Genomic DNA, 288358 nt, shown 5'->3' with positions numbered 1-288358 from the left:
ATGCTTCACCGGACCAGGTTGCTCAGAGCTCCATCCAACCTGGTCTTGAACACTTTCAGGAACGGGACATCCACAATTTCTCCGGGCAACCTGTTCCAGTGCCTCATCACCCTCAGAGTAAAGAATTTTTTCCTAATATCTAATCTTAACCTACTCTCCATTTGTGCTGTCACTACATGCTCTTGTAAATAGTCCCTCTCCATCTTTCTTATGGGCTCTCTTCAGGTTGCTGGAAGGATACAAGTAAGTCACCCCTAAGCCTTCATTTTTCCAGGCTGAACGAAACAAATTCTCTCAGCCTTTCCTCACAGGAGGGTTGCTCTGTCTCTCTCCAATCGTCTTGGTGGTCCTGAACTCACTTCAAGAGGTTGATGTCCTTCCTGTGCTGGGGACAGGGAGGGGAATAAGGAGTAGTTATTGGCATTTGCTCGTAAGACAAAAATCAGGAAGCTTCAGATGGAAGTTTAAAGCAAAGAGGAGAAAATATTTTTCCCCAATAGCACTTCATTAAACAGTGGGATGCCATAGGATGCTATGAAGGCTGAAAGATTAAATTACTTCTAAAGCACTTTGGCATATGGAAGACACAATATCAGGGCTAATAAACACAGAGCTGCAGGTATGTTCTTTATGTCTAGAAACCTTTGTCTGCCAGCTGCTAGAAGCCAGAACTACACATCAGGAGGGGCAGTACTGTATGCTGGTCCCAAACCTATTTTTTTTTAAATTTATTCCTTTTGTAATCAATGCTTACATTTTTCTGAGGCTACAGGCTGAGGCTGAGTGACATTACTCATTAGGTGGTTATTTTACTTACAGTGCAACAATTGTGAAGATGCACCATCTATTATTTGAGACTACTGGGAAGACAACATATCTGAGACAGGGTTCTCTAGGCTGGAGGTTCATTAACACTCCATCAGTAGAACTACATCAGGCATCCATTTTTACTGTTCATTTTCTACAAGTACCTGCTTGGAGCAGTAGTCCCTTCCACCTAGGTTTGGTGGGCTGTGCTTCCTTAGGAAGGTTGCAGTCTATAAAATAGCAATAAGCAAGACAAGTACAAAGAGTGCTTTGGATGGCTGCTGGTCTTGTCTCTTCATAAAAATGATGAGACTGGAGTAATGTGCAGCATGTTTTAAGTTACGTTGTGTAGTTGCCTCAAAACCATTTCTTAGGGGAACAATAATTCTTGGGAGGAAGTGTCAGCTAAGAATTAATACTGATAAAACCTACATATTTCTTCCTGGGGATTCTCATGGGAAATGTCTAGCTTTGCTATTCAAAGCTATTTTTTTGAAAAATGTGCTACCACTTAGATGTTCTGGAAACAGATTAAGTAAAGGAGTGGGTGACAGGCATAAACATAAAAAAGTGGTGAACTCTCAGTCACTGAGCTTGGCATGTGCAATTTGAGTACTCCTGAGAAGATAAGCAGTACCTTGGAACCTGTGAGTTTTTGAGCCAGCCACCAGATTGCAGAAGCAGGTCTCCCAGTTTAAATCAGCTTCAAAGTGAATGACTGAAGAGTGATCCTGGAAAAAAAAATCTCCACAGGTTTTCCCTTTAATGCACTGCCAAGTGTTTTCTCTGCAACGGGAAGAGTTAGTTCACAGGGACAGTGAAGCCAGGATTCGCCCTCAAACATAGTAGCAGGAAAGTTAAAATGTGAAATTATTCTACTAATGAGCCAAAGACAGTTGGCAAGTCATTATCTGCTGTCAGAGAAACTGGAAAAGCATATGAGGAAGAAGAGCCTGTGCTGCCTGCAAGACAATTTTGTCTGCTAATGAACTTGTATGAGTGAAAGAACATCAAAACCAGGCCAGGAGTCCTTCTTGTTTGTTTATTTCTTCTTGTAGGAATTTGTCTGAAGCTCCTTAGGACCCTGCTGTCTGATGCCTTCAGATTTCATTCAGACCATCCCACCTCTGAATAAAGAACCTCAAACCTGTTGCTGATGGAATTAGGTGGCTTTAGACAACTGTGCCTCTCAGATACCCCATGTTTTGCCTCCTCTGCTGTCCACCATCACTTTGTTGTGAGGTTGCTGATGGCACTGAAGTGTCTGCCGTGGCTGGGAACAGTCTGACACAGCATGGAGCAGCTCCTTGCTTTTACCATGGCATTCCCCACCATTGTTCTTCTCCATATGGAAGCCTGAGAAATTAAAACCCAGTGGCTTTGTGATACCAGTATGACTTCCTCTTCCAAGAAAAGAAAGCTGTGGGAAATGTTTTCTTCTGCCTTTTCAGTGTCAGGACATCAGGGTGGACTGTACCCTCCTCCTCGGGATTCGGAGTGAGCCTTTGTTACCAGACCCCACATCATGATAAGATTCTCCTCCAGCCTTTAAGAACATACTGCCACAAACTTATCATCCCTTCTTCATCTGCATTCACACATCATTTTGTCATTTCCTGATACAAGATTTTCTTTCCTTTGGGCTGTAGATGACTTACTGTCCAAATGCCTTGCATTCATTTCACCAAGTCCTAATAATTTCTGACTATTTTCCCCATTTCCCTGCCTCTTTGGGCAATGTGTTATAAACCATTCTCCATTCTGTTTCTAAGAGGAAGGCAAAGCTCTCCTGCAGGTAAAGCATTGACTCATTCTGGAACTTTTATGCTAACCTACAGCAGATCTGCTGCAGAGTGATTGACTGTCACTCCAGCTTCCTTAACCTTTAGAAGATAGAGAAGTGGAGCAGGAAAGACATTCAGGGCTCCCAGTGAGGATGAGGGAGGTCTTGGTAGACAGTGAAGCCTGACCCAGAATTATATTTATATATGTCGGCATTCAAATTTTCACTGACCTTTGTCAGAGGTTTCACCATTGATATCACCCTTGGCAGGGCAGAGAAAGCACCATTCCACCCAAGAGACCAAACAATCGATAATCAGTGTGTAGGGGAATAGCAGATTCAGCTTTGCTTCCTGATGGAAAAGCTCACACAGAATAGTTGTTTATTTCCAGTGACAAAGAGGGAAAAATAGCTCATTTCTCAGAGTCTGTGGAAAAAATGAAGCTGACAAGAAAGGGAAGAAATTATGGAGATGAAATAGTCAGACAAACTTATTTCCTACATGTGCAGGCATAGTATATTTTTTTCTTAAAAGAACCTGATATGAAAAATGTTATCATCATTGGACTATGGGAAAGGAAACATTTTGCCTTCTCATCTTGGCTTAGTTTCCGTAGATAGAGGTAAAGCTGCCTTGTGCAGCACACAGAAGATGAATTTATCTTAAAACTTTTTAGTTGTAGCTCAACTCCTCACCGTATGAAGGCAGCAGTGAATCCAGGGAAGCAGAGCATCCGCAGAGTTGTGATATTGATTCCACTATGGAATCAACTGAATTTTAGTTCTGAATTTTGGTTCTGAATTTCAGAAGTTGTAGGTATTGCCCGGGAATTGCATAAGCTCAGTACACAATAAAAAAGGCTCACATTTATTAAGGACATTCAAATTAGAGTCCCAAGTGGTAGGCTGATTGTTTGAAAGACACACCAAGGGGGTGAAGTTCAGGCAGTTTGTGGATGGTATCAAGTTTGTGCTACCTGGCTGTAGACATTCAGTTCTGGGATGAAGGAGTACAAGGCTGGAACTTGGGGTGGGACCAAGTTGAGCTTTGCTGAACAGCAGGAAGAGGAGTCACATGCAAACATTAATTTACAAGTCCAAGCACACAACCAGTAACAATGCCTGGGACCATTCCCAGGAGGCAGAACCAGCTTGTTCTGTAATTAAACAATTTTGTTTGAATTGTTGAACAATTGCAAAGTATTGTCAAATTTTTAGCATAGCCCCTGTCAAAGAGCATCTCCCAAAGATCTCTTGGCCCAGAAACTGTTCCCAGAAGGCAGCTTGAGGTAGGCACACTCTTTGGTGAGTAGCAGAGGTTAAACATTTGGTTCTGGGGCCCTTAGTGCCAGGGAGTGGAGCAGGGCACAATAAATTTACTTGTACAGATGTAGCTACAACATGTACAGAGAAGGTAGCAGCTTCATTTGAGTACTCCTGAACAACCTATTTGGGAACCAGCGAAGATTTTAAAAGGGGTGTTTAGCAAACCAAAACAAAGGCCTGCAGCAATGCTCTGGATGGTACCAACCCATGTAGGGCTGCAGGCAATTTTTGCTGCTGCCCTGTCCAAGCCTCACACCAGTAAGAGAGCAGCTACCAACGAGGGGATGGCCAGCCATGGAAGCAGGACTCACTCCATGCCAGGGACTTTGGATACCAAGGTCTGGTCTTGTAGAGGAGAAGGGAGTGAAGTCATACATTACAAACACTGTTTTTAATACAGATTTATTTTTTCCTATTTAATTTAAACATAGACAATCCTTTAGGGTTGTAAACACTTGCTGCTGGTAGATTAATTTGGTTATTGCTGTATTTGTCATGCTGCTACTCAAGAAACTGAAAGCAGAAACGAGTAGACAAAGGGAAACAGCTGAAGTCAGTCATCCTCTGAAGTAAGTAAATCAAAAGCAAATAAATAGCACAGATAATGTAATTGGTGATTATAAGACTACATAGGATCCCTTCAAGACACAGAATGAAATGAGCTACTCTCTTGATCTGCCCGTTGCTTATGTAGTTCTTGTTTAAATGTCGTTGAAATAACAGTGTGCCAACAAATACAAACTGCAAACACAGCATTTTAATAAGCTCAAAGTGAAATAAAACAAGCCAGAGCAGATCTGTTGGCTCTTGTAGTTTTTTGTTTGCAAGATGGGAAGGTTGGAAGTGGGAGGCATGTAGGGAGGGTATTATTCCTTGCACATGTTTGTCTGGTGCTGATTAAGAGGAGTGATGTTAAAAACTTTCTGTGACATATTACAGGCTATAATCTTCAAATTTAGGGCCTTGTATTGCTCTCAATCTAGTCACAGAATCCCCATTAAGGAGTGTAGAGAGCCCTGAGGAGTTTATATAATAGGCTTTAATAGCACCTAAGAAACAAAAATCTCCTCCTTAATTGTGCCCAAACCATCTTTTCTCACATTTTGCAGAAGGACCTTGGATACCAGTGTATTTGTCCTTCATCTAATCTGTTGTTCTTTAAGAGTGCTCCTCTAAACGTGGGCTTAAAATAGATCTAATTAACAGATCTGACCAGATGCCTAGTCAGATATAACAGCCACTGCAGTGTGGAAAGGTTAATCCCAAGTGTGAAGAAAGCCATGTGACATCCTCTCTCCCCCCCAAATATGGTGTATTTGCCATACACCCATCATTTTCCCTGTCACATTCTCTACTCTTTGATAGTGCCTCGGTTAACAACACCATCTCCCAGCTCACACTGCTCAGTTTTGCTTCTGCTTTGCACAGCTAAAATCCCTGTGAACTTCCGAGCTGAAGCTTCTGCTTCGCATCCCAAAATATCAAGCCTTTTCCAATGTGTAAGCAAATGGCTGTGGCTGTTCCCCTTTCCAAGCATGACCACCCTGTGCTGATGTTGTCAGAGGGGCCTGGTGGATGGAAAGAGGATGCTCGTGGATGCTGCTGCTGAGCATCTGTCTAAGCAAAGGCATAGCCAGACAAGGTTGGGCATGACAGGATTCAGGGACCAGAGCTCTGCTCATGGCATGGCATGGCATCCCCCAGGACAATGCCACCCCAGCCCCTTGCTCCACCACCACCTCCCCCCTCCTCTCTGAGCAAGCTCCTGCTGGGTGCTTTAGAAAATTAATGCTAAGTAGAAAACGATGAAAGCATATTACCTGTAAATTACCTGACTAATCATATTCTCTCTCTTGGGACCTATTACATTTCCAAGCTTGCAACTTAGTCATCCTTGCAGGCAAGCTCTCCTCGTTTCCCAGTTTTGTTCATCAGGTTCATCCAGAACATTTGCAAATTTCTTTGTTTTCCTCCAAGCTAGCTGTTCAGTCCTGCCAGGTCTTCAGCTCCCTGAGCACCCTCCAGGAAATTAATTAAGCACATGCTTGACTTTAAGCATGTGAAGCTGATGGCAATTAGGAAAATGGTTGGTTCTACAGCACTCTTTTTGCTGGCAATTCCTTCAGTAAGTGGGATGAACTGTCCTCTAGAGATGCTTGCCTTTCTCCCTTGACTTTGGAGGAAATCCTGACAGCCTGTACACCAGTAAAAGCAGTTTGGATATACCAGCCAAGACAGAGCATGTGTATCCCTTGAGTAGGGTATTTTGTCTCACATGGAAGATAAGTCAAGCACTATTTTTAGCATCCTTTATTGATTCCTGTATAATTTCCTTTGCTCTTCCTGTGGAAGTTCCTTCCTTTCCAGTAACACCAGCATTTGAAGTAGCACATCAATCCCTATTATGTGTCAAACTTGACTTTTTTTCCCAAGCCTCGGCATGAGACGGAAACCCTTAAACACAAAGTCTTCCTGTAATTTAAACACCCAACTGTATGTGGAATTCAAAAAAGGTATGATGACTACTAATGAAGTTACCCCCAGGCTCAGCAGACAGTACAACTTTCTGGATTATTTGTCAGAAGGTTGATATAGAGCTACAAAAGACTTTATCTTGCCAATGGGTCTACAAAACCTAAACTCTAAATAACTTTAGGTCTGCTAACATCCCTTTTGTGGTTCTGATTTATTCTTCCCATCTGAAAATTACAGCAAAAAAGCAAAGTTATTTGCTGTTTCATTTAATTTGCTCTCAAGCAATTTGATTCTCAAAACCTCTTGATGGAGTTTAAAACACTTCCATTACCAAAAAGAATTGATGTTTAATTCAAACCCCCCAAAAACAGAAGTCAGCCACTATATCTAAAAGCCAGATTTAGAGGTGAAAGCTAAGCATACAGTGCTGATACCTACTTGTGTCTTGATAAACAAAAACAGGCTGTGTGAGATGAAGAGTACACAAGTGTTTTCACCTCAACAGCAATACATGCTACATCAGATCTTTTTAGGTTAAGATGGTCTATGACTATCCATGAAGCACAGAGTGAAGCAAGTGCAGTTTGCCCATTAACTATTTTTATCTCGTGCATTTACTATTGGTATGCCAGCCTTTGTCTCAGGATGGATCAAATGCTATCAAATGCTATTGTGCAGAATGACAGCAGACAGAAAGGGCCTTGAATTTTTTTTTCATCTTAAGAACAAATTGCTTCCACCAAAGGTCTTGTAGCCACGTTTTCAAGAAGCACCCAGCCCTGCAAAAATGCCAAGGCATACTCAATGGGACCAAACAACCCCCTGAGATGGTTTCTCTGCTTTTTCTAAGTATAAAATATTTGTCCCTGATCTGTTAGAGCTACATACACAGATTCCACAACAGAAACTGTGAGCAAAGGCATTGAGCTCAACCACATTGACCACAATTGCATTGAAGCATAGGGACCCACCACCTCCTCAAGCTTCACAATCTACCAGGCACATGTGCACCAGGAGAAGACAGAGGAATGAAGGAGGATTTAGCAATTATGCCACACATTTTTGGCAGGAAAGCCAGCTGCAGTGTGTGATGCTCTGAACTCATGGCTCTTCCATACTGGGTGTAATCCTCCTGTACACTGCTGTATTCGGGAAATGAAGGGGCTAACCAAAGTGGTGGCACTTGTCACCCAGCCATGCTTCCCAACCAATACTACTTCTTCACTGCCATCTGGGTAAGGGCACCCCAGGTCCATGCTGAGCTTCTCAGTAAAACAAGGAATTTCTCTTGGCTTCCCGCTGCCCATGTTTGGGGACAAAAGCGTGAAGCCCATGCACACCAGAGACAGGGGCCATCTTCCCCTCCTGATGATATCATGATGACAGCACAGTGTGGGAAAGATTTTCATTAAAGCAGCTTTCTGTCCAGCTCAGGTGAGACCTGTGGGGGCGTGTAAACCCCAAAAGGCTTTGAAGGAGGTTGGAAATACTCAGTCAACGGGGGCAAACTGATACACTCAATGTCATAGAAGAATTTTCTGTCCTTTTACCTAGGTGACTAGTTTGGATTTTGAATACCAAGACCACGTGCCCAACAAACAGTTCACAGGCTGCAATATTTTTATCATTTTATTCTAAACTCTGAATAGCTTTAAATGCTTCATGAAACTCGAATAAAAGCTAGACTCAACAATGGCCAAGCAGCTTGCACAAAAATCTACCTTGCTCTGCAGTTCTGACATGCTTTAGATGGATGTTCTTGTGCAACACTAGCCCCGGCTTCCACGGTGTGCATTAGGACTGTAATAAATAAGTTGTGAGTTACATGGGCCTGACATGGTATTTATGAAAAGATCATATTTAGTCCTTTGAAACAGCCACCCTGCAGAAAGTCTGGCGCTTGTACAAAGGCATTTATTCGGTGCATCCCCTTTAAAGGTCAGGAAAGAAAACTGAGAAGATGGGTAATTGCAAAACTGGTTCTGAAAATGTGCTCTTATCTGCTGGACGAGAGGGGAATGTCAAGAAGGCAGGGAGGTGAGCTAAAGCAGGCTCAGGGAAGATGCAGATTCCAGGACCCTCACGTAGGCAGATGTTACGAAAGGAATTCCTCTTGCTTTTGCCATCTGAGGAGTGCTCTGCTGTTTCCGCCAGCAGCAGAGGTATCCAAGGAAGGAAAGAGCCATATGCTATTTACTCCATTTACCAATTTTTTGCAAGAATGGGAACAGAGTGGAAAAAATTTCTGGTTAACAGGCATTTAACATGGTATTTGGACTTCCCTGTTTTGGTCTGGACTGTCCTTTTAAATCCCAAATCTACCTTCCTATTGAGCCATGAATTCTGATCTGGCAGATATTACAGTGACTAACCCTCTTTTCTGTTGACTTCAGCAGATTTAGGTAGATTTTTTTACTAATGCTGCTGTTATTTTCAAATAGACATCCACCCAATCTGGTAAACAGCAATTTAAAAAACAACCTAGTCTTATTCTAGTCCTGCTTTCTTAGAACTTGTTCCGTGAGACTGACATTGCCCTGTTTTGCCTTGTCTGCTACTTTCTATCCACATTTTCACTGCTCCCAGGTTATGTCCATTAAACACATGCTGCACTTTGTTACATGAGAGTGGAGATTGGTGTTTCACTATGTAATGTATATAAGCACATGCCTTGACTTTGTTTGGATTTCAAGTCTCTGATGAGTAGGGTTATTGCACATCTGGAGCACAAGCCTTAATCCTTTTTCTTTGGCTGGACTTACAGTGATATGTTGAAGGGCTCAGAGTGGTCCATCCTCAAGCACAGTGCAAGCTTTTAAACCAGGATTTCTGGGGCAACTTCATATCAGGTACTATGCTGCAAAAAGGAAGGACAGACAGGACTGATCACCTTGCAAAGTGGAAAGTCTCTTACACAGGAGCTGATATTCTTGTTGCAGGCAATGCTTGTTCCAATAAGCATAAATCACCATTTCTGAGTTTCTGGCACTGGTAAAACTTACTGAGCAGACAGAGAGCCCAGCATACAGGAGCAGAGAGGCATTGAGTGCCACCTGGTTTCACAGAGACTCAAACGGAAGTCGTCCAAGGACTCATGAAGCAGCAAAACTTCTCCATAAAGACAAGAGGAAGATGTTGTTCTTTTGAAATCACAAAACATGTAATTTCTCTGTACACATCAGCTATTTTTTTCTGTTTTGTTCATCTAGAAATAACAAAAAGATGTGTCAGAACTTGTCTGGAATTAAGTGACAAGTCACGTGTGATGGAAATCCACATTTCTTGACTGTAAAATGAGACAGGCAGCATGCCAGTGAGGCCACAAAGCAAAGGAAAATAAATAACCATTTGTGGCAGCAGCCTAAAACCCCCTCAGTTTCACATCTCCCTTTTATTTACAGTATTGATGTGTTGGAGCTGCTGCATGAATCTGAACCAGTCAAAGAACGCAGGATTAGACCCCAAAGTTCTTGTTTTTGAACCAAGGTGGCCGTGTAACAAGGAGCAGCATGTATCCTGTGCTCTGGTCAGCGGGAGCAGTGCTGAGCCAGGGCAGAGCTGGCTGAAGTCCTGGAACGGAGAGCCATAGGCTTTGCCACTGGCATTGCCCCGACCCTGCTGTGACCTTGGGAAGCCTCTTTGTCCCCACCACCATTGTTTCTTTTATCACTCTCATGAAGGTGTTAATTGCTTCACAATTCCAAGAGCTGCTCCTTTAGTAAGCTTTTTTAGTGGACTCATTCACTCAGCCAGCTATAAGCACTGGGTTACGCTGGTGTTTGTGCCAATGCAGTGGAAGAGGAGAGCCAGCCACAAATCGAGGGACAAAACATAGTGTGGGGTGTGCAGCCATCTTTTGCCAAGTGAAGGAAATATTAACATTTTGCTCCCCATCCAAAGCCCACAAACACTAAGGTAAGAACAAAACATGGATTTAAAGCTTTGCACAAGAGCCACCAGGCCATAATGAGATTTATTCTGTGGTCTCTTAGATATTTTGGACTGATAGGCCCAGCAGCTCACAGCATGTGGTTTGTGCATGTTAGACTTAAGACATGCATCTGGAAGAATGCATTTATAGTGGATAAAGGTGAGCTACTATGTCTCCAAACTGACCTTCTGGTCTAATCTAGACTAGTCTACTTTTCTTCCTTCCTGTGTCCTACCAAAAAGCACATACCCATGATCAGGTCTCCTTTATGTCCTTGGAAAGGCTACAGTAGTTAGTAAATGATGAACTTCCTCCCCTCTTTCTCTCCTCTTTTTAAACAAACACACAGGAAAAACAATGGAATTAAGCATAAGGAAACCTAAATGCTGGGATGGGTACTTCAAAAATGTTTTGGAAAAATGTTTATTTGTGGATGAAAAGCTGAGTACTCCTACTCATCGCTCTGCACCTGGCATAATAATCTAACCATCACTTTCAGCAACCATATGGATTTGAAAAGCAGAACTCTGAGTGAACTACCTGCTCCATCTAACAAACTGCGAATAATGGAAAATTGGGGCTGATGCATATGAAATCTGTTTTCCTACTTAACTCTGGATTTCTGCATAAGCACATGTTGGTACTTCACCAGAGCACAAGCCTCGTAATGCCATGACAGCAGCAGTGGTATGTGTCCATGTTGTTTCAAGCCACTTGCACAGCTCTCAAGGCACAGGTCTGAGTTCCACCCAGGGAGCACTAGCAACTGCTGTGATAGATCCTCACATCCTCCGGGCACTCACTTTCTTTTATAAGTTACACTCAATGGAGAAAGACAAGAAGGAGGGAAGAGATGCAGCTTGTGCTGCTCAAAGGAGTCTCCCCCACAGTTATTCCTGGAACTTCTTGTGGAGCTATGTGATGAGGAAGATCACTGGCACTCATCTGAGTACAGCTAGCAATTATCATTTTATTTTTTTAGGTTTTTAACTTACAAGAAGTGGACACCCACAGTCCTCTCTGCCCATCACTGAAAGTCTTCAAAGGTCCTGTCTGTATCCAGGAAGGGAGACTGCATCCTTAATTCACTTATGAAGGGCTTTGAAAATGCCTGTATTTGATGCTGTCAAGAAGTGAGGTCTGTGGTAGGGATGCAAAGAAAGTAGCACAAGCCTGGAGGAGAGCTTTAGGAGATTAGAGAAAGATTAATATTTAGATACATGTATGAGCCGAGCAAGAAGCTGTGCAGAAAATTGGCATGATTTAGATGCTGCCAGTATCTGAGGATGTGAAATAAGAGTGTCAGGTCAAAGTAGCAGTTCATGGATAAGCTGTAAATATATGAGAGGAGCATAATGGCTGTGGTGTCTGCAGCAAGCAAGAGAATTGATATCACACATTGCTGAAGAGCACTTTAATTCAGAAATAATCAAATGAGAGTGCAGAGCAGCTGCCCCTTCTAGATTAGCTTGCTGTTCAAAGAAAGTGCTCACACACCTTTAAAACTTTCTCCTTTCAGCCTTTCCATTCTCTTTAATGAGTATAATTTACTTGGTCACTATTTCTCAAGGGCACTAACCTCAATGTAACATCACCGGGAGGCATAACCAAGTGTCACTTGGAGGCTGACTGAGAAGAATATCTGGGCTTTGCATCACTTCTACTCTGAGGGAGCATCTAGTGAACCACACCAACACATCACTGAAAGTCAGCCTTACTCAAGAAGGTGGCAGCAGATTTAATTCAGAGGTTGCTTATGCCTGTGGCATGAGCAGCTTCAGTGTCTCTGGCCAGAGGCCTCTTTCTCTGCTTATTCTTAGTGTCCACTGTAAAGCGCCTGCTAGTGGCTGTCTCTTGACTAGGCTGCCTTTTCTACTGCATGCCCTTTGTAATATTTTACGGAAATAGATTCTGAGCACTATCCCCATAAGAATTTGGGGATTTTTATGTTTGATTTTGCTCTGGGAACAACCTGTCTGGCCATTGATGAACAGACAGGTTTACACAGGTTTAACATAAACTCAGGACAAAGCAAGGATCGTTCCAAGAAAGACTTGGCTGGACATGCAGTTGACAGGCAGCCTCTGAGGAGACAGTATCAGCTGTCCTCTTTGGCATAAATGCCTAGAATAATTAAAAAACACAGTTTCTTTCTCTTAAAAGGTGCTGGACAGACAATGTCCCTTCATTTGTCAAAAGACACTAAATATAGATCTATGGGTCTGCACCAGAGACTCCAAATCGGAAAGTGCTGGCTGATATTGTTGTCTCACTGAGTTAGTTTCTGGTGGCCATGACTTAAACTGGGACATGAACCTCTTTTCACTCCTCTCAGTCCCTGATGTGTCTGGCTCTATAGGCACATGTAGTGAAGAGCAGAATTTGCACCACTGCATGGTGAGGGGAAGTTAAGCCCTGGCCACAGGTTGTGCTTTTTCAAAATGAGTATTCCTGTGCATGCTCTAAGGTCAAGGTATATTTCAGGGGATTTGAGTTGATCAGCCTAACTGTCTCTCATTGAGGGGTAACTCAATTAACCTTGGCCTAAAGCATGCACATGAGTAATTACCACAAATTACATGGAGAAATGACTACTTTGTGTACCTTGGATCCTCTCTTCTCCTCCAGTGTGTCACTGAAGTGCACGCCATGGACCAGGGCTGGATTCTGGCTCTACTGACACACGGGAGCAGTTCCAGTGTGAAAAGCAGTGAATCCAGCCTCAGGAATAAGAATATTAGTTTTGTCCCCTTTTAAGCACCTCTCACTGCTGATGAGGTTTGGTTACATATTGAGATGTCTCATGATTTGTCACGCTGTGCACTTTCAGGACAATCATTCTTTGCTCAGCCTCCTGTGAGATTTATCTGAAGTTTCACCTTGCAGCCTTTTACTGGTTGAAATGATGTTTCACTTAAAAAGGTGCTAAATAAGGCGAATGAGCCTTATTTATCCCCAAATACGACTTTGATAGGAGTGACAGAAAGTCCAGCTCTGGTCTTAGACAACTCTAGGCTGGCTCAGCAGCTGGGACTTAGGTAGGAGCTGTGTGATGTAAGACATTAATTTATATTTAACTGAAAAAACCCCGACCAAACACCAAAACAACATCGGGAGAGTTTTGTTCCATTTGTTTCTATCAGCACTGTAAAGTGCTGTTGAATCAGACACAATCAGTATTTGCTTGCTAACAGGAAGCACTTTTGTGGCCAGGCAGGCTTATATTTAGAATGGGAGCGGTTTAAGATGAGGGATGGGAGTTGTCTCCAAACATTGCCATTACTACTTTAATGGAATATACAGCTTGCCACCCTCTTTAAATAGCAGAGCAGGCCTCTGTAACCAATTATTAGAGCTTGCAAGCCTTCCTCAGGCCCATAGATGGCATATTCCAACTATCTGTGTTCTGTGAAACCAGCAGTGGGCCGGAGAGCAAAACAACCTAAAAGGCAAGATTGAAACTGAAATGTTTCTTCACAAGCAAAAGAGAATAGCAGAGGGTTTTATCCCTGGAATTCCAAGGCAGAGAAGTGAGGAGCTCAGAGAAGACTCGGTGAACGCTCACAATGGATTCCTACCATTTACCCTTTGTCTGACTATAGACAAGAAATGCAATGTGAAGGCACAAATTGTTTCTCTTTTCCTGAAAACAAAAGAGACTGGAAAATGAGGCACTAAATGCAATGCAGATGGGAACTGCGGAAAAAAAAGCACACCACCAATGAATTTGGGAAGAGCCACAGACTCTCTTCCATGCCTGCTTTATAGTGATCTCGGCCCTACAATGGTCCTTGTCCCACTGGTGAAGCTGTTGAAAGCTGATCCACTGTTACATCAGTAAGTGGCCTTCCTAGACAAAAAAGGCAACACGAGGGAAAGACAAAGCACTCAAGTTTGTTCTCTGAGAGAGATGTCTGTTAAAAAGCCTGAAGAGGATAAAAGATTTACAAATGAAGTAGGACCCAGTTGACCTTTCAGGGCCTTTGGTTTTGAGCTTCCTATGCCAAAGTCACATCCAAGAGTTTGAGTAAAACTAAAATTATATCTTTCTCTCCCATCTCAAATCCATGCAAATTATGCCTGCAGATTCTGTATAGAGGGTTAGATAGCTGGGGACAAATAGCAAAGTCATTTGGGAATTAGTTATGGATGAGTAAGTTGATTTGTGTGAAGAGAAGGAAAAGATGATCTCAAAGCATTTTACAAGCAGACCTAATTATTATCCTGCTCTGACCATCAGTGCTGCATTCTAGTACTGAGAGGCCCTCATGTAAACATGGGATAAAGCAACCCAGCCTTCAGCAGGAGTAGCCTGGGGTAGAAGGGATAGGGAGGATGCCCGGAACATTTCTTTTTACCCATATGCCCATCATAGAAGCCCAGTTCACTTCTAGCTCAGAAAAAATGATGCTCAGGGATGCTGTGTACTTCATTGTACAGTAAGAAGGAATAATGCTTCTTTTCATCACTGGTGGAGCAGTTTTCAGTGTCCTCAGATACATCCCTGCAGCCACAGCAACATCTATGGCAGGACATGAAGCATTCGTGTGTCTAGGCCACATGGCACAGAAAAGATCTTATCCATGCTGCTCATGGTAGCCACCCCCTGGGCAGCCTAGTTCCACCTGCCCTGCAGATTACATGGCCTGGTTCCATTGTGCCCAATGTGGAACCTCCAAAATCCTTTTTTTTTTTTTTTTTTTTTTTTTTTTTTAAATTCCAGTGCATCTGAAATGGATGTATTGCAGCCAGAGTGGGAGTTTTAATAACAGGAAGCTGAAGTTTGCACATTGCTTGCACTAGCCTGTGGCATAGGGCGCAGCCTGATAGTACAAACTGTTGTGGTGGTGAGTGGGACTAAAACCTGTGTAGTTCCAGTGCTGTTCTTTAAAACACTAATCATTTAGTCCTTTTGGAGATGAGCTCCAGACATTGCCCTAAAGGAAATCAAACGACTTTTTAAAAAGGGAACCCAAGAACCTTAGTATGTCTGGTGCAGAGCAGATGGTAAAAGTTGCAGACCAGGCAACAAAATCATCTGGCATTTAAAATTTACTCTGACCATTATTGGTCCATAGGTTAGTTAGGCCAGAGTCAAATAATCTTTGGCTCCATCCTTGTGAGGAAAATACTGCATTAGATCTGCCTGTTCACTTCTTGGAACATATGAGGAACATATCTCCTAGCAGAGAGCTCAGCAGCATCTCATTTTAGTAAATGTGTGCTTCTGTGCCATGCTGAAGAGTCAACCTTTATTGAGGTTTGTCACACTTTCTTTTGTGTGTGTGTGTGTGTGTGTGTATTTTGGCACCTCTGCACCATAAACAAAAGAAAGACTCATGTCTTACAGAGCAGTTTGCTGTTGCAGCATTAAAGGTACCTTTGTAATCCAAACTGCAATCCATGTGCAGCAAAGCTCACCAAAACCTAATAAAATAAACAGTAGATGGAAAGAGTTTGTATTGGAAATTATATGAATAACAGCATTAGAAAAGCAGACCACATGCAAGAGTGCTGAGAATTCATCAGAAATGGTTCTGATGATCCTCAAATAACAAAGGCTTATCCTTTGTTTTTGTAACACATGCTATGGTGAATTTTCCAGTGTCCTTGAAGTCTGCCAAGAATGGGGAAAAGCAAAAGAAAATTAAGGAAAGAGCGGGGAATGTACTGCAAATATGGGATGACAGAGGGCAGAAAAATGTGGAATGAACTTTGATGTGGAGCAGATGTACCCCTGCATTCCATAGGCAAAACCAGTGCCGAGGTCACTCTGAAGATAATGAGGAGAGAAACATCTCCTGTCTCCCTTTAGCTTTAACACAGAACCATTTCAAAGATGGGTAACAGAAATGTTTCTAATAACCCTCTCTGCTTTGTTTTCCCTGTGGAAGGAAAGGAGCAAAAAGCAGGCAGAGAGAGAATTACACTCTGCAGCAGCGCTTCTCAGAATTATTTCTGGATTCAGACACTTTGCAAAGTGCCCCATATTACCCTCAATCTGGGGATATTTGCTCTGTCTCCTGGAGATAAAGCTAGACAGACACATTCAATGTGTTGTATAAAAGTGTTCAATTGACATCATATGCTGATACAGAAATGTATCTTTTAGTTTTTATATTGCAAAGCAGAAAATATAAGGCAAATGCATAAGCAACAGCAAATTACATTATTAAAATATTTTTTCTTTTTCTAATAACATTAGAGATGATCCTTTCAAGCTGTTAAGAGCACTCGGAAAGGGAGGGGGGAGAGGGTCTCACAGATGTTTTGATATTCACACTGAATCCAAACCCACGTGGAAAGCTTGTGATGTTAACATTTCTGTAAATCTGGTCTGGGCAGAGATTGGAGTGCAGTACTGGCCCTACAGGGAATGAGTGGCAGAAGCCACACTGACTTCACCAGAAACTATTGTTTAACACTTTGCATCGTACTGCTTTATTAGAAACATCTGTCAAACAAACAAAGAGCTGTCAAGGAGATGAGAGGATTTTCCTTGCGGTTTTGTTTTTAGAAGTATATTGAAATATATATTTATATGTGTGTTATGATAGATGGACCTACTCTGTATGAGTGTGTGTACATATACAATTATATGTAAAGGTATGATGCTTCGAGATGCCTTTTCCTTGGGTCAGAATGAGTATATTTTAAAACTTTCAAAAATTAGTAGTAAGACATAAAAAGCCCCATTGAATTAGATGATTCGAAAAAGTAAGAAATTCGAAAAAGTAAGAATCCCAAACTATGCAGCATCAGTTATGTTTTTTCAGAGGTGGCTTTTTCAGAGAATGAGTTGTGTATCATACATTAGTCTATTTTTGTTATTTATATAGTTGAAAGTTAGAAGTGCAATCTTGTATACAAAAATACTCTTCCCTTTCTCCAGCCTAGTCTGTTCAATGGGAACAGATTAAATGTTCCAGTACTACAGCAAATTTGTGTATGTTTCTTGCAAGATTGATTGCTACTGGATGTATTAAACAAGAGTCAAAGCAAACATCAAAATGTAAGAGATCAATAAGAATAGTTACTGAAAACATGTACAAGTGTCAAAACACTCCCAAGGCCCACAAGCACTGTTATATGCGTACAACACAAAGCATGCAGCACCTTCAGAAACTTCCTCTCTTGGGAACCAGCAGCGTGTCCTTCACTTCCATCTAAAACTCCTGATGGTGCCTACAGTCAGGAAAAGAAGTGTGGGACCTTGCACTGCCTATGCTGTGGTTGTGCCCTGGAGCCCCAGTCAAACAGCTCAGAGGGCATGAGCAGCTGGTGGCATTTTTTCCCTTGGCTTTTTTATAGCATCAGCTCCCAGAGACCAGGAGAGGAGCTGTGGGTGAATCTGCACAGATGCAGCTGAAAAGTTCCCCGTATCAATGGGAGATATCATGCTGGGACAGTGGGCTGTAATGGGGAAGTTCCCAGCAGACCTGTGGAGGAGGTCCCCATGGAAGTCCTGGAGCCTTAATATTTGGAAGGAAATATCAAGAAAATGGTGAATACAATCAATTTTGGCTCTGGGCACACAGGTTCTGTTGGATGAGTGCACAGAGATCCACCAGGCATTTGCAGCCTGCTCTGGACAATATTCCCTGCACAGGAGCACAGGGGGGAAGCAGGATTAGGCCTGAGAACATCAGTTAATGATTAAGCTTAAATAAAAACTGCCCTATGGCAGTAAGCAAAGTATGATGGTTTATTTCACACATGCTGGGGTATGCTCAGAAAGGGGCTCTTTGGAATCCCCAGTGGCCGGATGAAATTGATTGAAGTGAAAAAAAAAAAAAAGGTGAGTATAAAAAAACCCCTGAAAGCTAAGTAATTGCTTCCAGATGTTTTAAATTTGCCTTCAGAAATGAACAATCAAATCCTACATGAGCAAGACACAATAACAGAGGCAGGGAGAGTCAGGAATATTTATGAAGAACACCCTAGAGGGCACCTCTTCTTTCAGCAGGGACATAAAAGACTTAGCAGCCAACACCACCCTAAAGTCCATGTTTTGGATGGTGGCCTGCTATGGACTTTCAGACTGGCAGCCAGTTAAGTGGAAGGGATTGACATGCTAATTACAGATGAACGCAGCCAGACAAGTGTTGTTGGCCACAAGTTTTTCAGGCCTTAATTAAACATGATAAGACACACAAAGCCTTGGTTTTTCGAACTGCCAGTGTGAGGCCACTGCCAGTCATTCATCTTTGTATTCATCTTTATAACAAACAGGAAGGTGAACTTACAGCCTTATTTCTCTTCTGATTGATTCAGTACATTAACTATTGGGTGTCCTCTCACTTTAATTCAAAATTAAAATTTTTTTTTTATGAAGTCCGTCCACATACACCATTTTTTAAACTCTAAAACCCCCACATCTGCATTGTACTTTAAACTCTTACAGGTCATGGCAGAGATCTTGGTCCGATGCCTGCAAGCTGTCCTCCACTTCCTGACCTTCGGAATAAATCCCAGTCTCAGGTACCAGAGCTCTCCACTGTGCCTTTAGTCAGACACTCAGTGTAAAGGACTGAATTGCCCAACGGTATGTATAAGAAAAAGCTCTAAAGGCAGTTTAATTTACTACATAGGATTTTTGAGGGACAGTGCCCCCACTCATTATACTTGAGCCTGAGCCGAGTACTGGAGAGCACTGTCTTAACATCCACTGTCCAAATGCAACTAAACAGAGCTGTTTTTCAAGAAAGCTGCACCCACTATGAACAGTTTAGGACATAAATCCATACCTGTGCCAGCAGGTATCGTACTGACTTACATGCAGTATGTAAAAAAATGAATGGAGTATTGAAGGCAATCAGAGAAAAGATATGGCTGCAGGAAAAATATCAAATATGGATTTTTTTGAAATAACATTTACACAATCGGGGGTTTTGTGTTGTGCTTGTTTGGTTTGTTTGAGGTTTTTTTTAAATGAAACCCTGTATCTCTATATTCTTCAGCTTAAAAGACAAGCAGAAAACAGAGGGCAGTATAGATAATTGTGGTTTGTGTACAGGGATCAATGTGATCGAGCACAGCTAGCTCTTCCACTCTAAAATGGGGCTGGAGAGGTAATCTGTAATTAAGATACCATGCCTCATCAGCGCACAGCAAAAAGAAAAGGTGCTTTTTTTTCTCCGTGGTTCCAACAGGCAGCTGAGGAAAGGATTAAAGAAATTAAACCAAGCTGAACTGCCAGAGGAATTGTTTCTGAGGATGGACCCTGCACTTGCCCACCCTGGAGCTCAGCAGCAGGTTCCTCTGCACAGTGGGGCACTCCCTAAGCACACGTGCAGCAGTGAGGGGAAGGGAGGTGTGGACACACAACGTCTCCAAGCTCGTGCTCTCTGCCTTCACTGAACTGTTCCCCTTTAGCATCACCCCGAAGGTGGTGTGAGGCTGTTTCCTGGTACTGCGCTCACATATTGGCATGGGGCTAATGCACCTCTGGGAGGTGCAGCACAGCAGATCTGCAGAAAGAAAAACAGAGTGGAAGGTCTGTGCCAAGAAGTCTTTATTACACTCACAGATCCAGGTCTCTGCCATTCTGTCCACTTTGAGGTCATTACTTCTGACACAGGTTATGTACAAGATATTCTAGGTCTGGTTTTGTAGCATGTTGCTTCTCATATAACAACATGAATGACTATTGCAAATGATGAAGTTAAAATGCAGAGCCCTGTCATGCCAGACAGTTTTGTCCCAAAAGCCCAGAAAATTACTTGTTCCTCCACCTGCCAATTCAGTCTTTGCTATGAGTGGGGAAAAAGAACTTACATTTAAGTAACTTACATTTCTGTAGAATATCCTAAGCAAAAGGATTTTTTTTCTAAATGTCTTTATGACAAAGCTGCTACAGTTTATTTTTAAGAAAAGATCATGGCCCAGCTTCTCTTTTAATGAACAAATTCATTAAGATAATGGATCTAAATTTGTTGACATCATCTGTAAAGGATCCTTACATCTGACATGTCAAGGTGCACTCAGGACATGTCCATCACACTAAATTCACAGCTACACTGTTGGTATCTGTCCAGTGCTGGGTATGGTGCCTTCTGACAAGACTGAAAGGTGACCAGGTTTGGCAGAATTTGCCCCCATGGTTGGCTAATGATGCTTCTGGTGCTCTACAAAAGCCAAATTCTCCAGGGTAAGAGACTCCTGATTCCTAGAAGGTGATTTTTCTGCATGGGAAAAATATGTAGCCTGGGAGTAGCTTGGTCTGTGGCACTGTATGCTCATGCTGAGGAGAAGGTGCCTTGGTTTTGGGCAGCCCTAGCCTGATTGTCACCTAGAGAGTTACCCAGCCTCTTGTTTTTGGCAGGCTGATGATGCTGGCATTACATCCCCTACTAAGCAAGGGGAGCAAAATCACAGACATCAGTTTTCCCTCCTCATCTTTAAACTTTCCTGTCAGATTCCTCTCTGTACCTTTCCCTGACCAGGACAAAGGTTTCAGGCTCACAGCCTGCAGGTTTTCTCCGGCTCTCAGCTCCTTGCTCAGCCCTTTACAACTGTTCCCCATCCCATCACAAAGCACTGAAGGTACTTGCTTGGCCTGGACATTTGTGGTCACTTGTGGTGGAGAGAAGGGCAGTGACTCAGCTCCTTTTTCCCAGGGAGGAAGACTTTGGCTTCAGGGAGGCTCATGCTGAATGGATAAGTAAAACTTCCAAGTGAGAGAAGCACAGTGTGATATCTGATTTAGCAGAATAGCTGACATAAGACAAAAACAAGAGGACCCCAAAATTTAATGGACACCATCCTCTCTAGTGGAATTAAAGCTGATTCCAAGTTTTTCCCTATACCTCACACACTGGCAGTCTGTCAGTGCTCCTGAGACTAACCACACCAAAGTCAGCTCCATCATGATCTGCTTTCAGACATGCTCAGGGATACCCCAATGGTCAACAGCCTCTGTAGTTCTGTTTTCCCCCACTTGTATTAACACAGCCTGTGACTGTCACGTGTTTTCCAGCTAGGTTTCTGTTATATCAACTCATTCATGCCAGAAGCAACCATTTTATTGGCCTTTGCCTCCCTGTTATGCTGTAGGCAAAGTGCCTGGTATCCTTCTGTCCAGAGCCAAAGGCTTTGACCTTCTCCCATCCGCAGCCAGCATTAAAGGGATTGCGTGTCTGCAGCAGTTGTGTAACAGGAGGAAAGGAGGACTGAAAACACCCTGTAACTGAGCTTGCTCCTGCTTCTTTAATGAATTATTTAATCTTTGTGATACAAATTCTCTCTCTCAAAGAAAATGTTGCTGTTTTAAACAGCTCATGCTACACTGTTAAAAGCAACTTTGAAAGCAGAGGCCATGGGTGCACAGCTGGACTTCCCCTTTAATTGTTCAGAGCTTATTTCTTGGCTCATCTGTGCTTGGACAGTCTCATGCTTTCAAAGGCACTTGGGAGAGCCAGGACTGATAGCAAGAGGAAGGGCAAAACTTAATATTGCTACAAAGCACATAAACACTTCATTTTCCCTGTCTGAACAACTCTCCTGACGTCAATGGGAATGAAATCTAGAGCACAGTTAAATACAACCTTATATGTTTGCAGGATTCAGACCTTAAGCAAGTGATGGTTGTTCCACCTAGAAGGAATTATTTGTGTTGGTCCTCCAGGGAAGGCAGGCAGAATTGAGCAATACAAGATAAAGATTTTGTGCAGTGAGATACAAGCCATCATCAGCACAGAATTAACTGGGAAAGCGATCAATTGATTTTTCCAGACTCAGGATTGACTAAATTTCTATGAATCCTGCACAACAACTCCTTTGATGGATTAATTAGTGTGAATATGTCTGCACAAACTAGAGAATGTTGACAAAATGAAGACATTCCCCATAAAAGAAGTGAAATTCACTCTTTCTCTTTAGAATAATTTCTCTGCCTCTCAGATACAGAGCCCTCTGTGCATCTGTCCTGTTAGTCCACCAGGTGTAATCTAAGATTTTATTTTGCTCTCCAGAGTCTTCTCTTTCACTCTCTGCCAGGGGTACAGTGTACAAGAGCAGAAAGAATTTCCACTAACCCCCTGGTTGTTCAAAAGGCTTTTTCACCGTAAACAGTGTAAAAGAAGGACCATGGGGGAAATATACATGCAAAAAGAAAAATAAAGCAAACCCCCAAACCTCACTTAAATTTACTTTTCATAGGGGTACTTCCACTGTTTGAAGATTAGCACAGAGTTCGGTGCCACAATGACATGCAAACTTAATTTTTCAAGGAACTTTCCTGTTCTAGAACTGTGGCTTAACGTTTCCATAAAATACCTTGTTACACAGTGTAGAGAAAGTATAGAAGATGACAGAAGCAGAAAATATATGATATAAACCTCCATTCTTTCAAATATCTATTATTTACTCGTGTAGATGGTCCCAGTTAGTCATCTGGGAGGGATGAGCAAGGGAAGAAGGTGTTGAACCAAGCAAAGAGGAAAGATCTGCCAGAAAATTCTTTTTCTCATTACTGCAATGAACACACTTAACACTAGAAAATCCCCTAAGGAAAGGAGATTTTTTTTACTCCTAAAAACAGTAAAGAGTAACTCTGCAAAAAAAAACCCAGGGAGACAAACAGCATGACTTGCAGCTGTTCAGTGCCTTCACCAGTCTTTGAGACAGTTGTAAAGACAGAAAAACCTTTTCACAAGACAGCAGAACAAGGTCACTTTGCTTTAACCTAAGAGAGTTGTTGATCTCCTGATGACACTAAATGACGTGCAGAAGGGAATAATTAGACAGGTCATTCCTGCAAGTTTTGCTGTTTGTTATCACTGTCCAAATTTCTTACATGAGATAGCTGAGGACACCTGATGTCCTCCTGCTACTTCAAAGTCAACAGCTTTTAATCACCAGCAGCTGCATCTGGAGCTGTTCTGGTAGTTAATCTCTAAACTCCTTGAAAGGTCCATGCTATCCAGTTAATCTGTTTTGAACTACATCTTTTGCAGGTGAGTTGAAGCCTTACTTTTGTAGAAAAAACTCCTATCTATAACCATTCCTTCCTTTTATGGATACTTTTCCCATCCCCCAGGTGCAGAATACTGTGGGCATGGCTCCTGCCAATACTTTATTCTAGTCTAGGTTCATTCTACTCTCCATATGCTCTTGTGGCACTGCATATTGATCAGCTGTTTCCTGGTGACAACTGTATTTTCAATTTACATCAGCTGTACTTTGCAGTTTGAAATGCTTTGTTCTCAGTGTACACAACATGAGAAATAATAGCACAAATACAATGTTGTCAGCAGTTAGACTGTGGTATCCAAGTCATGATTAAAGGATACTCCTAGGCTAGAATATTGGTTGGCAAAGGCTGAGTTGTCAGCCTTGACCTTAAATACTAAGGAAAACTGCATCATCTGTGTGCCACTGGAAGCCTAATTATGCATCTCCTACATATTTGTCACAGCGAGAACCTTATCTCTAGGTTACAGTCAAGAAGTAAAATTAAAGGGTTTAATGACTTTCTAGACCAGCAATATTCAACTGATAACTCCATGTGGCATTTGCAGCTTCACCAAGGGGCTTCTTAGGAAAGTGCCATACTCCAGCCTGTCCTCCTTCCCAAGAGTGCCTCAAGACCAGGTAGGCTTTCCCAGCAGCTGTCCTGGCCATGAGTGTGAGCAGTCAGTCAAGCAAGCCTAAATTGCTATTGCTTTTTCTGCCCATGTCTGGTTTAAAATATTTGTCTTTAAAAGGGATACTGGAAGCTTCTTGATTCAGCTGACACCAGTTACTCACACTTAAGTGAGTTAGTTAAACATTCACGTTGGCATTAAGGCAAAACCAACATTATAATCTGCTTATTTATCAGTATACCTCATTAAAAGTAAGCAAATAATTCTTTCCAAGGGTGTATTGCAGTCATTTGCATACAAGGTATGTTAATGACACCAAAGAGAGAGCTCATATGGACCAGGGAAAGGAGCTGTCTGGAAGCCAGAATGAGCCTGAGCTCAGTAACCAGGTTACACAGCAAACCTACATTTATCAGCAAGGGTGCATGTGCTTCTGCTCTGGTACTGGGGCACACAGCCTGGCAAAGGCCTCACAGGCATCCGCCTCAGTGAGGTTTCTTGGTGAGCTTTGACTGGTGTATTCTGTTCTTGAAGGCTACCTGGCTGAGAGGAACCCATAAAGTTCTGAATGCAAATGGTCTCCTTTAAAAACCACTCTTGTTGTCCTTCCTTTAATAACTGAAGCTGCACGTTAAGTCCATGGTACTGCTCAGAATAGCTGAAGCTAGGAAAGCAATGCTGGCTTCATTAACTTCCTCTGTGAATTCATAGCTAAGTGAACAGCTTAGAACAGAGCCCAGAGAACTGGTGCCCTGCCATACAGAAGTCCATGTATTCTAGGAGCAAAATTATGGCCAAGTATGGAAACCTTCTCTTACAGGTTTTCTTCTAATTGGGATACCAGTTTTTTGCTATGAACACCATATGTTGCCTGGATAGCTTATCATGGCCTTGACTTTAGTTGCCAGAACTCGGATGTCAGGGTGAGGGACTGCCTGCAGGAGGCCTGGATACAGCCCTTCCCATGAAAGGCAAGGGCCAGGAACTTGGACAGAACTTGAATTTCCTCATGTGCTTTCACACCTTCCTTTGTACATCTAAATATGTTACTGATGGCAGGGCAATTTTAGAATGTAGCTAAACTGAGAAATGTAAGTGAGACCTAATACAGTCCTGTCTTCTCAGCTGACACCACACAGCAGGAAAAGCACCTCAGCTCCTCTAAGAACATAGAAAATGTACATTCATGAATTCCGAAGTTAATTAAAAATAACAGAATGGAAATGAGCAATAAATTACTTTAGAGCATTACCATGACCTGGGATTTAGGATGAAGTACAAATATTATGAGGAAGACAAGCTCACACTGTCTTAAAATCTGGCTTAGGACCAGTGACCACAGTTATCTGTAAAAACAGTAATTGCTGTTAAAATCTGCCACTTTTTCCTCCTCTGAGCTTTCTGGTCAGTGCAGTTTTTTTAAGAGATGAGACAAATTTTGTCAACTAAACCGGTGCTATAGAGCCACTCACCTGCCCCGGAGTACCTTGATCCAGGGCACCATTTGGGGGACATTTTGAAGCAGAACAAATTTGTCTGCCCAGCTCTCTCCTACCCCGCTATAGTTTCTGCAGGAAGTGGAGTGTCACAGCTGTTTTCCAGGCATCCCTCTACAGGGAATTCAAAGCTCCATGGTTGGTGAGGAGTCCCCCCCACTATTACCCTGTAAGGATTAAGATCAGTCAAAGGGTATTCAAACTCTGTGGTGAATTCCTGGTTTTGGAAACCTCTTGTCACAGAGAGAGCCCAAATAAAGTGGAAGAGATTTAATATTTCGATTTTTGTATTCTGCACTGAGTATGTCTTTATATTAGAGGAAGATTTCACAGTGCAAACTGAAGGAAGCAGGTCAACTTGCCTCCCTATCACCGGTAACAGACAGTAGACTAGTCCATAGATGTAGAAATTATACCTACCTATGGCCTTAAGAATTTCTCTTACCAACTCAGGAATAATAGTTTCCCATAATACTGTGGGAAAGGACTTTAGTGCATTAACATGTTTGGTAGCATGAAGAGCAGCATAGGAGAATAAAAAGGCATTTTCTCAGAGGACAAGAATGCTCTGTGCATAGAGGGACAGAGGACTTTTCTGCTGGCCTAATGAATTTACAGTTAATATTTTATGAAGAGCAGTTGCATCATAAGAGAAGGAATTTCTGGTGCTGTGGCTGATTCTGTCACATGGAGCTTACACAGCTTAAGCACATCACTTCTCTCCCCAGCAGACAGGGCTCTCTGCACTGCTTTAGTTGTGCCCTTGAAACAGGTTTACTCGACCTTCCTGGTAGTAGCTCTGGTCAGGCTAAGGTTGAATTTTTAAAGTGATGAGCCATACATGGCTGAAGGGAGTTTCTACCTCCTCGCAGCTGCATGTGATTTTCCCCAGACCGTGGTCAGCCAGATGCTGGCAGTACCTACCACAGTCATCAGCAGGCTCCAACAAAGTGTCTGAAAGTCTGGTAGGAAGAGGTTAAGAGAGGAAGAGTCCTCCCAGCCACGCATCTATTTCTGCGCACGCACAGAGCCTGGCACAGCAGTGACCCTGATCTAATTTGGCCTCCCTCTGGCAATACCTTTTAAATGTCATTACTTTGAAAAGAAGGATGTTGATGTTTAATGAGAAAATGACCCCAGGCAAAATAAGATAGTAGATTTCATAAGGTAATGGAAAGCTTTAAGGGAACAAGCCTGACATGAGTGTTTCTTCAGAGCAGAGGGTACTGGGACATGCTGGGACCCCATTTGTCTGGTTTTCTTCTGTCCAGGTGGGTTTTCACAACTGCCCCATAAACACTCATCTCAAGAGGATTTGCCTTTTTATGATCTTCACTTGAAATTAAGAACTCAGAAGAGAAAGAGATCCTGATGCTAATAGGAAAGGGTCACCCACTCTGCAAATGGCCAGCAGTACAGCAACCTGAGTGAGGACCACTCCAGCCCCAAAATGAGCTGCTATCTATCCCAGTGGTGGTAGGATACTTTCTCTACTTAAAATTTTTAGTGGTGCTTTCTGTGATGAGGAAACATATCTAGACAGAAACAGATTAAAATCTTTTTCCTATTTTACACTGTACACTGCAATGATTATATGAAGATAAATTTGAATAACTAGTCCCCTGAGGTCACGATACTATGTTGTCCAAATCCTGTCTTTAATCCACCCTGCAACTGCATAGAAACAATTCCAATCAGGCAAAAGGGAGTGAAAGGATGCCTTTCATTTATATGTCATCACTTAGTCTTGCTATATTTTGCAGCTATTTAATGCTTTGCACACTTTCTTTCAAAATGTTGGATGTGCTTATCCCACTCCAGGCAGCTATCCAGCCACTCTTTCCCAAGCCTGTAGCATTGCATGGGGTTGTTGTAACACAAGTGCAGGACTTGTGTGTGTCTTGGTGGTGTAGACCATTTCTGCTTGGATTGTAGATGCTTCATTCTGCTCCTCATCTTTGTCTTCCAGCTCAGGGGGCTGTGTACCCCTAGGAAAACTGGTCTTACTATTAAACACTGAAGTAAAGGAGGCTTTAAGTACCTCTGGAGTTAAATCCAGTTTGTGATCAGTCACAAGGGGTGTCCTCTAGGACTCTGCATTGGGACCAGTCCTGTATAATACCTGACAAGGAGATCGAGTGCACCCCCAGTCATTTTGCAGATGACACCTAGTTGTGTGGGAGTGTTGCTCTGCTGGAGGGCAGGAAGGCTCTGCAGAGGGATCTGGACAGGCTGGATCAATTAGCTGAGGCCAAATGTAGGACATTATGTGCCAGGTCCTGCATTTGGGTCACAACAAACCCAGACAGTGCTACAGGCTGGGGGCAGAGTGGCTGGAAAGCTGCTGGTGGAAAAGGATCTGGGGGTGCTGGTCCTCAGCAGCTGAACATGAGCCAGTGTGTGCCCAGGTGGCCAAGGAGGCCAAGGGTGACCTGGCCGGTATCAGCAAGAGTGAGGCCAGCAGGACCAGAGGAGTGCTCTGTACTCGGCACTGGTGCAGCCTCACCTCAAATCTTGTGTTCAGTTTTTGGCCCCTAATAACAAAAAGGGCATTGAGGTGCTGGAGTGTTTCTAGAGAAGTGAAACAGAGCTGCTGAAAGGTCTGAATCACAAGTCTTCTGAGGAACAGCTAAGGGAGCTGGGGGTGTTTTTCCCGGAGCAAAGGAGGCTCAGGAGTTGTACATTTTTGCTTTTTGCAACTACATGAGGGGAGGTTGCAGCAGGTGGGGGTTGGTCTCTTCTCCCAGGTAGTAAGTGCCAGGATGAGAGGAAACGGCCTCAAGTTGCACCAGGGGAACTTTAGATTAGATATCAGGAAAATTTTCTTCACTGGAAGGCTGGTTAGCCATTTGAACTGGCTGCCCAGGGAAGTGATGGAGTCACCATCCCTGGAGGTATTTAAAAGATGGGTAGATGTGGCACTTAAGGACATGGTTTAGTGGTGGATTTGGCAGTGCTGCGTAATGGTTGGACTCAATGATGTTAAAGGCCTTTTCCAACCTAAAAGATTCTGTGACTCTATGTCACAACATGAAATGCTGTCTCGAAAATTTTTTTCAAGGCTTTTTGCAAACTTCTCTACCAGCTCACCTTTGTGAGTCATGATACCCAGTAACTGAGGGGCACATTGTATTTGCAAGCGCTTAGTACAGAATTTTCCCTGAACCATAAAGCTCAAAACATATTTTATGATTTGTTTTTTTTCTTCTGGCCACACCCTGAGAACAGTCACCAAACAAGGCTTTAAGAACTCAGGGCAGGGACATTTTTCCTCAGATGTATTTATTCAGAAGCTGGCACAACAAGGTTTTCAAGTGTCATTTAATAATTGCTTGTTACTAATAATTACCACCTGTGCATTAATCATTATGTAGGATAACTTTAACAATTGGTTAGTCCAAAAAGGTGCTGTTAATGCCAGGCACTCTGTTTACTCAGGGACTCTACCTAGCAGCCCTGTGGAGCTCCCTGGCCACATGGCTGGCGGATGCATGCTGGGGAGAAGCTATGTCAAAGCCTTCTTTCCCTGCCAACAGCAGAAATTGGACGCTGGAGCAGGCTGGACCAGACTCAGTGGCAGCCAGCTATTCCAGTGCAGTGGCTCCACAGTTCCAAACCATCAAAATTAAATGTCAGTCTGACTGAGTTGCTTACACCAGAAATGTTAAATTACAGTGTAAAGCAAACCTCCAGAAGACTTGAATTGCTTAGAGGATAATTTTACTGTCTCTGGCATCTCAAGCATGCTTCCATCATGGTTTTCCTAATAAGACATCCCTGTTGTTTTTTGTTTGATTGAAAAGTACATGCAACCTCCAAATAAAATAAATATGCACATGCTTAGTTCCTGCACAGGAATTCTGGCATTTAATCTGTCCACTTTTGTTAATATGTTTGCATATACATGACCAGTATGTGTAGTTATGTGTGGCTGATACATGTTGCCCTCAGAAATGTGGGATTGTCTAATTCAAGTTACAACTGCATTTTGGATTCCTGCCTGTGAAGCCCTTTTGCACACCAAAGCTGTTACCAGCACTAATGTCTCCTTGGTACACAGGGTTTCAAGTCAGAGGCAAGGTGCCCTCAGCCCAAACTGTACCTGCTGGAAAGTCTTCCTGAGCCAGGCAAGGCTGGCAAACCTGCAGTCTGTGGCTCTGTCCTCCTACCAATGTGAGCAGAAATATTAATTTAAGCAAAACAAACTAAATAAGATAGATAAGGAACCATGAAGAATTCTGGAGTGCATTATTTATTTTGAAATCACAGCTTTACAGGGGTAAAGCACATCTTGACTTTTCTACATTTGCTCCTAGACTACAAATTAGGAGTTCATCTACTGTGATGCTTAAGTGTCTTCTGTAAAGTATTTACTCTGAGTTCGATCAGTTGTGAGTGACTGGAAGGTATTAATGTGGCGTGTGTAGCATTGAGTGAACATTCCAGCCAAACTCCAGCAAAAGAGCTTAAGACTCATGCCACTGAGCTGTGATCTCTGGCCAGCCTCATAAAAGATGTTCGACTTGTGTTGTGCCAAAGAGTTGCTGAGCAGCCTCTGAGCTGAGGATGCAGCACTAAGGCTGCTGCTGTGCTCCACTGATTCCCCATCACCCACAACCCTTCTGAGTGCCCATGCACCTCCCTTCCCTGTAAGGCAAGCAGTGTTTGGGAGTGCTCTGGGCAAGAGCTTTGTGGGGAGCAGGATAAGCAGGTTAAAACAATAAGCCTTGATAATTCTTCTCAAGCTCTCTCTGTTGGTTTAACACTGGCTCCCAGTGTTCATGCAAGGTGGGACAGGAGCAATGAAATCCTCCTGATGGAGACCCAATTCTTCACCTGCTGTAGTTACCTGAACTAATCTCCTGGATTTCACTGCTCCTTTTTCTCCAGTTATGAATAAAACAGACCCTTGTTATAGTTGCTAAGCACAATTGCCATAAACACAGTTTCGTTATCCTTCAGCATCATTTACAAATAGGAAACAAAGTGCCTATTCTTACAGGAGAGAAGCACAGAAAAAAAAAAAAAAAAGGAAGGGATGAGAAGGGACTCACTGTGTCCTCAGAAATCAGGATGAAGATGGAATACAGGGATTCCCTCCCTGCTGGGGGACTGGTATATTAGACTGACATGAGGGAAGAGCCTGACTTGTCAGAGGCTGGGCTGTGTGAGATTCCAGCTTTGTGCTCACTCTGGGTCTGACTGAGAGATTTTCAGCCAAATGCTATGGGCTGGAGGTACAAGTGTCAACTGATTCTGTAGTCAAAATCATACAAACATCACCCCAGGACAGAAACCTTCCTGGGTTGATGTTAGCAAACAAGTGCACAGTGCCTGTGAAATAAAGGTTAAGGGAAGCTTAGGCTGATACTTAGAAGATGTTAAAGGCCATATCCTTCTTGGAAAGAGCTGCACCCTGACAGATACATCAAAAACTCTGTTTTTCTTTATTCAAAGAAAAACCCAGAAAAAAATCCTTGGAAATTTATGGGAAGCCCTATGAGCCCCACAGGCTGGAAGTCTGACTGCAGTTAAATATACTGCATTTAACCCTAATTGGAGATCATAAAGGAATGCCTGTGCAGCTCACTGCAGGTACAGCAATAAATAGAAAATGTCCCAGGGCCAGCCTGGGTGCTGTGTGCATGTGCTCTGCAGGTGGCATTTTCAGCCCGTCTTCCTCCATGTTGTTGTGTATGTTCATTTTGGCAAAACCTCTAACTTGTGCATGAAATGACCATTTCCTTGAATGCCATAAGGCAGTTGAATCCAATTTTCTAATTTGTAGTTTCAAATGCTTGTTTGCACAAGGAGCCATGTCTGTGGGCAAGGGGGCTCAACCATGCGAGCACAGACCACTGCACATCTGGACTGTGGGATTTGAGAAGCACCAGCAATACAACAAATCTCATGAAAAGCTTTCAGAAAATAGTGTGACCTTTAAATGGCAATATTAGTAATAGAAAAAATAAAGGGAAGGAAACATGACTCATTTAATTCAAGTGGATTTTCAAATATAATGTAGTTCATTTAAAGTTAATTTCATTTAATGTTAATTTTAATTAGCTCACATCTGTTGCAGATATCCACAGGACTGATATAACCTGTGAACTGGGGCCGCTTTTCCTTGCAGTCCTTTACATCAATTACAAAATCCTACCACATTGTAATGCTACACACACAGTCGCTTCCTTTGGAAAGGAGCAGGAAGAGGATGAACTATGCAAAATGGACACCAGTCATGTTGCTTAATGTACAGCAAAACAGACCTATAGGTTCAGTGCTGACAAGAAAACAGCTCTGACATAAAAAATAAAAGCCTACCCAAAGCTATAATTTGTCTTAATATTAGCCCATGCAAAATTTTCTGTAGAAATGTGAAAGCCAGAAGTACTGGCTGAAAGATCATGGACCACTGATCTCTATTCTTTTCTTCTTTGTATGCTTGAGACTACCTGCCTTTCACATTGGTTTGTGGTAAGTGAATTTTAAGACTGTGAAATAGTCCCAGCTGGAAAATTACACTGAGAACTCAAAAAAGGGAGACTAAGAAGATTTTTTTGAAAACAGTTAGATTTTTCAAAGCTGATGTTCTGCATTGTGATGATTTTACATGGATGTAGTATTGCAATTAACAGGAATGTTGGAAGAACTGAGATCTGGATGCACTGAGTACTATTAACACAACTCTCAAGTGGAATGTGCAGCAATTTAAATTAATGAATCACTAATTTCCTGCTCTTTCAAAGAACTCCCTTTGCTGCAGTAAGACTCGCAGAAGCAAGTGGACACACGCCTGCTTATTTAGTGGTGTGGCCTAAAAGTCTCTAGTAGGACTGTTAAATAAACAAGAACTATCTGATGCATTTGTCTCAGTGCTGGGCTTTGTTATCTCTGCACACAAGTACTGCACTTCGTATGCACTTGTTTTTCAAAGCAGGGCACCTACAGCAGCCTTACATGGCCCTTAAAGGGAAGGCTTTGACATTTAAGAGATTTCCATTTCTTCCTACATGAAATCTAAGCCTGACAGACTCATGGGCTAAATTAATTCCTTAAGCCCTTGGCCCCGTGATAAAACTTATCTGAAGCAGAAAATGGAAATGTACAGTGTGCTTTATAGAGCTGATCAAAGATCCCCCAGAAAGTGCTGAAGCAATCAGAAATGAATGATCTGCTCCCATGGATAGGAAAAGTGGATGTTTTAATTGCATCAATTATTCACCACTGATTATTTGTGAGAAGTCTTTTATGTCTGGGTGGTTTAGGAGCCTATCTATGCATGTTAAAACCAGCTGAGTTTCCTATTATTTTTCTGTGAACACCAAGTTAGCTGTGCTGATGGTTCAAATCAGAGATGGAGAAGCCTGCCGAAATTTGGAGCTAGCAGCTACCATGTGACTCCTTCCTGACTGAAACACAAAAAAACCCTAACAGTGTGGTAGGAAATTGATCCTTTCTGAAATGGTCTTTAAAAAAAGGAAAACCAGATAATCTCCTGAAGGAGACGATGTACAGATACATACTATATTTTAACTTACTAATACATTATTATGCAGCAGAAGATAACACACACAGAGGATGCTAACACAAGCCATTTCTTTTTGTTATTCTTCCACTAAGGTAAGAAACATCTTTGTCACTGACTTATCCATCAGCCTTTTCAGATCCATTTCTACCCACAAACAACATGGTTTTGGGGACCTGTGTTTTTGTTAAACCATTCATTGCTGCTGAGGAAAAGCAGTGCTCACCAAGTTAACAGGGAGGGATCTCATCTCTCCTCAGTGCTTCTCCACCCTGTGGGGATCTCTGTGTAACTCCCGTGCTGCTGGTTGGCTTTAAATGGCTCAGGAGGAGAGTTCGTAGTCCAGGCTATTGCATTTGTGGTGTCCCTTACAGACTTGAGGCTGAATTTCTTCTCACTTAACATTCTTGGGCTTGGATGTGTTGACAAGAGGATAGGATTTGACCTGGGAAATGTCCAAGTATGCTACCTAAAGGGTGAATGTTGCTGTTGATCAATCAGCCAGCTTGATGACACTGCTGGCCACAAGTGAACCTGAGATACGTGACATCTGAGAAGGGTCCCTGCTTGGTGGCTGCTGTGCCTAGCAGGGACCATCTGCATCATTTCATATGGGGCTGATTCCTACAGCGCCTCCTACCTTGTGAAACAGCCTGGGCAGACCTAGTATCTCTAGAAAAAGCAAGCTGCCCTTTTCCCAAGCTGTTTCCTGAAATAACCTGTGTTTCCTGCAGTGCTGCTCTCAGCCTGCTGTGGCTGGCATGGAGAGCTGTTATCACATGTAACCCATGTCTGAACCCCAAATCCCCCCGAGACGCAGTGATTTAAGACTCCTTAAGCAGAGCAGGAAGAGATCAGAAAAACAAGGAAAGCCTATTTGCAAAGCTAAAGAAAGACATCGTGTAGCTGGGGCAGGAAAAGCAGCAGCTGAGCAGCACCCAGAGGCACTGCCAGGCACAGGCACAGGTCAAGTAAAGTGATAAAAATTTCCAAGAGCATAGGAGCTCGGAACTTCTGCAAACACTTTAAGGCTTGTCAGCCCTGCCAGGTGCCCTTGACCAAGGGATGCCCTTCCAACACTGTGGGATCCAGGGAGAGGGGCTGCATATAACAGCACTGCCTCAGTGCTGTCTATTGTCACTGAAACTTCTCCACAAAGCTATGAGACTTCGTCTCAGTTTCTGCTTCCTTCCCAGATTTGTCACTTTGGGAAAATTACTGATATTGTCCTATGCCAAAGTGAGGCATGTTTCTGTGGTTTTGCTATGACATTAGAGATGAATTGTAATAGGGGTTTTTTTGATGAAAAGCTGCAGTTGGACTTGATGATCTGAAAGGTCTTTTCCAACCTAGATTATTCTATGATGAAATGGCAAAATTGGCATCAACAAATAGATATGTTGTGAAAGAATTTTTTGCTACTTTTTAATGGAAAAAAATTAATTGTAGGGAAAAGCTTGAAGCTGAAGAAAGGATAAATATCCGACTGATGTGAGCTGTCTCCTCCCTTTGAAGGGTTTTGGTGCTGGGCCATCAGTTGTGTAATACTAGTGCTCCTCTGTAAGATACTGGATGTAAGGGAATATATTAGGGAAAAGCTGTGTGACAGATGCCAGGGTCTTTTGGCTCCTCAGCTACCTGCTCCAACTGGGGCCAGCCACAGCATCTTTCCAGACAGCCCTTGGGGACTCTGTACTTTGGGATGAGGCATTTTGCATCTTCCTTTCCAAATACCCTCCAGCTGCAAGGCAATGCCTTTCCCACTCTTGGAGCATTTTCCTTGGATTTCTTTTAAATGCCAGAGGTACACAGAATTTCCTCAGCTTGTATGCTGCAGCTCCTCACACATAGCTTTTGGGGCTCTCATGTGGTCAGGAGCAGACTTAGCAATGTGGTTCCCCATGACTGAGTCCAAGCAATGTCCACTTCTGCTTCCAAAGGCCCAGCAGGATCAGGAGGACTTTAAAAAACTAAGAATGTGGCCAACAAAATATACACTTCAGGTAGCAAAAGAAGACACCCCCAGCACTAGCAACCTCAAAGGTAGTGGAAAGAAGTTGAGGGGAAATTCTCAGGCATCTGTCAGGATTGTGCTTGATGCCATCCTTCCTGCCCTTCTCTGTGTGGACTGAAAAGCCGTACAGCTCCCTGCTTAATTGAGCTCAAGCTCTGATGGAAGACTGGTGAGATTTTCACCAATACCCCAGCAGCTCCAGGACATCTCCTCAGAACAGGGGAAGGGCTGCACTTCTTGACAGACAGAAGTGCCTAAAGGTGTGAATTTAGGCAAGGATGCATGTTTGGTGGTGGCACAGTATTTCCCACTGCCTTGAACTGGCATACTCTCCCCTTTATTTTCTTCTTTCTACCTAACTGACTGGATTTCTCTGTCTCCCAGAGCAATGAATCAAGGAAGAGTAAGGCTTGTGGATGTGGCAGCCAAGAGGTTTCAGAAACAGAAGACAGAATAGAAAGAATCCCACAGGTTCCTTTAAAAAGGAAAAACAAGGCAAAGATGCGGGGGGGAAATGAGAGAAGGAAAAACTGGAGATTTTACAGTTTTAAAGCCAGCTGCTCAATCTGGTGTGGCCTGATTCATAAGCACTGCGTGCCTGGTGTTGGCAATAGCACTTCGGGATCCTGTCAGCCAGAGGGTGGAAATGGTGGCTAGGGCAAACCTGTGCTAAATGTCATAGTCAGAAAATCAGAAGGCAGAACATGATAATTTATTGGAACCTAAAAATAACACCAGGTAACATCAGGTAATTTCTAGTTCTTAAAAACTAAAACACAGTTTTCTAAACGTTGTTAATGGCAAGCCCACGGAACCTTCCATGGTTTAGACATGAAAAGAAATCCTTACTGTAAAGACAGATGTATTAGACAGAGATGGTTAAAGAAATTCTAGAATGAGCCTCTAAATGCCATCTTGTCATTGTATCAATCATTTAAGGTCCTTGTAATATGCCATCTATATTAGCATTTAGTGCCTTATGATAAAAGTATAGATAGGAAGCATCTATTCATTTGTTCAGGATCTCCTATGCAGCCTAAACCCAAGAAGATCACTCTCAGCTTAGTGGTCAGAAGATGTCACAGACTCATGTCCATGCTTCTACGCACATTTACTTATCAGGAAGACAGAAATAGTTGCCTTCAATGATCTCATTAATCAGGTCTTAGGCAAAAAATCAAGTTATTATGAAACCTGGGCAAGCTCTGTGTTTCATCTGAGCCATTGTGTGTGTTCTCTGCTTGCAGGAGGAACTGAAGAAAGAATGGGTTGGCCTGAATTTCTTGTGCATTTGTTGTTTTCCCAATGATCTGGTTAGCATGTCTGAAAAGACACTGATCTTCCCCCAGTCTACAGCAACTGTCTGCCCTTGCTCTGTCTCTCAGCTAAATCAAGGCTCATCTAAAAACCAGAGATTCTATGTTCCTCCAGGCTCTGCCACCCAGCTGCTGCCTGGCAAAAAATCCAAAATTTTTTCAGGCTTCTCCTTGACCCTGGCACAGAACACCCCAGCAGTCTCCTGTCTCCTAATTTTAATATGCTGGAGAAATGAACACCTTTCCTAAGTATTAACAGTAATAAATAAAAATTTCTTGGTCACATTATCAAAGTTAAGAGACATATTAGCCAAAGTGACAGATGATAGCAATCTATTCAAACAGCCACCTAAACAAGACTGCTGGGCATATCTCTCTTAGAGGCATTGGGAGTAATATTTTGCATGAGACTTGGCAGGGAATCAAAAACTGAGAATTTGTTCTCCTTAGCTCTACCAGCTGCTAGAAGCCCCTTGACAACTCTGTACCAGCCCTTTATCTGTGTAAAGCAGAAAACCGCCTCTCTCAGAGCAAGAGGTATTTCACTGAGGTGTCAACCTGAGCAAGCCTCCATGCTGGCACTTTGTACCAGTGTCACTATTTAATTTAGAAGCCATCATCATTAAAAGCTTTAGCGTATGTCTGGAAACATAGCCACAGCCGTTTCTGCTACCATCCTGAGCTGATCTTGCTCCATTGGAGCTAAGGGGGCTCTGCAGGCTGGCAGCAGCTGAGGGAAGAGGACTCAGCTTGTGGATGCCCCATGCAGCTTCTGGCATTAAAGCCCATCTCCCAAATCACAGAGAGATGCAGGAAGGGTGATTTCTTCACACCATGTCAGCAGTGACCCTTTTCTCTCTCTTTACATTCTACTGTTGATTACAAAACAGAACCATGTAATACTGCAGGGATGCAGGCTGCAGCTGGATTGAAAATTAATTTAGGGCTTAAATTCCCTGTATTTCCTCTGGAGATCCTTCCCTGGGTTTTGAATCCAGGGTCCAGTGCAGAAGGACCTCAAAGGGGTGACCAGGTTCAGAGTAAAGTACAACCCATGCAGCTCCTCACACTGCATGTGGGCACTGGAACCTTCAGTTCTCCTTTAGTGGGAACATGATGGCTGTTGTTGTGAGTGTATCCCTTGAAAGTACACTTCCAAACCAAAATCACCCCTTTTAAATACGCGGTTGAGTGCTGTCATCATCCACAACAGAAGCCCTCCCCTGGTAAGACTGGGCAGGTTGAAAACATTTCAGATTCACAGCCACAATGCTGGGGAGAGCAGCGACCCCAAACCAGGTTTCTCCGAGCCTGGAGCAGACACCCAGTCTCCGGACATGCTGCCTGAAAATATTATCTCTCATGGGCTGTGGTGTCTCCCTAAAATCCTCTCAAATTAATTTTTCCTGAAACAGCTCATCTAAAGAGACACCACATGATGATGGAGATGCAGCCTGGACATTTGTCCACATGCTGTGTGCTATTGTGCCCAACATTTTTTCTGGGCAGAAACATCCACTCTGGTTCTGTCATCATCTATGCAAGGTTTCCAGCACACCTGCAGGGTGTATTTTTATGGACTAGAGCAACTTTGAAGGAATAAATTGAAGAGCCTGAAGCCAGTTTAATGGCTAAAAATATGGCAGGCAGCAAGCAGGATGCTTTACCATGGAACAAGTTTGTGAAAATCAGTGATTTCAAGCTAAGAAAGAGAGTGCAGGGAAATGTTTTTACCTCTGGGACTCAGTTGGAGCTCCCTGTAGATGTCTCTTGGCATTAACAAATGGTTCCCTTGTTCTCTCTCACAGTGGCCATAACTGCATTCTTCACTCCCCCTTTTCCCATGTGAAAATGTTACTTAAAATGAGACTCAATTCTCCACGGAAATACTGAAAATACAGGTGCCAGAAAATGAGATGTTTTCATTAGCAGTCAGCATAGCCTTCATACAAAATCGACTTTCATAGTTACTTTACCTCATGCAATTACACAGCAAAGCCCTGTTTAACATCTCACTATGTAATGGAAATTTTCTGTTTCAAATCAGATCAATGTTAAGTATTACTCAGTCATTTCAAGAGACAATAGCTGTAATTAAGGTGGTTCTAGTGATGGGTTCCTATTATAATGTGGAAGAAGGTTCTCTGATAGCCTTGCTGACTGTACTAGTCACAACTGTTTTCATTAATATTGACACTATTCTCTTACCAGACAAACAGAAAAGGAGATTAATCAAAACACTGTTCTGGTTTCCTATGCTCTGAACTCCTCTTTTGGACTGATGCTCAATTCTTAGCTTTCAGTTGGAATAAAGAGCAGCTTTTGTAAGATGTGCAGGCAGCTTCCTACCTGTTGTTTAAAGCAAAAATGTGAGAACAAAGAGAGATAATTATTTTTTGAAAATCTGAAAATAAAGCACTGATGAAATGCTACAATTCCCAAACATCTAATTTCCAATATGTGTGTCAGCGATGTGAGATTGCTGGAGTGTGTACAGACTGGGGAATGAGGTGTGTGTGTGTATACATGGGTTCATTATGTTGGGGGAAAAATTGCACAGACCAAGGTACAACTGCCACATGAGCCATTTGGGGTTGTGAGGCTGACTCAGGAAACTGGGGGCCTCCAGTGGCAAGTCCCCATGATGATGGTTTGGGACAAGCAAAGAGTGTGTTGAGTTTCAAATTGATGGAAGAAAAGAGACCTTCATTTCCAGCAGAACCAGTGAAGTTAAACAAGGGATGGATTTGACTTTAAAAGTCCAATAAATGTTAATTTTTCATGAGTATCAGTTCTACACAGTCAGTTGAAGCTGTCAGAGTCAGCTTCTCCTGAACAAAGGTGTCATGTCAAGTCATCCTGATAAAAGTTATGTCAAGTACCAAAAATGAGAAGGGCCAAGACAAGCAGGGAGCATGACAGGAATGCAGGGCATGATCTCATACAACTCACAGAGAAAAAGGGAAGCAAAGTAACAGCTTTGTTCTAAAAAAAATCACACATTGATTTCCAGATCCAGCAGTTTGCCAGTTAAACAAGCAAAGGAAGAAAACCAACCATAAAAATGCACATTTGGGAGCACCGTGCATGTTGACCACTACACCTGTGGATGCCAAAAGTGTTTTGGAAATACATCTATGAAATATGATGAGTCAGTTAAAAGTTTATTTCAGTAGATTTGTATACTATGAAGAGATAGGAAACTGTGAATCCCTTAGCCCCATTTTTCTAAAGAAAAACATGAAAATACCAACGAAAACTGTATTTGCAAAGATTTGAATTCAGTTTCTGCTTTCAAATGCTAGTTACCATGAGGCAGCCTCCAAAAAAGTGAGTTATGTACCACAGAAATTGTTGCTGTTTTCATATATCTAATGCAAAACAAGTAACCCTTCAAATGTGAAATATTATCTTGTGTTTTGTACATAGAAGTACCCTTCAAGTTTGCAAAATGGAAAACAGCTATACTTTATCAGATGCACTGCCCAGCTTTATATCTACGGGAATCTAAAAGGTTGATATCACCACACCTTAAGACCAAAGGACCTGGCAGATCATTAATTGTTGAAAGTGAAAATAAGTGAAAATGATTTAGAAAGAAAGAAAAGAAAGAAAGAAAGAAAAGAAAGAAAGAAAGAAAGAAAGGAAAGAAAGAAAGAAGAAAGAAAGAAAGAAAAAGGAAGGAAGGAAGGAAGGAAGGAAGGAAGGAAGGAAGGAAGGAAGGAAGGAAGGAAGGAAGGAAGGAAGGAAGGAAGGAAGGAAGGAAGGAAGGGAGAAAGAAAGAGAGAGAGAAAGAGAGAAAGAAAGAGAGAAAGAGAGAGAGAAAGAAAGAAAGAAAGAGAGAGAAAGAGAGAGAAAGAGAGAGAAAGAGAGAAAGAGAGAAAGAGAGAGAGAAGAGAGAAAGAGAGAAAGAGAGAAAGAGAGAAGAGAGAAAGAGAGAAGAGAGAAAGAAAGAGAGAAAGAGAGAGAAAGAGAGAAAGAGAGAAAGAGAGAGAGAAAGAGAGGAGAAAGAGAGAAAGAGAGAGAAGAGAGAAAGAGAGAGAGAGAGAGAGAAGAAAGAAAGAAAGAAAGAAAGAAAGAAAGAAAGAAAGAAAGAAAGAAAGAAAGAAAGAAAGAAAGAAAGAAAGAAAGAAAGAGCTCTGCAAGGAACAGGTCTTCTCTGCAAGAAGTCTAAAATGCCCGTTTCCTGCCTTAATGTTGACTTTCAGAGGCTAAAAGTTTATAGAACGATGTCTCTCTAGTGTTTGCCTCACTGACCTTTTAATGCGGGCTCAAATCCCATTGCACCTGACATTTTGTTTTGCTTAGAGGGGATCTGCTTCTCACTGAGGTTGTAGTCCCACTGGGATATGGCTCTCCCTTATGGCCCTTGCAAACAGGACAGCGTGTATGTCTGTTTTCCTGCTCTCTGGTTTCTGGCCAGGACACAATTAAAAAAACACAAACCCTTGTGGGAATGGAAAATCAACTAAAAAATATCATGAAACTTCATTCTCTTAGTTCTATATATAACCTTTTAATCCATGATTACAAATTACTTCTTGCTAATGTTTTGTAAAATGCTCTTTTAAACTCACTTACTGGAGGCTATGCACTCACTTGTTAAAAGCTAGTAAAACTAGTTGTGTAAAGCCTCTGTCAAAATCAGTATTTAAAAAAAAGTAAATTCCAGACTTGTACAAAAGAAGCAAAATACATTGTGACACTGACATCTCAAATTCATTACTGCTCAGTGTCTGTTGAATAAAAACTATTGGCTGTAGAGGATGTGAAAAGCATAGGGTTTCAATAAAGAGGAAGTGTTTTATAATTCTTTAAATGAGAGCTGTGGTTGTATAAAGTCTTTAAAAATGAATTTTCCCTTTAGGTTAAGAGTTGCTGTAGTTTTGGTGAGGAAGGACAGGATATGCTTCAATTTATCCTTCAATAGATAAGAAAAAGGTCTACTGATATGAGTAGGATTAAACAGATGGGAAACAAAATAGACCTGCCATCACTGGGAAATATCAAAAGCAAAAAAAACTTACATCTATATGGGGAAATATATCAAAGGGGATGGTAAAGAAATATCTCCCGTGTCCAAAGGAATAAAAACTGTAGTTTAAGAATAATAACAATTAGAACTATATAAAGACTGAAGGAAGAGAGAGAAACAGAATAATATACTTAAAGGCATAACTCTTTATGCTGATCAGTCACATCCTACACCCTATTTGAGGTGCAATAGAACAATAGTTGTTGTACACTGCTAAATTTGTTACAAGTTGTTCAAAGATGGTGATAAAGCGTGTCTGATAAACAGCAGTGTGGGGGATTTCTCTGCTGGTGGTCCTGCACTCCTGACCACAGCTTTTCCCTTAGAGGGGTGTGAGCATCCATGAATAAAACTGCACCCCTGCTGGCTTGAGGCGTTAATGCTAAGGCCTGATTCCTTGTTTTTGTGAACCATTCTAAAGCTCTGTTATTGTGGTTGTGATTTGTGTTGCTGCCAGGGTGATAAAAAGCAGTTTCAGAATTTAAAGCCCTAGCTCTGTGCTGGGGTTAAACAAGCACTTAGCACGTGTTTGGTCTGTGAGATTATCATCAATGAAAATAGAAAATGAGCATAAGTTGAGTATGTTCTTAAGAGCTTTACGTAATCCATGTTTACATCTCTATTCATGTTGACTGAAGGCAATTTATGATTAATTTTTACAAAACTGAGAATAATGGGAATGTTTCATTGTGCTTCTTGGTGCGGAAAACATAACTAGAAAGACCCTTATAGTGTCAAGTGTGGGTCTGTCATATGTAGGAGATGGAAATTGTGAAATGTGAGGAATTTTTGCCAACAACCCCTCCTCCACGATTTTCTCTTGGGAAACGAAGAAAGAATTAAATGGACATGAAAGTGCAGCCATGAAACTTTCTGAATATTCAGTCAAAGCCTTTGGAATAGGGAAATAAGTGGCACAAATTATGCTGTTGCCATTGGGCTCTGGGACTACACTCATGGTCCAGGAGTGATAAGAAGCTTTAAGTTCAGTAAGGGTTACAAGTATCTACCAACTCTAACTGATTTGAAAAAAACCCAAACATGTGTAGGAGCTTTGCCCTCATCAGGCTTCTGTCCTTCCAGTTTGCCAGTTTATTGAAACCTTGCAGGTTGTTTCAGTTTTTGGGTCAGAAGAGAAGTGTTCTCCAGAAGTTACTCTGTGGCTTCATCCTGAGGGTGACATGTGAGGGCCACACACAGATCACACATGGTGTGCGTGGTTACCCCATGGGAAGGATCTACCACGTTTCATTGCAGATTTAAACCCCACAACTGACAGGCATCACAAAAGCTCTTGCCATTTGATGCATGTTACATAAAAGGCTACTATGTACAGTCTGCCAGGCTGTGGCAGTTGGCTTTCTGTACGTAACACATAAACTTTGATGTTAGTGAATTTCTGTAACAGCCATTTTATTTCTGCACAAATACACTGTCATCCATCCAATATTCTAAATGCACAAGGCACAATGTTCACCAAAGTAATGACTTCACACATTTAAAAGTGACCATCAGAAATAGCAGCTGCACTTTGAGAGCACTGAGGGGATGTTTTTGAGGAGATACTTGTTCCTATCCTAGGAGAATGGGCAGGGCAGCATTTCATGAGGGCAGAAAACAGCAACCTCTCTTCTGAACGGCTCATCTGCTGGTGGGCAGAGACATTGCTAAGGGGACCCACAAGTGGCAGCAGCAAGTGAACATCACAAAGGAGTTGATGGAGTGAGGAGGCCCCCATGCAAATCTCACTCTCCAGCCTGACAGCACAGTGCCTCAGCTCCCCACCACTCCCACTGCAGCACAGAACACACTTCTACAAGGAGCAGCAGGCAAATCTTTCAAGGGAAACAAAACCACAAGCACTTCCCCAGCTATGGGTTAATTTTCAGCCCGAGACACAAAGCTAGTTCAGATTTCTGGATTTTCCCATCCTTGTTCACATCGCAGTGGTTGAGCAGGATCTGGCGGAACTTGTCCAGGTCCACCCCACTAATGCTGGGCTGCAGGCAAAGAGAAAAAGAGTGCTGAGAGAGAAAATGGCTCTGGATTTCCCCAGCTTGTAAAGCAGCCCACCATGTAGCAACTGGGAAGTCCACCCAAGGAAGAACGACCAAAAGACTCCACATCATCTCATATGCTGTGGGGAAGAAAACAGAAGATGGGGAAAGGGTGCCCTGCAAAAGCAGAACATGCATGGAACTGGAAGTGAGTGTATAGAAATGCACCATGACTTTCGTGCTCAGTCAAGGCCATCAGTATCTGATCCAGATAAAACAAAACTTCAGAAAGTTGTGCAATGCAGATCCCTGCTCTACCAGACCTGTGCTTTCACCTGGTTTCCTCTCTCAAACCTGCTGTGCAAGGACTAATATGACATTTCTGTCAGCATACTGCTATTTTACAGGCTAGTCAGCAATAAATAAAAATACCTTTTGTGGATCAAGTTCATGTTGAAAACACATTTTACAGGCTACACAGTCTCAGTATGTTTCTAATGCTGTACTGCCTGCTCTGCTTCCCACATTCTCAGGAGGGCATCAAATTCACATGCATAGCTTGTGCTGTCCAAGGGCAATGCTGATGGAGGCCCTTAGGCAAAGTATAAATTTTCTTCCTTCACACACACTCACACACAGCACAAATCCAGCCTCCTGCCAATCCCCACACCCTTCCCTGCACACTGCATGTCCAGAACACACACACAGAGCCATCAGCACCCAGCTGCTGTTTTCTGCTCTCTCCTGAATGGATGTGGCAGCACAGATTTCTGACACTGTGTGAAAATGCAACAGTTCAGGCTCAGAGGAAGCTACAGATCAGATTCTGTGTGGGTCAAAAGCTCAATCTTAGACTGCATCTGGAAACTCAAGATAATCCATTGAAGACAGACTCTTCTGTCCATCAGGAGCTGAAGAGACACACGAGGTATAATATTCTTGATTACAGATAGACCTCAAGTAATTTTCAATTGTAGCCCTGAGATGAACTAATGAACCATGAGGTCATTCTAGTGAGAACCACATCCACAAGGAAAATGGAAGAAAGAAATTGTGATGACCCATCCATATCATGTCACGCTGTAACATCTGCCTAATTCAAAGTATGAACTAGAGTGGACCTTTAAAAAATAGAGTTACTGAAGGAAGCTGTATTAATTTGTGTGGCAGAATTTCTGTGATACATTGAAATGCTTGACAGTATGTATACTGAGATGGTGACATTCCCTTCTGCTCTAAAATCTGACTCTATGTTCTTACTAGTGTCTCTGTGTACATAGCCTTTCCAAAAGCACTGATCTTTAAGAAAAACAGAGTATTAACAAACAGAGCCATGAAGATACCTTGACCAGTTCCATCATGTCTTTGACAAATCCATCCACTTCTGGGCCTTCAAGTGCTCCTGTTTTACTCTGAAAGAAGGAACAAACATCAAAACTCCCCAGTGAGTCAAAACCACTACAGTGTTTACTGGTCTGTACCACCACCTGGTCACTGAGCTTTGTAGCACGAAGTTCACAGAATCATGAAATGGTTTGTGTTGGAAGGGACATTAAAGATCATCCAATTCCAACCATTCCACCATGGGATACCTTCCTCTAGCCCAGGTTGTTCAAAGCCCCATCCAGCCTGGCCTTGAACACTCCCAGGGTTGGGAAATCCACAGCTTCTCTGGGCAAACCCGTTCCAGTGCTTCACTACCGTTACAGTAAAGATTGGAAGCAAGTGGAAGCAATGTCTCCCACCACCCTGAGGGAGCTGTGTGACTGTCAGAAGCAGCACTGAATTGCTGATGTCTAACAGGCAGTTCAATGGTTATGTGTGTCCTGAGCCAGACTCCCTAAACAACCATGAGCTCAGTATCAGAAGGGGGTTTATTTTGCAACGTGGTAGTGATGCAGGTCCTGAACTGCCAGAGGCTGTGAGCACTAAAGCCATCACCTCCTCTGCATCTCTTGCATCTCCTGCAGGAAAACTGATAATGCAGCAGCACTGGCTGTGGCAATGGAGAAAGTCAAAATGGGACCTTGACACAAGACCTCTGAGCATTGCTCCTCTCTGTCCCTACTCTACCCCTCCCAGTCTGGCATCTGGGCTCATGGGCCATGGGCTTGGGCACAGCTGCCACTCCTCAGTGACTCCAGCAGGAGTCACCCAGCAGGAGGAAGAAGTCTCAGCAGCACATGTTAAATCTCTCATTTACAAACCACAAGGGAATGAACTGACTCATGGGACTCACAACGTCATAGTGTGCAAAGATCTTCTCAAAATCTCTCCTCCTTTCTTCTGTGCTGCAAGCCTGTGCACAGAGAGGACAAACAAATGAAAAATTAAAGCAAAAATTTCAAGTTTGGGCCCAGGTCATCTCAGCTGAGGGAGACAGGATCAGTGTATCAAAAATTAGTGATACTTACATCCATCTTAAATTGTAGAAGGAAATTTTCCTGGAGTGCTAGAATCCTGAATAGAGAGATTTAAATTATGATCTTTTTCACTTTATCATCTGCACATGAACTATTCTGAGCTCTCCTTGTTTGCAAAGCAAAGGGATGTTAGATTAAAGGCCTATAAAAGAGAAAATTGCCTGTGGGGTTATTTACAGAGGGCTGTTATGTGGGAACACACACCTTCCTCGTGTCTGATGGGGCACAGAGAGTGCCCTTTGTCTCACCACAGACATGCCTATTAGCACCATTGCTTCTCCCAGAGCATATCTGGTGGTCCTGCACAACAGAGGGTGTCAGCTTCCAATACAAGAGCTACCAGACTTGTAACTGGATTGCTGTGCTGCATTAAAGAAAGTGATTTATGGCTCTGTCTTGGAGGGAGACTGGGTGGTTGTAAAAGTAAAGGACAAAGTAATACTGGCCTGTGCACTAAGACTGGCAGAATTCCTCTCTTTTCATCTCCTAAAGCCTGTCAAGCACTGATAAACCCTTTTGTCCCTCCAGCTGCTCTGCTAACCCTGAGGTTTTTAGGGCCCATGTACAGGGAATGCTGATCTGTGTCCGCACATGGAAGGATCTGGGGTCTGAGAAATGTTCTCAGACTGGAGGACAGCCTCAGATGGCCTCCTTCCCAAAAGGGAACTGTATTTAAGAGAAAATTGTAACAGCAATCCCCTTTAGATATTCTCTGTCCTGCCTCAAGTTCTTCTCATAGGTTTCATGGTCAAAGGGAACTGCTGTATGCACTGCAGTCATTTGTGCTGGCATTTGTCAGGATCTGAAGCAGAGAATAACAGTGGCAAACCAGCACCTCTGTCCCCTCATCCTCTAAACTGGTCTTTTAAGATTGTATCTGCAAATTTAAAGTCCTATCCAACCAACGCACATAGTTTTACAGAGAGAGGCATATTCTCTATCTCTAGGCAGGTAAAATCATCTAAAAGCCTCTGAGGTATCAAGAACAAAAAAGAGACAGAGGCCCATGACTCACTCACCAACTTCACTCACAAGCATCTCACCTTGGCTCTCCAAATTCTTTCCTACTGCCACTGCCAAACTCTTTTGTGGTGGCACTTTCATTACTCAAAATGCAGTAAAAATTCTTTGCAATCCCTGTTGCACCAAATAAATGCATGTCTGTGACCCTGTTGAAAGGACTGTTATCCTTCTTTTGGAGAAACAGAGCCACTGGTTACTTTGCCACCTCCTGGGAAGCACCTCAGATTACGCCAGAGCATGTTGATGTTGTACAGACAGATTGTGGCATTGCTCCTATCACTGGCTCTAGATTCTCAGGTTATTGCAATGGGGACCTTGTGTTGGAGAGGTGGGATCAGAGCAGATCTAATTCAAAAGGAGGTAGAATTCAACTGCACGTCCCTAGAGGGAGAGCACCACCTTGCATGAATCTACTATTGTGGGTTGAAACACCCCAACAACATAATTAAATCCTACCTGGCCAGGTCATTCAGGTCCAGTCTCCCATCTTTGTTTCTGTCAAAGATTTTCATCTATAAATCAAGAAGACAAAGATAAAAGAGATGGGCCATGAGGAGAACACACATACCAAAAAAAAAAAAAAAAAAAAAAAAAAAAAAAAAAAAAAAAAAGAGCAAGCCAATATACATTTTGCTCAGCCCTGTGCCCTTCCCTCTGCTTGCTCAGGGTGCTTGCCCAAACCCTGGGCAGCATGACATCCTATGATAGCACCAAGTGCAAGGCTGGCACAAGGGAATAGCAAAACCCACCAGCTTTCTGACAGCAACAACCCAAAGCAATCAAATACCAGTACCACTCCCTTCCCACCTTACATGGGGATAAAGCAGGTCTGCAGAAAAGACCTCCAGAAACTGAACACTGACATTGCCTGAAAATAAAAAAATGCCAGAAAAAGGGGGAAATTTCTAAACACTTCCACCTGGACTCCTACCTTTGACTGTTGCTGTGGCTTCTGAGCAGCTGAGGTACTTCTAATCAGCACTCAGGTCAGGATTTTACACCCCTAAAGCTGTGGGGTTTGCTTGGCTCAAGAACTGCTGCTAGACTGCACTAACAGTCAGAAGAAGGTTCAGGCTGCCAACATCAAGTGATTAAATGTAAATTCAAAACTTAATCTTTTTCTTTTCTGGAATAGAATCATTTTGATGAGCCATTGCAAAAAAAAAAAATATTTGTTGTATTTGGTTCTGCATTTCTCTTCAAGGCACAAAAAAGGTCTGTTACAAAGAAAAGGGTGGGAAGGATGTTTAATGAGTTGCAAACCTGAATAACTCATGGCTCAAAGTTCTAGAAAAAAATATATTCCACATTGTGTGTGGAGGGAGGATCAATATTTTACTATGACAGATTACCTTTCTATGTCAAATACTCAGTTCAGGAATATGCATTAATCTTACCTCAATAGATCCCATTTGCTTGCTTAGTGGTTGTGCAGAGTAATTGGTTCACTACAGCTCTTTTCTGTATTGCACAGCTGCTGGAGAAGGCCCAGACCAGCCCCTGTCTGACAAAGCTCAGAGGGACAGGATTACCCCTATGACATAGCCGGAATGTGTGGGAGCCAGCAGCATGTCCCAGGCCATTCCCAGGAATGGAGCCAGGGCAGAGCCTAATAATCATGTGAGAAAAGGTAGCATCTGGAGAGCTGCCATTTCTCAGGGAGATTTTGCCTGTTCTGTCAGTGATGCCTCTTCCCTGCCCATTGCTCAAGGGGAGCAAGGACAGCAAGTCCACAGTAACACTTTATTGTACCACATTTAGACTGAGATTCTGTAACAGACTCTATACCGTTATTATTCTGAGTAATTTACACTTGAGGTTTGGGTGGAATTTTTGAAGAGGCATTTGGTATGGGCTCACTTTTCCTCCCACTGAAAGACAGCATGAAAGTCCTAAGAATGATTGAAGGCCCATATTGAGATATTTAGAAAAACGGCATCATGAGAGCTATGTGAGTGTTCAGTGGCACAAAGAAAGCTATTTTCCCATTTAACTGGCCTCTGCCAAACATATGCTGTGTGCAGAGCCACTAAATGACAGAGGAAAGACTTCTTTCCTTTGCTCTAGAGCTGGGGAGACAAATAAAGCTGCCAGGCCATCCTGAGGACTTCCCTCTGGTTGCATCAGTCCAAGATGTTCCCTTCCAGCTAACTTCTTGCATACTGCTTCCTGCCCCATTAGATCTCCCACAGCAATATGGTACTTTTCCCTGGTCTCTGCTGGAGCAGCAGTGGGACAAGGCTAGAGGAAGGGTTGGGAGCAGAAGCTGCCTTTGCTGGTGCCACCAAGGGGAGAAATGTCCTTGCAATGACAGCCTCCCACTGCCATCAGAGAGATAAACCCAAGCCTTCAGTTCTCGGCCGGTAAAGGAGTTATTCTGCAGGTCATGGAAAATTATTAATGTTCTTTCTAGAAATAAATAAGCCCAGGTAAGATTTTAAAAGCCTCTCTCCAAATGGACCATCAATGCCTAACCTAGTTTTGTCTATTGTTTGAGGAGAGAGAGAAATACCCCTACTTCACTTTTCACATTCTCCACCACAGGTGACTTTGCTACATCCAGCTTACATCATTGTTCTACAATGTGCTGCCTAAAGGAAGCTTATGGAGACAACCCCTAAGTAGATGGCTGGAGAAAGTACCAGCATGTGGGTGGTGGGAATACCATGGTCCTTGGACTCCACAGCAACTTCAGTGCTTTTGAAAATGTCACTCTAAATCCCTTGGTTTAAGCCACCAAAGAGCATTAGTTACCCACATGGTCTGTAGGAACTCACCACAAAGCAGTGCAGCTGGTGGGGTGAGACAGAACAACATTTGCTGGGAAAGGACAGCTTTAGGTGGGAAACACAAGGCCCAGCTCTCAGGAACTCTGCTGCCAGGTCAGGGCAGCTCTGGCTGAAGGCACTGGTCATTGGTTCATACAAAAATACAGTATCCTTATCAAAAACCCCCTAAAACTTACTGCCTTTAGCAGTCTTTGTACTTCACTTGGATTCTCCTACATGTTTCTGAGCTCCTGATAGTGTGTTTTATTTTCTCCTGTTTCTGCTGCATCTCAGAATCACTGTCTTGAAACTAATGTTCAGTGCTTCAGCCTAGACTTCAAATTCAGATGTGTTTTTCTCTCCTTGATGCCTCAGAAAAGCAAACAACTGCCACAACTACCCTGAATACAATTTTCAAACACATGCAATATTTGGATCATCCATACCAGTCAACAGAAAGAAAAAAAAGTCTGGCTGGAAGAGCTAGGCCAAGCTAATTCTTGCCCAATGATTAACACATGAAAGATGGAAAACATGTAGGGAAGAAAGGCTAGTGCTCACTGCATTAGTTCAGGTACCACAGCTAATAAGATATAGACCTAATCCCGTTATCGGGACACGTGGAGCTCATGCATACCCTCTACATGGCAATCATGTGCTGCATTACTCGGGGAACAGCCTGGGGAAATGTTTTTTAATTAAACTCTCAAGTTTCAGGCATGTGAGTGTTTGATCTGATCTGCTAGTTGTGTGCATGAGTACACAAAGAATGGCAGAGGGTACCCACCCCATATGACAAAGCATACATCATGGGAGAAGCAGATTAATGAAACGGTTATGAGGTTGTTTCTAATTTAAACTTTTCCCTTCACGCACCATCTTGATACGTTAAATTAGATGGATTTTCAGTTTACACTCTTGAAAGGTATATTTATGCTGCCAGGCTGATATGAAACATCTCAATGTGGTTAAGAATAAGGTCTGGCATGTTTAAATAGCACTCAATTTTACTAAAAGCTCTGTTGCATCTAGCAGTATGCTTTATAAAATGATGCATTTCCTTTACTGCCAAGCTACCCCATGTTTTAAAGTGTTTGCACAAATTAATTCACTGACATTTTAATGGCAGTGCACCAAGGGCATACCCTCTGTTTGTTTGAATATACTCTGAGGCACTCTGAGACAGACAGAGAATATGGAAGAGCTTGGTTTGCAAATAAAAGTTGTTATGTCTCCATTTTTTTTAAAGTGGAAAATCAAAACTGCCATTGGCTTTTAATTCAGCAAAGGAAATACCTCTGCTTTCTCAGTCCAGTGTTGTAAAGGCCACTGAAACACCACAATATGATAAACACACACATTCTTTGAAGAGCAATATAAATCTGAATAATTTTCCATGACAGAGATAAGAAAAGAAGTAAACAACCCAAATAAATAGTTCTGTGATCAGCAGACTCACTAAAACCTGCTTTTATACCTTCTTTGGTTCTCTTTCTTTGTGTGTAATAAAGTGGGACACTGAAAGAGTCAGTTTTACTTGACCTCCTACTCTCACAAATATATTTTAATATATATATATCATGGGCACCCATGCCCAACAGCTGAAACAAAACTTGGCCACGGAGCACAGAGGTTATTGAGACTGTATAAAGACAGGCATCAGCCCAAGCTGCAGGACTGCCTATGCCCTCTTTCTATAGGGAAGGATGGCGTCACAAAGGCATTTACAGAGTGGCAGGAGGGTCCAGTGGTCCAGTTACCCTCAGGACAAAAGCTCAGTGTCCTGCCCAGGCAGACTGCCTGTGTCACATAGACAGGTTCTTTAGCACAGGTTTTATAAGAGTGTTTTGAGTCCTAAGACACCAGGGCATTATCTGTTGAGGTGTTCAAAAGCCTGCAGGCTCCTGAGTTCTGTTGGTTTTGATCTTCAGAAATGAAGTTTGAGCTTAAATGGGATTTTCTGCTTCCCTTGGCTTATGCCACAGCAAGTGTGGTGCAAAACTGGAGGTGACAGCACCACTGGCATTACATTGAGAAGGGATCCAGGAGGCAGATTTGTGTCCATCTGCTGTGTGGGTCCTCTCAGGCACCTGGGAGAGAGGTCAGCATGGGCCACTTACCAGGAGGAGAAGAGAAGGGGTGAGCAAAGACTGCACTTTAGGAACCAATCTTGTAGGCTACACTCTACTCCTATGATATTTCTGGAGCTTTGGGGAATTTGCTCGGTTTTGTTTGTGTTCACAAACATAACAAATACTGCTTAGGCTTTTTTTCAATATAATAAATATCTGCCTATTATTACACCTTTTATTAAGTGGTCACAGGAGACTTTGTTAACAAAGCTACGCTAGCTTGACTAGTAAGATGTTAAAGATTTAAATCACCTGAATTTTCTGTGCTCTGACTTTTATTTACCCACATGAGTACATGGGCATCAGCACTGAGCACAGATAGACTTTCACAGCCATGGAACTGACTGCACTGAAACTCTGGCATTACCCTTGCAGAGGGGACAGGCAGCAGCCACAAAAGCACCAGAAATTCCCCCAATGTACAGTAAAGGTATTTCACAGTGCATACTTGTGGACATAGATCATCCTCAGGGAGAAGACAACCTCTTTCCCTTTGCACAGATGAGGAGATGATGAGGAGCCCTCAGCTGCAGGCTTGTGCACTCAGGGCACATAGCTCAGTACCCAGGAGAATCTTTGCAAATAACCCCAGCAAAACCCTGGTGTCATTGCAGCTGGGAAAAATATCTATTCTGACTTCTCTGGGGTTAAGATTTCATCCTCAGTTACCACCATCTACAAGCCTTCAAATGCTGTAGCTCATGACAAATACTTGTTATTAGTAACGGCACTTACATTATTGCCTCTCTAGAATATTAACCTGTGGTAGGCAAAGATGGCATGCTGGCTGGACAAGAACTATCCTTTGCATTTTACTGAAATAGAATGATTAAAGGAATTTTTTATGCTCCATCTGACATCATCAACATAAGACAATGAAAAAAGTGAATGTCAGTATTGCATGTGTGACTGTTTAAGCAGAATAAACAACTTAAATTGCTGAAGTTTGACTCAGAAATGATCTTGCCCTGCATGCAGCTTGTAGACATTGGGATTACAAACTAAAAGTGCCACACTGCTCTCTGGGAAGCTACAGACTATCAGAAACCATATCTTAAATCTAGTTCATATCCTGGCATTTTCAATATTCTGCTTAAGTGCACAGCTGTGTGCATGCACAGGTAAGGCAATCTGTCACTCATAAAAAATTGTTGCCAAATGCATATGTGAGATGAGTATTTCTGAGCTGAAACTTCATCAGTACCCAGAAACCTTCCCCCTTGACCTCAGGGACTGAGGGGAGGTGGGAAGGATGGAAAAAGTTGTTCTACTGTCATCATCCACAGTATCCTCATCATGAAGCATCAAAGGGGCCAGTCTTCATTTCTCCAGCTTGTGTTAATTCAGGAAGGCAGAAAATTCTCACCATGCTATTTAAACCCTCTATCCTTTTTCATCTGTGCTCACTTTGTCTCCCAAAGCACACACTGCAGGACCCCTGGGGCCTCTTCTTAGGGGGCTCAGAGCAATATCAGGCTTCACTTCAATCTCCAAGCGCTTGCTTCCTGCCAACAGCCCTTGGTCGGTGCCCATGGGAAGGCAACAAATCTACAGATTGTTTTCAAAGACTCAGAACTGTAAGTGGGAACATATAAATAATTACTAACACACACTTAATGACTATTAATACAAATATGTATCCACGTAGGCATGGAAAAAAACACAAGAGCAGTGCTGACAAAGTGGCTGCTTCAACACAGCATTGTCACTGCAATTTCCCCATGAAGAATCTTGGGAACTCAAATGTTCTTTTGTGATTTTCTCCAGTGACTTTAGTGCTTTTTAAGATCTGATTTAGCAAACTCACAGAGTTTGTGCAATGCTGATGTGTGCATTACCTGTTGTCTTTAGAGGAGTTCATCACTTGTTCATCAAATCCCTGATCTGTATCAGTGTTCTATGAAGAAAGGATGTCAAGGTCACAAAGAAACAGAATAGCCTCTTAAGATGCAGCTGCTAAGCAACCTGATAAAGTGATGTCCCTTCTCAGAGACGACGAATCTATTCCAAAAGAAATACTCTCTCCCCTTCTCAGCTTTTTTTTTTTTTTTTTTTTTTTTTTTTTTTTTTTTTTTTTTTTTTTTTTAATGTGGTATGAGATCATTCCTAGCAGCACAAGGGGTGAGAATTCAGCATGCCCTGGTTGGTTGATACAATATCTGCTCACACTGCTCACAAACTGCGAATACCCAGCACAAAACCATAAAATGCTGCCTTTTTTTTTTTTTTCCTCTTTTTTTCTTTTTTTCTCCTCAAGTCTGGGCTAGTCTCTTTAAAATGATAGTTTTTGCCTTTTCCCCTTTATCTCTATCTCCAGAAGGCCCTAGAGTCCACTCAGGGTATGAGTAGCTGCTTAAGATGCATGCAGCCAGCTGTGTGTGTACAGAAAAAAGGGCAGACGTGTATATTCCTGTGGAGACAGATGGGTTTACAGCTCCTTGGGACACAGCTTATTTCAACTGAATAATAATTACACTGGCCCTTGAAAGCCCTGAGCTGGATAGATGGGCTACCCTGTGAGAGCCTGTAGTTGTGTGCAGCAGAAACAAGTCCTGCTCCCAAGGACTTTGTGCACTAAAAAGATAGAAGGGTGGGAGCAAGGCAAGAGGGGAGAGAAATATAAGTATGTCCAATCTGCAGAAAAGGAATCACTGCTGCTGGTTGTCAAAAATATGACAGAAAGTCTATTGTCAGGAAAAAAAATGGATGGGCCACTGATCCATTTATCCTAAACAGTGGTGGTGGTGGCAGAGTCCAGTGGCAGTGGGACTCTGCACTCCAGCAGTCCCTCACTCCATGTGGGAAAGGAGAGAGAGGAAGCGAAGGGTTGCCACTACCGTGGGCCTTGACATCAAACCTTTGAGTCACTTTTTCTTTTTTAATCCAGCCCTGCAAATGCAAGGCTGAATCTTTCTTCCCTCCTTGAAGTTTTGCCTTCATACTTTAAATAACTTCCTATGCAATCATTTGTGGAGTGTATCTGATGCTATAGGATAATTTGCTGTTACATATGGAATACTTATTCTCTATTTTACTCCAGGATATCATAGGATAAAATGATGCCTGTGGTAATTTCACACCCTGCCTTAGCTTTTGGGATCAGGTATGTTTATAAACATCCTTGATCTTCTGAGCTTAGAGAAAAGAATTGCAAGGAAAAAAAATCATCTGCCATATTCTCATTTTCTAATAACCATTAACATCCCTGATTCTTTTGACATTGCAGCTTGGAAAACCTTTGTCATCAGAAGCCAGATTTGCATTTCAGATCATAGATTTCCCTAGATATACAAAGCATCCCTTTTCCCAGATCAACTCTTATCTTCTAACACAGAGGTTAGACTGCCTCTCTGGAGATACAAAGCCCTTCTACAAGAAGCCATGGGAATAGAAACCAGAACTCCTGGCTCTCAGCCCTGGGCTGCATTCATGCCTAGCTGCTTTGGGGTAGTGGAATCACAGATCTTTCTTGGGAAATTAAAGGGAAGGGAAAGGAGTTGGAGGAAATGTATCACCCACTGCCTACGAGGTTCAGATTGCCTATTCCCCAGCACCTGATCAGAGATTAAGCACTGGGGATGGAAACCTTAACGGAGCAGAATGAAGGATATTTGCTACCAGCAAATGCTTCCAGAAAGATTTTTGTCTTAGCTGTAACTTCCAGGCTTTTTTTGTTTTCAAACTCTGCCAGCTGGAAAATAATTCCTGCAGCTGGCATTCCTTTCTCTTCACTGTCTTATAAATATGAAAAACAAAATATACACTGTTCTGTAACAGTACAGTTTCTCACATTGCTCGAAAGGGTCACATTTCTAGGCACACACACATCACACATACATGACATGGTATTGCAAAATATGTGGGCAGCTCCTTGTTTGCTTGCATACCAAGCTGGTTTTTAGGTACAAACACAGATTTCCTGCCAAGAAACAAGGCAGTCCCATCTGAAAACCATTTAGAAAATTGCAGTGATAGATGTCTGCTAGTGGAATTCAAATTATACCCTTGAGAATGACATCCAGAAATGAGATTTTTTCCCTTCTTTTCTTGTTTTTAGATGTTTAAATATAATAAGTTGCTCTGAAATCCAGGTGACTGATGCTAAATCCACACCAAATACGATGTTGTTGATTGCAGTATAAAAGCTATATTGTGATAAGCCAGGTGGAGAATTGAAACTTTCAACCTCTCAGTCTTTCAGAGAAGCAGCAGGGAGCCAGCAAGGCTTGCTGGGTTTGCAGAGCAGAAAAGCCAGATACCTGCATGTCTCGGGAGCAAAAGGATTTGCTAGGACAAAGAGAGGAAAGAAGGAAGTGAATAAACTAGAGATCTGGCTGAGGCTGAACATATCCTGAAGAAGGATACACCTCACCTATATTTAAAGAAGTTTAGAGCTCAGCCTGCTTTGGTGTAAAGTTGAGCTCTTTTCTCATAAGAAATTGTTCAACTCTCAGCAAAACTATTTGAAATGCATTCACAGCTGATGTCCAGTGCAAAGAACTGTTAGCAGCAGCAGCAGAGATCCCCCCAGGGATCTCTGACACACCTTTCAAAGGGTCTTTTATGGCTCTGAAGACATTGACCCTAAAGGAGATTTTAGGCTATACTCTGATCTAAACAACATGAATTCTATCTTTTCTTACCATAGTATCAGTATATTCTTCCAGCTTTACTTCAGCAACCATCTTGTTATGCTGCAAAAAGAGATCTCGCAGGAAATCCTGCAGTAAGAAAAGAGAGAAATTTTACTCTCTAGAGTAAATTCAAGAAATAACAGTAGGAAATTCAATTCAAATTCAGCAGGGTTACACAAATCTAGTTTCACATTCCTGATTACTACTGGTGTCTTCAGTTTGAAAAAGTTCTAATTTTTTTTTAGCTGGAACATGTTTTTTTTAAAATAAGTTAGAAAGTAACTAAATTTCCCCAGAATAGGCATACTGGAGTGAGTCCTAATAGACTCATGAAATAAGCAAAAGACAACATAAGTCTTGCAATACTTGCTAATTGATGTCAAATCAAAACATTTGCCATTCAGTAAAACACTCAAGCCTCCTCTTACATCTCTGCTGGGACACAGGCTGAAGCCACACACTGAGACTTCAGCAGAGGATGTGCAGCCCAGGGATTGACTTCTGTGATTGCTGGCTCAAAGTGTTTGAGTTATGGTTTCTGAACAGGCTCTCGCCTAAATAGCCAGAGCTTTACTGAGAAATCACTGTTCAGAAAACCTGCAGGTTCACTAAGAGATTGTGAAGAAACCCCCTTAATAAAACACCATGGCTTTGGCTCTGTTTAGTGGGACAAGCACACGTGTAAAGCCATGGTGAGGCAGTGCTTGTGGGGCTCACTGGATGCCTCAGGTCACCAAGACAACTAGGGTCATGGGCAGGGCTAGGGGGAAACAGGACATCGAAGGCAATAGCAAACCATCCTCCCTCCTGCAGGGCCTCTGAGACCATGCCAGAAGGCACAAGTCCTTAAACTCGCTGTGAACAACCCAGAAATGCCATTTGTCAATCACATAAAAACACAGTAAATTGGTAAAGCTGATGGAAGGGCTCCCATTGACATCAGTGAGCTGTAGGTCAAGCCCAAAGAGATTTGTTAGAATAACTTACTTTGAGTTCACCAGCTGAAATAAATCCACTGCTGTCAGCATCGTAACTGCGCCAGATCTGAACGGGGATAGATTGATGTGAGCACATAAATATTTCAGTTACTCATCTGCTCGATGATAGATTGTAAAGATTCAAAGTAGAACTTCCATAATGACCAAGTTCTTGTATTAGCCAGCATTTAATTAATTGTAGATGAAATAAAATAAACTTTTCACACAATAGCTCTTACTCACACTTGGATGCTGTACATGCTACATGCTGCTATCACATGTTTAATGCAGACACACTGTCTATAAAAGGAAGACAATGAAGAAACCGTTTTGCATTTCTTACCTAATTTGTACATGCAGCTTCTTTTATTTATCTGAGGGAAGGCCATACACAATAGGCCATTGATCTGCAGAAGCCCCCAGCATGGATGTGAAATAAAAGTAACTGCACGTGGTCTTGGAAAAGTTTAAGTTCTGTGTTGGGATACTCAGGGGCAGAGATCAGAGGAAGACTGGGCAAAGTTCTATGGGCTTATTGACCCAACTTACGGAGGTTTCCTCTCCGTGTCCTAACAGTGTAATGTTTCCGAATAAAATGGTGCTTAAAATGTGCCTGCTCTGCTGTCTTGGTCAACACTGTATTGCAGGTGAGGAGCTGCAGGGGTCAATTGATGAGTGGGGACGTTTTGTCTGTGGTGGCATGACTGATAGGTGGCCAAGAGTGTTTGTGAAATGTAATGAGTTCTCTGGGTACCCCATGTCCAGTCCTAGATACCATTCCTCTGTTTTACTGCTGTAGATAATGTAAAACCACCTCTACCCTAAACAGGTCAGAACATGCTTTGCTTCCACAAAACCAATCTATTTTCCAAGCTGTGTGTTACAGAGGACAGAAGGGTTGGTGTTGAAGAAGCTGGTGCTGTGCAAGGGGGAGGAGGCAGTCTAGAGATACAGACCCGCATGAATTCCACACTGTTGTCCAAGGGAGTTTCCCGTCGGAAAAGCAGAAGGAAGTTCTCATCATCCGGCAAGATCATATTTGCAAGCTGGATAAAAAAATTTTAAAAAATCTCCACAACAAAAAACAAACCCACACCACGAAAGTAAAGAAAAGAAAAAAACTTGGGTAGCTGCTGACCCAGTATGTGAAATATAGGTTTGGCATGTTTCTCCCTTGGAAATAAACTGTAATACTCCATGAGTGACCTCCTCTATACCCAGACTCCATCTTCCAGATCTCCCAAGTCTGCTACAGGTCTTAATCACAGAATGGTTTGGGTTGAAAGGGACCTTTAAGGTCATCCAATCCAGCTCCCCTGCAATGGGCAGGCACATCTTCAACTAGATCAGGTTGTTCAACTTGACCTTTGGTGGGATGGGGCATCAACCAACTCCCTGGGCAACCCCTTCCAGTCCTTTACAACCCTCATTAACAAAAAAAAAAAAAAAAAAGGCTTTCTTAATCTATCTCCTTTCAGTTTAAAACCATTACCCCTTGTCCTATTGCTACAGACCCTATAAAAATCTGTTCTAATTCTCCATCCTCCTATAAAAAAATCCTGGGCTGGGGTTGTGCAGAGATACCTCCTGGATTTGTAAGCGTCCATCTGTGGTGACATCGTAGACAGACATGAATTGCTCCTTCATCCTCTGAACTTCTTCTTCTGTGATGGTGGTCTGCCATACGGAAAACAACAAGTGCATGAAAATTGCTGAAGGTGCCAGAAGACCCTCCTGGAAGAAATCTCTCCTCACTCACAGATAATCACCAGGATCATTGCATTCTTACAGCTGGGGGTAATGCTTTTAAAAGCCCACAGACACACACACCATTGTGGATGAAGTTTTGGAAATCTGTCCTATGCATATCTTTGCAGCTACTAAGCTTTCAGTTGGAAGATCAGTGTTTGGAAACCCCAGAATATTTCAGTGACACCTGCTCCTTTAGCCAACTGTTCCCATTATATACCACTGGGGTTTGATTTTGCTCAAGGGTGTGTTACAGCAGTTTCTATTCTGCTTGTTTTCAGCTTGTGCTTTTCAGGAAGATATCCTTATCCTTGAATGACAGAGGCAGTTCATTAGGTCATCAGCCTTGAAAGGTGTCAGTGGAGCTAGATTGTTGCTTATTATTGCCTGTCATCTGATTTAAGACCTGGCACCAAGCCCTGTCAGTGTTTCTGGGTTAACAGCACAGAATTCCAAACAATTGACATTCCTTTTGAATCTACTCAACCCCGTAATTGATTTATACACAGTGAGAAGTTCTCCAGACCTGTCAGGTTGCATGTTTTGATAGGCATCACTGTGACAGGTGAAATACAATGCTTAGGTTCATCAGACATGGTTTCTTTAGCAGAAACCATAAGGGTTCCCACTCTCACTGGACTACAAAAAATACAATTTCCTCACCATGTAAAAAGGCTTCTGGTCATATGAGCTTTATGGCTGGGCTTGGAAGCTCATCTAGTTAATCTTTCCTAAGCAATTAAGTCCTATGTTCCCCTCAGCACCCACACTGCACAGGTCCTGGCTCCTCTCCCAATCGTGTGGGAGGCAGCCCTCTCTGGGGGGGGGGAGGGAAGGAAGGGAGAAGGATAACCCACAATGTATTGTGGCATACCTTAGTAGAAATTTTTACAGGACAATAAATTAACTTCGTCCCAATCCCTGAGTAAAAGTCCTTCAAAGTTTTTATTATCTCTACAACCAGGTGGATGTGGGACTACAGCTATTCCTTCCTGGGTCTCCTAACCCAGTTTCCCATTCTCTCCAGCTGCTATTGAAGCTCTATTAGGCTGCACACTCCATTTTATATTACTGTGACACAAGACCATAAGTGACTTTCCAAAGTTTACCCAGTGCACACCTCCACACAGTGCAGCTCTTGGGGTGCATCTTTGCTGTGTAACAGCAAGGGTGGAAGCTCACAGTTTGGGGCTGAAACACCAAGCAGTGATCCCACCGGCATGCACCCAAGGTCACAGGCCCCAGGAGGAGCAGCTGAGTGGGTCCCAGGGCATGGCTGTAGGATACACCTTTCCCATGGTGGTGTCCAGAAAGTCTTGTGGGCTTGGATATCGAGGGCACAGCACATGACTGAACACACACTTTGGTTTTCTTTCCCTTTGGCATAATAAGTCACCCTCGTGCTATTTAAATTGCCTTCTGACAGCACCTTGACACTTTGAGACACCTCCCAGGAGTTAGGCGAGGCTGTTGTCAGCTTCAATAGGCTTGCAAAGTACTCTGAAATGATCCTCCTCTGAGCCCGATAGGATGAGTTATTTCCAAAATGATAATCATAGCTGCTATTTGAAAAGTGTGCTGTGCATTTCAAACTAGTCATTTGTTAAAATGCTCAACTTGGTGTCAGCTATTAACCACCACTTCACTGAGTTTTCTGTGGCAGGGACACTGTTACCTGCATAAAAATAGGACAGCCTCCTTCTTTTTATAAACTGATTTAAACTATGGGAAACATCAATTAAATGCCTGGAATACTTATAATATTTACACAGCTCCAAAAGTTTTTAGTCTGAGGAGTTACACTACAGTGGATTTTCAATTTGGACAATCTTTCTCTCTTCATAAATATTCTACTTATGAAACACAACTGGTAATAGTTCTACCAAAACCCACCTTTCACTCACAAAGAATAAAATAATAAAACACAAACTGCCTTTCCCAAGATTCATGTTCAAGACAAAATTATTTCTATATTAAAAATTTTTACACTAAGAACAATATACTTTGTTTTATGACCATTAGGTTTCAAAGGGAACCTTTCTCTTTACCAAAAAAATCCCAGAAGACTGAAAAAAACCCCTAACACATCAAATAAGACATTCCAAACAGAAACTAAGGTTGGGAGACCTGGTTTTCAAGATTGACCTACTGGTGGTGCAAACAAGCAACTTGCTCTATTTTCCTTTCTATTCCAAAAACATTTAAAAGGCTGGAAAATCCCCATGATTTACCTGATCTGTTCCCCTTGTACAAGCAAGGACATGATCTGAAGACTCACCTCACACCACCAGCAAGGAGGCTGGGACTGCACAAGGAGTTGGGAGGGGACACAGCCAGGACAGCTGTCCCCAAGGGACCCAAAAGATATACCATACCACATGGCATGGTGCTCAGCAAATAGAGCTGGGGGAAGAAGGAGAAAAGGAAGATGTTTGGAGTGTGGTGTTTGTCTTTTGAAGTCAGCATGATGGAACTTTGTTTTCCTGGACATGGCTGAACAGCTGCCTTCCCATGGCAACTGGTGAATGAATTATTTGTTTTGCCTTGGCTTGTGCCCTTGGGTTTTGCTTTACCAATTAAAACATCTTCATCTCAACCTATCAGCTTTCTCACTTTACTTTTCTGATTCCCTCTCCCATTTCACTGGGGAATGAGTGAGTGGCTATGTGGGGCTGCCTGCTGGGTTAAACCACAGTGTAACAAATAACGGCACACAGAAATGTTCCTCGTCTTATAAGATGGAACAGGAGGAAATGGCTTTGCAGCAAGTAAATGTCTGCAGCTGAGCACATCTTTCTTTATCAGAAAATTCTGTCTTGATTATGTCGCCTGTCTCAAGCAACAGATCCTTAACCAGTTTCAAAGGTTTGCAAAGATTTCTTTTTTGTGAGGACTTAAGTGAATGCTGCTGCATCCTTTCCAGTCACTCTGTAAAGAGAAGCTTCTCATAATTCCTTGCTTTCCCTGGTGCATGCACCTCCGTGAGTTTGTGGGTGATGTGTGGTTTCCAAGGGCTGCTGCATGTTCTCACTGCAGCCAGGAAAGAAATCTTTACTACTTACCATGAGGAGAAGGCCACATCATTTTTAGTCTCATAAAAGAACACACTTTAAAATATTGCTGTGACTTTGTTCACATATTTTTCAGGGTTAACAAGTAAATTTCTTACTACAGATGTTCTTCCACAGAGTTTTACAGAGAAAAGCTTCTGTGCTTCAAGTTGCTGTAACAAATGAATTTTCTGCTTTCTCCTTTCCATGTCCAGTCTCTGCCTTCCCTTTTGTGAAAACCCTGAAGAAGTATTTGTAGCATCACAAAGGTAATCTCGTTTTTAATAATGTAATTACAGAAAGGGCATGATCACATATTTTTAAAATTTCTACAGCATTTAATTTCTTTGTCATGGCTGGTTATGATTGTTTGGAAACCTGGCTGTAATCTGTCTTCTTTGTTAATCCATTCCTTTTATATTGTTGCACTCTTTGCCTCATGCTGACTAATTAAATTTTTGCTCCAAAAGGGATTCATGTGCTTGGCAGAATTTTGCCTTGATGAAAACACAGCTATGAGTCACTTGGTTTGGGGGGCAAAAAGTGAATGTATGGAGTACTGCAGAGCCTTTCTGACTTGATGAAATGGGATGTCTCATTTAATTCCTGCTGGTCAAGAAAATCCTGTAATAAATTGATTTATTTTTCCCTCTTGACATGATTTTAGAAGCAAGCCACTATATTGATTAGGGTATAAAAAAAGATGAAACTACATTTAAGTGACTATTATACCCTGTTTCTTGAAAAAACCTGGAGAATTTTCTAAACACGCTGGCTCCAACACGTGTCTTCTAGTATTTCAGCCAAATATGATAGAAAGGCCAAGGGTCCCGCAGATATCAAGTTCCTACAAGAGCTATGAAAATAAATTTTGTCTGCCAAGGAGGACAGTTGGAAAACAAAATCAATGACTATTATCGTGCCAAAAGCTACGCAGTACAGATATGAGGCCAGCAAGGACCAGATGAGAGACATCAGTAATGTCCACTTTGACTTTAGAAGAAGAACCTTTCATTTTTGGGCCAGACATTTCTTCCTTGTGAAAACCAATTTCATGAATGATTTTGTTACCCCTGTGCAGTTGTAGGCTGGATTGCCTGCCTTAAGTGCTATCACTTGAGAATTTGGCCCTGTACTTTGGTTAGGATTTTTGATTAGGATTTACTGTACTCCTGCATGTGACAATAGATGAGCACTTACCCTGTCATCCCACATTGCGTTTTCGGTCCTTTTTTACCTCCCATCAGCAGAAATGTGGGAAAGCTTTTTTTCCCCGTAGTAGACACCAGCACCCCACAAAGCCTTCCCTGTGCCATCATGGCTTTGTGGTTAGGTTTTGGATAGGTTCTTTGTTCTGTCGTCTCTGCTAGGCTGAAAGCTGTTTGGCGTGCATTTGGGTGATGAAAACATATCATGTCGTTTTTACCATGGGTATGTTGAGTTTGCATTAAGAAATACCTTGAGGGACTTCCATGCCTTAATGTGGAAGAACAGGATTAGGAGCTGGTCAGGGTAATCGAGGCTGATGAAAGCCACACCTAAAGAAACAACTCCATTTGGCAATAATCAGAATGATAGAATGGTTTGGGTTGAAAGGAACTTCAAAGATCATTCAGTTCCAACATCTTCCCCTAGACAAGGTTGCTCAAAGCCCCATCCAGCCTGGACATTTGCAGGGATGGGGCATCCAGAGCTTCTTTGGGCAACCTGTTCCAGGGCCTCTCCACCCTGACAGGAGAGAATTCCTTCCTAATATTTAAAGAGCCAGGATTGCCTGGGGGTTAGAATTCTGAAATATTCTGGATGTGGATGCAAGCTGATTGGTTTCTCCTTGGGGTCTTCTTGCAGTTCACCTGCTGGTCACCATTGACCTCTAGATCTCTTGGCGTGGTAAAGCACAGGGGAAGTCTGCCTTGGATGGCTTTGAGGCTGGCTGATATTTTGGTCATTAAACTTTAAGTAGCTGTTGCCATCCTGACCAAGCTAAATTATACACATTATTGAGACAGACAACGCAGTGTGCAAGGCAAGGATGAAGTGCAAGAGTAGCTAGAGGGTGCTTCTCTTCTTTGGAAGTAAAAAGCAAAGACAAAGCCTTAATTTGCTGCGCGGAGTGAGCTCCAGAGGATTAACATTGGTTCCTTCCAGTCATAACTATCCATATGGTTTTCAGGCAGGAGGGATTTAAACAAGACTAATACCTGTCTTGTCTGATCAAATTTCTACTTCAACAATTGTTGTGGTCTCTTTCACAGTTACAGTTAGGTGAAGGCAACCATCCTTTACCTGAAAGTTTTCTATCTAATTTGAGTGTAATTTAAGCAAAGTGAAATACCTTTCTGAGAAAGCCCAATGGCAATGTGCATTTCTCTCTGCATCTGCCCAGACATCACTGGTTTAATGGAAACTTTCAGTAATCCAACCCCCAAATTTATAACCATTCCTCTATAAAACTCTTATCTAATTATGAGAATATACATAGAGCTTCATTAAAACCATAGGAAAGAGCAAGCAAGAAGATCTTTAATGATCTTGATACAGAAAGAAAGATACACAGGAATATACGACAGAAATGCAGGAGCTGTAATTCCTGTTCTAATAAAATTGCTTCTTTGATGCTGAAAGAAACTGTCCTGTCCACTGGGCTTTCACCTCAGTATAAAAACTTTTAGAAAATGTATGGAAAGAGGTGCCATAGTGTAGAAGAAAGAGGTTTATGAAAGAGCACAAGAGAGCCTAGGCAGCTCACAGCAGCCATGCAGTAGCAGGTTGGAAGCTGGAGGCTCAAATGGTTAGAGAGAAGTCACAGCAGTGATAAGAGAAACAGGTGGATAATGCCAGCAACTCAAAAATGTAATGCTGGCAGGAGAATTACACACACCTGGAAATAGAATAGAATAGAATAGAATAGAATAGAATAGAATAGAATAGAATAGAATAGAATAGAATAGAATAGAATAGAATATTCCAGTTGGAAGGAACCTTCCAACAACCTACAACAACCATCTAGTGCAATTGTCTGACGCCTTCGGGGCTGGAAAAAAGTTAAAGTGCGTTGTTAAGTGCATTGTCCAAATGCCTCCAGCAATCACCCAGGGCTGAAGGAGAAGGGACAGGAAGCAGCATCTGGGATTTTGTTGATTTACTAAAGGTCTACCTTTGTTGCAAAGTTTTCCCTTTCCCCTGACAAATGTTGATGGTTCAATAAAAGACAGTGAACTGGCCTCCATCACTGGATGCTATTTCAAGTTTCTTTCCCTGCTCAGAGTTGTCAGGAAGAGCTGTGTCTCTCAGCTTCCTGACAGGCTCCTTTTTGCATTGTTTTCCCAGCTGCTACCATCCCCTGGCATTTAGTGTCAGCTGGAGATGCTGCAGAGTAACTGGGAAGAAAAACAGAGCTGAAGAACCACAGTGGTCATTAAGAAAAATAACAGCTTAGAGAACACAAGCTGAAAAAATATAATTATGAAGCCATTCTCTATTCAAGCAGAGACAACTTCCAGTGCTGATAACATTTATCACTTGTATAGCACTTCAGACATAGTCACTAATTAATCCTTGTGACACATCTGTAAGTTTTGCCAGCGTATTGCTCTCTCCCCCTTTTACTGTGCAAGGAAACAAAGACGTTAAAAACTCAAAGGAGTAAAGGTCAAGATGAGTGGTATGGCAGAGAGATGCTCAGTCCCAGCTCACTGCTTTTATCACAGAGGACACTTTCTGTAGGATGATAAAACCAATGGAGATAATATAACCAGAGTTGAAATACTGCCCAAAATAGGCAGGAAGACTAGAGGGCAAAAAAGCCAAAAGCACTTGAGATCCTGTCTGAGCACCCTGAAAGTTAGTGAGTACTGTCCTCCAGAACTAGCTTATTTCTTCTCTTTAATAGGAGGAGAGGGAGATGGTTCTTTCTCCACTCAATTTGTGCTAAACTATTTCTTTTAATGGGAAAATTTAGATACCAGAAGCAAAGAAGATGCAAACTGGATCAGGGTGCCGAGTTAAGCTGTAGTCATCCAAGCAGGGACTTCTAACAAGCAATAAAACTGTTACTGATTTCTTAAAGTGGTAAGCTCATTGCTAGAACACCCTCATTTTGCAAGCTCTGTGTGCCGATAAATGACACAATGTAATGGAGCTCACACTGATATCAGCAAGACCACAAAAACTGCTGTAACACACCAGGTTTGCTACTCAGCTGGTCTGATGCTGTCCCAGGACGTCATGTGAGGGCTGCACAAGGGCAGCTAGGGCCTAGAGTGGGGCTTGGAGTTTCTCCTGACTCACATCCTTAGGAAGCTTCCTTCAGCATGAGATCTCTGGTCAACCCCGGATTTTATCACCACCAGCCCACTCCAGATATCCCACTTGGAGGTCCCTTTCTTCAGCTATCCACTGCAGCACTGAGCTCTGCAGCCTCATTTTAAATGTCTCCTTCGATATCTCATGTTTGCTACCACTGAGTTTATTTGAGTATGCTTTGTGTTGCTGTTTCAATACCCCAAGACTAGCAGTTCCCAGTTTCATCTTTTCTTCCTGGGTAAATAATTATGAGCTTTATGATTTCTCTTTACATCAGCTTTTCTGTGCCCTTAAAGATTCTTATTGCTGAATCTTTTTTTTATTAGTTTGAAGCCTTTTAATGTGCTTATCTGTTCATCTAACCATCCGTGCTGTGAAAGACATTTCTGCAGAAACTGCCAATATTTCAATACAAATTTACTTGCAAATTAAATAAAAATATGCTTGAAAAAATTATTCACAGCTTCTTTTTATTTTTTTTTAACTGTAGCCCTAAAGATCCAAGAATACTAATTGGCTTGTAAGTACAATTCTGATTTTACACTTGATACTCATGAATTTATGCCTTTTATCAGCTACCTTTTCTATCTTTGTTAATTAGTTTTTGCTTAAAGGAATTCTTTCACCTCTGGTTTTTGGCACATCCTCTCCTTCTGTTTGGAAGATATTTCCTCCTTTTCCTATCTGGGTACATGCTGTGTAGTGAAAATATTACTATATCCCTTCTGAGTGCTGGCCTGAGTGGCTGGATTTCCCCTTCACTGATGGTGACACTCCTAGGGCAAGATATGACCTGGAGCCAAGGAAAGTAGCCCCTGTAATTTGTAGTGCAACTTCTGTTTGTTTGGAGATGCAGACAGTGAGAGAGGGGAAATGCCAAAACCAGGAAAGGAAAACAAGGGAGAAGCCCAGAAACACTGTAGAGCCAGGTTTGGATCTTAGAAGCAACAGAATTGACTCTCATTTGGCTTTTAGCCATCTGCGGCAATATAGACAGAAGCCTTCTTCCCAAGCACCATTTAAAATTAATGACAGTATATTTGTTAAAAATTGACCTGGGAAAGAAACCTATCGTATTAACAAAGCTAATCAGCACAGGCTTGAACAAATAAACCACGAACATTTCCCTCCTGCTCAGCCAGCCAGGCTGTGTGCCGGTGCTTTTTCCCTTGTTTCTACTCAACAACAGCAAATGACTTTCTCTCCACGCTGCCAACCGGCTGCTGCCAACTGTGATCTCCCCCTGACCAGCAGCTGTTGGCCTGGAAACAACTGATCAAACTGCTCAGCTGACTGCACTTGTTGTACGCGCTTAAATGCCACCCTGCTGCTGAGACAAAAGCTCTTTACCTCGGGATTGCTAAGGAAGTCGGCAATCAGGGAACAACAAACACAAACCGTCTCTCAGCATAACTTTGTTTGCTTGGACCTGATGCGCATCTAACGCGGCACAGTACTTACTTCTGGTCCCAGTTTCTCCAGGAGATGATGGAAAAAATCGTCAAGCTCCTTCCCTTCTATGTAACCATTGTCTAAATAAAAAGCAAATATAATAATGGTCAGGGGTACTGTCCGAGTTCCAGGAACTGTGTTATGGGCTGCATGCAGGTAGCTCAAGGCTTCAGGGCCGGGATCTCAGCTGGGAGCCCTGCCTGCCCACTCAGTGGAGCCTCATGTCCTATTCAATCTCATCTGTTCACTTTTGTGTGAGGGCTGGGCACAGTTCCGGAGCTCCCTTCAGAGTTTTTCTTACAGAAAACTTTTTGGAAACCAAAGTAAATCCCCAAACCGGGACCAAAAGAGGGAGCAGCAGATGAAACGGGGAAGTAATGAAAAGGTAAAACTTTCGGGGTGAAAAGGAGGACTTACAGCTGTTACATTCATTCATTCAGGAGAAAGAGAGGGGCTCGAAAACACCTGCAGGACCTCATGGCGGTAAAGCTTGGACATGACGGCCCCATGTGCAGCATCCCAGGTACCCACCCACACACGCACCCTGACCGGCATCCACCCCGGCGGCCTCGCCTCCCCCCTGCACGGCACCCAGGGGTCCGGCCCCCCGCACCCCTCAGCCAGCTGCCCGCACGCCTGTCCCCACTTGCCGTCGGCATCGAAGCGCCGCCAGGCCCCGAGGAAGGCGGCGGCGTCCAGGCGCCCGTCGGCGCCGCTCTCCATGGTGCTGCCGCCGGCTCTCGCCCTCAGTCGGCGGCGCAGCCTCTGCCCCGGCCCCGCCGCCGGGCCCGGCTTTCAGGGCGGCGGCCCCGCCCCGGGGGCGGCCCCACGGGGGTCGCGGGGGGAAGTCTTCCCCCTTCCCGGGGCTCGTCCCACAGCCCCCCGCCCGCCCGGATGCCTCTCGGGTGCGCTCGGGGACGGGTTGCGGCAGGACGGAGCTCAGCCGTCGAGGCGGGCTGGAGCAGCCCTACGCCGCTGCCCCCGCTTTGGAAGAGCCGAGCGCCGCTTGCAAACGACCTTTAAAGTTTCAAACCCCCGCGAACGAAGGCAGAAGTGCTGGAGGGAAATGTGAGGCTTCAGAGATGTAGTGGAGTTTAAGGGGAGAATAAGGAGTTTTCTAAAGCTTGTAACTCTCCTCCTCGGTTTGTGAAGGCAGAGCAGAGTTCTCACTCCTTGTCATTCCTCACAGCCATCGGGAGGGTATCCCTCACCGGAATGAAAAGCCTGAGGATGAAGACGGACTGAAATCTGCATCGTCTTCCTCCTATAATACTAATCAAAGGGAGAGACCTTGGGGTTTAAGGTCTCTGTGCTGATAGAGCATTATATTCATGATGGCCCTGCTTGGGAGTAGATTTGATTTGAATGTCACCTGTGTATTTACCTGCAGTGATTTCAGGCATCTGGGACTGAACTGGTCTCCATGTGTGCTCCCAGAATCATTATTATCTCCTCTGAGACCCTTACAGACAGTTTTTTCTAGATTGCCTTTGATTCAATATATATATGTTTCAATTTTATTCACATAATGATTGCTTTACAGAGGCTCTCAGAAGCAGCAGAAAAGGCTTTTAAAAAGTATTTAATGTTTGCACTAAGGTTCCTAGTAAGGTTCCTATTCGATTTGAGGGCAAAAAAACCCCAAACCAACCCTGAAGAACTCAGTTGTGTTTTACTCAGGAAATTCTTTCAGGGAGATCACAACATAGACCACACCGCAATGTCCAGCTTTTCCAGTGTGCAAAAAAAAAAGGAGATGCTGTAAAGCTGATGTGTTTAAACAGCTGTATGGGAGCATCTCAGTACAGAGATTCCCTAGACAGCAGCCTTGGCATCACCTTTGGACCTCGGAAAAATTATCGTCAAGATGTTGATGCAACAGCAAGGCCACAAGCACTCCCTGACTGTGCTCAGGTGGAGAGCCCCAGCGTGGGAGAGGAACTCATTAGGTAATGACATGGAAAAGTCTGAACTTTTAGGAACCACCTGCCCAAATCACTTGCAGGCAAGACCGGAGTCACTTGACAGGTTTCTCTAACATCTGTCCTTGCCTCATAGCCAAAAGTCAGGCCTCGCTTTAGGGTGAAGGCTCCCTCATGGAATCCCTCCTTCAGTCTCTTCTCCCAGTGTTTCCCACCATGGCTCCCTGGCACTGGTGGCCTCATGTGCCTCATGGGAGCTGCCTGATCTCCTGTGTGGGATGAAGTCACCTGGCACTGCTCCATGACATGAAGGTCACTTTTTGGCCCCATCTCTCTTCCCAAGACCCAAAGCCCATCTGCCCCAGACAGGGAGCATACCGATACAGGTTTTTAGGAAAGAGATGTTCATCAGTTTCTAACATGGTTTGCACCCTGACTTTAGAAACCATCACCATGGCTGATAACCAACAAGGTCCCGGGGTATAATGATCATGACAACTGGTTTCTTACTAAAAAATATCTGTAACAAAACTAACTCAAGAGGAAACACTACCCATGTTTTGAAATATTTTGCAAGTGAAAGTACCCTGCCATTTGCCAAGGATGGAGACAGCACGATTTTATGGGATTGGATGCAAAGCTCAGGACATTGAGAAGAGCTTTTCATAGTTGGTTCTCCCCTATGCTCTCACAGGAGGAAGAGCAGGCAGGAAGTGTCACCTTGTTTAAACTACCTGTATTTATCCAGCATCTCACACAACTCCAGTGAAACCAGGTCCAGTTTGGAGAGAAAAAAGGACCTTCAAGCTTAAAGGGCTCTCACAAGAGCTCACTATTACCTGTGCATGAGGATGTGGATGATGTGTGTCCATTCATCTGAGCATCCTTATCATCCCAGGCACATTCAGTGCTGGCAGAGAGAGATTTTGATTTCACAGCAGCATACCTGTAAAAGGAGAAAAAGGAGAAGAGATGATAGATTCCTCTTCTGTTTGCACCAACTGTTTCCATCTTTGCTCTCCCCACAAAACCATCTACTGAAATACGTTATTGATACAAAGGGTACCCCATAGATGCAGAGCTTATCTGCTCTGCCCCGCCTCAAGTATTGCACAAAATGGATTTAGGGTTCTTAGGGTGGAATTGCAAAAATTAGCTCAAAGTGACTGGAACCAGGTAAATCCCAGCCTGCAGAGAGGATGTGGCCATCCTGCTGTATGCTTCAGCTTCTCCAATTGCTTTAGGTAAAGCAATTGACTCAGTAAAAAACCTGAATGAAAAGAAAAACAAACTAAACAAAACCCAGCTCAGAACAATTTTTACTCGTCCAGTTGGACTTTCTGTGGAACGCTGTAAATTTAGGGAGCATATTGAACTGACCAGTTTGCATTAGTATTAAAGCAACACACTAAAGGTAGCTGCTGTGTGTGCAACTCATGTACCAAACTCAGCAACCACTCTGCCTTGGTTTATATCCTCAGAGGAATAAATAAGAGTTGGAGGTAGCCAGTATTTTAAAAACTAACGAACATTTTTGATTAAGGACTTCAGCTTCAGCTTTGCACTGTGCAGTAAAGTTCAAGGCTGAAGAGCTCAAATCTGTGTTTTGAAGAGCTTAAAAAAAAGAAGAGGAAAAAAAAGCAAGTGTATTCACCCTGACCAGAGATGCACTTGGCTCTTAAATGAATGTGCTTCAGTAGGTCCCTTGAGGATGGAAGCATTTGCACAACCATTGCCGGGTCCTGCTGTGGGTCAAGGAACCCTCCAGCTGAAGACACCAGCAATGCTGTTTTATTTAACTGATATTGATAATAAATTAATGAATGGCAACTATTGCCAAGTAAAGAGCAAAATAAGGAGCCCATGGCCAAACCCCAGCCTTGGCTAGTTTTGTAGAAAGGCTTAATCAGGCAACTGTAAATGAGAAAACATGGATAAAAGTGCAGATGGCTGATCTGGAAAAAAAAAATAAGGGACAGCTGACAAATGCCTCATTCTTTGGGCCAGACTCAAAGTACTGATGTGAAATTAAACGTTTGGGTTCTCATGAATAGACTAGAGAACAAAAAATCAAACCAAATATTTGGATTTGTGGTATGACTTTGCTCCTTGCCTTCACATAAGAAAATTCCAAATACATGCAGACACAGTTAAATGGAAATAATTTTCCTCATCAAATGGCTTCAGCTTCCCTCAGCTTTGCACTGACCAGAGACACTGAGGAAACCAACACCAGCCATTAGCATTTCATCCTACACTGAGAAGACATTCCACAGATGGTTTGGGTCCTGCATGGCTCCTGCAGAAAGCCCCAGCCCAGATCCTCGGTGTGCCCCATTTTCCCCAGACGCTGATTTGTAGCAGTGGGGGGTAGCTGATTTTGTGGCAGTGGGGGGTGGGTGTGCTGGCTGAGCTGCTGTGTACAGCTGGGGCTGCTGAGGGTGGAGATGATGTGCTTTTGCCTGGCAAAGGGTCCGTGAGCATCCTAGCAAAGGAAAATGCTGCAGAAGCAATGAAAAGCAAACTGAAAGGAAATCTAAATGGAAATAATAGTCAGTGAAGTCCCTGTCTTGGTTTGGGAAAGACAGGTATCTGCCAGGTAATCAAAAAAAAAAAAACAACTGGAGTTTCCTTTGGAATGGAGAGTGTAAACCCCCCCTCCACCCTTTTTTTTTTCTTTTTCAATTATAAATTTACAATCAGAGGCTCTTAGGCAAAGATTTGGGAAATAGGAATAGCAGTTCTTTACTAGTATGTATTACAAAGCAAACAAACACAAAAAAAACCCCACCAAACAACTACAGCATTAATAACAAATGAAAACAGTACCAAGAACCTTGAGGGTTTTGTTTCACAAAACCCAGGGCAGTTTGGTTTCGGTGTCCCTGCAGGATCCTCAGAGCACCAAGCTGAAACAGTGGAAAAGTCCCGGGCTGGTAGCTGGGATGGCAGGGTGTCCCGGCAGGCAGTGGCAGGATGTCCGGCAGCGCAGGGGGTGCAGGGTCACGCTGTGGCAAGAGGAGCAGCGCCGAAGGAGCCGAAGGCGAGGCAAGGCCAGCCCAGCTCCCGCGGGTGACAGAGAAAGCTCAGGATTCAGGCCGAACCGGTGATAGTAGATTTCCCAGGACTGGATCCCTTTGGCCACAGTGAAACTCTTCCAGCCAGCAACAGCCGTTCTCTCTCTCCCCGAACACCGGAAAAAGAAGAGCCCGCAGCTGCCTCAAGCTTTGTCTTTTACCTGCATTATCTCCCCCTTCCAACTTTGTCCACCTCTTTGTTTCGGTTAAGTACTCTCAAGTATCCAACACTTGGTCTCCTTGGTAACTTATGGGGAAAAATTTCTTTAGAGAAAGAAGGAACAAACCTAACCCCCAACAGTCCCCTACCATTCCTACCATTTCTTGGAGATCAAGTCAGAGACGAAGCTGTCTGCTGCAGGAAAGAAACAGACTCTTCTTTCCAACCCACCCTCAGATGGTTGCAAGCTGCTTATTTGCAGTAGATCCCCACCTCCCAACAAGGATGCCCTTCTCCTGCCCCTCTTTCCATCCCACTCCCTCCCTCTCCTTGGCAAATCCCACATCCCCGTGCTGGGCTAGATCCTGAATCCATCCTTCTGGCTCAGGTGGTGCAGAGTGTGTGGGCTCAGGGTGCAAAGAAGTGCAATGACAGTTCAGGTCAGGTACTGATGGATGTGGTCTGTCACAAAGACTACCATCCCACAGAAATTTCCATCCACAGATTCCTACCAAGGCCAAATTTCTCCAGCCTTCCCAGTCAGCTCTCCAAGCTGTGAGGCTTCAGTCCTCTGTTGTCTTCTTCATTTTGGACTAGCAATAGGATCCCTTGAGTGTTATAAGGAAGCAGACAACCTCTTTCCACAAGGATTCCACTGAAATGAGGGGTCAGGACTCAGGCCATCAGAAGGGATCTGAGATTTCCCAAAAGAAAAACTGGTATTTCCCCCAGCTCTCTGCTGCTCAATGCTACCCAGGGACTGCAGTCTGTTACAGTTCATGACTTTCATTATTTCAATCTTTGGCTAGAATTTAATGTTGTCCAAATAAAGCCTGGGCTGTACAGCCTTCACAGCACTCTTCTCTACCCTCTGCTGGGTCTTACCCATCTAAGCAAACGGGAAGGGAAGGAGGCATTCCTGGAATGATGCTAAATAGAGATTACAGAGTTAACTTGACTCCTCCATTCAGTGAAACCAAATTGGATTTGCCAAGCTAGCAGCCCCTCTCCTGCCTTCCCTGGCTGATATCAATCTAATTAAAACTCTTTCTCCCATGCAGCTTTTTCCTTCTCAGTTCAACTTACTGGAAAAGCAGAAAAAACAGCTCTGAAGAATTGGATTCACGGTCAGCTGGCAGAACTCATCATAAACTGCCAAAGCAGCATCAGCACGGAGGCATCAGAGCAAAAACCTCAACACATGGCTGGGAAGAGACCATGGCAGCATATCTGCTTTTCCATGCAGGCTTCCCAAACATGGGCACTTGGAACCTGCAAATCCCTAGGACAACTGATCTAGGGGTGTCAAAGGCAGAGCAGCTTTCTAATTGGGAAGAAACTCTATCTGCAGGAGCCTCCTCAGTTTGCTGTGGGATACAGCAGAAGAAATTAAGTCCTGTAATAACAGATCCCTCATGATGACACCATCTTATGTGCAGAGACTCACAGATTGTTTTCTCTCTACTCAAAAACACAGGGTTTCACTCTTCAGCTTCTTTGCGCTGATGAGCATCATTGCTCTCACAGCAATTTCTCTTTGGTAATTGGCATGGAGGGAATTTGCACCCCCAGAACACTCACAGTCCCTGCCCCTGCAGGATCTCCCTGATGCAGCAGGAGCAACCACAGCTGAGAAGGGCCCAAGGAGGGGGTGAGCTGGCATCTTGGTCCTGGTTCCTGCCCAAGCAAGTGCCTCATCCTTAGGACCACCTTGTCCCTGGCTGCTGATTGAGAACTGACAGCTTTGTTCCGGATTCAGAAGAAAAAGGGGTTTTGTCAGGAGCTCAGCCATTGCCCTGTAGCAGCCTTTCTCCATCAGCTGGGACTTCTCCTCACCACATGTGACCCTGGAACCTCTAGGGCATCTCATTATCCCAAGTGGCACTTGGATGCAGCCCCCCACTGAGCTGCTTTCTAGTGACCTGCCATCAGCTTTTACATGATTTGATTTGTTTCCCCCTCCTGCAGATCACTCTGAGGCCTCACTTCTGCGTTTCTTCACCTGCTCAGATGCCTGTTCCCTGGGTCCCTGAATCCACAAACTCTGTGCAGGTCTGGAAGACTACCCTCCAGAGCTGGAGAAATCTGTTTCAGGAAGGGAAAACTTCCACATGCAATGATAAAGAGCAGCATCTTAAGTCACCAGTCACTGACAGTGCCTGCTGAAACAAGGTGCCGTCATGGCCTGAGGAACTCCAGGAGCACTGTCTGTTTGGTGAAGCTGATTGCTCACAACAAAAAACCCTCTCTTCCCCCTGGGGAGGACACCCCAGCTGCTGTGAAGTCCTGCCCTGCCTGTGGTCAGGAGGCTTTGGAAATGTTGGACACTAGTGGAGGATGGCTCAGGTGGCTCCAAAGGCACTTGCTGTGGTGCTGGTGAGGCCCCTGTTGGGAGGAGGCATGAGGAACTGCAGGAGGATGGGCACAGAGATGAGTAGGAAAGATGTGAAGGTGCCTAGTAGATCTTCCTATGATCCGTTATTTCTGGGATGGGGAGCTCCTACATTAGGAGGGAGAAGGTTGGCACCATGTGTTTATGTTGTGATTTTCAATCTCCCCATTTTCTTAGGATAGGAAAAGACAGCTCTGCTTTCCAGGCCTGATCAGCAGAAGACAGGCATTAAATGATAATCTGTTACTTAACCTATTTGTTACTTCTCTGGCTCATGGCTTCAGGAGAAGCAAAGGACAGTGTTTCTACCTGAAACTTTCCCCAAGCTTCAGCACAAGGAGAGGATAATCTCCAGAGGTGGGATTCACAGACAACCCATGCAGTATTAGCACCCTTGGGCATGGGGAAAGCAGCACAACTCTCATGAATTTCAAACAGAAGCAGTGCCTTCTGCCATTTTCCCCAAAATTATTCCCAGTATCTTTTTTTGTTTGCAATAGGAGAGAGAAATCATCTCCACATTAATTAATTAATAAGCAGTGGTGATGAGAGCTCATGCTGGTGGCAGCTCTCAGCTAAGTGTGGTGGGTTGCACAGATCTGTGACTAATGGACCACATTAATTCCCAAACTGTCTCAGCCTGGATGGCTGGCTCTGGCAGAGGGGGAAGATTTAGGATGATTGCAATTCCCATCATAGGAAGCAGCTATTTACTATTGTTATTGCACATCAGGGAATATTTTAAGAAGCTAAAAATCAATCAGTCAGATTTTAACCTCCTTTAGCAGGGAGCGGGAAGTAGATCCTGCAGCTGTGGTACAGAGCTGTCTGAGTTCACACGGGAGCCTGGCACTGCAGACCTTCTTCAGCACCTCTCAGAGGGGGAGGTGCTCTCGCTGTGTACATCAGAGGTGAAATTCCTTGGCAGCAAAGTCTGAAAACCAGATGAAAGAACAAAAAAGAGCAGAGCAGCTCCCTCCAGGAGAGTTTTTTGCCCCCATTTCCTAAGGGTGGATCAGTTAGGTGCAGCTCTGAAGAGAGATGCTCGTGGTAAGACCCCTTCCAGGGCAGCATTTCTGGTTGGGTGACCAGGGCTGCTGGTCCTTCCCTTGTTTACTCACACAGAACATATGCATGCTTATGTGCATAGGGGGAAGCAGAGTGCCTTGCTGTCACCTCAGATGCTGCTGCCCCTTGGCTGTCACCCCTAAATATGGTGAAGGCAACTGCTCTCTTGTCTGACAGCAGTCATGGCCCAGGGACCAGGCCATGGTGTCACAGGGAACCCCAGCTGGAGCCTCTGAGCCCTTTCTGTGAGCCCAGACTGCACAGCAGAGCACTGTGGAGATGCCCTCAGCTGCAAGGGGTGCAAGGGGAATGCCAGCAGGATGCCTGGGAGGCAGGCCACCTCTTCTCCCATGCCAAACTCTGCATGCCAGCATAGCTGGAGGTGCTCAGGCAGCACCAGTGTGTGACAAGAAGGAAGCTTGACACCACAGAGCATTTGTGGTGCTCGAAGATATTATGAATGGACTGGGAGAACAAGATAGTAACCCTTTCCTTCAGTGGTACCTCTACCAGATCCCTGTTCAGTCTCCCAGGAACTTCAGGGACCCTTCCCACTGGGGATCACAGGCCACCCACACAGCAGCTCAGGCAGCAGGAGGAAAGGAGAAATGAGGGTTCTGCCAGCTACGCACCTGCTTGGAGGGCCCACAGCTCATGGAAAGGCAGCACCATCCCTGCTCTTTGAGGATCCCCCCAGACCTCCTGACTTGGCTTGGCACCAGAGGACAGTGATTGTTCCTTTCCTGAAACACACTGTCACTTACCCATGGCCTTTATGAGCTCAAGATACTGAAAATAAAAGTCATTATTTCTTAAATGCAGAAGAGGTACAAGAGGGGTGTTCTGGATGCAACATGAATTTTTTTCAGTCAGGCTGATAGTGCTGGGTGTGCCAGGCAGAGAGTAAAGAAACAAAAACCATTACTCCCTCCCCACTCCTCCTACACACACAAAAAGCCAAACCCCATGTCTTCAAGAGCTCTCACTAGCACTCCCTCAAAGTTGTTTCTCCACCACTCAGCCTGCCCACAACACACTGATGGCTGGAATAAAGACTGGAATGGCTTTCCATAACTAATATGGAAAAACAATGATGTCTAATGAAATCCTTATACTCCAGCAAATAAATGTTACAGCACTAAAGCTTTTCTTCTTCTTAACAGCACAAACACATGCTTTGTTTACAGCATTTGAAACATCCCTTTTGGTTTGCAGATACCAGGGTGATGAGCACATTACTGCCATGGTTTCTCACAGCAGGACCAGAACAGTATCTCAGATGACTGATGAGTAGAACATCAAGCACAAGTAAGAAATCCTCAGCAACTAACTGCTCTGGAAGTTAGAGACTATTTTAAATTTTTGTTTTAATACCACAATCCTTGCTGTTAATTTTCCTAAATTCACAAAACCAGTAACTAGAGCAATTCTTTTTGCATACTTACACTTCTCAGTTGTCTTTTCTACGTCCTATAGGAATAAAAACTGCAGTTTATTTATGAATAAATTAATTTTCATTTATAACACAGGTATTTCAAGTTTTCCTTTGCAATTTGTCTTTTGTTCTTACTGATGGCAAATAAATCAAAAGTATATATGTGAACATGAAGACTCTTTCTTCATAATTTTAGATAAATGCATAATTTCAAGTCAGGGCAAACCCCAAAAAGGAACCCCCAGCATTCAGGACCTCTTTCCCACCACCTTGTAGCCTACTTTTGAGATGTAAACCCCTACCAAGTGCTTCTAAGATGTTTTGTTTTGACTTAGAGGCCCTTTATAGTGCAATAAGAGAAGTGGCAACAGCAGGCATGTGCACAAGGATCAGACAGAAGGTCATCAGACAGGCAGGTATCTGAACACTTCTGTCCAGTCAAGAAGCTACAAAAAGGCCAGAGAAATTGCTCTTGGGAGGGAGTTACCACACCAATTTTATTCTGTCCTATTGGATTAAAATTGAGAATTTAGATAGCAGGTGTTTCTGGCTCACACAAAGGTTATTTTGCTGAAGATTCAATGGGAGAATAGTAAAGAGATCTTCCTTCAGCAGTTTTATGACGTGTATGCGTCCCTTTCAACTGGAACAGGCACTTTATTAGAAGCAGAAAAATTATACAGGTTTTGCCTCAACTGCACACTTTTCCTTCCTACCTGACCCAATGCCAGCATTCAAAGATCAGAGACCATCAGACCACAAACAGTGCTGTAAAAACAAAGACTAGCATTTCAGTTGTAAAATCATTTTTTATTGTTACAAATATACATATGAATAAAATCCCTTCAACCTGTAATGTAAGTGGGTAGCCATGAAATTTGCACCCCCTCCCTCAAAAGCGGAAATGTTTTTACAGATGTCGAACTATGTTTCTCATAGAATTACACATTGAAAGGAAGCTAATATGCAGACAGAACTGAGGAAGGCCTCCAGAAAACACCAATATTAATAAAATTTCAATTGCCCTCATTCCAATCAACTATATACATTAATATACGAATGTGGAAGCATACCATGGTTATATGTAATCCAAATCCTTCTGTTGTGCTTTCTGACAGTACACAAATGTAAGCGTAGGAGCTTTATGTACAGTAAGAGAACAGGAAGAAAGAAGCTCCCTATGGGAGAATGTAAAAACCATACCCAAGCATTTAATATATATAATCTATACAAATTATTTTATTAGTGTGCTCTTTTAATATAATTACAATGTGCAATTGCATACCGCAAGAATATATTTATAGGTAAGTCACGTGCAGATCTGACACATTTACATTCAGCAGTACAACACATTACCTGCTGTACAGTGTATTAGTGTAAGACAGTGTCCAGTTAATTTGCTTTGCTTTCTAAATGCCCTAATGCAGGGCACTCTTTGTAGCTGCTTCAGAGAAATTCAAGTAGAATACGTGAAAGAATAGCTGGCTTTAGGCAAAGGCATGGAAAGGAATGCCTGCACTGTACAGACCAGAAATTAAGGACCGAATCAATGCCAGGGGTACTGTAAATCACGATTGGAAGATCAGGTTTTCTGCATGGAAATGTACCTGTGATGAAAGAGCAGCTGACTAAAAGGGCTGTTGATTGCTGAACCCCGATTGTTACAAAAAAGCTCTTGCGCTACAAAGCACTTGTACTGATTGCTAAACAAAAATAAAATCTTTATCTGCTTCTTCGCCAGAGTCACTGGACTTGCTTCCCTGATGGCCATCTTTACTTAAGGACCTCTGCTTCAGTTCCTGGAACTCATGAGACTGCTGCCCAGGGCTTCTTTTTGCAGCTGCATAAAACAGAAATAGGACTTACTAATGAATGCAGAAAAGAAAGGAAAAAGAAAAAATAACAATAAAAAAGTTTTTTAAAAAAATAAATTAATGCACATGGGAGATGCTCCTGATCCCACTGAATTAATTTGCACTAGTAAGAGTAGCATAGATCCATTAATTCTTCAAGCCAGAAAAAGGTGAGAAGAGAGAGTTTGAGCAAGCTTTATTCCACTGTTGGTTAGCAAGCAGGCAAACTTGAAACATGACACTTAGTATTTCACTGTGACATGGATAAACCTTACAGTTAGAAATGGCCTGGAGATTTTCTTCTCATCACACCACTTCCAAACTAGAACAGCATTCTTTTTCCCAGCTGGGATAGCTATTAGACAGTGCACTTCTGACTGCTCAGGTGGATGTGCCTGCTGGGCACCCCTCAGACCACTGATGAACATCTCAGGCAGGCCTGTCTCCCTAGCAGGACACATCTGTGTTCTCCTTTTTAACTCAGCAGCTTTGATCAGGACAGACATTCACCTCAGCATCCAAGTAACCCAAACTGCTCCTCCCTGCCCCACTATACTGCCAGGTCCCAGTGTCCTCCCTGTCCCCAGACAGGAAGGACACCCATGGCTCTGAGCCCAACCGTCTCTTCCAGATGAGACCATGGGCTCTGTACCTTGCTGTGCTCGGCAATGGGGAAAGCAGGAGGCCATATCCACTTCCCACAATCTAGATGCAGACAGTACCCATTTTTTTTTTCACCCAGCACTCTATAAGCTTCAAAATAAATCGGAAAAGAAGGTTGTAAAACCTTGTTGAGTTTCCTGATCTAATCAGTGGCCTACAACTGCTATGGTAACAAGATGGTTATACACATCAACCAGGGTGACCTTACCCAAGGACTGATTACATTACATTACAAACCTCATACTTGCGCTTAAAGTGAAACTTCAAACACATAGTTTGAAGTTTATATGTGACCTTGCTGCAAGTCCCCTCACTTGACTCCCACAAAATTAAATGTTGCCATTACAAGACCTTCTTTGCTCCACCATTTCAGGTAGGGATGGTTGCCTTGGGCTCACACTGATCCTCACCCCTTTTGTGAATCCCTCTCTTGACAAGGCACCAGGAGCTGCTGTGGCCATGCAGCACCACCTCTCCTTCCCCATGCACCACTCACCTGTACCCTCACCACTGCAAGGGACAGCCTGCCCTGTCACCAGCATGCAGCTCCAGCCACAGCAGCAGCCTGCCAGTGACCACCTCTGCGGCCATTTCTAAGTGGGGAAGGCTGTGCTATGGACTGCCAGGAATGTGGGAAGTGCAGAGAGAGATCCCAAGGCAGCCAAATAGTTCTCCTGAGTCCAAAATATCTGTTTTCTCATTTGTGCTAGCCAAAATATCTGAGGAAGTAAGGGCCAGCAGCCACACACTCACTGCATTCTTATCCTGGCATTGCAAGTGGGGAAACAGGAAGGGATTTTGAGAAAGGTTTTTAAAGCCATTTCATAGAATTGGAGAGGATTATCCTGTAAAAAATATTCAGGCATTTCTACTTTCCAAAACACCACTGCTTTTTAAAGAAATGGGTGCCTGGAAATATTTTGAGTCATCCTTGACACCGGTACCTCTTAATAATTACCTGGCCTTTGTCTGGCCTTCATTGACTCTTCAAACAAAACCCAAAACACATCCTGCAGCAGCCATTTTAGTTTATGGCCTGATAAATATAGGCAAGCAGTTTGCCTCATAAATGACTGACTGAAAGCTGTATCAGGCTTTTAAGTCCACAAAGTGCAAGCAGGCTTCTGCCAGAAGAGCTTACCCTTGCCTCGATGAAACCATACACAGGTGACCTGCAGCAGGATCTCAGTTGGAAAACTTACTCTTTCAGAGAGGTATCTCAGAATAAACTAAAATATAATAATTTGATTACAATAGCGAGGAGAGATTCCCAGTTGGGATGGACTAAGTTTGATTCTACAATACAAAAATGATAAATTTTGGGCTGAGGAAGGGTTATGTGATGTCTTATAAACAGAAAAACTGGGTAAATGGAACTGCATAAGATGTTCAAATACACAATTAAAATACTTTAGAAAAAAAGTAATTTTTGAACAACTGTTTAACCAGTTAAGTGATAAAGAGAAACATGTAAACCTACCACTTGAGAACAGGAGCTTTTATATTTTAAAAGCACATAAAGGAAACAAACATTTTTATAGCCTACTGAATGAGCTCACTGTGAGTCAAAGCTGCTCCTTCGACTAAAAGTGCCGGGCTTGGGTTCTCTAGGTGGTGTTTTTGTCTGCTTTTGCAAATGAAAATTGAAATAATCTGATTCACCCAGTTCTCAAATGGTTTTGTGAGTGATGCACTGAAACTGGCACTAACAATATTCAAGCTGAAATGTTTTTTGAAACACTGAAGTGCATGATCTTAGAAATGCCAGGTGTGCAGGCACAGCAAGCAGCAGCCAGCTTACCTGCAGCATGCCAGTGTTGCACTGAGCAGTCACAGATTGTAGTGAGTGCTCTTCTGCAGAGGGGCTGCATGTGCTAGATGGACTGGTCACTGGAGTTGACACAAAGGAAAAATGCACACACGTTTTATGTGCGAATTTTTTCATGCCATGTAAATCCCATGGGGACAGAGATATGATTAGAACCCCATGAGATTTTTATCTTTCTCACAATGTCAAATGACAAACCCACACCCTTCTGTGGCTTCTTTGCTATTAACAATTTTTAACAATTGTTAGTGCCAATTATCAAGCACCACCTTGATGAAAAATGGAAACTTCTAACCAGAAGTTGGCTGTGCCATCCTCTGTCCAAGCACATTAGCTTCTTCTTCTGCACTGGTAGAATACTGCCCCGGAGTGGTTTTCACGCTGCCAGATGGCTTGGCACAATCAAGAGCTGCATCTCTTTTTTGACAATCTCCTATTTGCTCTAGCAAGGAAAAAGATTCATTTATACTTCGAAGCTGTTTTGTAGGCCCATGTATAGAAGGTAATATGAAAAATTTCACTTATCCAACCCATTTAATCAATTATTCAGAGAGCAGTAATCAGTTTGCCAGCTGCCTGTTTAGTCCAGATATCTTGGGGTGTTGGTAACTGCAGCCTGATCTTACAGCCCCACAGTGCAAAGAGGCGTATTTTCAGATTGTCCCATGAAGTACAGTTAAAATCATCAACATAAAGCAATTTTACAATCAAGCATCATCTAATTTGTAGCTTTATTTCATGGGAGATATGATTTTGTTACTAACTTGGACAGATTTGCAGTGATTTACCAGTTGCAGAAATAAACTGAACATGCTAGCCTGAAGAGAGGCAGAAAGCAAGGACAGAGGAATGGCTGAGTGAGGAAGTAGGACAGTAATGAATAAAAAAGAAAACATGAAAGGAATAAAAATAAAATAAACAGAATTTACTCTTTCCCAAACAACTTCATGCAAAGCCCAGCAGCTCCTTAAGGACCTGGCAGGTTTAAACTATTATCACTAAGATATGTACCATGCCATGTAGAGATGAATAGAAAATTCTGTGTTTGGCTAATTTGACTGGAGAGGTTTAAGGGAGCAAGGAGTAAGTACCTGACTCCTCTTGCTTTTGGCAATATGGATCATCGGAATGATGACAGCAGGCTCTGTAGGCAGCATAACTTCTCAATCTTCACAACCCAGCATTACATAGCTGCCTCAATCAGTTTTTCCCCATTCTATGCTGTGAAAATCTGCTGTCAAGACTCTGAAAGGGCACCCCTTTGTTTCACAGCTTAAGTGATGGGAATCACCTTAGATGTCTTCCTTGAGGAGAGACCAAGGAAGGAAGGCATCTCACCCCCGGATTTCAAACATCATCACTTGTGCCAGCTAACACCATGGTGAGCAACATTTCTGTGACTATTTCTCTGCACACTTCTCCACATATCCTATGCTGTCAGAGGAAGCTTTAGTTCTTCTAAGAGTCAACTGAGGGCATGAAAATACATCAGCAAAAGTAGAAATCCAGTGCACACATGGAAATCAGCCTACTGTTATGCATAAAAAAGAAAAGGTACCAAGCCTTGTCCTGGCACGAAGAGACTCATTGCCTGAGGACAGGGAGAAAAACTCAGTCACATGCAGAGACGCCACAGGAAGGAAAACAAAAGAGAGCAGTGGGCTGGCTGCAAGGAACAAAGTTATGGCTGCTCCCCTGGAAATGTGCTGAACCACAGACCTGCATTCCACATTATTGTGTGACCAATATCAACCAGAATCTTAGTTCAGACCAAACCAACCATAAAAGTACACAACACATGAATCCCTTAATTGCTCAGTTACATTATTAATATCCAAGGATTAATTGTTCATTTGATTTGATCAAAGGAAGATGGGTGGACCAGATGCTGAATAGGTGACCACATATATTTTCCTTGCTTTTTGCACCTTCAAATGCATAACCCTCTTCCCTTCCAAGTGAAAACAAATCAGGAGACAATGACACATCAGATTTCACAAGATACCAGTTTGCACAAATACTCCTACCTTCTTGAGAAAATGATCTGACTGAGGGGCTGCTCTGACCATCCTTTTCTTTATCAGAAGGAACTTTCTTCAGCACCGGTGGAAGCAGGGCAACTTTTGGGGAACTGGGGCCAGAGGGAGACTCTGGAGCATCCTCTGTAGAGTACCACAAACAAAAGGGTGAGAAGGAAAAATGATATCTACACTGAAGCTCACAGGAACAGTGCTGTTTATGATGGGCCAAACCTCAACACAATACACAAACAAGAAATGGCCAGAACCTGTGTCAGAAAATGAAAGATTCAGGAATTTACATTACAACAAGAGAACAAATTGTATGGACCTCAGTCCAGGTGAAAGATGTTTAGCAGTCAAAGAGAAAATCTCAATTTCACCATTTTTCATGTGTGCTGCTATTGTAGTGCAAATAGAAATCTGATGTGACCAAGTGATTTACCTGCAAGACGTAAGTAGCAATCTCTAAAAAACAGCTGAAAAAAAAATTGGATGGATTTTTGGAAATATTTATTTTATTCTCCTGAAACATAATTAACTGACCAATTTAAATGTCCTGTTTCACAATTATAAGGTCTAAAAGTGAACCAGGGAAACAAATTACATAAGAAGTGTTACAGAACTCTGTACTTCCATGAGTGACCTCCCAGAACACAACACAACAGCATCCAGAAAGACTTGCTAAAAAGAAAAAAAATACTTCCATCTTCTGGACTGTAAGAAAATCTGAAACTTAAATTCAAATCCATAGTTTATAACCATCTGGATATCTTGTTTCTCTAAAAGGCTGGATATAGATTATGTAAGGCAAGTTGACTACCATCTTTACAGTCCTTACAGGAAGATCTTTTCAGTCTTACACTTGACAGGTCTCATTTGGATAGTAGGGAAGTACAGCCACAGTGGATTACTTAAACTTCTTTTAAGATTGCTTTTCAAGAATTAAACAGTGGCATATGTACATAACAGAGGAACTAGGAAGACACATTAGCATTGACACAAGTACAAAAGGAACTCAGAGTATAATCTGTATTGCATATTTGTAAAAAAAGTTAATTCAACTGCATACTAGAAATTAATCAAAATTTATCTCTGCTGAGGAGACACCACAAAGAGGCAATTGTTTCACTTTCAGCGCAGGACAGTGATGAGCTTCCCAAATACAACTTGGTATGAACAGATCCAACAATTCTTGGGCCTTCTCCATGCATTTGATATGCCTGTGAGGCCACTTGCTTGAGGAAGCTCAATATCAACACAAGGAGGAGCACAGTGATGGGCAAACACAGCTAGATGTAGACTTTCAGTCTTTGACAATTTGTGGACATCCGAGCTGTGTTCCTTTTGCACCCAGATTACTTAGCAAAAAAATTGCTACTATTTGTGTGGCCACGCTGCTGGAAACAACAGTGAGAGCAAGAGCACAGAAAGGATGATTGCTTGGTTTTGTTCATCACATTGCCTGGGCATCCTTAGGCAGTGTGTTACTACAAGTACTAGGACAGAAGTTAGACTGCAGCAGAGCTGTGTTGCTTTTATTATCAACCAAAGAGCTGGCTTATTAGGGGTAAGTATTAATTATTCTCTTGTGTTAAATCCACAGTATGCTCTCTCTGCAGGAAATAGGAGCTGGCAGAAACAGACAGCTCAGGGCTTCTTATTGAAAGTCTTTTTATCTGACTGCCTATTTTACAGCTTAAGCACGACTAAATAATCCATGCTTTCCTGCTGCATTCATCTTCATGAACATCTTACCCGACATCCCTCACTTCGATGACCATTTCTAAAATGGTCGATAAAACAAATGTAAATCCACCTAAAATCTGAAGGTGATTTTGTATGTGAACAACATTCTGCCCACTGGAGTGCAGAGACTAAGGAATGCTCAGGTTTCACATCAAGGGCAGGTAGGAGACCGTAACAGCCCTTTGACTACTCATCCTTACCAGAAATTACATCATTCTAAGGTCAACAATGATTATGGGAAAAGTCAAGAGGGCTGCAAGTTCTTACAGACGGCCATGCTCATATTTTTCACTCCCTGGCAGTTAATGAGCTATATTTGCTGTAGATACTTAGGAAGTCTGTAACTGGCTTTTAATTCCCCTCAATTGCAGTGGCTGTACTTTGGGAAGAGGAGGTTGTGACACTGGCCTTTTAAACAGCAGACAGAAAAATGCCTGGGAGATCTACTGAAACATTTCCCACTACTGGAAACCTTAATATATTATCTGGGCAGGAGGCAAACTTGCAGGGTTATAAAAGCACAGTTACAATTATTTTCAGTCAAAAGCAATAAGGAAATAAACAAAGGCTAAACAAGGAAGAAGTAAGAGACAGTTTGTGCAAGTTATTAAGTATAACAGGCACTTGCTTGAGGGCTAAGAGCAGCCTGCCACAAAACCCCAAGCAGTTTAGTATTTACAGCCAGGTGTTTACAGAAAGCATCTATTTTTGTCAGTGCTACTACAATAGGGCTTTGATGCTGAAGTAACTTTCTGTGCTCACCTCTTCTGTGAAACAGCTCTGCCACTGCCACTACTGCTTCTCACACTTTACTGTTGAGGATCACAGATAAAACCATTTTAATAAATTTATTTGAATTAGGGCAAAATGAGGTAGAAAAGAAAGATGTGAGTCAAGAGCAAGGCAATGGAGAACCCGTCCCTCTCCATTTAACTTCTGTTCAGGACGTGGCAATGGATGCCTCCTCCACAGCCCGCACAAACAGCACCCAGAGCTGGGGATAACAACTGCCCAGAAGAGCTTCTCACCAGTGCGAGAGGCAGAGCGTGGTTTCTGTGGCACTGTGGGTCGTCCTGCCAGGCTGGGCTTTGTTGACTGCAGTGGGGGCTTTGGACTAGTTGGTGTATTGGAAGAACTTCTTGCCTTTGCACCAGCTTCTGCCTTTGGTTCAGCTTTTGAATTTTTTTCTGATGGTGCTGAGATGGAGTCGCCTTTATTCGATGCAAACCGACTCTCTGGAAGGGTCTGCTGTTGTTTAGGCACTGAAATAAATAGACACAAAAAATAAAGTCTGCTGCAGCACAGGAGGCTCCATGTACAGGTATAATAGTGTGGAAGATACTACCACAAGCCAATACATGAACTGCTATGTGTAAGAGGATGCCTAATGTCTTATTCAAAATCACTGCAAGCAAAGCATCTAAACCTGCTATTTTTGACATGTGCTAAGATTTGTGATTCAATTGCCCAAGACAGGAATTGCATATCCCCCTTTTTAGTATATTTGGTATAATAGCTAGCTGGACCTTATTCCTCCTTCATATTTCTAGGAGCAGATGGCACAGCCTACCTGCTGAGAAAGCAGAGATGGATCAGTGGAAAAAGCAGCTCTCGACTGTTTAGTGTCTCTGCAGACAAAAGATTGGGTTTCCAAGATCAACAGAGAAATCCTGGCCCAGAAAATAAATCCCAAGTGTGTGACCAGCAGGCTACATCTTTTTATTTGTTGCTTTTAGCAAGCTCTAGAAGAGATTTTGAAACTCAGCCCAGATTGAAGTATTCTTTATATAGTATTTTGATTTGTCTAATAACATTGTACATGGTTTTCAGTTTCCACACATTAGTAAGTTTACCAACATGTTGTTTATCCCAAACAAAGACCAAGGTATTTAGAGATCAATTTACAGTGACTTACAAGCAGTAAGTCAGTCCCATCTAGCTGTGAAAGCTGGTAGAAAGCCTGCTGGACTCCAGGTTGCTAACAAGCAAAAAGCCTGCTCTACTTTCCTACTCTGCAGCTTTCAGGAGGTTGAAGGCTTATATTTAGCAGTTTCAATGATAATCTTGGAACTTGTACGTTAGCCTGAGACCTTCAACAGTTTCCACATCTTTGCTCTCAGAAGAGAATTACAGGCAAACTGAAATGCAGACTGGTAGCCTTGGTGCTTGGCAAAACCAAGTGTGTGCTCACAGATGCTGACTTGACCTACCTACCTGTTATTCCCATTCAGAAAGCCTACTGAACATGGAAGTGCTGAGCACAGACATTTTAGTGGCAGTGGGAGGGAGGGGGAGTGTTTATACAGTTTGTTGCAAGCCAATCTCCAATATGTTTTTTCAGCCTATGTTGCTGTTTTCCAGCCCAGCTGGAGTTAAACCCTGGCAAGGCAGACAGCTGTGTGGCACATACAGATGAGCGTGAGTGCGTGACAGGAGAGTTTGTGTCTGCATGCATGAAATACTTTCTTGCTGCAAGTGAAACCGTGGGACACTGTCTGCACCTGTGTGTGTGTGAATACAAAAAAAGCAGGCAACATCCAGACACAAAGCAAGGACTAAAACCCCCCAAACTTATTCTCCTTCTGCACCACTAGCTATAGTTCTCCTGTAACAATATTCAGCAATTTTCCATTAACTTTCTTTCTTGTCTTTGTGACCTCAGGCCTCCTAACATTATTAGAACACAGTAATTTAAAATAAATTAGCCCAAGCCAAAGACAAACTGTAGCTGCAACAATGAAAAGGAGCCTTGGGGAGCTCTCAAGCAAGAGTGGTAAGGAAATAACTGACAGCTGGAGGCCAAAAGGAAGGGGCAAGCACAGTGCAGTGTGGTGGGGGTGAAATGTGTCATATACAGAGACAAAGACCAGAGAAAAGATGAGGTCAGGCACTCTCAGCTGCTCCAATGCCCAAAGTGCAGCCTATCCTTGCTCCTCTGACTTCAGTGTGCTGTCATCAGGGGACACATATAGTCCACAAGCTCCTCCCCAAAAGACAGGCAGGCTTTAAAAACACTGATTTATAGATTATGGCATGCCTTAAATACACTTCTTAAGAAGAGCTATAGAAAGACATAAAACTTCAAAACTGATATTTGAAGTGCTCAGTCAAAATGGCCACATTTGGATTTTGATTTCAGCCTGTTTTTCCAGCCTTGCTTCTGTATGTTTTAGCAATCCTGTGTGCCAGGCATGCAGGATACCACCGCTGCTGAGAATTTAGACCTGGATTTCCTAGTTCAGATCACTTCTTTCATGTAGTAAACACAAACCACCGGAGCTGAATCCCTTTGGAAGCCTTCACTGACCAGTCCCCAAAGTATACATGGAAACCAGTCTGTCCGCCTTGTCCTCAGGTGGCTGCAGTGTGGCACTGCCATGTCAGGGCCCAGGACTGTGGCTTGACAAGGGCATGGAAAAACAAGGTGCAGCAGGAATTGGTGCTGTAAGCACTGCAAGGCTGAACACCACTTTGCACACAATAGAGAGTTGCTTTGTGCACATGAGCAGTATCCAGGGGCCTTCACAGCTTTGCAGACAGCCCTGGCTTCGATCAAACCGGGTAAATCCTGGGAAGAGGCAGCTGCCATTGACTGAGTCAGGACTGCTGACAGACTGACAGGACTATGGTCAGCTCAAAGTCAGCACTACTCAAGTTAGTATGAGCGTACTTAAAGCTTGAAAACTGGTCATATTTCAGTCCTCAGATATATTGAGCACTTCCACTTTGTGCAAAGACATTTCTGCTAGCTCTTGGGTTGAGTTTCAGCTTTGCTGATCCCATTAAAAGCCAGGCTTCTGTCAAAGGCGCCCCAGGCACCTGCACCAAGTACTCTCTCTCTCCTGTGCAACAAGAGTAAAAAAGTGAGCCATAAACTCAGCCCTAGAGCTGACTTGATGAGAAGTGTCATCCACAGCAAAAAAAGTGAGCTTGTTTCTAATCCTCTTCACATACTGTAAACTCCTACTTTGCTTAACCAATTGCAGACATTCAATCTGAAGAGGGAGGTGAGATTTTGCACATGAGGCATTTTTCATTTTCTAGGAAGTTTATATCAGGAAACTCATACTGTACCTGTACCACTTCCATCCAGTCGTTCTGAGCTCACTGTTGTGTCAAAAGACTCTCTGGGAACCGTGTCATTCCCAAGTTTCTGAAAGAGTGAGAAAAGCTCTCAGATTAGTAATATATCTGCAATTAATACAACTCAGTGGTCTTGTTAAGAAACTCCCCCTAATTTGGATGCCATGAGGCAGAGATATCAGTGATAGCAAGAAATGGTGCACTCTCTCTCTTTGTTTCAGATCTTGGAGAGCTAAGTGGGAAGGAAACTACCTTGATTTGTACCTAACACTGCCACATGCCTATCAGAGCTGCAATGACACACTGCCTCCTATGTGACACGTCTCCTACTGTACAGGGGTTGAAACTGTAGGGGCTAGCTGGGAACAGCCTTTTCTCCAAAGATAGCTCTGTATCGAAAAACTTCTTGTTTGAAATAAAAACGTTTTTCTGAAGATCTAGATTTTGAATATGACTGCTGAATTATCTTATGCTCTTTATACAGAAGAATAACTTCTTATTTTAGATAAAACTGCTACTACAGAAGTAGCAGTGCTCACGTATTTACAGGATTCCTCTAAAAACCAACAGACTTTACTTACTGAAAAGTGTTTAAAGTTACCCACCACAAGCACTTCTGAGTACTCAGTACCTCAAAAGAAAGAGGACTTCTGGTTTATGTGCTGATATTTTGCCTGTCTTCTCTTGTCGAAAACGGGTTTCCTAATGTCTTGGCCTCAAAAAAAACCCCACAAAACCCAAACAACAAAACCCCAAAAAACTGCAGAGACTTTTGCCATGTTGTAGGTAAGTGAGCTTGAAATCTGTCTATTCATCAGGAGAAGCTTAGATATGCAGCACTTGTAAAAGAAACAGCCTCCTTTCACTGCCTAACCTGCTACCAAAGCTTAGGCAGAAGGACAAATGAGAGGATTCCAAAAAAGCACATAGAAGTAGGTGCAGGATACACTAAGAGAGAAAGCCTTATAAAGAAAAGACTAGGGATAAAAGTGAGATTTATTTTTTTTCTAAATATAAAAGTAGGGATAGACTTCTGCAGGCAGACAGCTTCAATCTTGATCTTTATTTGCTATTTCAAGACAGTGAGTGTGGCAAATGACTTAAAGCAAATGGTGTGTTCTGATGACCACTGCATTTGGTTATATACCCACGCATAAGTCAGGCTGATGTGTTCAGGTCACTGCTACTACTCCAACACCAGCTCTGACTGTCCCTCCCAGAGCATTCAGAAATCTCTATTATGTGCCACACAGTGTACCAACATGATCACTGCCCTTTGGAGGTTATGATCTGAAAGACTGCTAAGTATAGCATGTAGTTAAAAATGGGACAACAAGAAACATAGGAAGGAAGAAAATGGTTACAAGTAGCAGGAGTACATACCTACCACAGTAAAACTGATGTTTTTAGAGTGAAAATAGTATTTCAAATATAAGCATAAAGAAATTATCTCTATATATCCATGCTGGCTGTGTCCCTTTCCGAGGCATCTCCAGAGAAGATGATTTTGGGGAGCGATGCAGAAGACAGTGTAGTTGGCCTTACAGATTTACTGATACCTCCACTTTGCTCATGTAATTTCACAGCTCCTAAAACAAAGCCTCTCTTCAATACAATGAAGAGAATGGAGATGCTGAGTGTTTGCCATTTCTGTATAAGACCTGGCAGGATGATGCTATCTCCCAACTTCTCCTCTAAGAACAGGTGAACACTTAAAATGGCACACTGCATTAAGGAGGGTGCTATTAGAATAATCATTAAGCTTCCTGTGCTGTAAAACTACCCTAATACAATGAAGTCATCTGGACAGATGAACTCTAGAAATGCTGTGATTTGTAGGGCCAGAATATTTAGCTAGGGTGTCCATACGGACAAAACAAATCACCTCCAAAAATAGCAGAAACATTAGGGCTTTGTGCCACTGGGCAGAAACTGTTTTTATTCCCATTCCTTGACTGACATTGATATTTTGGCCAAATTCTCACCTGTTCACCTCCTAAAGTTACACATTTTTCTATAAAACTGTCTTGGCTATATATTTTTAAAGGGAATACCACTCTCCTTTTGCTGGATTTTTCTTCTGTACCTTGGAAAAAACCACTTTTTTTTTGCAACAATCTTTTCATGGAATGTAAATTCTCATGAACTTTCACTGAGAAACTAATTTTCTTATGCAAATACTGAAGAAAGATGCATAAGACTTAGCTACAGTAAATGAGTGAGGAGAGCTGCCTGACTGTATGAAACTAATTTCACTGTGGTTCCTTCCTCCCTCTCTAGTTAAGGGACTACTGGGGAAACATGACCATGTACCAAGACAAGTAGAAAAGGCAGTGCTGGCACCTATTAGTGTAGTACTTAAAAATGCAATCAGGATGTGAGCATGTTTGGCTACCTGCTGTACACACATTACAAACAGCTCATGGTCCCCAGACAACACTAAACACTGGCTGCAAAAATTTACCCTGAGAAGTCAGATTAAAGCAGGTGAATTCATCACGAAGATAAATAATGCTCAGGCTGTATTTTTAATAGGAATTTGTGCAAGGCTGGGAAACACTGCAGTGCTGGGTTCCACTGAGCAGGAATAAACAGGCTACGTATGAATGATGGTTTCCTTGTGGGCCTTGCTCCAGGTATTTAAAAATCCACTGTGTAACACTAGATGGAGCTAAAAGATCTATTTATGTGCGCCCTGAGGCAGCACTGATCGGCAAATACTTGACTCTACCATTAGTGCCAATTCCCACGTTGTACTCTAAGCAAAACAAAACAAAAATGCATTTACCATCTTTCCATCTACTCTGCACCTGTTCATGACGTTTATCTGTTACAAGACTGTGGTAGGGTATGAATGAAATAGTAAATTCCTTCTGGATTTGTTTTCACGTAAAATAGCTCAGAATATAAGCAGCCATCTGTACCTTACAGGAAAACACAATTTTCTATCATACTGAAATTCTGATAAATTTGAAGATGGTACAGAACTTGATATCATAACCATCCTAAACAATGTAGCAGTGCGATGCTGTCTTCTGCAGCTCAAGTGTCAGGACACTGTATGATTTCCATCTTCATGAGTATCATGAATAAAAGTGCAAACCTAAATTATTTGATATTGTGATGGATGAAGTATGGGAAAAATGCTTTTGAACAGTAGTTCAATTTTGTGTCCTCTGAGCACCATTAAGGATAGATAACTCAGTACTCTGCTTTGTACAGATTCCTATTTCAGTTCAGTTTTATTGTCACTCTTTTATACATGTATATGTATGAAGACAGTTTTGCATTCCGTAAATATAAAATCGTACAAAAAAAAAGATCAATTATATTATTTTCTTGTAATTCAATCCTGAAATAAGACGACTAACCTTTCTAGCCAGTGGCAAAAAACCCACCCCAAAACCTTGGAATAAGCAACAACTTTTCCTTTTGATGGATGAAATTAAAGTTTCCAATTAATGTTATGAAAGCCTGCTAATTAAAGAGGACTTTTACTTTTCCCACTTATAAAAAATATTACACATGCTAATATTTTACCTCAGTCATGTCCTTCCAGATCTGACTCACTGTAGATAACAAGTGTTAAGAACCCAAAGAGCACAAAGCATACACAATTATGCACTTGTAAAAATTCATACAATCTGGAATAGCTTGGTATTTTACAAATTACAGGCAGGGCATAATACTTTATTTGAAATCACATGGCATTTTATTTGAAACTTGGTGCTTTAGAAGTCAATGAGACTATTCATGGGCATTACTTAATACCAATGAGAGAGGAGGGAATTGGTCATTCTTTAGAAAAATCATTTTTCTACTGAAGATCCCTTTAATGATCCATTGACAACTGCATTAATTCCAGTCTGCTTATGACAAGACTCTGGTGTCTGCAGGAACGGCTCACACATCATGGCAAGCACTGTAAGACTATGAAGAAAAGTAAAAATGGACTTTGGGTTCCTTGCTTGGCCACAGCAAGGCAACTCTGTAGGTGTTAAAGGAAGGAAAACAGAACAAAGCACGAGATCAGCTTTGTTGTAAGGTAACACCTTTTAAATTACAGGGGACAGTGATGGCAAATGGAGAACATCTGAGAGAAGAAGACAAGCGAAAAAAGGCTGATTCTTTGGTACTTGTGAAATATGCCAGTTGCAGCTGGCAGGAAGCAGAGGATAATAACGGGGAAGACCAATGGCAAATGGGCATCTGGCAAAATAGGCTAGCACAGAATGCTTTGGAGGAACACAAGGATATTCCACTCTGTACATTTGCAGAGTGAAGCAGAGTTCCTGCCCAGGATCAGCACTTCACAGAAGAGAAAATTACAGAGAGCAAAGGGAATATGGACAGGCAATTGGAAATCATTTTTTAACAGGTTATTTTCTTTCATTGTTAGTATTTGAAATATATAATTCAAAGGCATAAAAATAATTAGGTATGGTACAAAAAGGCGTAAAAATCAAAAACTGCAACAAGAAAAGTACATGCCAAATATTGTAAAGAGTGACTGGTAGCCAGATTTACTTCCCTGCATGGAATATATAATTTAATATACAGACCTCTCCATCTGTCTACATCATTTTCTGAAAGAGAAGAGTACAGCCAGCTGTACTGTAGTTAACTCTGCCACATACCTCAGGTACTGGTGTGCAAGGGGCACACAATAAGAAGCCTGTCCTAGTTTTACCTTTTCTGAAGCAATTCCAGTATGTACTGTGAACAAACCACACATCATATAGGGTAGAGACACTGAGCTGGGCTTACTAGTTGGCCCCAAGTTATTCTGTGATATGTGCGAACAATTACGTGTCCTCCTTTGTGTTCATGATGGTCTGACACCAAGTGCAAGGGCAGGTGACACCCCCTCCCCAAGGGGAGTGAAAGCACAGGCTTAAGGGTGCAACTGCTGCTCCACATGGGCAGCCTGTGCCTTGGTCAGGTTGTTGGTGTTCAGCCACCAAGCAGAGAGCAATCTTCCAGCAGGAACACCACAATCCCTGTTGGAAAGCAGGACTGATGTGTCAAGTCCCAGCCACCAACCCTTGCAGACCCAACCCACCTCTCCTGAAGACACACAGTTTTGCTCCTTTTTATAACAGATCAAAAGAAATCAAATTGCCTTCACCTTTTGAGCGGAGGCTGCTCTCTTCTCCTGCTTGGCTTTCATTTCTGCGAGAAGTCCACTGCCCATCACTTGCACACCGTACCTCCGGCCTCCCTGGGGGCTTCCCTTGCTGTCACCCCTCTCAGCTTTTGTCACATCATCTGTCTGCACCTCCTCCAGTGAGTCTGGCGTCTTTAACTCCTCGGATCGCTCTGCACCACCATTCTGCTCTGCAGTCTTTGCCTCCTTCTTGCTTGTGTCTAAAGCTGGACTTTTTGCAGCAACCTTGGGTGAGGAGGGCTCCTCTGCCACCGACACAGTCTGGGGGCGTTCGGATTTGGAGCCTCTTGATTTGATTAAGTTAAGGAAACCACTCTTCCTTGAGTCCCTTTTCTTCTTCTCATCACCTGCTTCACTGTGCTCGCTGCCATCTGAACTTTTAGTCGATGGTCTCCTAAAAAAGACACAGACATTTCAAACTTCTCTCCACTCCCCTCCTCCCTTTTGTCTTCCAGGCTAAGCTAATCTTTTATATGACCCTTGTATTGCCCTAGGCCAAATCATTACCTGGTGTCTCTATATTAAAAACAGAACAACTAGCACGGATCATACAATCTTGAAGATTCCTGTGCTGCTTTGTGCAGTTGTTTAATCTGCACTGGACATCCAGCTGTTTCTAACACCAGGCATCTCTAACCAAGCTGACTATGCATGTATATATTGGGTTTGCAGGGGGTCTACAGGAGTGGCTTCTTTGTTAGGAGTCCTCCTGCTGAAGAGAAGGGAGCAGCAGAGAACGTGTGATGATCTGATGGCAGCCACCATTCCCTGTCCCCCTGTGCACCTGGGGAGGAGAAGGCAGAGAAAATCAGGCATGAAGCTGAGCCCTGGAAAGAGGGAGTGGTGGGGAGAAGTATTTTTAAGATTTCCTTTATTTCTCATTATCATAGTCTGATTTGATTGGTAATATATTATTTTTTTTCCCCCCAAGTTGAGTCTGTTTTGCCCACGATGGTAACTGGCAAGACATCTCTCCCTGCCCTTATCTCAACCCATGTTTTTCATCATATTTTCTCTCCTCTGTCCAGCAGGAGGGGAGTGATGGAGCAGCTATGATGGGCATAGGGTCAACCCACCACAACATATGATTTGTTTTGTATCTGCCCATTAGTAAAAGAAGAACTGATCTAGGCACATGTTTAACACAGCTTTTGGGAGATCTTGTTCCTTAAGGGCTCTGCTTAAAATAGGAACTAGCTGGCACAGCCACTTTCAGTAAGGAATACAGAGGTCACTTTTATAGTCCAGATGTTCATCCTCAAAAAAAAAAAAAAAAAAAAAAGGCACAAACCCCAAAAAGAACAAATAAGCAAAACCAATACCTAAAGAACCCATGTGCCACTAAGATTTTCTAGAGGCATCTTCTGAGCAGAGTCACACTTAAGGGCGAAGCTGAGTACATACACATTCTGCATAAAAGCACCCAAACTGGAAAGAGAGCCACTGGTGTCCCAAATAAAGATCCTCAGCGAAGAGCATGGCCAGGGATGGATAAATAGGGATGGTGCAAGTTCACAGGGACATCTGAAATGAGCAGCTGGCAGGCACCCAAGGGAAGCACAGGAGAATGCATGCCTGTAAGCACCTTGAACTTAACCTACTTAGGCATTTTTCAAAGCTACCATAATTTCATGCCTCCACATAGCGTATCACACATGGCTTCACAAGTCACTGTAGGTATCTATAACTCATAGTGACTTTAGAACATTTGCTTTTCCTGGCACAGCTATCTACCAGTCAACACTTAGTGTTTTCCTTAATGGATGTCACATACAGCACAGAAAGGGTCATTCTAAGTTGCCTGGAAATCACCCTTGCTTTCTCATTTAGTTATGGAAATACTGTGTGTATACACACGCACAATTTCAAGAAAATCTACATGCATGGTTCTGTAAATATACAGCCAGCTCCAAAGCCACGGCATAAGCTCTATAACCCTTATATAAAGAAGGAGAGATCTTTCAGATTAATGTTTTGCTTAAACCTGGAATACCACAAATTGGTGAAACACATGTTTAACATATTTCAAAACCAGCCAAAATCTATTGCCATCTATGGAAACACTGTACCCAACAGCACTCCTTACTAGGGAGAAACACCCATGTGTACAATGAGCACTGGGGACACTCACAACCAATACAAAGCTCTGCTCCAGCTCTAACGAGCTTCACTGAAGGGTAAAATGAACTCTGAATTATAAAAATATACACTAGTCATTAATTCCCCCAACATGGTATAGTAAAGCAATTTATTTCAAAGTAGCCACTTGTAAGGGAAGGTAACTAATTTCTCAATGTCTTGACTACTAAGGTATTTTCTGACTTTGACAACTGCAACCTTGGATATTTGGAACAGGAGTCAAACACAGCTTGAAAGTGCTGCTTGCCCAGTTATCAAGATGGACTTTTTTTTAAAGTAACTTCTAAAAAAAAATTTTAACTTACTTTGAATCCATTTTTGTCACCTTCTTAGTGAAAAATTCATCCACACCTTCATCCACTCTTCCCATGAGGCCATTCTGATCCCCTTCTGGTGGTACTCCAGCAGACACCTGACAGAAGAAAAAACTCTCTGTTATATAACAATCTAAGCATGTTTGCTCCAATCATAATAATTAAGAGTTAAGACATTAGAAAAATTATGTGTGCCAACCAAAACTCAGTGCAGACGACAGAATCACCACTGGAATTCCCCCTCTAGCCCGGCCAGCTGATGCATTATATCGAATGTAAAGTAACCCAAAACACCAGTGGCAAACTGGACGCTGCCATGAATGAGGCCAGGAATCAAATGCCTTGAGCTTGAGAAAATAGAGCACTATGTCAGCCAGACATGCAAAAAAGACCAGAAAAAACAAATCCTGCTCAGGTAGTGACCTTAAGAGAAAGTATTTTCATCAGCCAGTTGTTTCCTTATTTGGAGAAAAACCTATGTTCTGGATTTTGGACTTAAGAAATTTAGAAACAGAGCTCCAGCAGGCTAACAGAGCCTTTTATAATTCATTCAGTCTAGCACTTCCAAAAGCAGAGACTCTAAATACAGAATCAGGTGTTCCACTTTAGGAACCAAACACAGACTTTTGCTCAATGTCTGAAAACAGCAAACCTGCTCCCCATCTTCAGTTTCAATGCCCACATTTTGAATATGGGTGACCTCAGGTGTATAAACCAGGCTGGCTTTGAAATACCTGCCAGCCACAAAGGCCCTGTAAAGATTAGCTGGTGACTCTGCAGCCTCCTGAAGATGAAACAAGCAGTCTCCTGGGAGGATTTCTCATGTGGTCTAGCTCCTGTACATGGCTTTGATGTGGAAAAGCTCTATTACCAGTAAAGAGACTTCCTTCTATTTAAATGCCACATGGAAACCTTTTAGATGACTACAGAGGACTCCCCAAGACTAAATCCAGTTGTATTCTTGGTAGTGCTGGGGACCAGGACACAAAATAACAGGGTTTGTAATTTGAAACAATTCAAATCGAGGAATCTCCTAGTTGCCACCATAACTCGAGCAATCCCAACTTCTCTTCTGATGTGGAATACAAACTATTTTCTATGCTTCCACATCTTAAAAGCTGCTATTAATATCAAACCCAGTCTCATTAAGTCAGGAAAATGGGCTTCATAGGAACCAATGCTTTGACAGAGCCATGAAACCTTTTACTTTCCATTCCTGAACCCTGTTATTTTTGTTATCTAAGATAATAGTATTTGGTTGATACCTGCCGTAGCAATGTAATACTGATCTGAAAGGAGCCCATGTGGTAATGACTGCTTTGTTGCCAGTCAAACTGGCAACAGATTTTCTATAAAGAACAGTTCTATTCCAAATTAGCACAATGATTTATCAGATTTCCAACTCTGCCACCTTTGGTACGTTCTTGAGAACTTGTTTAGCTGGAACACCTGACACATGCCTTCATCTGGGTTGGTCTTGGTCACAAACCCCTTGTCACTGGCGTCTCAACCAAAACACAAAATAAAAGTGAAAGACACATTTTAACAGAAATGAGAAACCACTTCATATTGATATTGGAGTCCTCCAGATAGTAGGGATAAACATGGAAGTATCAAAAGTAAGAGCATCTCCTGAAGGGGACCTAATTCCAGGATCCAATGACCTACAGCAAATGAGAAGATCTACCTCATAAAGAGAAAACAATTCACATCTGAAACAGTGGCAAGTTCCTAAAAGTTAATGAAAGATGTACAGAAATGTTGAGTGTCTAATAAGGTCCTCAAGGCACAGGATATTCTTATGGCTGTTTGTTGTAACACTTTTTAGTATTAGCATTTACTGTAAGACTGAGCTCTGGTTTATTTTGTGTTTTACTCTCCTAACTCTAAAAAAAAAAAAAAAAAAGTGTTAAGTCTTCATTTGTCCTTTTTTGTCTCTCTTTTAGCTTAAGTTTAAAAGCAAGCATGTTTCTTTGTTAAGGAAAAAAATGGCTTTGAAGCAGAAATAAATAAGATGAATCACAACCTCTTTCATACATTAGAGATTCATCTCTTTTGCTGTACTAAATCTTCCCACATGAGAGAAGAACTCATGAGGTTAAGATCTCACAAAAATCTAAATTATAAACAACTGTTTTATCATTTTGCATCAAAGCTACTTGGGAGTGGATGGTTTTGAGTTTTTCTTTTATTCCCTCTCTAAACACTCATGCCAGTAGAAACTCTAACAAAACTATATAAATCTTTCTTCTGCCCGCCCACCCAACTCAAGTTAAGTTTGCTTCTCTTTTTTTCTCCTTTTTCTCCTTTCTTTTCTTACATTTTTCAGGTTCCAAAGAACAAATCTGTTTTCCAGCAAAACCAGAGAAGTCCAACTACGATAATCTGAGATCCCTTGAATTACTAAATACAAATAATGGGAACAGCAAACAACCCAACAGAGCTGCTTTAAGTGGCAGAAAAGGTCAAGATTTTGCCTCTTGCATTTCAAGTGCTTTCCCTAAGCACCGCTGTCTGTATTCTTGAAGTGGCAAAACCAGCAGCAAATCAACCCTGCAAGCAATGTCACAGTCCACTCATGACTCTGACCTCCAAAATCTGGCTGTTTCATTTTCAGAAGCATCAAAACAAACATCTTAAGTCTTTCCAAAATTTGTTTGGACTTTTGAGACCAGAACTAGTAAGGAACTAATGGTTCATAAAAACAAGACCGGGAAAATGAGTTTAATTAAAAAAAAAGCTCCTTTCAATTTCTGCAACTAAATAAACTCCCAATTTCCTAATGAATTCAATATGGATGAGCATTCCCACAACACTGCACTATCATGGGAAGTAAGACTTCTCCTCTACAAGGACTGATCTTTTTGTTGCCGTTGAAGGAGATACTCTATGTCCCAGTTCCCTGCCTGGTAGCCAAGCACTTGTCCGTCCCACATCCCCACTCCCTCCACCTCCCTGAGCTGATGGCACAGGATACGCTGAGTTTGGCAGCAACCGGGAAAACACGTGTGTTCTGCAGCAATGGAACTGGGAGAAGTAAACACAGATGTGTTTTCACTACATGGAGACAAATCAATTCTTCTGCTACCTCTAACCTTCCCAGTGAAGCACAAGGAAATGGAAAGTCACCTTGCATATTCCCTTTGCTTAAATGTTTTTCCCTTTCCAAGTGGTACAAAAAACACTCCACTGCCTGATATGATCTTTCCCAGAATTAGGGAGATTTTCAAGGATCCTCTCAAGTGGAAATCCTCAGGAAGCAGAAGAGGTTACAGGCATTTCTTATGAGGCAGCCTAACACAGACAGGCAACGACTGCCCCTTGATAGGGCTACTTATCAGCCATGCTCTGTTGCTGTGAGATAACTCTGTACCTCCTCCAGATCTGTCCTTACATACCCTGAGGACACACCACCACAGAAATAAATCTTTACTGATGTGGTGTGCCAAGGAAATGGAACTGTGGGAACTCCACGCACGTATATTGAGTTCACACCGATGCCTTTCGTGAACAGACAGTGCTCTTCTGTTTTGCCTTTCTAAGGCAGGCTCCAGCATGAAAAGCAGATCTATGACTATGCAGATTTGCTGGCCCAAACACCATCTTCAGTTTAGGAGCTGTGGGAAGCTGGGTGTCACAGAGTAGCTCCTCTGAGAGCTGACAGAAATAAGAATTCATGCCAAGTTACCACAACTCAATGCAGGCAGAAAAAAGGATTAAGAGTTAACAAACCCTTGCAATATAATTGAAAGGTCTCATGATATTTTGTGCATTTTCTGTGAAGGCTCCAACCACCTCCAGAAACCGCTTCCATTTAAAAAAAAAAAACAAAAAACAAAACAACAAAACAAAAGCAAAATAGAAAAGGATAAAACATATCCTGGATTTAGGCTGTGTCAAACAAGACAAAAAGCTTGTAATAGGGATAGCACACTGAAAGACAGGAATACCAGAAGAAAAAATAAGTAGTTGCTTACGGCTTTTACACTTTCAACCATTGTCCTCATTACACTGCAAGACCTGACTCGTGGCAAAAAGCAATCAACACATGACATTGCCAGCAACATTTTAATGTAGACTCACTGCTGCTTGGCTGGGCTGCTGCTTTTTATTCCTTTTGGGCCTTAATTTTGTGAAGTGTTCCAGTTTCCTTCCTTCTTCTGATGGCAGCTCTGAAATGAATCCAGAAGTTCGTTTGTCTGGCCTGCTGGAAGGAAATGGTGGGTCTTCTATATGGATAGGTACTTCTTCCAGTGCTTTATCTAGATCAAATTCCATTTCTAAGAGAAATCAAAACTTTCTAATTAGATTTAACACGATATTTAAAACAAAAGACAATGCCATTCCTCTTTTTGGTGGCAAATAATTATAAGCACATTCAGGGAACTTAGCTACAACATCTCTGTGAACAGACAGAGCATTGTGAGCAACTATTTACTATCAAACACATTAGCAGAATCCCAAAACAAAGCAGCCAGTGTGGGCCACAAATGCAATCCAGAGGGAGGGAGAATCACCGGTGCTTTTCAATCAAGAACCATCTAGAACCACCTCAGGCAAGCAAAGAAATAAAATGGTTTTAAGGAATTCTCACTTACCAAAAGCTCTGGACACTGGCCGGAGCATTCTACTGTGGATGCTTTTCCTTTTTGATTTAGGAGTCATCTATCAACACAAAACAAAACAAAAATGACTTAAGGGGACAAAAGAAAATACAACAAAACAGTTTTTCAAGCCTATGAACTACTTAAAGACCTGATTTGATTTAACACTAGAAGGGAATGGATTTTTTCCTCCCTCTCTCATACATTCAGAACTTTTTCTAAATTTTCTATTTTGTTCAACTGACTTTGAACAGAACCAGGGAGGTAATCCATTTTTCCCACTAAAATGGCAGGCTGCACACAGAATGATTATTGAAACTGTCCAAGCATTAACTCTTTGATCCCCAATTGTAAAACAAGGGAACTATTAAAATCTCATCGCTGCAGAGATCATGAGGGACTCATTTAAGACTTAATTACTTTGTCCAACATTGCACAGTTAATGACAATACCAGGAATTGTCTACCTCTTGTTCTGGCTTTTATTTTTGATACAAAATACATTTCCTCTGTTCAGTTGTTAGTGGCATGTTACTGGGAATCTATGCTTCTGGACATCACCACACAGCTCACTGAACATGCCTAAGAAAATGTGCCTTGGAGAATACAGTGCTTCTTCAAAAAACATAAACACCATGTCAGTGTTGGCAGTATCTGTAGCAAACACATGACTTCCCTGGACTGTAGACACATTGAGAAGAGGTGGAAAGTTCAGCATACGTTCAACACAGTTACTGAATTACGTGCTATTAGCCTTCTGATCTTCACGTTGCCAAAAAAGGAGTACGTTGCCTTAAGAGCGCAAATAAGACTTAAGACTCAAATTTGCTCTTTTTTGAAGAAAGGTGTCTTCCTTGTCTTGACTGAAGCCTTCTGAAAGTTTGCATGGTGAGAAAGACAGTTTTGCTACACGAAGTGGATGCATCACCAGTTTCAAACCTCTTAACACAGCTCAGTATTGTCAGACTTTTTGTTTAAAAGTTGACCCACAGGTTTTCTCAAGAGTTAATTTAAAATCACTCAGCTGCTATAAAGATGAGCTCCTTTTGTGGCAGAGTTGTACATGCTGGCTTTAGTGATACCCATATACTTCCATTAACTTGCTAGTCTTGAAGCCTAGTGACTTCAAATCTAGTGGCTTTAAATTCTGGAGTATCAGTCAGCAAGCTGTGATGGCTGTCCACTGATTAACAGAATTGTTAATAAAGTTTAGTAGTGTCAATTTTATATCAGCCAGAAAAGACATAGTTGGCATAAACATTTCAGACAAATCATGAACTGTTAAAGGCAAACATTTGCTAGTTTTTATGTACGGAAATTTCAGTGCACAGACTCGCATGTGCTAAATTCATATTCCCAAAGTAGTCACGTGGACCATTAGGCCACTATTCACATGCTCAGGGTTATGACAGATTTTTGTGACAGGGCAGCTGTTACCCATGTTCTCAAGACCAGAAAAGGACTTGAAGACTACAGAGTGGGCAGTGATAGCACTGCCTGGGCAACAGAGCTCTGGTTTTATTGACATGTACACTGTCAGGAAAAAACAATGGACATGTTCGCATGTTGCTGGTTTCCACTTCCACATTTGACAACCACCAGTAAATGAAAAAATAGTTTCAAGACCAGCCAGGAAGTAGTTTGCCACCTGAGCAGACTTGCTCTGACACTAATGAGCAGGCAGTGCTGCTGCATCAAAAGGTCAGGCACTACTTTCAGAGTTACCAATAAATTAAATGCAATGGGTTTGATGGTGAGTGGCTGAAGAGGTGCTGAATTTTTTCAGCCAGAACTGCAGTGTACTGTGCAAGAGGTAGGCAGCTGGGCAGCCTCTGAACTGCACACCTCAACAGCTGCCCATCCATCCCCCAAACCTGAAACAACCAAAGCATTGGCACCTCATGTAAGAAAGAGTTGAAGCAGGTCAGCATTTGGGGGACAGCAATTGCAAGACACTATCCGTAGTCCTGGTTTCATTTCCAGACATAACCCATTTATCTTGTTAAGGTATATTCACATGTGTTTTGGTCTGTTTCCTGATTTTTATGGGAGGTGTGACTGGAAGTTACATTTAGTACATATGGCAACTCCTGTGCTAAAGAAGATCAGAAAGGAGGGCAGAAAACATGGCTGATGGAAAAGCTCTGGTCACTCAGCAGCTGCCCAGCCATGGCCAGTGCTCTGAGGGAATGAACATAGACAAGCTGAGAGCTGCCTCGGCCCAGGGCACCAAAGCAAAACAGCACAGGGCAAGTTTCGAGCTTCCTGGGCAAGGACTGGAATGCTCCAAATATTTCTCCAACAGCCAGGAACAGAATGATTTCATTTTCCTTCCCAGACAAGAAAATGCCCCCAGATGACCCTGCAGAGCTTGTGCTGATGACCATAAGCCAGCCAGTCCTTGCTGTAACTTACTGTCAGCTTGGCATGATCCATCAGCAGCTTGGTTGCTGGGGATAAAGACAGAGGGATAGAGATGCTTCCCATTTGCTTTAACAGCATGAATAACAGCTCCACATACACTTCTATTTGAAAACCTTCTGTTTAGGAAGTGCACAGATGAAAGGCTTCTTGCCAAGTGAACTTTCTAGATCACACGCAGAGCAAAATGGGTCAAAGCATTAATTTAAATAGGCCAGTGTGCTCTTTTACAAAATATTAGGCTTAATCTCTGCTTAACATCTCAGCCACCACACAGTCTGCTACAGCAGCAGTGCACATGTCATTGCTAGAGGAGATATCTAAACTCCTCAGCCTAAGACCAATTTCTATATTTCATGGAAGCAGTTCAGCTTTGGCAGAAACACATCTTCTGCCTTCCCAACACCTCTGGCCCCACAAGCACAACGTGGCTCTCTGGCCTTATGCTTCCCTTGTGGCCTTTACAGAGGAATAGCTGTTAATATCACCTCCTCTCATACACGTCTTCCACAGATTTTCCATTCTAGCACACCACCTCCTGAATTCTTCCTTGTTTTGCCTACTTTTCCATGAGCATATTGTAGACTCCTTGGCAGAACAGATAGAAATATTAACTGCACCTCTGGAATTTGAGAGGACCTCTTGGAAGTCTGCATGCACCTATGCCACTGAGATCTCAGGAGATGGCTCCATGAATGTGCCCCTCTGCAGTAGATGTGAACCAGCAAATCTCTACCACACTTCCAAATAAGGGCTTATTTACACTGTCATGTGTCCTTGCTAACTTTAAGCTCCCAGGATCTCTTCCCATGATCACTTTTCCAGATTCCTCCCTTCTTACTGCCTTCCTCACAAAACTATCTGAGCTCTCTGGAGTTTTCTGAAATTGTATTACCAGCTGTGGAAGAACATTAGTACCTTGGGAACTAAAAACAACTGAAATCGTTCTGTTTTGAATGCTAGAAAACAATGTACTTTCAGAAACACAACCTCAGATACTCTCCTTGTTTATAGAGATAATTGAAATTACTCTCAGTGCTGAGGGATATGCTTATTTTCATGTTTTTCTCCTCCTACTCCAAAGTAATTTATATTCAATCCTATTAGATACAGAGATGCTCTGTGACCCTACTGTCACTTCCCTATCAAAAGATTTCAAGCAAACTAATGAACAACTTGCTGGGCCCTCTTGAAATTTATCTCCCCAACTAGTCTCCCTTCAAAATATGGGTTTTCAGCTTTGAGAACATGTTGAGGACTATTCTTTCATTAAGTTGCATGATGCTTGAATATCAAACCAAACCAACAGATTTTTCTTCTGAGCAGTAATACTTGTGCTTACATCTCCAACATAAGCACTCGGCTTTTGTTCGGTCTTAAAACCAAGGGATCCTTTAAATTCAGATGCTACAGTAGCTGAACCTTTTTGTAAATCCAATCTCATTCCTGAACCACTGCCTATTTCATTTGTAGGTGCAGATGGATGGCACTACAGTCTCCCAGGAGACTCTCAAGGCAGTACAGAGGCAAATGGAGCACAAAAACATAAACAAGTAGGCCAGAAACAGCAGAGCTAAAAAAATACTTACACTTGTACAGCAGAGAGTCTCCATGCAGCAAAAAAGAAAGAAAAAAGAATATGAATGGGGAAGACAAAGCAATAGTAGTTCTCAGGAAAGGAGGCAAAACCAGGAATCACCAAAATAAAGAAAACTAAAGCCAAAACACTTGGAAGTCTTAGCAGGAAAGGTGACATGCAAGAATGAGGTAAAAATCCCTTGAATTTGGAAGTGCTATACATTTTGTATATCTAGAGGATAACCAGAGAAGTATGTGATCTCTCATTTGATCTACATTGGGACAAATTCATGTTTTCTGTTTCCAATATATGGCACTCGCCCATGGTGACAACCTGCCTCCTGCTGTCCCAATGTACTGTTTTTCCCTTTTGCTGGCACCAGTAGCAAGAAAAAAAATGTAATTCTAGTACTTCCTAGGCTGAAGGAAGATTCTGAATTAAAAACTGCCAGTTTGTTGTGGTGTGCAAGCAAGCGAGGAAAATAAAACAAAGCTTTTCTTGAGGGCATGAAAAAGGATGGAAGTCTGTTCTCCTGAGGTTTAAATAAACCTAAACTAAAGCAACATTTCTCCTTCCCATAAGGAGGCTTAGAGGCACAGACTTTCAAGCACTTTTGGCACATGAGAAAGATGCTGTTTCATGACTAAAGCACAACCTTTTCCCTTCAAAAATTATAAGCATAAAAAGGAAGCAGCACAGCTGACACAGGAAATGAAGCAATGTCAAATGTCATAGCCCATCTTTTCTACGGCTCATGGCCAACAATGGCCCTCCCAAATTTAGGGTTAGAAAAGACAATTCTTAGAAATGTAGTTCTGTTTTCAAGGTGAATGGGGACTGCTGCTATAACAACACTGCAGGTGCTAGCAGAAAGTGGCAGAAGTAGTCATGGTCTGGATTAAACATCTTGTCAAGAAAGTGCTGCATGTTCTTGCACCCAGCTCCTCCCCTTTATTTTCCTGCTGTCTTCAGGGTCAGTTGTTTTTTTGTTGAGGTTTTGCCTCAGGGTTTTGTGGGCTTTTTAGTCTTTATTTTCTTTTACCCTCAGAAACTTTGGCTTTATGCAAGAATTCTCAGCTAGCAGTGATTCAGGCAAATCACCTCATTACTCTTGGTTTTGTATGCTATCCATGCACACAATACCCTCTTACTCAATTTCTCTGTCAGAATCTATGTTGTCTCTTCTCCTGCTCATCTTCTGCAAAACCAATCACTACATCTGCTCTGAGATTGCTGGAGAGACTGCAGAATCCATTGACAAACATCTCGAAAACCGAAACAATCTTAAAAAAAGTGCTCCCGCTTCAAAAAATAGATCTGCAACACTGATTCTCTTTCAGACAGCATTCGTGGCAGTACTCCAGCGTTTTCTATGTTTTTAATGCATGGGCAGTAAAGTTATTTGTATTATATATGCAGCTGGTAATGTGATTAGGACCAAAGTGCAAAGTAACACACATAAATGGAAGCAATCCCAGGATTTGAGGGAGTTTACAGTCTATGGTCCTGGTCCAATAAGGGCTTATGGAAACTCCTACCTTCCACATTTCAGCCCTCTCCTGACTACTGAGGCATTTAAAAGGTACTAAACACCTTGTGGGTGGGGAGTAAGGAGGGAGAGAGGCGCACAGCAGGCAAAGGGTTAGACAAGGAAGCACCATTAAGCAAAGCAAAGACCAAGGGACATGTCTGAAGCCACCAAGGAATCTGGCTGCTCTGCAGGGAACCTAATGCCAGTCTTCAGACCCCTGAAGCCTACAGACCATGAGGCCTTTCAACCCTCCCCCCTTTGTCTGCTCTCAGCATAATTGCGGTTTGAAGTGGTCTGCCTCCCAGTGTACATGGACCATCCCTGAAGATGAAATACCAACCCACAACCAAAAATCCCAAGAAAATTAAACCCAAACAAAATCAGAAACGGCATCGGAGAATTCTAACAATGTGCCAACAAGGTTTGAGATGTCATAAAAATATTTCAAAGGAATTCTACAGAACACTTTTATCCAGTGCTACACCATTTCAGCTGTATGCATTTTGTGGGGTATGCCTTTTTAAGAAAGAGGTATAAGAAAACAAGGCAGTTTATCACAAGTCCTGTTGTTTAATTTTGCTGTAGGGAATTCTGACCTGTAAAGCTGCCATGACACCAGTTCAGTCAATTAATGTTTCCCATGCTTTTTTTAGTCTCCTTACCACCTCGACAGTGTCTCATTTAGAGAAAGAGAAAAAAAATCAGGTATACTTTATAAAGCAAAGCAGCAAATTGGCCAGTTCTGGTTTTTACACATGAAATCTTTGGACATGCAGGTATCTCCATCATCTGTATAGAAAACCTTAGAAACTAGAAAGTTGCTATTGCTTACTTCAGCTACAGAAGATTTTATGACGTGATTTCCAGGGTGAAACCTCCCCCACGGCGTCTGAAAATCAGTTATGCACTTCCCGCAAGCAGGGACAGTAACCTGAGCCACCGTCCTTAGAATCTGCCCCTTGAGTGCCGCTGTCCTTGGCAAGTTAAATGCAATGCTAAAATCCATGACAGCTAATGGAGTATTTTTCATCAGACAGGAGAGCAAAGCCCCTCACAGTCATGAATGTAGGACCTATGCTTTTTCATATCAGCAGAGATCTAGTCCTTACCTTTGTATTTCAGAGTTCTGTACTCTATACAGAAATGACAGACAGAGTAAATAGTGTAAATATATATGGCATACAAATGATCCATATGTGAGTTTCAGGAGTATGCCTTTTTATTTCCTTCCCTTCCTGAGGAGCTGAATTTCTAGAGAAGGGTTATGGTTCAGTATTAGTTCAATTAGTCTCATATAAACCACCCTGACCTTTAGAATTACTTTGTACAGAAACATTTTCTGAAAGAAAAGGAGTAGCACTGCAATAAGATAAGCTCAGTAGATTTGCCCTTGAGCTTGTTATATTTTACTAGACAAGAAACCTTTGCTTTTCTGCTTGCTGAGATGTGGTGTGTGTACTCTGATATTTCATCAAACATTTCAGTATTTTCTTTTAATTAAAAATTCTGCACTTGCATCTTTCAAGTCATGTAAAATTCCTGCTAATAAACATTCCCGCATAAAAACAACCACAGCTTTCACTATGAAGAGTGAAAAATCAGACACATGAATTAAACTGAGTAGTTCCTAAAACTATTAAACCAAATGTTTACTTCCATGCTCTGAATTAGTATCCTGCAAGGAATTCATGCTTGCAACTACCACCTGCAAAAGAAAAAGCAATTCTCCATAGCATCAGTTCTACTTTCTATTTGCTCATAAAGAGGTTAACATCTTCTACAGTACCTGGGCTTCAAGATGATCCAAGAGGATGGTTCCAACTACATTACTTTTGCTTCTATAGTTATTTTAGTTAAAAACTAAGTGCAGTACAGAGTGCTGCTAGGGTCACCCAGCACAAACTATATCTTTAAGTCACCACAACCTGCTTGCTTGTCATAGTTTGTTACCTTCAGCTGCCAAATGACGACCCAAAAATTACTTTGTTCATGACCTAATTTTCCATACAGTAAGAATGGAAGAAAAAGCTCTTAAACTTGGCGAACATGCAGGGGTGGACAGCTACTCAAGATAGCCTTAGGCAGTTTTTTTAACAGCTACCTTATGTATCAAGTGCCCTGGGCAAGAACATCATTAAAGCAACTCAGAGGCAATGTTGAACACCCACACTCATGAATGGGTGTTCCAACCAGGAAAAATGGGGCTTAAGGCATTGATCTAGCAAAGGGTGAAACTTGGAACTAGTGAATCTTTAAAGGTCTCTTCCAACCTAAACCATTTGATGATTTTTAAAGGTCTCTTTAAATCTAAACAATTTGATGATTTTATGAAAAGAACTGTTGTACCTGCCCACCCTAGAGCTTCCTAGGACTGAGAACCAACACAACTTCTGCATCTCTCCTTCGGTCCAACAACCTGAACTGAACAGCTACCAAGAGGATAAGGAGTAATCCGGACAAAAAGCAACCAGTCATCTTTCCACCATTGTCAGACCCTTTGTGGGCAGATGATGCATTGCTCGTGGTGTCATTTGATAGGGGAAATGCTACAGGGAGACTTATCACATTGAGTTTACCCTGGAGGGGCAAGTGGACTCTGCTCAGAATTATGATGGGAAGTTTTACTCTTGAAAACCCAGGCATACATGAGCTGTTGTTATTTTCTCATAGAAAACATTGCTTCAGACATCACTCCAGCATGCACAATAAATCTTTATACCCCTTGGACACTTCGAAATATACTTTATGAAATAAAACATTAAAAAAACCCCTCTCAACTTTCTGAATTGTAAGTCTCATCTATACGGTATCAAGATATCTTCCTATTGAAAACAGGAAATACCTTGACAGGCAATTAGCAAATATTCTAAGACCCTGTATGAGAAACTGAAATACTTGGGTATTTGAGTTTCTTCTCTAAAACAAACTGATAGAAAATGTCAATCATTATTTACCCAAGAGAGAATGGCAAAACTCAGAAGCTGACCTATGCAGCGATGACACTAAAGTGTGACACATGATTTAAATAATTCTGCTTGGTCAGACGGTCATGGGGCAGCACATGAGCCTAGGAAGGACAGAAACACCATGAGAGGATTGGAAGATGCATATTCTGCAAAGCAGGGCTACTCACCCACAAGCATGGAATTAAGTGCTGACTGTATGGACACAAACTTCTCAGGAGTATCTAAATACCATGGTATTAGAAATGACTCACAGCTAAACTGTACCAGATAAAATGAGGTTCTGATCAGCTCTGAGTGAGACCAACCTGACTTTTCGATCACTTTGTTCTCTCTTGTTTTTTTCTTTTAGTTTTCTTTAATATCTGCATACTTGAAGATTCTTTCACCTGTTTAAATGCATTTGGTTTCAGATTAGTATTTCAATTCTGCCACTACTGACCTCAAAAATTCACAGTAACTTGATCTAACATGAGATAAGATCTCACTGCACGGATCCATCCACCACTTTGTAATGAGGCTTCAGCTGATCTGAATAACAATCAAAGAGAGTATGTTTACCTCTAAGTTCTCCTCTAGTCTAACAGAAAGGTATTTTGAGAGGAAGTTTGATAGATTTATGAATAAGGCTGTGTGATGCAGTTGTCAATGATATCAGTGATGAGACTTGATGACTTGGAAGTAGTCCTCTATCCTTTTGGCAGAATGCATGCTTGATTTTATCTATCTATTTATTTATTTATTTTTAAGTTCCTACTCTGATAACCCAGCTCATCCTAACCTACTTCTCTTTGACAAAATATAGCTAAGTCTAATGATACTCTGTACCTGCCTGTCCTAACACAGGCTTTATCTCCCCTCTTCCTCTTTATCCCTGCAATACGAAGCATCAGTTTTGCTGAGCAAAAAATGGCAAGCCTAATGTTCTTCTGGGTGAAGTGAGAACCACGAAGCACTCTTAGTGAGACAGACTCATGCTTGTGCTATTTTCAGTAGGCTCTCCAGATTTCAGAGTAAACAAGACTTCCCCAGACAACACAGATTAAATACCTCATGCCAAGTTGTCCATCTGAGATGCTGGAAGAATTAAAAAGCAGCAGAAAGGACCATACAACCTACACAGAAAACTCCTCAAGCATTTGAGAAGGTCAACTTGCCAGGCACTAATTGAATTGTGACACATCATGGCTGCAGAGAGATGTGTGCTACAGAAATAGCACGATCACAGGTTATTCTCATGCTGCTTGCTGTTGTGCCTTTGCCAAAGGCTCCAGAGCAGAGATTTTGGCAAGAACTACTCCAAAGGAGCTCCTGCTGATCTACTGGGGAAATAACAAGAAGATTCTTATAAGCAGAGGCTGTGGGAAGATGATTCTGAATCTGTGTGCTGAACATCAACTGACTCCGTGGCTCTGCTGGCAAAAGGGATCCCATGAGTTCCCCCTGACCCAACCTCTGTGAAAGGGCTTTGCCCTCACAACCTGTTAACTCTGTCTGAAGCAGGTAGGTGAGTTCTTGAGTGATTCAGCTGCTGGCTGAATGGGGCAAACAAACACAGGTAGGAACAGTCACCTCTCCACCAAGTGGTGGGTGGATGTCCATCAGCAGGCTGTGACAGCCCGTGACAGCTACCTGGTGCCTGCTGAGGTGCCTGTGCTGGCAGCCTGGGCATTCAAGTTCTTGCCAGCAGAGTGGAAAATGGCTGGATTGAGCAGCCAGGGCTGGCACTACCCACAGACTGCACATCCGCATGTTCAAGACCTTTCTGCCCACCACAGACAAACTTCTTAGCAGTAACTCCCTCTTAAAACCTCTGCAGGGAAGTTCAGCTCTCAAGACCAGTGTTTCAGTGAGTGGTTTGTTACTGAACTCTCCTTTCAATGTGGCTTTTTCATGATACATGAAATAAACTAATGGAAACTCTTATCAGTAAGACCATTGCTGCCACAAAGGATGTAACTGCCTTCTTGTTTGCAGCTGGGAGCAAGTTAATTTTCTTCCTAGTGTCTGGTACAGTGCTGTGCTTTGGATTTAGCATGAGAATAGTGTTGATAACATGCTGGTGCTCTTAAATATTGCTGACCAGTGCTTACACTAAATCAAGGCCTTCTCAAGCAGCCCTGCCAGCAAGGAGAGTGGGGGTGCAAAAGAAGTTGTGAGGGAGCACACCCAGGAGAGCTAAGCCCAGCTGAGCAAAGGGACATTCCATATGGCATCATGCTCAGCTCATAAAGCTGGGGGTAATTGGCCAGGGGCTGGTGGCTGCTGCTCAGGGACTGGCTGGGCATGAGTCAGCAGGTGCTGAACAACTGCATCATGTATCACTTGTTTTGTACATTTTTTCATCATTATCACTATTTTCCTTTTCTGCTCTGTTAAACTGGGTTTTTTTCCTCAAACCATGAGTTTTACTTTTTTTCTGATTCTCTCACGCATTCCATTGCAGGGGAGGTGAGCGTAATGTTCAGCTGCCTGCCAGATTAAATCACAACTACACTCCCTCCTCTCCACCCCCAACACAATCTGGGTCTGCAAAGGCACCAATATTTCAGGAAGACAAGTGCCTGGTACAGGTGTCACCACCCAAACAGGATACCCAGCAGCTGCATTCCACAGTTCTTCCTAAGCAGAAAGAAATCTCCAGATTTATACTACTTTATTTTTTTTTTCCCATTAAACAAGCATGCAGTGCTGTTCATAATTTACTTCATATTGTGCCAGTAATGTACCCTAGATTATGAGAAACAGCTTTGAACTGTAAGAAATCTTGCTGGTTTGAGAAAAACGAACTATTTATAATTTTCCCATCACCTCCTTCCATTTAGAGACCAAGAAAAGACATTGAAAGCCAGGTTTCTTTTAGAGAGTTTCAGCTGGGAACATGAAACCCCTCCTAAGCCTGTTCTCTGTAGTCTATACATGTAAGAGGTATTGAATAAACATGGGTAAGGACAGTGAGGATGCTGCAAAACTATATATAGAGGAAACCAGGAAAGGATAGGTAATACATATTCACTATAAAATTAATATATTCATAATTCTAACGAGGGTGACACATACACTGTAAATAGACAAGACATTCAGCAAAATGACCCCACTGATTCCCTTTGTGTGGCACTTTCTCAGCCACAGCACTGCGTGTGCAGGGAGAGGCTTAAGGAGGACTCTGGCACGGTGCTCTGCTCCTCCTGGCAATATTTCCATAAACTGTCCTAGTTTGGGGTGAGTCAGAAATATGACTGGACTCCCACCGAAGTAGATTTGCTTGCATGCCTGTGAGCCTTTTCAGAAGCCAAGAACACTCGCACATACCATAATGCCAGTTTCTAGCTTCCCACAGAGTGCTGTATTTACTGCACATCAAAGGCCCATTTCTGCTAATGCATACAAGAGAGAAACTCAAGTGTCACAATCAATTTAACCCAGCATTCATCCAGGCTGCTGCCTTTGCCCTCATCCCTGTCTGCTTGTTTCTGCCACTCAGGATTTGTTTTGTGGACTCAACCAGGGGACTAGTTGGTCTGTAAACTAACCTGGGAAAGAAATCCTCCATGAAAAGCTGAATTGTCAGTTGAATCAATTCCCACACCCAGGCTGTGGCCAGGAAAGTGCAAACTGTGTATGGGGGAAAGAGGAAATGCTCATTTCAGCAAAAAAAAAGATTTTTGCTGGATTAAGTCGGTCACAGAGCTGGAGCTTCATTTATGGGACAGGAGAACATAGAGAGTCCAACAGGAAATGGGATTTTATTGCAGTAGGTGTTCAGTCTTTCATCCAAAAAGCTGAGTCTCTATGCCTGAGACAATTCTGTGGCAGGTAAATAGAAAGCAAGAATCAGATGTGATAGTAAGTCAGGGCATACCAGAGAATCTGTGCATTGGTTTTTCTTCCTGCAGCATCAGTGCACATGTTCCTCAGTGAGCACCATGATCTCCTCCTTATGCCAGTGAAAGCAACTGACGTTGTTCTGTTGTTTTAATTCAAACTTGCTGTTGATGGGAAGTGGGGCAGGGATTGGGGGTGGGCCAGGGGAGAAAAGCTTACAGGTGGTGTTTTGTGAGTTTGGGGTGGATTTTTTGTTTATTTGTTTCAATAATTTTATTTTTGGCGAGTACCATTTCTTCCTTTTCTCTGGAAACACTGAGGTCCATATGCTCCTCCATACACCAGGTCATAAGTTTTCACGTGAATACAGGACTCATCTGCCAGATCTCTGACAATGGCTAGCCAGGAAAAACACACACCACCAATCTAAAAGAGTTCTGCAATTTCTGCTAATTTTCTTCTCTACTCTACAGTAGAGAAATCTATTGTTCAATAAAGAATAGGTGAAATCTATTGTTCAATAAAGAACTTTAATATATTGCCCATACGATTTTTTAAAAACTTTCCTCCATCAAAATCACAGAACAATTTCTGTGGTTAAAATTAGAAATAGATGAAAAATGGCTATCACTCAATATTCATCACAGGCAGTCTTTTCTTATTAGCCACTAGAATTTTTTCAAACACAATTTACCATTCAAGTGTTTCAATCTTACACTGAAATGCTTTCAAGAAGAGTTATGGGCAAACTTCTGTATAACAACCAACAATTCCTTTACATGTTTCAAACAACTTCCTACCGTTCCTCTTCATAAAACAAATAACCTCTACTTTGCTCGAAAAACAATACTTATCCTGGCTGCATGCTTATTATTACCTATAGTAATAAAGGTATATTGCTGAAAGAGATATTTAAAAAAAGATGGATATGTGGATTGATAGTAAAAGAAAAGCTATTTCTTTCAAAACACCTTTAAATAGTGTCTCGACTCTTCTGAGCTCTATTTAGTATTCTAGAAGCAAAAATAACATTCAAATAGCTTAAAAAAAAACCTTTTGAAAATAACTGGTAAACACAATCTAACAAATATGCTCCACTATCTTTTGATGGGGAATTGAACATTATTTAGTATTTCTTGCCTCTGCAAAGTACTAATGCACATGAAAGAATAAAGTACAACTAGAAGCACTGTGCAAATTACAACCAGATAGTATCCACCTACATGATTACACATACCAAGACACATGATATCCAGCCTCAGCAAAAGGGGATGCATTATTTAAAGTTAGTTTTAAAATGAATATATGAGTTGAATATGTGTCACACTCATCATATACACACAGAAAAATTTAGACAAACCATACTATTTTATGAAGTTAATTCATGATTGAGTCTAAGCTCTGAAAAGCAGGTCGTGGCTTTTCCTTTCATCTGAGAAGAGCAAGTAATTTTCTGCATAAAGATTTTTCTTGCCATTTTAGTTGCACACAACTTTTATCTAATGACTTATTACCATCAGTGCAGCTCTCATTAAATGTAGACAACTAAGACAGCTGTAGATTAGGAAAGCATCAATTTACTGTAGTGCAGCTCAGGGAGATCAGAAACTCTCGGATGTGTAATGTTCCAGCAATCTCGTCCTACACTGGGCCACTCAATTGCTCCCAGTGTTCTTCACAACTCATTTAACAGACTGGCAAATTCTGGTATGACTGACAAGTTTTTCTATTATGGGCTCTCAGGCCACTGTTAAAGGCTGGATAAGAAACTTACCCTAAACTGAAGCTAGTAAGTGCTAACTGTAGAGTGTGGTATTTAGGAAGTCCTAACTCCCACAACAGAAAATACTAGCAATACCATGTAAGAGTCTATTTTTCAGTGATGCATTTTGTGAGCCCGTTTGTGATATTTCATTCTGTCTTGTCTGTGTTGTTTACAATTAGTCTAAATTCCTACTCTGTCAGGGAAATCCTAGCCACAGCCACTCTGCACTCTGCTTGAGAATAGGTGGGCAGGCTTTGAAAAAGTGCCTATTTGTTCCTTCTATCACCACCAATGGAGGTCTCAGATCCCTTTGCTGCCAGTCCAAGTGTTCCAAACTTTTCCGTATTCGGCTTCCAATCCACGTATAAAAACAAATTGCTCATAAACATTTTACTACCAATACATCTGCCTCACTCCCAATCATTCATACAGCTTCAGTGATATACAGTCTACCTACAACCATAGTCAAATGTGAATCCAGATCCAGTTTTTCCCCCACATTGTTCAAATGCAGCTTCCAGGGAAGCTGGTAAATGATAACATGAGGCTGTATGTATGTTTACCCCAGCCAAAATACTGATCATAAATAGGCTTGCTGAAGAAAACAAGAACAAAGAATTGATGAAGAAAATGAGGGTTTGCAAAGCAAATCCTGTTTTGCAAGTGGGAAGCAGCTTCCTCCAAATGGTGGTCCAAACTCAGTGCCCCTCCTTCATGACCAAAATCTCTTCTTCCCAAACATCGTGACAGCCAGCTGGAGCGAGGCTGGGCTTAGAATAGTCGAGTTTTCTCTGGCATCCCAGCAACACAATCAGCCTCATCCTACATTCCAAATGCTTCTGGCTATAGGAGATTAAGCTCCCAAACAGGGGCAACACCAAGCTGCAATTCAAGGTTTCAGGTTTGCATAACACAGAGCCAGGTGCATCTCTCAATCAAAAGGCTAAGATCTGCTTAAGGATTTCCAATGACGAAGCAAGGCAGTGTCCTGGACTAATGTCACTTTGGAAGTAATATCTAAGTATCTATTTCTCATTTAAGATTAAAAATAATCAAAAGAAATTAGGTTCCTAATTATAGTTCATAAAACCATATGCTTCTCTTTCTAGTAAAATCTCTCAGCAACATATCTGTGTCCTGCACTGACCAGCTCACAAAGCATTCACTGATGCCCCTTTCAGAGGGTTCCTTATTTCCACACAAATACCTGTGTGACACTTACAAGCTGCCAAAAATCAGGTTATGTTTATGAAGAGAATATCTGAACTCTGTAGGATTTTCCTATAGCTAAAATAAATTATTCGGAAAGTGCTCCCTTTGAAGTTACTAACTCCACACAGAAGATACATTCTTGAAGTGCTTTTAGTTGCAAAAAAACTCAGTGAGAACACAAGATCAGAAAAAAAAAATCCCTGTGTCGCTCAGCCTTTTGGAGCTGTGTCATTGCTTCAATGTTAAAGTTCAACAAGGCCAAGTGCTATGTCCTGCACCTTGGTTGGGGCAATCCTAAAACCACATGCTGGGCAGAAATTGGACTAAGAGCAGCTGTGAGGAGAAGGACTTGGGGGTGTTTGTGGATGGGAAGCTCCACAAGACCTGACAACGTGCACTCACATACCAGAAAGCCAGTTGTATCCTGGGCTGCATCAAAAGCAGCATGGCCAGCAGGGTGAGGGAGGGCATTCAGCCCCTCTACTCCTATCTTGCGAGAACCCACCTGGAGTGCTGTGTTCCAGCTCTGAGGCCCCCAATTTAAGGACATGGACCTGCTGGATTCAGACCAGATGAGGCCATGAGGATGATCAGAGGGCTGGAGCACCTCTCCTATGAAGACAGGCTGAAGGAGCTGAAGCAGCTGGGGTTGTTCAGCATGGAGAAGAGAAGGCTTCAGGGAGACCTTACAACAGTACCTCAAGGGAACCTACAAAAGGCAGGACTTTTGACAAGGGCATGTAGTGATAGAAAAAAAGGAGAAATGGCTTCAACTGAAAGCGGGTGGATTTTGATAAGAATATTCGGAAGAAACTCTTTACTGTGAGGGTGATGAGGCACTGGAACAGGTTGCCCAGAGAAGTTGTGGATGCCCTGCCCCTGGAAGCGTCCAAAGCCAGTTGGATTGTGCTCTGAGCTACCCGGTCTAACGGGAGATGTCCCTGTCCATAGAACACGATCTTTCACGACCCTTCCAACCCAAGCTGTTGAATGTATGAACTCATGTATTTAACTCTATATTTTTACAGCAGCAACCAACATCATTTGCAGTCAGGATACAAAAAGCAGCTCCCAAATATGGATTACAGTTTTTAATAAATGGATTTTTTAGCACTGACTAAGATTACTGTCTCATGTTTATTTGATACTTCATTCTCTTCAAAAATTAGATACTGATGAGAATCTGGGTCACAAAGGTATTTGAATCTCTGTGCAAGATGAGGGTGAATGAGGAGAATGAAGACACATAAACACTTCTGAAGGTAAGTACAGTTAGCATCTAATGCATTTTTTAGAGAGTGTAAGCAGCATCACATTTCCATTATTTTAATATGGCCAAAGTGAAAGATAACAGCAGAGTGATATGATGCTTTCATATAACCATGGTGATATGGGATAAAGACAGGAGCTATTTTTTACATTTTTAGTATTACTATCCTTAACAGGTTGCAAGAATAAATTTAAAGGCAGAGTGTGGGGTGTCAACATGAGCTGTTAGCTTAGTTTTCTATATATGAACCCAGCATGCAAAAAATAACTTACAGGTACAGTGCTCAGATGCCACATATTTTACTGGGATGTCTCTCCCATAGGAGCTAGGGCTCAAAATGATTACTGAATGTTGGCCACAGAAAACTTCTGGAACGTGATAGTACCAGTGATGAACTAGATGATGTAATCAACACCACAAGCCTCACAGGGATTTGTGACGCTCAGACTAATATTGTATCAAATCAGCCTTCAGTGAAACAGGAGATTTGGAAGGGAGAGAGAACCTATTTTAAGCTGGTATTTGCAATGAAGGTGTGCTTTTGTTTTACAGATAAATGAGACCAACAGATAAATGAGCCCTGCTGCTCCTTCTCCTGTGCTGTCTGACTCTGCAGTGTGTTTATTCAGGGAGCTGAATCAAACCTTCTACAAAAGCTGCAATCAGTTTTTCTGCCATTTTAGCTTCTGGTGAAAGCACATGGCCAAAGAATGAGGTAGGTTGGTAGAGCAGAAAGCTCATCCTTTGCAGGAGTGACCACCTATTAAACTTATTTGTAATAGGGAAGCACTTCCTAAAGTTCCTGTCCACAGTAAAGTTCCCCAACAGACTGAGCTGGGTGGAGGAGAATTTGAGATTAAGAACAGTTGTTTTGCAATTGTGTGGGTTCACATCTTGTATGGCTGATGATAATGGCACAGAGCCATCTTGATAATAAAGTCACACATGAATCAACTTTTGTTCATGGTCAGTAACATAACTTTCAGGCAGAAATATTTTTTTTGTCATGGGTGAAATGAATCCAAGCAGAAGGAAGACAAAGGCAGAAAGCAGCATGTTGTGAAAGGATATGATCCTATTTATCACCTCAGCTGAACCTCCGTTAAACAGAGCCCAGTGGAAGGGACGTTTACTGTATCAGCAGTGTCTGCAAGGGCAAGGCCCTTGAAAAGGCACCAGGAAAGAAGTGAAGAAAACGGAAAAGCTTTTCTTCTGCTAAACAACAAGATGCCACTCAGGCAAAATTTTCCAAGCTAACATTTACTTCTTCTAGAAGCTAATTCCTAACTTCAGTTTCCTGATACCACGAATTTGCTACATGATATTCTGAAAAGCATCTTTCCTCGTTACCTGTGTACTTTACCACACGAGCTGTGGAATGTGTCTTACCATACAAGTGTCCAGATCCTCCAAACGTTCTATCTCTGTCAACTCCTCAACTGTGATCATGGAGCGTTTAGTGGGTTTTTCCTCAGCTAACTCAATCTCCAGTGATTCTTGCTGTGGAAGTGGTTTGCCACGTCTGGTCAAATGGTCAGCCTGGAGAAAAAGACAGGAACACACCAGTCAAACTTAAAAAAGACAAAAAGAATCCAACCAGAAAGTTTACAGAATTTCAGTGATCAGAAATCCTGGAAGACCAACTAGAAAAAGAAAGCTCAGTTATGTTGGTTAGTCCTGACACTAGGTTTGTCTTATAAAGAAAATAAATGTGTGGAGGGGAAGCTTTTTCTTGAACCATTTTTTTTAATTAACAAAGACACGTACAATATCAGCCAATATTCTTCATCATTATCCAATGGCCAAAATGTTATAATCTGGTATTCACAAAAAAAACACAGTTTCAAATACCTTCGTTCTGCTTCACTGAAGAAATAGATAGAGAAAAGCTGTAACAACAGTAAAGTCTATTTTTAGACCTGCATAGCAAAAACTGCCACTAGGACCACAGGCAATGTTATATAAACCACCCTGGAATGTATTTGAAATGGAGTGGGTTCATGACGTCATGAAAAGGATGAAATATTTTCGAGTTCTTTTGATAACTGAAGAGAATACTAAACAAACATCTGCTAAAAGCAAGTATTTAAAGATCAGCTGTCACAAATCAGTTGGTCACGGAAGTCTTCAAAGAGGCAGCTAGGGAGAGCTGTAGTCCATTGCTTCACATCTGCACAACACGGGACAACCAGTGGATTGCTGTTTTGTTAACCATCAGAAAAGGTAAACAGATGACCTGAATCAATTATAGCTCATTTAGTCTAGTGTCTACTTAGGAAAAGCAACTGGAGAGCTGCTATGAATTTATCTTCAAGCACACTAAAATAGCTGCAATAATAATTAATGCTAATTGTCATCTCATTAGGCAGACTGAGGTCTTGTCAAACAAGGTTTATGTTTCAAAGTTGCCTCAAACACTACTATGCCAATGTAACCAACACAGACATTTGTGGGTGGTTGAATTAGTAGAACATGACACTCCAATTTAAGGAGCTGGCTGAGAACTGCATCAGTGTATTTAATCTTTGCTGGACTAAGAACTAGCTGCCAGCTCTCAGACTGCAGCTGTCAGCTGAAGATTAACAGTGTCAAATTGGACAAGAGTTTCTCTAGCAGCATTTTTGAGATGAGTACTCTTCAAGGTTTTCATCAGTGCTATACTATCTGAAAGAACCTGCAGCTAACAGAAATATGGCAGAGTTAAATGGCGAAAGGGACATGTTAGCCATCCAGGCCAAAATGGATCACAAAGCAAATCAACTCAATCGAAAATGTACAGTCATTCCTTAGAAACCAAGAGTACTGGCAATTAGCCAATTTCACAATCCTGAGCAAAACAAATGTCCAGAAGCCTTTAGTGGACGGAGGTCTAGCAAACCTTGTCCTAAAAATGAGCTACCACTGAAACTCTGACAAAAAGAAGGAATTCTTATATTCTTGGCTATGTAAATACATGTGATAAGGAATATCAGGAAAAAACCAATTTCACTCCTGTGTACTGTGTTGGTTAAAACACTTAAATAGTCTGTCTGGTTCTGGAAACCACAATTTTAAAAACAACTTCTTAAACAGCTGGAAAAATTGCAGAGGATTTTCAGTGAAGTGACTCAAAGGCTGGAGAAAATGATGTACTGTGCAGGAACCAGGGTATGTGCAGGTTGTGCAACACCACTGGACAGAAACAGCCCAGTCACTACTCATTCCAGCTGAGCCTCCTCTGGGACAAACTGGAGCTCATTCATGTGGTCTCTCCCACAGCAGGCTGTTGCTGCTGCATAGCTCCAGAGTCCAGAGGTTGTACCTTTACACAATGATGCACTGTATTACAAAGATGCATGCTCAAATAACTCAGTCTTCCATTAAAAATAGGGGGAGGGGGGGCAGAAAGAAGGATTTGTTTTATGAGTGTGAGGACTTCCACAGAGAGGAAATAAAGAGAAATATATATAGCTCCCTTATCTTGGGGAGAAAAGCATCTAAAAAAAATCATGACTGCAAGTTGAAGCCAGAGAAATTTCAATTAGAAATGAAGAGCAACTTTAATCAGAACAACCACCCACTAAGTTCCTTAAAAAAAGAGTACTGATTTGTCCTTACAAAGCCCTGTAGCATTTGAAGCAAAAAGGTTTTTCTGTGGATACACAGTTGTTTATTTCTTCTACTCTTGATGAGGCAAGAGCCTCTGTAATAAATATCTGTGCCTCCCAACAGCTCAGGACCTTCAAGTAACAGTGCTTTCTTTCCTACATTCTTACTCCTTTCTCTTCAAACTTGATACCTACATTTCTGAGGTAACATCAAAACATACTCATTCAGGGAACAAGGTCTCAGCAGTGCCTGAAGAACTCTAAAGAATGAAATCTTACCTCTCATTTCATGAGCAACCAAGCCTTATACTCTCACCCTGATAAATACTAGGACTGTTCTTAACCAATGACTGAATGCTCCATCCTGATGGCATTTTTAGCTCTAGATCTGACAACAGCTCAAAAGATAATAGGACAAGTATATAACACAGTCTCTTCTAAGGTTGTATCTTTCTTATAGCAAAGAGGCAAGAGCCCCAAAATCATATTTCAAAAGATGTCAGGATGTCAACGAAAATAAAACCAATTTCAAAATAGAGCTGTCAAAGGAAAAACTGAAAAGTTGTGAATATAAATGGCATTGTTGAGATCTGGCATATTAGATATCAACCAAGAAAAAACTCACCAGTTTGTGATGGCAATGGGAAAGTGCATCCAGGATTTCATCTACAACTCGGTCAGACAGGAAAGAAGCCACTGTCAGCTTTACTTCACTGTGTGAGGATTAAAAATGAGAGAATTTCTTAATTCATGCAAGAGATTTTCTTCTTTATTACACATTCAACAGTGTGACGATTATCCACAGTACTGTTATTTCATTTGAAGTAAAACATTAGAGGGTGTCAGGATACATGACTGCAGGTTTCAGAAATAAACTCATGAATCACACAATAAACACAGGAGCCTCTGTACCATATTTAACCTGCTTCTAACAGTTTTCCATGAGATGAAATGAAAACAACTGGGTAAGAGAGCTGAATAGAAATAGGAAGTGAAACTCAGAGACCAACACTCCACCACCAAAGTCAGACAAACACGAATCTCAGATGCATGGGATCAGGACAGTGCTGCCTATATAACACTACTCCACTGAACAACTACAATCCATTCATTTCCTCAATTCCTTTTTGTGTTGATCTGCTGGTAAGGACAAGCGTACAATGCTGGTTTTTCAGCCAATACCATCACAACTTTGCTCTAAGTAAACCCTTTCTGTCTCAAGAACTTCACGTCAGCCATTTTTCCATCCCACAGACATATTTGGAACACCACCACACCTGCACACAGAGCTGAGGTTTCCCTAGTAACTCCCTCTCAAGGAAATGTGTACCGTGAATTGCTCCCTTGGGGTCCCATTTTTGGTGACAGTACCAAATGCTCTGGCAGTGGAGGGCAGCTGATGTGGAGCCAACAAGCACGACTGCCTGAGCTGGAGCCCAAAGCTCCACCTCTGCTGCCTCTGCTTTCAACGCCAACTCTTTCAACTAACACTTGCCAGCAAGTGACATGATTCTGGCTTATGGTTTTTATATGTGGACTGAGCTGTGTTGGATTAACAACGCTATTTCTGTCTGGGGCTAGTACTACTGCTACAGAGAGCCTGGAGAAAAAGGTAAGGAACTCCCTGGAAAGGCAGTGGAATTCATAAGGAGATGGAATGGCAGCCAAGCCACAGTGGGAAGAGAATGAAAGTGAAGGAATCCCCCTCAGCTACCAACAATTATTTCAAATAATGTAAGGCAAGATCACAGTGTGGTACCCTCACCTCACAGACAGTTCCAGCTTCTACATGTAGAAGAGGCAGTGTTATTGTCTTGGGGCCAAAATTTATTTGATAGGACTGAAGTGCAGAAAACTTACTCCCTGAACCATTTTAAACACTCTGAAAGTATAGCTGAAGTCTTTAACACCCTCTCCTGCCTATTCTGCTGCACTCTGCAAAACTAATTCCCAAGTCTTACTGTTTTCTTCCTCCTCAAAGATATCAGCATCTCAATGCAAAATGTCATGCTTTTCAAACATCAGGCAGAAAGGAACTGAAAAGGTTTAAGTACAGGTCAACCACATTATACTGTGTAAATATATTCTCTGGTCTACATTCAATATGAAAAAAAAGCAGTAAAAGGTCAAGTAAAAGCCTCTTTTTTTAACAGGATAAACTAAGAGTTATTTAGAGTAATAGTTTCTGCTCCAGGTTTGTGGTTTGAATATCCAAGTTTCCATTTTTTAAGTACGTCTGTCTGCTGTGCACAGCTCCCACACAGTCTCAAAGCAATTGCTACAGCTATAGGACAAGTCCACATGTAACAACAGGCAAAGCAGTGCTACCACTCAAAGTAAATAGTGCAATTTCCTTCTATTACATTAATTCAGTGTTAAGTGAGAAACTAAAGATTTATATAAAAGGTATCAGTCATGAAAACATTGCTTGTGTACCACAAACCAAATCTTTCACTAAATAAGAGAGCACATGCATTAATGATCTAAATTAACATCCCTAGAGATTCTAAATATATGAATCACCTGAGCTAAGTTCCCTAGACTGTAGGACAATTTCCTGCCCTTTGAATACCGTAATATATTTTCTTGTGAGTCCCAAAAGCATTCCAAAATTCTTCTACTACACAAACACGCAACCCAAAATCCAAATGCCAATATTTTTAGATTAGTCTCTTAAACTACCTAATTTTATTGAGGATATCAATTCCAGATTGCTCCAAGAGGACATTTTTCACAAAGGTGCGTGGGATGGAAATCTTCTCAGTGCTGGCCTCAATGAGGTCTTCACGGATGCGAGCCTTCTTCATTACATTTGGGCAAAGGCTTTCTGCTGCGTCCACCATAGATTCAAGGAGTGTCTGCAGCACAGTAGGCAAAAAATAACATTAGATATTGAGATTTACTTTAGCTGGGAGGCGACAGCATTATTCTGGTAAATAGAACTATGACCCTTTTACACTTGTAGTTTTTACAATTCTTCTTTCTGCTTTCCAATCCATTTTGCATCCAGCTGCAATATGAGACATTTTACAAACTATAGCTTTGAGAATCAACACACTTGTTCTGAAAATGACCTGCAAATGTACTTGTTTGCCTTTTCAAATATGAAACATTTGCATCTCTCTGTGTTGAACTGTCAGAACAAATTAGCTTCCCTTGTGTACCCACCACTGCAGTGGATGCTCTGCTGCAGCTGCCTTCCCTCTAAACTGTGCCCTGAATCACCAATTTTCATCAGTGCTCCAGACCCACCAATTTGTAGTAAGCATCAGTAAATGAGGAAGAGAGACTCCTGAGAACTCAGCATGCTGTAGATGGCTGGAATGTACCAGCTGAATATTAAGAAGTAGCTACAAGCGTGATCTGCAGTTGGCATGCAAACCTTTAATATACAGCTCTCATTTATATACATACAAATCTACAGCAAACTTTAGGTATAGCCAAAAATTTTTATTCACACAGAACCACAGGATGGGTGAAAGGCTGGGAGGGACCACTGAAGGTCATCTAGTCCAACCTCCCTGCTCTGGCTTTGTTTCCCTAGAGCCCATGACACAGGGTTGTGTACAGAGGGTTTACGAGTATCTCCAGTGAGGGAGACTCCCCACCCTCTTCAGGCAGCCTGTTCTAGTGCATGGTCACCCCCACAGGAAAAATCCAAAGGACAGTGGGAAAAAAGCCAGGAACAGGCCAGAGCCCAGTTTACTGAAATAGGCCAACTTGTCCCTGATAAGACTGAGGGTTGATAACCAAACAGAAAAAGGTACTTAAAACAAATTGAGGAAAAAAAGAAGCAAAATTTCCTTGGAATGGTGTACTAGGCAAGCCTAGATCATACCTAGGCATTTGGAAATTGTGTAAAAATAAGAACTGCACCCCTTGAAAGCTCTACTGATTTCCTATTCCTTCTCAATTCCATACCACAGGTAAGTGATCTCAGATTCAACTCCACTCTATCAGAGATTTTTTCTCTTTGCACAGCCCTACCATAACTAGTAATTTCCTTATGCAGACAATGAGCAAGAAAAAAAACACCATTGCTGCATAAAAATTTCAATGATTCAAAGCAGCATCTTTCAGTCTGTAGCTTCTACAGTCTGAAAAAAACTAACAAAGCAACATGAAGTGGCCACAGCATACAGGAAAGTCCAATCTAAACAACGTTTGATTTAGAGTTATAAGGGACAACTGCCATTATAGCTAATAATATATCTTGTTGCCGGGTTCTCAAGATGCCCTTTAAGAACTCTTCCCACACTCCGTCCTTCAGTCCTCAAGCAGATTCTGGGGCAGCATGACTAAGAGACTTTCAAGCCTCTGCGGCCATATCCCCATGGGGGATGAAGAACTTAAATGTCAGAGAAACTGAGCCAAGTAAACTACTAATCCAGAGTTCCTGACACATCCATTTTTTCCACAGCATTTATTCACTGCTGCAATTGTGTAGTTTATTGTGAAAAAATTCCCTGGCCTCTCAAGAGTTACTGATGAATTGCAATCATAAAAGTGATAGAGTTGCTATGTTGAATTACAATTGCAGTCTAAGCAGGGTCTTTCAAAATGGATCACGAGAAAAAAACGCTGTGTGAAGGCATCACTGGGAAATAGCAGGAAAAACAAGACCTTTCCTGAAATTTCCAAAATCAATTTTTACTCAAAAAACTGAGAGAATGTGCAATTTAAAAGTCAAATAGAGTTTGGATCTTATCTTTAATTGTACAACTGAACATAATTTCTTCAATGGTGGATTTTAGCTGTTGATTTCACACCACTATTATTTACAGAGGTATCTACAGAAACCTTTCCTCACCTCCTAATTCCACGCCCAACCCTTTCACTGATGGAAAGCCATAGCTACTAGTATTGACTGTGAAAGGGCTCACCTTTCAGTCACAGGGCTGCAAGCACCAGTCACCAGGTGAAAGAAAAGAACAAAGTACAACCCACAGTTAAAGAATCTTAACATTCAGGAGAAAGATATAGTGAGGAAAAGGACTGAAGGACGATGATATCAAAATAAAAAATGGAGCAGGTGATGGAGCCAACGTACCCTTTGCACTAGGACTAAAATTTAGGAAGAATATTTTGAGCACTCCTGTCATTACAAAACAATTGTGTTTGTCTAGGTTCCGCTTGTCTTTCTTATTTTCCCTTGGGCCTTTGCTGACTGAATAAAGCATCTCCAGGTCCCGTGTGTCCACAGTGACACCAGCAGGAGAAGAAAAAGGCACAGGTCTTGCTATAATTTCTCCTCTGGTCAACTCAACTCACTCCAATATACTGCTTTTCCTTACTCTAGCTCCTTTCTTCACTCCTCTTCCTTTCCTTGAGTTTAAAAAAACCAAAACAAACCAAATTTAAAAAAAAATCTATTTACCAAAAAAATGTTCATTGGCTTTAACCAATTTCCAAACTTCTTTTTAGAATCATGCTCTGGTTGCTATGGAAACTAAAAATCAAAATTCCTCTTACAGCACACAGGATTCCCCTCCCCCCAACAATTACAAAAAGAACTGTCCTCATGTGAGCTCCCTTATCTATCTTTACAAATAATAAATTGCTTATGATGTTTTGAATTGACCTAAACAACTGGGGAAAAAAAACAATTCTAATCCATGTTCAACACTTCCTCCTCCACACATAGAACTTAAAGGAAAACCTTTACACCTTAAGTGAAAATTACTAAAAATGAGTATTGGAGTATACAAAGAGCATTATGACTTTATAGTTTTTTGTAAGCCACTTAAACTTGCATGCCACACAGATCAGAAGTAAATGGAAAGGTCAGAATGGCTGATCTAAAGTGCCTTTTGTTGTAGATGCATAAAAGTATAAATGGAAGGCACATTAATTCATGAACATTCCAAATGCTGAAGAGGCTTTTTTTTTTCACCCTCTATAAGACCCTCCAAGATGAACTTAAATTTAAATGCATGAGCCCAGCACAAAGGGCTGAACTGACTACTCCTGTCCCAATAATACCCCAGAAGTCCCACTGGGAAGAATCTCATGGATAAATCACTTTCACGTCTGCAGAAATCTTCACCTTATTTCCTATGATGGTGAAAGGGAGAAACATACTAAAAATAGAGCACCATTTTCCTCCTCATTAACTTTTTAATTTCAAGAAAGTAATTAGTAATATGGCATTATTATTGTTCTTCATTTTATTCCCACTGACTGAAGCATTTTCATGTTTCAACTGAAAGATCAAAGAATCTGAAGATGAAGGTTGTAAAGTGTTTAAATACTGCAGAACACAGGCAAACAGCTTAGTCATAAATAGAAGTTGATCTGAGCTGACCCAGAGCCATATTTTTAAATTCATCAGCTTCCATATAGATCCCAACTGCCATTAAAATTTCTCCACCTTGTCTTCTTCCTGGACTGATAGCTCTGCACAGGCTGCATGGATGGCCCTTCTTTGCTTGTTACACAGGAAGAACAAACTCAACTGAAGGGTCAAGTTTCTGAGCAGGAGCTGGCTGAGCACACAGGTGAGAACACTTACAGATCAATGTCATCTATTTCAAGAACTGAGGTTTGACAGGACACTTGTGAGATTTTCTGTAAAAGTGCCTGTACGAATTCTTTGGGTACTCAATACCTACAAGCAACCCAATTCAGACAGTAAAGTGGAAATCCTGCATCAGGTTCAAAAGTCACCACTGAGAAAAAAATTCTGCAATAGAGTCTATAAAAAAGCAGCTTTCACTCTACTAGGTCTCCTTAACTACTGAGCACTTTTCTCCAGGGCATGAGGCTTCTTTGGGTGCATGAGAAAATGCCTTTATAAAAGGCTGAAGGAGCAATTGATTAGTCTTCCTCTTCTAACAGATGAAAAAATATGATCATAAACAATATATGCTCCTTCTGCCCACTGAAAACACTAAAACAACTTTTTATTTTATTCCAACTGGGAAAAAATTCTGAGTAACAAGGCCCAAAGTTATAAGAAACTAATAGTGGAAAGATAACTAGCCCTCATACAAATCTCCTGAGAAGAAAAATGAAGTGCAGCACATTTGCATTTAGCAACAGAAAACCTCAGATTTAGTTATTTCTGCATGTGAGAGGTGGTAACACATCTATGCACAGACCTTAAGCTGCTCATCCACTACCCTTGTGACTTCTCCAGCCATGGATTCAAGTGTCTCTTGGATTGGATTGGAGAGTGAACCATTTGCTCCTGCCCAAGAAGCTCCGCCGAGGTGATACAGATTTGGTAACAGCTGTAAGACAGGAAGAGTATCTTCAGAAAAGAGGCTTATCATTGTCTTCAAACCAGGACAAACAGCAGGAAATGTCTTTGGCTAAATCAAAGTCTTGATAAATTAGAATTGGATTATCCCTTTAAATACTACCTATAGCTGGTCATCTGAAGAAAATACTCTTTTGTGACACATATTATTATTCTCACTGCCCAAAAAGAGAAAAGCTGCAAGCACAGAGAAAATTGCTCTCAGCATTGCCAGCTGGGAAAGGCTTACTGTTTTGGAGTTCTTAGCATCCCGCATCAGCCGCTCCGCACATTTGACATCCTCCTGTACAGCATCCACACCACAGTTTCTTAAAGAGTTGAGATGATCTTGCACTTTTACACATATTCTGTCAATCATCTACTTGAACAAAAGAAATACAAAAAATAAAACATCAGAACGTTGGTCAAACACAACCTTAATCCAGTCCAGGTAGAAAATCAATAGTAGCAAGATGAGATTTGCAGTGACAATATAACAACCTGGAAAGGCATGATAAGACCTTGGAAGTATGTCAATACTATTGAAGGAAAGAACTGCATCTCATAAAGACACCCCCAAGCATTGCAAAAATAAATGAAACTTTACCATCAGGAAAAAGAAATGCTGTGGAATATTTCCCCCACAGTAACCTCCAGGATAACTGCAAATAATCAACAAGTTATCCTACTTAAATGTTACTCTGGTTTTTGGATCAAATTTAATGCTGAAAATGTTGTTGATATACTCAAGACTAAGGTCTAAAGGCCTCTGAACTGTTAAGTTCAGACAGTAAAAGAAAGCTCTGTCACTACCCATTCAACAAACACTAACAGCGATTTCTCCAGTCTAGGCAAAATGCAACTGCGCAGGCTTCTGCAGTATTCTTTCAAAATGTAAATATTCCTAGTTGCAAGGGAATTAAACTATCAAAGCAGAAGTTTCCATCAGACATTTCACAGTGGGATAAATTGAACTTAATCTGTACCCGCAAGACAATTCATTCAACATGCTGCAAATGCAGGGCAGGTGGTATATCTGTATCTTACAAGACAAACCACTAAGGATGCCTGACACATAGTCAGCTTTGATTAAGATATATGAGGCAGGGAGATATAAAACAGTTAAAAGTCTTTATCAGCCCACTTAGCATACATTAGAACCGGCTATTTGACATTTTGAAGCAACATCTGAGTGCACACACCATCATATCAAGTCTACAGCTCTAGCATCTTATATCATTAGCAATGAGAACTGAAATAATTTCACAGCATGCTCCTTTTCAGATCCACATGACTCTTGCTCTTCAAAGTGTTCTGGGTGGGTATTTTTTTTGCAAGTACAAAAAGCTAATTAATTATTAGACAGTAGAAAGTCTCATTGGGACATCTGGACAGGAAAAAAATACACTCTGGGAATAATAATGCAATTTTATCATACTAGAGAGTCTTTTTCAGCTCTCTTTTAAAACTGTTTTTAAAATCCATCCTTATTGTACACAACGTAACAGAAATTAGCACTTTATTTCAAAATAATGATAGATTACATTTCCTGAAACTTGATGTGTATGTGGTGTTGGAGAAAAGCACAACTAAAACGAACAAGCTACAAAAAAGCCTTAAACTTATTTCATATAGAGATTATTAAATTGGGGTGGAAAAGTGGCATTGAAGCAGAAAAACTACTAGAACAAAACAACTGCTCTTGCAGTTTTTAGTGCAAGTATATCTCCATATACCATTTTCTCTCTCAAGATGCTAGAGTACAGTTTTGAGTTTAAGTAACGAAACACTGTCTCATTAAATTTTAATAAAACAGGTAGAGCATAAGCAAACCAAACTGTTCCTGGTTTCAACAGTAGTTCACTTAGTAATATCTTGAGTCTTTCTCTGCATGGTACTGGTGTACTGAAGACCTTCATCTCACAAATGCTTGGCTTCCAAATATATTCCAAATATATTGTCATTGATAACTATTATTTCTCAGGAAACAGTATAACCCACATCTTAAAAAGTACTCAGAATGAGAGAGAACTTCCCCCCCAAGCAGATTTTAGGCACTGAGGTGTTCATTAGGTAAAAATTCTCACCTGCTGAGTGGTGCTAGTGACAATGCCTTGCTGCAGCCGATATGCCTGCTCCTGCAGATATTTCCTGGTCTCATGGTTACGAAGCAAGTAGTTTTCTATCTAAAAGAAAAAAAAGCAGAAAAAAAGCCAGATTAGGAAGCTGATTTGTCTCTTCACATTGTCATTTCAATTTTGCTGCTGTGTCAGAATTGGGGACTGACAAGAAAAGCTGCCTAATTATTTGTTTATCATCTGCAAACTTTATTTTGTGCGCCTCGGTGCTTAATAACCACATCGGCAAATATTAATTCACTCACAAACCAGTGAAATATGGTTAAACATTGTGCTTTTGCCAGTGTTTTCTGAAAGAGTATTCTATTTTGAACAATTTAGCAAGTTATGCTGACAAAGGATTAGATCCTGGTCTGAGAAATATTTGAAGGGACTCTTAACTGTTAGGTGTTGTAGAGATCATGATGACTCAAGATATTTGATTCATTTCTTTGAGATGTCTTTGGCCCGCTGCAGACACAGATCTGAATAGCAGTATAGCTGAAGAGAAAATAAACCATCTAAAAGTGTCTAAGTGATAGTGCAGCCTCAGTTCACATGCTGGTTAATAAAAGCTAAGCAGTACAGAAGTACTGTTTAGAGACAAGTGATTCCTACTTACACACCATCACAATTGTCACCAGCAGTAAGCACCCACTATCAGCCAGCTCCGTGCCACACAGAGTAACCCCCTCACCCTGCTATCAAACCTAGTGAAACCAAAAACACCTATTAGAAAAATGTTCAAGGTTCATCAAAAGTGATGGATCTGGTCTGAAAGAGAGAGGGAAGAACAGGATGAGTGGAGTGGCCAGCAGGTTGTGAGGCTGAGATCAGTGGGGATGTTCACCTCTAACGTGGCAGCAGCAGCAAGAACTGCAACATCTGACCATAGCCCATAGCAAATCCCTGGTTTTATCCAGTTTGCCCACCCCAAGCCAAGTGTGCTGCAGAGACACCAGAGCTTGGGAGGGTGACTGCTGTATCCATCAATCAGTCAGTGCAGTTACCCTGGCACCAGGCTCAGTTCATGCAGGGAGGCTTGCATCCCTGCCCGCAGGGAATCACCTGTGTTGCGCTCACAGCACCACTCCTGACACTGATACCTTTTCTAAGAGGGAACTTCCATGTGTTGCGTAAAGAAAGCCTGAACCACACATTAAAACAAACTCAGGGTCTAACAGTTTCAGCAACTTTGATATGAATAAAAGGAAATGCTCTTTGTACATGGTGTCTAATTAACACACAGAATTTAAATCCCCATGGCCAGAAGCTTCCCAGTATTTTTTTCAGAAATGCACCTACCAGTCTAGATATGAACTTGGCCAATTATATTAAATGAGATGTAAGAAATATGTTCATCCCCCATGAATCAGTTTTTTAAAAGCAGAATTTTGATCATTTTTGTGCATCAAAGAAAAAGATACCTACCAGCACTTCTCCCTGTAATACTCAAACTACTGAAAATAAGGATCATAGACATTTGCTTTTTAATCACAGTTATCTGTAAGAACTATTTATAAGGTTTTTATGGCCTTACCTTTGCTGAAGAAAAACTACTCATTAAAGAGATGTGAAATGTATGCTTCCTGATTGAGCAGGAGGCTTGTTTGGAGCTTGCAAGATTTACCATATTAAAACTCAGCTGGGAGTTTTATAACTCATGCAAGTGGAACAGCTACAGATACTGTCAACACCTTTTCATCCAAAAGAACATGCTGGTGCAGTTGCTTACTTAGGGCAACACAGTGGGTGAATTTTATATGTACAATATAAAACACAGGCAGTAAATGTTTTCATCCTCCCTCAAATTAAAGAGCACCATTTGTCTTGTACAGAGCTGACTGCACTTTTTATGCCAATATAAAAAGTGTACACCAGTAATTCTAAACATTTTGTAATACCCACAGGCACATATGTAAAAAACATGCCATTCCTAACTTTCCCTTTCATAGTTAGGCACACAGCAATACCAGGTCTAGGTTGCATTTTTTAAATTATGACATTCAGACACTACACCATTGCATTCCGCCAGCCTTCACTCCCAGCATTCTGCGAAATAAAAAGCTCTTGCAGCCCTTGATTACTATGTATATGTCTATGCAAACCAAACAATCCTTGAATCCAGCACAGAATTCTTACTCAGCCAAGCATGGAGTCTCAGTCACTTAAAATTACTACATTTTTGCTGGTTTTATTTCTGTATGTTGGTGGCATATGTAATACCTTTTGCAGCGCCTCTTCTGTTTTCTCAGGGTTTGTTTTGAGTGCTTGGGAAGCATCATTCATCGGTATAGGCATGAATCTCAATGTATAATTCCTAAAGAAAAAACAAATTGAAGGTGAAAGTTAGTCTAATTACTGTATCTCTTTATAATCACTGTGCTTCTTTATGAAGAATAACCTAGAAGAGAGAAATAAAGTGCATTCAGCTGGTCTGTGGAAGGTACTAAGAATGTATTTTTCACATTTTTAAGTGGAACAGCTGGAAGCATGCATGCTATTTTTTACTGCTAATTCTTGTTTACTGCTAGACAGAGGGGTAGATTTTGAAAAGCAGTTACATGGTCGATGCCCACTGGCTGCTGATTAAAAGCCCACCTTCCCTCTGTACCTCTGTGCACAAGGCTAGATTATTTTTGTGTATCTAAACAGAACACAGAGCATCACTGCCTGCTGGCAACTGTATCATATCTAAGACTAAATGGAAATATTCAGTAATAGATAGCAACTAAGAGATTGAGTTTTAGAAATTTACTATTTAATAACTTCTTGTGTTTACAACAATTTGAAGACACTTGCTGAATTTTTAATAAAAAGCTGACAAAACAATTGTATCAGCTCCACACTGCTTTATGTAAACAATTGTTCCCTGCATTTTCCTTATTTGCCTGTAAAATATTTCTGCGGCTTTGTCCATCTGTTGCAATAAGAGATTAAGGAGAGGAGTTTGGTTCTGAGTCAAAATTACATTTCAACTCTGAGAACGTAAACTGACTATCATAACACAGTTATATTTAAAAAGCTACCTACAGTGGTATGTCCACACAACTTCAAATTTGGATAAATGGAAAAAAAAAAGAAAAAAAAGAGCAGGAAGTTCTTAAAACCTGGAAAGGAAGTTATTCGTTCTATTTTCAATTAATCCTTTATTTCCTGCAAACATCTCTTTCTCCTCCTTCTGCAAACATCCCACTAACCGTCTGTTCCTATTCCATCCAGAGCTACACAAACATGTTTGGAACCCTCTATTTTTGAGCATTTTAAAGTTGGCAATTTCAGCTGAGTCACCACCATTGATGGCAGTAGACCACTCCTCACTAAATGCACTAACTCCAACAGCAGACACCTTATCTAGTGTGAAACTCCAAGCTTCTTTCACTTCTTCTCCCACCAGGTGCTTGGACACATGCAACCGGACCATTCTCCGAAGGGCAGTGTCCTCCTGAACTGCAAAAACACTCATTCCTTCATTGATACTACCCAACATTTTATTTGAAATGATAATGGAAGACTTGCATGCTTCTTCCCCAGTGCAAACATGGTGATATATAGCTGTCAGTGGCAGGCAGTCAAGGTCCCTGTCCTTCCACAGTGTCCAACCGTCTACTCCCTGAATCAGAAAATTAACTCTTCTTTCTACTTGTCTTGTCCTTCAAAAGAAAATTGCAAACTATTATATGGACCCTGTTATGTGTCCTCATGTAAAATTAACCTGTGCATAAATGGCTGTCCACCACCATGGGGAGAATTTTTAAATGTCAAAGATATTGAGCTCAAAGACAGATAATTACAGAACTTGCCGATTGCCTGACAGGTGGGGTATTTATTTAGTTAAAAAAAAAAAAAAGTAGATTTCTAAGGATCTCTGCATCTGTTTGACATTTAATACATGCCATTCATTGAAATCTGTAATTGCCAGCTCTCATGTGGCAGTGATTTGCTAAATTCAATTTAGTCAAAGGCTTAGTGCACCCTCCCTCACAAATATGGACACACAGAGTGGGAGGAGGGCAAATGAAAGGTAAGGAGATTTCATGGACACAGTCACAGAGGCAAAACTTTAGACGACTACTACCCTAAGGAAGGAAGGAAATCCTCTGTATTTGGATTGCTTTCAGACACACAGTATTATTTTAATCTAAGAATTAACCAGCCCTTAGGGGAAAATATCAAGAATTTAAAGCTCACTTTTCTACTTTATCATTATGCTTTGTTTTTCTGTTTCCTTGAAGTCTAAAATATTCCCCCATTCTGCTTTTTATTAAAACTCCACTTGTCTCTTGTAAAGGAGTACACTTTGCTACAAACTCAATAATCCAGTAATTTCCTGACACATCAATATACTCAGCAAAATACCTGTATTTAAAAGATGTTAAATTCCAGAGAGGTGTTCAAAGAGTGTAAAGGATGTCCCAAAAGAGGTCTCAAAAACCTCCTCCTCTACATACATGTGTGACAAAAGTCCTATATTTCACCATGTTATTTCCCCTGTAGCAACTTCTGATCCACACACTACACATGCTCCCTGCTGCAGTGGAGATTTTATTTACTAGTTTTTCAAAACCAGGAATAAGATCATCTGTTTTTCAGGTCAGGGTGTGTGAATTTCACATCACTGCTAAAGGAAGAATTCATAGCCCTCTAACAAACTCCAGCATTTCTCTTCAGATATTAGAACTTCAGCTATTTCTTCAGTCAATATATTTTTTTTTCATATAGAAAAAGAAATCTTTCAGAAATGAACATGAGACAATGCTGTAGAGTCCTGTGACAGAGGGGCCTCTAGGCTGCAAATCACATGTTTATCTTCATATTAAAATTACAGATACAAGACCCTGCTTAATGGCCAAGCCGAATAGGATGCCCACTGTTCTCAAATGCTCTCCTGAACTGACACCTGTAAGGGACTCTGCAGAAGATCTTCTCAGCACTTCATGCCACCAGTCTCGGACACCCTGGGGCAAAATCTGCCAACAGCCATGCTCCTGGAATTCCCTTGCAGGAATAACATTTTCAAACAGCAATAAGCAGATGAAGAAAAGCTGGAAGAAGGGGAAAGAAAAAATCTTCCAATTACCTCAGCCTATTTTAAAGTCTGTCACAAATCTCCTCAGCCTCTTGCCCATACTACTAAAGTCTACCTTTCTTCTTTGTTTTGTGGTTTGGTAGATGATTACTTTTCTTAAGATCAAAATAACACATAGAACACATATCCTCAAGCACCTTCAGTATATTTCATTCCATTTTGAGCAATGATTCTGTTCTACAGAATATTAATGGGTTCAGGTATTTTTAGGAAACATATGGTGAAGAATGTTCTCAAAATATCTTCAAGATGGATTGTTTACAACTTAATTGTTTTCAGCCAGCACTGACAGTCCCTCTCTTCAAGTTTAAACCTTTGTTGCTTGTGGCTTAGTTTGTGATGTTATCAATGTTTTTGGCAACTTAAAAATGTTTAAGGCAACATAAAATGACCTCAGCTTCCAAGTTAAATAAATGAGATGTCACTCTGAAAATTTACGGTGTCACGTAATTAACTGTAGCATTCTGGGGGTGTTTTTGTTTAGATTACTTGCTTTTGCCTCAGGATTTCCCCCCCTTCTCTATTTACTCATCCAAACACCTCAGAACAGAGAAATAAAGCTGATGCTAACCAGAAAACAAGTGTATTTCTTCTTCTACCAGACTTCCTCATGCTATTGCCCTTTAACAGAAATGTCTGCAAGTTGACAAATAACCTTTACAAATTATTATTCACTACTATCAGTGGAATCACTGCAAGATGACTTGTTTAATTATACATAATGTATCTAATTTCCCACATCAGTGCAACTGAATTTATTTCAAAACCAAGTATATAAACTACAATAGTTTCATAAAACAAGTAACTTAATAAGCTCTAGCCTCATGACCCCTAAAGGGTTAAGATGCTCCCTTAAGTAGTTATACAGTTTTACAAGATATCTTGTCTGGAACCTAGCAATTGGAGGGTACATTCACTTTCTAAAGAGAGCCTTTGCTCCTGTCTGAGGGATTTAATGATGTAAAAAAACCTCAACTGCTGCTTAATTTAAATCTATATTTCTTCTCTCTTAAGAAAAGTAATAACAAAGAAATGTGATGGAGATGGAGAGAGATGAAGGCAATTTAACATCTCTCACTGGTAATGGATGCATCTGTGAGTAAACTCATGGAAGCAAAATGACCCAGACCACAGCAATTACAAAGAAAAACTGCAGTTCCTGAGATCATCACGATTAGTTTCAACTTGCTAGGGGAAAGAAAAAAAGTCAAACCACAAAGGCCCACACTTCAGTAATTTTCTGTTATTATGTACAGCTTCATTCGCTAGAAAAGAATTTCTGAACACTATCAACACAGGAGTATGAAGAACAGGGAAAATATTACCAAATTCAGAATTTTAATGCTACGAGCAGAACTCAAGGACCTTAATGCTGATAGCAGAGTAAGGATGAAAGAGCCACAGAGCCTTTTCCCATCCTTTTGAAGGATGTGAAGTCATGAATTTTCCTTTAGATTAAACATCCTGATGCTTAAAATTGAGAGCACTCATCATCTTCAAGATCATATTGACTGTGGTGAGAACTGCAGCTGCTCAGATCATTCAGGATCTTTGGCCTCTTCATCACACATTCAGTTACTCGAGACTTACTTTTCTAGTGCCACAGCTATGTCCTGGAAGCCCTGTGCAGTGATGTTATTCTTGTCCCATATTACAGTTCTGAGAGACGGTGGGAAGAGGAAAGAAAAATACAAGTTAAACAAGAACCACCAAATAAATCTATAATGAAACTTTGCATATTGAAACAACACATTGCTGAATATTCAAAATTGCAGAAGGCAGCACTTTATAAACTTGTCTTTACTTATATGCCAAATCCTTCAAATGACAGAAATTATGGACTAATACCCAAAATCCAGTCTCCCTTACTTTAAAGAGGACTCTACCGTATTTCCCATCACTAACATAAGTACCTTACTTTCCTAAAACACAATTAATAGAAAGATTTGGACATAAATTCCTGGTTTTTTGAGGAATAGCATCAAAACTAAAGTTCAAATGTCTGCTTTGCAGGACCATACTGAAAAAAACCAGAAAGTTGCAGTAACTGGTCAATCTCTGTTCTACACAGGCTACGTGTATTTTTAAAAATCACGCTGATCAGAGGTCAAAATTTGCAGGCTATTACATTCAACCCTGCACTAGGCTCATCGCATTGGTCATGTGACTCCACATGCAACACAAGTAGCTGCCAGTATAAACCATTAGGTTAGGTGCATAAATTGTAGCTCTTTTGAATACACTATCATGATAAGAGTGATCAAGCCTTCCCCTCCTCCCCCAATTCAGACCACTCAAGCAGACTGCCTGGCAATTTACAAACACATGTTCAAAGATCTCATTAGTAGGCAGAAGAGAGAGACAAGCCGATAAATCTTGCTTCTGCTAGAGCACCAGTTGTAGCTGTTATTTAAAAAAAAAAAAAAAAAGGCACAAAACCAAACAAAGATTTCTGGTATTTAAAAGAGAAAAAAAAAAAGATAGATGGCATGCTTTCACAAGTATTGACATCCTTCTGTTGTTGCAGAATTGTTCCTCCGTTTTTTAGATGAAAGGTAAGAAAGAGAGGAAGAGAGATTCTACACTCACTCTGCAAACACCCGATATACTAAGAGTCAAATCTTGAATTTTTTTTTGCCACTGGAAAGTGTGTTTATGTTTCTACCTGGGTGTCATTTTACAACATTTTTGGCAGAGCCAGTTACCATTGCATTATTCAGTCTGTAGTCACACCACAGACTGTGGTGACATTATGTTAACTGTGACATTCAGCATACTGTGAAATGTTTCAGTCTGCCACCCTGAAATGTATCAGGACTTTATTTCTTCAGATATTGTGGTCATTTCAGGTTAATACATTCAATAAACCTAAGCCACCCCTCCAGTGTTTTCCTGACATTTTTAATATTCAGTTTGGGCATAGCAACACAAAGGCTAGAGGATCCCTGCCTCTGAACAAAATAGCCAAAACTGTTTGGGGGAATTTCTTATCCTCCAGGGAACAAATACTTGGCGACCAAGTAAAAAGTGGTCTTTTTACACTGACAGTACACTGAGGAAGGTTCATCTGTACAGTCTGAAAGGAGGAGGGAAGATTATCCTTCCTGATGAGGGTGACATATTTAGAGGTCCCCATCCAGATTTGTGCTGATTGAAGGTTTTATTGTTTGTGAAACACATGCTGAATAGAAAAAAAGTGATACTCTCAAGCCATCAGTGCCAGACATGCTAAAAAGCAGTGAAGTTGGTGAGAAGATATGCCAAGGTCCATCAACACAGTAGGAAGGGGAGAAAGGAAGGATGGATGGTCCATGCTGCTCCCCATTCTGAATTCCACATGCTCTTAGTTCTACAAACTGACACTTCAGAGGACAAATAATAATAATAATAATTTTCTCTGCTGAGAAAGACTCCAGTAAGAAAGAGAGAGCAGAACAGAAGAGAGTAGCTAAGCACTAGAACTGAGCTCCCAGGGACAGTGTGGAATCTTGATACTTGCAGATCTTCAAAACCTGCCTGGACAAGTCCCTGAGCTACCTCACATAGCTTTAAAGTTGGCCCAGCTTTGAGAAAAACATTGGATTTAATTAATGGAGAGCTCTGCAACAACGTAAATTTTTTTCTGTCATTCTAGAAATTTTACAAGTCTTCTGATTCCAACTAGAGGGCTTCTATTCAAATGTAGAAAATTTTCCCCAGTTTCAGTTACGGAAATGTTTTAGAACCGACAACTTGGTTCTCTTGTTTTTCTGTTGGTATTTTCCTTTCTCTTAAGAAAAAGAAGGATAAGAATCCTTCAAAATAAAGACACTCTTAAGTGGCTGTATGTAGAAATGTTCTGAAGAGAAACAGATTGAGAATAAGCCAACTGCTTCAGTATTTTTAAGCCATTCTACTGTTTACGGCAAATATGCTTCCCTTACCTGAGTTTGGTGTTTATCTGTAGGGCTTTTGCCAGCATCTTTGCTCCCATATCTCCCATGGCATTTCCACTAATATCCACTTTTGTGAGAGAAGTATTGCTGCCCAAGGCATTAATAATGATGGTGACCTCAGTCTTCAGCTTGGAATCTGCGAGGGACAGTGACTGTAGAGGCTGTGGATCATAGAAAAGGCACTGATAACAGAAACCGAAAATGCACTAATTCCTCAGACACCAACTAAAAGAAGTTACAAGTTTCCCAAACTCTTGGGGACAGCAGTAAACATTAGAGTTATCTCTGTGTTTGCTGCAGATCCTACAACACATGATAAATTGGGAGTCAATAACTTACAGCACAGGTGTCACACACATGCACACAATCAGATCAAGTTGTAACACCCTGTGAAAAAATTATTTTCAAGTGGCAGAACCTCCAGCTTCCTACATCCGACTAAGTACAGAATACAGTGCAAACCTCAAAAAAGGCAAGATAACAGCAACCAGCTTCACAAGACAACTTCCAGTGTCCACTGGGTTTTGCTTAACCAGCATTTGCATTTTCAGTGAGAAATAAAAGTATCTACCACTGGTCTTCTCTCCCTCAGGCTGAGAGATTTGCCCAAGGGCAAATTACAGTCCAAGGCATTGTTAAAACAGAAACAGTTTCCTTAAAGTGTTTTATTATTGTTACTTCAACTTTAGGAGTGGTTTTGCCTATCTGTTCTTTCAACAAAGGGCACAGACTTTTGGAGGAAAGATAAAACTGTAGCAGGTTTAAAATTCAAAGCAGTATTGAGTATCTATTACAATAAGTAAGTCAATAAATATTTACAGTGGTGTTTTAACATCCATAACTACAATATCTTTCCGTAACTTTGTTTTTTTTATGCAGCATATTAAGTTGAAACTACCTTATTTGGCTCCAGCAATTCACACTCCAAGCCTTAAAAAAACCCTTTTCTAAAACCACACATACTTCCTCCACTCTCAATACCCCCAACACTCACCAGCAGGAGCTCAAGAACGATAGTCAATCTATCTCCATGCCTTGCATAGATATTACAGCTCCTAAAAGTGTTATTTGTCTTTGGTGACGAATGAGGACTCCACAAAACATTTCCCTTGCTCAAGTGTGGCTCCGTACAGAGGAGTGTATTGTCATTATACACATACTTAGGCACATATTGGAAGATGAACTTTTGGAGCCTAAAATCCCCCATCTGCCAGCACAGGAAAATCAACATCTCATAACAGTGAGCCACAGCCACTTACCTTAGACCCTGAAGTTGAGATTAATGAAAAGAAACCAACCAAAAACTGTGCACACCTTCCAGGGTCCAAGGTGTTTGCATCATACCTGCTACACAACAGGATCCTACCCGCCAGACACCACCGGATTACAGTGATAACCAAAAAACTTCCAACAATAAGAAATGCACTTACTAAGGAGGAAAAGCACAAAAATTTGGAGGCACAGCAGGTTTATAATTAAAAAGTCTAACAATAACACAAGCCACATGCTGGTTTTATTTTAAATGGAAGTTATTACATTACTATGTTAATGCCCTTAATCTGTCTGTTTTCCAATTTTATTGCACAACATGAAGAAGAGTGTAAAGAATAATTAAAAATTTAAAAGCAATTTTAACACAAAAATGTTAACATCACATTTAGAATGGCACTTAAGAGCTCTTGACAGAAGTCTGAGAAGCTCTTTTGCTGACAGATCCATGGTAAAGCAGCACCACACAGCAGTAGGAGAAATCAGCAAGAAACTTGTGAATGTGAGATTTCTTCTGTTTCTCGTGTGTCACTTTAGAAATGGGCACTGGTGTAACTGAGCTGCAGGCCACCCCTCCCACATAATTTTTCTAAATTTCAAATATCCTCCCAGGAAACTTCTTGCATTCCAACACTCTGACAAAACAATATATGACTGAAAACACTTCTGTACGTGTTCTGTAAGGATTGACAGCCATGCACCATCTAAATATTCATTAAATTATCTGATCATTACATCAAAAATCCCAAATGAAACAACAACAAACAAACAAAAAAAGAAACATCGAAACCAATCCCCCACAAATATGGGCAATACTCTACAAACACTTACTTCTTTTAACAACTTAATAGTTTTAGCTAGATCTTGAGAAAACAGAAGTCTAAGAAGCACTTTCAGTGTCCCTGCTACAGAAAACAGGTTCTTTGCCAATACAGAGAAGATGCCTTAACACAATCTTTTTAAGGAAGAGAAATTCTCAAAGTACAAATGTAAAATTAGAAATTGCCATTATTTTATTCACTGATTCAGTCTGCTGGAAAAAACCCTAAGAATTAAATCAAGCTAAATTTGCTTTTCCTAAGAACAAAAAATCCCTCAAAAAGCCAATTCTGCACCAAACACTGAACTAACAACTAAAGACATTCATCACTAGAAATTCACTGCACCTATGCAGGAGTGGTTACCACTCTGAGTAACAACATTGCATACCTGCAGTGTAACATCAGTTTTTGCAACAAGAAAAGGAATGGCACAGTAAGAATACATTATAATACTCTGCACAGTATAGCATCTACTTAAACAGAAAAGACACGAAAAGAACCCAAAAACTGAATCTAAATATTGCATTCTTGTTTATATAAAACACCTGTGAAGTTCTGCTATGTAGGTTACTACTACTGCTTTTAAATTTTGCAGAATTATATTTGGATATTGCCCTATTTTAACAGCCATAGAACCAAGCCACTGATTGTTTAAATCATTGTACTCATGACTCACATTAACACAGAGCTATTTAAAGTGTGCATAAATACATGAAGAAGCATTTAGAGATGATTATTTTAGATTAAGCCTCTTGCTTCAGCTTTCCATGCAGACCATGTGCAGTTCCTAAACTGTGCAGTGTGCTCTGGGCAACCCTAGTCTCTCCAACTGTATTTTAACTTTTTAATGTCCTGTGGCAGCCAATGCATACTATTGGTAGAATGAGGACCACCCCATTTAAGATTCAAATTGAAATAGCTAGAGACTTAAAATAATTTTTTAAGCATCGAGATACAGTAAAGATAATCCTAGGCAGCTTTCGGCAATACATTTTTCCCATAGAGCTACAGTGTCTGTCCTCAAAATTTCTGCTGCTAGGAGATGGTTCACGCTGGTTTTAGCGCTTGATGAGACAGAAAAAAACCAAGATTCCTTCACTGAAGAGGATTAACAAGAGAAAAGAACATGAGGAAAGAAGAGGCAGGGTAACCCCAAAAGGATCATATGCTATATCCCAAATGTTAATGCATGACATGAAGGTGAGACAGTTATTTTAAGCGCCTAAATAAAAGAACTTTTTGGTGAATTATTTCATTATAACACTGTTTGTAAACAGGATGAAAATACATTGTGTAGGTTAGGTCAGGAAAACATTGTGGGTAAGAACTTCAGGGGCACATCTGACCACTGAATAGTGTAAAAGGCAGAAAGTGGAACAACAAATGACATCACCCACAGGCTGAAAAGAAAAGGAATGCAAGAAGGGGAAGGCAATGATGCAAAGCAGAGGGAGCTGCAAGAATGATACACACAAAATTTAGCAGCTACTTTTTCCTATGATCTGGAATCTTCAAAAACAGAAGCCAGGAAAGATAAACAGAAGGTTGTAACACTTTTAATAGAAATAATACAGTGAAAGTTGAAACTTTTGATCTTAAGAAAAGATAGCATGAAAGGGAGAGTCATGAAATAGGGGAAAAACCCCAACAACATGTTTGTGAAGATAATTTGAGTACTGAAAGGACACAGAGTGTGTTGATGAGGTATTTTAGGATATGGTCTGAGTGGGAAGAAATGTTCACCTGCAACAGAACAAAGGAATAATGGAAATAGAAAACATACTAAATTACATTTGCTTGTGATTCAGTTCTTCAGGACAGCTGTGAAAGGATAAGCATGGGAAACAAGGCAGGACAGAGACAAATGCCCACAAAGAAGCAGGTGCTATCTGATGAAATGAAACCCCTCAGTACAAGATCCAAAGGAAAAGGAGAGAAGGGGAAGGCAGTCCTGCAGCCTTCCCTTTAGAGGCAGAGTAGAAGGAGGTGGTCACACAGCACTAAACAAAAAGGCTAGTTTGGTACAAGAAGTAACACAGAGTTCCACCAATACATAGCACAACCCTACATCTAACTTGTGCAAACAAGGAGTTTTATTAAGGTGCTTTCATTACAGGTGTTACCTCAATTAGGATCAGCTTTGGTATCTATACGCAGAACTTCACCACATCACACTGACATCACATGTTTTAAAGAATAAAATGTGGAGGAAGGCAAAGAATCAAGAAACACCAGTACCACTAATCCCATTTAAGAGGACAGAAAGAGCATAGAGGACTGGTTTAATAAATCACTTCAAATACAATTAAGAACAATGAAAAAGGGAACATGGAATATGAGTATAATGACCTTGCAAGGAAAGAGACAATGGAAATCCTGGTTAAAACCGCCAGAATACAGACACAGATGGGAGGAGAAGGTAGCCAAGCAGTTAATATGGAGAGTGTGAACTTGGAGGTGAGACAATAAAGACAACAGGAAATAGCAGGTGTTCAGACAACTTGAGTCTACAGTCTCTGGAAAATGAGGAAAGCTTGCTTGGTACTTTCACAGGAAATTAAGGAGTAAGAAAGGACTAAGAGTAGATAAATAAAGATTGACAAGCATGAGAGTAACAGAGCATCTTAAGATCCCCTTCTAACCAAAACTAGGATGCCAAGAACAGGCAAGAACACAAATCCAACCACAAAAGTCTTTCAGAATCACAAAAGAGTGTAGAAATTAAGAAAGTGGGCAAGCATCCCAGCCAGGTACCCTGAAAAGGTTTTATGAAATTGCCCCCATGACTAAGAGAAGTGAGAAAAGAGCATAGTGAATGGTTTACTTGCATCTTTTGAAGAAAGAAAGAGTTCTGAGATCACTGCAGTGACCTCACATTTTGTCAAGAAAAAAAAAAGTTGATACCCAAGAACAGCTACCAGGAAATAATGCATTTCATAAATTAAAAAACCAAAACATTATTGAGAACACTACCATTGTAATCTCTTTTCAGGATACAAAAGTATTTAGACCTAAACAACTAGGTTACACACACTCAACAATTTAAAATGAGTATTTTTCAACAACCACAGATCCTAAGACTATTCTCAGAAAATGTTCACCTACATGCCACAAATTAATCCAAATTACAATCTGAAAAAAAAACCAACCCCAAAATGTCAGATGTATCTGTGCAGGGTTGTGATCAAATCTTATGCAGCAAATTAACACAGTGAAGAAAATGATCAGAAATAGACTGTGAGGGTAGAAATACACATGATGATAGTAGGCAGAAAGATACTCACTGAATCCTCGTCTTGAATCATCTGAACTAAATTATCAAGTACTGGAGTGAGATTTCTGAGGGAAGAAAAGTCAGGAAGATGATGAAATCAGCAGTTTCTCCTCATCCATTCTCTTGTTATTTAAAAGAAAGAAAATCCTTACTTGGATTTCATGTTGTTAAAGTTTTTGCCTAATGCCAAGTGTCTTATCGATCGGTTTTTACTAAGCCAGACTACAAGGGTTGAGAGGTCAGATTCTAGGCCTGTAAAGAATCAGATTAGATTAGGAATTAAAACACATTTTCACAAAAGACCCAGACCAGGTCCGATTATTGATGCTATATTCATTCAAGTAATTGTATCAGTGTACTAATTTCCAAAACGTGTAAAAAATATTCCATTCTCCTCTTTTTCTCATTAGTGCCTTTGCCTTTCTACAAGAATAAATACTTCCTCTGAAGTAAACCCTTTAAATCTCTATGCTAATCAGCCATTAAAGACACCTCTCAGAAGCACTGAATAGAATTCAGTCCCTTATCCACAGTCCAACCACCCAAGGGTAGCTCCTCACACTGCTGGGCAGTTTGAAGTTCCTTGGAAAATTCTGAAACAATGCGAGTCACTATTTAGTCTTAGTAGAGCTGTGTAGCAACAATATTTCAAAGCCTTCAAAAGCCTGCAAAAAAGGCTAACAAAACAGACTATGAATAAAATGACCTGAAAAACAAAGCAAATTTTATTCTACTCCTGAGTAAAAGAAAAATAACTTTAGTATTCCCAAGCTAGTTATGTATTTGAGGAGTCCACTAGCTAGATTACAATGATATAGAACTCAGATTCACAGCATAATTTAGATTTCAAATATCTATCCTTATTTATTAAAATAAATCTTTTTGCATAACTGGGCTGAATCAGTAACTCTCAAAGCTTTTGCTTTGTCCACCCCACCCTTTTTGGATATTCTACTGTACTGGGAAACTGTTTCTGAAATACTTCAGCATTTGGCTGACAGAGGGGCAAACACAGCAGGTGAATTCTTCCAGTTCATACATCTGCACCTTGAATCTGCAAGATGAGAAGCCAGCTCATGTTCCCAGGAATATCTGTGCTGGGAAGCACAGACACTCCAAAGCAGAAATATTCAAAGACTTGTCCAAAGACCCAAGCAGGCCTTTTCTGACCTGAAGCTGTTGGCTCTTTGCTCCAAATTTTCCCCCTCAGCTTCATTCTGTACTAGACCTTTCCCTTTGCTCTTTCAAGACACTTCCAATTCTCACTCAGCTTCTCATCCTCTTGTACTTAAACCTAATTGACTCTGGATCTAATATGAGCTTAGTGCCATTATTTTATTCTGCTGTGTTACACTGATCTCAACAAACTTTTGAGGCTACAGATAGTCTTACAATGTTTCTTAATAAGAGGTCTTGGTCTGAGGCATTTTCATAACCAACATGGCCAATAATCACGAAGCAAGAGCAACCATCCTTGGTTACACTGTGAGCTGAAACAAAAAGCATTTCTTGACTTGCATGACTCTCCATTCCTGTTCCGTGTACTTACCATTGTCTGAAATATCTAGGCTGGTGATATTGTGTATTTCTGCTATGCATCCTTCCAAGACTTGTGCACCTCCAGATCTTAACTAGAGACAAAACATCATCCATTTTTGCAAACTAGTTATGGTTTCAAGATCACACAGAAGACAGTGGAGCTTTGTGAATACAGAAGGCACTAGCAGCGGCAAAAACAACAGCAACAGAAGAAGTTATAGACATCAAAATGACAGCCTATGCACACATTCCTACTGTTCTTATCCGTACTCTCAGTATTTGCACACAAATGGGAAAATGGACTCTCTTTCCTATCTCTTGAAATTGCCTCTCAGCCTTCAAATCAAGAAAATACTTAAATGGTTAACACAGCAAATCCTTTAGCACTTGTGCCAGGCAGTGCCGGATGGATTGGGGTGAGCATTGTCTACATGAACGGCCCAGGACATTTCTAGTGTCCAATGATTAAAAAAACAAAAACAAACAAAAAAACCACACAAAAAACCCCCACAAAAAAACCCAAAAAAAAATCAACAAAAAAAAAACACCTTAGGCCAGCCTATCAGCCTGCAACACTGGCATCCTCGAGCTCCACTACAGTCAGGCCTTACAATGAGCATCTTCTTCCAGCTCTTAGCACAATGCTAAGATGCCCATTTCAAAGATAAGTGAGGGGCATTAAAAAAAGAACAAAACAAACCAACACCTCAATTAAATTATGGCTCCCTGTCGCTGAAAAGAAAATTTAAATAATCCAATTGTAAAACAGCCATAAAAGACCATAAACATGAGAAAACAGTAATATAGTTATTCTTAAGAAATAGCAATAAAAGAAAAAAATTGCAACAATAACAAAAATGCCTGGTTACAAAGTATCAATTATGAGAGTATTAATCTGAAATATTACATGACTATAAAATAAATGTCAGGATTTAATGAAAAAACAATGAAACGTTCTAGGAGAAAACATCTACATTAAGAATTAAAGTTATGAAATCTTACACACTTATTTACTAATGCTACTGAAGTAAAACATCTTTTTTCTCCAAAAGAGCAAAAGCATTGTCTTTTTTTTCTTTTTTTTGCAGCCATGCACATTTATAGAAGGTGTATTTCACTTAATAAACATCCCCCAGTAAAAGACTTTAGCTAAAGTGCGAAAAAATTCTATTGAAATTTTATTTTTACATTTTGTATTTTCACATTATTTGCTTCAAAAAGAATGGAAAACTTTTTCAAACCTCTTCAAAGCTTTTTCACCTCCTGCACATAAAAACTGTGTAATATTTTACTTAGTTGACTTGCTCGGATAAATATCCTGATTTAACCTGCTGATATTTCTGTGGACCATCAACTTTTATCCATGCTATAATTAAAGAGCCACAAATGCCTTCTAGAAGCATTTTTCAATAAAGACATGATTGGGCACTTTTTTGGAAGTTTGAGGTATGTGATGGTTTAACAAGCAGCTGAATAACTTGATCTGAGTATTTGGAGAATGGTGGTCAAAGATAACACCTAAATCATAAATCACATCTGGAGTGAGAACATAAGGCACCTTTTCCCCTCTCCATAAATCAAAGCCTGTCTATCCTTCACCTCATCCTCTCAGTAAGTAGTCCTATTACAGGCTGTATTCTCGCCAGAAGTGCTGCAAATTTAACTCAACTTTATTTTGGTAAGAGCATTTATAGCATTTGTTGCACGAAAGCCAAAATCATTCAGTTTTGCTTTGTGCTGCTCTCTCAGTGTGACCCACCACAAGACACCCATTTTACACAGAGTGTCACATCTACTAATGCAGAATCCATGGAAGTGGCAGATCATATGTGGAACTGGATTGGTTGTTGGTAGGGTAAGGTTCTAAACACTAAAATTATACTCACAATAGAATCCAAATGCTTATGGCTATATATACTTTGAGGGCTAAAGTGGACAATTTTTCAGGAGTAGCTTTCAATCTTGTACCACATAACTCCACATTCAAAATTCTAAATATATAAACATTTAATGAGCACAAATGGTGATATTTATTTAATCTGAAAGTGATGACAAAACCTCCACTTTTAGGATCACAATTTTCTGCAACTGTGTTAAAGTATTATGCATATAAATATATATATATAAAAGCAGAGATGAATTGAAATGCTGCTCCTCACTGTGGACCGTGATACTGACAAAAAGACCCTCTGCAACACCTCCTATATGACATACTTCTGAGACTACAAAGAAAACCTCTTTCCCAGAAAATGAAGAAAAGCCCTTCTACGATTAAAAATGCCAAGTGTGTTCAAAGCTATGAGCTACCAATATGGGAAGGGCAAACAAAGCTGCTTACTGATTTAACAATTAAGGTAAAGCATGGAGGGTACTTACACAGTGACCAAGCTAAGGGAAGCAGAAGGGAAAAGAGTGAAATATATCAGTGCTGAGCAGATAGAAATAAAAATGTAATTCTCATAGTAAAAAAATAATTCTAAAAAAACCAACCAAACAAGCAATAGAAAATGATTAAGCTTGGAGATAATACACCAGAAAATTATGGGAGCAAATGAAAAATGGTGGGAGAGGGAAGGAATCACAGATTTATCCTTCCATCCTTGAGTATAACTTGCCTGATGAAGGAAAGAAGAGGGCAAAGCTGAAACATCAGCTTTATAGCCCCCTAGCAGCATGTGCTTGCAGGAACTGGGAGGGGTGGTGACTGCCTTCAAGCTTCCCACCACTCTCTTTCTGGGTGTAGCTTATCCTGCCCAGATCCCAGAGGGTCAGGGAGATGAGGATCCTGAGGTGCTAGGCCCATTGAGAGCACTCCCAGCTGCTGGCACATCAACTTCCCTGCTTGTGGAAGCATAACTTCTTTCCAAAGCACATGAGAATGGATAAAGCTCAGTGATGGGGAAAAAAAAAATGTTAAGGGAAGGATCTAAAGAAGTGCTGTCAATTTGGAGGGACCAGCTACAGGAATGCAACACTGAGTTGGGCAGCATTCCTTCCTTTCTGTCGCAGGAGTCAGCCATGACCACATGTGCTTTGGTGTCCAATAAATCTCATTGTCCCTTGAAGGCTCTTTCACATCCCATGCTGGGTGTTATTTCATGAAAGGGTAATATTGTCTCTCCTGTCAGCCCTTGTTGATTTACATGCTAATTTAAACTCTCATTACTTATATTTGTGTTTTATTGATTTATGCATTGAAGGCTATGATCATAGGACTTAATTTTTACTACATTAATTACTCCTCCCTTTTCCTTCCTTTCTATGAAAGATAAATTATCATCCATCTGATCCCTCTACTCAGAAGGCAGAAGCATATGTACTTGACTTGAAAGCTTTTCTATTTGGAATTCACATGTAGTGCTCTTCAAAGTAATATTTTCAAAAAAGTCTGAAATATCAAAAACTGTGATATGCATTAACAATGATTTGGTTTTTTCTTCAAAAGGAAATCTGTGCACAACTCAAAAGCAATTGACCACAAACCTAAAGGCAAGGATTACTGCACTTCAACATAGATATCAATATTGCAGGCTTTCTACTTAAAGGGAAACTACTGTATTTGCAGGCACGTCTAGAAGAGTTAATACTCAGATGGCCTCAGAAATACTTAACAAATGGGAGGCTTTCTTTGCAGCTTAAAAAACAGGGAAGTCAGAGAAGGCCTGAGCCTGAACTGGTTCATGTTGGCTTTGGCAAGAGTCCACCACACAGTTCTCTACAAAATGACTTTGTCTCCAGTGGCTCCCCAGGGTTGTGTCTGATCTTTTCTCATTCTGCTGTAACCTTGCAGGAATTACCCTGCAAGAGTATGGGCAATCCTGGGAAACAGAGGGCACAGCAAAGCACAGGGAAGCAAGAGGAAACAAGATAAGGCAAATAAGTAAGAACAATTGTTCTTACTTATTCTTGAGGCCACTTTTACAGTGCTTTACATTAATAACTTTTACTAAAGTTCCTTATTGGCTTGAATTGATTAATTGATTAGGAAAAAGCAAACCTGCAGAAGTGGAAGCCTGTCTTCTGGTTCTGAAGGAAGACAATCTAACCACAGACATGCCTTCAGGGCATGCAGCTTCCTTTGAGCCATTCAAATTTGGGCACCTTGGAAAATCCTGCTGCTAATCACACCACCAGAGAGCAGAAGCTGCCAAGCATCCAACAGGCTGGCTCAGTGTGTAGTCCAGCTGCACTGCAAGGAGGCTTTTGCTAATCAGGTGCTTTGAACCTCTATGCTCATTATTTAGGATACTGTAAGACACATCCTAACTTCTACCATAACTGCTCATCTGAGTTCTACCCTTCCCACAACTTTTGACTACAGAGGAAGAATATCTCGCTCAGTGGATTTCACAGGAACTCTAAAGCCTTGTCACCGCATATTTGGAACACATCCTGATAAATATTCCTTACCTCACAGCTACTGAGGTCTAAAGACACCTCCTTCAGATTGTGATTGCAAGCCAGGCCTAATAAAAGCGCTCTGAAAAAGATCAATTTTAGAATAATCGTTTTAAAAAAATAAAGGGCAGCTTTACATCATCATCTAAGTGATCACAGGTTAACACACCTATAATGCAAGGATTCATTTCAAAATGACACCAGCTGAGCAGTTATTTCTCCAACGACAATGGCAGCACAAGCCTGCCACACTCAGAACACTCCAGGAGCTTCAAAAACTGCAGGGATGCAAGGCTAATGAAGAAATTCTAAAGCTAATGCACCATCAACATTTAATAACATTCATCAGAAATGAATTTTTTTCAACATTTGCTTACAAAGAGCACCAAATGATTATAAATGGAGTGTTGGAGCATGTTCCAGTATCACAAAATTCTCCATTTCCACAGCCCAACATGTATTTACAGATTTCAAAATGATATTCCTACGCAATGGCATCCTTTGCCTTTAGGCAGATTGGCAGACACATGAAGTAATGACTAATTATGGTTTTCATAAATCCACTTTTAAAGTCTTACAGAAGTTTGTTTCCACATCTAAAAGTTAGTGTTAATGTCACACTTACATTAATACTGTCCAATCAGAAAGCACAACAGTATGTCTAATAGAGAAGGAACAAACAAAATCTGTGTATACCTTCTAATATCTTCAGAATAGATGCAGTTTTGAATTAATAATTCAACAGAGAAACAGAAGGACTTTCTTCTCCAACTTCATTTCAGTCAAAAGCAGCTAACCAAGTGACTGATGCACAGAGATAAAAACCAACCCCTTCTGATGAGCCATTTGTCTACACACTTGCTATGCAAGTAGTGTGTCAAAGCTACATTTGAAATGTGTGTGTCTTGGGCAAGTTTTTCATTTAAAACTATATCTTCTGCCCTCCAAGTACAATCAGACCTTCCCTATTACCAAAGGTAAATGTCTTGTGCTTATTTACCTAAGCTATTAATATACAGGGCGGGGGGGAGGGAAGTGAAAGTTCTGCAACAGTTCTCACAAATTTTCAAATTATCTTGTCTGTCTTTCTTACCCAGACATGCTTTTTATTCAGTCAGTCTGGCTGATGGTAAGCTTGCAAAGAGCTTCCTAAACATTTCCAGGAAATAAAAAATACAGTGCAAGCATAAAAAAAAGTGCAGATCAAAAAAAGAGACACAGTGCTGCTTCACTTGTACACTTTTCACAGAAAAAAAAAAAGAGTTTTTCCCTAACCTCTTCCCTATAAATTCACCCTAAGAAAATCCCCTTATTTCTCAATTCTTTGTCACGAAAAATCACCAGCCTTCAAAGGGCCAGAAGCCAGACATATTATACTTGCACTTGGCCACTATGTTTAAATCACACACATGGCAACACATGGAGAGGTCTTATCAACTGTGCATGATGCAGAATGCAAAAATTGTCCTTGTAATTAGCATTTGGATGAGAAGCACATGAGAAACTTGTCTTGTTACAGCACTGACAGATCAAAATACAATTTTTGGCAAAGTCTGTAAAATTCAACAAAAATGCCAACTTATACTTCATCAAGGACAAAAGAACAAACTGCCTCCATTAAAAAATGGTGAAAAAAACAGTGAGCTGCAATGGAACATTAACTATATTACCTATGTACAAGGTATACCTTCTCCCCATCCACCACATGGCATCCTCAAAGTACAGCTTTATAAGCAAACCTACTCCCTGAAAGGCTTGATTTACACTGTCTAAGCAAGTTCATGTCCTACACAGACTGCACTGATTAAACCAATATCTTCAAACTCACTGACTTAGCACATACAACTAAACATACCACAACTGTAGAGCTAAAGGAAGCCTATAAACAAATAAAATAACAACTAATTAGGGGAATTTGGAACTCACAATATCAGGTGTCTGCATTTTATCTATATATTTCTCTAGGCAGGATTGATCTTGAATCACGCATTGAACTTGGTGACCTCTGGTTCATGGACACTAACCAGGAACTTCTCCTTTGTCACTGGACAGCTCCAACTCCAAAAGCTTTTTCATATATGCTGATCAATGATGCCAGGAAAGTACTATTATGATACACCATAGTTTTTTAATTTTTCCTTCCTGGAGCCATCTCTCATGTGCTCTTGCAATCCTGGCAATGACAAATTTAAGTCTGCCTGAAAAAAGTTTTCATCTTCTTGTGCTAAACCAACACTGTGATCTTGATGGTTCTGGATGGTTCTGGTTTTTAATTTCTTGCAGTTAAGAACAAAAGGCTAAGCAGCTGTCCCACAATACACATCCTCAGTCCTTTTAAACCCAGATTAACTTCCACAGGACATTTTTGAAGTGAATTAGTCAAGCCACGTAGGGTTTGAGAGGTAAAGCAAGGTGTCCTGCAGATCAAAGTCCTTTGTAGAGTTGTGACACACTCAGCTCAAACTGAATGAAAAATTTAGTCAGAGAAAAAGCACATCACAGAAATTACCAAAAAATACTAACAGCTTGTGTCCTACCTCCTAGGCAGAGGTGAATGCTGTCACCAGAACAAAAGCAGACCAGGCCAAAATACCAGACAGCTGAGAGTGGCATGGACACTCTGAGACCATTCACATCCATCGACTTTGCAAAGATGCCCCTCCCTGGAGATTTCTGTGCTAGTGAAAGAGCTTTCTGCTCTCAACTCATCCTACGCTCCCCATCACTGCCTCTGTACTTCCACCAACACCAGTCAGGCAAAGGCAAGTAACTCCCTCCAACCCAATTTAATCAAATAGAGCCAGATTATTTTAAGCAATACCAGAAGCAATTTTTTGCTAATGCATATTTTGACTGAAAAGGACTAGGAAGACACCATTTGCTGCCCAGCTGGCAGGCAAAGGGTCCCAAGTTCTTGGGATAAATTAATATAATAACATCTTTCATGAGCTCAGGCAATTGTACAGCACTCACCTGCTAAAATTCCTCATACCATAACAGATACTCAACATGACAAGAAGAGAAACTTAATGAACCATAATGTTTTGTGCTTCTCACTATTCCTCATCTCTGGGGATACATTCAATGTCCCAGAGTATTCTCTTTTTCCTGTCAAAGCAATACTGTCTTCTGTAGTGGTCACATCCATCCTTGTTTTTCTTCCCTGCTGCCCTCCACCATAGGATCAATAGCTCTAAATTATTCAGAATCAACCGTGTTTCAAAAAAATCGCATTCTGTTTGAAAACACATCTGTACCACACCTTCCTAATACTGGCAAAGTCTGAGCAAGCACAACAACAACCAAGAGTATCACACAGAACAAAGTGAAAGATCAGAACTAAAATGGCTCCTGCATTTGAATATGGATTTCAATCCAGTGCATCTGACTTAAGCATCAGGCCCCTCTCGGACATGCCAAGCAACAAGACAAGAGGCCACAGGCAGAAACTGATGCACAAGAAGTTCCACCTGAACACGAGGAAGAACTTCTTTACTGTGCAGGTGACTGTACCCAGGAAAAAGTTACTCAGAGATGTTGTGGAGTCTCCTTCACTGGAGATACTCAAGAACCCTCTGGATGCAATCCTGTGCCATGTTCCGTAGGATGACCCTACTTAGGCAGGGAGGTTGGACCAAATGACCCACTGTGGTCCCCCCCAACCTGACCCATTCTGTGACTCTGTGATATTGTCCTGCCCTCTTCAATACTGAACTGCATTAAGAAAAAATACTCCAAAACCATGTACACTACTCTTTCTGCTGTTGCACCTGCCACTCTTCCCTCCCTTAACTTCCACCAGAGTGTATCAAAACCTTTCCATCCCATTCTCACTAACTACTCTTTATATCCCACATCTCCAGTTTTGCCATCAATTCCTGTCCTGTTCTGCCTCAGGAGGCAGGCTCCCAACCACACAAGGACACATCCATGCACCTATATTAGGATTGCAAAATAGGTAGTGAATGTGTCTAGGTGTCTGCTATAGATAAGGTTATGTATATTTTAATGCATATTGGTTAGGAAGATGACACTTCGAGAAGAGCCCTTTCTTTAATTAAGCCAAATAAACATCAGTATTCTGACAGAATCACAGAATGGCCTATCTAGAATAGACCTATCTATCTAGGCCTATCCTGACTTTAAAACACACTTTTAAATTTCATGTCTGAAAATTTCAACACAGTTCAAATCCACACACATCTCAAGAAGGGTGACAGAGCTTCACAAATTCCCTCAGCCTGCAGAACCTGTTAGTCACAGGTTGGGTGACATACAACAAAAAGACTCATTTCACATAGCATTCCTGGAAACAGCTGCCATTGTCTCCTCCCTCAAAAAGGAGAACATAGCTCTGTGCAATAGGTTTCTCCTCCCAAATACTGCAACAGGTCCTGTTTCATTATGGCTGTTGCAATAATTCAGTCCCAAAGGAACGGCATTCACACAAGCCTATAATCCCATTTCACTGTGGAGCAGTTTTGTTCATAAGCCACAAAGAAAGAAATATATCCCAAAAAATTGCTGACAGAAGCTAAACAACTGTGACATTCCCAGAGCAAAAAATATGATTAATAGTCTTAGCTGTGAGATAGAAAGAACATTTTATGATTGTGTGACCATCACAAAACTCACTCTTCTAATAATAATGTACAATGGGGAAAAAAAAGAAGAAAGCAAAATTCTTTCCCCCTCCTTTTTAATATGAGGCACTCATATAATGACAATGCAAACTAGGTTTTAGGCACAGGAGAAAATGAAATTAAATTCTTACTTTAGAGGCTCAGGAGGGAGTTTAGTTCCTGAAAGGTTAATCTGCATCAAAGCAAGTGAGCTGCTGAAAAACTGTTTGAAGGAGGGAGGGACTTCTTTTCCTTTTCTGTAAGCAAACAAATTCATTAAGAAATCGCATTTAGACACTCCTCATTCCAATAAATAGTGAACGCAAGCCATCAGAAATGTAATGATCTTTTACAGTTTAATTGCTCTACCTTAGGCAGTTCTGTAATCAGTGGCTCTCAATTAGCTTAGAATTATAATGTCATCAAAATGTTGATTCAACAAGCAATCCTCACAACTGCACTGCTGCACAGAAGACATTACTATCTACCTTCTGTCTTGTGAACTACAAAGAATGATCATTTAGGTCTGGTTAATAGTGAACATACTTACATCTCACAAGCAGAAGATCAAACAGGACATGAACAAAACCCTGAAATTGCTTTCTCACCACTAAAAATAATTACTCAATGCTAAAATACCTTGGCATCAATTAGGTGCCATCTCTGATACAGACTCAAAGCTTCAATCTAAAGAAAATGGAAGCTAACATTTCCTACAATGCAAGTACTCTAAAAAGTATATGTTCAATCTCAAAGACTTTCAAAGGGAGTTCCTCCCAGAAGATGATAAAACAGGACAAAAAGCATTTGTAACCATCATCAAATCATGACAAATACAAACTTTAAAAATCATATATAAAGAGGAATCAAGTCAGATTTCAAAGCCTGATGCTATGCTCTTTAGAGACAAAAGATATATATATAGACTTTCTGCAGCATCAGTACCACACAAACACATATTAGACAAGGTGGCTTACTTTACAGACCTTTAGAAAAGAGCAGAAAGGGAAAGAAAATATTTTGCTTAGAATAAATAGTAACTATTTCATCGAGCACTAAGACTTCTAAGGCTTTATAAAAAAAAATACCCACTTAGATTTATTCTTAAAAAGAAGGGTGCTGCATGAGTGCAAGAAATTATAAACCAAAATACTGCAGGAGTTGAGGGTAATGACATTTAAATTGTACCTGTGAGAAAACAGAGTCCTTGAGAGGCTAAGGACAGCTAGATGCTGAAGACATCCACGAAGGAGGGCTCCACACACCTGGTTCAAAATAAGGGCAAATCATTTTACTTTATATTAATCCGAAAAAGTATCTAGGGATAGAAGGCGGGGAATGTTTCCTTGGTATTGAAATAGCCACAAAAATGGTCTTTACCATATCTAGCGCACACTCCGTGTTGGATAAATCCAGGTGAACAAGGGCATTTGGCTGGGCCAAAAAATTGTACAGGCTCTATAATTATTGGACAGAAAGAATTAAAGATGTCAATTTTTATATTATGACAACAGTTACTGGATCACTACTTGTCATTGCATTTTCAGCTTTTACTATAAATTCACCTGAAACTTCACCTAATCTGTACAGCCTGTTTTACTTTTGCAGGCTATCATTTCTTTAAAAAATAGTGGGAAAATGGAGCTCAGACTACACTTGCCCAACATTTCTCTTAAAGCACAGGTCTTGAGTTATTGCATTTAACTTTCACAGATGATAATTAATTAAGATGATAATTAAATAAAGATTTGTGATGTCACTTAGATTGCTGTTACATTTCAGAAAGGCTAATTGGTTCGTAACTTAAAGCCAGACCCTTTAAGCATGAGGGAAGCAACTAATTTGCACCTTAAGTCCATGATTACTTCTTAATATCAGCTGCACATTACAGGTTTAAGGGAGAATATAGAACAGGTAACAAGATTTTAACACTGATTACTTCAGTACCATATAGAATATGTCATGTAAATGTTAGCATATGTAAAACTTCTTACTATACACTGTTTCATTTTGGGCTCTTTTTAGTCTCAGAGAGCAACACAGAAAGATAAAAGTGTGACCTAATTCACAGAAAACTGGAAAGCTCAACTCCATATGAAATCCAGCCAAACAGTGCACGCTTAACATTTCTAAAATAGATCCATCTTCCCAAAAAATAGGTCATTTAGCCCCTATACCTACAATACAAGAGAGGTTCCCACTTAAAAAATTTCCATGCTTTCCTAGGGTTTATTTTAATTGCTAAGTAACAGGATTTCCTTGCTCCTGTTAGAAAACTGATTCCAAAGATTAAGAGACCTCAGCATGAATAATCTTTATCTTTAAACCATACATCTGACAGGCTAAGAAAAGCCCCGCCCCACTTTCCACATTTATCTCTTAAAATATTGTAGGCTGACCTTAGGTTTTTTAAAACACTGCCTGCCAAAGACTTATTACATTTTATTTTACCTTTTGTACATTTATTTTACATTATTTACTATGTTATTCCCTCAGAGTAATTCACTGTGTGTCTTTACTTACATTTAACTATTTATTTGCTACCTTTAAAACCCTGTTGTCCCACTGATCCTTTCACCTCCTGCCTGAAAAGGCTAGCTCTCTGAATATGCTGATGAATCTGCAAGTAAGGTATGTGGAAAAGTCATAAAAGTCATATCTGACTGCACTTTAAATTATGAGATTGGTTGACTGTAGTTTTGCATCTTCTTAGATGTTCAATACTTAGAATTCAAAACCTGACAGTTACATGCACATAACTTTTGATGTGAAAGAGAAATGCAAATGTAACAGTCAAAAAGTGAATATATACAAATTGAGAAATAAGTGGATTTCGTTATGGAGGAAATAGAGCTCCACCTTCATGGCAATTGATAAACTGAACAAAGGACTCTAAAAAATAATTACATTCTTCAAAGAATCATGGGTTTCAAAAGTACGCATCAAGGAAGTGCACAAATTTATTTATCCAAACAAAAATATCGAAAAACAGAAATTAATTCTTTACAAGTCAAAAGAAATAATTTGCTTCCAACCTTCCTATGGAAAAATTGCGATACTCTTATCACTAAAAAGATGATGAGGACTTTTTAATGGCATTTTGTCACCTTCAAACAGAACTCAGAGAGAATGGTAAGTCCACTGAAAAAAAGTGGCACCCTTGCACTTTTCTCATGTATCAGTAGAAGCCAAAGACTAAAGGCATGAACTAAAATTATGTGCATTTTTTTTAGTTGTGTGGGGCAGTTCTCTGACTTTATACCAAAGAGTAGAAATAAAACTTTATTTTCTATCCCTACTAAAACAGTACAGAAATAAAGGTCAAAAAGGACCTAAACAAAAAGGTTTTTGCATTTCTCTCAACCGTTAATTAAAACACCCACTCATTATCTCCCCTGGGAGAGGGAAGTACTTACCGAGAGATCATCTCCGCGGAGCGCGTTCCCTGAGAGGTCCAGATAGACGAGCGTGCTGGCGATCAGCGAGTTGGCACTCAGTGACTGGGAAAGGCTGTTCACCCCTGCCAAAAAAGAGGTCACAACTCAGCTGAGCTGCCTCTACACAAAACTGGCCCAGAGCCTGCAAGCGCGCAATTTCGGTGAACACAGACACGCACAAACGTTGAATGACTTCCTATTGCCATCACTGAGGAATACAGATCACCAGGCAGACATGAGACCTTTCCATGACACAGTATGCCCAGTTCCACCTGCACCACACGCTCCCAACTTCCCTGATGCAGCCACAGTGCTCCAATATCCATAGTATGTCCCATATCCAGGATGCATCCTGATCCATCTTCAAACAGATTTTAAAAACACAGTTTACTCCATAATTTTAAGCCAGTGTCTTCCTACAAACAACAATATTTAGATAAAACTATTTGTGGAAGGAGATGAAAGCATCTGTGGAAGACCAAGTACATTAACAATTATAATTGCCGGAACTTCAAAAGCGACTGACGAGACCCAGAAATTAAAAATATTGCAATTAATGTATTTGCCTGCGATTTCATAAAAATAGTTAATTAAAAGTGCCAAGAGATGCATAAAGACTCTCAGTTGCTTATCAGAACAAAAACATATTTTTCACATTAAAACTAAAAAGCTCATATTGGGAACAAACCAGTCAGGGCTTTCTTCCACTGAAACTTCTCAGCTTTTCAAAATACAAATTGGGACATGGCTATTTCTGATTGCTTCAAATCTAACTTTCATCTGAGGGCTCTGCAGCTTATCACCAACCATTCAATAGATTGTAGATTGTCTTTGCTGCCTTTTAAGCACTACATGCATGTGTTTCTTACATGCATAAGTATCACTGTGTCTTTTAGTTGATGCAGCAGGTTTTTTCTAAGTGCTTGGCCAAAGCTATAAAGAAGGCAAGTGATCTACTACACAACATTCAACAATTTCTCAAAGCTGGTCAGTGAAATTGGATGGGCATTCAATGGATGAAACATATCCAGTCTTCACTTAAAAACTATTATGAAACTGATTTGCAAGTGAAGATGTGGAAGAGCTAGCAAGCTGTTTCTGTACACAAAAATACATATGTCAGTGCTTTAATTTTCTGAGCTTTCAAATATTAAGAAAGTCTCCCACATTAGTAGTATGGGTCCTGGTTTCAGGAGGCTTTTGAAACTGGAAAGTATCAAAGTACAGCAACACCTTTGTCAAGTCTCAAATCTTTTCTGCTTAGTGTCATTTTTCTTTTACTTGAGATGGTGTTGTTGAATGTACACCCTATTACTAAAGGTAAACTGCAAACTAATATTTTGTGAAACTTTGAAAGATTTAAAAGCTCTGTTTAAATGCTTGACATTATAGCTTTGGATTCACTTTAGTGAGCCTGCTCAACAACGTTTACAAGCAACAACAAGAAGGAAGAAATGCAATTTTGTCCTGGTTGCTCGATGGTAGCTAGTTATCAGTTGGGGTTCCAGCTAGGTTAAACTATCAGCAATTCAGCATGTACAATCAAGAACCAATTCTGGGAATTCAGAAGTAGTGTCTGAGTTTGAGGGAGAAGAAGAGTTATCAAACAATTCATAATGTTGTTGCTTGTTTCCTATTAGAAAGGGCCAACTGCTCAAAAACAGCCACATCAGTGAAGGCAAACAATGTGAATGAGGGAATTTTTAATTAGCCTCTGGCTTGGAGTCAGAAAAGCAAGCTTTATCTTTGAATGAGTACACTAAAATTTCCCACTTAACCAGAATCTTCAAATCAATAAATTTATGTTTGAACTTCACACTACCTCATGCTATACTCTAACAGTAATCTCACTTTCATTTGCAGACAATCTTTTATGCTCTTTTACCACTCTCAGGAGGCTCAGACTGTTAATAGCTCTCAGGAACTTTGAGATACAATATTTGAAGAAAGATCAGCTGGGAAGTTGCCACCTGAACTTCACTTGTCAATCTTAGAAACTAATCTCAAATAGAAAGCACTTTTAAAATAAGGTCAAAACCTGCAAGGGATTGTTCTGAATTTCTGGAAAGCTTAAAATTAAAAATATATATATATAATAAATAAAAAGGTTGAAGGAAAAAAATATGTGCACTTTGGAGTCTACTGAATCCAAGATCCAAAGATTCCTTAAGACTTTTTCCACAGAAAATATTACAAGTTCAAAAATAGCCTCTCAAGTTAAAACCAAATCATTACTGTCTTCTTAGGTTAGAGAGAAACTGACATCTTTGCAGCAACCCAAGTTGCTTCAGGTCCTGAGGGTTGTAGGAATTCCCATTTTAAGACATGGCATATGCTATTTCTAAGAAATACTGAGGAGCTGCCATGGGACAGCATTAATGGTACAATGTTACTCCAAAGGTCATCAGTATTAGATGTACTGGAAAATATTTTCAACTTTTGCTTAAAGATCATATTTTAAAAGTATGTTCAAAACCATCAGATTCTTTTAATAACCTCAGAATTCACTTTCACTGACAAGAGTTGTGTGGGTGAACTTCATCAAGCTGGCATTTATTCTTTATGATGAAAGAAATGTTGCTATAGTGTTCTCTTGACTCAAACTTCACAATCACTTGCTGAAATAATTCAGCTCACATGAAGAAAAGAATGAATGAACATACCAGAACTGCATAAATTGCTGTTAAATTCACAAGTATCTCATTTCAAGAGTACATGTTACATTAGTCAAGATTCTTAATCAACTGTCACCAAAAACTGAGTTAGCAGTAGAAAACAACAACCCCAGAGTTTAATAAAAGTATTCTTAGTGAAAATAATTATTTAATAAATTCACCTTCGGATTTACTATTTACTTGAGCATAATAACAGCCATAGGTACTCATACTAAAACAATAAAAAGTCCTTTACCCCACCCACATTTCCCCAGGTCAGTCCTTGAAGCTTCAGGGAATACAGAATCTGCACTTCACAGAGAAATAATGAACAGGACAAAAGGGCATGGTTTCTATCTGTTATCAGCTAATGTCCTTTATACTGTTAACTCAGTCATCTTTTCCAGGTCATCCACATCTGCAAAAAAGCAGCATTGTCAGTGTGGTTTTTTTATTTTTAACACCCATTACCTATACCGGAGACCCTGGGTTGGTGCAATCTGTGTAAGAGGTCACTGCTTCTGGTATTTGCCAAACAAAAATACAAAAATTCCTGAAAGCTTCTGACTTGTGTTTTACTTTGGTTATCGCTTTTAAAATATACCACACCCTCAATTACAACATCAAATCAGAAATTTGTAAATTATAAAACAAAGAAGTCTTTAGTCAGAGGAAGTCACTCACCGGCCATTGTCACAATGCTTGGTTTCATAAAATAACTGTGTACAAAACATTTGGAAATTTCCCTACACGTTTTTGATTCAGACGTTTTTTGAAGCACATATGAAACATATGTTTCATGTCAATCCTAATTTCAGTCTTCCTTTATAGTACAGGTACAAACTTAACCTTTACAGAAGCAAGTCTGAGTTTATCAGAGTGCTGAAGGATACTCAGTACGCCGCCCAGAGTTCAGCAACCGAGGGCTGCAAAAAAAAGCAGCTGCACTGTTGAGAAAATACATGTCAATAATTTACAAAATAATTATTTTATAATCTGGTAAGATAAAAGTATTTTTTGTATGCAAATCTGAAAGTTTTAGAAGTGAAAAAGAGGCATATTTATAAAACATACCTTTAGGTGACAAGGAGGTTTTAGATAAATTTAAATGCTTCAGTCCCTTTGGAAGTTTGGCAAACTGGATGCTCAAAGATGACACACCTGTTGGGGGGAGCAAAGACAAAATGGATGTTTGCAGGTGACTCTGTGACTCACAGAGTGAGGAACTGCACTCACTGTGCAGGTGGGCTCTGTCATTTTATGAACCTTTTACTGATGTAATCAAGATCCCAGCTTTGCTCATCACTGAACAGACAGGAAACTTTGTTTTTAACCATCAGTAATCCTCCTTAATTAGTTTAAAAAGTTTATAACACACATACTTTTGAGAAGGAGTCAAAGTGAAGCTATTACACACACAACAAGTAGTCAGCACTTGGAAAAATCTGGAAGCTTTATGTTTCAGAAATAAAACTAAATTTGAAAATCTATGCCTTAACTAAAACTCAACAATGCTGTTTCACACAAAACTTCAAACTATTTTTATTTTCTTTTAAAAGGAAGGTGTGTCAAGGTAAGAAAGGCACCCACATTAGCTAACATCACACTCTTTTTCTGAGGCAAAGCCTAGGAGTCTAAAACCTTTACCAAGTCATAATGGCTACTTAATTCCCTTACAGCAGCCTGCAGGTTACCAGCCAGGACACAGGCTTGGAAATGCCATAACTGCTTGCAATCATAAACAGTAAAAACCTATTAAGATGCTGACACAGACTGGACTACCTCAGCACAAATTCAACAAAAGAAGAAAACCATAAGAAGACACTTTTCATTAAAGCCTTTACCCAGTGTGACCAAGTTCCCCACTCCACAAATTTCATGCTTCATTTTAAACAAAAGATTGAAATCTGATTAAGAGGGCACATCCTAAATAACAATGCAACTAAGCCGTGAAATATTTATTAGAGGAATAAATCAACATAGAAACTACAGGCTTAACCTGAGGTGTGAAATACAGTCGTCTACAGCAATTCACTTGGAGAGAAAAGGGCACAGAGGAAGAAGGTAAAACCTTTTACTTATTGAAAACATAGTAAATTAAAAAGCTGATACCCTTCCACATACACAGACATGAAAAAGTCTGTGGAACTGTAGGTCACACACCTACGTTTTACTCTGGTTTTATTCTGTTTTATTTATCATTGATAATGAAGGAGGCAGCTACCTTGCAGGTCCTGTGGCAGGGTTGTTTTTTTTTAATGCTCTCTGTAAAAGCATGTAGTGTGCAACACCCGTGCAGCTCAAAACAATACACAATTTTTTATTTATATTGCTAAAACATTAGACCTATGAGACCTTGGAATCATTTACTGTAAAGCACAATGGTAACAAGATATCTTCACCAATTTTCAGCAAGAATGAATCAAATCATACTAACAGGATTTTCTTTCATAGCTCTATAAGGACAATCAGTATCACTAAGGACACAAAAAAAGTAATTTTTGCTGTTAAGCATTTTGACTAAGACATACAGAAAATAGTTTTACCTCTCCATCTTAGTATTTAGCTAACAATCTGAAGACTAATTATTGTTCTAGCCAAGCTGAACAATTTTCACATCTTACTAGCACAGGGGTTAAATTATAGTTATAAGACACAGGAATCAGGTAAAAAAAAAGAAAAAGTGCTTCTGGTCACTCTGTTCCTTGAACAGCCTTAAAGTCACTCATTTTTGCTAATAGCATAACAGAGATGAGAGTTCACATGGCAGAAATAGAGTTAGCTGCATCCAGGCACACAGTTTGGAATTTGAGTACTAATAGGCTACAGTATGTTTGTTTTGCATTATTTTTAAGAAAATATGAGATTAAAGCCTGATCCTAGTAGAGCCAAAAGCAAAACTGTCATCACTTCAGTGTGGCTACATTTTTACAGACAGGATTGATAACAAACTTTCCAGGTGTTAGCCTCACAAATATTGACAGTACCATAAAGGACAGCCAAACACAAGTTAAGAGACTAGTGTCAATAAAAAATCACTGCATATAAACACTGCACTGTATTTGAACTGAAGAAAGGTCCTTTAGGTAAACTAAACCCACTTCCCATACTGTTGGAATACAGACAGTTGCATTAAGATGTAATAATAACATGCCTTCACTTATTGGAACTCAACAATATATAATGGCTTACTGTGTGTTTGTGTTCATACAAGGCACAAAATATTCTTCTCCAGAAAACAAACAACTCTGTGATTTCCCTTATAACTGCAAATAATCTAGTTCCAGTTCCTGCAGGTGATTTTTCAAAAGGTATTTTCCAAAATACGTATGTTTATATGAATCTCCACTTTTACTTGTGAAATCCTTTCTACCACTCCAGTTTACCAAAGTCAAATCTACCTAGCATCCAGGGAATTTTCTTGAACTGAAAAGCTGCAATATTTGCACATTGCAATTATAATTAATTTCTAAGTACTCTATAACCTATCTAATTCTAATGAAAAGGTCAAATCTTAATTGCATATTTGATAGAAGAGGCTGAGATAATGAAAAAACCCTACTAATTTCTCCAGTTGTAGTTTCTGCATTTAATTTTTGTATTCTATGTGGATACTGTGGAATGACTTGAATCTGTAGGTTTATCGCAAAGAAAGCACCCCATGGATATGTTTAAAAAATGAAAAAAAGATCCCCTGCACTGTAGAGTACCTGATGTTTGGTCAATTGTTTTGCTTCCAAGATAGAAATAAGTTCCTTTGCAAAAAAAAACCCCTTTCAAATAACACAACCTAAATACACTTCTTCAAAAGCAGAATCAACAATGTAGCAGCCTTTTTTCCAGCTTTCAACAGAAATTTCTGTAAAATGCAGTAGGCCTATGGCACATCGTAATGATAATGTTCTACAGCAAAGCACTGGCTTTCATGTGATAAGAATTCTTAACGAGGACAAGCAATAACCAGCAGGCAAGAGGTTATCAGAAGAGTTAAAGCAATTCATGTGAACAACTTCAAATTAAAAACTACTCAGAACAGGTTAAAAACAAAAACATTATCATACTTGCTTCTAGTCAAAAGAAAAGTGATACAGACGTAGAAAGGAAAAAAACTCCCTTCTCAGCTATTTTTCTCGTCACTGAACCAGCAAGAAAGAAGAGACACCTACAAAATTCTGTGCTAAGAACATTCTAAGTCCATCAGGTTGTAATCAGAATGAACAGCTTTTCTATTTTGAACTGCAACAGCAAAGAGAATAGAAAATTTCCCCCAAACAAACCAAATAAAACAAGGAAAGGTTCACTGTGTAAAATTCTTGTTTTTCTTCTAGCCCAACAGGAGCACAAGATAGTCTGATCCCAGAACACTGTGTGCCTGGAATGCATTAAGTGAAGCAAATGGAAATCTCACATGGGCAGCGCTGAAGGGTCAACTCCAGACTGAAAGAATGTAACCTTATTTTAAAAATAAATGCCTCTTGGGTGAAAAAAGAGTAGACAAGGGAGAGGAATGACTTGATATGTACTGAAATCATGCCTAGTAGTGCCTAGTCAGAGAAAAGCTGAACTGTTCAGCTTGATTTTCCATCTTGTGGAGTTAACAGCGTTTTACTCCATAGGAATGCCAGTTATGCCTGAATTATTGAACATCATCAAGACTTCACAACAGGGCAGGCTAGCACAGAGCTGAGAAAAAGGGGTATTTTTCATAGTGAAAAGAAATATGGCATTACAGCTGACATAGAAACACAAAACCATCAGAAAAATACAACCCAAGAAATAAAGTTCCTTGTGCTTCATCTTCCAACTGAGTACACTGCTTGTAAAAATGCACACCTCTTAAAAACTAGAGGGTTTCTTTTTACCCTCTAGTCCTAAACAGTCACTGTGTTCTATCTTCTTTTAAAATCTAGAGTTGGTGTAAGACATTTAAATATTTCTCAACACACCAATGGATATGCATAAGTCAAAAAGAATGGCAATTCTCAACCATTCGTGAATAACAGAAATTTACAGTAGCGTTATCCACAAAACAATAACCTATTTTTCCGGCAAACCTGAATGAAGCAGCAATAACCCTCCTGTTAGGTTCATAGAAAATGTTACAGTACCTCTGTCTTCAAGTGGATTGCTAGCAAGGTTGATCGTATGGAGTCCTGAGTTGGGATTATGGGCTAGGGCACTGGCTAGTTTCTGTGCAAAATCCCTGCAACAAAAAAGAGAGGGAGAAGGAATCCTGTTATCTTCTCTGTCAACAGCACATTCAAAGGCTTAAAAGCATCAAGGGATTACTAGACACAAGTGGCCTTTCCTACTGCAGAGCACTAACTGATTCCTCATGGTTCTAAACAATGCTTATCTGGCTAATTTTCTATCTTTCACAGGGAGTTACTTCATTATTTATTTATTCTGTGACCTAAGAGACTGAAGAGTATACAATCAAATCCTAAAATGCTTTTGACAGAGATCTGAAGGTATGAAACAGGAGTTACATAGAGTAACTCAAAACTTGAGCACATCTTCCGTCTCTCTGCACACCACAGGATTTGGAGATACACATCACCTTGCACACCACCACCTCCTTCACTCACAAGCCATCCTGCTCATTTGCAGTAGCTTTCTGCCAATAGTCACTCAAACAGATGGGCTTTGCAGCATATCCAGAAGTATTTCTAACCTTATAAAACAGCAGGAATAGCTCTCTCAAAGAATAGCAGCACACTGATGAGCTGGTCTTTTGCTTCTTTTTACAGTGAGAAGCATCAAAGGGCATGCCTGGCTGATCACAGTTCCAGCAATGGACCCAAAAGAGATTCGGAGTATCAGCTCTGTAACACTGACAACAGCCAGGCCAGGTGGCAGAGAGGTTTGAAGCAACCTTAACCAACTGTGGTAGGTAGATGCAGTAGCATGACCTCTATTCCAAAAACACTTGAGAGGCAAGGGAGCAGTGGCCCATTTCAAAGCACTCTGCTGCAGCTGGACTGCCACCACTCACAGCACTAAGTGGAAAGCTAGCTTGGGTTTTCTTGCACACCACACTCACGCTCTGGTGGAGATACATTCCTTGCATGAAGTCAGAAGGCTGGCATCTGACCAGCTCTAAGACAAATCCTCAAACCTGTCCTCGTACCAACCGAGAAGTTGTGGTATGATAAGGGACTAGATCTACTATGGGCTTTTGATAAAGTGAGGCTCTAACTTCAGTGCTCTTCACCTAAGTTAGACACTGAGATAGAAAGCAAAACTATGTCTTGAACTTCCCTCTTCCTTTCACTCCTTAAAGCACATTATTTCTCCTCCTGTAGGCCAGTGGTGGAGAGCTACCAAAATGCTAATTAACACTGCCCTCTTTCCTTGGAACAGATCTTGCCTACCATCAGACTCCACTGAGAACCACATGGAGGTAGCATCCTCTTCTAGTTTTTGGAAAAGAAAGGAGACTGAACAGCAATCGCCTCAATAGCTTTTGGTTATCTGCAGTTGCAAAGTATACTGGAGTACAGAGATGCTCCAGGGAAGTCTAGTTTTCCTTTGAAACCCTATGTCCTTCTGGGGCTAGAACTAGTTCCAGCACTGCAGATGCATGATGAAGGGCTGCCTTTAGGAAAAACATATTCTTTTCCTAAAATACAAGCAGCATGTGAATACAAACACTCAATGAAAAGAACTTCTGGACTTGAAACTTTGCCACCTGACAGGCCCCAGGGTCTCCTGCTTTGCTACCAGCTGCTGCTGCAGAAGACTACAGATCTCCTGTAGGTCCTCAGTGACATTTGCCAACACTCTGGAAATCCTCCAGCATTTCAAATGGTGCTAGAAGCCTGCCCTTAGGCAACTGAATCAAGCTCCTTATGTCCAGCCAAAAAAAATGAGGTTTTGAGTTAAAAAGCAACAAACTCTTCCCTCTTGAGGAGTCTCCTCCTCTTCCTTTATCCCTAACAGATTCTTGTCATTACAGTACTTTGCCTATACCTCCAGGCTTGTTTACAAACTCTGCTCCAGCTTTTGCCAGCAATATAGGCAGGATTACCAGAACGTTTTGGACAACTAGAGTGTGTGTGTGAACTACTCAGCCAAGGCACAGCAAACCGACTTCCACCAGAAAGCACTGGATTATCTATGCTGGGCTCACAGGGTTCCAAGGCTCATTTTGGGAAAAAAATAATACAACAAATAACACACACTGTGCAGCCGCTGCCATAAACAGAGGTACCTTGGCTCTGCACATGAGGGAACATCTCTTCCCCTCCTTTGTTCACTATTTGTTTCAAGTCACAAAATTTGTTACTTCTTTTGGCTGCACACTTATAAACAGAGCATGCAGTGTAAGTCTGGAACTTTCTATAAAGCATCAGGCTTGCTCTGTATGCATTACACTGCCATGCTTGGCTGAAACAAGCTTATTCAGGCTTGGAGGTAAAGGTCCAGAAAGATTCAATTTAACTATACATATGGCAGACTAAGGATACTTCATCAAGGGAAAGAATACCACCAATCTGGAAATCTCAGACAAACAAAACAATTCCTTGAGATCTGTCTAGACAACATCCCCGTAACAAGAAAAAAAGAGGATGTGTGGGAGGAAGCAACAGTGTTAGGTCTAAGGACATTAAGGCCCTGTCAAGAAGGGCAAGGTAAGACTCAACATGACTGTCAAAGGCTCTCTAGATACCTGCAACAGGCACTTCTGTTGTTTCCTGTGTGGCAGCTGGCCACTCCCTTTGGAACAGGGCTGCATGGGACAGCGTGAAAGGAGGCAGAGACATTCTGCCTGCCAGCTTTGAGAGAGCATGTAAGTGCAACAAATCAATCACTTGCATCAGCTCCTGCAAACAGGCCTTTGCAGACTAGGATGTCTGTCTTGCAGTTCCATGGAAATCACAGAACACCCTGAGTTGGAAGGTACTCCCAAGGATTGACTCCAACTCCTAGTGCTGCACAGGACACCCCAACAACCCCACTATGTGTCTGAATTGTTGTCCCAATGCTCCTTGAGCTCTGGGAGGGCCTGTTTCAGTACCCAACCATCCTCTGGAGGAAGAACCTTTTCCTAATATCCAAGTCCTTGCCATTTAGCATCTCCCAACAATGCAGGCCAAGGGCAGCTCCCACCATACACAGCCTGTGCCTATCAGGCCAGGCTGCAAAGCCTGCTAGACACCAAAGCCCAGCCTAATCAATAGGATGAGTTGCCCACTCAGAAATCAGTATTTTGCTTATCACATATTGTCCCATTCCTCTAAAATACCTCAGGGATTAATCCCCTTTTCAAGCTTATTTTTCTGGGCCAGCCTGAATTACTCTGCTCTCTGTGAAATCTGGACATCACGTATGTTAATTAAAACACTTACCAAATCATTAGTGATTGCTATATACATTGAAGCCTTCCAATGTTATCTAAACTCCATCCTTTATGTGCAGTTAAAGGAATAGCAATGGGGATAAAACTTGTAAGAGCATCTAAACTGGCAAAAATCTTATCAAATAGGGGCTTTAATTTGACATCCTGTTTTTCCCAACAGGAAGTCCACACTTCCCTAGTTCTGGGTTGTTATTACTGCTACTGCACAATAGTTTGCTGTTTCATCATTTGGGAGGATGACAAGTGTTTGTGAGGCTGTGGTCCAAACCAAATCACAGAAATGAGTGGCTGGAGATAGAAAAGAACAGAATCATCTTAAACTGACTCTGCCGCAGGAAGAAATATGCTCTTGCAGCTGCTCGGGTTATTTCTTACAGCTTTACTCTTGGAAGCTCTTTCTTAACCCTGGTTTGATGTTCTATCACAGCTCATTAAAAATGACTGGTGTGTAAGCCATGGGAAGGAAGACACCCAGCAACAACAGGGTCTCCTAGCAAACAGATATGAAAAAAATGGCAAAACTGACAAAAGCATCTTTGGCAAAAACAGACAGTGTTGATCAGAACAGATACACACCAAGGCACAATGCCAAACACTCTGCATGTAGATGGAGACATGAAAACCAAAGTCACAGGTTGATTATCTGTCAAGTCCTGTTAAAACTGAAAGCAGTTAATCCAACTGTGATAAATTAAGGTAGGCAACATGCAAAAGTAATCAACGTATCCTTTAATATTAATGATTATCAATAGATTTCATGGCACATACTGGAAGAAAAATGAGATTAAAACCAGGAGCTTATGTTTGAGTGACAGCTATTAAAGTCAGTGCACTGGGGATCAGAAAGTTACGTATTATTCCAAACTAGACCTCAAATTTCTCGTGTCATCTAGGCAAATTTCTTTTAAAGGCATTTCAATAAAAAGTGCACTTTAAGAAGGAGAAAAAGACTCCAACAATGTAAGAGGAAACAATGTAAGGCACACCAAGTATCTCCCCTGTGCTTCTTTCCCTTTATTTGTAATTCTACATAGTGTTCTGCTTCTTGCACCCTTACACTGCTTTTTTAATTTAAAAAAAAATAAATTAGCTCTAGAGTTCATCTTGTCTGCATTGTCTTGGACACTACCCTAACACTGAAACAAGCACTACAAGCACAAACTAGCACAGCTGGAAGTAACTTGAACTTTGCTTCTATTTCCTGTGATGGGGGGAAAAGAAAAGCAAATAACTAGTAACTACAACTTATGGTACTTAAAACATATGCTAGGATTTAATTGTATGACTTATTTCTGTGTATCTTCCTTTTAAGTCTACCGCAAGCCATTAAACTTACTGATCTACTTTCTTCAAAAAAGTTGTTAATGTAGTAGTCCTGTTATATTTGAGCAGACAACAATCCACATTAAGATTACACCAGCTCATTTGAGAATGAAGCAACAACAATCTGTTAGGCAAGATGGAACAGTATCCTTTTCTTTAACAAAACCTAAACCACTGTTTTTTAAACTATAAAAAGCTGTTGATACTTCTACTGGAGCCGTATTTGGAGAGGGATAGCATGAGCCAGTTTAAGGTTTATGGTTTCTTCAAATAACTTTGCTCCACTTAGCCCAACTGCCCAAGCAGAATCTTAAAAAACACCAGTTTAAAGAGATTTCTTGGACATACCCTCTGGAAAACCTGATAAAAAGCTTGTGATTAGAGGCTCGTCAGAACGAGGCAGACATTGAGCACAGCTTTTTTAATGCTTATTCTGGCTGACATACACCACACATCCCTTTTAGTGGGAGTAAACAGCATCTAAAGTGACATCTCCATGGAATTACTTACGTTCTAAGCCCGGCATTCTCTAACACCAGTTCTTCCAACCGACTGGACCTACTCACCACTCGCAGTATCTGCTCACAGAGATCAGTGGACTGCCACAGAAAAGACAGAACAGTGTTAAAGAACACAAACACAGAACAGACAGTTATTGAGTTAAGCTGTACATCGTAATGGGATCCAGGCCACGACCATCGATCTCCTTGTCATACATAAATAGGAAGTAAAAATACCAGAAACATCCAGGAGAGTCAACAGAAGACTTCTAGAAAAGACTCAAGAGAAGCAGGAGGCAGACTAAAAGCAAGTAACTAATGAACCAGGCCACCTAACCAAAAGGGGCAGAATTTTTATAATGACAGTGAAAAACCACCTAAATCATGTGGCTTGAAAAAAACTCTCACTTGATTTTTAAAGAAAAAAAAAAAATCCAAAACAACCTCAGGACCAAAAGTACCCTAGCTAGAGAGCTCCTCCAAAGACTCCCAAGGACTAGTGGTTAAGGGCCAGTATATCTGAGTATGAATCCTTCCAGCCTATGCAGAAGTAAATCCCATCTCATGTTCTTACTGTTGTTGAATTCTAGAATTTGCACAGATATTTTCAAGTGCCATGAACAAAACATGACAACAAAAGAGTTTGTTTGCTCTGCTCACTCAAATAGAGAGATAAACCCAAAATTATTCAAAAGCCATGCAATGAACTCTGTACCTCATTGCTTTTTATTATAAGCTTTTATTTTGCTTTTGGATTTTACTTTTCTATTTCCCCCCACAGCTCACACTACCCAGCGTCCATCTGATATCCGAAGCTGAATTTCAGTCAGGATCATGAAGTGCTGAAACTATTCTGTTACCTGCCTTTAAAAACAACAAGGTGACATTCATACCTGAGATATCTTTGTCTCTAACAACCATCTGACATTTTCTAGTCTGTGTATTTTTCAGGGTTTGGGTTTTTTACTTTCAAAAAAAAAAACAACCAAACCCTAAACAAAATAAATCTGCTCTATCACACACGTAAATTTTTTTTTTAAAAATAAAATACTGTAAAATCCTTTACACGGTAGAGGTTGACAATTTTTCGTGAAGACTCTCAACTCAGCCATCTTCCCAATACCTTCTTTACCATCCATGTTTTAATAATTCAGAATATTATCACAATCTTTCTACAGTAGGGTGACTGCAAGTGGAAAGTTTCATGCCTGTACTATGAAACCACTGTGGGTACTGTGTAACAAACACAATCTCAGAGCAGGACTCGTGAAACACAATGCACTGGATGGCCTCCAGATATGTCTGACCTCATAATGACTCTTGGCAGTGTTCTTATGGCATGGATTTGCTGTCCAACAATCTCATTTCCTCATTTTTGACTTAAAAATGGAATGTGTGGAAGGCAGGAGGTTGAGGGGTTTTTTAAGTAACTGATGCATTTTCTCAATTGACAAAGTTTATTTGTTTTTCACAGGAAAGTTGCTAAGAAAAAACCCCAAAACATTCACATAAATGTATCTCAGATAGATAAAAGGGCCACGTTTTGTTCTAAGCAAACTACATAAGCCAGTCTTCTAACTAAGCAAACTATCTCATTTCACTGAAGCAGAAACTGATTAATTGCATTGTACCTTTTAACAATGTTGATTTTAACAGCAAACTACAACAGCACTTAAAATACCACCAGCTTCATTCCATTCATAACATTAAGAGAGAAGTCCCAGTAGGAAAGAAGTTTTTTGCCTACTCTTTTGTTATGAATCACATATGTTCCTATTGAATTTTCATTGAAAATGATAGCTTAGGAATATAATGAGAGCTTTACAGATCAATAAAATGGCATCAAGACAAGATTGAAACTTAATATTAATTTTTAAAGGCAAAAGCTTCTGGAGGCAAGCATGAAAGCAATTTCTCAAGCAAATCACTAACTCCACCTGTGACTATAAAATTTCAAATTTAGAAGAAATAGAATACTTTGATGTATTTAAATTGTCACTGAATTACTGTTTTTCTTGGCCCTTTTTTCAGCAGTCCAACTTGTTTAGACATGCCCTCTTTTTGCTTTTAGGAATGAAAACTGATATGGAAAAATATGGTGCCACACATCAGTGCTTCGGAAAACTGGGAGAGAAAATCATAAAGTTGCAATGAAAATTACACAGAAAAAAGTTCTTTATGCAATAAAAAAATCCCCAGAATCTTAGCATTTTCTTTTCACCTCTAAAAAGCAACTAAGATTTCTGGGTGCTTTAAAGTTAGTTTTCTTTTAGTCACATAATATTATTTGGGGGAGTCAGCAATGCCTAATGAAGTTTTATGGGCTACTACTATCAACCAATAAAGCTTTCAAACTATATTACTTGAAATTTTGACAGGACCTGACTCTCAGCAGTGTTTTTATGGTGCTAATTGACTATACAATGGTTTGTATTTTCCTGATATAATTCCAAAAAAAAAAAAAAAAAAGGCAATAGACTGCCCACTTGTACTTGCCTAAAAAATTTCACTTTAAAAAATGTAATAGCATCCTTTAAAACACAGCACAGCCCGGTAGAAGCAGATATATTGTTTCAATTTATTACTTACTAATTTCAGATCCTTGGAGGACAGCTTTGTAAACCACTGATTATACTCCAGAGCAGCAACTATAGGTATTAAGTCTCTAGAAAAAGAAAAACACTTTTACACACATTTCATACAACTGTCATTTGAAACAATCTCCTAAGTGTTCTTCCATGTCTCATTCCCCATAGTTTTGCAATGCTAATTGCCTACCATCCCCATTATAGAAAGCTCTGCATTCTAAAAAACAGCAGCAGCAGCTGCATGTCTTCCTCTTATTTTAATAAAAATTTCTGACTGGCCAACTGGCATCCATTCTAGCATGAATTTTAAAATCAGGAATTTGTCTGGGCTGCCATTCCTACTTTTAGCATAACTTTTTCTTCAGCCTGTGACATGTTTAAGCTCCTTAATCACCTCTAATTATAATTTAGCATGACGCTAAAAAGCTTTTTGGCAGTCTGATGATTTAATATAATTCCATGACTGAATGTTCTAGAGAACACCTCCTTGTCTCATCTGTATAGTTAAATTCCCCCAGGAAACAGGAGACCTGCAACAGGATAATGCGACATTCAGCACAAACCCTCCTTAATTGTGAAAGGGATTTCACAAATGAAATTCTAAATTATTCCCATTTTCTTCATTTCAAGCCTCTTAACGTGATCTGCTCTCCCTCTGTTAAGTTTCTACAGTAGCAGACATTGATAAATGTCATGTCTGCACGCTACCCCCCAGCAGAACCATACATCAAGCACTATCGCACCATTCAGCAGTGCAGCACTTGGATCAGTTTGGTGCTGCATATTAAATACTGATATACACCTACACAGAAGCTTAAGAGCTCCTTAGAAAGCCCTTGTCTTCATAATGAAATAAAGAGCTGTAACATACACAAACTGACTTATCAAACCAGCAAAACAGCGCCATTCAAGCCTGTTTTTCTAGGGAGAAATTTAAAAGTATTGGCTTTCATAAGCTAGTCCAACCACCCCCTCCCCAGCTCTTCATTCAGGACATATGCAGGTAGGCACAGGTCTGCACTTAACAGGCAGCACCCTTCTCCCATCATCTTTTTATTCTTCCCCTCCTCCAGTTTTTCTCTGCAAACATGCAGACACTTGGGGGTGGTTGATAAACACACAGGAAAGCCAGGAGACAAGGCGACATCACGTGGACAAGCATTCTGTAGGCTATATTGGGAACTGCAGCTGCCAGATTTGGAAGTACGACCATCACTAAGGTAACAGATCGAAGGTGCAGCATTCTGCAGCAAAAGACTGTATCCCACAAACTGAGAAACTCATGCAAATAGACCATTTTCACACTCCTGCAGAGGAACTAGTGTGGTGTGCCCTTCAAGGATTTTAGCCATTTTTCCATCTTGTTCACAGCACACATCCGGCTGTGTGGTGAATTTGTTTCCACAGGCACAGCAGAGACTTAGCAGCTTCATGGAGTGTATAGATTTATTTCTGTCCACCATGTTGTTTTTGTTCCTACACACTCACACACTTCATCTCCATGTAAAGCAATAACTAACTGGTGAAATGTTAGGTGAGAAAAAATAACAACCCAGAGGTACTTCCCCCTTAGGCTGGGCAGGCAGGAATCTTTCCATGGACTATGGAATGCCCACAGACAGAGAGGTCTGCTCCTCCTCTGTGGGTCCCTGGCAAGATCAGTAAGGTGGTAATGATTTTTCAGCTTTGATGCCTCTCTTGCCACTGCCTGTGGCTTGGAAGTGGAATGAATATAAGAGCAATTTTTCAGGTGAAATTTTGGTTTATTCTTGCAGCAGAAACCAGGCAGCACAGCTGCGCAAACAATGGGCAGGCTGACACTGGTGGAGTGGAGCTGTTCATGCTGTGGATCACCATCTCCAAAAGCACCACGAGCATTTGCAGTTCACCCATCGGCAGCAACCCAGTTCCTTCAAAGGAACAGAGGGACAATGATTGGGGATCACCAAATGCAAGTGTTCACACGATCAGGGAGCTGGTAAGGCAGCTTGGAGGGCTGGCAAGAGCTCAGGAGAGTGGCTGCAGACAGAACTTGGCTGAGGCTGTGCCCGTCTCCCCTTTCCTTCTCTGGCTCAGGAGGGAAATGACTGAAGGACAAGGGGTGCTCAGTCTCAGTGGCAGAGCTATGACACTTTCAAGAAATATTTAAAGATGAGAACTTGCAAATCAGCTGGGCTGATCTGTTCTAAAATATTCCTGTCCAGCTGGAACAATGTTTCTGGAATAGTTTAGTCTTCTGCAGAATCCAAGGCCTGTTTGTTCAAACCCCAGTCAAGCACAGACACTGCCCGGGACCTACACAAACACCAACTGCTAGCCCCCCATCATACATCCCTTTCCCCCTACTCCCAGCATGCCTGCAGACAATGGAATCCCTGCCTGTTCTGCAAGCAGCTGTACTTACTGTCCAGAAACTCTGCTTTATCAGATTCTGCCATCTGATTTTAAGGGAAGACTTTTTTTTAAAAAAAACTTTTGTTCCAATTTTTGGACATCCTTCTGACCAATGAGGGTCCCCTGCAGGAATTTACCCCTACTCCTTTTCTTGTTGTAAGCTCATTTAACCCAAATATTGTTGTTATCGAGTTCTTTTCAAAATTTTATATTGCTTTATTCACTTTATTGCAGTCTAGATGTGGTATTAACAATAACCTGAATTCTTTTCCAGTATGGTATGAAAGAAAGCTAAGAACCAGTTCCAAAAGCAGGGCCTTATCATAACTTTCCCTCATTGATTTACATTGAGATGCTTATATTAATTAAAATGACCATCCAGAATAAAGTAGTATTTATAAAAGATAAATCTGTGCCATCTTAAAATAAAAACAGATTCTGTTCTTCTGGAATGCAGACAATCTCTCCAAGCCTAAACAAGATTCCAGCTCATCTAATGCTTTCACATTTTTTCAACATCTCTGTCCCCCAGTGTATTTCAGATGGCAAGAAATCTCAACAGCACAAAGAAAAAAATCAAAACAATCACATTTTCTTAAAATTTCCTGAATATCCAAATAAGCTAAAATCCATGCTACACAGATGAAGATCATGCTACCATATCAAATAAGCCCCTTTTCACTTCTTTCCACTTTGAGATTTTTTTTTAAATAAATCACATGGTTCACAACACAATGTAACTTCAGATAAAACCTCAGAAGTCATGTTCCCATGCAGCAAGCCATGCTATGATGCTCTGGGAACTTAAATTCATCTATAATTCATACCATCTTATGTTGACCTTTAACAGAAATGCTTTACTTGGAAAAACACAAATTGTTTATTTTGGCAATGCATAGCCCCTGTATTTAGAGACCTGATGTACCTGTCCTACCTTGCTGCAGAGCTACTACACAACATAAACTATACAGGTTCAGCAATCCCAAAAATCAGGTGGATGAGATATACAACAGTCTCTCAAAATCCAAAGTATTTCTACAAAGCATACTGTGAATTTATAGCAGTCCCATTGTCTTAAATATATTGGAAAATGCTGACATACATTCTTGAACTGACTTGGATTTAAATACCTAATTTGTATTTCAGTGAATAACAAGCGTTTGGCTTTCTTGAAATTTTAATCTTCTTGAAATTTCAATCCAAACTGTTCCTCAGTTCAGCCCTCAACATGTAGAAGCTCTCATCACAAGATGGATTCCACAGCAGGTAAATAGCTCCAAAATAGATTTGAATCTTAGGACTTAGACAATAGTGAAACACTTAATAAAGACTTTTCTTAACTGCACAATTACATTTCTTCAGCAATATCAAGTTTGTAAGGTATATTTTAATGAAAGCTTTTCTAAAACAACAAACCCATTATTTCAATTTTCTGGAAGCCAAACTCATTTGCACCAGCTAAGATATTCTAAATATTTAAAACAATTCTATCTACTCTTCCCTAATAAATTGTTTGAACATTTAATATCTATTGATGCTGGGTATTTGTAGGTCACTTTCTCAAGAATGCCCCACAGTCTTCTCATCACTTCATCTTGCAATAAATGTTTAAAGCATGGTTAAGTTCTTGCCCCAAACTTGCTTGTGCTTAATTCCTCCCCTGATCCTCTTTCAGCAAGGCTTAACCAAGGAAAGAGTCTTTGGTTACATCTGTCATGCACCAGTTGCAGCCCTGTAGTCCTGAGTTACCTCTGAATTAGTCAACACAGACACTGCTTGGTAACTTTGTCAAGGGATTCACTCCAGACTGTGAAAATGTGTCACAGAAATGAGCTAAGTCTTTGAATGGGGCATCCTGCAAGTTCACATACCAGATAGCTTAAAGCTGCAAAGAATGCTGTGGCAAAATACTCTTATTCACTTACCTCCAGGTTCAGCCTTTCTGTTAGGATATTCTAACATTGTATCTGTGATAGATTCTTAATTCTTTCACTGGGTTCTCCCAAAGAAACAAATGCTTTCTCTACCTTATTTACACTTCATTAAATTTGCAATTTCCTTTGTATAATGATGAATTTTAGTTAAGCTTCCCTCCCATTTTCTCCTACTTGTACTATCTCCAGATTAAACTTTCTCAGAATCCAATTTTCTCAGCCAGCTAAATCCAGTAAACTAAATACAACACTTTGCTAAGTTTCAGCATCTCACAACAAAATTACCCTCAATTAGTTCCTCTCTGGAAGTACATATTTTTGATAGCATCTATTATAAGTGAAGAGACAACTGGCAGGAATTCAGTTGAACAACTTAAACCTTCTACTGACTTGCTGACAAAAATTTATTTCCTTTACTGTGTACACCATGAGAAAAAGATTCTGCAGAAGTAAAGACGTGTAATTTTAAGGAGCAATTTCCGTTTTTGCATTGCCCACCAGATGTAGCTGCATGTTTTATCTGCTGAATTTAAGCTCTTATATCTGCCACCACAGGAAAAGTATCTATCTGCTAACTTTCTGGATTGCTTCCAGTAAGAAAATGTATTTATCTTCTCAGGCTCCTGAATGAAATGTGGTTTCCATGGGGCTTTTGTGCAAAACCAGCAGCTTCGTGCTGAAAACTAAAACTGCTACAAGATGGTCATTTCACAGGTCTACACATTCCAGTAACAGCTAGGACCCACTTCATCAATATTAGCATGATTACTGCACAGGGTTTGTTTACCTGTGATCAAGGTGGCTGAAGTCTTGCAAATTCAGCTCTCTGGTATCTTGTGTCAGATAAATCGTATCAACATCCTGTTAAAAATACATAACCAAGTCCATCTTTACAGAACTGCAGTGGGGTTTTTTTTTTTTTGGGGGGGGGGTTGGGGGTTTTTTTGGTTTTTGGGTTTTTTTTTGTCAAGCACTATGGATTTACCTGTTCTTTCATCATCAGTACAGGTAGCTAAGAAGAGCTTCAGAACAAGACAAGCACTTACCCACTGTACTTCTTCTCTGTAGGGAAATCCAAGCCAGTCACAAACGCAAGCATACATCTGCGAAAAGCCTCCTACAAACAACCCCAGAGACTATTTAACATAGTAGTCAAACAAGCAAACAAATGTACATCTAAAGGACACTTCAATACTTAAAGATCCAGTTTTTCAAAACTCACTCTCCTTTTCTCTCAGAAGACCATCCATTGTGCTTATGAAAGGAACTGAGACTATCCTATCTTCACTTGGTAAGTTCCAAGAAAGCTTAATATAGTGCCTTCACCTACCAATCAGAAGTCTGCTTCATACTAATTACACCTTAAAACTAATTACACCTTTACAAGCTTCTGCCAGAAATAGAATTAAACTTCCTGACATTGCAATTCCAGCCCTTTTATATTTGAGCACTTAAATTCATTCTCACCACAAGGTCCAAGTTCTGCCACTGTCTGACTGTCCCACAGGGCCTGGAGATTAGCCAGTCTTTCTGAAGGCTCCATAGTTACTTTTTTCATAATCCTCCTAGATGGAAAAGAGGAGAAAAACACCATTCATGGCTTTGAAAGTATTTTTAAACACATAAACCTTTTTTATTTTAAGAGCATTTTAAATGGGTGTATAGGAAGGATTACCATTTTTAATATAGCTCACTTTTCCTACCTAAAAGGCAAACACATCACTATGCAGCACAGCAGGAGTAACATTTATTCATTCTTTCTTTCTCTCTTTCTTTTGATTAACCCTGTGATTACTGGAGCAACTAAACCCTTTTGTATTACAGGATCACTCCATCCAAGGAGACTTGTGGCCCTCATCTAACACCAGGATTCCCCAAAATAGGGAAGAGACATGGTATTAATGGTTACCCTGAAACCACTGCTGTATAAACAGTGCTTTTATGCAGTGCATAAAACTTTGCACCATGGTGCAAAGAGCTGAGCAGTTCCACGTGGCCTCTAGGCTGCACTCTTTTCATATCCAGCTCCAATCTTTGCAATTTGGCAGCAGTTTCCTTCCCTAGATAGACAAGAAACACAATACTTTCCTTCTTTACTAAGAAATAAAATTACCCGTTTTTCTGAATGGCAAGACTGCGTCATAAACCACAGAATTGATGAGGGGTCTAAGGGGGTGGGAGGTGGAGCAGAAGAGAATTAATAAGCAATAGTAACTGGAAAAACTGCTTCTCCCCTTTCTTGCCTCATCTGGTCCTTTACCATCTACATAACTCCAATGCCTTCATTTTGGAAAACTCTGTCATCTGAAGGGAGAGCAAGAAATTTGATTTCCTTTCTGGGAAGCAAGCACTGCAATGCAGCTACCCAAACTGCTCCAGCAACGTTCTCAAGAAAACCTACAGAAAACATACAGAGTTCAAGGCCTTCATAAACAACCAGAGAAAGAGTCTTGCAACCCTCTTTATTCTTTTTGTCCACATTTTTTACACTATTACTGAGGTTTTATAGCAACCCTGCTCACAAATATTCAGTTGTATTCATGTTCTTTGAAGGGAGAGCTCAATCTCCACTAAGGCAGTTAACAACACTGCCTGAGAAGAAAACTGGAAGTGGAAAAAAAAAGAAGAAAACAAGAAAAAGAAACTGCCATCTAGGGTTTATGAACTTGATTTCCTACTCCACCTACAGGAAAGGTGAATAATAAAGACATGCACCCAAAATAAAACATATAAGTTTAGCCTAACCATTCACATCCAGTGTCTGTTACTAAAGTTCACTTATAAAAATCAACATGTCTGGGAAAACTCTTTTCCACAGCCCACTTTTTCTAATAATGCTGAAAACCAGGAGCTGAAGAGCATACAGTAGAGTTGCATGACTTGGTAGAGAGCGATGAAGATGAGGCAGTGACTGAGAAGAAAGAAAAAAAATGAAGAAAAACTACCGAGAATTGCTGCAAGATGATAGAATCCAGAGACACAGGTAAGAGAGAAAACCAAAGGCACAAGTAATACAATGAAAAAAAAAGCCAGAAAAGGAGACCAATAATTCAAGGAGTCAGTTAAACCATGGGAAGTATATGACAAGACTGCCCAGGGCTCAGTTTAGAAGAACAAGGCTCACAATCATGTGCATTGTTCCACAAACACTGAAAGTAAATGGAACTTTTCCCTCCACTCCCAACTCAGATTTTACTTCTAGTAGGAAAAAAATAAAACAGAAAAAGGAGCCAGTTACAACAAAAAAGACAGAACCTAAGCTATACCTGAGGCTGGAGAGGCAACAAAGTAAAATAAACACTTAAGACCCCAAATAACTGCGCCCCCCTTCAAACCAAAGGCTCTTATGACCCTACAGGATCACACAGAGTCTACCCATGCTCTACACTGTGTCCTGGTCCTGCCATACACCTGGACAAAAGCTCAGTGCTTGCAGATATGATTCTTACAACCTCAGTGTATTTCTGAGATCAGGGTGGGGAGACCAGCAGACAAAAAGGGGTGGTTTGTCACTGCTTCCATACAATCTGTTCCCACTAGAGGTGCCCTAAAAGATACTTACACTGGTGAGAGTCCAGGGAATATCTTCCTGAGGCAGGTCCCGATGTGTGCCAGCACCTCGTTCACATCCTCTGAGGATGCCATCTTCATGGAGATGCTGCATTTCTCAGTTTCCATAATCAACTATAAATAAAAGTGCAAGAGGCTGAGAAGGGTCTCATAAAATTCATTAATTAAACAGGAAAGCATTTTAAAAGCCAGCTGAATGCTCATAGGAATCTGTTATTCTTTAAGACATGACACAGCAACGCTCCAGGTAAAGTTTCTGAAAGTTGTTCTTGAATGTACAAGACCCCTGTATTCAAACTTTGCTTTTTCTAACAGTGCCCCGCTTCCCACGGGAATACAATTTTCAAAGGATCTTGACCTCAGCTGACACTTTGAAAACCAAGAACTTTTCACAGCATTGTCCTCTTTTGAAACACATCCCAGAACACCAGGAGAAGCAAGCACAGCCTGACAGGAAACTATTGAATGAGCAGGGTGCCTGTTTCTTCCAGCAAAAAGTAAAAGTCTTTAATGGCTGTGATCCTCTGGAAAAGCTCTAATGCTTTGTTCTGTGCAGTTTAAGAAAATGCTTTGGAGCTGTGTTGTCTCAGTGCAGATGAAGCAGTAAGTCAGACAGTGTAACAGTCCCACTGTATGGGGGATATGTGCCTGAGAGGGGGATAAATAAAGCCTTTTGCAAGGTGCCTCTCTTAGATATTGAGTGTTCAGAATGCAATCAGATTAGGGTATGAGTGACACATCAGCTCTGCTGCTGCTTTCGGCTGCATCACAGGAAGCGCTGTAATGTTTCTGTTGACTCCAGTGTGAATAGTTAGCACAGCCCAAGTCATCATCTCTTTTAGATGAGAAGCTGTGCACACACAGTGAGAAGGTAACATTAGGCATAAATAAGTGAAGACAGACAGTAGGAGACGGGATTCTATGCAGTATGATACAGGGGATTGCTTCTTATTGAAGCTGGTTCCCACAGCTCCTTTCGTTTCCAATTCACGCCTAGGGTCACCACCATGATAATGCTACAAGAGTCTATACTACCCCTAAAGCACACTGAGACTATTCACACCTTTTACCATCAATTCAACTTCTTCCTGAGCCTGTTGCCACCACCCCCTGATGATGAATGACTGGGCAACTCCCCACAGTTTTTCATCATCACCAATATTAGCACAACATTTCCTTATATTACTCTGTCCATTTGTTCATTTGTCTTACAGTAGGAAGCTCTTCATGGCTCTCTGCAAGATGCCTAGCACAAAACTACACCCTTCTGATATCACAGCTATAATACGCTGTTTGCAGGAAAACTGCAACAAAGTCATTTGCTCCACAAGGAATAATCTAGAATTATCTCTGCCTTCGGTTATAAGCCCACACAGTTAAAACACAAATGAATGTAAACATGAAAACCTTAAGAAATATTTTAGGAAAAGTGTCTGCTCATTGGGGCTGCTACAACAGTGATTATCTATGTCTCCAGGAATAATTAGCAATAGTTACCTGGCATTTTAGTACCTCAAATTAAAAAAGCCACAAAAACTTAGAATTTAGTAAATGTCTCCCCATTGAAACACCTGGACAATTTTTTTCCCCTCCTTTAGGGAAAGCTTCAAAGGGCAGGTTAAAGAGATGACATGTTAATAAAATGAGAGCTTTTCAGAGTTCAAAGTATCTCAGACACTCCTATTCTTTAAAAGCTCTTTAAAAGCCAAACATACATGAAACACATGAAGACTTTAATACAATTGAACTGTCAAATCTTGTCAACATGCTCATCTTATGAATTTAAAACACTCTAAAGGCATTCTTCTTTTCAGCATCTTCTCTTTGACATTTACATTTTTGGACACGTAACTTGCTGTCAAATATATTTTGTGTTGTATACAGTAAAGGCATGAAGAATAGTTGAAAGCAAAGCATTTCTGCCTGCAACGTAAGCAGCAGCTTTTGGCTTCCCCATAAAGGTATTCACCACAGAAGCCACTGCAGCTTGTATTGTGATGATTGAATACCAGTCACCATTGCTTTACCAGCTCTGAGAAAAAGATCCACTTATGATACAAATGGAAACTTGCACCATACTGAACTAGGAAAAAAACCCAATCTACTTTTTATCATTATTCCAAGTGCACAAAACATTCCTAAAACTGAGTCTTTAAATTCATACTGCTATTTTTAAGACTTTAGATCAGCATGAATGCAAGAATACAAATGCACAGTGTGCTCAGTGGAAGGGGACAACTGCATGTTCAGAGCATTACCTCCTTGACTGGAACAGATTTAGCAATGAATAAACAAGTATCTTTTATCTAGAATACACTCACCTGGCCTGGTTTACTGGAAGTTACTCCTTGGATTTCCAAGTAGCTGAAAGTTAGTTCTAACTGTAGTTAGAAAAGAAAACACCACATTAGTGCAAACATCATCTTATTTTAAAGAGCACTTGCGCTTCTCAATGAGGTTAAAAAAACCTTGAGCAGGCTACTGATATTTGATATCAGTTTCTGCAATTGACACTAAGTATTTGTTAATACCTGGATGCATTTTCCATTTAAAAAATACCTACATTTGATTGTTACATGTTTAAATGGTTATTAGAGGTTATAGGAATATCACACTGGACGTTTTACTGCAAGCTATAAGCACATAACCTTATAATCAATTTTATTAATAAATTTTACTATAAAAAGCATCATTAATACAATACTGATGACAACACAGCACTGATGTGTACTCTTGTGACTGATTAATCATTTATTACAATCCTCACAGCTTCGCAATTAGTTACATTGATCACAGATGTGAAAAATTTTACTGCACAGAAGCTGATGGGACACGTACACACTGTATATATATGAATAAAAACAACATATAAATAGATAAATACAGATATGAACATAAATGCCCAAGGACTACTTTAGCTTGTCTAACAGTATGAGAGGAAGTGATACATAAGCTTTGTCTGAGTGGTTGATTTGGATGACAGTCAGACTAGGCAGGGAAGAACATACTGAATCCAAATGGAAGCTTGGAAGGCAGCAGGGAATTCTTCTCCAAGGACAAATCTGGGGCTACAGGGAGTGTGCTAAGATCTGAATTCACAGTTATGTAGACAATCATCTTAACAGCTGAGATATACAGAAACAAACCTTTTGGACTGAATCATAACTAGAGGGCAAGACATTAGCTCATTTCCTTTTAGTTATCATTGAAACCACTGCAACTGAGCAAGTCCGTCTGAATTGCACAAAGTTTCCTGTACTGTATCTCATCCTAGATCCACAGTAAGGGTGTTGTCAGGCTAACTGGCAAGCACCATATCATTCTATTCCTGTATTTGTGAAAAAGTCAACCCTGAATGAGTACTGACTCCCTCCCTGTAAAGGCTGGAACAGCACATTGGAAAGTCAGGAACAGAGGTACCAGCTTCCAAGCATCAAAAATCTTTGCAGAAAACTTTTTTTATTACTGTCTCCTTGTTCTTTGTCACCTATTTTCCGAATCCTTATCCCTTCAGTTGCCCTCATGATCTGGCAGCAACAGAAGATATACGCACTCCTCTCATTTCTGTTCATTCATGTTCACTTTCCACCAAAGGCCTTTCTTGGTGAAAGAACTTTACTCTGAAGTTTTGGGGACATCATGTACTTCATTTCACACGTTCTGCCGCAGAGGCAGCATCCACAGCAAACAAGCAGTTTCAGGGATGCCATCACATCTGGTTACGAGGCAAGTGAGCACAGGGAACCGAGGTAAGACAGGCAGAACCAGCACAAGCCTCTTCTCAGGGCTCACACCAACACCCCCTGCATTTTCGCAAGTGCAAGGCATTCATTTCTCTTCAGTGCTTTATTTCTAAGCCAGGGCTGGCAATTTTTTGTGATGACATGGCCCTGTGGAGCTGACTTAGGGCAGAAAGAATCAGGCAAAAAACAAACCCACCAAAAAAAATCTATAGCAGCTTTTGTTGGCTACTGGATTAAGCAGGACTATGCATATAGAAGGGAAAAGCTCCTTTTTTTTCCAGTACTAATTAAATATTTCTTTACCTAAATCACAATGAAATTTTAGGGAGGGAGTTTCTGTGATTGAAGTCCTTCATGTTTTGAAAATTATTTACCTATCAACTTGAAGGTTCTATGTTTTGCTAAAGTATGTGCAAATACATATATACACATATGTATACACAATCAAAAATATTTGATAAGTTCACACAGACCCAGACTCAAGAATTTAGTCTGCAAATCCTTTTGCCTAGAATTAACAAGTATCAGGAAACATGGCACTATTTCTACAGCTCAGCTTTGGTTCATTTTTCTAGTTAAAAATATGAATTTATAGTCCTTGCTTTGCAGCAAAAATGTTAAACACGTTCTAAACATCATCTACCTCAAACTAAGAAATAATTTTTACAAGGTTTTAAAAGGCATTATCTCATTTATTACCCAAAATTATATGTTTATAAAATCCACTTCAAAAGCTATCTGTGCCTCTCATTTAGGAACTTTTCAGTTACCCAGACAGCTAATTTTACAGTTTTCAATTTTTTCAACCAAAACTTAATGAAAGCTGCACTAGAAATACATTCACAAATCTGAATTACATTCCTACAAATATTTTATATGCTGATTTGTGGGCATCCAACATTTATTAATTTTGCAATCGTATTTTATATAGACCGTAGCAAGAATTAGCAAGCTTTAAGTACTGTCTCTCCTTCCCAATCAGTCCATCCTGATTAGTGGGAATGAACTGATTGGACCAGAGCATGAAGTTTAGAGGTGGCCACTGTAATATCTTTGCTCTAACGATAATAGTGTGAGTTGGTATTGTAGTTAAGGAACATTAATTCTTTTTAACTTTGATCCTTGTTTAGTAAATACACCTCAACAGCATTGTTTAAGCAAAAGGAAATCTTGGAATGGAATGCAGCAGTAACAGTTACTAAGAATTGGCCATCTCTAGGAAAACTCAATTTTGTTAGAGGTCCCCAGAGAAATGATGTGTCTTTGCTGAATGTCCTCAGCTGTCTTTTGAGGAGTTACTGCCTGACAGTTATATGGAAGTTCTCGGGCTCAGAAAGCATCTGAGCAGCTATTGAAAATACTACAGACATTAGAAAACTTACCAGGTTTCACTAACCCTGATAGAAATGCGTTTTCAACCATCCTAATAATTGTTCAGATATAAAAAGTTTAGTTCTTACATAAATTGTAAGCACAGCTTGTCATCATCTTCCTTCTATTTGCTATCACCAAAATTAGATTTCTATGAGTACAGAATACATGTTTTAGATTTTAATGAAAACAAAACCAAGTTTTTCAACTATGCAAATCTATTTAATGAGTTCTGAGAATTGTCTGAAACACTCAAATAGAGTTATCACTCAGTACTCCAAGCCTCAGCCTTCAAGAGCTTTTTGATGACTTATAATGGCTTTGCTACTGTTTAACACCATCGTGCTAACCACCCATCTATCACATTGCCATTGCACTGATGTCTGAGCTGTTCATCAACTGGATCCATCTTTCCAAGCAAGCAGTCACCAAACCCTGTCTTGAAAAGCCCTGGCTGAAAACTGCAGTGATTCAAACACAAAGAGACAACCAACTGGAGACATCCGTGCTGCAGGGACAGGGAGATTGACTGAGGAAAATACATATTAACAGAAATTCAAGTTGCAGTTCATCCTACCTGTCAGTCAGCATCTTCAAATAATAGCTAAGGATGGTCACATTTACCAGTGACCATAACTGAAAATTTAGTATCAATAATTTCAGTTATGGATTCTGGTATTTCTATAAAGTGTGTGTGTGTGTGTATGTGTATATATATACATACATACACACACACACTCTAAGACACACACAAGTCAAATACAACAAAACATGATATATGCCAAATTCCCATTCACTGATTCCAAGCTGGACAAGAGAAGTCCTTTCACATGCATCATTTTTATTCATGTGGAAATCATCGTTCTCTCCTACAACAATCATTACAAATTGTCATAGGCACAGAAAAAAGTAATTCACCGGCATTGGTGAGGCAAGTTTCCAAACTGCTTCTCAAAATGAACAGCAAAAACCATTAGAAAACAGCAGAATTTAATAAAACTCAACAGAGTTTCTGCCTCCAAATCAAATGTAATCCTATTTGACACTACAAACACTAGAGGGAATAATGCCATCAGCTTGTTTGCACGTAAACTGTCCTTCTATAAAATTCATCAGGCTCCTCTCACAGTTCTTCAAGTTGCAGTTTACAACACAGCTCTTCAGCCACTTGCATTTCTAGAAGTTAAAATTTCTCTGAAAAGGAGTGTGTGGATAAATATATATAAATACATGCATTGAAAAATTCATTGAAGGCATGTACTAATAGAAGCACCATTCTAACTCAAGACCATGCCACATACCATTTCTCAATTATCTTTTCTTTTAACAGATCTACAAGTATAACTAAAATAAGCTATTTTTTTGCTACTTAGTTTATGTAACTTTCATTTGTTACCCCAAAGTATTTCATAGAAACACAGTGACTTTACCTTGGTGGGAATCCGAGACGTTAAAAGAAATGCCCGACATGATGCCAACACCTATTGAAAAAATAAAAAAGAACAGAATTTGTAAGGAACATTTACTATTACAAAAGATTCTTTTCCAGGAAAATCGTGAAACCAGAGGGGAAAAGCCTCTAGCAGAGTGAGTGTAGATTCCCTCTGCTGTCATACACTGAAGGAAGCAAAACTGGGATCAGACCCAGTAGAACACACTGAAGAGACTGCTGCAATATGATCAGCTATAAGCTAGTTAGCACACCACTGAACTGAAGAAATGTATTTAACCAATCTCTCAAGATCATAAAACAGAAATCTTAGTGACATTTTAAAAAAAGAAGCAAGGATGAGAAGTCCTACCAGGAATATAGGATATATTTAAATGTAAAAAACCCCACAAGATAATCATGATATTATTAGCAATATAAGAGACTGTAAGCAACTGGAGGAGTTTTGGACATGTTTGGGGTACTTCTAGAATAAGAATGCAAAGATTTCTCATTCATAATACCTGAATTTCTTCTCCAGAAAAGGCAATGGAAAAAATGCAGTTAGACTAGTGATACCAGTGACTCTGGGGAGCAAGCACACCAAAACTAATATATTGGAAGCTACTGCTAATCAAAATGTAATGATTCTATATCATATCACTCCAATCTCTGGTAGCACATCCCACTCACAGATTTTACTCTTTGCAAAAGGAATGACTCATCTTGCAAAACTACAGTACTGTTTGTTGATTTACCCACAATTTATCTGCTGTGGGCAGCATCTTCTTTCAGATTAAAAAGGAAAAAATGAAAGAAAGAAACTCTATTCAAACACCTGCATCAAAATCCCAGAGCATATGCAGAGCTTTTCACACAGCCAGAACCTCCTGAACTCAGCCCTGCTCATTATCCATGATCAAGTGGTCAGGTTGACACAGAATGCGCTCCTCACTTGGAGAGGAAGAAGCAGGCTGAGAATGCAACCCAGCATCCAGCTCTGAACACTGTTGGAGCACTTCAGGGATTGGGTTTCAGCTTCAGTTCCTCAGCTGAATAACATCCTGCTAAATCCTAAGAGCACCAGTGCTGTAGCAGTGTTGAATATTAGCAGATTGTTTCAGGGTTGATATGATTAGACCCAATGCTCTGGTTACCAGTGGTGTAGAGCCAAACTGCTGCAGAATAACCCGTGCCTCCTGTGAGGTTCAACCCTTCACTGAAGCCCCCTTATGACAGGCTGGCCTGTCACACAAAGCTGCTTCATTTCCTTGCTCATGCATAGTGGAGAGAGAACCTCTCGTGCTCTCCTCCCAGCTACATCTATCCCAAGTACCTCCTCCACAGTCCAGCACCAAGAGGAAGGGGAAGGGCCTAACTAAGGGGATTTTCCACCGCATGGCCACAGTTTCCCCAGCCTAGCAGCAGCTTTCTCTCACAGTAACAAAACCTTGATCTTTTCCCTCCCTCACCCACCTCCTCAGGGCAGCCACACACACCACTCTCCTGGGAGCCTCTCGGTAAGCTCACACCCCATGCTCACAAAATAGCTTCACTACCAGTAGCAGTGCCACTCTTACTCGTGAACTCATCCACAAGCTGCCCATGTCTGAAGAGGGGTACAGGTGATCAGGCATCCTCCCTGTACTGGCACCACCAAAAAAACCTCCAGTGTCACAGGCAGAGCCGCTTCTGGTCACCACACCTCAGATGTCCAAGTGAGACAGACAGGAGAAAGGAAACTTTTGGAAGAACTACTTTCTATTTTTAGGAAAGGTAGTGGTCTTTCTAGCAGCACCCCCTTCTAGGTAGTGGCCAACAGCATTAGAGATGTGCTCTGTGTATGTCACCACAGGGGACAGCTTGTTACAGGAGAATCGTGTCACAGTCTTGCTTTAAAAGATTTGCTTGTATATAAGAGTTCAAGCTACTTTATGGCCTAGAAAGGGTCGATTTAACATGACTGCAGCACACATAAGCAGTCCAAACAACAAAGTTAAATGTAAACCAGGAAACCAGAAGGCCCTAACAAAATCATGTTGGACAAGAATGTTCCAATAGAGCGCATGGCAGTGTATATCCTTGTGGCAGACATACCAATGATCCCAAAGTGATCTTTCTGAAACCAACAGAGCTGAAAAACCCACTTACCTTAAGATGCATTTATGTACAAAGAAGAGGCCTGCTGTAAGATGATACTCCCCACTCAGTAGGTAAAGACTGCTACTCTTGAGCAATAATATGGGGGGGGGGGGGGGGGGGGGAATAAAAAGCCTGAAGTTTCTAATCCAGTAACACAAATTTCTACAGTTTTCACAGTTAAGACTCTCACAAACAAGCAAAATTTGATTTTTATGTGAAACCAGTTGAAGAGAAGGTCAATTATTACTGCAAAATTAATGGCCCATCTTGACAACAGCAGGACTAGATTTATTATTTTTTAATTTTTTTTTTACAACGGCAGAATTGGCTGAGATGAGGCTTGCCATTTACCAAAAATTTTAGCTGTTAAAATATGCGAGTACATATTGTGACCCTTAAAAGGATCCACTTTAGTTTACTGCTTCCTGATTTCTTTTTCTAATATTTTCAAAATTTTACTGTGACATCTGCATTATAACATCACTGGTTTTGCTCATATCTAGCAATAGGATAGCCTTTACCCCATTCCACCCAAGACTAGCTGGATGAGCTGTGAAACATGAATGGTTTGTTTTCAATTACTTCTTTCTCCTTGGTAAGGCTGCAGTGCATAAACAAATAATGGCTCTTACAGTAAAGCTCACCCATGTCTCTGTCAGTTGGATTCTGCGTGGTTGTTAGTACTTGAAAGGGCAACAGAACATGTATTCCAGTCTACTCAAAAACACGTACCACTCTAGTCCTTTCCTTGAGAAATGCTCCGCTGGCGCCAAAGGCAGAGGCACTGGAGGTGTTTTGACACTGACAGTTCAAGCCCCCTCTTAAGAAACAAGTTACTTTTGTAAAGGAAGACCCAGGTCTCTGTGCATTCCTCTGACAAGGATAACGAGTGTGTGTGTGATTGCACAATTGCCTAGGGCTTTCAGAAGCATCCAGGAGTGCTGTTTTTCAAGAATAGGCAGATTCTAAATTTCCTGAGGTTTTTGATTTCTTCATACAAAGAAACTAAAAAGCAGAAGCAGCCACCCTTGCTCTCAAGCAATCCTCAGGCATCTCACCAAGAAGGTTCTGCCACTGTTAGATTGATTTGCACCCAGGGAACCTTGAGCACAGAAGTGTCACGGTCAAATTCACTTGGAAGTCCTGAGGCCCAGAGCAGCAGACACCTTAACTCCAGGGATGACCTGGAACAAAGAGCTCCCTGGCTCACAACCCGTCAGCAATGTCAGCTGGGCACAGTGTATAATCCACCTTATCATCTGATAACAAAATGATCTTACTTGTTCAGCTTAATGAGTCACAACCCCACTCCTCCATAACCATTTTGTTCGGTCACCAGTAGTACTCCATCACTAATAATGTTAAAAGATCCCATGAAAAGATAAACACATGCAGGGTAAAGAAAGAGGCTCAGGAGTTAATTCATACTTTAACACACCTGTAAGCCAAAAGGTTTGTGAGTAACTGATGTGAAGGCAGCAAGCACATCCAGCCAAATTTTATAGAGTACACAACCTGATTGTTGCTCTATGGCAAGGACAATAAATGAGAATTATATTTAGTTAACAGCAGCTTTGGTCTGTCTTCCTACTCTGTCTTTTTTTAAGCATAAAATAGGATTATGATTTGAATTTTAAATGACTCCTACTCACACACACATACCCAAGTTGATGATTTCTTAATGTTTTTTATCATTCCAAATTCTGTAATGCTCCCTACACTGCTCAGAATGTACATGAAACAAAATCCAGAGCATTCACCAAAAACATTTCCTGGAAATTATTATCTCCAGATACTCATGGCCTACAAGGTCATCTTCTGTTTACCAGAATACATAATATGTTTCAGTAAATAACATAGATCCTCCGTGAGCATATCAATTTAACAAATATATAGATGCATTTTGTCATCTATTGCCAAATCCTAGCCTTATTACCCATTTTAGCACTGTAAATTAAATTAACAGGGCTGCACTGGCCTACCCAGCCATCCTACACTGAAGTCACTCTTGGGAAGATCACCAGAGAAACACATCTCTGTGCTAATTGCATCTATTCTGCCACACAAACCACAGCAACTAAAGCTACCCTATCCATACTTAAAGCAGTTTCAAATCCATAAGGAAATGAAAATCTTCTGAAAAACACCACTACCCTTTTTAAAATGCTCAGGAATAAAGAGTTCTGGAAAACACAGCATACTTGGACAACGTGACTAGATATGAAACAAAATTAAACCACCTCAGCACTTCATGGGCCTGGGAAGTTGCATGATGCTCCCACCACTCACTACCACAGATGTTTTGAAACTTCCTTCTATTGAAAGCTCAAAGATAATTAGCCAAATATTTTTCCCTTGCTGGGAACTGATTGACACATAAACTTTTAAAAAAAAACCCAAAATCAAAAACAACAACCAACTTTGTACTTTTTTTGATCAACTCTTGCAATTTTACTTCTTAAAATGTACTCTCCGTACCTTTCCTTCCACCGTAGTTTCTTTAGCCCTGACATCTGCCATTTTGTCAGCCTCAAAATTGATTCAGTCTGTTCCATTAGAATTTACTTGAGGAAAGAAGCATTTGTAACAGGTCTTCTTATTTCTTATCACATTCTTATGATAGCCATCATCTTAAGAATGCTTTGAATCCAGAAGACAGTCATCTTTCTGGATATACCTTCGTTATACCATCCCCACTTTCCTCATTATTCAATACCATTAATATCCAAAACACCATCATTTTAATGTTTCCACCTCTATTAGTTCCTTTATGATTTCCCTCATAAGCTTTCCATTGCTACTGCTGACTCAATATCTAATGTACACACAATAATGTGAGGTAAAGCAGCAGCACTAATACAGTTTTTGTTTTGTTAAAACACGGGTGAATCAATGCATGTTAGAGCATCCAGCCTCCCTCAGTCCCTGTAGGATCGACCGTTCATTTCCCAGGCTGCATGCCTGATGTTGCAAATGCTTCATCCTGAAGCAACCGGAGTTCGATTAGATAAAAGGCCCCTTTCAGCACCACCAGAGCTGGGTTTGAGAGAGGCAGTTCCTGCTAAAAGCACTGAGCCTCCCTACACAAAGATGTTAGCTGACATCCTGGAGGGCTTTTTGGAGGGCTGATTAGCTCAGGCACAGCAGGAACATGTATGCAGCATCATCTGAAATGGCGGCATCACTTGGCATATGGTGGGTTTCTCTGCAGAGCGCTGACACCAGCAAAAAAAGCCCAGCTCAACCCCAATCTGAGGGCTTGCAGCACCACCACCTTCACCCACACAGCCTTTGGCGTCGAGTTTGACTCAGATCATTTGGTCTCGACTACTTTTGAAGCATCATCTATAATAAAACCATTGACGGACCTTATCCACTCCTATTCCAAATGTCCCCTTATTTATACACCAATACTAAAGCACTCTTTTGCTGCTGAAGAAGTACTATTAGGAAAGGGTTAGTGCATTTCAGTTCACACACAAAAAAGAGTTTCTCCCTCCCTGAGCTGACCCTTAGCCAAGTTGAACACATTCCCAGGCTCGCCTAAGTCGCTGGTGCCTGTGTGGCCAGCCAAAGATCAAAACACACTAAGGGGAGCTGCTGCTTGCATCAGTACAATTCTCTCCTGCCCAAGATAGGGGTAAGCTCTGCAGCACAAGTAACTACCTCAGCCATCCCCATGAAGGGCTGCTCTGCTGCGTGTTTTTCTATTATCATTCCCCAAGTCAACCACTGCTTCCTCAACAAGGCTCCCTTACTGGAGCTGTGGACAAAGAGCGAGCCTGCCTGCCATGGGAATGCTTTGCAGACCACAGCTTTTCACTGGTCCTATTGCCACCACACTGCTTCAAAAATTCAAGCCTGCCCTGAGTCACTAATTTCTGTATTTTCTGGATGGCAGAGGATAGTATGGGGAACAGTTCCTAGCTGATCTTTTTCTTTTTTTAATGTGTGCTCAGATATCAGAAGAGATGCCAATAAACCTGCCATATTTAGAGAATGGTTGCACCTTTCACATTACTGTAGGGAACAAGACAGGGGACACCACAAGATGGCACAACGGAGTGCTTCATACACATTTCCCTTTCAGCCCAAGTCAGAGGACCCATTAACAGAAATGCTTCTTTAGCTCCCGGAAAGCTATTCAAATCTGCAAAGCAATTTTTACTTCAGAGGCAGAAATTAACAAATCCTGCCTAGAAGACAGGTAAAAAAAAGTATCCTTGTTTTGGAATTAATAACAACTAAGGCACTGACACGCAAAGATTTGCCTAAAACAAAAAGGCAAGATGAAGTGGTAAAGCTTGAAAGAGAAGCTTGGTGTAAAAGGGTCCTAATTCTGATGTTTGAGAAGAAACAACATGGCTTGGAGGTATTATCAGCAAATTTAAGACAAAATTTCCAGACATAACTAAATTTGTTCCAACAGCTCTAGCAACACTACCACTACCACCTACAGGCAGTGTCCTAGCCCTGTGAACCCTTTCTAAAAGACACGTGAATCAAACTGTGTTTCTTTAACACCTGTGAAGAACAAAGAAACATGAACACTTGCTGTAACACTGTCTGCAACAAGCAAACCATCCAGCTATTTTAGTAAAGATGGGATTTCAGAAGAAACTGAGATGTGTTCACCTTTGGCCAGACATCATCTACGGCAGCAACAGGACCCATGGACAACTCCAACTGGCTTGGGATGTGGTCACCAGTGGTGCAGACTGGGACTGTCCTGATTTACGACCTTTACATTCAAAAGTTTTGTATCTTAGACTATTAACCTCAGAGCTGCTTGTGGAGGGGCAGCCACCTACGGACTATGTGTACAGGGCTCCCTTGGTCTACATGGAACAGTTTCATGGCATTGTGAGAGATGTCCAACACAGAACACTAACCACCACCCCCTGCACACTGCAAAGCTTCCTAGTTATCCTGCTCACCACCACACAACTCCCAACAACAAAAAACCATAATGCTGTAAAACACTAAATACCAGAAGACCCACCTACAGTGTTCTTTAAGCCTGCTCTGAGCCATAAAGATGGGAATCAACAGCTGCATTTCAACTATTCAAAGTCCTCTCCATGGCACTGAACAGAGCCAGAGCTGATCCCAGCTGAGGCAGAGGAGGGGAGCAGGCTCAACCACATACCTTCACTTGTAACTCATCTAGGAGGGGTAACACCCCGAAGGGGGCTTTCCTTCTCTGTACCTACATTACACAAAAATAGGTCACTAGCACATTAGTGTTAATACACCTTTATTTCACTTTTTTCCCCCTACTTTTTCTCTTATCTGTATATAGCCACTATACAGATTCAGTGCTGAAATTCAGGTTACAATGTGCTTCAGCAGGGTACCTCCCCCAAGGAGTCGCCTTCTACAACATTCTAGACCCCCAACACTTGGTTAAAAACCAGGCTGAAAACATTCTGTTGACTTGTAATTCAAAACACCCTGGGCTCCAGCATTTTCTGTGCAACCATTTTTTACACTCTTGCACTGCTTCTCTCCATCACAAAAAGATCGTACAGGCACCCTCTAGAAAAAACCCTCCCATTACCTGTACATGGTGTTAATAATAAGGAACGTCCATACACCTTCCCTCTTCCTACACAGCTTCTTTCTGTGTTTACGCACAGCAGTTAAAACTGGAAGCATTTTGGTGTGCTGCAAATGACGCTGTTTCTATGCAGAAGGAGCTGGAAATAGATTTTGCTACTACAGTGCTTTTATTCTTATCTTCTTTAATTTCATCACTTAGAAATGCCAGATTAAACATTTTGCAGTGATCCTTAGTGATGGGATTGCTCTCTTTCTAAGTGTGTCGCAGCAACCATAATGAGGGACTTTAAAGACCAGGAAACAAAACAAAAACTTCAAGTTCAGAGGAAATGCAATTTGATCCACAACACAAGCATTTTCTAAGAAACTCTTATAGACATTCCTATTTGCTTTTGGCTACCAACAATTAAACAAAGATTCGATTATCGAAGTGCAATGCACTTAACTACACTAAATATTCAAATAAATTAAATAAGCACAGTAGAACAGTTTTCCTCAAAAGCCACTGCCATAAACCACAATTTCAAAAAAATTGACCTTGGATAGCCCCAAGAGCTAAGGGCTAAAGAAAGATATCAGCTTAATAAATCCACTCTCCATGGCATACACAAATTGAAACACAAACCAATGGGCAGAGAATCATAAAAACCCCCAAGCCATGGCAGTTCTTTCCCAAAAAAAATTTGCTGTGGGTGCAAGACAAAACCCTCTTCACCACCAGGTCCAGAGGGGATGAAAGATCTTCTCTTCTACACTACTACAGGAGCCTCATTGCTGTCCTCAAGTGCTCTCTTGATATCCTTTTCTTCCTCTTGCTTCCCCACAGCACCCCTTTTCCATCTCTATCGTCTGTAAAGTATGAAGTACCCGCTGGAACTAACAAGACTGTGACAGCCACTTCATCCCTAATCACCTGAGCTGCACTGCAAAACTTAATCTTTATATACTTGGATATCTTAAGATCATCAATCTTTCAAGAGAGGGATGGTGCTTTAGAGGTGAAACCAGCTACTTGGCCATTTAAAATCCTTAAAAGCCACCACTATACTCACAGCCCCCAAAGTATGACATTTTGTTATACTGTTTAACATTTTATATTATCTCTTTTACAGTTATTTTATTTCCAATCTATCACATTTCTCCTCTGCTAAAGATATCTTTTATTTCAGAGTTTAAAACACCTTCCAAAAATGGCAAAAAGGGAGCAAATGACACCCCTGTCCCTGCTCAAGAAAGCAGGGCTGAAAGGGACTTCCCCTTGCCCACTGATATCCCTGCATGTGAAAGGAGGCCCCTTCCATGATGGAGCTTTCCCATATACTTTTATTATTTAAATGGTGGGAGCTGAAGATGGCTGGGGCATCCCCTGATGGCTTACCCAGGGCAAATCACCCACTCACCCACTCAGTTGGTAAGTAGCTACCATCTCCCGGAGAAAACTCACAACAGGTTCTCTGTCATGCACTCTTACAGCCAGGGCAGCTAAACAACTGAGGTGTGAACAGTGTTCCCACTTTCTTGTCATTCAAGTGCATGATGCTGCATGCATTTTTTTCTTAGGAAATTCTGATGAAGTCCCCTCCCTGCTCCCACTCTGTATCTAACCGGCAGGAAACCCAGCAACCAGGCCAGCTTCAGGCAGTGACACAGCTGATTGCATCTGGCTTCCCCTTAGACAGAAATTCAGGAATTGCCACATTCCAGAAAAGCAATTTTGCCTCCAACATGCTGCAAAAAAACACTTGGCAGTCTCCCCCACTCTCCAAATACACACTATCTTGTCTACCTAAGAAGTACAGGCTGCATGAGCTGGGCAAAAAACACTAAGTAGCCATTTTTGGAGGGCTATTTTTCTTTCTACAGATTTTGAAAAGTCTTATGATCTCAATTATCTAATGCTGTTAATTATTAAAAATGAATATGGTCCTATTCAATAAAAAAGCCATTTTCATAGTTTCTGGGTTTGCGAAGATTCTTGAGTGTATCGCACTAATATTGCCTATATGTTACTTATGCAGCTCCTTATACAATATATTAACCTGGAAAAATGCATGTAATAACAAAACATCCCCATTTATCTGAGAACAGCATCAATTTCTAACAGCCAAATGGAAAAAACCCTAACAAACAAACCTTTAGAAAAAAAGAAAAAAGAAAAAAAGAAAAAGAAGGGAAAAAAGAAAAAGAAGGGGGAAAAGTCAGAAACCATGCTAAAAATTAAGGAAATTACAATTCACTGAATGCAAAAACCAATAAATGATTCTGCTCTTCAAACTTAGGAGCTAAGTATAACAACTGCTGTAACTTGGTACCCAACATTCAGTATCAAGTTACTCCTTGATAAACAGAATTTTCAGTAGTTTTTAAACTACCTATGCCTCTGAAAATTTGGAAAAAAATATCAGCTTGCATCCCCAGAAAGACTTCACAAGATACTGATGCGAAAGTCTTCTAAGTCAAACTCTTTCTCAGAACAGTTTTGCTCGTGAATTCTGCTTTTATAAGCACTGATCCACATGCTTAATGCTACTTAACCATTGCTCATTTCAGAACACAAGGGTCTTAGGGAGAGGAAGGGAGCTTTTAAAAGGTTACTTCTCTACTTTACTACTTCTAAGTTGTGAATTTACAACTCACTCTGCTTGTCAGAGCAAGCTACAGAAGTGCAGAGTGAACTAGATCCTCCTGGGCTTTATCATTTTATCTAGAGGAATGATTTACAAACTCTTCAATTTGTGGACTACCCTTATTTTCCCTATGGAGATATAGCACAGTCTGCCAAAAAGTAAAGTTAACCCAAGAGTGATGGCCTTCACTCTTTCTAGATGGTAGGTTTGCAGGCAACTCTGTCCTCATTCAAAGGCAGCCAAGCCTTTGCTTCCTCCAGACAAGCCTTTCCCCAGTCCGCTCTGGAACAGCATAAGCTCTTCTGCTGCCCAAGCCAATCTGCTCTTTGCTGGGGTACACAAGGCCCAGGGAGCTCATGGAGCAGCATGAGCAGCAGCTGCACTGGCCAGGCTGGGCAGCCCCTGGGAGCTGGTGGTACAATCCCCACCTCAGGAGCTAACAGACGCTGCTTCCTGCAGGCCATGCTCCAATCTCAGGTGATCACTGTTGTTACACACCCTAAGAATCATCCTGCGTAGACAGCACACAGATCAAAAATCTCTAACTGAGACATCGGTGTTTTCTGTTTGAATGAATTTCTAACATGGAAAAGCTGGTGTAGGGCCACAAACAAGAAAGGAAGGTGAACAGTCACCTGCCTCCACGACAGTTTGCACTGTGATGAGACCATTCCCCCCACAGGCTAAGCCACAAGTGCCACCAGCACTGAACGCCCAGCAGGGTCCAGCACAACCCAAGGCAACCTCTCCTGCAGTGGCATGTGTGACCTTGACAAACCAAGGTCACTCCAGCAGCAAGATGGCCCAGAAACCAGCAGCATCAGGGGCACAGGGACATGGTGCTCCAGGCGAGCCAACTGCCTGACAACTTGCCCAGCCCACAGGCAGGTCCTTCAGGCTAAACCCAACTCCACACTATTTTAAGTCAGCCCAGCTTTGAGGAAATTTAAAGCTCCCTTAAATAAGTCAGTATGTGCCCTGACTGCAGTACAGATGCAGGTTATAGCACGCCTTTTCCAGGCTTCCATCTTCCCAAGCACCATCCTGCTCTTGCCATCAACACAGCCTAGCTGATGATCAAAACACAGAGAAAAATTAATACAGATAAAGCTTTAAGAAGACACAATGCCTTTAAGCATGGGACCCCCCCATGACTATTATCTCTACCTGTTCAATAACATGGCTGAAAAAGAATTTGCTTGCCTACCCCTGGAGATGCACAGGGAAGCCTTCAGCTGAAATTCAACATAACACAAAAGCTTCTCGTGCTGTATCTTGTCATTGCTCTACCTTTATGACTCTCAGTGCAGTGCTTACACGCACATTTGTGTCTTTTAAAATCTTCTTAAGCTAGACAGTACCTAAGTAAAACAAAGTCCCAAAGGCCTTCAGTTGTCTACTACAAAGAGACTTTAACCCCAACACCTTATCATCCGGACTTCAAAGCCAACGTGAGACAAAATCCATGCTACAATCATATTGAACCACCTCAACTAAGCTATTAACATTTTTTTTTTTTATTTTTGTAAAAAGTTGTGGTTCCTTTGATTCTTTATGTCGGTGGATGGGTGTTTTTGTTAGTGTTGGGGTATTTTTTAACTGTAAAACCAAACCCAAACATTAGTAATTGCAGTTGCTAATGTTGCCTTTTCTTGTCACCTACTAACTTCAGAAGGGATTTTAACACTTAGTTTAGGTAGTGCAAGATCTCATAAGTGATGTTTTAGTCAGCATCCCGTGTACAGACAAAAAAAGGGGGGGTGGAGTTTCTAGCACTGTTTAATTCCACAGCATGCACATCATTGCTGGGGCTGTAGTTTTGGCAGGAAGACACTGGTGCCAGAAAGTGGAAGCATGCAGTTTTTACCTGGCTCCGGGGAAGAAGGTCCAGAGACCACAGTGCCCTGTGCCAGGACTGTGCTGCCACCTCCATGCCGGAGAGCTGCTCTACACCGGGACTGTGTCAGCACCACGTCTTGGGTTGCAATGCAAGATGTAACTAAAAGTGTGTGTTCTATTACTATCAGCTGAAACCAGTTGGGGAAGTGTTTTTTTTCTCTTCTCTGACCCATTCCTCATGACTCCAAGGGGGAGGGGGTGGGTGTCTTCTGTTAATGGACCAGCTGTTAAAATCAGGTGGGGCAGTACTCTTTATCTCTTCCAGGACCCATCCTCCCTCCAGGGGATATCTTCTGTTAATGGGCCACTAAGGCTCACTGCATGACTGATAAAATTACATCATCCCATTGTGAGATGGTCCACCCAGTGGGAGGAGCCAAACATTCCTACCTGGATAAAAACTGAGATTCAGAACACCGGGACAGTCTGTTTTCCACTGGATTCCCAGAGGAAGACTGGACCTATCTCACCACCACTGGACCCCTCTACAGGATCATCTCTGCTCCAACAGAACCACATCTGTCACTCCAGGAGGACTTAATTGGACTGCTACCAACACCCTGACCAACAGGGTGTCAGGTGGTGTTCTGACTCTGTCAGTATTTTCTTTTTTGTTTGTTTGCTTTCTTGTACTACTACATTTTTTTTTTTTAATATTCCTAATAAAGATTCCCATACCTTTGCCTGGAAGCCCCTTAATTCAAAATTATAGTAATTCAGAGGGAGGGGGTTTACATTCTCCATTCCAAGGGAAGCTCCAGCTTTTCCCTGGGAGATACCTGTCTTTCCAAACTAAGACACACCACTGCACCGGAGAGCTGCAGTGAGGCTGAGCCTTTGTTGGAGACCACACCAAATGCTACCTGGGGGGGTGTTCAGTGGTGAATACCCTTCGGTGTGTAAAACACACTCTCACTCTGTTTTTAATATTGTTGTGGTTATTGCGATTTTCAGTAAATTGTTATTCCAACTCATAATCTCTCCCAGTGATCTGCCATTATCAGAAGGGCAGGGGAAATGGAGCAGCTTGAGTGGGTTTAATTTTCCACCTAGGCACTAAATCACCATGGTCCATCTAAGTTTAGTTTGTAAGAACAAGGCTTGCCAGTGCAATTGTAAGTTTATGCCAGTTATAAAGCATGGCATTAATATGCACACAGCGGTTTAGCTAAATTTGCTTTTAATGTGACTATCATCCTTAGCCTAATTCACAGTAACACTGATTAACTATTTCTGGAGCCATACATCAACCATCAACCACTTCAATAAACTCACCTGGATTCAGTCAATTCTGCTGGTATTCTCACAGAAGTCAAAAAGAAAAATGTAATTCAATTGTACTGCCTAAATAGCTGATTAATGTGCGTCATCACAATTTTTCTACCCACTTCTTGTTTATTGTTTCTTCTCAAGATCTTTCATTGCTTGAAGTCCTAAATGTTTTCTTTTCCTTTTGTTGAGCTTACATACTTATATCAACACAGGAGTTTTGTACAACTAAGATTAGAAGTTTTAAAGAAATCACTGTAAAAATTTTGAATTACACGTCTAAGTTCCCAAACACGCCATAAATAAGTGATCAGTGTCTTGTTAGCAAGTTTGCACAAAATTTTACCCAACAGACAATCAATAACATGGAAAATTTGAACCCTGCCCACACACAAACACCTGCATTACTGGATAATTATCTTCATTATTCAGGTGAGAACATTAACGATGTCAGTGAAGCCATCAAAACTCAAAACCTTCCACCCACAACTGCAACACTGAACCCCCCCCCCCGCCCCCCCAGCTTCATATTCCACGTCTTCTGTGTCAGGGTGCTGTAATCACTCAATTTGTCTACATCATCATTTCTCATTTTCTTGCAGGGTAGATACAGATGTCTTCTCTTTCCCTTCCTTAAATCCTAGCACTTCTTCTACAAGTGCACCAAGAAATGAAGACAAGAAGCAGAAAGCATCCACGTCATCCACGTGTCTGTGATGGAATGACTTTTCAAATTCAGCTGCATGGCAGAGCGCACACTAGTTCTGGAAAGGCCACTACCACCCCCTTACTCATAAATTAGACGGGTATTTAAGAGATTTTCTGTCTTCAAGTGTAGCTATCTCCTAAAGTAGTGGTCAAGGGAAGTGGAAACAATGAGACACTCTGTTGACATCTATTCCAGGCTGAGTAAAGAAGCTCCAGGAGACACTGCTTTGCTCAAGCTAAAAAAGCAAGAGTGCTCACTACCCAACGTGTTTAACAGGAAAAACAAAATCTGACTTTTTGCCTTAAACAATCACATCATCACAGTCATGAAGTACATTTTTAATGAGGCCACTCCTACCCTAGAAGCTGTTAACATGCACAGGCATGTAGTTAAGCCCCTAATCTAAAAATGCAGGTGACAGAAGCAAGTAGATATAACCCTTTCAAGAAGAGATGCCAAATACCAGTGTTTTAAAATAATATATCTATGCCCACTCTTTGCATGACAAAAGCCACAGTGTTTCATCCAACAGTATCAGCATCAAGCCTGTAACCTCAGCTCCTCTCAATCTGATGCCTCAGAGCAGTTTCAGAAGCTAAGCATCTGTTGTGGTTGCTAATAAAAAGTCTGAAGAATTCTGCTTTCAAATATGCAAAAGTGGGTGGGGGAGAGGGGGCAGTTTCACTTTCCTGCAGCCACATGAAGATATATAACAGCTTTCAAAGTACATCATTGACTCACTCGTGGTAAAAATCCATCAATTCTATGAAGTTTCCGGAGCCTGGTAGATTAGCTAGAAAAAACACAAGCTTCTCTGGCTCCTCAGGGTTCATGATATGTGAACTGACCCTAGCTGTAACAATCATGTCACTATAAACAAATGATAAAGGAATCACAGCTGTCTGGAAACACTGGTACTCAATAATGCTCCTTCCAAGGGCGTCAAAGCCTGTAGACCACAGGCTTCGAGGAGCCTTGCACAGAGCCAGTGCAGCAACAGCTAAAAAAAAGTGAGGTTACCAAATGCAGATGTGATGTAAGACACAACCACACAGGGACAAGCATCAGCCCTCATAGCAGGGTATCATTCCTGGGGAGGGGCACATGAAATAGATACTTCCCTGCAATCAGACCAGAAAGAAGATTTAACACTTCTGTAGAAGTGACAAATGGCAAGGTAATTCAGTTTAAGGACTAAACTTAATAATTTTTCCTCTTCACTCAATTTCTAGTCTTTGACACATTTCTGCTTCCAGCAGGCTGCGTAATCTGTCCAAAGACTTCAATATCACACAAAAATCTTCATTGTTAAGGACAGTGATTTTTATTTATACTGTCTGAAGTTGCTACTTGCCGGCAACATGACAGCATTCTGGGAAAGAACTGGTAAGAAGAAAAATTAGGCTGAGGCTGAGCAACCTCTTCAGCTGTGGTTGTGTAAGATTTGTTCTACGTAGAAACAAGAGAGATTACACTTACACACAGCAAGGTGAATGCATCTGGAAAGCCTGGGCTACTCTACTGATAGCAGCTCTAATCACGCTCAGTCAACATGCTTGAGACAAGCTACATTTCCTGACATGCAGCTTGTGCAAGACATGCTGGATTTTGGCTGTTGAGTTCAGGTCAACTTAAAAGAGTGGCTGTGATCCCCAGATATACAGCATCCATGGTTTCACCAGGATCACCAAAAGCTTGGAAATCCGGGAGAAACGTACCATATCCACCTTCAATATTCTACCAAGTTCTGGTTTCCCCCTACCCCAAGTGCAATCAGGTAACATGACAAGAGAAACTCAAATGCATAGGGGTTGCCAAGATTGAGGACAGAGATTCACAAAAGGGTTAATCTGTGCCAAGTCAAGCAGTCCTGATTTAAAAGCCGTGAACACCTGACACTAACTAGGGACTGAGCTCCCAAAGGCAAGTTTACCCCGGGCTAAATTTGTCAGCTTTCATATGCCTATGTTGCAGTTCTAGTACACTGAATTCTTACTTATCAAATGCACAGCCTGCCCTTTTGTCTGCAGCTGCTTCAGTGCTATCTGCACCATGTTTCTGCCTGGAGGTTTGTCCCTCTGCTCCTATGCCCATAGCTTGAGAAGCTCATAATTGGCAGATCTGGGACGCTAAATAATTCTTAGTGAAAGCCAGGAAGCTTCTGAAACCAACAAACAAGACAAAAAAAACATCTCAGTCAGGGATGTGTGTCTGTGTAATGAATAAAAAACAGTGGTAACATAAAACTGTGTGAAAATATTTCTTTCCAGGTCGCTTTTACCATGAAACATGTTTTGATTCTCTAAATTCACTCTGTTGATGTTATAAACCCATCCCTTTTTATTAGCAAATACATAGATGGCTGCAGAACTACACTTTAAACGAGACAGTGCTGTGTTCTATTCCAGATTATTAGTTGAAATACCATCCCTTGCAGTGCATTTACCCCTGTGTACAGCTAGTCCTGCTTTTATAATGGAGCAGTGATTCAAGTATTTTCTGGTCCATTCTAACAAACTAATGCAGAGAGATTACAAATACAAGGTAACCAACAGTTTTAGACAAGAAAAAAAAAAACAACTCTTACTGATCTGTGTTTAATTTGCTGATTCCTGGAGAAGAGAAACCTTTTGAACCTACAAACAAATGAGGCCATCTGCAAAGTGTGAAGGAAAGGATAAGACTTAAAAGCTAATGTATTAAAAAGACCCAGACAAACTAACTAAAACTTATAATCAATGCTATCTCCACAATGCACAAAACTGGTAAAACTGCTCTCTTCCAAGACCCAACGACATCCACTAGATCATTGGTAAGCAGCAGGAAATTTAAATCATTCAATCCAAGATGAAAAAACTCCTAATATAAAAAAAAAGAGAACTAAATTAATACCCTGGAATAATACATAAAACTTCTTGCAGAGAAAGGAGCACTGCACCAGACTTGGCACTCCACATTCTAGGTCACACTTGCACGAAGCAGGCAAGAAAGTGAGGGAAATCAATTTGGAGTGAAAAGCCTCCACGCACGTGCCAAAAAGCAGTCTTAGGATGCAGCTGTGTAACCCATCTAATCCAGCGGAACACAGTCAACCCAGAGAGGCTGAGCCCACTCCCCCCCAGTCCCATCCCGCTGCAGGGCACTCCCAAAGCCACCCAGCTGCTCAGGTGGCTCGGGCAGGCTGAGGGGCTCTCCCCATGTGTACACAAACTGAATCGGTTCTCCAGCACCTGACATAGGTGTCTATTGCCACGTCTATGCCACCAACTCCGACAGGGAGCTGTAGTCTCTGCCAAAGCGGCAGGGGGGCAAACAGAAATGGAAACTTCCTAGAATGGACACAGTTGGCTCAGCCAGAACTTGAGAGCCATCTTGTATCAGAAGGAGGGCCTTTCTCAAGAGATGGACAAGTTCCATGACTTTAATTACCACTCTTTTGCTTTTCTCCAAGAGGACAAACCCCCAAATAGAGAAGAGAAGAGAACCCTAGCCTAACTTTTCTTTAGAAAGGACCAGCCATGAGATGGGTATCATTGTTGCAGGAAAGAGCACAAGAGGAAGAGCAATGTAATTAAGCACTTAGTGATGCACCACAACTGCATGCCTTTGAGTCATCCTGTGAACCAGGTAAACAGACCCAGCCCCGGCAGCCGTTCGGCAGCCGTTCACTGCCAGTTCACCCCCAGCATCCGACCAGACACAGACAACTCATTTGGAGATGCATTTGCTGATACATCTGGCAAAGCTGCTCCCTACTGAAAGGGCAGCACATGCATGGTGGATGTCCCTGAAGGAAAAACAAATGCTGGAGAACAGTAAGACAGATCACTGGGGCACTTAAGTAGCAGAGTAACAAGCCCACACAAGGTTTATGTATTTGTTTAACCCCTACACTAGAAAAATCAGCACAATTTGGGCTGATTAACCTTAAATAAATAAAATGTCACTGCTTCCTACAATGGATGAAAACCAAAAATGCTATATTAACTTGTAATCAACTTTTCAGAACAACCAGAACAAACTCCAGCTCTCCTGACACTGTGCTAGCACCCACACTTTCTTTAATAGCTGTAACCTCTCACTTTCATTAATCAGAGTCCTGTTCCAAGTATCCACAGCATGAGCTCCAAATTTCAGTTTAAGAGTTAACTTGCAGAAAGAAGCCAATACTCGCTGTCAGTCCTTGCTCACTCTTGGGGAAAAGGAAGCAACTCAGACATGTTGCATAACTGCTCATCGGCACCGTCAAAGAGCTTGAGCAGTAATTGGAAAACTAATATCACTGCTTCAAATAGGTGCAAAAATACACAGTGCAAGGCCCATTAAAAGGATAGATGAGGAGACAGACATTCAACTCCTCTCACTGTCAGGGCCTCTTCAGAATAATTTAATGCAGGATCCAAAGAAACTGTCCTCCCACGTGTATTGATGCTAATTCACAGGATTAAAAAGCAAACCTAAGAACGCTGAAGCAAAGAAATGAGTTCACTGTCAAATCAGCTCCCAGCCTGGGCAAATTAACTTTGTACCATGCTTCGTTCATAGGCCCTAACATACACAAAGTATGTAATTTTGGTCAAGTGGTTCGTAAATGTGGCACTCCTGCTATCCACAGATACACAGGTGGTTTCCAAACAGCTCTTTCAGCTATTGCATCAGCCAAGAGAAGTACATTTAAGACAGTTTTCTAAAAGGTTCATGCTGCTGTTTAAAAAAGTAAACCATAATCAGAAAACAAATGTATGCTTGAATATGCTCACACAAAGTTTGTTTTGCTAGCAAATTAAAAAGCAGAGTTCACCTATGTGGTCAACTTCATAGTGCCATGGAAGAAGACTTGTGTCTGCTTGGAGTAGAAGAATTAAAAGCCTCTGTCTAATACAAAGGAAAATATAGATCAGCTATGCAGCTGGTTAAAAAGAAAGGGAAAAACATGAAAACATGAGACCTGATAGTTCTCTTATTTTTAATGCCATCAGCAATTAAATAGAGGAAAACAAGATAAACATGGTTTTCAGATTGGGTATTGTCCCCATCGGTCCCACTCCCCATACATGTATACCCTGGAGGGAGAAAATACGCAAGAAGGATACACAGATCTCTTTTCACAGGACTTCTTTGGTACTAAAGGAGCAGAAGACTTTGTCAAGAATTTCTTACAATTTTCTTCACATTACTGCAAGAAGCAATCCATTTGTCATGTACACTTAACAACCCCTCGCAGACTACTAATATAAAATTGTAGTAAACATTCTTTCAGTGAAAGATAACACGCTTTGCTGCATAAAATCTTACACAGTATGTAACAGAGTATGTTAGGTTAGTCACAGAATTTAACACTGCTGTAACTATATTTATGTTTGCTTTCCAATGAGAACAACATGACAACATACAGCATGTGTCCCAGAACTGTACACAAGAATGATATTTCATTTTATAAAAGAATCTTCTCTTTCAAGGTACTAAATAAACAAAAGACACTTAAAAAAAATTGAGTCTCATCTTCAGAAAAATGCTCTAATAAATTACAACCTAAAATTAGACATTTCAAATGACAACATTTGCCAAGGCCCTATTTTTATAGGTTCACAGAGGACCAGAATTTTATTAAAAATAGTAAAAGTGGCCATATTGTTTGGAGTCTGCAGGTTTGGGCTGCATTCCAGCCTTTGCCAGAGCACCTCTGAGATCCCAAGCTTGTCAGTGGGTCCTTGCCTGCTCCTGCTCAGATCTGGTCCCAGCCTGGGGTGCCTGCAGCTCCCTGGTCCTCTCCCAGGACTCTGTACCCCGAGTCTTCTCCCTCCTGAAAAGTAATGGCCATGCTAAATTAGTAGCCAAGCTACCTTTTCCAAAAACTAATGAATCTTATCAGTAGAAAAACAAAATAGAGGAGTATGGGTTTGAAACAAGAAATACATATCCCAAACCACACTTACCTAAGTGACTCAAACTCCTGCGATGGACATCTGGGAGAAACCCTACCTTCTTCATATTCCTTTAACAGGTTTTCCAAAACAAGGGCCCGAACTCTGACAGAAAGTATTTTTTTAACTGCTCATAACCCTTCGGCTCACTGATCCACACAACTGCCAGACAAAACATGTTTTGTAACTTGGCTGGAGCTCTGAGCAGACTTTTAACAGCTAAAAGCTCAGGAATTGTCTATTAACCACCCTTGAGAGGCCTCCAGAAAGTATTTTATTTCAGGCTATTGTTTTTGCTACCAGCTTTTCCAACAGCCTGTTGTTACCACAGCACATTCACAGCATAAACACCTCAACAGGTAACTGAATGACACAATACAAGGTAAGCAAACCCTCCTGCTGAATGAAAAGGGCATTTTCTTATTTAATTACAGAGCAGTTGTCCATAAACACATGCATTTCCAACTCCAGAGTCTGCTTCATCAGAGAGCAGCCTTGTGTAAATACACCAGGAATACACAAATACCCTACCCACTGTTGCCCTGAACAACTGTAGATAAATAATATGAATGGTAATCTACCTGATGAAGAGCAAAGATGCAAAACTGCAGTTTTCACGGTTGGTTAATGAGATTAGCCTCAGCCCAAGGCAACAGCCTCTACCAAATAGAGCAAGATTGCATTTCCAGCTTATTTTAACTACCTACTTCTTTTTTTTTCCTGAGAGAGATAAACAGCATACTTGCTGTGTTATCTAGGATGCTAAGCATACATGAAACAAACACGGCAGCTAATTCTATTACTATTCATTCCTGCGAAGGAGTTAGACAATCAGTAGCGAACATTCACCCCGGTAAATGAAATAGTTAAGGAAGAAGTTCAGGAATTAATTCTACTATGCTCTCTAGGCAGCTGTCAGACTGCAATGATGAGCAATTTATCTTCCATCTACAACACTATCAGCAGACAAGCCGAGTCACTGGGGAAGCCAGCTGCAGTCCACACCCTTCACGATATAAAATCCATGCCTCTGCAAAAGGAGACACCAGGGAACTTGGCCATTTGCACGGCTGCCCCATGAACTGTGAAACACTTGCACTTCTGTGCTTTTCCTTGTCTGGTGCCTGCTGCCTGAGCAAAGAAGAGGTGCCCCCTGAGGGAGCAGTTCCAAAGACACGCCAACCATCCGCTCTTCCACCCCTGACTGGGAAGCTGTGCAAATCCCCACACCTTTGCATCTCGATGTTACCACAACCTGAGAAATCCCACACGTGGAAGCTTAGGAAGCTGAAATGCCCCACTTACCTCTGGTCTTGAGGGTGCCACAGAGAGGCAGTCACACGTGTGCAGCCAGAATACTTATCCCAGAGCATAAAATTCCCTCCCACACGGGAAGAAACAACTTCAGACCTGCAGACAGGCAGCTTGAATCGACGGCTGCCGCTGCCAACTATGTGCAGGCACAAGGGTTTCACCTGGAAGAGCAGGTGAGAACTAGATTTCTCTTCCAGATCCACAGCTACTGTACTACAGGAAGCGCTGACACCCCCTTCTTTCCTACCAGGGGTTTTGCAAAATACCTTTAATTTCATGAGGCTGAGTTTTCATTAGGTGAGCTTGCATTAATGCAAGGTGATTTTATTTTACTTTAAATGCAACGAGAAGTTAAAACCCACACGGACACAAACTTGATGGCACAGATGCTGAACTAGTCTGATGGAGAGGCTGGACGCCCCACACGACTGTAGGACACAGCACTGGTGACCTGGCTGACCAGGCAGGTAGAAGGAACAGTGGCCTGCACATTCTGCAAGCCCTGGTAGGTGCATGAGGAACAGAAGAGCATGCTGAACCAGGCCAGGCCTTATCAGCTCACTGCACAGTCCCATGACTTACCTACAAAGAGATTAAAACCATCAACAGTCTTCTTATCTCTCTGTGACCAGTATCAAGCTGTGGAAACTCACAGCTCTGTCACCAATGACTCCAAAGGAGGTCAAACACACCAGCAAAATAAACCTTATGAACGGCTTAGTCATCTTTTATGAGTAAATCCATGACATCAAACCAGAGTCCATCCTCACAGATAACTAAGGGTGACTGAACTCCATCCGTTGTCCACGAAATCACTGTTACTCAATTTACCTTTAGAAGCACTACTGACTACTGCTTGGAAGTACTACTGCTTTCCAGCCATGACTCACTGCCCAAAACATAAAAGAAATTGTTTTGAGCCCTCAGGAACAGCAAAACACTTCTAGCTGGTGGCCACAAGTCATGCATTTGAAGTTTTGTCTGACTTGAGGTATCTGCTAAAACTGAAAACTTCAGGAATGGGCTTGTTCAAAGTTGTTTGCCTTGGGTCATGTACTAACTTCCCAATTTTCATCAGCATCAATTAAATTTGCTAAGCAAAGATATTAAATAATATGCCTCTACGAACTATCAAATGTTGTCATCAGAACAATTCATCTCTGCTTTTTTCCACTGTGCATTACAAAACACAAATCTTGTCTCAAAACCTTGAGAACAATCAGAAAAACAGGGCAGCAATAAAATCTCCTTCCTACAAAGACAGGTATTCCAGGCAGCACCATCTCTCCTTTCTGGATGTGCTTCTGATGTTCTTACATCAAATACACATTTCAACATTTTCATACATTTGTTTTTGTGGAACTGTCAGGATTCCTCTCTCAGTTCGGTGGGGAAACTTTTACACAGCAGTTGAGATTTGTGATGCCAAATGTGATCAGGGGTATCACAAAAAACCAAAACCAAATAACCAAACCAAAAAATAAAATAACAAAGCAGTTATTTTCTACTTGACATGTTTTCTGCCTTTGATTAGAGTCCATCCAACATTGGAGGTACTGCTGTCCATTCTTACTGTCTCTTAGCAAAAAAAAAAAAGAAGTCAGTTTTTTAGTAAACATATTACACTGAAAACTCATTAAACTTATTAATGATTTTAGGTGTTTTCAGTAACACCACTTAAAAGTAATTCTGTGCTGATTCCTACAGTCATTTTCTCTCTCCAAAAACCAAACTTGTCATAAAGATAGAACCATTAATAAACAGGTGTTGATTGATAAGAACTAGCTTGTGATTTTACACAGACCTCTTTTCTTCTGAGTCCAAAAGGGCTCTTGCCCACTCTGGGAAACCCCTTTTAGCAAGGGAAATATCACAGTGGTGCAGTAAGAGACCTTGCTGACTTCTGAGTTTATAGATACCATTATTGATACCACACTGATTTCCCTTCCTTGCCATGCTCCAGAGAAGTGGCTTCAGTTACCAACACAGTGTACAGGTGGAGGAGCTGACCCCCTTCCCTATGGGGCTGAACAGCAAGTAGGACAACAAGAAAGACAACAGTAGGACTGAAGAAAAATAGCTGCACCACATACTGTAAGATGGAAAAACACAGGAAAAAGGGAAGAGCACAAATTAACCCAAGCAACATCAAAAAAAGAGCCACCAACCAAACCAAATGCAAACACTAATTGAAGTTTGCTCTGTAACTCATGGAAAGTGGTTGTGGATTATAAGGCAAAACCATTTTTCATACAGAGACCTGTTGCCAACTTTTTATGTGCTCAGACTCTGCTCACAAAGCAGTTCTAGCCGTGTATAGCCAAGTAGCAGCATTTCCTATTTCTAGATTTACGTGCTCATGCTTTCCAAATGTTATGCTCAGTCAGAGAGCCCCACTGGCCTTCCTCCAGCAAATCCGTAGCCACCAGGAACCTGGCTTATTGAGGATTTTTTTTTTTTTTTTTTTTTTTTGAACACATTTAATTTAAGAAGAAAATCATTTAGTTCCATCAGTGTTGAAAAAACCTGCCCAGGTGGAAAACCAACAGCTGCAGGTACGAAGCTGAACAAAACCAGCCTGCAATGCTCTTCAAAACAAATCTCTATCTCATGCTAAACAAGCAGGGCAGACATAACTGATGGTGTGAAAACAAACCATTATTTTTGTGGATGATGCACCAGCAATAGCTCACGAGATTCAGTAACTGTTTAGGCAGAAATCTGGTCAGCTTTCTGCCATTCCTTTCCCGGAGACAATTGCTAGGGAGCATGCACACATGAGTGCTTGTGCACACAGTTTCCCTCAAATGCTGTCCCTCTATAGCAGGTCACAGAGCCTCCTTAATTGCATCCTCCACACAAACCACACTCGATTCTCCCTCTCTGGCCCCCATCAATGACTGCACTTAATTAGCCCTGTTTACCAAGATGCAAGTTCAAGCGTGTATCAGACCAGGCAGAATGAGCTTCCTAAAGTGCCGGGAGAGGTGGGGAGTCAGTGTACAAAGGTCCTGTGTAACCATCTGTTCTGTCTCAGAGCACACGGAGAACAAAGCAACTCACTTCAAGCATACTCCAAATGCAGATATCTAGAATACACTTCTTTTTGTCATTTTGACTAGGATTAAGATGCACTTTTATGTCTTTTGGACATATAAATATGAATACAGTGCTTTGAATTATAGCAAACAGGATCAAAAAGATACACTGTAATATACCCTTTGTGCTGTCTTGTAAGCAAAAAACAGCAAAACCTAAGAAGCTTCATATTTTCAAAACCAGGTAGAAACAAGCACTGAGCTCATATTTCAGAACAAGCATGAAGATAACTCTTGTACAAAGCCTCATCTTCCACTGTTTGTGCTCTATTCTCATCTTCCTAGTCTTGGAGGAATCTTTTCACTTACTCAAAGCACTGAAACCTCTGATGGCTGCACGTGCCCTAGTGCAGCTCTCGCTTTCCAGAAAACGAGGTACGCTCAAGAAGGCAAATGAAGTCTTCCCAGAGGCCTTCATGTGAGCCATGTCTTTTTCCACAGAACACTACCTCTCTCAGCAGGAAGGGCTGCCCAAGCAGCTCAATGCTTCTCTCTGTGGATGTGGATGCTCTGTGAAAGCATTTGGAAGCCAAACTCTCCTCACACTCGCCTGTAACCCAGCAGATTTACCTGGAAGCTGCTGCCTGCAGCACCAGCTTGATTTTTCTTTTTCGAAAGAGAACTTTACACCTGGTTCCACAAGGTGGTAGTTTCGATAATGTCATCACAAAAAGTAGGACCTACTGTCAATATGCTAAGGGTGTTAGCCAGTTCATTTTCAACAGGGCAGCATGGTGCTGAACATCTTAGTCATTCGCACTCTGAAGATGCAGCTTGGGCATACTATCACAAGAAGCAGCACTTACTAAGGATTGTGTTAACAACTCTAACTATTTTGTAGGGAAAACAGTAGTGTTTTGCAAGGATCTTAGCCATCCTTGGTGTGGAATGCTGTCCAGCTGCACCAGTGCTCAGGAGGACGTGAAATCCAGCAGCATTCACTTAACCTGAGCTCCTCCAGGAGACCTTAAGCCATTATTCCCTCCCACAGATCACACTTGCAGAGGAGTTATGCTGGCAGTTTGGGAAGCCAGCAGCTGAGGGAGAAAGAGAGGGAAAGCTGAGCAATAGAATTTGTTGGCTGTGGCTTGTAATCAGAATTGCAAGCTGGACTATGGCATGGGTGCTGAAGCACAGAGCTTCTCCTCTGAATCACTTCACACTGCACACACAAGTATGCAGGCTTCTGTCTTCACAGAAAAATTCCTACAGCAGGAACACACTGTGAAGAGACATGGCATTTCATTCTATAACACATGTGCAGAAATGTTTTTATTGAAGGTCTCCAGCATCCTAAAAAAGAAAGTGGAAATGCCAATATCTGACAGCAAAGTGAGGTAGGAGAACAATCCAGTATAAACAACTATAATGAAAAATGTATTAATTCTACAGCTAGGCTATAGGTCTTTAAGAAAGAAAGAAAGAAAAAAAGAAAGTACAAATCGTATTTTGCTTTTATACTTATACACTAAAAACACTTGGATAACTACAGTTCAGATAAGCAAGTTTCCAAAATAAGTTTAGGCAGAAAATGTGTGAAGAAAATGCAAGGCACAAAACATCATGTCCTCTCCTCCATGTCCTCTTTTTGCAGCCATCCCATTTAACATCTTCTCTGTACTATACACAACTAGCTAGAAACCCACAAATCCACTGTCCCTCATCTCTGAGAATACTTCCATGTAAACAAAAATTTTTGTATCAAGTTCTTTAGTGTACCAGACATACAGAAGTAACACATGTAGAAACAATCACATTTTTAAATGCATATTTTAAGTTTGACTAGATCAGATCACGCCACCAACAGCTATGTCTGCAGTGTACACTTCAAATGACACAGAGAGAAAAATTGTCTTTGCTTTCACAAGGTGCGCAGATTTGCCTCTTGTCACGTTCACCGGGGTAAAGAGCAAGAGGTTTCTGGTGCCCAGGAACTGTCCTTTCAACTCAACCATGCTTGGTCACAATTCAGCCTCTTCAGGTGCCCTGAGTCTGAAAAGCTGGAAAGATCCCAGATACACATCCTCACTTCTAACCACTCCAAATTTAGCACCTCAGTGAAGTTGCTATTCCCTCCTTCCCCGTTCCCCACGATAAAGGCAGCACCAAAATGGAACACACAAAACCCAACCAATCTGGCCTATGAAACATGAGCTACATTCACAGGACAAAAATAGAAAGCTTTCATCTTTCATTATCAGACACTCTACCGCGCAGCACAGGAAGCTAAAGCTTGAGGCAACAGTAGGTTTCAAATACTCCTCAAAATGGGAGCGAGGCTTTCCTTTTCTGCTCTGTGAAAGGCTAAAAGAACTTGGCTTGGCAATGACAAAAAACATTAGAGTCCAACAAGCCTCTCCAAGACCAATCCAAGCAGACAGTTGTTTAAGCAATAGCATCGTCCTCACTTCATAAATTCTCCTGTTCAGAAGGACAATCCTTGCCTCCTCACTTCTTCTGACTCTAAAACTCTATGTTCTAAAATCTTGAAATAACTTCAGATCTTCAAAAGTTCAAGATTTTAAAATGGGGGTTTTTTGGTGAAGTTTTTAAGATTTAGTCCTAGCCCCCAGAGGAATTCAGGAGAAAAAAAAAGAATAGAAAACCGCAATTTCTAAGGAGTTGACACTTCATGAACTCCAAAAATTGTGCTAGCTTACAGCCCTCCAGCTTCCCTCTGTTAACAGCAGCCTGAATGTAATGGGGTTCATGTCTGCTCCCTAAGGTTTGGGAAGGCCAGATGAAAGGCAAGGAAGGACCTGAGGAAAGCAGAAACACTGAACTGCTCCTCTGTCACGCTGTGTCAGGTTCTTCCAGAAGTCCCCTCAGCCTCCATCTTTACAGTCTCAACAACAGATTATGTAGCCATCTGCTGAGCTTCAGTTTTTAAAAATGTTTTTATTTTAAGAGAACTTGTCACCACGCAAAGTCACAACTCTTCCTCAAATACACTTTTTTTTTGCGGTGGCTTCATCTTTTTATCTTATCTATTCTTACCCATTCTGTAATTCCCCAGGAAACCAGAAATGAACAAGTTTCACTCACCTCACTAGCTGGGAAAATGGTGTTTATGAATCTGAATGGACTTTGACACACTGTGAACAAGAAACTACACAAGTAATTTAAATCTGTTTGAGTGAGTCAGCCTGGCTCTCTTCATTCACATCTAACCCATTCCTAGCCTTACTACACACATTCAGAGAACATCTTTTGGGGTTTATCATCTGTTGAGAAATATCACATTTCAATACCCAGATGTGTGGCTTTGCCTCTTTAGTCCTGGCAAAATCCTGAGACATAGAAGATAAATTGCTGCCTATTTTGATTTTTTATTGAAAGAGTTCAGCACAGCAGCAGCACAAGCACAACTTCCCTTCTGGGCAAAAGGACAAGGTGGCTGGCAAAGTTGCCTGGTGGATAGTACATCACTGAATGGTGGAGTGAGCACTGGCAAGATGAATTATTGCCACTCCAACTTAGCATGAATGATCACACAGAGGAGGAGCAGGAGGGTGAAAAAGGAAACGAAGACACAGATTTATATCTTCCATGGCATTGCTATGCTTACTTTTAAACAATGAAATGAAAATTTCACTTATGCATCCCATAACACTTGTGCAGAGCATCCAACATCAAAATGCCCTACAGCCCACTTTCAATAGTCTCAAAATGGAATTCACTTTCTTACTTTACAGCCTGGGAAATTCAAGATGCCTGTAAGGCAAGGAACATGAAAAGTGCACGAAAACTCCAAGAGCTTAATCCATTCAAAACAAGAAAAACCTCAGTAATCATCATCAGTGGATTCTTAAAGAACTGACAAATGAAATTGCAGGACTAGGTGCAAGGGCTTTAATAAAACTATTAAGTATAGGCTGGTATATGAGCTGAAAATATTCAATAAACACAGTAACTAGATTTGAAAAAGTACATCACAGAGGAAGTGGCAAGCAAAGCCAAGTCATCCAGGCAACTACTGCTCACAAAAAACACCTCAGTAGAAACACAGGGTTTTGGAACACATTGTAAAGACAGGCATCACTAAAGAAAGTCTAAAGGAAAGCAGAATAAGACACAACAACAGCATGCCAACACCAGTGAGAAAAATCACATCAGACCAACATGACTTTATTTCTCAATGTTGTAGGTCATTTTATAAATGAGGGAAATATTATTAGCTTCAGGTGAAAGAAATGTTAGCTTTAACACAGCTGAGTACCCTAAAACATGCACCAGTGTTGTTGAGCATGCTGGAGGTGGAAATTAATAATTTTAATGTGGGTAGGAAACTTGTTATGAGAGACAAAATGAGGACTAGATAGAGACCAGACTATTACATGAGTCAATATTTCACCTAAGACACCGATACAAAAATCCTCAGCGTTAAGTCCAAAGGCCTCACCAGCAAATGGTTGAGGGGAGAGGCAACTCCTCATGTGACAGCTCACCAGAAAAAGCTCAGTGTATTTGCCTTCTGAGGGGACTGTAAATGTGTCTCTTACTGATTCAGTAAATCTTGAAAAAGGCAAGAACTACTTAAATTTTCAATTATTTTAACTGGGACTAGAACCAAGTATGGTTAAACTACCAACAACACGTGTCAGAAATTGGAATGCTCCTTTACTGCCAGGAAAAAAAGACATAGGATGGGTGCAATAGAGGCAAGAACCTTACAGACAGAGTTTGGTTAACATATAAGCACTGTATTATGATGTGATATGCTAGTAACAGCAGGAACTAGAGTCAATGAACCAGTCCTCTCTTGAAAAGGTTTTTTTCACTGATCGATATTTTTAACAGATTTTGATGCAGGTGCCTCTTTCCTCTTCCACAAGAGCTTCAAACAGGTGGTCATATAGTAAAACTTGTCAGAAGACTTTAGGCCTGCACTAACTTTCCAGTTAAATATGCCTATAGTGTGATAATACCAGAAGAGCTTCATTTCTGGGGAGGGGGAGTTGTTTTGTTTGTTTGTTTCAAATTATGTTATGCTTCCTTGCTCAGATCAAGTCTGAAAGGCATCAAGAATCTCTGCAGGAACAAGTTCTGGGACTGGGTTCAGGGCAGCAACAGACAGCACACCTTCTCCTCAGAGTGGCAGAGGATAAAGGGGATGTAGCACTAGTCTAGTTAATGCTTGAACACAGCTGAAATGCAACAATAATCTCACCGAGCAAAAGAGAGGCCTAATAAGAATTAGGAAAAGTGAATTTTAATAATGGTACTGCAAGATCTTGATTTTCATCTAAGACGTACCCTATACATCTAAATTCAACTTCAGTGCCCAGATTTCTTACTCCCCACAGACTAGCCTTTCCTATTACTATTTGTCTTTGGTGGAAGTCTGGTGGAATTTTTATTAAATTCTTGTGCAGTCCTACTAGACACCTGGGACTCTGAAGATCTGTAGGTGTAGCTAGACCCAACGCAGGTAGGTCCAGCAGCACATTCAGTTCTCACAGATTACCTCCTGGATCTACAGAATTCATGTCAGATACACATTTAAGGCAAAATTCTATATCCCAATTCAGTTATAGAAGAACATTCCTACTAATGTATCTCATTAGGAAGCTGGAGAATGGTAGATGTAATGGTAGGAAAAAGATTTAACAAGAGTCTTGAAAAAATGGCTAGCAAAAAACACCCACCCACATGCATGGATTCAGAACAGCATGGTACGTAAGGTGGACAGAAATAGCTGCCATGGATGATGTGAGCATCATCCTCGTAATAGAATATAATCAACAACAACAACAATAACCCCAGAACAGTTGCTCAACTTATAAAAAAAGAATCAAAATATCCTTAAAATGAGTCAGTAAATCTGATCTTATTTATTCCAGTAAATTGCAGTATCAGGAACAATAACATTTCCAAACTGGAAGTTATTGTTTACTTTATATAAATACTAAGCCCAGAAATCTACACTGAAATAACATGCACTTTAAAGTGAGCAATTTTTATTTATTTATTCATTACCAATATTTAAAACAAAAACCCACCACACTTTTAGATTTCCCTGTTGCAGACAAAAAATGCTGCCAGAAAGTGTAATATAATGAAATGAATACCTACAAATCCATAATAGCTCACATCCCCTAAAAATAGTTCACATTCACTATCAGAGGAAGTAAAATGGCAAGATGGTAAAGAAGCAGAAAATCAAGTTCATGTAGTGAGTGCAAGCAGATTTCAATTTCTTATCAGTCCATCTCTTATTAGTTCTGCTAAAGAAAGATTACCCTGGAGTTTCAAACAGCACACAACTGCGAGATATAAATGCTACAGCATTCATAGAAAAACTACAAATTTAGCCATAAAGATACATACTGCACTTCCCTACAGCCTGCTGCAATAATTGTAATCTAAAGCTTAAACCATTTTTGTCTGCATTCAGGATCTCACAGAGAAATCTGTTCTTTCCAAAATCTATGACTTGCAGCACACCCCAAAAACCAAGAGAGCAAAGGAAACTTGCTTGCCATTCTCTGAATTTACTGTACACACACCACTCTGTCAAGGGGCTTGTAATTTTTGGCATTCCTTTACTTACTCCCACGTTCTTCATCTACTGAATGATCAGGGAGCAAGCTACAAATGGGCTGTATTGTCTAACAGACCAGAGCCTGATGGAGACCTCAATTTGTTCAGGACCTTGCCAGTAAATCCAAACAAGTCCCTGTACTTCAGAGAATCCTGATAATCCTTCCTTACTTTGTCTATTTTACAGCTTTGGGAAGGGACAATGCCTTGGGCAATGCGTAGCTGTGCCTGGATGGCATGAACTGCAGCATACGGAAGAACATGAATTAACTGATAAAGCAGTGCAGCTGTTTCGTTATGAACTGTTAGGAAGCTACTGTTGACAGCTTCACCTCCTCCTTTCTGTACTATACAGTTTCTAGTATCCAAGCTAGGAGGTTTAGGCTTACCCAAGAATCCCTAGCCATTGCATTTAACACTGTGGAAAATTGCTTTCCAATTTCTAGACCTCATTATAATCAAAAACAACAGAAGAACAGATCACACTGGAAACTGGTGTTTTTTTCAGACCAGGACAGAACACAGCTTTGTCAAGCGTCCTGCTCTTATCTACCCAGGAAACGCTCAGGCAGGGAATATGTGCTTTGCCGATTCCACCCAGCAATTCCAGCAGCTGCCTCAGTTTATGGCTCTGCCTCAGCTGCTTTGAGGGACCAGCAGCAGGTCCTACTGGAGATCAAAGGACAACGCAGCACAAACCCATGGGGCGGTGTCCACTAAAGCAGACACTTCCCACAGACAAGGCCCCTTCAACGTGTCAGCATTAACACACGTCAGAGATCACACACAATGGGAAGAACTGCTCTTATCGGTATGAGAGAAAGTTTAATAGGCAGTTTGGATGCGTTAAGTGTATTTGTTTGAAATTTCTTTTCCTTAATTCAACTCTAGATTTTTAAAGGCAGTCCAAACATATATCTGTCTTGAAATCCTTATTCAGGGGATATACAACTCATAGAAGAACATGAGTATACTGTGCATATGGAATCTGATTAAAAAGCAGAAACATTTGTTTTATAACCATATTACTTAATGTCCCATGGTTTTGGCTGATATATTATTCAACTGAAATACTGAGACAGTTTGGAGAAATGCTGATTCTGATGAAGGCTCAAAGCACCTCCCATATTCATAAAGGAGCCATTTCACAAATGGCATCATATTCCTTAACATGTTTATCCTGAAGAGCATTCAAGTCCTAATTAGGAACAGAGCCACACTCTGCTAAAACTGAGAAAAAGTATATTTAGACATCATCTATCCCCAGTGATCTTGCAGGAAGACACATAGCATATGGCACATGAGAAAATCAGAAAAGGGGAGGGGGCAGAAGACAGAAAGAGACCGACTGTTAAAAGATACTTCATATGAATACTTTCATGAAAAAAAAAAGTTTAAAAATGGGGAAAGCCACAAGCAAACACCATCAAAACACTTTTTCAAAAGCTCAGCATTTCAGAGAAAGATGTAGGGATGTGTAGGCATTTTAAACTAAAATGACATTGATATTTCTTTATCAATTGCTTTGCCCTCTATCTTTGTAGTCACAAGAGTAGACACATGTCTTAGCTCTATCTAGTACCTTAGACTATTAATTATTTTCTTAAAATTTAACACCATTACTGAAATTCAACATTTCAAACTCCCCCCGCCACCAGCGGTATTTCAGAATTGTCATTTTGTGAATATTTCTAAAAAGACCATTTTGGTTTGTTAGGGATTTTTTTTTTTTTTAATTTCAGATAAGAAAACATTAATTTCCTGTTGCAATGCTAGAAATTCTGAAAACACAAAACATGAACAAACTGCAGTATTGCCACAAGCCAAGGATTCCTACTGCAAGCTAGTGACCTTTTAGAGGTAACTGAGAATTTCCATGAGCTCACTTCAGGCAGAATTGAGAAGGGATGTTAACCTACCTTTCACTATTTTGCTGCCAAGTCTCATAACATCCAGTGGTTTTCATAAATCCCACATCCTGATGTTAGTATCAGAGTTTTATAAGAACCCATTTTATTCTGAACACAAACTTCAGTCTAGCAAGAAAACCTTGGATATATTATTACCATAGTTCGGTCTAAAAGCTATAAAATTGGAACACAAACCAAGCCACTGCTTTAATAACAACCACAAACATCACAAACTTTTCATCTCCTAACCCAGAAAAAGGTCAAATGGAAAAACAGAATTCAGGAGGTGCTGCTGCACAGGTTTGAAATCTTCTCTTTGGTGAGAGAGGCTCTTAGCATAGTTTCCTGTACTCTGTCTAGGGTCATGCACAAAAAAGCAGGCGAAATGCATTGGTTTTGTAACGTGCTGTCCTGTCACTTGATTGTAACAGCCCTTGGCAGGTTGTTTTAGAGCATGATGGCCCTGTACAGAAACAGTCAAGCAATGCTGAGCCACCCAAGCAGCACACAAAAGCATTTAGTGCAGGTCCTGGAAGTTGCCTCCTGGCCTGCCACAGACCCCATGGCAGGCGACTAAGTCAGCTTCCCAAGGAGTAAGTTGATCCACACAGAATTCTTACGTCTCGTAATTCATACTGGAAACAACTTGGCCAAATCTTGAGATTGGGTTATCTCATTGCATCATTCCTCAGCCTTGGTGTATGCAAAGCAGTGGGAAGGTGGATGCGGAGTCCAACAGTGGAGAAGCAGCAAGAAGTCTCCCTGACACAAGACCCAGCACAGCTGCAGCAAGTACAGCTGTGGAGAGCCTTCACCCTATCTGGGACACTGGCCAGGATTAACACCTGGTCTGACTCAAGTTGCAGAGCCCCATCAATGAACGTGGACTGGTCACAAGCTCTCTGTGAGGCTAGAAACCAAAACCATCAGCCTTTAGCACCTAGTCACCACCTGTCATCTGGTATCTGTGGCAAAGGAAGCTGTCAAAATGAACGTGGTAGTGGCCTCCATAAATTTCTCCACGTAAACTGAGAACCACGTGCAGCTACCAAGGAAGTAAACACAGAACTGAAGCCAGGCACATGCTCTGTGACACACAGTCAGGCTGTAAAGCTGAGGGGGCTGCTGTGCAACTGCAGAGAGCAACAGCGAGGGCCAGGCACAGGGGCAGCCCCCTCATCGAGTGCAACAACAGGATGAGCAAGGAGCCACCACCATGTTCTGACAGCAGATGACCCTTGAGGTTCTTCTACCTCTCACTCTGTCCCACTGGGGCAGACAAGACTTCATTTGCATACTTCTTTTTGACTGAAGTCATCTTATATTTTCAGAGAGTTGGTTATAACCACATCTCAGTAAACAAGCCTGCAGTGGCCCTGGTGGCAGGGTAGCAGCCAGGTCTCCCCTCAGAATAATGCCACCATACTTGGTTGCTTCCATCCCAGAAAATGGTGGGGCACATGACTTCAGGTAATGGACGTCCTCCCCACACACCCCTGTGTATTCCAAGCAGCCACTGGCAGATGACAAGCCAGCACCCACAAGGAAACACTAGCTGAGCACACACATGGCCACTGTGGGGACATCTTCATCAACATTCACCTACAGAGGAATCACTTCCATGAGGGAAAAAAATGAAGACTCAGGTGACCAAGCAGCAGAAGTTACTTCTGAATTTGCTCTCACTTTTTGGCCTTCCCTTACGTGTTTGACAAGTCTTTTATATATGTGCAATGACCACTTGGAACCTGCCAGCCTGGGTGCCCACCCTCCCCTTGTTGTTTATCTACATCTCACTACAGCAACTCATTCAGCAAGCTGTTACACTAAGCATAAAAACAAGCAAATTATACAGTAGATAAAATGCCAAGCTCATCTTGCACTGCCAGCTCCATTTGGGGGAAAAAAAAGTGATGAAGTCTGCATGCATATAATCACAATAATTAGACACTTGTAACCAGCTGAACATCAGCATGCATACTGAAATTAAAATTGCCCAGTTTGAAAAACTAAGAGGGCAGGATCTTGCAGTCCTATCTTGCAGAAGAGGTAGGAAGTATTTTTTTTGGCTAATTCAGCTCCTTCCCAATGAAAACTCTACAGCATTTACCATTTATCACTCACTAGAGAATGGCTGTTGAGTTTGTTGTACATTAAAACGCTCATCATAAATAATGTTTTAAGTTGAGGAACTTAAAACTCAGCTGTGGGTGGCCAGACCTACATTTGAACAATTTAATAGTGCTGTGCAGTTGTGGTTTGGGTTTTTTAACATTTGATTCTCCTGCTAGCATTAAAAATACCTCATTTCTTAGCCCACTGTCAGTGGCAGTCTTTTTTAAACACATATTGTGTAGCTACTCACTGAGAAAGCCACTTCACAAAAGTCTTTGTGAGTTTAAATGAAAGCTCTACTAATTTCTTAGTGTTTGTTTTAAGAGTTCTCAGAATTAGTAGGTCAACAAATCTGTAAATCCAGTACAGAATCAATCATCAATATTGGTACTTGTCATGTAAGATAATCCCTTTAAAACCGGTCTGCTCATCCTGGAGAGTATTGCTAACTTCAAACATCAAAGTAACTCCCAATCAAGGGATTCAATAAAATTCAAAACTGTCAACCCATGCTTTTCAAAATTTCCATCTTTTATTGTATTTGCATATCTTAATCTTCCCTTTTACCCACTAAAGGAATGACTTAATTTTAAGAATATTGTTTACTTACTGCAAAGACAAAACAGTAGACAAAAATTTGTTCTGTTTAGGACAAGGCAGTCACTAATTTTCTGTGGACCTGTCAGCCAAGTTTTCCTGCAGTGGGAACTAGAAGTAAAGCTAAGAGTAATCTCTATTCAAGTTTTTTAATTTTAAAAAAATCCTTTTTCACTTTTTTTTTTGGTACATTATTTTTTTCCATCTCACATTATCACAATGTTTTGACCGTACAATTTTTAAACCCCATTTTAATGACTACTGATGTCATTAATTTTACAAAACCTATAGGGTGCCTGCTTCTCCATTCACTGAGATTTTGCAAGGTATCATTTTGAAATAATTTATTTCCTACTGAATACTGTAATAGCAAATCAGCAAAAGGCACTGAATAACGAGAAGAGATTATGGGGATATAATTTTATTTTGGAACTGTAAATTTCACATTGTCATACTTCACTGGGAAAACATAGAACAAATTAAGTCTTTGTGAAGGAGACTGAAAAGATGCAGGGATTCTGTTGCATGAGCAGCACTGGGTTTAAAAGTAATAATATATGACTGGAATTACTCTAGTTGTTCTTGCTCAACTGTAATCAACTCAAGTACATAATTGGTGTAACAAGAAACAAAAACCTACCATGAGAATAAGAGAGTCACGACATTTTTAGAATGTAATTAGTGCCTTGTTTGATGAAGTAAAATGAAAATGATAACTCATTATTACCCATGATAGGTATTAATCATTTTATCCTCTGATGACTTTTCTCTGTACTCCTATAAGTTCAGCATTGGTAAAACAGAGATAGAACAAAAAGCTCTTCATGTGTTACTAGATCATTTTGAGATATGTTTGGGGTGTGACAATGTGGCTTCCTCCAAACATTTACCATTTAAATTTTTTTTCAAAAGGCAGGGGTTTTCCTAAGATATTTTAAAGAAACTTCTCCCACAGTCAAAATTTTATTCTCAAGAAGTTCTTGATACAGATCTTCATTCAGATACTGTTTAGTATTCTTCTAGAAGTCACTTACTTCATATTTTATTACACTGTTTCTATGACAAATTGCAAACAAGCAGTTTGTGAGACCAGATTCTCTCTTACTGTGTGGAAAGAGTACTTCCATGTAAAGAGATAAGTCAAGCTGAAATACTCAAAACAGAATTGCAAACAATAATTATTAGGAATTGTTTAATAAATCCTGGAGGTCTTCCATTTGCTGAAAAGCAAGAGGTAAAGCAAAGATTTCCTTGGCTAAGAAACTGGAGTAACTTGTGGGTATTTGCTAACAGAAGGCCTGCAGCTCTTCTTGTTAGGATTCACGTAGCACATCTAAAGGCTTGGCCACCAAAAAAGACATATGCAGGAGATAGGTTTGTTCAGGAGATCCTAACCAACTCACTGAGGGTAAAGGCAACTGGATTGAAATTGAAGAGGTTAACATAAAACAGCTGTTGACAGTCTTCATACTTGGCCAGCCAAGAAATGGGTGAATATGGATGGGTGTGTACGTCATGAGCAGTTGCTTTACCAAAGGACGCGAGATCCAGTGCCTCATGGCCAGGATAAAGCCATTAGAGCCACAGTTACCTTTCCCACCCTGCAGCACTTCCCCGTCAGGCTGTTATTCCTGCTGCACACATCTCCATACTCTCACCAAGCTTTGCGACAGCTTGCCTTCCTCATCCAGCTTGTTTACACAATGAGACACTAACACGTCAGGAAGAAACAGTGCAAAGCCAATGTCTACACACATGCAGCAAACAAAAACTTCATGCAAGTGAAGCAGCTGTGTGACACACAGGCATTCAGGGTGCAACACAGCTCCTTCAGACCTAGTGCTCAGACATCCAGCAAACAGGATAAAGACAGATATCACAGGTGCCCTAAGGTTCTCAAGAGCTTCAGTGGCCCTGTAAAACTACTCCAGACACAGATGTTCAAAAGAAACTATAAAATATCCATCAGTATACCCCAGGCTGGGACAGTTCTTTCTTTCTTTCCTGAGAGTTTCTTTCCCAGGCTTGTCAAAAGGCAGCTCAAGCTGCCTGACCCCTGCCAGAGTGTAAAGCTAACAGGCAAAGTCCTCTGGAGTTTGTCTCTTTAGAAGTCACCTGGGGAAACCCCAGGACACACACTTTTCTCTGGGTTTATGCTATGCCTCAGAAGCAGTTTTGCTGAGACAAAGCAGTTTAGTGCAACTCCACAGCTCTGAAAACCACCAAAATCCTCTGAGACAGTCAGAAACCGCCACCACCACCCTCCCACCCCCTTATTATATGCTGCTTTTTATCACCATCAACAGTCCAGAACAGAGGAGAACACACCTAAGCAAAATTTAGGCAATGTTTGATGCTTTCTAGCATCAAGCAATCCATGGGGGTACCCCACTGCCAGATCACCTGACACACCTTTATAGCCATTCAAAAGTAACTAAACAGACATGTCCAAACATTTCTATCACTTCAGAGAACAAATGGTTTCTTTCAACCTTCTTCCCTGCCCTGGAAAAAGTTTGCTCAATAACAGATTATCAATTATTAACTAAGACTTAAGACTGATAATGTTCAGATAATAACTGCCTAGGAAGAAAAAAATTACCCCAAGCAAACATTACTTGCAAAGACATCAAGAATAAACGTGAAACAATTCATACGGCACAACTAAGTCTCTAGCCATAGAGATTTTTTCAATTAAAAAAAATCAAGAAAAAACCCCTGTAAATTCTTTAACTCTTGCCTGAAAAGCCCCTTGAACACATAACCCTACGCTGAAATACAGATACTGCATGAATAGCTGGATTTCAGCATGTGCTAACCTACTTTGCTGAAATAGTGCCCAGATAACGTATAAAAAATTTATACTGTATTATATAAACAACTGTCTAAGATAAAAGTTATGTACTTCACTAGACACCCAGGTCTACTATGTTTAGATCTAAAAGAGGTACCTGCATCTGTTTAAGAAACATTAGCATACATTGAACTTGCCAGTGATTTACAAAGTCTGCAAGTTATTTGTACCCCATGTGGTCACATACTTTTAGTCGGAGATTTAAGGAAAAGAAACAAGGAGGGACATGTAGCACAATGTAAACTTGTTCAGGAACTTTCTCTCATGTCAGTATAGAAAACAGTCAAAAACAACCTTCAAAGAAATGGAAGAGGTCAACTAAAGGCCATTTTACCATTGGCAGGAATAACAGGCAGCAGGTCTGAAAACCAAAAAAATGTCTTAAAACTCCTGTCCAATTTTCTATACAGCTAGTTCACCTGGTTTTCAAGCTCCCATAAATCATTCCTCAACACTACTGCTTGATTAAAAAACCCCAGAAATTAAAAGTTAACCTAGGCCATGTGGGAAAGTGTACCATCAGTCAGTGAAAAAATACTTTGATCCAATGCCACCATTCGCAAGAAAAGCCTGCAACACTTGGCAGAAACACAACATTAGACTTACACTTTGAATGCCGAGCCTGAAAAAGCAGGAATCTTGCCTCAAAAAGGCACTTAAAGAACAGAAAAACAAGCTTAAGAATTACTGATTTAATGAATAATTTCTATTTAAATAAAATACTGCTTTAATAAACTCCCAATGTACTTAGCAACATATTTCCTGTTTATTTTTAACCTACCAGCATGGTTACCTCATGAGCTCTAACAGCTTGCCACCAAGTGTACAAAACTGTAATATGGGGAGGCAAGCAGGGTGATTTCCACCCAGTCCTGTGCAGCTCAGGAGATTATGTAGTTCTTGCTACTCTTCGCCTGCTTTAAAAAGAAGTATCCTTCTTGATTATCTCTTTTTGCCCTGCATTACCAAGGGCTTCCTCCTGGTTTAACTCCTCCCTGTTAAACTCCCCCTGTAAGACCTCTCTAATAAAGGTCTAATCCAGAAGACTATGGCCTCTGCACAAAATACATCCACACAAAGTCAGGCAGTTCACGCCAGGTCAGATGAGTGGCAGGAAAGAAGATACACTATCCGAACCTGAACAAATAAAAGTCACTCATCATTTCTTCTTTGGAATTCAACATGAAACCTTTCTGGAGGTACGGCCATCCTCAGCAAATGCAGCTGTCACTTAGATGTACTTAAAAGGGCTTATTTTACTCTGAGGGATTCAAATGCAAGTCATTTGCTCTTATTACTACAGTGAGCAATTTGCTAGAAACTAGAAGCACGACAGACATTTATAATAAAATCAACTTGACTGAAATTCTACTTGGTTTGCTTCTTTTAGCACTCCAGTTACTTGGTTGTGCAAATTAAAGATTTAAACAATTTGGCACATTTAAGAAAAACTTACTTTAAGAGTCTAGAATGCCTATACAGGAACATGTAAGAAACATATACTTTCCAAAATAAATGTAACAATTGTACACTGAAGCTCTTCACAGCAGCTCCCTACTTTACTTAGCCTTGTACTATGTATTCTGCATAGGCATATGCAGTAGATTTGTTAGCCTACATCTGCACCCATTTCTCCCTTCAAAACAACATGAAAACAGGGGTCCAGAAGAATGCCTATGCCCAGTGCAACATCCAGGAGCTGCAGAAATGAGAAGCCTGCTGTCCCAACAGCTGATCCTTCCCCTGCTACCTCTCCATCTCTCCCTGACACCCCAAGCCTGCCAGGCTGAAAATGTTCTCAGCCCTACTTGTTTTACTCTCTTCTTGCAGCTTGCAAATAGCAGACACTAGGTGCTACTGTAAAGAGTGTGAAAAATAACAATAGCAGGAATCAGGATAGAAAGAAAAAAAAAAAGACTTTTCCTCAGTATTGAAGTTTTTTAAACTGAATTAAAACATGTAAACCAGATCTTCACTAAAAGAGCCACCAAAAACTTCTCTCTAAAATAAATCCTGTAATAAAAAGGGAAAAATGCTGTAAGGAACAAAGTAACTCAGAAAATACTCATAATTATACAATACTTACCTTATCAGTGCTTTTATTGCCAAACATTCACTAACCTCAACTTACAAGAAATAAACGTTTTAAAAAACCTGTTGGATAGCCAACATAAGACCTTCTTCCTCCACAGAAATCAGAAAACTGCTAATTCATGAATACAGCCAAGTCCACAAGTGCAATAGCAGAACATCTAATTAATTCAAAAATCAGGCATTTCCCTGCTGACACATCAGCCTTAGGCGGAAGGTGAGGCTGCTGGAAGGTGATGCAAACCTGCGATCTGCTGCAGATTGACACCTATAAGTTGTGTGACTCTAAGAACTTTGGATAGAAACCTTCATTGCAGAATAAACATGTTCAGCGTAGCTACATTAGAAAGACTACACCTTAAAAGAAGAAAGGAGAAACATCCACAATTGCTGTGGGTTCTTTCTGGGGTTTTTTTAACTACTGATGGTAACTAATTTAATTTAAACTGATATCATTTAATTACTAAGCATTATAATCATAGAATCATTTACATTGGAAAAGATCTTTAAGATCATCCAGTCCAACTGTCAACCCAGCACTGCCAAGTCCACCACTAAACCAAGTCCCCAGGTGTTATATCCACACCTTTCCTTAAAGAGCTCCAGGGATGGTGACTCCACCACTTCCCTGGGCAGCCTGTTCCAACACCTGACCAGTTTTTCGGTGAAGAAATTTTTCCCGATATTCAAATCAAACCTCCCCTGACACAACTTGAGGTCATTTTCTCTTGTCCCATCACTTGTTACTTGGTAGAAGAGACTGATTCCCATCTTGCCACAACCTCCTTTCAGGTAGTACTAGAGAGTGATGAGCTCCCTGCTACGCCTTGTCTTCTCCAGGATAAACACCCCCAGCTCCCTCAGCTGCTCATCAGATTTGTTACTCCTTCCTCATCTCTGTTACCCTTCTCTGGACATGCTCCAGCATCTCATTGTACTTCTTGTGTTCAGTTTTGGGCCCCTCACCACAGCATTTAAGGTGTGGGCTCACCAGTGCCAAGTACAGGGCGATGATCACTGCCCCAGTCCTGCAAATTGTGACAGGGCAGTTTGCCAAGGAAGGCTGGATGATACCGTAAATAACTTGCTGGGTTTAAGAGGAGCCTTGTTCTTTGATGTACAAGAAAAGCAACTGGTCCATTTACAAAATAATCTTTCCTCACAGTGAAGTCAAAATGAACCAATAACGTCTATGAGGAACTTCCTTCATAAAGAGAATTTAATAGAAAGGTTTATATCTTTATGTCAAAGGGTAGGAGAAAAACCGCCAGCATAGTTAATTACAAAAGGAAAAAAGTACTCCAGAGTAACCACAGATTTGGAATGAATGCTATTTCAGAGCCAAGGAAGAGGAATTATCTAACACGGGTGGACATCAACCACTGCACAAGCCTGACACTTCCAAGAAAACTTGTCTGTCAAGAAAAGCTTTGGATAGGCTCTGAAAACTTAGCAACAAAATCACTTTATTTTCTCAGCAAATGACACATATTTTCAGAAAGAATAGAAAAACTCAAACCAAACACCCCCCAACCACAAACTTTGAACCAAAAAGCCACCAGTATTTAATACAGCATCACTTGTTGACCCCCTAATATATCAATCAACATCTTATAGAACAATTTTTAAAGCAAATCTTTAGTTGATGAAACATGGAATAATCTTGAAAGGAATATGAATAATGTGTCTTTACAAACAGACCATGAAAATCTGCTTGTAGATAGGGCCAGAAACTTATAGATCGGGAAGTAACTGAAGAAACTATGAGTTGTAGAAAACGTTACTAATTGACAGACTGCAGCTCAGCCAAGGCCACATAAAATTCCTGAACACAGAGAAAAAGACCAAAGACTTACTAGAATTATGAATAGGTTTGGGTTTTTTTTTCTTTCTCTTATATAACAAAAGGGGGGTACATATTAGAGGGGGTCACAGAGTAGGCAGTTCGGGAAGTCTTTAACTTCTGAGTACCTCAGCCAATGGGGAAAGGAAGAGGGTGATGCAGCTGGGAACTTAGGACAGAAAGGGGGCTGCATTCCCCAGTAATTGATGAGATACCAAGGGAATGACCCATAGCCTCTCTCTTTTTTCAAATAAAGTTACTGGACTCCTCTGTCTCCTTCCTGGACATAAACCTCTAGCGCTGTGACTTTTTCCACACAATATCTTCTTTTTTTTATCTTACAAATAATTTGATCACATCCTTCTCTCTTTTCTTTTATTGCTGGAAGCCTATTTTATTTGAATTTTGTCAAATTAATGTGAATTCTACATCGAATTCCAGTAAATTCTTTAATTGTGATTTACAGAAACACTTTAATTAAAATTTTATATTTTTATGGTACATTAACACTTAAAGTCACTAATATCATTGTGTCTTCTGTATGGAATAAATTCATTGAAACTTTGAGAAAAGTTTTTTTTTAATTTATTTTAAAAAATACTCATGTGACATTTAAAAGACCTAAAGTAATGGCTAATAACACAGCAATAACTATGAAAAAGACAGTAGAGCACATAACATAGATGTCTTTCCCATATCGCCCAGAAATACTTTACTGAATTTAAGTTTGGCTTTTTAAGGAATGCTAAGTGTCACTGGATTTATTATGTATAAATGAGGAGAGGCTGGTTCTCAAAACTAACAACTTGATGTCAGATTTCTGAATGAACTGTTAAAGACAAGAAAAAGCAGATGATGAATTGCAGTACTCTAAGTAGGAAACCTCATGATGAGGAACTTTCACAGCAAACCACCCAAAGCTCATTTCTCTGCCATTCACAGCCTTCAGCTTGGACTGGTGAATATTAGAGGCACCAGAGAGTTTGCTGGAGAAATAATGGGCAATAAGGGTTTGGGGTTTTACACTGCACATCTTCACAAGGTTTATTTCACTCTTTCAGAAAACATGAGTGGAGAAGTTACTAAGTGAACTTCAGCTCCTTATGGAATGCTTATCTTGAGTTTGTTCAGAGAGGTATTCAAAGACTGCTGAAGCCTGTAAAATGCCTGATGGCCACGTCAGAGACCAGCCTTTCCCCGCTGAACTGAGTAAGGGTGTTTGTTAGGATGAGCCATGAGAGCTGAGCTAAACAGAACAGAGAATGCATTTAGACCACCTCAAAGGAACTCTCCAACTCCCAGGTAGCAGGGAAGGGGAAAAGCACAAAGCAGCAGAAAGTCTGGGAGGCCTGAACAAGCTGCTTGCAAGGCACAGTCCTTGCTGCCCAGTCTCCTCTGATCCAGAGGGACAGCAAGAGCCAGTGCCTGCCCTGCTCCTCAGCCACTCCCAACACACCTGAACTTCTGTGGTTCAGGGGCTTTCACAGGCAGGCACCCAAGCCTGCTGAATCGGTGTCATCATACACTCAAGGCTGGAGCTCACACAGTAAACTTGGTAGAAACTCCTGAGCCAATTTCTCCGTTTCAGCTGGAACACATGCCTCCATTTTCCTCTCTTTTGTCCTTCTTAGCCCAGGCTCCTGGAGCTGGATTCCTAGGCTGTGCTCAATCCTTCCAGTCAATCTTTAGAGTCTCAGTGAATAAAGAGAAAACAAGACTGAGGCATCAGGCCTGCTAGGGTATGAATGGAATTTGGGAGGACATCCCCAACCTATGTTTTAGCTTGTGTTAAGGATGTGCAGCTTTTATGTCCTAGAGCTACTCTTCCTCGCTTTTGGATTGATCCCTCTCACATCCTTGTCTTCTGTAGTAATACTTCACTGCCATTTGCCTTGACTGAGGCATTACTGCTGCAGAAACTACTTAATTATTCTAAGAAGAATGTTCTCTTTTGTCACACAAGTTGAAGATTAACCTAAGGAAAAAAAAAATTACGTTGTAACTCATCACAGCACAAATTCTTCTATGAAGTTATATTACTACTGCCTCATTTCAATAGCAAGCTTTGTTTAACCTTGGTGTATGTTTCCTTTTGCTCAAAAACACCCTAACTGTAGTGCTGCATATAATTTTGCACCTTGTCAATGCCAAAAAAACCCCCCATAACTATGTCATTAGTGTAAGCTTTTTGTTCTGTTGGTTTATTCCAGCTTCAAAACAGGAGATTAAAGTTTTGGTGAGCAATACCACCAGTCACATAATCCTCCAAAGCCCTGAATCTGCTGCTGCTGGCTCCTACTCCTATGGTATACTGAGCCTTCTGTGCTCTGGATCAAACCTTAAAACTCTTTACTGAACAGGCATCCAAAGAGTGTGCCTGCCTAAATCCACAAGATGTTATGTTCTCAAAAAGGATGGAAGAGGGAACTGAATTCTAGACCCTCCAGAGAGAAGCAGCAGCACCCTCTGAGAGCCAAGGCACTTTGAGCAGGAGGTGCTTTGTAGAATTCTCACACAAACCCTGTTCCTGGAGAGCACTTGGCTGCCTTAACCTTGAAGTAACTTTCATACACTTTCAACTTTTGGCTATATACCCAAGGCATTTTTTTTCATTATAAATGCCTCTGTGTCTTAAGGAAAGTATTTATGCATGTAATGCTTTCCTCTGGAGGAAGTAACTCTAGGTTAGATAAACAATTAATGGGATGTTTTGGTTACAAGTACAGTACCAGTCATGTCAGAAAATATGATGTAACTGTTTAGTTATGCCTTCCAGATACTAAAGTACAGTATACCCGTATCTAAAAAACAATTTGAAAATATCAGTCTACAACATTGCTCTATAACTATCACTTGTTGAATGGAAGGGGAGTGGAAAAAAATCACTCCATTTTCCCCAAATATCTTGGAACTATTTATAAGAGTCATTTTTCTAGTGAATAAGTTTATAATAGTTTATGAGTCATTTTTCTTCTGTGAAGATTTAAATCTCTCCAGTGCTGTAGCTTTTTAAACCATCTCACAGACCTATGACCAATTTTCTAAGATCACCACCACAATCAGTCACAGCACACAGACAGGATGCTAAGCACCTTGATTTGGTGTTCTGCAAAAGCACAATGCTTTGTACCTTTACCAAGTCCTTTACAAACTGATTAACTACTTATGGACCAAATCCTAGAAGACATTGAATTGCAGGTTTTATTTTATATATAGCACATACACATAAATACACACATAATTCCAAACACGATGTATTCTTAATCCAGGCTGTCATGTGTGCACACATTTGGGACCCCAACCTGTAAAAGTGTGCTTTTCCAAGGACATGCAGTCTTCTCTGAAAACACAGCACTTCTCCCAGCAGCTCATCACCAGAGCCAAGGATGGGAGGTCAGCACTGCTGCTCCAGCAAAAACTACCAACAAACCTGTGAAGTTGGGATAAACGGCCACAGTGGGAGAGCAGAAACTCTTTGCTTTAGGAGTGGGCACCCACACTTGTTTTGTTAAAACACGTCGTGTTTTCTGCATTCATCTTTACCTCTCTCCCTGCAGGGCTGAACAAACCAGCCCTGCCGTAGGACACAACTAACCTCCCATTCTCTCAAGAGCTCTGACAATTTAAGCACATTGTAAAATAATTTATGCCATAGATAGTTGTTGTCCATAAGCAATCAGCTCTTTCTACTGCTTTGGAGCCGACAGCATTTCTACAGAAGTGTTCTAAGCAGTTATTACAATCCAGCCTCTCAACTGAATAAATACAACTTGATTATGTTAATAATGAGAAAGTACTGTCCTTGGGAAGCCCTTTCCCTAAAGAGTTCATGCAAGGTTAAAGGTGAGTTTTGGCTGAGCCCAGAGCACTGGAGAACACATGGTGGTAAGGAGGTGGCAGGGGACCTGTAGGAAGGTGGCTGCAGCCCAGCCCAGGCACTTGGAGCAGTCAGGGAGAACCAGCCAAACCCTGGCAGCAGAGACCTGCTGGCTGTTGACACCTCTCACCTAGAGAGAGACTTGCCACTCATCAGATCCATGGAAACAGGAGAGTCCTCAGTCAGCTCATCTCAGATCCTGGCTGCTACTACATACAGTTTCTTTCCTCCAGTAACTAACAGGACTCCTCTCTTCCCACAACAGCAGCCAGCATGATCAAGCAGTTAATGGTACTGGTTTCTGTGCCTGCAATACTTGCCAGCAGATAGTATCCTGGCAGTTGAAAGCAGTGAAAATATCTTGCAAAGCAAAAAAAACCAAGTAAAACTGTGACTATTTTATGGAACCAGATAAGGAGCTCCAGATATCAGGGATTATGACATCAATTCAAAATATGGAACTACCTCAGACATCCTCCTTTGTAACTCCACACAACTCATTTACATCTGTGCCACAAGACTCACCTATGGCATAGACACTCACATTTCCTCATCTCATAATGGTTTTTGCAGTCCCAAGGCACGACTGATGTTTTCCAGTCTCACCTTCCACTGCTAGCCAGGCCCCAATGGCTGAATTCTCCACTGCCAACACATTCCTGAGCAAGTCATTCAACCTTTGTGTCTTTGTTTACCTCCCAACAATACCCTGTACTGACTGATTTGTAAGGAAGTAGCAGCAGCCATATCACACACTGTGTGGGTGGGATTCCTCTAAAAAATGGGGCAGGGAAATCACCTATCATGCAAAGGTAAAAAGGGATAGGTCACACTACTTTGGATAATGCCATTTTATCAAAACTTAGCGCTGACACTACAAAATTCATAAACACATTACTTTCACTTTACAAGTTTACACCTTGGAAGTAGAGTAATGCTATCGGTTTCAGTCCCGCTGTTTTAATGTTATATAAAAATTGTCCTATTACCAACAAAATGAAGTACAAATGAACTGCTCAATATGAGCCACATTTTAAATGTGAAGACAGAGATCATTATAAACCAAATATAAGTTTATTTTCATTTGTTGAGTTTTACACGCATTCCAAAAGAAACATTTAACAGTGAGGCACCTGCAAAGATACAAAGTGAAAAGCTGTACAAATACACATTTTTTCCTAACCCTCACCCCCAGTATCTACTGATGAACAAGACCTGCAAATAAATAAGTAGTGATTTTCAGTACAAAGCTAAAAATGGAGAAATTCTTCCTTGAAATGGGGTTTTTCTAAGAGCACTACCAACATCCGTGTTCCAAAGTGATGGAAAAGAGGGAGTTAACTGCCAAACAAAGAGTATATTCATTTGGCTTAACATGCCAGCAAGTGAAAGGTAGAAAATTAGGAGCCAAGCCAGGAACATGAAAACAAAGCATAAACAGAGACTTGCTTTCAGCTCAGTTCCCTGACAGTGAGCACATTATCACTGTTCACCTTACTGACACATTTTGCCCCCTTGCTGTGGAAAAATTCCTCACATTAACAAACATGTTTTGAGTCCCCATCCTTAAGAAATTATTACTTGCTTCTTTGTTTTGAAGTTACAATCTCAGCCCTCACATGCCTCTAGGAAAATGACACCAACTAAGAAAGCAGCAGGTCAGTTTCAAACAATAGCAGATTAAAAAAAAAAAAAAGAAAAGTAGGAAAGTTCATGTTCCTTAGTGATCTGAACGTCCTGTTCTTGCTGCCTGGTGTTAATCACCGGCACACGTCACTTCCTTGCCGTCCCCGTCCACCCGCTGCCGCGACGTGGGCACTGCTCCTGCACCCCGCTGCCAGGAGAGGTGGGACAAACCAGGAGCAGATAGGGTTTGGGGGATTATTTCATCCTTGTAACCATGCAATACCCAATGATGCTGGCTGGTCTCTGCGACCCAGACTCACTGTACTAACACAACCCGCACAAACTTTTGTTCAAAACATCTTTATCCAATTGAACCAATGTAGTGTGAAAATACCACACACACATACATCATAAACTGCACAAGAGTGTAATTACTTGTAGAGTTACACAAGGCAGTAACACTACAAAATGCAATCTTATAAGAGAAATGTCACATGGAACACACCCATTTCGTGGGATGGCTGTCATGTGCAAGCATCCGGCATTCAGCATCAGCGTTGGCCTTCAAATCCAGTGAAAACCCATACAAATCCTACTAGTATAGCTTGGGCCTATAAACAAGAGGCTACGAAATTGCTTTTGTACAATGACAATTTTTCTGCAAACCTGTGTAAAACAAAGCCTTAAAATCTTTATGACCTCACTGCAGTAAACTGAGAAAAATGCTATTAAAAGCAAGAGATACAGAACACAAGGTCTGCCAGGAAGGTGGCTGGTTAAACAAATATTCTTATGAATTAGAAAAGGCAAAGCCTTAGGAAACAGTTACAACTGCATCATATTCCTTACAGAAAGCACCATCCAACCTTTATCCAACTCAGAAAAATGCACATTTCAATGGTAAAAATAATATTTAAACAAGCACTGTGTTGCTTCTCCCTGTGCAGATAAAACAGTTGTGGACATAAACCACACAATGTGTTCTGGAAAACTTTGTTTTGCCTGTTCCTATACATGGCACACCTGGCTGCCCTCCTAGTACCCTCCTGTCCCTCTCTGGAACCCAGTGAGAGGAATTCCGAGTGTCTGTCAACACACAATTCTTTTGGATGACTGCAATCATCCTTCCTATTTTCAACCATGCCTAAAAGGAAACAACCCGCTGTGACCTCCCAGACATTACAGAGAACCTCCATCTTCTAAAAGCATTTTGTTGTTGTTGCTCCCTTTTATTATGTTTTCCTCATCTCTATTAAGTTTTCTACTCTAGAAGCATGCACTGTTTCAAGATCTACCTACAACTAAACGTGGAAAGAAAAATACCTCAAAACATCATGCTTCAACAAGCTGCAAACCCTTCAGTTCCAGAGAGCCTTTATCAGATGTAAACAACAGCTACCACACCTAAAGGAAAACAAACATTTCAGCTGCATGTTTCCCCACCATGTCCACTGTGGCAACTCAGTCTGATGCTTTCCTGGGCAAAGCCTGGGAAAGTAGAGGAAGCCTGCAGCACACTCCATGAGTCACAGAGTCCAGCTGCAAACGTCAGATTTTGGGATATGCACCACCTTATCACGATCCTGCTTGATGGGTCATCATTAAGTCAGCTTCCTTGCCTACACAAAGCAGAGAGCATTACCAGTTTTCTACAGCCAAAGAGAATCTGCTTCTGCTGATTTCATCAGCCATGAAATAATAACTAATCTTTCATGTGATACAGTTTGAGGCTGAAGAGGCATGACATGCTTAGCTGTAAGGATAAAAATACATAATTAAATGTAATCACAAGTCCCAAGGTAAAAAAAAAAATATCGGATGCTTCAACAACTTCATCTTATTTCCTAGAAAACACCATACTATGAATACTAAACAAGGACCTAATTATTTTTTTTTCATTATATACCCACTGAGCTAAGCAATGCAATTTACATTTTTTATCACTAAAAAATAAAAAAAAATAGGAAGAAGAAAAAAGGAGGGGGGATATACAATATTTATTATACTGGGAAGAAATGTCATATGCTCTAACAGTGTTTGGAAGCTACTACTTCAATTAGTGATCCAGGAAACTTGCAAAAGGGACATTGGCCTAGTCCTGTTCTCTTCAGTTCTGAAATCCCCACACTTCTGCAACTGCTGGTTAGTGAACATCCTTCCCCCACCCCTGCAGTGGCATTCCTGCCTGATGTGGTCATCCAGCAATATACTGACAAGTCACCATTGTCAACAATAGGGGACATACACTGCAGCACAAATTTAGAATGATACCTTCTGGAAGCAACATGGAATGACATGCAAAAGACAATTTCTAGGAGACTTGATGGGCAGGTTAACATAGAACCACTGAGCAGTTTCAGAGATAGAAAACTACACTTACCAACGCAGCACGTTTAAACCCTGCTGATAGGTTTTTATTCCAACAATTATAAATGGAGTCTTCATTGTCCATGCAGACATTATACTGCCGTGTCTGGGTTCATGCCAGAACTGGAGCAATAAAACTAATGAACTGTCAAGGCAAAACTTTCCAAGGGAAGTTTAAAGTCCCTGCACTTGGCACTGTAAGACTCTTTTTTTTTTTTTCCCTTCTCACTTAGTGTATACTTAAATTCTGAACTTTTGTAGTACTCCCTTTATTTATTCCCTCCCAACCAACCTCACCCCTTCCAATTCATGTGCCTCAGGAACATGGCAGCAGAGGATATTCATACTGCTTAGGGGTAGAAAAGTAACTAATTATTTGAATTCAGAGCTAAGTAACAATCAACAGAAAGATAGAGCAGTCTCCACAAAGAGATTCAGAGGAAGAGCTTAACCTGGATTCTCTTAATTACTGTCTGGAGAAGCCCCTGAATCTATACACTGATAACAGAAGAAGCCTCGCTGACAAAAACTGAGTGGCTTCACTTACCCATCCTCCTCTAGTCCTCTGTCACAAACACATTCATTTTTTTACCTGCTTTTTAATTATCCCAGTCATATAAACATTGTCAGAAATGCATGCAAGTTTTCCAAAATATCTCAGAAGTAACAATAAACAAATCACAGGCAATAAAATGTGTTGGTTTGCAAGATTTGATTCCACTGTGTTGGTTACAAAATCACCACTACAAGCAACCCTTTCATGCTACTTCCATACAATGCCCCACAGTAAAAATAATTCAGAAAATTCTGTTTCCCTACAGAATCTTTCATTTTGTTGATTCTCACAAAGAATGTAAATTAATAGAATTTCTTCTCCAATTTTCCATGAGTTGCCAGTTATAATGCAGGTTTTCAGAGGTGTTATTTGAAGGCATACTTATAAATGCAGCCATGAAACAAGCTGGATTTTCAAAAGGTCAAGACAAGTTAGCTGCAGAATGCCCTTTACCAGAAAATTATGCCCTTACATTAAAAAAAAAATTTAAAGCAGCAAGAAATACCTGGAATTGTTATCAAAATTCTATCCACACATGTTGCCACACCTAGTTAATATCTCTGCTTAATCAGTGGCTCTTTGTTTTCTACAGGAAACACTTTAACAGAAAAAGTGATCCTCTCTGTTTGCTCCACTAGGGTACAGAGTAAATTTAATGTGTTTCTCTCTCCCTCTAAAAAAAAAAAAAATAAAAATAAAAATATATAAATAAAAAATCAAATAAATTAGAAAAAGCAGGACTTAGCCAGCATTCAGCAAGATGAAGTGACAAACAAGAAAACACTTTAAGGTCTTCCTGTCGGGTGAATACTGATAAATTAATGGAACATAGGACATTAAACCATTTGTTCATCATCCATTCATTCCTAAATGCATCTTTTTGAGGACACAAATGCACTCTCGTCCTGACAGTTTTCCTCCTTCGAGATATTCCAGATTTAAAACAAAATGGGAGACATGTGGTACCTTTCTAAGTCAGGTTTAAAAACAGCACCTTTGTATACAGCTTTAAAAGATGAACTTTTCCATCACAGAAAAGAGGATGTGGCCAGTAATGTTAGTGGAACTGCAAAGCACTGGGCACTAGAACACACATCAGGCCTACCACCACTGCATACATGCTCTCTTTTTTGGTTGGTTCAGCTTTTTTTTAAAACTTCATATTGTGTGACAGCCTCAATCCACATTCTCATTTCCAGTCCTGTGCCAATAAATCCCAACTTGGTCAGGTCATGTTAGGCCTGGCTGTAACAGAGTCACTGGACACTCAGTGTTTCTGGTGGAATTTTTAGCAACCCCCCTGTTGTTGTCCCAGTTTGCTGTGATGAGCAACACTTCTGTTTCCCCCATGCCTGCCAGGCTGGCCTCTTGCCCCCACATTAATCTGCAGTCCTGGTGTGTGACAAGGCAGGCTTGGCTAAGCTCCCTCCAGTTCTGCTTTTGTGCTGCACCTCACCTGGCAGCTCTTTCCCCAGGGACCCGACAGCATCCTGGTGTTCTGCAGCTCCAGCATGTCCCTTCAGAGAGCATCACTGCAGAGCAGGGGCAGGAGACAGGAGCCATGCAGCAGAGTCAAGGACAGAAGGAGAAAGTTTCCTGGTTTCATTTTTACCTTCCACATCATCCACGGAATCAAAGCAGTGAAAAGAAAAGCCAGTGTCTCTTGTCCTGCCATAACCACAAAGAGGCAGGTACACCTGCAGTCACACCGAGGGGACATACCTCAGAAATCATTCCTATGGAGTTGATTTTCTCAGGTATGGTTACACTTAAAGGATAAAAGAAAGTTTGCCATTGTTTCAGTTTGGAGCTGGCTACCATTTCTACCAAACTGCGTCAAGCACAACTTGGAGCTTGCACCTCTTAAAAATAATGCAGGACAGACAAGAAATACTGAGAAAGACAACAAATGCTTTTTTTTCTCACAGTTAAAACGGGATCTAAAGATCAAATCACCCTAGGAGGCTTCAAGTGAAGGAATGTACAGGCCATTCCAAATCTACTCTCAGAAACTCATTCTCCTAAACAAAGGAAGGCAAACAAGCAACAGCTTCTCCACTGGACTGTAGTCCTATTAAGGCAGAGGCCAGGAAAGAGTAGCCAACAATCCTGCATGCAAATCGCTGCATGCTCTTTTTTCAGCAAAGGTTTAGAGGGCTCAGGGGTTTTTGAAGGATTTGGGGGGTTTTCAATATCTGGTGATTCTAATCCAAATCCTCTGGAAAGTGGGATGAGGTACTGGAACATCGTTTGCTAAGACATCATATTTGAAACAGAAGTAAAATTGCTGAGAAAGAAAATGACATCTGGCACTTGGGTGCAAAGGAAAAGCAAACAAAGAGTCTTAGCAGCCTATTAATACAGGTTTTTGGGGTTTTTATTCTGTGACTGGGACATATTTATAACATCTAACTTTTGCAAAGCTGCTTATTAGTACTTCCATAGGAACAAACACCATTGGAAGAGACAATTATAGTTACACAAATGGCCTCTGTATGCAGCACCCTGGTGGATCACCTTCAGTCACAGAGAGAAGTATCTTTGCTGAGATGCCTCTTGCACCCTGTATGCAGAACCCTGGACCAACACACTCTCTCCATTTCTTCCCCATCACTGTGATCAGCCTAAACATCCTTGGCAATGTGCACAGTAACAGCCCAGCTCACTTGACTTAGCAGAGACAATGAGATACCCAGACACGCTGGTCATCTGAAACATCCACACTTGGCCCCGTTCACCAGAAGAGTTGTTGAGTTGTGACATTGTGGTTGTTACTGTCACGCCTACCAGCCACCTCAGGCAATAGGAAAGCTCAAGGAACATTCTTTGTTGTTGATGACATCAGCCAGAAAAGTTCATACAAGGAAAAATGCTTTGGATTCCAGATATTTGGAGTTTTTCAGAGAGTAGCTTTGGCCATTTTAATAGGTAGTCATTAAACTTTTCTCTTTTTTACATCACAAGCCAAACAGCACCACAAGCAGTTCACATTTCATTATTATCTCCACTCAAAGCAGCACCTACAAACCATTTTAGAAGTGAGAGTCCACTATCCTGCTTGAATGCAGACATTGCCCCACCCCCAAAAACTTTCAAGATTTAAGACCAGACATCAGAGTACCGCAAACAGCAGTAGGAAAGAAGGAAGGGAAGACAGAAATAAATCTACATGTTTACCAAGAACTGCATCAACAGGCTAGAAAAATAATTAAAAGTTCTTGGGAGAAGGGAGAAAGACTAGGAGCTCCATGAAATAAGGCATTCAGTGGCTATTTCATATTTACCATGAATTATTACCCTTCCCAGGATATTGTGTTTAAGCAAACATTCGGTGAATACAAAATAGGATCCCATGGCCAGTATAATAAAGTAGACTCACAGCTGGACTTTCAAAAACTGCCAAGATAATATTAAATCAGAGCAAAGCAAGTCACCAGTTCAGAGGCTGCTTTTTGAGAGGCTTGTTGCCAGCAGTGTAACAAGAAATTCCTATGTGAGGAATGGAAGACAAGCTTATGTTGTTTCCTGAACTGTCTTCACTGCTCCTGTGACACACTCCCCGGTCGCTACCCAGTTCAGCTGGGTTTTGGTGATGGATTAGACAACACTTCATTCTGTACATCTTTGATTTAAGAGCATTTGCCTCTGGTCTTTTAAATTAATTAATTCAATTTAAAGTAATTCTGATTTTTGGTCTTTGGAAGAGCTGTTTCCAGAAACAAAAGGGAAATTTCTGGTATCATAGTTAGAGCAAAGCCATTGGGAGACAGCTGATGAGAGGCATTTATCTCAAAGCACACCTCCTTCCTCCAGCACTTGGTGGGACTCCAGCCATGCTGAAGAGGCACCCATGCTGGCCACAGGAAGGGGACTGCTGAAGCACTTGTGGCATTTTCCAAAATTACTGCAACAGGATAGTACCAAAGGTCTCCATTCAGGATGGCCAAAGAGAGCCTTGCAACGCAAGAGACCTGTAACTTAAGTAACCTGCTCTTGACCAAATCCACAGTCATTCAGGGTTGCTCTACAACACCTCTGAACATTTCTCCCAACAGCTTCACTTCCTGGGAGAGGAACAGCAGCACTGGACACTTTAAAGATCACAAGGAGGTAGAAATCTGTGCCTAGCAGATGCCACAAAACATCTGCTAAATGCACTGCCACAGCCCACAGCAGGCAACCCCATAAACCATTATAGGCTTCAGAAGACAACCAGAAGCTACAATTACAGCATGCCACAGTAGCACAGATGGAGAGAGCACCAGCATGACCAAGTACCACACACTTGTGGAAACCCATCACAGCAAGAACACCCTGCATGCCAGCAGGATACACCATTCAGGAAAAGGTATGGTTATTACCCGAGGCAGCGCCAAGCCGCTCTTCCATTCCACAAACATGAAAGCAAAGTACAACAAAGCAAGGTGAAAAATAATTTCATGTAGTGTGAGCCATCTGAAAGACTTGGGCATTTAGCCTAAACTGAAGCTTAGGTGACCCCGTTGGTCCTTCTCTAGTGACAGAGGGAGGTTCATGCCCCTGTTCCAGAGTTGTTCTTCAATTACTTAACTAGCTCAAATAACAAACTCTGCTTATAGCCAGCTGAATGTGCAGATGATTCTGTCTTGCCCAGGGGATTAGGGATGAACTGTGATCTCTTACTTAAGATGGAGATGTAAGGTTAAAACACCACCTGAAGAACCTGGGTCCAGAGCTCGCTCCTCAGTTGGTATCACTTCTCAGCAGCTTAGCAGCACATGTGACAAGCTGACCATCACACAAGAGCAGGCTGGTTACCCAGCACTCATCACAGCTTAAGAGCAGGCATGCAGGCAAACAGCAGCTGTAACAAATATGTCAGATATTGGAACTCCAGCAATTCAGGCAGTTGTTTGTGTAACCCCAGCTAACATTTTTAACCTCTTTAGCTATGCCTGCTTTGATGTAGAGGGTACTTCTAAAAGGTAAAGGATTTTTAAAGCAACACATCCAGGAGACAGCTGTTCAAGTCCCCTATAACAAAAGGAAGAAGAAAAACACAGGCTCATCTTTAAAACCACACTTATAATTGGAATTTTAGCCAATACCAAGCTGACACTGAAACTGCTGATGTGAGGCAATTACCCAGGCAACAGCCCTTCTTCCCTTCCCATCCTAAATAAAATTTACATCAGACCAAACTACTCCTGCTTAAATCTAACATAGTCAATGCAGAAATCTGAGTTTAGCATAAAGATAAACCTCAGCACAGCTACTCTTATGGCTAACCACTGATGTCTATGAATTGAAACAACTCCACAGCTGTGGATGAGCTCTAGATTTGCCTATCTGTATCCTTTCAAACACTCTCTGCAAGTACACACTTCCCAAGTTGCTAGTGTCACTCATTTTAACCTCAATAATCCTAACCACTATCACTGCACATTTTCTGCAGAATTCTGCCATACTGCAATTATTCCTTGGAGAGGGACAGGGAAAAAAAGGCCACAAATGAGTTCCTGGCCTCTTCAGGTTACTTCTCCCTTTGCTGGGGTTTGATCCTCACAAGCACAGCAGGACTTCCCCGGCATGGACTCACATTTCTATTTTCTTCAGCACGCAAGGCAGACACACAGATCTTGTTGAGACTGGGGTTTACAGAGTGATGCTGGGCAATTGTTTTCTTTGGCTCTGCAGTCTCTGATCTCCTAGTTTAAAAACCTTCCATTCCCTATAACCTCATTTTTAATTGCAAATTGCACAACGGTTTATTTGTGCATTCTTCATACACATAGAAATGCCTCTGCCAAAACAAGTACTCCTAAAAAAAGCAGCTGGGTTAACTGAGGCACACTGCAAGATCTTTGAGAAATGAGGCTCATTAAGTACTTAACACTAGCGCAGTGTAAGCCCTTCATTCAAAACTCAGAGCACAGATTTCCATTACTGACTGAAATAAAAGATCCAAGAGACAGGAAAGGGGAGGGAGGAAATGCATTTGAGCGTTTCCATCTGCTTTTTCCTTCTTGGCACCAGGAAGCCCGCTAGCTATAGCTAACAAGCTATTACACCCACGCTTTGATTTGATACCTGGCTTCTGTCTGCACTAACAGGTATAACTGCCCTGCAGCAGCCCGAGTCTGCTCAGCTTACTCACTGGCTGTCACTCTGCTCATCACAGCAGCTCTCTCAGGAAAACACACCAGGCCAGGGTAATGCGCAGTTGATCTCTACCTGGAAAGCCTTTTCATCTCCTCTTCTCCAGTGAAACATGAAAACCCACCACAAAGCTTGGTGTCTCACCTACAGCTAGCATAATAAATGTTAAAGGAAATTCCAGGGTAGAGAGGAGGTTTAAAGTTACTGCTGTAGGTTTATTCCTTCAAAATATCCATACGTGGTGGCTGCTCTCTCTGTTAAGGGTGGGGCATTACAAAGAAATCAGCTGTGGCTGGTATTTTTTTTAAACACCGGTAAAAGAAAAGCTGCAAAAGCCAAGCATGCCAAAAATATTAGGTCTCTCCTTAGCAATCATACAACTATCCACATTTCCATAAAATGCTTTATCAAAGGAAAGATGCTTTAACAAATGGAACATAAAACTGAGTGTAATGCCTTGTTTGAAGGGACAGAGCACTCAGAAAATGAAAAACAGAAAGGGAGAGAAGGAAACTTAACTGTGGTATCAAGTTTTCAAGGGATCAGTGGACTTCTCTACAAAGGAAAACAAACCAAGTGAAGCATTTCCTTCACTGAAAAAATAAAACTATCGCAGAGCCCAGGGAATTTGGTCTAACTCATTTAGCTTAGCAGTAAAATTCTGATAGTATGACTCTTCAAAGTTACTAGAAATTTTTTTCAAATACATTTTAAATATCAATGACCTTCTAAATGGAAACTAGTTAACTTCTAGAGAAAGGATTACACCACAGATCCCTCTATATAAGGGAAGTTTCCAGAGTGAGTCAAAATTTGATCCTGTCTTACATCTGGCAAGTCCTAACTAGACAATCTTTTTGTACAAGACCAAGAAGAATCAACGTCAGTCCGTTTATTCACTACACAGACAGACAACTGAGAAATGCAATGAAATTAATCACTTGAAGAACGCTCAGCGTGGTCTTTCATTGTTGTCATTTGACATGGTCATTCAACATTCTCACTCCACAGCAAAGGCCGTCCTGACCACATAAATAGTGTCTTTTCTTTCTACTGAACTACGCAGAGAAGTAGTCTCTATCCCAGACCTCCTGAGTTACAGGAATCAATCCCAGAATCAAACTGGGCCTAAAAAGTTTAAAAGCCTCCAGTTTCTCTGGCAATTTATATAGCTCATATCCACCACTTAATTATTAAAGAGCAATAGCTCTTCTTTAAAAGCTGTAAAATTGTTTTCAAGCTAGTTTCTTAGCAAAGATTTGGTTTTCAGGCTCATGTATCAAAACTAGATAAATACTTAGGGATGGTTCCCAAATCCTAACACACCTTCCTAAAGTCTATCTCAGATCTGTACACAACTCCATCAAACCAGATACTAATGTCACCAGTCAATACCCTCAAGATCTTTAGTTGCAAGGATCTGACCCACCCCCTACCAGACCTACATTTTCCTAAGCAGCATCCTTTCACATGAACAAGAAAAGCTGCACTTGCATATTTTCATGATAATTTGAAAAATTAGCAGACCTGTAATAGTGTAAATATTTTCTCATACCCTTGCATACTGTGTATTTATTAAATCTGTTAAATACTTTTTCTGCCTCATTATATGTTTTTCCCTGTTTACAATAAATCTGCCTGCATAGGGTTTTCCTTCAGAGTAGAGCTTTACATCTCAGTTACAGGTGATATTATCTACAGTCAGAGACTCTGAGAAAATTCCCTTCTGATAGGTTTTCCCTTTGATAATATATTGCAATAATTTGCCATAATGTGCAAGCAAAATACATATATCTCATCAAAAATAAGCATTTTGAAAGCAGAAGGGTAGCCTGTATTAGCGTAAGAGAGATTTTTTTAACTACAGATTGTTCTTTATTTGTCTAAGTCAGTGGTTATGTCTGCCCCAAAGTTCCCAGAATACCACAGCCTATTAGTGTTCAAGGACACTAACTTGCCCTGCAAAGAAAACACTTGTCCAGGAAAGCTTGTCACATGGAATTCACTGGAAAGCACAAACTGGAAAGCATCAAAACTACACCACAATAACTTAGATAATGAGCAGACAGAGAAGATGTTGGAAGAAAACTAATTTTTTTAAAAAAAGCTTTGGTTTGTTAAGCCCAACTCAAACTGTAGTTTTGCTTGATGTATGTTTTCCCAGCTGCAAAGGGGAGCCTTTCCAAAAGGGCACCTTTCCAAAAGGGCCTGCCTTCTTATGAAAACAGACAGCTACTGAAAGCTGACATTTTTAAGTCCAGGATTCAAGACCTTATTCTCCTGTCATTAGACTATTCCTCTCACTCCATGCAAATAATCACCTTTTTAATTTGGTGGGAAAAAATAAACAACATTGATTTGATTTGTCTTGGTCTGGGGATGTGGGGGGAAGACCCAAGGTACAGACTCAGCATGAATGGGTGTAAGATGATTGATGTGACGGCTCTAATAGGTGACAGCTCCACTTGATTACTGGATGCTGCTGCCTAGAGGTTTTCATACATCTGCACCACAGTATTTAATGCTATTAAATCATCCTACTTACCATTCATTCAGTTGTTAATATACTGCTTTGAGCTGCTGTTCAGATTTTTATTACCTGTAAATCTAAAGAAATTAGTGTGGCAGCAGACACGACTGTCAATAGGACTTAAGGTAACAGATTTTCCTTCTGGCTTTCTGTCACTAGAAGCTCCCAGATCCCAACTTTCTAACTCTTCACCAATAAACACAGCAGCTAAAATGCAGTGCAATTGAGAGCTAATGCCATCCTGGTGTGCTCTGATACAACGTTAACTTGGCATATACCAGAAGTGCCAAAAAGAAAAAAAAACAAACGGGGGGGAGGGAGATTATTTTCAAGTTTATATTTGTTCACAATCATTCTCAAAAAAATGACAAAGGGCAGAAAGAACAAAAGCAGTGGATATCTTGGCAAAGCAGTTTTTAGAGGGCAAGGCTAAGCCAACAACCACACAACTGTTCTCAGCAAGCACCAGCAGCTGAAGGTAATGTTCTCACACAAGTGCTCACTCCTTCCAAAAATGTTCAAGAAACAAAGTTTACTGAAAAAGCACCCACAGAAATGATAGTGGGGCTCTGCCCCATGAATATTCACAGAAGATGAACATCAATATTCACGACAGAAATGTTTCCAGCAAGTTTGGATGTGGAAAAAAAACATTCAAACAAATATCCAGTAAGATATCTAGCAGACTCTAGCCTTTGAACAGCAAGTGCTGAAAGAGCTCTGCACATCTGCCCGAGATTTTCAAGGAATGGTGTTAAATCCACCTTAAAACAAATACCACGGCATTTTTGTAAACACATGACTACACGGAGGAGGTAAGGATACAAATTTATCCAATTACTCATTCATTGCAGATGACACACTTGGTTCCAGTTAGTGCTCCCATAACTTCCACACTTTTTCTGGCTCTAAAAAGAAAGGAAAGTTTGACCCTATGCCTTGGAAACTTAAGCATTTCAGCAGATCCAGTGTTACTGACAAGAAGAGTGTTCACCTGATAACCACACTTTTGGCACTGAACCAGCACTCCTCAGCAAAAACGGGTAGCGGTACATCTGGAGCTAAACTAAACCAGTACTGACTCCAGGTTCCTCCAGCACCACAACCATCAGCAGTCCACTGATCCTGGAATCCAGCATCTCTCCTGAGAAGATGCTATGACCCAGAGGGAACTGTCCCACCATTTCAACACTGAGTGGGAGACCAAGAGCCTACGAGTCAGGAGGAACAGGTTTCTGGTAGCCAGCATTTTAAGGAGCCTTGCACACCACCCACCATACTCGTGGCTACCTGACAGCCATTTCAGCAGCTGGGGGCTTGGAGCAGACGAACAGCTGTCCCTTGGCCAGGTAAGAGTGAAACCGTGGAACTGCTAAGATGAGACTAGATAAAACCCATAAGCCTGAGGTGTGGGAAGGTTCAGTTTCTTGGACTTTACTAATAATTGTCCTAAAAAACACTCAGCATGCAGAGTTCCCCAAAGCCTCCTCTGCTTTCTCCTCAGCTTCTCTTCACCGAATTAGATAAAACCTAATTGACCTGTGCTCTGAGAAAAAAAAAAAAACTTGTGCCTTTGCTTACAGGTCTTCTGCAGGGACAGGGACAAGGGTCACAGCTGTGGTTTGTCAAGTACAGAGAGCAAAAAGAAGGCTCACTCAGCAGTCTGAGTAATTCCTCTGGCCTTGATCTCACTCTCCCTGGCCTTGCTTTCGAATATCTTTCAGACAGTCTCCCATCTGCTTCTTTGTGCTTTTCTAGGGGAAGAGTCAGCTCTTCCACTGCTGGTTATCTCAGATAGCAAAACTGCTGTCCCAGGTCAGTGCTGGTGTTACATCCAACTGCAGGAGAAATCCTGAGGCTACCTCTCTTGACTCAAGAGATGAATCAGACAGAAAAAGAATCTTACAGTCCCAAACTGATTATTTTCAAAGCAAACAATACACAAACACACACAGGTGAAAATTGAGCTAAAAATCTGCCATGGTTATACTTTCTGAAAAGAATCAGAAGCAAAAGGCCTGTATTTGGAAAGATACCTTCTTATCAAACCAAGACCAAGAGGTTAACTCTGTTGTTCTCCGTTTAGAAGAAAACCTAGTGTCCTGGATTAGTATCAGGTATGTCTATAGCTCCCAAATACTGGAATGCTCATCTAAGAAAGGACACATAAAATATAATGTAATAAAAACAAGTCAGAACACGCCTAATAAGAACTGAAAGACAAAACAATGTTTTGTGTAAGATACACCTTAGGAAGGAAACTCAAAGCCCTGATTTGTCTGTTGCTCTCAAATAATCACAAAAAATCATAATAACCTCAAAAACTTCAACACTGCATGTCTACACTCAGTTAATTTAAAAATACAGCTTAAGAAATCTAGAACTCTTGAGGCCCATGTTAGAAAAGCATACCTTTCAGTTTTATGCTCTGTGTTCTTAATGGGGCTGCATACCAGCCACATCAGTACAAAATAATGTAATAACAACACATAAACTACAAAGTATGAACATTAATTTTCATGTAGAGCTAATATAGTTTCTGACCTCTAGAAACCTTTTTCCAACACACAAGATATTCTTGTTTCTGTTTCCAGTAGGAATCTGGAAAAATCTAGCATTTAGCTTTCCATGGCTACATGGCCTAAAGAAAAGGGCAGGGAGTATCAACCACCCTGGTAAAGAGTCTGGTCTGAAAAGCACTTCAGTAGAAAGTAAGAATGCATTTATTTGCATGAAAAAAAAAAAATGATAACCCTTCTAGACTCTCAGCAGAGGTTCTTGGGTTCAGCCACAGTGGAAGGGATTTTATAGCACTTGTCAAGCAGAAAGCATGTGTTTAATAATGAATAAATGAAGAAGATAAAGCTACAAGAACTCGGCAGCACAGAAGGTGAACCAGGCTATGGTATTTCACAGCAAGTGTCAACAGAGGACTGTGCTCAGGCTGAAACAAATGGGCCTTGCAGAATCTGCAGATGCACTCCCTGTCTGGGGAAAAACACATTTAGCAACCGAACACCATCTTGATGCAAGAGGCAGCATGCTGGGCTCGGAAGATTTGATTTTATTGCCTCTTGTTTCAAGTACCCTACTAACCTTAAAATTGGAGTATAACATTACAGTCTTTGAAATTTATACAATCTATGTGTGATACATTAGGCAATATATAACAAAGTGACCCTTTACATCACAAACTCATCTAAAGCATCAACGTGTGCAACATAATAGGCATTGGTATACATTCCTGGGAGGGGGGGATTGCTATGCACACATAAAAGCTCAGTGTTCATTTTGCACATGAACTCTACCTACAGGAATGGAAAAACATCAATATTTCCATTACAGATGCTTGAAAGCAATCTTATCACTCTGTGGCAGAGTGATAACTGCAAACCACTATGAATCTGTACCTCCACGTAATGCTAAAATCAGCTCAGGACACATTTTCCATCACAGGGTGAATTAAAATAGAATATTTAGAAAAGGAGTATTTTTCTTACAGTAGCATCAACTAAATATTACAGCCAGCGGCTACTGTAACCCAGATACTAAATTTCCTCATGTCAATGCATCCAGAATGCCCCAAGCATTAACCTAATGCCTCGTCCAACTGGCCTGGCTCCATCACATATTGAAAGATCCACTAATCCTTGGACTGTGCAAGAAACACTGAACAGGGCAATCCAATCCACTCTTCACCTTGCAAGTGTGTGGGGTCCAAAAGCCACCTGAGAGTGCTCTTACACCACAAGAGATTACAGCAAAGAAACCAAAATCAGATTTTGGTCACATCTTAAGTAGATACAGTTCAACAGAAGTGAACAGATGGATTATTCAGAAAGCCAAAAATATAACAGATTGGTGTTTAATGAATTTTCACCATCAAAGTTTAAATGACATGGCAAGACCAATTCCACCTGACCATGTATTTTTGTTTTTTTCCCTTAAGACAAGGCTATAAGATTATCCAAAGGTCAATTATGATAACTTCTCTGCTCCCCAAGGGAGGGCCATCCAATGCCCATGAATGTAAAGTCAATTACCTGACTTACTCAGTGTCTTTCAAGATACAAAGTGGCAAGAGCCACACTGTACTAAACAACTCAACTTTGCAAAAATGCATCTGGACCCTATATATTTAAGGATTTTTTCATCCTAGTTTATTATATTAGATATTAAGCCAGAGAACTGCACCCAAATGCTAATGTACGGCTTGAAACAGTTTTGGGGGAGTGAGGAGCAATGTCTGTGCACTGTATTTTAAAAGACTTCTGCAATCCTCTGTCCATTTGCTAAATTTCCCACAAAGGTACTCCTACAGAAATAAAACCTATTCAAAAGTTGTGAAACCACAATAACTTTTCTTTCAAAGGTAATGACAATGGCATAAATAAATAAATAAATGTACGAAAATAACATCTTCTCCCAAAGGTTCTCCAATTACTTTATCAATAACTAATGCCCAGTGAGATCAGTGCAGTATTTTTGCTAGGTCCATGGAAAGCACACTTGAAGAGAGCACAAAAATACAAGAACAACTAAGAAAGCTTGCTTAATTCCTGCCAGGCTTCTGACAGAGCCTCATGTCCCTGCCAGCTCTTCCGCTTTATGTTCCAGGAAAAGCTGCTATTACCACTTCAAAAACAGTGGCGCAGGGAGGTGGAGAAAGTTTTTCCTCTTCTTTTTGGTAGTTCTGTCACACTATACATTCCCTTTTGCACAATATGAGGTTTTTCACAAGTACTATCAATAAAGAAAAAAAAAAAAAAGGAGGTGAACATGACATGGGAAAACATTTCTGAGGCTGGCCCTTCATAGAACATGTATGGTAAAAAGGCTGGTGAGAGCAAGTAGTCTCTCTGTTAGACTCCCTTACTCTCAATTCTTCAACGTTCTGAAGCAGTGAAACCAGCAAATCCCTTCCTCCCATCACGTTCTGGAGCTGAGCAGCACCATGCAGATTCCCGCATTTGGCAAGAGAGAGGTCTGGCATTACAGAAGGAATTGTGCAACCAGAGACACCTCCTCCCCCAGTACAGTCCAGCCTCTTCCAGCTCCCTTCCAACTTCCCTGCACTAAGTTACACAAGGAACAGCCACGTTATGGACTTGAAACAGAGACGCCACTGCCCAGCAAAGCTTTCTTTGCAGCACATCTCAAGGTACACGCATGATGGCATTCCTCCTCCCAGGAAACCACCCTGCATTTGCTCTGAGGCACAGCGCACCAGCACCAGGCAGCTCTGGCTCCCAGGGAAGGCAGAGGAAAGTTGGTTCCCAGCGTTCTGTGTCAAGCACAATTCCCTGACCCCTTCCACGGTTCATGCTGCTCCAAGCTGAAGGAAGAGGAACCATGGACATGGTAGGAACCACAACCGAGAGAGCAGTGGGAGACTGGGGCAGTGTAAGAGGTGAAGGGGAAGGCCAAGAAGCTGACTTGCCAATGTTTCCTTCAATTATTAGTATGTCCTTAAGGCCAGTCTTGATATCAAAGAATTGTCTGCAATTGCCTTTATGGTGAAACAGACACTCCAAACAGAAAAGCAACATAAGGAATATTCTAAAATAAACAATGGAAGATAAAAATAGAAAAATAAGACAGAGAAAAGATGGGAAAAATAAAATAGAAGAATAATGTATTTGGGGCAGACCTAAGCCCTCAGGCTGAACAAAAACCTACTAAAATTGCATTAAGGATACATTGTGATAAACTAATACCATATAAAAACCTGCACAATTTTAATTTCACACAATTTCACACACATATAAACAATAGCAGGACCATCTAATAACGTTACAGGAAATACATTAAAAGGATTGAATCACACTGGAAATATCACATGAAATTAGTATTTTCAGGTTCTCTACTTTTGGCTAAATGTTTTCAAAATATTTAACATGGAGGGATATATTTCCAAGGCTTACAATAAGGATTTACTCAGTTTCAAGAATCTTTGTCAGCTGGAAAGGGTAACAGTTCAACAAGGAGAAGGCAAAAAGGCAATGTATTTTCAGTGTCACCATTAAACCTGCAACCATCTAAAATCTTTCTAATTTGAATATGCAACTTGTAAGAGTTGAGAGCTGCACCAGCTTTTTTTGGTAGTACTCATTGTAGGCAAAAAAACAAGCAACAGTTTAAATTTGAAAACAAAACAAACAAACAAACCACCTAAGTCCCTGCAGTATTGGGTCACTCCTGAAGACTTTTCTTGGCATTTGGCTAAAGACCGAACACACACTCTTCTCCAGATAAGCAGCTTTTCCAAATTTCAGTTGACATGCCTACATAGAACCCCAAGAGAATCAGCATTCAGTTCTATTTCTCATGTTTGCCAACATGGTGTAGCTAAGCAAGTAAATGGTAGAAAACTGGCTTTGAAATCACATGGGGTGGAAATGGGGAGGAAATAGTACAGATTGAATAAAATGCAGTTAAATTCCATCAGCAGAGTCAAGTCTCATAGAGGATGTCTTCCCAACGTAAAGATAAAACTATAAAACTTGGGTAACAAAGCATTGTATTCACAGATGAAACCCTTTTAAAGCTATTTTACAATCTTTTACACTGCTCTGGCACCATCCACATCAGCTAATTACATTTAAATTGCCATTTTATATATACTGCAGCGCTTTACTTGTTTTCTTTTAACTTTCCCCCTCTTCTCAGCCCAACTGCTCCTGTACCTAGAGATGAGAGAGCAGTGCAGGTGAGTTGTGTCCATTCTACTGCCTCACCTCCCCTCAGGACAAGCATAATTTGCACAGCACTTTGTTGAGATGCTAGCAGTTGGTTTGGGATTTAATGGTGAGGTTTTGCTTGTTTTGTTTTGCTTTTAGGTTTTTTGTTATGTTGGGGAATTTTTTTAACCAAAGAGAGCTGCTTTGGGAAAGGTGGAAAGAACTTAAATCTGAATTACACAAAAAAACACCATAATGCTTAGCATGAACCAAACTGCCACCATGACACAAGTAACATAGACTTAGTATAGATTTTGATTAAATTGTAGAACAAGGAAGCAGGGAACCTGGGTAGCGAGACAAGATAGAAATGTATACAGGGTAAGTTTATGGCAGCCTAGAATATTTTTTAGAATAGCAGCATCAGGTTTGGTCCATCATTCCTGTATTTGCAAGGATACTGAGGAGTTTGGGGATATTTGTCTTATGTCTGTAAGGAAAAGGAACAGAAGTGAGAGAATATGGGCTGTTAGGAAAATAGGCATACTAGGGTGAGAAGAGGAAAAGAGGCATAGTAGTGTGAGAAGAGGTAGGCTAAAAAGCAAACCCCAGTCCTGACAGCAATCTGCACATGGGAAGGCTTCCAGGGACTTTTTGAAGCAGAGGCTATGGAAGGACAAAAGAAGTAAAAAGGAAGATACAAGGTAAGAGAGCAAAAAGATACCCACAGTGTATGCAACAATTGCACACAGAATAAATATATCAATATACTTTACCAAAAATGCGGAGATTTCAGCACCTCCTTGAGGTAAGAGAAAGGCCAAATCCTGTGCTTTTCTGCCAGTTGCAAAGTGCAGATGCGAAGAACAGCACAGCCAAGAAAACTGCTCGTTATATTTAAAATTCATTTGTCATGCTATAATAATAAATGCATAATTTAGTTTGGGGATTTGAAAAAACTTATCAAGATGGCAGAAATTATACTCAACAAAGCATCAGTACCTAACAAAGCTAATATTTCTTCAAATATTTACTTGCAGCGTTGTAAATACCAAAAGAATAGATTGCCATCTAAAGCCAGCTGCAATAAAAATCCAAACATCTGTGTTGACCTACCTTCACTGCTCCCTGTCTAAGGCTCCTCAGCTCCACACTGGAGTAGAGGCTCACATACATGGCTGTAAAAGGTATCATTCCTAAGCATCAGCCCCTAGTGCTTGTTAAGAGATGAGCCTCTGAAAAGCTTCCCCTTTATCAGTTTTGTGTGAATACTTTCAGTCTCGCTTATAGCCTTCAAGGCAGTGAGGGAGAAGCCTTTTCATTGAAAGGCTGACCCTGAACAAACACAGAAGTGCCCTGTCTCCCAGTTGATTGGGGTCAACAGCCATTCACTTCCTCTAATCAAATCTGAGTAGAAACTGCTCTGCAGCAGCTATTTCACCCTCTTGTTTTGCTCCCTACCCCCAAGAAGTAGGTATCGGTAACTTCACTCAAACATTCAAAATTTCATGGAGCTCTGCAAAAGCAGTGGTTTGACCAAGTCATAGGTACAAGGGAAGGATTGCTGTTCAAGTGACGTGTACCTTAAGTGGCTACTCCATAAAGACATGCCTCTGGCAGGTATTTTGGAGGCACAAAGTGGAAATGGTTTGCTCCAAACGACCTCAGCTTCCTAAGAGAGTGCTACCAGACAACCCAAACAGACCACTGTCTACCTCACAGGCAGCACACTGCTAACCACTGCTTCAGCTGTAGAAAGGGGAGAAAATTAGTTATCGACTGATCTGAAAAGCACAGAAACAAGCACCACTTGAAAATGTAATGCAGGATGAAAATCTTAAGGAGAATATAGACCCAGCATCTCCTCTTCTCTTTTCCACCTCCACATGCACACTTTGAGGCCCATCCTGCTGGCACACAGGCCTTCAACTATATGGGGATACAAACTTGTCACTTGTCAGCCAAGGGGATAAGCTGCACGACATCCACACCAACAGGTCCAGACAACAATTCTTGTATTTATTTTTTATTAAAAAGTCACTTTGCAAAGAAGATGCAGAAACATAACCTGTTGAAATACAATCTACTCCTCACTTGACCACAGCTTCTACCCTGCAAACACCTTTCCAATAGCCTCACAGGACCCACGAACCCTTTCAATTTGTATCAACACCAGCAGTGTGATTCCTTCTCTGAGCTTCATAGCAGAAACTTGCTTTGTTGTGCTAGCCTTAGATTTCACATGCCACAGCTATTCGGATCTTATCCTGCAACCCCAACTCCCTGAGCCAGGGTCTCTCTTCCCTCATCCAGCAGGCCAATTAATTTGGTTAAATCTGTTTCAGAAGCGTAGGTCATAAGAATCTGGCTCTTTTAATTAGATTTTGCATCCTAACAGTTTGTCATCTGAACTAATCAAATTAGGGAAGCTATCACGAAGACAAAGATATCACTCATGAGTTGACACAGAGTAGATGTTTCAGAAACAGGGAGAGATGAGACAGGACCAAGGGCAGAAATAAGTCTGGGGACTCAGGTAGCTGTACAGAGCACCATTAGCAGCAGCTAAATTTAAAGAATAATTTTATATCCTGGGCCTGTAATTACTTTACACAGAATTAAATTACCACCACGAGAAAAAAATGAAGAATTGTAGGTGAGCTAAAGCAAGTATTTTAATAATCAAACAAATCAGTGGCATTCACCCATTTTCCACCACAACAATTGTTGAAGAGAGGGACTCTGAGCAACAAGAAGCATTTTTTACAGTACACTACACTAACTTTTCTCTTAGCAGCCCTTGAAGCCTTTCTCAAGTTTACTGTGTCCTTCTCCACACTACTTACACCAAAGTAAACCACATTCTCTGCATGAGAAGCACTTTCTTAAAGTAAGTCAGGCAGATAAAACAAGCTGTAAGAGGAAAAAAAGAAAGAAAATAAACCCCCCACAAAAAAAAGTAATTAAAAAAGAAACCCCACACAAAAAAATGTCTACCTAACAACACTTTCTGTTCTCCTCTAAATCTTCTCTTTCTTGGGGAAAAAAAGCCATCAATGGTGAAGAGTGACTGAAACAAGAACTTGACCCTAATGCTCATCTTGTATTTTTTTATTTTCAGCTTTAGGGAAATTATATATATTAATCAGTCTTCTGCTTTTTTTATGCATAGATTTCAGTGAAAATCCTTGCTTAGGAAGGCTCCATTTCATAAATAATGGTGGCAAGGAGTCAAGCCCTCTCAAAGCAAAAGCACATTAGCAAACCACTTTGGTACATTATACATTATATATTCAGCAAGAGAAGTGGAAAGAGTGTGGCAGTTTAAAAAGGAAATGCTTTCTAACTGGGTTACAAAAAAAAAAAAAAAAATCGACAGGAAGAAGGATTCCATGATCAATTCAGGGCCACAGTGGATTCCTCCCTCCCACCACTTTTTTTTTTACCCCAATAACTGTTAGAGCTGTGTACAGAAAATGAGAACATGCTAAGAGTGAGATCCTGTTCACATTTTCTCCTTCCAGAACTCAGCAGTGAGTGTGCAAATGCAAATTACATGAGCCAGGACAACAGCAGGTGTTTTCAGGGCACTGAAAAAGAAGTCCCTTTTTCTTTCCTTGTTCTGCCGTACCAGTTGCCCAAAACTAAAGAAAGGGAGAACAAGCAAGCTGTATTTCTGTCCTACCAAAGCACAGAAAGAACACACTATACTCAAGGTGCAAGGAATCATCTTGAATTTCTACACTTGCATGCACTATCACAGCACCTCATTGAACGATAGAATGGTTTGGGTTGAAAGAAACCTTAAAGATCACCTTTTTCCAACCCCCTGCAATGTGCAGGGACACTTTCTACTAGACCAGGTTGCTCAAACCTCCATTCAACCTGGCCTTGAACACATACAGGGATGGGGCATCCACAACTTCTCTGGGCAACCTGTTCCAGTGCCTCACCACCCTCACCATAACAAATTTATTCCCTACATCTAGTCTAATCTAACCCTCTTTTAGCCTAAAACCATTTCTCCCTTTCCTATCACAACAGGTTCTGTTAAAAAAATTGACCTTGTTTTTCTTATAAGCCCACTTTAAGTACTGGAAGGCTGTAATAGGATCTCCCTGGACCCACTTCCTCTGCAGGCTGAAAAAGCCCAGTTCTCTCAGCCTGTCTTCATAAGAGAGGTGCTCCAGTCCTCTGATCATCTTCATGGTACTCATCTGCACTCACTCCAGGTCCATGTCCTTACACTAAAGGCCCCAGAGCTGGACACACCACTTCAGGTGGGCTCTCACAAGCATGGAGTTGAGGGGCAGAATCCCTGGGAGACTCACTCCAACAGGTGGGTCCATGTCCTTCTTATGCTGGGGGTCCCAGAGCTGGACACAGTACTCCATAATGCTAGGTTTGTAAATTTTCCCACCAGTTAAAAGTAACCTGATGGATCAGTGTATAACATAAATGTAAATTTCAGCGAAATTTGCACATGTGTATTTTTTTTTAATGTTTCCTATTTTGGAAACATATGCAACTGCATGGCTGAATTAATAAGCTCTATTTCCTGCAGTACTCTTCTTATTTCAGTTTTTTTGTAGCAATCTTAAAGGCCACAGTTCAGTTGTTTCCTAAGAGGCACCTTGTAAATGTTTTAAAATACACTTTCACATCTAAGTATTTTTTGATTACTTTACCTCACTTCATTTAGATTTCCTGACATGAGGGAGGTACCAACACCTACCTCCTTTCATCTTCATAAAGACACACTTAAGATATATGTCATAACAGTCAATGTTCTGGGCAGGGAAGAGGAAACACCATTATTTTTAAAGAATGTCCCTATTTAACATCATTATCACACACCAGCTGTCATGATATAACGTGTGAGATTGCACACATTTTATGTAAAACCAACCTTAGACAACCCTGTGAGCTTCGTGCTCTTAGTGGTTTAAAAGAAGTGCGTATTTTTTAAGGCAGGATGTGAAATTCATCTCTATTCAAACTGAATATCATGGATGGATGAAGACAAAAGATGAGCAATGGAAAACAAGCAGCAGAGCTTTTAATCCCAAAATAGTTTTGGCAGTGCAAAATACTACTGCCTGCACCCGGAGACTGCCACCTGATAGCTGAACAGGCACAGGAGCTCAGGCAGGCTTTTCTCCCTTGCTGCACGAGAGTCAGCCACATTGTTCAAGCAGTATTCAGAAGCTACATGGAGAGCACACAAAATGGTCAGAATTGCTCCCTTGAAAGTAAACACAGATTCTATTTTTTAAATAGGATTCCAGTCTTTATAAGAGAGTCTTTAGAAGCAGAACATGAAATCTCAGACCATGTGCACAGGAAAAAAATATAAACTTCTTTGACAGGAGTCAACTCAGATTTTTGTTTTAAAAGCCCATGAAAACATATGTCCCAGAGAAAGTGACAAGGACATATGAATTGCTCTCAGTGAATTTATGTTGGCCACACAGTACATTTTAAGGAGAGCCACCTGCCAAAGCAACTGTCTCAATTTCAGAAGTAGCACTGTGATATTTTAACAAAGAGAATGTAAATGACTGAGGGCAGAAGAGTAACAAAGATTCCTCAGTGGGATTTCCTAATAAAGTGCTTTTGGTCACATCACATCACATTATTCTATAGCCTTAAGGTTAGGAAAAAACGAAACAAAAAAAAATTCAAAATAAACCCAGCAACAAAGCAAAGAAACCTGACTAAACATATAGACAGCATGGCTACTTGCAGTATTTCCTTATCTTTTATGTCTAAAATAGTATTACTTTGGAAAGGAAAACTAATCTCAAAGGCAACTATAGGCTTTTATATTCTCTTTTTCTAATAGTAAAGACAAAAAATAAGATTAATCTTGAATTCTGCCCTGTCATGAACCACTCCTAAAAACATCAGTATTTCATAAAGAGTTGGTCACATTTATTTCACATATTGGCTTTAGTTCATATTTGAACTTCTCAGTGTTTGCCGCTAATTACAATAAATCTGAGAGGAAGAAAAGGCAGTAGGAAATAATCAACAAAATTACGTACAGATATCTTGGCTATTTTGAGGGGGGAAAAGCAGCACCACAAACACCAAAGCTAAGAAGCCCAGTCCCTAACAATGTTTGTCTGCAGGTGGTAACGTGATAATCACTGAGGCTTCTGGATTAAAAAAAAAAAAAAAAAAAAGAAAAGAAAAAAAATAGAAATAAGAAAATACTGAAGCTGCCTGATCCCTTATGGTTGCAAAAGGTGAAGCCCCTCAGAGGAGAGAGTAGGTGTAAAGTTTCTCTTCTTTTTCTGGCTGTCTACCTTTCACTCCCCTCTTATCATCACAACTGAGACCTCTCCATACCCATCAGCTTAAGCTGAAACTGGAGAGAAGGTCAGAAGTTGTCAGTGTGAGGAAAAACACCACAGGCACTCAGCATGATGCCTTAAACCTTGTCTTCTTAAGAAACCAGGTTTAAACAAAACAATCACACAAAACAAAGCAATCCTCCACTGATTAGAAAAGAGTGATATCTTTATCTATTTTAACCCAATAAGAATACGGTTGTGAGCATCACACTGAAGCCAAACATAGCTGGGTTCACTCCTGCTGAGGCCACCTAGAGCCACCTGGGGCAGCCTGCTCAAGGACTCTGCCACAGCTGGGCTGTCTGCAGCCAACATGGCCGAGAAATGTGACCCCAAAGTTAGGAACAAGCCTTGACCAGGGCTCTCCATCTTGCTTCAGAGCTCTGGCACTCAACACTGGCGTGAGCAACACCACAGCTATACCTGCACTCGATCGCTTTCCCAGCTGAGGCCACCACACTGACCCAGCTGCCTGGGCTGGCCTCGGGCCACTGCAGTGCTGGTGACCACTGGAGCTCAGCTGTCCCCAGCTGCCACCTCAGTCCTGCTGAGTGTCTCCCTGGCCCACAGTGGGGGTGTGCCCCATTGGGGAGCCCCACAATGTCTGTTCCACTCGGCCTGGGGGGCAGCTTGTCACATTTCAAGGTCTCATATACACCTGCCTGTTTCTTCACTTTCCCCAATGGCGGCTTGGCTCTGCCAGAGTACCCAGATGGGACTGGGGTTTAGCCCTAATTGCTTGAAGACTGATTTTTCTGCCTGTTCAAGCTGGTTATTGCCTTTTCAGGTTGGATACCTGTTTGCTGCCCAAACACATGAGATTCGGTGCCAGCAGACCAGAGGCAGCTCAGCAGCTCATGATGGTTACTGTTTTGCATCATTATGACTAAGTGAAAAACTAAATAACTGCAGATTGAGATTACTGAGGCAGCAAACTCCTTGTGCAGACTGAAAAAAATATGGTTTATATCAAAATTCCTAGATATAATTTCCAAACTCTGGCAACCAAAGCTGGGATCCCAAAGCATCTTAAGGCAAGCATGGTCTTTATCCGCCAACTTCACCAGTTTAATACCAGGACCCTATTGCAAGCAGCACCAGGGGTTTTGCAGTGTTTTTTCTGTAGTCCCAGATTCTAATTTCCATCTTAATTATTAGAGGAATTTCCTACAGCAGAGTGATTCAAGTAGATGGTTACATCCATATTCTAGTACTCTGTACCTTGATTACCCTGTGAACAACAGGGCCAGTGGTCAAGTGTTTTTATAGTCACCTGCCAAGTGCAGTCATTTTTAAATAATCTCCCTTTCTCAAAGTGGTACTGATTTTGCTGGATTTCCCTAGGAAGAAAGGATGAGAGATCATTTAATTAAAGCACAGATTTGGGTGTCAGGGTTCAGCGCCAACCTCTGTGATCAACCTCCTCTAAAGCCACGAGCACATTTCACAAGAGCTCTGGAGTTAGCTAGATGAGAGCAACTGGTGTTTTCTCCCTATTAAGTGCTGGACCCAAAACACAGCACCTAATTTGCTTGTAAGCACCCAACTACTAATAAAATGCAACCCAAAATCTCGGAACAATCCATTGCTACACGTGCACTCAGGAGACAGTAGTCAGAAGATTAATGTTTCAAAAGTAAGCTCTCAGGAGTCGAGGAGTGCTGGCAGGAAGGTTGCCCATGCAATCACATTTGAGCCCTCTGGTGCATTCACTTAAGGATATAGTCTTTAATTACTGAACTGCTTTTGCTGCCAACACTTCATTCAGCATTCCTTTTGACAGGCTCACCCAAAGCACAGCGACTTGGTTTTACCCGCTCTGGTCAGAACACGGCCGCATGCATTATTTACTGAATACTCTCAAGTTCCAGCTCAGAGTACAGAAATTCTTAATTTTGCTGGCAGATTTCCTGTAGCATTTAGTATTAAGCACTCAGATACTTCTGAAGCAAGGTTATTTATTTTCAGTGTCACTCTTTTGGTGAGAGAAGGGTATACATCCTCTACTACACAAGTAAGAAGTGAGACTGGGCTGACATGCTAAGGCAAAAAAGTCTCCATTTAATCTGAGGTACCAAACCTAAGGTGTTTCTGGTGCAATTTTTTTCAGAGCATTCTGCATTTCATAGAGCTTTGCATTGCCAAAGTGAACCATAGTCTCTATAGGCCTTTGCCACAGCAGACAACATTCATCACTTCTGCAAAAAAGAAAAAAAACACCTTCCCAACATGACAAAATCACCCCAAAACCCCCAAAAAATCAAACCAAACAATCCCACATAAAGATTTACACAGTCAGAGAAATATTGTAAAAAAAAAAAAAGCATCTTTAGTGATTTCTGGAGTTTCACAAAAGGCAGTCTTCTTCTACAGCGAAGGAAAACACTAAATGCAATTCCAGCAATCAATAATCAATTTCTCTAAAAATAAAAACTTTTTTTCCCCCCCACCAATATAAATTCCCTGCATTTCTGCATCAAAGAACAAATGGTTATCAACATCCAGCAAATCATTCTCCTGAAACACTTATCTTGTGCAATGAAGACAACGTATATGTACACAAGTAGTGCTCACTAAGTCATGAACCTCTGAAAGTTTCTCTCCCTTTCAGTACCTCTTCAGTCATGGAAGGTGAAAGTCCCCCACCTGAGAGCTTAGGAGATTTAAGAGAGAAAAACATCCAAGTCATCACACTTTTGCATTTTACTGCCAAGTAGTACATCCCTCAGAAACCTCACTGATGACTCAAAGCTTAACATTCACTTGGCCCCATCAGTTCAGAACAGTATTTCAGTATTTCCACAATATATTTCACTATTGATAATAGTTATGATTCCATGTAAGTCAAAAAGTCAGTCAAGTGCAACCACTTCAGTAAAACCTGTCAGCCTTCCCTATAAACATGGCTTTCAAATAAATAGAGACAATCAATCAACATTCACATATTCAATCCATTTCCATTACAGAAACTGTAAATCAAGGAACTAGATATAACACGGGTAGATATTAAGCAGAAAATATTTCAAGATCCTTAAGCAGTGACTGTCACAGAAAAGTGAGCCATTATCTACAGTCTTAATGTCCAGGGATAGCAACATGTACTTCAAGAAGATAATTCACAAGTGATTAAAAAGTTGTGGGTTTGAAAGACAAAACAGCACATCTGCATAGAGAATGTACCCAATATCTGTAACAACAGCTTTGGCAACAAAACTTTCAAATATGGAACAGCACAAACACAAGACACCAAATCTCAAATAACGTGCAAAATATTATGGCAGCATTGTACTTATTTGTGTTTGTCACTCTAAGAGTTCTCCTGATAGAAAGGTATCAGAAAAGCAAGGAAATACAGTTCCATGTCTTTTTGCACATTCAAGATAGTATGCAAATGTAGTGGCTCATTACCACTATCAAGAGAGGCCAGTAAAACTATTCTTGAGAAAACAGGAAAGCATACTTAAGTGAGATTAATTTGACCCTTTCCTCCACTACAGTTTTAAGAACAATTTAGAATGCCACACATTGAGCATTTCTTTTTAAATGCAGATGTGTGATTTAACAGAGAATCCAAAAAGCACAAGTAGTCATTTGAGTTCAAAAAGCCCAACAGTTTTACTGTTGCTCTTCACTGCATAACAGCTTTAGATTCTCAAAATTAATTCTATACACTTCATTTTGCATTTCTTGGCCACTTAAAACTCTTATGGATGTAAACAGGAAACCTAACCAGCAAAGGCAGCAAAATATTTTAGAACAGGTTCAGATAATAGTTTGCTTTATCATCAGTCCAGAACACAATACCCAAAACTCTGAAAAATAACTCAGCTATAAACAAGTATGTGTACACATGCACAGCTGCACACCAACTTCCTATGTAGGCTATCATGAAAGCAAGAAAAAGTAAGAAAATAAATTACAGGGATATCTTATGGCACACACAAAGTTCAAAGAACACTTCCAGAGGAGAATTAACGCCTTCTGAAAAGATACTAGCTGTTCCTTCGCATATGTAATCAGTCAGTCTACTGTACTTACCAATATTTTGTTATCCACTTTATCTCCCTTGGTTTCCAGCTTTACTTTCTTCTTGACAGAAATTTTGATTTTCCTCCCAATAACATCCCTGACACTTTCTGAAACAAAAGAAAATATCTTAATTGAATACCTTCAGTGTCAACACAAGAGGGAAACAGATGCATGCCACTGTCGAGTTTTCAGAAAGACTCAGAGCTATGCTGTCCAACTGCTTGCACTCATGGAAGTCTCATGCACATGCACCAATACTAAACACAACCTAACACAACTACAATTTTCTAAGTATGCCATCTACACAATAATTTGTGTCTACTTGTGATAGGATTATTGATGTCATATGCCAGGATTCTAAACACAATTGGATACTTTTTTGCAGCACTACTTACATATCAAAAGCATTCCCAAGACAAGCCACAGCACTGCTTAGCTCCATTCTGGGAAAATACAACAAATTCCTCACTGCTATTATTTGTACCTGAAAAACTCACTAAAGCAAATTAGGTCCTTGCATTGCACAAATTTCAGCCTCTTGTTAGTATCAGGGAGGCTAAACGGGTCAGGCAATGGAAGAGCAACTGTTCACACATTTTGCACTCTCTGCACTGAAGTAGCGAAGCAAACCAAGCAGACTTCCAGATAGTAACACCTGGCAGCTAGGCAGAGGATGCTATGGAGGCAACATTGGTCTCGGTCCAAATCCCAGCGACAACGTAGCCACTCCATGGTGCCAAGACCAAAGTTACATTAGTTGCCACAATGTTTTAATATGCACATGGACACACACGTTTACACAGTCTCTGCCAAGTATGAGACGAACCAGATTTTCCCCTGAACATTTGCACCCTGGCCTGAAGGGAACATACACACAGGGAACTGTGTCTAGAAAGCTTATACAACTACTGACACTCATGTAATTGAGAGATAAACAGAGGAGTTCATCTAGAAGAGCCAATTTGGCACCTTCCGTAAGTTTCACTCCCCAGCCCCCACTGGAAAGGAATGAGAAAGAAATCTTTTAAACACATTAACCTATTTGCAGCCCAACAACAGGCATCTGTAACACAAGTCTCCACCCTCTCCAGACACATACACTTCGCCCTCGGGCACGCTTAAGTTTAAAGGCAAAAATGAAAGATAATAGGCTATTCCTAAGGCTTTTAATTATAGTGCTCTGTATAGCGCTTTTCTGCACAATTTTCATCCCGTAGTCAGAAGACATTAGCACAAACAACACACCATTTATTAAGCCTGGATGTTTAACCCAGGCCACAGTGTTCTGCCTGCAGGGCAGAAGGGTGTGCAAGTCAGAAACGTGGCTGGTCGGAGAGACTCTTCACCAGAAAGAGTGAAGTTCCTTCTGCAGAATCGGCATGTTTTCCCCAGGAATTTTAATTTTCCTGTCAGGAAACAAAAGCTCCTCGGTAGCAGCGGCTTGCCCAGCGAGAAGCCTGTCCCAAGCCGCGGCAGCCCCGGTGGCAGGCAGCCAGCGCGGCCGGCTCCCGGAGCAACCGCTTGGTCAGGAGCCAGGCTGCAAGATCCCGGAGCAGCCAGGTAAGCAGAGACCGGGGGAAAGTCCAGCCCGATGTGAACTGTTCTCCCAAAACTTCCTCTCCCATGGGTAATGCCCAATTACGGTCTTTTTGCCCCTGCTTGGGAACCCAGAGGCAAGCTGACCACGGAGGCTTTTTCATCAAGTTTTGTCTCCTCGCAGAAGGTTTTGCTGCTGTCTCTGCTACTTTGCCTCCACTTGCAGCCTGTGCCTTTCGGTTTCTCCTCTCCCACAAACAGCTCCAAGTGCCTACATCTAGCAAGGGACTTCCTCCTGACGCACCTGCATGGAGAGACACGCTTCACTTTGCTGTCCCACACAGCAGAAGTGGGAATGACCGCAAGCCCTCAGCTCCAGCACTCTTACTCCAACAAGCCATGGGGAAAGAGGGGGCCTGGGACCCCACTGCACAAAGCATCACCAGGATGTCAGCTCTATCTGCCTGAAAGAACTAGCAACATTACTTCAAAGAGCCAAAATACAGATTTCATAGACACCCTCCACAGGACTGAAGGCAATTCCCTCCAGATGAGGTGGCAAGTGGACTCACAAAGTAAATTTTCAGACTGAGAGATGGAAACATAACATTAAGGTTCACATTTTAAAGTGTTCATCCATTTTTAATGGAGACTGGAGACTTCACACATCCACACCTGGGAGGAGTGGATCCAGGCAAGCCAACAGTAAGAGAAGGTTTCTTAGAAGACTATGACCTACAAGACCTGACAAAGGTCACACGGGAAGTGAGTAACAGAACAAAAACTGTTGCTCAAACACTCCTACCCCCAGTTTAATCTCCACACTCCAATCACTCCATGTTAAAGCACATCTTTTCATACGGCTCTCAAAACATGGTTATTACAAAAAGCTTATTTAAAGGTTAAATTTTAACATGCTGACATCAAAATACTGCTAGAAATTAAACCAATCTACATGAACAGATCCCCACACCCCAGAACAGCCCTTGACAAATCAAGCTGAGTGGGTGCAGGGCACCAGGGCTGGGGGGGTAATTCTTAAGATTGTTCAAAGCCACCAGGGGAGGGGACATGTGAAGATGCCCACCTTATTCTTCCCTGTAATACACCTCAGCACATCTCACCTACAACACAAGACCCATGGTGAGTAAGAAATACTATGTTAGCACCTCAAACATGCTTGGCCACTAAAAAATAGAAAAACTCCATGGTTTTGACCATAGCTACTCCTAGAACACTTCCCAGTTCATCACTTCCTAGCAGTAAGCTATAGACTACAGTCTCTGTAAACCACATGGTTTGGAGACCTAAAGGACTGCAAATAGAGCTATTTTGACTCTACAGAAAAACAATCAGCAGCAGCTGCAAATGTCCAGCCAGATTTTACCAGTATCTGAAAAATGCAAAAATCCACTTGCTGACTGACGAAACTGAAGGAAATGCAGCAACGTAAATTACCTACGTAAGGTCTAAAGGATTGTATTCAATGCAACATGTACCTTGTTGCCTGACAAATTTCTGTTTCCATCTGTCAGTAATACAACACTTTAAATCATTCTAATACTGGTGAGATCTTCAGATAGCTCTTCAACAGGCAAAACCAAAGGAAATTCGGCCTGAACGAGGTAGCTGAGGGCCTGGAGCATCAAACCTGTTATCCCCAAATGACACTGGTTACACACACCGCGTCAACGATCCATTTATTGGAAGCTCCCCAAAAGCGGTGACAGCATTTTCGGAGTCCTCGCCATCACCTGTGACTGAGTTCCTAAGCGCATACCGTGCAGGATGGGGGCTCGTGTACATGAGGCCATAAAACTTTAATTACAAATACCCTCACTCCCTCCTACGCACGGAGGAAAACGAGTCTTAAACTACGCAAAACCCGGGAGGATGAATAAAAAAGCACCGAGCGGAGCCGCAGCCCGTGCCGTCAGGCTGAGGCGCTCCGAGGACGTGCCCCGGGCGGGCGGCGGTGCGGGGGGCGCGGGGGGCCGGGGCAGCTTCACAGCACGTCTGCAGCCTGCCGGCACCCCGGGCAGCCCCCTCCGGAGCGGGGACACACACTGTGCCCCACGCCACGTCTCCCAAGGGCTCAGTCCCTGCCCGCGGCCACCTCCCCGCTGCAGCCCCGCAGCCCTCGCCCGCCCATTCCCCGCACGCAGCAACGCGGCCTCGCCGCCCCCGGCCGGCTCCTCCGAGTCCCTCCAGCCCCGCGCGGAGCCCCCCGGGCTCCTCGGCCAGTCCCCGCGGAGCTTCCCCGGCTCCACAGACCCAGCCCCGGATTCCCCCCACCCCCGGCAGCGCTGCATCCCGCGCACGGCGGCCTCCAAACTTGCCCCTGCGGCACCGTCCCCCGGGACCCCGCACCCCCCATCCCCGCCGCCATGCCCCGTCCCTTACCGATCAACTCCTTGGGAACGTCGGAGCTCTCCTCGGCCATGGCGGCGGCGCTGCCCGGCGCCCGGGGGTGCCCGGCGGCGGGGCTGCTTCAGCGGCGCGCCGTCCCTGTGCCGGGCGAGGCGGGCATGCACCCAGCGGGCGGGGAAGGAGGAGGGCCGGCCGTGCGCCTCGCTGCGGAGCGCGGGGTGTGTGTGCGGCTGCGAGCGCGGGCGGAGGGAAGGGGCTTCTCCCGCCCCCGCGGAGCCCGCTCCCCCCGCGCTACATGCCGCCCCCAGCTGCCGGCGCGGCCAGGACGGGCATTTCCAGGGAGGGATGGATGACCCGCAGGCGGCCGTCAGGCGCGGCGCTCCGGGCTCGCGGCGGCCCCCGCACCGGCTCCCCCGTTCCCGCCTGCGCGCCGCCCGGCTCCCCCGCCCGGCACCGGCGGGAGGCGGCGGCTGCCCCCGCCCCGGGAGGGCTGGCGCCCGCGCCCCGGCCCGGCCCCCGAAGAGCGCGGGAGCCGCCGGGAGCCGCCCGCGCCCACCGCGCACCCGGCCACAGAGCGGGAGGTGGTGGCGGCGGCGGCCGGGAGCATCGCCCTTAGGAAGCCATCGCGGCGAGGGAGGAGGAGGAGGAGGGCAGCGGGCTCGGAGGTTTAGCGCGGCGACGCCGGCCCCTCCTTCGGCCGATGGCGCCGAGCGGCGCTGCGGCGGGGGCCATCTGCCGGCGGTCGCGGGCTACAGCGGCCTGGCCCGGCCCCGGCACCGGGGTACCACCTGGGGCGGCAGCAGCACCGGCCCTCCCCGACAGACCGTGCCTGCCGCAGCTGCACCCTCAGCCTTTGCCCCGCGAAAAGTCTCCTCTGGGTTCATTAAAACGGGTTTGTGGTTACCCGAAGGGGGTGGTTGTCATCGTCAGGTCAGTCCTGGCCGCCTGGGAAAGGGATTGCTCAATTCCTTTCCAGAACAGCTGGATCACCTCGAGACCTGGAAGAGGCTAACCTTTGGTCCAGAACTCATCTGCCTCTCCCTCGCTCCGTCACCTTATCTCCATGGGGACGGCGGCTGCCTCGGCACCTGTTGTGAGATAACGCCATGGCTAGGGACGGCTTAGCAAACTCCTTGTGCAGCGAGCCTCGGTGTTGCTGAGCCTGTGCTACGCTGAAGGGAACCAAACATGCCTCCTTTCTCAGGACCAAATTAAAATCCACAAGTTGCAGCATTTTTGCTTGTTGCACTTCGCCACTGAAGATTTTTGTCATGCGTTAACAGCCACATTATAGAAACACAGCACGCGAGCTGCCTAATTGCACTCATAAATATAAGCACAGAAAGATGCTTATTGGATGAGAGCGAAGGAAGAGGCTCGGCAGCCCTGGAAATTCTTTGGCTTGCATCTGGTAGTGATGCCTGGTTTCAGTGAGAGGATCATTTTCACTGCAGCAGGGCTCTGATTGGTCGCCCTCCATCCTAAAGGGGTGGATTACTGCATAAACCTCATATTTCAAGCACTCTACAAGTGCATGGTGGATCTGGGAGATCAGTCATTTATGTCTAATTAAGAAATCTGAAATGCATTCAGTGAGAGAAACAATGTGACTCCCAATAAGAGTTATTTTGCTGTTACAGTACCACACTCCCATGCTGCACTTCTGTGACACGGACTACTGTATACCGTGGTCTTCAGAAGAAACATGACCACTTTGAAATTGTTGTCACTTGTCAAATAAATGTATCATGTCTTCTCTTGGCACCAACCAGATCTCTAAATCATGTCAGAGATTATTTTACCAACATTACTACCAAGATAGATGCGATTTGCAATCTTTACAGTTTGCTGTTTACATGCAAAGAATAAACACATCCTTTAAAGAAAATATACAAAAAGTGAATATATTAGTAAAATAATAAAGTAAGCTGTGTGCTTTTAATGTACAGTAATTTCAATCAATCTTATCTGGATATGAATATATATCTCTCAATAAATTGCACTGTATTCCTTTTCTCCTCTGCTCTCTTCCTTACTGTAGCTGCATCCTTTTGTGATGGGCACAGAATACCTGCTGATCTCTTCCTTCCTTTTCTGCCAGATTTTCCTTGTGGCTCAGTAGAAAACTGCATTTCTTGCTCACTGTATACACATAGGCTTACTTCCACCAATGAACATGGGCCTGGGTTCTTTGTTTTGGCAGGAAACAAACAAAAAAAAATTGAGAATTTCCTATCTTTTCTACTACCCAGGACGGAGAAGTTAGACCATCAAGTCTGCATAAGAAAGGCCATGTAATTTCATATAATTACTTATGTATTGAGTGTAATTCCCTGTCTTCAGCTAAAACTTCTAGAAAGACAACTTTTATTCCATCACTATTCACCTGCTCTACAAAAAATATATATTTTTGGATCTATGACCTCTTAAGCATGACAGTTTCTCATACCACTACACCACTGTCTTGTTTCTAACACAGTATTTGAAGCATGGACCTTGCCTCTTTGGCTGCTGCCAGACATCCACTGGCCTCTCAGCATGCATCAGCTGCAAAAATTATGAGCTCCTTCCATGCCTGCCTGCCTGACTGCTTGTAGCTTTCTGCTGGAATGCTGCTCCCACCTCCTCCACCCCAGTTTCCTACCACGTGCTGACAAATACACTGAGCCCAGGTTGTGAAAAAAAAAAAAAAAAAAAAAAAGAATGATGGCAGCAGGCAGGGCTTTTTTATTTTGGTTTCTGTTTTTTTAATTAGCAGCACTACAGGTTAATGGAGTAGCACTGACAAGGCTACTGTATAATTCCTGCTTTGGTGCTTAGGAGACTGGACCTGGTTCAATGTAGGGAAGATACAAACTAAACTCAGGTGAGTTAGTGCTTCCAAGACTAGGTTCAGTCAGCAAAATGCATAGTTTCCCATTCCTTGTTCCCTAGTCAGGAGGTGGAACATGATTGCACAGGCAGGCTGCTGCTACTGCTCCTCCAACTACAGTAATGCCAAGGTATTGACACTGTCACAGGGTCAGTCTGGCCTGTCAAAACAAGGGTATTTCTAACCCCAAGGGTCCATGTCCCAGTGCAGAGAGGACTGGACCACCATCCCAGAGAGCCCAAACAATTAACTCCCAGAGTCTCCAGAGACTCTTCTCCAGTTTACAGGCAAAGCCTCACCATGGAGAGTTTGCTGGCTTTGTAAGAAGGTGTGATTATCATCCTTTCCTGTTGACCCTTACTCTCCACTAGTCAGTTCAGCAGGCATGCAGGTGTCACTGGCATCTTTCCCAGCAGCCAGGGAAAGGATGCTTGAAGAAGTTCAGCCCCCTATGGCAAGTCATCCATATCCACTTGTGGCTGTTTACCACTTTCCATGTTGTGCCAGTGTGAGAAATTGTTTTACTGTCTTGTAACCTGAGTGAGTGAAAGGGGGCAGGAAGGGGATTTTTGTCATTTCAGTAACTGAATTCTAATTGTCTTTTATCCCTTCTTGCCTGCCGAGAGAGAGACCTCGGCACAGCTGAGGAGAACAGAGATGCCCAATTTAAACTGTAACAACAGAAGCAGATGCAGATGGGTTTCCTGTCTGATCTCAGGGGCATTCCCCTAACTCTCAGGTGTACCTCATGCCCTGGCTGCTCCCAAGAAGTCCTGGCTATGTTTGCAGGGCCTGGTAACCTCACTTTAGGGGCACTGATGCAAATGATCATAACATAGGTGCCCAAGTTAGGATCACACTCCACTAGGATCATAGAATCACCAGGGTAGGAGGAGACTTTTAAGATCATCAAGTCCACCTGTCAGCCCAGCATTACCACTGAAACTCCTAAACCATGAAACCACACCACTCAGCACCAGATGCAGACATCTCTTAAACACCTCCCAGGATGGTGATTCCACCACACTCCTGGCCAGCCTATTCCAAAGTCTGAGCATCTTAACCATCTTATTAGAACGAAATTTTGTTCTAATATCTAATCTGAATCTCCCCTGTCTCAGCTCAAGACCATTTCCTTTAGTACTCTCACTGTAGGCACAGTAGAAGAGACTGGCTCCCACCTCAACACCGTCTCCTTTAAGGTAGTTGTAGCAATGTTGCATATCACACGTGCAGCAGGCACGTGGAGATGGAAAGAGGCTACATGGTCTTCTCCCAGAGCAGAAGTTCTTTGAAGTCATTTTAAAAGTCTCTCAAAGGATAACTGATTTGTCTGCCAAAAGAATGGGATATGTGTGGTTTTGTTGAAGATACTTTTTCTCTAAAGGTTGCTCAAGTTGTTGTAGTTCCTGGCGTGACAAAAATGCTGACGAGAGTAGTGGGCTGGATCGTGTGTGGGTTAGATGGCTGCAGGGGATGTTGCAGCATCCAGAGCTTGTATTTAACTGACAGTAACAGAGCAAGGCGGGAGGAATTAAGAGCTTCAGAAGACTTTGATCAGCAAGACATTGACATAGAAAGGGCTGTGGAGGGGAAATATCATCAAAACTGCAGCCTTTATGCATCAGATTAACCATTAACTGCACAAAGTAACTTTTGATGGTCTTTTTTTCTCCACCTCTTGCAGGTTTGTATTATAATGGCACTTCACAAGGTGTACTGACATACAGTATAACATATTCCTGTTTCCCTGCCTGTCTGCTGCCCTTGTCCTCCTTCTCAGCCTAAATCCTATCATCTCCTGCAGATAAGGCAGGTGTCAATATGAGTTGTTGCCAAGCTGTGTGCACTGTCATAAGGCAGGGTATTTATAGTCTCAAGTGTTGCATGTCCTCCCTGGCAACTTCTCTGGCCCTTGTATAATGGCTTCAGCATTGAAGAATTTAATTTTTTTCCTGAGAAGCTGTAGAATGATGCTCTCAACATCAGAAAATGATCAACTGAATGATCCTGATGAAGCCAGTGAAAAGATTTCAGGTGCCAACAGCAGGTGTCAGGCTGACATTCAAGTTACACCTTGGAGTCATCCTGCTGCACCAAGGTGGGAAAAACCAGGTGATCCAAACTGATTTGCAAAGCTGCTTCGCAGCCTGGAGTAAAAGCTTGGAACATCCCATAAAAGACAGAACGTCCCATAAAGCGCAGTAGTAGGTGTAACTGACCCAGGTTTGCCAGTTGCATTTCTAACAAATTCGAGGGAGTGAACTTTCACAGCTACGCGTGTGCCATCCCATAGGTTCTGTTTCCTGCCCTGGTTGAAGGCAGACAGAACAGGGCCATACTGTGTCATGTACCACAGTACTAGCCAGCCACGCATTTCCAAGAGCAGTGTCATTTAAGGAAGTGTTTCTTTTCAATCACTGCAATTATTATGGGCATTTTGAAGACCAAAAGGCAGCTAATCAGCCACTCTATGGAAGTGTATGAAGCACAATTGAGACACATGCTTCCAATTGTTTCTGAGCCCAGTTGTTAGAGAAATCTACACATCCATGCCAGCTTTTTTTCCACTCAGCCTAAAAATAATTTATAGCACTTCCAGTTTTGGGATCTCTCCAGCTGTTTGTTTGTTAAAATATTTAACCAATATATATCTTTCTGTTCCATGTTTATGTGTGGTGATAACATTAAATGTGACATTTAGGGCTCTCACATTGATCACATATGTTTGGAAACCTATAAATATTCCAGAGCTTAGGGATCTTTTGACGTGAACCTTTAGTTAGGAAAAGAGCAGAAAACAAGTAGCTAGCTAATTGCATGATGATAAATATGTCTTATATTGCTGGATGATTGGATGCCTTCTTTGCATTTTACCAGCTGAGACAAAATTCATAGGGAAAAATGTGTGTCCTACATCAGTCCTTGTTTGGTAAAGGAAATTACAGACTTTGTAAGTAGTCTTCTGTTGCTATCCATGACTGAGTCTTTTGAAACACTCTCTTCTGTATGGTCCTATGATAATTTCAGTACCTTGCACTCAAAAAAAAAGTACTTTGTCTTGATTTTAAAAAGAGTGAATATAAATGCAGCAGCAAAGATGTATGTTTTGATAAGGCATACTTTGATGGTAGTGTTAAGAAGATAATTATAAAGAGCAGTCAATGCCTTATGAAAATCTTAAAATAAAAAAATCTATTCAGAAAAATTCTGGTTACTCCACTGTGTTTGGAGGGGGAAAGGGATAAAACCAGGCTCACTGGAGATAAGTCTGGGAGGAGCATGCCAGTGTTTGAGGGACAGAGCACTAGTGAGGTCCTTGTCTGCTGTCTCAGTGGAGAGAGAGGATGAAGATCCATGCAAGGGTCACTGATACGTTAGAAAACACAAAAGCGCCTGCAAATAGTCATGTAGGAAATAGGGCTTCTCCCTCCATGAAGGTGGCAGGACCAATAACCCAGCTGAGGTACATCTACACCAGTGCATGCAGCACAGACAATAAACTGGAGGAACTGGAAGCCACAGTGCAGCAAGAAAATTATGACAAATTTCCACTACAGAAACATGGTGGGATGGCTGGTACAACTGGAGTGCTGCAAATGGATGGCTAGAAACTCTTCAGAAGAAATAGGCAAGGAAGGAAAGGTGGTGGGGTAGCCCTGTATGTTAAGTCACTGCTTTGATTGTCTGGAGCTTAAGTGATGGTGATGATAGGGTCGAGTGTTTCTGGGTAAGAATCAAGGGGAAGATCAACTAGGCAAGATATCCTGGTAGGAGGCTGTTATACAACCAGGATGAAAAGGCAGATGAAATATTCTGTAAGCAGCTGGGTGAAGCCTCACAATCACTGGCCCCTGTACTTGTGGCAGACTTCAACTAAGCAGATGTCTGCTGGAAATACAGCAAAAAGAAAATAGTCTAGGAGGGTCCTGGAGCATGTGGAAGACTCAGCTGGCAAGGGAGGCAACTAGGGAATGTACCCACTGGGCAGATTGTTTTTAAGTAGAGGAAGAACTGGTGAGTGATGTCATAGCTGAGGCCTGTCTTGGGCAGAGGGCAGGTTTACACTGAAAATTAGGTAAAATTCCTTCACTGAAAGGGTTGTCAGGCTTTGGAACAGACTGCCCGGGGAGGTGATGGAGTCACCCTCCCTGGAGGTATTTTAAAAAACATGTAGTTTTGGCATTTAGGGACACGTTTTAGTGGTGGATTGGGCAGTGCTGCATTAACAGTTGGACTTAATGATCTTGAAGGTCTTTTCCAACCTAAATGATTCTATGATTATTTTATCATCTGTTTCCATATTCCTCTTGCTTCAAACATTTTTAGCAGGCATATTTGTGTAAAACCAGGATCACTGTTGCTAAAGAGCTCATTTGCTTCTGCTACTTAGCTCTCTCTCATGAAAGCATAATCCTTTGCATATCCCATCACACTCAGACACTTAGAATTTGTGTAACTTAAGATGCTGAACTAGAGGCAAAAGCAGATCATTCCTAAACAAACTGTTTATACTGGCATCCTGTTTTTCTCTGTTCTGTACAAGGCATTACTAACAACATGTGGAATACACTGAGCAAGATACTGAATGGAAACTTAACATTTTAAAGCATTTAAAACATGTGTGTGAGCACTGCAGTCACTTGGGTCACCTGTCACTAAGGCAAGCTCCATCATCTTTAGTGTATGTGAAATCTCATCTCTCCTCTACTGGAGACTTTGATCATGTCAGATGTCTTAGCAAGCCTCCTTTTCTTATCACTGACTCCAACTTAATCAATCAACACTCCCTAATTGGTTTCCAGCCCTATGATATTAACCAGTACCTGTAATCCAGGTGGTGAAACCCCACAGACATTATTTGTACTGGCTGAGGTATTTGAAGAAGACAGTTTTTCTTTAGAGCACTGAAGTGGGTGAAATGAACCTGTATAAAAATTAATCCAAAGTAATTCTGACCTAAATTTCAAACTGAGCATGTTTCTCTCTCCTTTTTAGTAATTTGATCTTCTCTCTCAGCCTTTACTATTCTTACTTCTTCCCCCACAAAAACTACTAACAGCCCTTCCACCAATACCAATACCTTCCATTCAACCTAGCAATTTCTGCTGCAAAAAATATGTTCTTTAAATCTCAAAAAGCATTTTCAGAAGCAGCACATTCTGGAGAGGTCATTGACCATATGGTGTGTCAAGAGCCTTTAAGAGAACATGCTAAGCCTAAATGGTGAGACACATAACTCTCCAGCTCACAATGTGATAGCCTGAGAGACAGGGGGGGAAAGGGTGAGAAATGTGTAGGAAAAGTTATCTTGGACTATACTACTTCAGGACCAGAAAAAGTAGAATATACAGTTACTAAAGAGAACACTGGAAGCAATTACAGGTGAATTTTAAGTGCAAAACAAGATTTCTAGCTACACTGAGCTATCAACCCTTTGAATTGCAGCCACTTTTATGAAAAGTTTGGGATGTGGCTAGAACATGCAGGAGTCTCCTTTCACACACAAGACCTGAACCCTGATGTGTGCTGTAGCAGTAACATTTGGAATGGTATTTCTTCTCCCTTTGCACAAGCTTCTTCCCATGGAGGAGCTTGCACAGTATAGTCTGAGAACCTCTACACACTTATGTTGGTAAACCATTTACAGAACTCTTCCAGAATGGTGTTCTAAACTGAAATTGTGTTGATCTTTTTCACAGAATGGAGAATTGCTCAGTTTCGTACAGTACTATGAGGGGAGACTCGTTTTGTTTTGGTTTGTTTTTTTTCGCCCACCTTGCAAATCCACAATTATCTCTAGATTCATGAGAACTCCCTGTGAGTATGAGATCTTTCTAGAGCTCTCCTCGCCATTCCCAGAGTGCTCAAGTTGTCCTACATGTTTTGTAAAACAAAATAAGGAACACCGGTCATCTCTGGACAGCTTATGAAAGTTTGACAAATAAAATATAGAGGAATTAGCAAGCAGGGAAAGCATGTGAACACACTGCAAGAATGTCCTAGCTGCATGTTCCTGATATAAAATAGCATCAGATGTGGTATTGCAATGTAATAGGAATTTACTGGCAAAATGAGATTGCCATTTCCGGGTCTGGACATAACAGGATATTAACATAAGAGTTGACTAACATACTAAAATTGAGGTCACATCAGGTTTTCTGGATGCATATACTTCATCAATGACTTGGATAAAATTATTTTTAAAAGTGCTATTTTTCATATTCAAATCATCACTCTTCAGACCTGAAAAAAAATCCTATGCAATAGGATTATCACCAACACACACAACCTCCTTCCATCAGTGTACACGCATATGTTCCTCTGAGTAGGTTTGCTTCCACATATGGCCATTTCAGTCTTAGTGAAAAATGGTATCTTTAGGCTATTAATTCCAAGCCCTATTTTTAATTCCTAAGAGGGCTGGTATTTGGGGACAAATGCCACAACTGAACCAAATGTTTTGAGAGGTTTTGGTTTGCTAAACGGGCAAGAAACAGTATTTGCCATTTATTGTGGGCCTCAGAGTACTGCAAGGGAGTCTACCAATGACTGAGGGTATCACTTCACATCCCAGTTAGGTGTTCTGCCTACCAGAAAAAAAAAAAAAAAAAAAAAAAAAAAAAAGTTACATCAGTTGCTTTAAAAAAGCAGAAGAAACAAGGCCACACCACATGTGTGAAGAGAAAGGCTGTTTTTCTGTTAATAATAAATTGAATGGCCCAGTGATGAGACCAACCCTGGGATCCCCAACACAGAAAAGGTGTGCACCTCTTGGAGTGAGTCCAGAGGAGGACCATGAAGATGATTAGAGTGCTAGAGCATCTCTCCTGTGACGACAGGCTGAGAGAGTTGGGGCTGTTCAGCCTGGAGAAGAGCAGGCTCCAGGGTGACCATATAGCAGCCTGTCAGTACCTAAAGGGAGCTTACTGGAAAGCTGGAAAGGGAGGGACTTTTTACAAAGGCATGTAGGGACATGTAGTATGATAAGGGGCAGTGGCTTGAACAGACAGAGGGTTAGTTTATATCAGACATTGGGAAGAAATTCTTTAGTGTGAGGGTGGTGAGGCACTGAAACAGCTTGCCCAGGGAAATTGTGGATGCCCCATCCCTGGAAGTGTCCAAGGCCAGACTGGATGAGGCTTTGAGCAACCTGGTCTAGTGGGTGGCACCTCAACCCATTCCAGCGAGTTGAACTAGATGATCTTTCAGGTCTCTTCCAACCCAAACCATTCTATGACTCTGTTGCTGGGCAATAAGAATGATGAGTATGTTGGGGCTTGTGTCTGTGCTAATGAACTGCCTTGGCCTGCACAGGATCTTTGGAGCACCTTAGTCACTGTGCAGTGATGGAGAGTCGTTTGCTAGCTGGCACTTGGCAGCTCAAATCAAGGAGCAGCTTTTTAATGCAATGTTTGCTTTTCAGGGTTGAGAGGGATCCTTGGCACAGTTTATTTCTGGAATTTACACTAAGCCTAAGCATGTTCAGTCTTTCCTCCCTTGCATGGTGAAGGGTGCTCAGAGAACTTCTCCAATACAGTGAAATCACTGGACATTTTGCTGCAGAGGCTGTGACCTGAAGCCAGCAGCACCAAAGGAACACTTTGAGAACAGTGGAAGGAAAAACACTTGTAAAAATCCTGAGATAAGCCACAAATATGAAGAGGTTGTGAAAGTCTGCCTTGAAGTTCCATGGAATGCCATCAGCAAAAACAGCCTAAGACGTTTCTGCCCAACCTATTACCACATTTCAGAGTCACTTGACTGGGTGTACTGGTTTTGGCTAGGGCAGCGTTAATTTTCTTTGCAGCAGCCTAAATGGCGCTATCTTTTAGGGTTTTGATGAAAACCGTGTTGATAATAACACAGGTATCTGTTAGTACTGCTGAGCAGTGCTTATACAGTGTCATAGCTGTTTTTACTTCTCACAGTGATGCACCAATGAATGGTGTGGGGGTGGGCAGGAAGTTTGGAGGGACAGACATGGGGCAGAGCTGACCTCTGTGACAAAAAGGACATCCCATACCACACAACATAATGATCAATAATAGCTGGGGTGGAGTTAGCCGGGGCAGCTGATGTTTGGGGACTGGCCAGGCACCAGTTGGCTCAAGGACAGCAGTTGCTATTTCTTGCATCAGTTGTCTTTCTTGGGTGGTTTTTTTGTCACTGTTTTTTTGTGTGTATGTGTGTTTCTGGGATTTTTTTTTTTGTATGTTTGTTTCTTTTTTGGTTTCCTTCCCTTTTTACTTATTAAGCAGTGTTTATCTCAACCCATACATTTTCTCACTTTGCCCTTTCTATTCTCTCCCTCAACCCATGGTAGGAAAGAGCAGGCAACTGTGTGGGGCTGAGCTGCCCACCAGGGCTAAAACACAAACCAGGCAGTTACAACTCTTTGCAGGGCTGTACTGAAATCCAGGTAAGAAGATCCACATAAAAAACATATCAGTATATCATGATATTGAGATCACACTCATAAAGAGCAGATGCTCCAGAAAAATTGCAGATATTTTAACTTGCAGTGAACGCTGTAGACCATTCTGCCATTTCTCTGGTCTCAGATCACCATTGGAAAGACCACACACTAACTGAATGTATTTGCTATTTGGAAAGAATTATCCACATAGTTCTTCAGAATGTAATCAATGATCTGCAAAGCACAAGTTTATGAATAACTATTTGCAGTTTCTAATCTCCAGCTCACATTTTGATCTCAATTACAGATGCCTCCCAGTCAGGGAAGCAGAAACAAGACCACATTATTTAGGGCAGGACATAAAGATTGCAAATAGAAAACTGTACGACTGGCTGTAATATTCACAGCTTGAAAATTGTGTTTTTGTCAGCAGTATAGGTCAAATGGTATTATTTCTATTCTCCCTCTGGATGATTTACATAACAAACTAGTACAGCAAGAACAACTTATTTCACAATCAGCCTGAAGTTTGCTTTCAGCATAGGAACACCAGTTCTCATCAAGTTCAAGTGCTCAAATGATCTCTGAAAACAATTAATGGTTAGCTCCGCAATAGAATAATAAATTTCGTTAGAGATTTTTGGAAGCATTTTCCCCAGTCATGAACCTTGGCTGTCATTTTCTGTAACACCATTTCTTAAAACAAAAAATATATCAGATTATTATGATTATGTGCAGTAAAGCAAAGCAGTGTCAGGAATGAGCTCTCCTTCAATTTTTTCCATCTTCATTTCAACAGAAAGGATCCATTTAGCAGCCTTCAGTCTGCCCCTAAATGGTTAATGTAGTGTTCAGAACAGGTTTTTATTACCCTTTCTTACTTCCCTGCCTCACTGCACACACACTCATCTTTTAAATTTTTTTTCCTGCAACTTGATGCTTTTGGTTCCTTTCACTGTGTATTATCTGCTGCTGGCAGTAATCTTTGCTCTTCAACTGACAGCAAAATTATGAGGTGCTCAGTACAAGATGACAATTTTCCTTCCCTCATTCTAATTCATTTGTGCCACCATCAAGGAATCAGCGTCATCTTTTCAACACGTTAACAGCTCTCTGTTGATAGAAAGCATTAGCCCCCCATTCTTCAGCAAGAGGTCAAAAATTATTTTTGTTTTGCAACAACCCATTAAATTCTGTGCTTTGGAAAATTCCATTGCTCTCTGATTTCAGACAGCTAGGCTGTTGTCTCGGTTGGCACAGAGCAAAGAGAGGGTTTGCTGTGAGACACCAAGTGACACAGGCAACTCAAATTCTTTCCTACAGAGACCTGTAGTCTACCACCAGCCTGGTTGATTACTTTGGTTGCCTTTTTTTTCTTTTTCTTTTTCTTTTTCTTTTTTTTTTTTTTTTTTTTTTTTTTTTGGCATACTCTTAAGAAAGTCCTTCACTTTGATATTCACAAAGAGGCTCCTGGCACTGGTTTTCTACCTTTAAAATTGTTCATAATTAAATGTTGCCATAGGCTTTTTGAAAGTTAAAAGAATCTGGGTTTATATACTACCAGACAAGATATGATCTATTTCTGTACACATGGCATGGCTTTATTCAGTCTCCTATACAGCTGAACTCATCTGGGTAGACAAGTGGGTTCCCTTATTCCCAGGTAGCTTCATAACAGGAAACTGTGGTCAGTGTTATGCACACTCATTTGCATTCAGTGTAACAGAAGCTGAAAATCTTTGTCAGAAAACTTGCATTAAATTGTTCAGTGAGCACAGTTGTGTTTCTGATGAGCATACAGGCAGATTACAGATAGGACAAGAAATGAGCCTGGCAGCAGGCAGAGGGGTCTGTAGAGACTGAGAGGCTGCGCTGACCCTGCCAAAGTCCCCTGGCACTGGAGCAGAGCCTCGCTGACCAGCTCAGTTCAAGGACACATGAAGCTGGCAGTGACGCTCCTTGCGCTGAAAGCAGACATATGGATATAGAGGTTTTCCTACCTCTCTTTTAATTGTAGCACTTGGAAAAAGTTGAAACCAAAATGAAGAGAAGGAGAGATGGAAACAACCTGGTTAAAAATATCCTATACAGTGAGTATGCAGTAAAATATGCATACTGCAATATTTGCAGACAGGGCTGGGAGGAAGCAGAGGTGAAAAACTGGGTTTCAGTGAAAATAGAAGTTGAAGAGCTAATTCAGCATTCACCTCAGCACTGTCAGAGCCCTGGCAGAGAAATCAGCAGGACTTCTGAGATCTGCAGCAGCAATAGCAGGACACCCAAAGGACAGGGTTTGAGGAAAAGAAACCCATTCCTTTGGGGCAGAGGCGGATGACAGAAAAAAACCCACTAGTATTTTGAAACTATTGAGGACATCCAACAGTTCTTCTACTCCATGTGCCAGCCACAATTGCTTCATGCCACTCTAGGGAGTTCTGAGGGGCTCCTGATGAGGAGTATAGGCCCTTCCGCCCCTTGCTGAGCACAAACTGTCTGACACAAATCAGGCTGATTGCTCCCTTCCAAGGGCAGTGTTGTGTAGGCACACTTCCCAGGAAACTAGGAACGCTGTGAACCTTTAGTTTATTACTGTTACCTTGGGAGTAACTGTATCTATTTCCAGTTTTACATCAGACAGCATCTGAACTTAATGTTCTTTAATAAACAGCAAAATGTGTGTTGTCATCACCTCAGGGTGAACACACACACAGACTTTTGGCAGACCTTATTTATGTCCTACCTGCCCCTAAGACTGATCTTCAGATTTTGTCCCATGCCGTCCTGTATGGTTGGATTTAAGTATTTAGCTGTGATTCAGCAAAAAGAGGGGAAAAACTGCCACAAACCTAGACTTCACTCCTCTCTCTTCCCAGCTGCACACACCCAATCGACTCATTTCCTTTCCCAGCAAAGGAATTAGGCCCCCGCAATGCTGTTATTTCCAAAACAAGGATGTTCAGCCATAAAACTTTTGCTTTTGTGGCAGGGAAAATGTGCCAGATGTCCTTGCTGCACAAGGGACGAGCCTGGAGATGAGCACAGAGTGTACTCCAGTTAGTTTGGGGAGATGCAATATCTGCCAATGTATTTAATGCAACACATGCCGGCATACTGAGTGCAGAATGTGCCAAGGCTGCTGAGCTGTGAGACAGCAGGAGATGCTCACCCCATGGGATGGAAGCTGCCCAGTGAAGTCTTTTCAGCTCCCTGTAGTACTTACACAAAGTAATCTCTCCTGAAACAACTTCCTGCTTCACCAGACTTCAGATTCTCCTTCCCTTTTTTTTTCCAAGGGCATTAAATTATCATTTGCTTCGTATTCGTTTGGATGACCCACCTAGTTTATGCTAATTCCCTTGTGAAGTGCAGCTTCTCCCTAGAGAGCTTTCACAGAGCTTGCAATGTTTTCCTGTGTAACGATGATTTCCCCATGAAATAAGCTTGATTTGAAAGAGAAAGTGTTTCCTTGAGCTGCCAGCTCAGTCAAGTCTCCAGCAGCTGAGCTGGCTTTCCTCCACCTTAAGCTGGAATGACGCTAGTAATCGAGGGTCGTGCTGACAAGCTCCAGGCTCCGGCTGCGCCTGTGTGACCCTGTGGCCATCAGCTGACGCTCTAAGTGACAGCTTGCTCTGTCTGGTGGCTCTGACACTGTCACATGGGGGAGCCCACTGCAATGAAGCCAGCTGAGCCGATGGCGGCCAGTGCTGCAGAGAGGTGCTAAGAGGCACTAATGACTAAGATCTGGAGATACCTATACCTACTCAAGATACCTACACACCATCATTAATCAATTTTCAGAGTGTGAATGCACTAAGAGACTATTTTGCTGTGGACTGGACAGATTTTTTTTTTTCTCCCCTTTACAGCTTTTTCCAAATGTGTAAGAAATCCCTAAAGGAAGACCAAAATGCCTTCCTCCTCACTCTTATGGAACATAAATTCATGCATATTCCGACACAGTCTTACAGGGAAAAAAAAAATACAGCAGCACTGAAAGAGACAGTTCAGAACGCCACTAAATTACACATGCCATGTAATTTGGATTTTTCCTCTTTGGCAAATCAGTGCTATTCTCTCCTGCTAGCGCTCGGTGTCAGTACTTGACTGCTGAACCGCCAGTCAGAGCACATGGAGTTCACCCGAGGAACCCAGAGGGAATTCAATGTCCATTAGCTATGGTAAAAGGGAAAAATGTCTTTGCTATATTTCAGCTGGACGGTTAGTGCTCTGCTAGGGTTTCTGAGGACAGAAATGTTGTTTATAAAGCATCAGTTGGCAAGAAGGTGTTTCATCACTGAAGCACAGTTGAAAAATCTGTCTGTTTAACAGACTTGTAAATGCTGAGCTTTTAGAAAGCCTGACTTTTCCTTTTTTGCCACTGTTTTTTTCCTTCTTGTCACTTGTTATTCTGAAGTGTTAAGTGTTTCTGGATGTGTCTCTAAAGCTTTCTTGTTTTTTGCTGATTTTTTTCACATCTTCATTAAACAGAAACATGTTGAGGACAGTGCAACTTTTTAATATATCTCATCAAAACTGAAATACTGCAGGAAAATAACAATGGAATTGAGTTTTGATTTAATCCATTAGCTATGCAGAAGAGCTGTGTATCTAATGCTACAAAGCATGTATGTGATCTCCTTACAAGGTGAAAGAAGATATTGCAATTGAGTTTTATGCTTGTCTTTTGCACTTACTGTCTTTTCATTCTCTTTTTCCCTAACTGCTCCTGCTCCTGGAGGAGCCACGAACTTTGCTTTAGTTCTGCTTGAGAGCAGTGTACCAGCCATTAGTTCTTCTTGTGAGTAAGGAATGACACCTTGTGGCTGTAAAGTGGCAAAATAAAAATAATCCTATTACATTTTGAATCATCTGTCCATTGCCTATAGGGCAAAGTTTTCTTTAACTATCATTTCTTTGAGGAGCCAAAGAAATATCAGTATAAATATGGGTTTGGGCTTTTTCCTTTATGTTTTTATATGGTTAAGAACTATTAAACTTCCTGTCTCCCAGGGAGAGAAAAAAGCTTTGGAGGCTTTGCTCTCCTAACAGCCAGACAGTTTTGGTTTTTTTTTTTTTCACTCCAGCCACACTGTCCTTAGGGAGAAGTTAGCTCAAGGATCATCTCACTGGGAGACTTCACTCCTAGTCCTTTGCTGGACTTTGAGGAACAGTTTTTCTCCATAAAACCACTTACAGGAACTGGGCAAGCAGGAGTAGGATGATCTCCCAGTGGACTTTTCTGAGATTATTAGCCCTGGTTCCCATGCCCCTTTTCAGACCTTTGCAGGGCAGACCTTGGCCTAGGGAGCAGAAGAAATGTGTGAGAGGGCCATCATAATCTGGGGATAGGATAAGTTTTAGTTTCAGGATATTGCTTCTGCTTCCACCATAAAATGTAACAAATAACCTTTGAGATTCTCTTTAAATCGCTGGTTTCTTAATTGTCCTACTAGCAAAAAATATCGCTCAGAACCTTTTTAGCTCAACGAAATGGAAGTGGAACAGGCTTGAAACACCCCTCACTCCAACCTGCCATTTCTTCCTATGTGGTCGTTTATTTTTATTGTTTAAATTGCACCAACTCCTAGGAACTCAGCATGCTGGGCTTTATACTAATAAAATATTCAAAGGTAGTGAGACATCACCTCATGCCCTCTGTGTCTACATAGAGGACAAGAAGTAGCAGATAGGAAAAATGGGTTAAAGCTGATGATGTGCACTGGGAAGATAAGACAAGAGTGAAAGAGGGAAAAAACCAGATATTCCTGCTCATCCATTGATTTTAGGTGATGTCAGACGAGAATGATTTGTACTTCAGCTTGGAAAAGGTGAATTTTGAGCAGAGATGCCAGAGAGGGTATGTCTAGCTTCTTCAGGTATTGGCTTAAAGCTTTGCCCAAGGTAAAAAAAGAGAGTGAGGAAGACGATGCAAATCATCTTCCTGCTCCTGAAAAGTTCACTGGGCTAGTCCAGAGGCTGGCAATGAAAGGGTTACCTGACTCAAGCTCAGTCTTTTTTGCCCACACAGAGTCCATAACTTCTCCCAAAGTACAACAGTCATCTATTAGAGATGCCCGGGGGGAAAAAAAAATCACTGACTTTTCCATGGGTCACCATTATAATGATATAACTGGTCATTTGTCCACAGTGACAATATCAGACACTTTAATCCCTGCAACAAATGAAGTCAGAAGAACCCAGATTTTTGAGCTCTGTTCCTTTTTGGGCTTTAAAATCACCTTTTAATGAACCTTTAGGAACTTAAGAGCTGAAAGACTCATCCAAACCTCTTTCCTAAGCGAAGGGCAATGCTTGTTCTGGACTTCCCAGTTTGGATGAATACGCTTTGTATGAACATTGAGCTTGTGCAGGAGCCCTTCTAGACATCACATATCGTTCCAAGATACACAAACCTTTTAAAGCACAGTTGGAAAGGGCCCTGAGGAACATCATTTGACCCCA

The 288358-nt window shown here is 41.3% G+C and overlaps 2 protein-coding genes across 5 annotated transcripts; both read right to left on the bottom strand.

Moving 5' to 3' along the window:
- Window positions 1-42078: 42078 nt before the first annotated feature.
- SCGN (secretagogin, EF-hand calcium binding protein) lies at window positions 42079-68541 on the bottom strand. The gene is made up of 11 exons (XM_066205691.1): window positions 68458-68541; window positions 67817-67887; window positions 58836-58928; window positions 58208-58297; window positions 57262-57318; window positions 56284-56361; window positions 47197-47252; window positions 45709-45754; window positions 45534-45593; window positions 44638-44706; window positions 42079-43297 (listed from the first exon to the last, which is right to left on the bottom strand). Exons 1-11 carry the CDS (start codon window positions 68528-68530, stop codon window positions 43169-43171), a joined length of 822 nt encoding a protein of 273 aa, XP_066061788.1. The 5' UTR covers window positions 68531-68541; the 3' UTR covers window positions 42079-43168.
- Window positions 68542-78656: 10115 nt separating this feature from the next.
- CARMIL1 (capping protein regulator and myosin 1 linker 1) lies at window positions 78657-271025 on the bottom strand. Of its 4 annotated transcripts, XM_066184639.1 has the most exons (39): window positions 270639-271025; window positions 266709-266806; window positions 190042-190092; window positions 185819-185878; window positions 183490-183611; window positions 181395-181492; window positions 180974-181044; window positions 180715-180788; window positions 175601-175676; window positions 173022-173110; window positions 167935-168029; window positions 163901-163987; window positions 160152-160255; window positions 158116-158193; window positions 157924-158000; window positions 156888-156992; window positions 152126-152195; window positions 147726-147807; window positions 146329-146428; window positions 146187-146241; window positions 140801-140973; window positions 138468-138536; window positions 134015-134108; window positions 131759-131857; window positions 129922-130050; window positions 129532-129663; window positions 125114-125289; window positions 123057-123144; window positions 120234-120383; window positions 106289-106306; window positions 102274-102340; window positions 101759-101955; window positions 97667-97773; window positions 95184-95616; window positions 90047-90125; window positions 87001-87234; window positions 84233-84367; window positions 82501-82647; window positions 78657-79701 (listed from the first exon to the last, which is right to left on the bottom strand). In XM_066184639.1, exons 1-39 carry the CDS (start codon window positions 270676-270678, stop codon window positions 79565-79567), a joined length of 4296 nt encoding a protein of 1431 aa, XP_066040736.1. In that variant the 5' UTR covers window positions 270679-271025; the 3' UTR covers window positions 78657-79564. The 4 variants fall into 4 exon arrangements, with proteins under 4 accessions (XP_066040736.1, XP_066040749.1, XP_066040743.1 ...); XM_066184652.1 differs by lacking the exon at window positions 82501-82647; XM_066184646.1 differs by lacking the exon at window positions 106289-106306.
- Between the last annotated feature and the right edge of the window lie 17333 nt (window positions 271026-288358).

Source organism: Chamaea fasciata, unplaced genomic scaffold, assembly GCF_029207755.1.
Source record: "Chamaea fasciata isolate MVZ Bird 193981 ecotype frontalis unplaced genomic scaffold, bChaFas1.0.hap1 SCAF_1, whole genome shotgun sequence".
Taxonomy (NCBI): domain Eukaryota; kingdom Metazoa; phylum Chordata; class Aves; order Passeriformes; family Sylviidae; genus Chamaea; species Chamaea fasciata.
This window is presented reverse-complemented; position numbering and strand designations above follow the sequence as displayed.

Bases quoted from the DNA above. Each gene is read 5' to 3' on its own strand.
- SCGN (XM_066205691.1), bottom strand. From the start codon at position 68,530: ATGGAGAGCGGCGCCGACGGGCGCCTGGACGCCGCCGCCTTCCTCGGG. The intron at 57,319-58,207 runs GTCTGTATCTCT...ATCCCCGTTCAG, and splicing joins ACAGTGTGGAATTCATGCGG to ATCTGGCGCAGTTACGATGC. The intron at 56,362-57,261 runs GTAAGTTATTCT...TTCTTACTGCAG, and splicing joins TTTCAGCTGGTGAACTCAAA to GATTTCCTGCGAGATCTCTT.
- CARMIL1 (XM_066184639.1), bottom strand. From the start codon at position 270,678: ATGGCCGAGGAGAGCTCCGACGTTCCCAAGGAGTTGATCG. The intron at 181,045-181,394 runs GTGAGAATGAAT...GGTTGTTTGTAG, and splicing joins GGCAGAACTTGGACCTTGTG to GAGGCTTTTCGCAGATGTAT. The intron at 158,194-160,151 runs GTAAGTACTTCC...CAATAATTATAG, and splicing joins TCCGCGGAGATGATCTCTCG to AGCCTGTACAATTTTTTGGC.